The 282,756-nt window shown below is 42.0% G+C and overlaps 4 protein-coding genes and 1 long non-coding RNA gene across 8 annotated transcripts; 3 read left to right on the top strand and 2 right to left on the bottom strand.

Moving 5' to 3' along the window:
* Positions 1-52,229: 52,229 nt before the first annotated feature.
* On the bottom strand, positions 52,230-194,722 carry clcn2a (chloride channel, voltage-sensitive 2a). The gene is made up of 25 exons (XM_047018187.1): positions 194,287-194,722; positions 146,533-146,686; positions 87,298-87,429; positions 86,918-87,046; positions 86,499-86,632; positions 86,241-86,351; positions 85,725-85,748; positions 85,198-85,276; positions 84,990-85,115; positions 84,773-84,857; positions 84,404-84,505; positions 84,087-84,189; positions 83,136-83,291; positions 82,895-82,964; positions 82,246-82,356; positions 75,717-75,930; positions 75,378-75,511; positions 74,818-75,050; positions 74,549-74,657; positions 74,409-74,455; positions 73,672-73,740; positions 69,353-69,391; positions 68,618-68,722; positions 68,016-68,102; positions 52,230-53,023 (listed from the first exon to the last, which is right to left on the bottom strand). The coding sequence occupies exons 1-25, from the start codon at positions 194,380-194,382 to the stop codon at positions 52,496-52,498; spliced, it is 3,177 nt and encodes a 1,058-aa protein (XP_046874143.1). The 5' UTR covers positions 194,383-194,722; the 3' UTR covers positions 52,230-52,495.
* Positions 194,723-199,155: 4,433 nt separating this feature from the next.
* Positions 199,156-201,933, top strand: thpo (thrombopoietin). Of its 3 annotated transcripts, none has more exons than XM_047018183.1 (5): positions 199,156-199,337; positions 199,577-199,701; positions 199,831-199,917; positions 200,068-200,229; positions 200,677-201,933. In XM_047018183.1, the coding sequence occupies exons 1-5, from the start codon at positions 199,325-199,327 to the stop codon at positions 200,827-200,829; spliced, it is 540 nt and encodes a 179-aa protein (XP_046874139.1). In that variant the 5' UTR covers positions 199,156-199,324; the 3' UTR covers positions 200,830-201,933. The 3 variants fall into 3 exon arrangements, with proteins under 3 accessions (XP_046874139.1, XP_046874138.1, XP_046874140.1); XM_047018182.1 differs by having other exon boundaries at positions 200,674-201,933; XM_047018184.1 differs by lacking the exon at positions 200,677-201,933 and adding an exon at positions 200,475-200,573 and having other exon boundaries at positions 199,186-199,337.
* A 2,830-nt stretch (positions 201,934-204,763) lies between these two features.
* On the top strand, positions 204,764-205,910 carry LOC124466353 (putative nuclease HARBI1). The gene is made up of 2 exons (XM_047018176.1): positions 204,764-205,472; positions 205,750-205,910. Exons 1-2 carry the CDS (start codon positions 204,764-204,766, stop codon positions 205,908-205,910), a joined length of 870 nt encoding a protein of 289 aa, XP_046874132.1.
* Positions 205,911-253,793: 47,883 nt separating this feature from the next.
* LOC124466359 lies at positions 253,794-256,002 on the bottom strand. Its single transcript, XR_006955924.1, has 4 exons — positions 255,359-256,002; positions 255,171-255,233; positions 255,007-255,081; positions 253,794-254,880 (listed from the first exon to the last, which is right to left on the bottom strand). It is a non-coding gene; the product is annotated as an uncharacterized LOC124466359 (long non-coding RNA).
* A 15,266-nt stretch (positions 256,003-271,268) lies between these two features.
* On the top strand, positions 271,269-276,148 carry LOC124466358 (G-protein coupled receptor 55). Of its 2 annotated transcripts, none has more exons than XM_047018180.1 (3): positions 271,269-271,339; positions 271,774-272,616; positions 274,864-276,148. In XM_047018180.1, exons 2-3 carry the CDS (start codon positions 271,873-271,875, stop codon positions 275,065-275,067), a joined length of 948 nt encoding a protein of 315 aa, XP_046874136.1. In that variant the 5' UTR covers positions 271,269-271,339; positions 271,774-271,872; the 3' UTR covers positions 275,068-276,148. The 2 variants fall into 2 exon arrangements, with proteins under 2 accessions (XP_046874136.1, XP_046874137.1); XM_047018181.1 differs by having other exon boundaries at positions 271,824-272,616; positions 274,864-276,145.
* Positions 276,149-282,756: the final 6,608 nt, after the last annotated feature.

Below are 282,756 nucleotides of genomic sequence, written 5' to 3'. Positions count from 1 at the left end.
AAACAATGAAAAAATCAAAGTCTGAAAAACGGGATCTGATGGCTAAACATCTTCACAAAACACCTTTACCATAACACCCACAGAAACATGTTAGAGCATTGAAAACATCCAGAAAACCCTTCAGCCAGAAGTTACATGCCAAACATTGTAAATGCATGGAAAACGCTATTCAGGAGCTGAAAAGCACTTTAAAGCAATAAAATAATCAAAATCTCAAAAATGGGATATGATGGCTAAACATCTTCACAAAACACCTTTTCCACGTAGTAACACCCACAGAAACACGTTAGAGCCATGAAAACATCCAGAAAACCCTTCAGCCAGAAGTTACATGCCAAACATTGTAAATGCATGGAAAACGCTATTCAGGAGCTGAAAAGCACTTTAAAGCAATAAAATAATCAAAGTCTCAAAAACGGGATCTGATAGCTAAACATCTTCACAAAACACCTTTTACATGTAGTAACACCCACAGAAACACGTTAGAGCAGTGAAAACATCCGGAAAATCCTTCAGCCAGAAGTTACATGCCAAACATTGTAAATGCATGGAAAACGCTATTCAGGAGCTGAAAACCACTTTAAAGCAATAAAAAAATCAAAGTCTCAAAAACGGGATCTGATAGCTAAACATCTTCACAAAACACCTTTTCCACGTAGTAACACCCACAGAAACACGTTAGAGCAGTGAAAACATCCGGAAAATCCTTCAGCCAGAAGTTACATGCCAAACATTGTAAATGCATGGAAAACGCTATTCAGAGCTGAAAAGCACTAAACAATAAAAAAATCAAAGTCTCAAAAACGGGATCTGATGGCTAAACATCTTCACAAAACACCTTTTCCACATAGTAACACCCACAGAAACAGGCTAGAGCAGTAAAAACATCCAGAAAATCCTTCAGCCAGAAGTTACATGCCAAACATTGTAAATGCATGGAAAACGCTATTCAGGAGTTGAAAAGCACTTTAAAGCAATAAAAAAATAAAAGTCTCAAAAACGGGATCTGATAGCTACCCATCTTCACAAAACACCTTTTCCACGTACTAACACCCACAGAAACACGTTAGAGCAGTGAAAACATCCAGAAAATCTTTCAGCCAGAAGTTACATGCCAAACATTGTAAATGCATGGAAACGCTATTCAGGAGCTGAAAAGCACTTTAAAACAATTAAAAAAATCAAAGTCTCAAAAACGGGATCTGATGGCTAAACATCTTCACCATACACCTTTTCCATGTAGTAACACCCACAGAAACACGTTAGAGCAGTGAAAACATCCAGAAAACCCTTCAGCCAGAAGTTACATGCCAAACATTGTAAATGCATGGAAAACGCTATTCAGGAGTTGAAAAGTCATTTAAAGCAATAAAAAAATAAAAGTCTCAAAAACGGGATCTGAACGCTACCCATCTTCACAAAACACCTTTTCCACGTAGTAACACCCACAGAAACACGTTAGAGCAGTGAAAACATCCAGAAAATCCTTCAGCCAGAAGTTATATGCTAAACGTTGTAAATGCATGGAAAACGCTATCCAGAGCTGAAAAGCACTAAAACAATGAAAAAATCAAAGTCTGAAAAACGGGATCTGATGGCTAAACATCTTCACAAAACACCTTTACCATAACACCCACAGAAAACATGTTAGAGCATTGAAAACATCCAGAAAACCCTTCAGCCAGAAATTACATGCCAAACATTGTAAATGCATGGTAAACGCTATTCAGGAGTTGAAAAGTCATTTAAAGCAATAAAAAAATAAAAGTCTCAAAAACGGGATCTGAACGCTACCCATCTTCACAAAACACCTTTTCCACGTAGTAACACCCACAGAAACAAGTTAGAGCAGTGAAAACATCCAGAAAATCCTTCAGCCAGAAGTTATATGCTAAACGTTGTAAATGCATGGAAAACGCTATTCAGGAGTTGAAAAGTCATTTAAAGCAATAAAAAAATAAAAGTCTCAAAAACGGGATCTGAACGCTACCCATCTTCACAAAACACCTTTTCCACGTAGTAACACCCACAGAAACACGTTAGAGCAGTGAAAACATCCAGAAAATCCTTCAGCCAGAAGTTATATGCTAAACGTTGTAAATGCATGGAAAACGCTATCCAGAGCTGAAAAGCACTAAAACAATGAAAAAATCAAAGTCTGAAAAACGGGATCTGATGGCTAAACATCTTCACAAAACACCTTTACCATAACACCCACAGAAAACATGTTAGAGCATTGAAAACATCCAGAAAACCCTTCAGCCAGAAATTACATGCCAAACATTGTAAATGCATGGAAAACGCTATTCAGGGGCTGAAAAGCACTTTAAAGCAATAAAATAATCAAAATCTCAAAAATGGGATATGATGGCTAAACATCTTCACAAAACACCTTTTCCACGTAGTAACACCCACAGAAACACGTTAGAGCATTGAAAACATCCAGAAAACCCTTCAGCCAGAAGTTACATGCCAAACATTGTAAATGCATGGAAAACGCTATTCAGGAGCTGAAAAGCACTTTAAAGCAATAAAATAATCAAAGTCTCAAAAACGGGATCTGATAGCTAAACATCTTCACAAAACACCTTTTCCATGTAGTAACACCCACAGAAACACGTTAGAGCAGTGAAAACATCCGGAAAATCCTTCAGCCAGAAGTTACATGCCAAACATTGTAAATGCATGGAAAACGCTATTCAGGAGCTGAAAACCACTTTAAAGCAATAAAGAAATCAAAGTCTCAAAAACGGGATCTGATAGCTAAACATCTTCACAAAACACCTTTTCCACGTAGTAACACCCACAGAAACACGTTAGAGCAGTGAAAACATCCGGAAAATCCTTCAGCCAGAAGTTACATGCCAAACATTGTAAATGCATGGAAAACGCTATTCAGAGCTGAAAAGCACTAAACAATAAAAAAATCAAAGTCTCAAAAACGGGATCTGATGGCTAAACATCTTCACAAAACACCTTTTCCACATAGTAACACCCACAGAAACAGGCTAGAGCAGTAAAAACATCCAGAAAATCCTTCAGCCAGAAGTTACATGCCAAACATTGTAAATGCATGGAAAACGCTATTCAGGAGTTGAAAAGCACTTTAAAGCAATAAAAAAATAAAAGTCTCAAAAACGGGATCTGATAGCTACCCATCTTCACAAAACACCTTTTCCACGTACTAACACCCACAGAAACACGTTAGAGCAGTGAAAACATCCAGAAAATCTTTCAGCCAGAAGTTACATGCCAAACATTGTAAATGCATGGAAACGCTATTCAGGAGCTGAAAAGCACTTTAAAACAATTAAAAAAATCAAAGTCTCAAAAACGGGATCTGATGGCTAAACATCTTCACCATACACCTTTTCCATGTAGTAACACCCACAGAAACACGTTAGAGCAGTGAAAACATCCAGAAAACCCTTCAGCCAGAAGTTACATGCCAAACATTGTAAATGCATGGAAAACGCTATTCAGGACCTGAAAAGCACTTTAAAACAATGAAAAAATCAAAGTCTGAAAAACGGGATCTGATGGCTAAACATCTTCACAAAACACCTTTACCATAACACCCACAGAAAACATGTTAGAGCATTGAAAACATCCAGAAAACCCTTCAGCCAGAAATTACATGCCAAACATTGTAAATGCATGGAAAACGCTATTCAGGAGCTGAAAAGCACTTTAAAGCAATAAAATAATCAAAATCTCAAAAATGGGATATGATGGCTAAACATCTTCACAAAACACCTTTTCCACGTAGTAACACCCACAGAAACACGTTAGAGCATTGAAAACATCCAGAAAACCCTTCAGCCAGAAGTTACATGCCAAACATTGTAAATGCATGGAAAACGCTATTCAGGAGCTGAAAAGCACTTTAAAGCAATAAAATAATCAAAGTCTCAAAAACGGGATCTGATAGCTAAACATCTTCACAAAACACCTTTTCCATGTAGTAACACCCACAGAAACACGTTAGAGCAGTGAAAACATCCGGAAAATCCTTCAGCCAGAAGTTACATGCCAAACATTGTAAATACATGGAAAACGCTATTCAGGAGCTGAAAACCACTTTAAAGCAATAAAGAAATCAAAGTCTCAAAAACGGGATCTGATAGCTAAACATCTTCACAAAACACCTTTTCCAAGTAGTAACACCCACAGAAACACGTTAAAGCAGTGAAAACATCCAGAAAATACTTCAGCCAGAAGTTACATGCCAAACATTGTAAATGCATGGAAAACGCTATTCAGGAGTTGAAAAGTCATTTAAAGCAATAAAAAAATAAAAGTCTCAAAAACGGGATCTGATAGCTACCCATCTTCACAAAACACCTTTTCCACGTACTAACACCCACAGAAACACGTTAGAGCAGTGAAAACATCCAGAAAATCTTTCAGCCAGAAGTTACATGCCAAACATTGTAAATGCATGGAAACGCTATTCAGGAGCTGAAAAGCACTTTAAAACAATTAAAAAAATCAAAGTCTCAAAAACGGGATCTGATGGCTAAACATCTTCACCATACACCTTTTCCATGTAGTAACACCCACAGAAACACAATAGAGCAGTGAAAACATCCAGAAAACCCTTCAGCCAGAAGTTACATGCCAAACATTGTAAATGCATGGAAAACGCTATTCAGGACCTGAAAAGCACTTTAAAACAATGAAAAAATCAAAGTCTGAAAAACGGGATCTGATGGCTAAACATCTTCACAAAACACCTTTACCATAACACCCACAGAAAACATGTTAGAGCATTGAAAACATCCAGAAAACCCTTCAGCCAGAAATTACATGCCAAACATTGTAAATGCATGGAAAACGCTATTCAGGAGCTGAAAAGCACTTAAAAGCAATAAAATAATCAAAGTCTCAAAAACGGGATCTGATAGCTAAACATCTTCACAAAACACCTTTTCCATGTAGTAACACCCACAGAAACACGTTAGAGCAGTGAAAACATCCGGAAAATCCTTCAGCCAGAAGTTACATGCCAAACATTGTAAATGCATGGAAAACGCTATTCAGGAGCTGAAAACCACTTTAAAGCAATAAAGAAATCAAAGTCTCAAAAACGGGATCTGATAGCTAAACATCTTCACAAAACACCTTTTCCAAGTAGTAACACCCACAGAAACACGTTAAAGCAGTGAAAACATCCAGAAAATACTTCAGCCAGAAGTTACATGCCAAACATTGTAAATGCATGGAAAACGCTATTCAGGAGTTGAAAAGTCATTTAAAGCAATAAAAAAATTAAAGTCTCAAAAACGGGATCTGAACGCTACCCATCTTCACAAAACACCTTTTCCACGTAGTAACACCCACAGAAACACGTTAGAGCAGTGAAAACATCCAGAAAATCCTTCAGCCAGAAGTTATATGCTAAACGTTGTAAATGCATGGAAAACGCTATCCAGAGCTGAAAAGCACTAAAACAATGAAAAAATCAAAGTCTGAAAAACGGGATCTGATGGCTAAACATCTTCACAAAACACCTTTACCATAACACCCACAGAAACATGTTAGAGCATTGAAAACATCCAGAAAACCCTTCAGCCAGAAGTTACATGCCAAACATTGTAAATGCATGGAAAACGCTATTCAGGAGCTGAAAAGCACTTCAAAGCAATAAAATAATCAAAATCTCAAAAATGGGATATGATGGCTAAACATCTTCACAAAACACCTTTTCACGTAGTAACACCCACAGAAACACGTTAGAGCAATGAAAACATCCAGAAAACCCTTCAGCCAGAAGTTACATGCCAAACATTGTAAATGCATGGAAAACGCTATTCAGGAGCTGAAAAGCACTTTAAAGCAATAAAATAATCAAAGTCTCAAAAACGGGATCTGATAGCTAAACATCTTCACAAAACACCTTTTACATGTAGTAACACCCACAGAAACACGTTAGAGCAGTGAAAACATCCGGAAAATCCTTCAGCCAGAAGTTACATGCCAAACATTGTAAATGCATGGAAAACGCTATTCAGGAGCTGAAAACCACTTTAAAGCAATAAAAAAATCAAAGTCTCAAAAACGGGATCTGATAGCTAAACATCTTCACAAAACACCTTTTCCATGTAGTAACACCCACAGAAACACGTTAGAGCAGTGAAAACATCCGGAAAATCCTTCAGCCAGAAGTTACATGCCAAACATTGTAAATGCATGGAAAACGCTATTCAGGAGCTGAAAACCACTTTAAAGCAATAAAGAAATCAAAGTCTCAAAAACGGGATCTGATAGCTAAACATCTTCACAAAACACCTTTTCCAAGTAGTAACACCCACAGAAACACGTTAAAGCAGTGAAAACATCCAGAAAATACTTCAGCCAGAAGTTACATGCCAAACATTGTAAATGCATGGAAAACGCTATTCAGAGCTGAAAAGCACTAAACAATAAAAAAATCAAAGTCTCAAAAACGGGATCTGATGGCTAAACATCTTCACAAAACACCTTTTCCACATAGTAACACCCACAGAAACAGGCTAGAGCAGTAAAAACATCCAGAAAATCCTTCAGCCAGAAGTTACATGCCAAACATTGTAAATGCATGGAAAACGCTATTCAGGAGTTGAAAAGCACTTTAAAGCAATAAAAAAATAAAAGTCTCAAAAACGGGATCTGATAGCTACCCATCTTCACAAAACACCTTTTCCATGTACTAACACCCACAGAAACACGTTAGAGCAGTGAAAACATCCAGAAAATCTTTCAGCCAGAAGTTACATGCCAAACATTGTAAATGCATGGAAACGCTATTCAGGAGCTGAAAAGCACTTTAAAACAATTAAAAAAATCAAAGTCTCAAAAACGGGATCTGATGGCTAAACATCTTCACCATACACCTTTTCCATGTAGTAACACACACAGAAACACGTTAGAGCAGTGAAAACATCCAGAAAACCCTTCAGCCAGAAGTTACATGCCAAACATTGTAAATGCATGGAAAACGCTATTCAGGACCTGAAAAGCACTTTAAAACAATGAAAAAATCAAAGTCTGAAAAACGGGATCTGATGGCTAAACATCTTCACAAAATCAAATCAAATCAAATTTATTTGTATAGCCCTTTTTACACGCAAGCATGTCACAGAGGGCTTCACATGCGCCCATAGAACTGCCCCTCAACCAACCTAAACCCTCAAGGAAGACAAGGAAAAACTCCCAGAAAAACTCCCACCGGGAGAAAAAATGGAAGAAACCTTGGGAGGAGCAATTCAGAGAGGGATCCCCTCCTCCAGAGACGGTTGGTAAGAGAGAGGAGCAGAACACAAGCTAAACATAGTCATACAGTGTCAATGGGTTTTGAAACACCAAAATCCATTGTTCGGCTTTATAGACGTTGGATGGGACCGGGAAACTCGCTGTTGGCCGTCATGGAGACTGGATTCCGGGTGACGACCTGGTTCAGCGTTGGCAGACCGACGACCAAGCAGGTCCTGACAGCTCAAACCCCCCACACCACAGGGAATGTGTGGGGGGGGGACAGAGAGGAGAGCAGGGATTAGAGAATGCCAGGAGCAGCTAACAGTTACAGTCAAAATAGAATGAGATCCCCACCGGTCAAGTGTGGACTAGTGCAGCAATTTAACAGAGCAAAAAGGGTATTTGATGCAGCCCCACACACCAAAACAACGACAGCCCCCCTCAGTTGGAACATGAAATCTGTTCCAGGGGAAAGAACTCTAAAGTAGGTTATACTTATACGAATAAGGATGAAAACAGCCAGTCCCCCGTTGTCTCCAACTAGTAATAAAAACTATAACAGTAACAATATACAGCAACGGAACTATAATAATAATAATACTAACAATATACAGTAACAGGTTTACTTTATTTGTAACATCTAGCTGGGCAATGTGAACATAAGCTATAATTAAAATTTAAAAGTTACATGTGATACACACATAGGCAAGCACACATCCCAGGTTTACATAGAAAGTACACACATACTTCCCTTTAACAATCATAGAATTGACTAAACAAGAACGTTTTTAATCTAGTTTTAAATGTCGAGACAGTATCAGCTTCCTTAATTGAGATGGGTAATTTGTTCCAAAGAAGAGGTGCTCTATATGAGAACGCCCTACCTCCAGCAGTTTTTTTCTTAACTTTGGGTATTACCAGATAGCCGGCATTTTGAGATCTTAGAGACCTTGCGGGGCAATAGGGTGCAAGGAGACCGGAGAGGTACAGTGGTGCCAATCCATGCAGAGATTTGTAAGTTAGTAGTAGAACTTTGAAATCAGCTCTGGCTTGGATAGGGAGCCAGTGTAAAGAGATAAGAGTCGATGTTATATGATCAAACTTTCTAGTTTTAGTCAATAGTCTAGCAGCAGCATTTTGCACCCGCTGTAAGTTTTTTAGGTAGGTAATTGGGAGGCCAGAGAACAACACATTGCAGTAGTCCAATCGGGACGTAACAAAAGCATGTATTAGTTTTTCAGCATCATCCTTTGAGAGGAATTTTCGTATTTTGGCAATATTACGTAGATGGAAAAATGCTGTTCTGGTGATTTGCTTAATATGGTACTCAAATGAAAGGTCTGGGTCCATTGTGACTCCCAGATTTTTTACCAGCTGGCTTTGAGATACTTTGACGCCGTCTAAGTCTAAGGTTAGATGGGATAAATTATTTCGGTGTTTTTTCGGACCAAAAATTTGAACCTCGGTTTTATCCGAATTAAGAAGAAGGAAATTTGCAGTCATCCAAGTTTTCAACCCGGAAACACAGGTTTCCATAGCATGTGGAAATTCTCCCGGCTTTATAGACATGTATAGCTGAGTATCATCTGCATAGCAGTGAAAATCTACCCCAAAACTTCTAATTATGTTTCCTAAAGGCAACATATAGAGTGAAAATAACAGAGGGCCTAAAACTGAACCTGCAAAACACCTTTACCATAACACCCACAGAAAACATGTTAGAGCATTGAAAACATCCAGAAAACCCTTCAGCCAGAAATAACATGCCAAACATTGTAAATGCATGGAAAACGCTATTCAGGAGCTGAAAAGCACTTTAAAGCAATAAAATAATCAAAATCTCAAAAATGGGATATGATGGCTAAACATCTTCACAAAACACCTTTTCCACGTAGTAACACCCACAGAAACACGTTAGAGCATTGAAAACATCCAGAAAACCCTTCAGCCAGAAGTTACATGCCAAACATTGTAAATGCATGGAAAACGCTATTCAGGAGCTGAAAAGCACTTTAAAGCAATAAAATAATCAAAGTCTCAAAAACGGGATCTGATAGCTAAACATCTTCACAAAACACCTTTTCCACGTAGTAACACCCACAGAAACACGCTAAAGCAGTGAAAACATCCAGAAAATACTTCAGCCAGAAGTTACATGCCAAACATTGTAAATGCATGGAAAACGCTATTCAGGAGTTGAAAAGTCATTTAAAGCAATAAAAAAATTAAAGTCTCAAAAACGGGATCTGAACGCTACCCATCTTCACAAAACACCTTTTCCACGTAGTAACACCCACAGAAACACGTTAGAGCAGTGAAAACATCCAGAAAATCCTTCAGCCAGAAGTTATATGCTAAACGTTGTAAATGCATGGAAAACGCTATCCAGAGCTGAAAAGCACTAAAACAATGAAAAAATCAAAGTCTGAAAAACGGGATCTGATGGCTAAACATCTTCACAAAACACCTTTACCATAACACCCACAGAAACATGTTAGAGCATTGAAAACATCCAGAAAACCCTTCAGCCAGAAGTTACATGCCAAACATTGTAAATGCATGGAAAACGCTATTCAGGAGCTGAAAAGCACTTTAAAGCAATAAAATATTCAAAATCTCAAAAATGGGATATGATGGCTAAACATCTTCACAAAACACCTTTTCCACGTAGTAACACCCACAGAAACACGTTAGAGCAATGAAAACATCCAGAAAACCCTTCAGCCAGAAGTTACATGCCAAACATTGTAAATGCATGGAAAACGCTATTCAGGAGCTGAAAAGCACTTTAAAGCAATAAAATAATCAAAGTCTCAAAAACGGGATCTGATAGCTAAACATCTTCACAAAACACCTTTTACATGTAGTAACACCCACAGAAACACGTTAGAGCAGTGAAAACATCCGGAAAATCCTTCAGCCAGAAGTTACATGCCAAACATTGTAAATGCATGGAAAACGCTATTCAGGAGCTGAAAACCACTTTAAAGCAATAAAAAAATCAAAGTCTCAAAAACGGGATCTGATAGCTAAACATCTTCACAAAACACCTTTTCCACGTAGTAACACCCACAGAAACACGTTAGAGCAGTGAAAACATCCGGAAAATCCTTCAGCCAGAAGTTACATGCCAAACATTGTAAATGCATGGAAAACGCTATTCAGAGCTGAAAAGCACTAAACAATAAAAAAATCAAAGTCTCAAAAACGGGATCTGATGGCTAAACATCTTCACAAAACACCTTTTCCACATAGTAACACCCACAGAAACAGGCTAGAGCAGTAAAAACATCCAGAAAATCCTTCAGCCAGAAGTTACATGCCAAACATTGTAAATGCATGGAAAACGCTATTCAGGAGTTGAAAAGCACTTTAAAGCAATAAAAAAATAAAAGTCTCAAAAACGGGATCTGATAGCTACCCATCTTCACAAAACACCTTTTCCACGTACTAACACCCACAGAAACACGTTAGAGCAGTGAAAACATCCAGAAAACCCTTCAGCCAGAAGTTACATGCCAAACATTGTAAATGCATGGAAAACGCTATTCAGGACCTGAAAAGCACTTTAAAGCAATAAAAAAATCAAAGTCTCAAAAACGGGATCTGATAGCTAAACATCTTCACAAAACACCTTTTCCACGTAGTAACACCCACAGAAACACGTTAGAGCAGTGAAAACATCCAGAAAATCCTTCAGCCAGAAGTTACATGCCAAACATTGTAAATGCTATTATATGCTATATGCTATTATATGCTATTAATGGGAGTCAGGTGGCTGAGCGGTGGAGAATCGGGCTAGTAATCAGAAGGTCGCCAGTTCGATTCCTGGCTGAGCCAAATGACGTTGGGTCCTTGGGCAAGGCACTTCACCCTACTTGCCTCGGGGGGAATGTCCCTGTACTTACTGTAAGTCGCTCTGGATAAGAGCGTCTGCTAAATGACTAAATGTAAATGTATATCTTACCTAGAACATTTTCATAGCTAGCATGTGTTTCTTTAGCATTCCTGTTTATTACACTACCCGTTGACGTAGATATGTCACAAAGTATATATGGTCTACTTCTAACCTTCATTACCTATCCAGATCTTCTCCACCTGCCCCCTCTCTTTCTTTAGGACTCTGGAACTGCCAGTCTGCTGTGAACAAGGCAGATTTCATCCCAGCACTTGCATCTCATGCTTCTCTTCATGCCCTTGTGCTGACTGAGACATGGATCCGCCCGGAGAACGCTGCAACTCCAGCTGCTCTCTCCGTCAACCACTCCTTCACTCACTCACCCCGCTCAACCGGGCGGGGTGGTGGGACAGGGTTGCTTCTATCCCCACATATAAAATACACATCCACACCACTCCCTGTTACTGCCAAATCATTTGAACATCATTATGTTATGCTAACTGATCCTATCGAAGCATGCTTAATTGTTCTTTACCGCCCACCAGGACCGCTAGCCGACTTTGTGGAGGAGCTGGACATGCTCCTCAGCGTCCTCCCGGATGATGGAACCCCCCTGATAGTCCTTGGGGACTTCAACATCCACCTCCGAGGAACGCAGGCCGTCGACTTCTCAAGATGTAAAAACAGCACTGGAACTCAGCAGGGTTGATGCAAAGTGTTTTCTTGTTTCTCAGGTAACAAAGATTGCCAATGGAACGTGAGCGTGATCCCGGGATCAGACTCCAGTTCTCTGGACAATTTAACTTATATAGTCTTCTCCCCATTGTATGTTAATATGGTACGATATTTGTTGGTTTCATAGACATTAGGTAATCTTACAAAGCGGATCCCTTGTCTCAGGGGATTCAAAACAGGTACTTTCCTACATAGACACTTCTTGAAATTAGGCTCTTTCTGACCTTGAACAGCCAGCTGCATGGCCGGCTTCTGGGCGTAAGGCCACAAATATGTCTCATAAGTTACAGCTATGCATCCTGGTCCTTTATGAAAGCATACACATGCTCCTCTCCCCCATTCATCCTTTAATTATTGAAACCTTATATTTTGGGTGATATCTTATATATATATAAGATCATGGTGATATATATCTTATATCACCATTGTTTAGGCATAACAATAATCAGCCAACAGCTTTGCATCTGGTTTCCAATAATATAGCATGTACTACAAAGGTGATCACAAGTTTCATTGAATCCATAATCATTACATCTTCATAATTACAACAGTATGGTGTTTTTTCCACAACATTCCCCCCTGTGGGACTTACAAAGTCCCATCACAACCCCTACTGGAAACACTACTGTAATTATTCAACAGAAACAATACTGGACTAACATAAGTTCTGATAGAACACAAAACTTTCAAAAACACCTTAGGCAACAAAATCATAGACTTCCCAATTGTGCATTGTGACAGTAGAACCATCAGAAATACAGAACAGGGTATTATTAATTTCAATCTAATACATAAACATGTCATCATGTGCAAAGCTAAACCGTGGCGGCCTGGTGGACTTTTCGACATTCCAAAACTCGATTGAGCTATCAATGTATTGCAATGCATAGCGGGGTGTTAAGTAAAAGGGTTTGGGGTAACTAGAAACTTCTTGTAGCCCCAATGACACACATACCGCGAGTCATCAGGGTAAACTATGCTCATAATGTGACATGAACACCTGTTCCCATCATTACCTGAGTATATAAGACAAACCGAGTCATCGCTAGCTTCCTGCTCCTCCACCGGCCACACTGAGAAGCTTGGTACTGAGGTCCTACTACTCATAAAAATTGGTCCGTTTCTTTGCATAAGCGTGTGTTACGTTTCATTATGACTGAAATATCTCTCACACAAGGACTGTTGGTCATATGATGGGCTACTGAGCAACTGGGTCATGCATCATTGCTGCACCCTGCAATAGTAAGTTGCAATTAACAATAACACCTCCACCCATCCTTCATAACCCTGCATCCCTGTGCTGAGGGCCTAAACTTTAAGGGTATCTCTGAACAGTATACAAGACAAACAAAACGAACAATGACATCAATACAAAAATGCTGCAACAACAGCAAAACCAATACAATATGGTGACAACCAAACAAAAAGGGGAACAAAAACTATGATATATCATAATTTTTATTTGATTTATTTTTTACTTTGTCTTTATTGGAAGTAAGACACATAAACAATGTACTTACAGTAACAGAAATAATGTACCAACATACATTGGAAAATAGGTTAACAGAAATATATAACTTTTAAAAAAGAAAAAGAAAGAAAGAAAAATGACAAAACATACAAGGGTGAACCTGGCCTGGAGGAGACTTTACAGGAGCATATTATGAATATATGAGTCCTTTACTATATAATATAATTCTTAGTATTCTATAATAGTGTTCATATTTTATTTTATTATCCAGTCATGTCTACATATGTTTCATTTTGTATCCATTTTCCCCAGTTCCTAGCAAATAGCTCTTCTTTCAATTTCAGTTTGTATGTTAACTTTTCCATCCCCTGGATTTCATCGATTATAGATAGCCATTGCTTACATTGTGGCATGTCTGCTTTCAGCCAATTTTTTGTGATTGTCTTCCTGCTCGCTGTAAGAAGAATTTTCACCAGATATAGGTCATCTCTAGCTACACATTCTACTAAATGTCCTAGGTATAAGACTGTACATGTAAAAGGAATTGGATATCTCAGGGTCCGGCATACAACTTCATGTACCTCTCTCCAAAAAGGCTCTATTTTCTTACAGCTCCAAAAAATGTGTGTATTATTTGGTGACACATCTCCACATCTTCTCCAGCATGTTTGCGGAGTTGACGACTGTTTACTTGTAATTAAGGGAGTAATAAAGTAACGGATCAGATTTTTCCAGGCAAACTCTCTCCACTTATGTGATTGTGTGGTGGTCTGGTGACATTTCCACATTTCATACCAAATCTCAGTAGAGATTTCCTCATCTAGCTCTTTCTCCCATTTAGCTTTTATATATAATGTTGAGTGTTGTTTGGATTCCATTAAACAAGTATAAAGATTTGAAATTGCCTTCGGTATTTCTCTACAGTATGACGTCAAAAGAATCTTGATCAGGGGATGAACTTCTCCATCCTTCTTTCTTATTTTTTTATCATAATAGTCCCTCATCTGTAGATATCTGAACAGAACAGATCTGCGTTCCTTATACCAAATCTATCTTTCATTTCTTGGAAACTCAGCATTACACCTTCCTTGATAATGGTACATGTTGCCGTTATGCCATCATTTACCCATCCTCTATAGGTCGTGTCCACATTCCCTGGAATAAATTCTCTGTCAAATGCAATCCATTTTAGAAGACCAAGCTCCCTACCTTTTTTCAACTGCTTAGTAACTGAGTGCCATGTATCTAGCGTAAAAGATGTTACTGGATCAATCTGATCCTTGAGCTGTAGAGGGGTTTGCCTTTCACCTACGCATGTTTGGATTGGGTAAGTATGAGTGCATATCTCTCCCACAACATAGAAGTGGGCGGATTTGTGCTGCATAGAAGTACTGCCTCAAATTTGGAAGTGCCATACCTCCTTTATCCTTAGGTAGCTGGAGAGTGGTAAAGCGTATTCTAGGTCGTCTTCCTTCCCATACAAATCTGGATATCAATTTGTCCCATTTTGTGAATTGAGCTTGGGGCACCTCCACTGGGAGTGATTGAAACAGGTATAATAACCTGGGTTGTATATTCATTTTGACTGCATTTATCCTGTCTGTGAGATCCATGGGATACGTAGACCACCTCTCTATATCCGTTTTTATCAAATTGTTTACTTCTTCATAATTACTATTATATGGTTCTGAAAGGTCTTTGGTTATGTTGACTCCCAAATATTTAAGTGATTTCGCTTCCCATCTCAATCTGTGTTTTTTTAGTTTCTGTGTTGGTGTGGTATGGAAAATGAGTGTCTGTGTCTTTGTTACATTTAACTCATACCCAGAGTAGCCGCTGAACTTTTCTAGAGTTTGCATTAATCTATCAAAAGAGTTCACTGGATCCTTCAAATAAATCATCACATCATCTGCAAAGAGGCTTATAATATGTTGTTCATTGTGTATCTCACTCCACCTAGTAAGGAATCTTGTCTGATCATTTGAGCTAAAGGCTCAATGTATATGGCAAATAAGATGGGACTTAAGCAGCATCCTTGTCTAGTACCTCTTTCCAGGGTGAAATTATCCGAAAGAGAACCATTTACTTTTACTCTCGCAGTCGGGTTGTTATAAATAGCTTTAATGCACTGTACTGTCTTCTGTTTGAAACCAAATTTTTCAAGTGTCATGTTTAGGTAATCCCAGTTAACCATATCAAATGCTTTTTCAGCATATAAGCGCAGCTAGTTCTGGCAGGGCAATCGGGCAGCGCGCGTCAGTCAGTGATCGGGGACGTAAGGCGTCTTACTCCACCTTCCTTACTCCTCCCACTACCACACCCATGTAGCAGCGCATATCCATTGGGCCACGTCCGATAAGGCGTCTTTAAAAGAGTCGCGGATATGCACACACTCACCCCGGTCGTTGTATGATCAGTGCTGCTGCCACCCTCCACCGTCCCCTTCTCCCCCATGCTGTCTGTGTATCTATCCAACAGGGGGATTATATCTCTATTGCTCCCTGCCTCATATGTCATGTATGTATGTGTTGCATCGAGGAGGCAGGGAGTGCTTCCCTTAGATCATCCACTCCGCCAAAGTAAATCTACATGTCCATGTCATGTAACAATAAATGGTCAAATCTAATGTGATTGTCTTGACTGAACTAGACTTATCAATGCTGTTGGTGTTTTGTGTTTATGAATTTTATTTATAATAAGCAAAGTTTTTCTAATATCGTCTTGAGTCTGACGTCCTCTAACAAAACCTGTTTGATTTTCATCTATAATATCCGGTAGTATTGTTTGTAATCTGTTTGCTAGGATGGAGGTATAGATTTTATAATCAACATTTAAGATTGATGTAGGCCTATAGTTTTTACATAATTCCCTATTCTTTTGTGTTTCGGGGAGCACAGTGATTATTGCTTCCTTCCATGACGGGGGGATGCGGTTTTCTTTCAAAATCCAGTTGAAGGTAGTGAGAAGAGTTGGAGTGATCTCCTTCTTGAGTTTCTTATACCACTCTGGTGCAAATCCATCACTCCCTGGTGCCTTCGATGTTTTTAATTTTCCTATTGCTTTCTCAATTTCTTCTATAGTTATGGGTGATGTTATTTGTTTATTTTGTATATCTCCTATGGAGGGTAAATCCAGTGTGTCCAAAAATGATTTAATCTCTCCTCTATTTGTAACTGATGTTTGAGTATAGAGTTCCTTATAATAGTTTCTGAATACACTTTCAATTCCCTCCGGATCATATGTAAGCTGGTTTGATTTTGGGTCTTGTATTTGATGGACAGCTCTTTCTACTTGCTGTTTACGCAGTTTCCGTGCCAACAGTTTTGCAGCTTTTGGGCCCACTTCATAGTATGTTTGTTTAAGGTATCTTGTTTTCATTTCAACTTCCTGCTGCAGCAGTACATTTATTTTATGACGTATCTCTTTTAATTGTTGTTTTGTGTTATCCTCTGGACTTTCTTTATGTCTATGTTCTGTCATCTTAAGTTCAGTTTGAAGAGACTGATATCGTGCAATATTTGTCTTTTTGAGGCCACTGGTAATTGCTATCAGCTTGCCACGCATGACAGCCTTTAAGGCATCCCACAAAAAGATTGGAGCTGTTTCACCATTATCATTTTCTTCCAGGTAGTTCTGAAATCCTGTTTTGATTTGGTCTGTTACTGTTTCATTGTTTAACAGACCTACATTTTGCCTCCACAGTGTATTTCTCTTTCTGCCCATTAAGTAAACAGTTAAATATATGGCGCTGTGATTTGACACATCAGTCACGCCTATTTGACAATCTTTGACTTTATGTCTGTCTTCTTTTTGCATAAAGAAATAGTCTATTCTTGAATATACTGAGTGTGTTAATGAATAGTGACTGTAGTCTCTTTCTAGTGGGTGAATATCCCTCCATACGTCAAAATAGCCAATTTCCTCCAATGTTTTGTTTACCAGTCTTGACATATTCATCTTACCTCTATTCTTACTAGTTGTATCTAGATTATGGTCCAGCACTACATTGAAATTGCCCCCGCAGATGCACATGCCTTCCATTTGTACTGCAATAACTTAAAAAAGGGATTTCAAAAAGTTTCGATCACTTTCCGGCGGTGCATAAACATTTACCAGAGTGACCATGTTCTGATCAATTGTCCCTTTAATTATTATATACCGACCCTCTTTATCTTTTATTTCATTTAGGCATTCAAAATTGGTTGAATTCGATATGAGAATTGCTACCCCTCTTTGGCGCGTATTGGTGTGTGAGCTATAGACCAACTACCACCCTACGTCACACAACTGTCAAGCAGGCTCAACTGCGCATGTGGGTTGCAAAAGACAAACTTCTCCCCGTTCTATTACTCTTGGAGTGTCGTTCAGGTCTTCATATCTCTGGCCACTGGATTGCAGTGCTTGATATTAACTTTTTGAGGCTCTTGGCCTTTGGACAAATACATTTACGTTCACTTGTCTATGCACAAAAGTCACTGGACCCCGATACCCTTAAATAGCCTGTCCAAGTGATCGGGCAAAACTAGCCTGGCAAACGGAGGTCGCTTTCTCAGGCAAATGACGAATGAAACAGACAGGTTAGAGAAATCCGAGATTCTGGCTATCTTCACCAGACTCGTATCTACATTATGCAGTCCTCCCTGACATTTCTGGTGTAGAATGGAGTGAAATACAACATTGTGCACACTGCCAGTGAGCGAGTCTGACTGAGGCTAACGTCAAAACAGTGTAACTGGGATGTAGTCTCACTCAGATTGCCAGTTTAAACAAATCAGAAAAAAAATCGGACCAGCTGACTGTAAAAGCAGAATTCCCATATCTCTTGAAAGCTGCCCTGCTCGACTTTTTAAATGTAGAATTGACTGTAAAAGTGTAAAATTATGAACTTTGTGACATGACGTGAAGACATGGTTGCCGCTCGACTATGCGGTCTGTACCGGGCGACATTCTCACTCCAATTTCAAGACTTTCGTGACCCAAATCAAAATTCTGATGCGACAGATCATTGGTTTATCGCTTTCTCTCCTAAAGGCATGTCCTCCTCGATGCTTTTGGTCTTTTTAAATCTAACTATTTGTATTATCCGTGTGGTCCTTTTGCCATTTAAAATGCTATCCTTTCCCGGTTTTCTGCAGCCACAGTGCGCGCGCATCCCGATTGTTTACAAACAAATAATTGGTCTATAGAAGGATTTTCTGAATCCAAACCTTTTTAGTTTCTCATGTTCAGTTTGTGAAAGGTGAGTCTCTTGCAGAAAACAGATCTGTGCCTTATCTTTTTTCACTTTACTCATCACTTTTGCTCTTTTAACTGGGTTTCCTAAACCATTTACATTTAAAGACATAACTTTAATTTCTTTATATATCATTGTCATTATTATTATTATTATTTATCCAAGTCTTAACTTCACTTCCTCTTAGGCCAACATTTGAACAGACATTAACAATACACAGCAAAAAACAATTTAACAGACAAAAAAAAATCCCTTCCATTGAAAGACATAAAGTTGACTTCCAAGAGATGTCAACTTCCCTTATTATGCATTGACATCCCTTTTGTTTTGGGGGAGAAGGCCTTTCGCAGAGAAAGGGCCCCCGTCTTGCAGCGTGAGTCCACCCATTTAGAGTTGCCCTACCCGTACTAGTTGTGGTTATGGCATAGGCTACCCTTCCAGCCAACATTCCATTAATACTGAAAAAATAAACCCTTGATATTTCTCATCTAAATAGCCACTATCATTTAACCTAGTAATCATTTAACATTGTCATTAGCCAAGTCATTAACATGTGAGTCTCTTTCTACATTTTTCTTTATCTAATCATATAACTCCTATTAACCCAAAAAATATCCTTGCCTAGTCGTTTCCCCCTTGACGCCTCTCGTTGGAGTCGTGTTGAAATTCTCGCAGCTTCTGTCTGGTCCGTTGTCTTGTTCCCGCGATTCCATCCCGTCCAACGCGCTGCCAGGCTGCAATTTTGGATGACAGGAGCTGTTCGAGCTGGGGAGGACCATTCTGATATGCTGGACTTTCCACTTCAATTCCCCTCTTTCGTAGGTCCTCGGTAGCCTCTTCTGCTGTATTGTATGTTTTCTGACCGTTGGTCCAATGAATACGCATTTTGGTGAACGGTGTCTGGAAGCGAATGCCTTGATTTTTCAAAACCTTCTTCACGTTTGCGTATGCTTTGCGCTTTTGCAACACTCCCGCACTGTAGTCATGGTCGAAATAAATGCGATTGTCTCCCAACGTGATGTTTTTCTTCTTCCATGCTTTGCTCAACACAAGTTCTTTTTCTGTGTATTGGAGAAAGTTTACCACCAGAGACCGTGGAGGCTCCTCCGCTTTCGGTTTCGTAGCAAGCGCTCTATGAGCACGTTGAATCTGGAGGCCTCTCTCAATCGATAATTCAGTGCGGAGCCACTCTTCCACAAACGACAGCACCAAAGTTGTCTCAGTGTCTTCTGGTATGCCGTATATCCGCAGATTATTCCTTCTAGACCTCGATTCCAAGTCATCCAGTTTGTCCTTCATCCTGTTCCTTTCATGAAGTAGTTCCTGAAGCACCTCGTTTGCCCCTGTGCTCCAAGCCTCCACCTCCTCGGTGCGTGTCAGTACAGCATCCATCCTTTTATTTTGTTCTCGGGAGTCTTTAGTTATTATCGCCAGTTTCTGGTCCATATCTTCCTTGAACTGTGACAATTCGCTTCTCATATGACTTAATATCTCTTCTTTGAACATCTTTAAGTCAGCCTTCAGCTCGCTCTGCATGGTAGAAATCTGTTGGCTAATGCCGTCCAAGCCAACCTGAAGTGGGTTGATTGGGTCATGGTTGCTGTCTTCGGCTAGCGTGCTTGAGTTAGACTTTACTGTATTTTTGTCTTTCCTTGGCTTTTCCATGGTCTTCTTGGTTTTGGGCTTGGTATTTGTATTCATTATCCGCTCCTATTTTAATTTAGTTTGGTTCTATTATTATTTTTCGAGTTTAGGCGGAGTTTAAATTGTTGGCTAAAAGGAGCTCACTGGTTACACAGCCATGCTCGAGGCAGCCATTTCTACCATTTCGACTTCTACTAAGTGGTGAAGGAGAACTAGTACAATTACTTTTAAATGTAATAATCTTGTAATGGCGGGCCCACTGGGTACATGCGTTTGTAGTTGCCCCAACGTTGCTGCACGCTATTCAGCGTCATCTTAAGCCTCTCACTCTCGCGAGTCAGTACCTGATTCCGGTGCTGAAATGCCATCACCTCATCTCTCTGACGCTCTTTTCCTTGTAACAACGCCGCCGCCGTTGAAGTACTCGTCCTCTCCTTCATGCAGTGTTGAAACGTTGTGATATCTTTTTGGACACCCGTCTCTGGGGGCTCTTCAACTTAGCCAGTGACACGTCTCCAATCCGCCGTGTTGTCTCATCGGTCCAGGGTCCAGTGAGCAGGTTTTCGTGTCTTCATCCGTGTCTCCATCTGGGATTCTCCTCCCGTTGGATCCTCTGATTCAACTTCCATGGTCTGGACTCCTGGAGGTGGTGGTTGGTCATTGGATCGTATTCTGGTGGTTCCTGGGTCATTTAGCCGCTGGATCCGGTGTGATGGTCCTGGTGAGCTGAAAGGTGGTGGCCACACCGGGGCTTGGTCCAGTGGGGCTGGTGGAGATGGGTCTCTGCTGGCGGTCTGGGTTGTTGGTCAGTCAGCCGGTTGGGATCGTCTTCCATGTTCATCTTCGCGTAGACCCAATCTCCAGGTGCAACCGTCTGCTGGTTCTCTGGAATCTCTGCTTCCCTTTCCTTGGTGACATCTTTCGCCTGTTGAAACACTACCTCTCTTCCCAATTCCTTCAAGTGAGGGACCCTCAATGGGTTCTCATAAATAAGGAACTGGAAGAAGTCTTCCCGCAGCCATCTCATGCAGTGTTATAAATGTCAGGTGGTTAGTACTCAGGTGGTTAGTATTCAGGCGGTTGGTTTTCAGGCGGTTAGTACTCGGGCGCATTATCATTAGTGCCGGCGGTAAGGTCTGTAGGCCTACCCAGTTTAACTTACCATCAGCCATGATCTTTGCTACCTTGGTTTTCAAGGTACCGTTGGCTCTCCCCACTGTCCCTTGTGACTGGGGATGATAAACACTGCCAGACCTATGTCTGATTGTTAACAGTTTTAATACCAATTTAAATGTTTCGGCCACAAAATGCAGTCCATTGTCTGAGCTTATGCTATCCGGGATCCCAAATCTTGGAAAGACCTCTCTACACAGAAAATGTTGCTACTGATCAGGAATCTGGATCTACGATAGGCACTGCCTCTACCCATCTACTGAACCGACAGATCACTACCAGGATGTATCTCAGTCTTATTATACGTTGCATCTTTTCTACATAGGCTATCATTAGATGTCTAAATGGTCCGTCTGCTGTTGGACTGTGTGAAATGGGAGTGGAAAATGCTTTCCTGATATTATAATGTTCACATACTTTGCATTTGCGTAACACTATCAACTGTGGCTGCTAAATATGATGACCCCCGTACGACTTGAAAGTGATCTATAATCACCCCCCTGGCGCAATGGTGACCACCATGCGCATCCCTAACAGCAAAGACATCAGTGACATGAACACAGGTATGGGTTCACCATGCCACACCTTTGAATGGTTAGTTCTGGAGCTGACAGTATGACCTCGTAATCAGTTCTTCTGGCCTGTTTTCAAACAAAATGTGGGCTTGTGAATAATCAAATCAAATCAAATTTATTTGTATAGCCCTTTTTACACGCAAGCATGTCACAGAGGGCTTCACATGCGCCCATAGAACTGCCCCTCAACCAACCTAAACCCTCAAGGAAGACAAGGAAAAACTCCCAGAAAAACTCCCACCGGGAGAAAAAATGGAAGAAACCTTGGGAGGAGCAATTCAGAGAGGGATCCCCTCCTCCAGAGACGGTTGGTAAGAGAGAGGAGCAGAACACAAGCTAAACATAGTCATACAGTGTCAATGGGTTTTGAAACACCAAAATCCATTGTTCGGCTTTATAGACGTTGGATGGGACCGGGAAACTCGCTGTTGGCCGTCATAGAGACTGGATTCCGGGTGACGACCTGGTTCAGCGTTGGCAGACCGACGACCAAGCAGGTCCTGACAGCTCAAACCCCCCACACCACAGGGAATGTGTGGGGGGGGGACAGAGAGGAGAGCAGGGATTAGAGAATGCCAGGAGCAGCTAACAGTTACAGTCAAAATAGAATGAGATCCCCACCGGTCAAGTGTGGACTAGTGCAGCAATTTAACAGAGCAAAAAGGGTATTTGATGCAGCCCCACACACCAAAACAACGACAGCCCCCCTCAGTTGGAACATGAAATCTGTTCCAGGGGAAAGAACTCTAAAGTAGGTTATACTTATACGAATAAGGATGAAAACAGCCAGTCCCCCGTTGTCTCCAACTAGTAATAAAAACTATAACAGTAACAATATACAGCAACGGAACTATAATAATAATAATACTAACAATATACAGTAACAGGTTTACTTTATTTGTAACATCTAGCTGGGCAATGTGAACATAAGCTATAATTAAAATTTAAAAGTTACATGTGATACACACATAGGCAAGCACACATCCCAGGTTTACATAGAAAGTACACACATACTTCCCTTTAACAATCATAGAATTGACTAAACAAGAACGTTTTTAATCTAGTTTTAAATGTCGAGACAGTATCAGCTTCCTTAATTGAGATGGGTAATTTGTTCCAAAGAAGAGGTGCTCTATACGAGAACGCCCTACCTCCAGCAGTTTTTTTCTTAACTTTGGGTATTACCATATGGCCGGCATTTTGAGATCTTAGAGACCTTGCGGGGCAATAGGGTGCAAGGAGACCGGAGAGGTACAGTGGTGCCAATCCATGCAGAGATTTGTAAGTTAGTAGTAGAACTTTGAAATCAGCTCTGGCTTGGATAGGGAGCCAGTGTAAAGAGATAAGAGTCGATGTTATATGATCAAACTTTCTAGTTTTAGTCAATAGTCTAGCAGCAGCATTTTGCACCCGCTGTAAGTTTTTTAGGTAGGTAATTGGGAGGCCAGAGAACAACACATTGCAGTAGTCCAATCGGGACGTAACAAAAGCATGTATTAGTTTTTCAGCATCATCCTTTGAGAGGAATTTTCGTATTTTGGCAATATTACGTAGATGGAAAAATGCTGTTCTGGTGATTTGCTTAATATGGTACTCAAATGAAAGGTCTGGGTCCATTGTGACTCCCAGATTTTTTACCAGCTGGCTTTGAGATACTTTGACGCCGTCTAAGTCTAAGGTTAGATGGGATAAATTATTTCGGTGTTTTTTCGGACCAAAAATTTGAACCTCGGTTTTATCCGAATTAAGAAGAAGGAAATTTGCAGTCATCCAAGTTTTCAACCCGGAAACACAGGTTTCCATAGCATGTGGAAATTCTCCCGGCTTTATAGACATGTATAGCTGAGTATCATCTGCATAGCAGTGAAAATCTACCCCAAAACTTCTAATTATGTTTCCTAAAGGCAACATATAGAGTGAAAATAACAGAGGGCCTAAAACTGAACCCTGTGGTACTCCGTATTTTACAATGGAGCTCCTGGATGAGCAACCATCATAGTGGACATATTGTGATCTATCAGATAGATACGATCTGAACCACTGAAGTGAAGTACCAGAAATCCCAACATAGTTCTCCATACGTTCCAGGAGAATCTCATGATCTACAGTGTCAAAAGCTGCACTTAGGTCTAGAAGAACAAGGACAGAGCTAAAGCCAGCGTCAGAGGCTAATAATAGATCATTGACTACCTTGGCTAATGCAGTTTCAGTGCTGTGGTGAAGACGAAATCCAGACTGGAGAATAAGGCATATAGTTGAAGGGACGTAGAAAGTTACTGGGTGTCCCATTGTCTGTGATGATGCTTGTTTAAAACCAAAGAACAGTGGCTGCCAGTCTCTGATACCAGGGTGACAGTCCTGCCTCTACATTATCTAGTTGTGTACTGTAATAGGCTAATGGTTGTTTCCCCATGGGCTTGTCTTTCAACAATACAGCAGTAGCATATCCAGATCGTTCTGCAACATATAGATGAAATGGTTTTCGGGTGAGGGGCGGATTGCATGTCACTTTTGAGAGCTAAAAAGCTCCCTCCACCTCTTTGGTCCACTGCAATGTAGCAGCACTACTTGCCTGCCCTGCAGCCCCAGTAAGGGCTTGCAAAGGTGCTGATTTGAGGGCATAATCACAAATCTTTGGTCTGCTGTATCCCGTCATTCCCAACAAGGTAAGCATTTACCCTATCGTCTGATGCTTCGGAGCCTTGGCTATTGAGTCAATCTGTGACAGGGCTATCTGTCTCCTATCCCCACTGAGCTGCCTGCCCAGAAAATCAACTGTTGTCTGACACAAACTGTAACTTGTCCCTACTTACTTTATGTAGCCTATTGGATAACGGTACTGGTAACCTACAGATTCTGCAAGTTCTGGGCCAACATTGATGAAACACAGCTAGACTGTCCAGGAATCCCTGGGGTAATCGGGTGTAAGTAATTGGTTTACCTTCAAAGGTGAAAGCAAACAGGTGTTGTGAGTCTGAATGTACTGAAACAGGTCAACAACTGTGTGCCATTTGGTGCCTGGCGGAATGTTGGATAGTATGGTGTGGTTATCAGGAACAATCACCTTTGGAACGTCTCCAATGGAGTTAATAGCCCGCAGATCATTTACCAATCGATAATCATTAGTGTGGCTTCTTTATTGGAAAGATGGGTGTTTTACAGGAGCTTTTTGTTTCTAGGGCTCCTGCATTCACTAGATCCTTAATACTGGATCTAATCCTGTCTATAGCGTGGTGTCGGAGAGTGTGTTGTCTCTGGTAGGGTAATCTTGCTCCTTGCTTTACTTTTACATGTATGGGTTCTGCTGCCTTTATATAACCAACATCTGTCTTATGTTTTAATCATAACGTGGGGGGTTTCTGTCCTAACAAAGGCTCTCAAAGTTGACATAACATTATATTTTTATATTTAAATAGTTTTGTTGGTGTTTTTATATTCACTACCACTGTCTCAGCTGTCCCTTACTTTACTGAAATTCTATAATAACGTGTCAGGGGATATGTGTATTATTTGTGGGCCTCCATTCTAATGCCTGTAAAGCTACTCTTAGTATTGGTCCTAATTCACGAGATTGTCATTAATGTAAATTATTTACAATTTTTACAATATTATTATTTTTTTTTATTCTTGTGGGAGTGTTCTAGCTGTGGCAGCTCCTTCGGGGCCTACATAGATATCCTGGTTGTTTATAGAGTACTTTTTTTATCAACTCTATCCAACAGTCGGCATAATTTTAGGCTGCCTTCAAACATCTGGCAGGGGACAGCAGATGAACATTAGCCTCTTAGTTTTGCTGTTGATTGGTGCGCTATGTCCCTGCAAAATAATTGAATAAATTAAATGAAATAGTCCGTGTGACTTTGATGTTTGTCATATAGAAGAGTGCAGTGGAGCGGCACTTGTTGCGGTCTTGGTTTCCCTACTAGTGCTTGGATCCATGGCTCCCATTCTTCCCATGACTGGATCAATGAAGATTCTTGTGGGGCCACAATTGTAGCCAGTACGCAAGTGGTGGTGTCTGGCTCTTGGGATTTTTGAGTATTTACATTCATTAGTGGACTTAAGACATGTTGTAGTTCCTTTTTCAACCGTCAGTGGCATCATCTGGTTTGCTGAGGGATCTTCTTGGAACTCCACTCCCAGGCCGCTTTGGGTGCACACGATATTGGCTTTTAATATGCAGAGAATGTATTTTCTTAGTAGAAATAGTAATAATAGATTGATGGGAGTATGCGCTAAGTACAGTAGAGGCGCTACAATCGTTTTTCCTTCAATTTTCATTGTGAGTGGCTCCGTAAGTGGAATCACTTGTGTTTTCCCAGAAAAGCCTACAGTTCGGATGGATGAACTTGAGAGGGGGAGATTGAAGACATTTTTTCCAATGCATGAGTATGTCGCTCCTGTGTCCATCATGAAGGCATATTCTGGACCTTTCACTATAACTGGTATGGTGGGTTCTTCTCGTGGTTCTAATGAGATGACTGGCGACATTGTTTCCCCCTCAGGCTTCTCTGGGCACCTCTATTGCCAGCCTGCCGCTGGCCCCACAGGCGGGTTTGTTGGACAGTCTTGTTTGTAATGTCCTTGTTGTCCACATCCCCAGCACCTCCGTGCATTTTGTGGCTGTTTGTCCGTCAGATTGGGGTTGGACTGTGTTTGTCCATCTTGCTGTGGGGGTGGGCCGCGTCCTCCTCCCCCACGGGGTCTCCCCCCACATTGCATAGGTCCACCTCTTCCCTTCCAGGACCGATAGTTGTCATCTGAGGGGCCGCCATGCACTTGGATCGTAGGCAGTGTGGTATCTGGGGGGTTGACTGGTGCTGCCTGCACTGGTCCTGATGGAGCAGGAGGTTGGAGTTGTGGCTGGAACATCACTGGTCCTTGTGGAGCAGGAGGTTGGGGCTGTGGCTGGAACGTCACTGGGGCCTGGGGTGTTGGGTTCTCGGGAACCTGGGCCTCCACTTCCTGTTTTTCTTTTCCGCAGTTACCGACGTGATGGACTGTTGGAATGTGTTTTGGCCAGTCCATTCTCATCAGGCCTACCATACCGTCTGGACACTTTTGTACATCTTGAAGCAATGCCTCTATCATCCTTAGCATAAACAGTCTCTGTGTGGTGTTGTTTGTGTTCCAGGCACTCCCAGTCTCAATTCTCCTCTTGCGTTGAAAAGCATGCAGAACCTTAGATGGACATTGGTCATCTTTCAGCAATTCGCCATCTAGCTTGGAGGGATCCATCTTCTCTGGGTAGTGTTTCCTTGGCTCTGCCCATACTTGGTTGCGGTGACCTCCAAACCCTACGCTATCCACTTGATTTCCGGTCACCACTCTTGGCAGTTGTGCATTTGGTCCTTTTACCACCAACAGGCAATGCTGGATCAGGTCATCTGGATCCTCTGTTCTCCTCACATCTCGGTTGTCGGTTAGGCTGGATCTTCTCCCAAGTCTTCCTCCATCTCTCACCCAGTGCTGCTCTTATTCTACATGTGTGTGTTGCTTGTGATGACTTAAGTGCACGGCCCCTCTGCCACTGAGCTGTTGCCATGCGCTGTGGGGGTCCTCGTTTGGTCTGACTTCAGGTGTTGGCCTGGGTGTGGACATCTTGTCACTGTGGTTTCGTAATTTTATCTTTGGGTTGTTTATTTCATACTCCATCCTTTGTATTGACTCCTCCCAGTCTTGACATTTCTGATTGATGTTGTCCTCTTCCAGCGATTGCTCTCTGCTGCTTTGTTTGGGGCATGCCCCTAATGTGCAATCTGTTGATGGTTGCATTGAAGGTGCTGTGTCAGTTTCCTCACACTCCTTAGGTTGGACGTCCGGATGGTCATGTTGTCCCAATGATAAGACCCTCTTAACCACCCTCTTTCCACCTCCGTTGTCTAAAGGTGAAATCTCCCTATAGCTGACCTGTCATTGTCTCTCCTTCAGGACCTGTATTCATGAACGGATACTTTCCTACTCTGAATGGGTTAGTCTAAATATGGGGGTGGCTCCAATGGCCACACTGGTGCGGTGGGGCTCTGTCCCTGTGCTTCCTTTATTTCTGTCTCTGTTGGATTGGTTATTTTCTCTGTCTTCTTTCATCACTTCGTATTTTCCGTCTTTTTCTTGCCACTGCTGGCGTTTTTGTGTCCTTCCTTTCTAAACCAACCTAGCACTTTCTTTTCCCTCGTCTTCTTTCAAATCTTTAGATTTATGGGGCTTATGTTGACCACCTCCTCACAGCACGCTAAATCAAAGGATCCTCCTTTTGGCCAAACTGAATTGCGAGCATGCCATTTCGTCATGAACTGTTTAATTAACTTTTTGTCGTCTAGGTGGTATCTTTATTTTTATTACCTCCATTGGAGCTGTCACCTGGCTGTCCAAAGCCTTCCCACAGTTTTTCCCGTGAATGATCCCTGTATAAATGTGTTGTGTTCTGCTGACCAAGGACCTGGGAAACTCTGGTTGGTCGTCAGTTTTCTTAATTTCTACAAAATAGCTCATTAGTTGTCCCAGTTAGCTCACTGGAGCTAAGTTGGGGTCCTACACCAGCCTCTTTTGTCTATTGCTTAGGGAGGTCTGGTAGTATAATCCTACCTTCCTATCCTCACTTAGCCTACTGGGAACAACGGTGATACTGAGAGATGGATGTGTGGCTGGCCTGTCCCGTACTACTATTGTGTGCCCTACTGGCACTTTTAAATGTTAGTCACTAGGATAGTGGCTACTGTGGTCTGCTCCAACCTGGGCCAGACCTGTAGAGTTAGCCAATTGTGTTACTGATAAGACACGTCAGGGAAAAATGATCTTCTAGGGCAGAATTTGTTATTTGGTAATCTGCCAAGTTTTAAGTTTATCAGCTGAGCGTTCTGTCAATTCTCAGCTTTTTCAAATATGTGTATGTTTTTTGTAAAAAAAAATACTACTGTGTCTGTTTGCATTAATCAAAGTAGTATAAGTAAGAAGTAGTATTTTATCACTGTGTTAAGTATGCCAATTTATAAAATGTCACACCGTATTCTAAACTGGAACTCTGGGATCCTTAATGTGGTCAACAATAACTTTACTTGTTCATTCAGTTCTGTGTGTACTTTACTATAATCACAGTCCCCTGATACCTCCGATTGCTGTCAGTATTACACACAATCTCTAGTGCCTCTCTTCCTGTCTTACTATGGAGCCGCTTCCTGCTTCTTACACACACAACATTGCTCCTAGTTGTGAAAGCAGTCGTTCTCTTATCTTTTGCAGGTGGCGCTACTCCCCGCCAAGCCCGTGTCTATCGTTCGGTAACTTCAAACACAACTCAGCGTGTAACAACAAGGAATAGCGAGTCACAGAGAGAGGGTGCGAAAGTGTGTGACAGGGAACGAGAATGAATGTTTGTGTGTGTGTGGGTGAATGAGAGTGAGTGTTTGTGGAAGTATGTGTATGTGAGTGTGTGTGAAAGTGTTTGTGGATATATATGTGTGTGTGTGTGTATGTGTGTAACTGGGAACGAGTGTGTGTGTGTGCGTGTGTGTGTGTGACTGAGAATGAGTGGGTGTATGTGTGTTTGTTTGAAGAGTGTTTGTGAATGTATGTGTGTGCGTGAATGAGAGTGAGTGTTTGTGGAAGTATGTGTACGTGAGATGGACGTTAATTTAAATATGTGTAAGAGTGTTTGTGGACGTGTGTGTACGTGAGTGTGTAACTGGGAATGAGTGGGTGGGTGTGTGTGAAAGTGTTTGTGGATATATGCGTGTGTGCGTGTGTGTGTGTGACTGGGAATGTGTGTGTGTGTTTTTGTGTGTGTGAGAGAAGAAGAGAGAGAGATAGAGAGAGAGTGGGGGTTTTTGAAACGGGAAGAAAAGACGAAGACTGAGAGGATGTGAATGTGTGTGTGTTTTCAGTGGTTATGTGTGTGTCTGTGATGAGAACTTGCGTGTGTGTGTGAGTGCGATGCGTGTTTTGTGGATGTATGTATGTGTGAGTATATGGAACTGGGAGTGAGTGGGTGTGTGTGTGTGAGGGAGTGAAAAAGAGACAGACAGAATGTGGGTGTACGTGTTCGAGAGGGAGAGACAGGATGTGTGTGTGTGTGTCTGAGAGGGAGAGAGAAAAAGAGTCTGATATATGTATGATATAAGTATGATATATGATCCGTTGATGCTTCTGAATATCACACATTTTTCTAATCACTTATAACTGTTTCTAACCATCCACAAATATCAATGATTCAGGGATATGTTCAACCAACAACTTTGCATGTCTCACAACTTAGGATCCAAGAAAATCATGAAACATTGGAGTTGAGCTTGCCATCGGCTTACAAAACAGTTTTTTTATCTTTATCTATAACTATGTGGTTTTCTGTCTGGGGCAGAATGAGTGTGGCTATTTACTTATATATTTTTCGGGCCTCTTTCCATAACAACCCCACTTAATTCCTGGTTGGAGTACCCAGGTTATTAGTGGTTCATTTCTCTGTCAAGCCTTAAGGGCTCACAGAGATGTACAGGCTTTTCTTTTCTCTTTTTTTTTTTTTTTTTTATCACCCGCTGCCCAAACGACAACCAGGCTGCGCTTGTCTCTGTTGGCCACGTCTATCACGTTTTAGGTGAAGGCGCAGAGTTCCAGGAGCAATACGCAGGTCTGGCTATCGCCCAGTCAAGCAGAAAATTTGAAGCCTCTTGTCTTTCCTTACTCTACCACATTTAATGTTAATGTTCCTGGTGCATGTGAAGGCTGTGTGTGTTTTTCTCTTTTTACAGTAAATTACAGTCCTTTATATGTCTAATATCTACTCGTTCTGATACAAAAGCATATTCACAAGCATTAAGTTCTGGCCAATGATGTTATCTATCGCTATTCCAGCGATGCGCACAGTTGTTATCTAATTGACAAAGTACTTTGACTCCCTACCCCAAGAGAGTCTGCCGGCTTATAACAGAGCTACACTCGCTCTGGGAGGGCATCAAGTATATGTACATTTGTACAACTAACTTCTGCCCTTTGATGTCTGCCTTCGATACACTTTCTCAGGAGACCATTGATACCACATATAATTTTACACATTTAAATATACGACACACCCGATATCAGATGTATTCCTTTGATGAACTGTCTCAGGAAACAAACCATATCACATATGTCTCACACATTCAAATACACGACACACCCAATATCAGATGAATTCCTTCGATGAACTGTCTCAGGAAACCAACTATATCACATATGTCTCACACATTCAAATACACTCTAATCTAAATGAAAGCACACATAGTAATCATTCATTCTTTCCACACCAATAGCAGTACCAGACATACAAAATACATAAACATAAAATATGTTTGCATCAAACCTGGGTTTCAGTGCTCTGATAGTTTTATGACTTTAAATAAAATAAATAGGTTCTTTTGAAGAAGAGATTGCACCAGTTTACCTGGCCTGCTGGGTGGGCCCACACCTCGGAAACACACAGAATTTAAGCAGATGTATATAAAAAAACTCTGCTTACCTTATAAATTTGTTTGGCCAAGGCGTGTTCCGAGGTGCTCTCCTCCCACAGGCCCGTGGTGGATCTCTCAAACTTCTCCTGGTTGTAGCCAATTGTTGAAACAAAGGTTCTGTATGTCTTCAGTCAATTTCTCAAGATGTAAAAACAGCACTGGAACTCAGCAGGGTTGATGCAAAGTGTTTTATTAGTTCTCAGGTAACAAAGATTGCCAATGGAACATGAGCGTGATCCCGGGATCAGACTCAAGTTTTCTCCGGACAATTTAACTTATATAGTCTTCTCCCCATCGTATGTTAATATGGTACGATATTTGTTGGTTTCATAGACATTGGGTAATCTTACAAAGCGGATCCCTTGTCTCAGGGGATTCAAAACAGGTACTTTCCTACATAGACACTTCTTGAAATTAGGCTCTTTCTGACCTTCTGGGTGTAAGGCCACAAATATGTCTCATAAGTTACAGCTATGCATCCTGGTCCTTTATGAAAGCATACACATGCTCCTCTCCCCCATTCATCCTTTAATTATTGAAACCTTATATTTTGGGTGATATCTTATATATATATAAGATAATGGTGATATATATCTTATATCACCATTGTTTAGGGATAACAATAATCAGCCAACAGCTTTGCATCTGGTTTCGATTAATATAGCATGTACTACAAACACAAGTGATAACAAGTTTCATTGAATCCATAATCATTACATCTTCATAATTACAACAGTATGGTGTTTTTTCCACAACATTTTGACCTGACGCTGCTGAGCACACCGGCGACCCACAAGGCAGGCAAACAGCTAGACCTTGTCCTGACACGTAACTGTATCACTGACTTGACCTCTGTAACCCCACTGCACACTTCTGATCACTACTTTATCCAATTCTCTGTCTCTCTCCCTCCAACCCCTCCCACGTCCCCTCCCCTTGTAACTTTCCGCCGCAACCTCCGCTCCCTAACCCCCACCCATTTCTCCTCTATTGTAACATCCTCCCTCCCTCCCATTGACGAGTTCTCGTCCCACCCCACTAACACTGCCACCGACTCCTTGTTAACCACTCTAACTGCATCACTTGACTCTCTCTGTCCCCTGTCAACCAGGCCTGCGCGATCTTCTCCCTCCTGCCGGTGGCTTACCGATGTTATTCGTGAAGAGCGGTCCACCCTTAGGGCAGCTGAGAGGAGATGTATAGGAGTTGTAGGAGAGGACAATGTATGCTTCATGTTTTGACTGCTTGCAATGTTTAGGACTACCTCGTTGTTATGATCAGTGACCTATGCTCTTTTGTAAAGCTCTCTCTTGGAAGTCGCTTTGGATAAAAGCGTCTGCTAAATGCATAAATGTAAATGTAAACATGACAATATTCAACACTGATAATAGCTCAATGGGCTGGGATGGTGACCTGTAAAGTATTAAGTATTAGGTTGGAATCCAGCCATTAAATTTTGGCCTGTCATAATTTTGATTATCTGTTTAGTTAAACAGGATGACATCATTCTGAAATTCCCTGCACAAATTCATGCAATTTCACCTTGAAATTCCTAACCTTTGTCGCAAAGCTGACCAAGGCTAATACTCTGCCCTTTCTATTCATACAATCTCAACAGTTGGTGTGTAGCAGAGAGGATAGAGACTGACTTGTAACCTTATGCTCATGAGTTAAAATCCACATTCAGCCTATTGTTGTTGGCCAAACTTGAAGTAGTTTGGCTCTCTTGGTGTCCAACTCTCGATCTTCTACAGTGTACATGTTTATAATATTTTGCGGAGGAACCCGCATCACTGCTTGCAGCTTTATTTAGGTTCCTCCGGTAGGAGGGAACCTATTGTTATTGTTGGTATTCTTCTTATTATTATTTTTCTTCTCCTTGCGCCCCAATATCTCAAAAATTCCCTTGTCATAAATTTTCTAATTTGGCACATTTATACTACATCTAAGTGGGTACCTCCACACCAAATATGGGCCACATCGGACCATAGGGGGCGCCACAGGCCACGCCCAAAAGTCCAATTTTCAAAGTGATGTAATTTCCACCCCATTGCTCCAATTCTTCTGAAACTTGGTGTGCATGCCTCATTTTTCATGAAGAACAAAAAAGCCTCAAGGACCCATAAAGTCCGCCATGATGGATTTTCCTGTACAGTGATAATTTGGGAAAACCTTCAAAATTTCTATTATCTTGAACCAAAGGCCTAATTGACTTGAAATTTGGTACATATATGTATCATTGACCTATCTAAAAATGTTAATTAAGGCAATTGAATCAAGTACAAAATGGTTGAAAGGGGTGTAGTTATGTAAATGTCCACATTGCCTCAATATGTTTGTGTCACTAAATCAAATGTCATTTTGGATGATGGTTTTTCAAACCTAATAGGCTTTAAGGTGACATCACTCTGACGTACCGTACACAATTTCACCTTGGTCTGTCAAAATATGATTGAATTAGGGCTGTTTCAACTTTCGCTTACCACAGGAGAAACAGCTCACTTTCTTTATACAGTAACTGAACGTGAAAATATTCAACAATGAGATTAGCTCACTGGGCTAGGATGGCGACCTGCAATGTATAAGGTCGTGGGATCGAATCCAGCCACAGTCGTTTAGCCTGTCTTAAATTTAAATATCTGTTTAGTTAAACAGGATGACATTGTTCTGAAGTACCATGCGCAATTTCATGCAATTTCACCTTGAAATGTCAACCGTTTCTTAACCTTTGTCCCAAAGCTGACCAAAAACGAACACTCATATCATGCAGTCGGCACCCTTGGGTACCCACATGCAGTGCGGCATGTCAAAAAACGCAAAGACTTGTGGAAAATAGTTTGGTTACAAAAGCCGTGCGAGGGATTTCAGTTGTTGTGTTCGTTCATTTGGATGTTTGTAATGTTATTGTTGGTTAGTTATAATAATCTTGTTGGTCACCCTGATTGAGTATGTTGTGTAGTTTAATCGGACCAGAGAATCGGCTGCTATACAGTCACAGACTATTCTCTCAAGGAGCTGAATGTGAGCGCTAACCTGGCCCAGTTGCCCATATGACTAGTATTAGTTGTGCATTGACTGAGAGTCTGGAAAGAGATCAACTCAAGAAGAGTTTCAGTATCCTATAAAAAGTTAATACTCAGCCCTTCCAAATTATATAGTCTCAGCAGTTGGTGTATAGCAGAGAGGTGAGAGACAGACTTGTTTCCTTATGCTCATGAGTTCAAATCCCCGTTCAGCCTATTGTTGATGGCCAAACATGAAGTCGTTTTGCTCTCTTGTTGTCCAAGTCTCGGTCTTCTACAGTGTACATGCTTACAATATTTTGCCATTTTGCGGAGGAACCCGCATCGCTGCTTGCAGCTATATTCCTTATTCTTATTTTTCTTCTCCTTGTGCCCCAATATCTCAAAAAGTCCCTTGTCATACATTTTCTAATTTGGCACAGTGATATTACATCCAAGTGGGTACCCCCACACCAAATATGGGCCACATTAGACCATAGGGGCACCACAGGCATCGCCCAAAAGTCAAATTTCCAAAGTGATGGTATTTCCACCCCATTGCTCCAATTCTTATGAAACTTGGTATGCATGCCTTATTTTTTACGAGGAACAAAAAAGCCTCAGAGGACCCATAATATCCCATTGATGGATTTTCCTGTACAGTGATCATTTGGGAAACCTTCAAAATTCCTCTTCTCTTGAACCAAAGGTCTAATTGACTTGAAATTTTGAACAGATATGTATCATTGACGTATAAAAAAAAATGTTACTTAAGGCAATTGAAACAAGTACAAACAATATGTTTGTGTCACTAAATCAAATGTATTTTTGAAGGATGGTTAACCTAATAAGCTTTAAGGTGACAAACCTCTGAAGTACCATGCAAAGTTTTACCTTGATATGTCAAAATTTGACTGAATTACAGCTGTTTGAACTTGGACCAAATCTGACAATGCTCGCCATTGGAGAAACAGCTTTTTTTATTATCCAGTTACTGAACTGTGTGTATTCCATGCCTGGGAATGGCTCAATTGGCAATTGAATCAAAAACAAAATGGCTGAAAGAGGTGTATTTATGTAAATGTACACATTGCCTCAATTTCTTTGTGTCAATAAATCAAATATAATTTTGACAGATGTGTTTTCAAACCTAATAGGGTTCAAGATGACATCTATCTGAAGTACCATGAACAATTTCACCTTGGTATGCCAAAATATGATTGAATTATATTTGTTTCAACCTTGGCTGAATCTTATTCATTCAATAATCCCAAATATCATATTCATAGATGCTAATTCATGGGAATAAAACCATGCTATATTGCTTTGAATGGAGAGCTCACACAGTATATTTTTTCAATAACATTAAAACTATAAAAATCTGTACACATTTAAATATATTTATTTTAAATGTGGGCATTGCTAAATTTTTTCAATCTAGATTAATCTCACTGTAATCTTGGAATTAATCTAGATTAATCTGGATTAAAATGGCTCATTTGAATTCCGGCGAAGGCATTCAGATTATGTGTGCTACCCAAATACTTCCATTCATTAAGTCTTTGAGAACGGGTTTCTCAAGCCAGGTGGCACATTAGACCAGGGGATCATCTCCTGTTTCCAAAATGTATCACAAACTGCTTGAGAAAACTTTTCTACAATGATAATTGGTGAAAATAAATTATGTTCAATAAGATGTACTTGTGTTTATTAACTGTTTGTTAGATTAGTAAGCTTGGTTGATAGAGCTGTGCTGACGGGCTTGCCTCAGTTGCACTCAAACATAGTAGTAGTTTGACGACGACTCTTCCCCTGCGCTACATCAGTGCTTGGCCCTGCATCTTCCGCATTAGCTAAGCAATGCTTTGCGTTTAGGTGGTATTTGAGACTGGAAGAACTCCTACGGTAAACTAATTCCGCATAGCACAAGGTGCAAACAACCCAAGTCTTGTCGAGGTTTCCATTGGGAAGCTTCTTAACAAAACATTTTTCCTGAAGCAAACCAGGCGGCTTCATAGCTGCATCCATGTTACGTCACGTTTGACATGATAATTTCATACACAAGGCATACACGCAGGTTCGAAAACTCGTACTCGCCCCCTACAGTGCAATTCGGCTAGGTATACATCCGTGCAAAAATATCAAGGTGAAAGTCATCATAGCTTGCGTAGTATAGACCCAGCTCCCAACCCAACTTTGAGAATAGATTAACGGCGATATTTTTTTTATTGCCCGATAAGAGTCTCACATTAACGCCGATAATGGCCCACCACTAATTTATATAAAATTTTGTGTCCCCTAGCGTTAATTTTGGTTACTTTAATTTATATTGATACATGTTTGCTCTTAATATATATTTTTTTTATGTACTCTGTGTTTCTTGTAAACTCAAATGTATTTGAAATTGCAACCACAACAAAAAGTCTCTGAGGCGAGCCACTGTTGTGCGCAAGACCGGATCTGGAATGATGGTGCGGTCCGTTTCGCGCTCTCGCTTGCTTTACTGCGCCTTTGAGCACTTTTCATAGAAATGAATGGGGATGCCATCTTGAAAGAGAAGCTTTGCTGTGTCTACCTGTATATAAGTCTATGGGGTTTACATGCTTATCTGCAACGATGCCATCTTGGCTACTCAACTTCGATGATTACCTCAGTCGTCATGTCTCCACTGGTTTGTGATGGAAGGTTTTGGTGTCTCTTCTGCTTGAGTGTATGCCAGCTTGTTTATCTCACTCTTAAACACACTGTTTAGAAACAACTGACAAATATGTTGGCTCGACAGTCAAGACAATCATCAGGATTTTTTTTTTTTATGTTTACATTTTGAGAATTGATCAGATATAGTTTTTATGGGGGTAAACTAACCTGGTTATTGTTTTGGCGGACATCTCAACCCCAGGGTAGCTGTCGCTTTCACACGAGGAAATACATCTGGGCTCATTGAGCTATCAACCCAAACGTGGTCTCTGCCTCTAATATCCGGAGTTGTGTCTGTTTTCCCCGTAACGCTACGATGTGGTGTAGCCTATGTTATCATCCTGCAGCCAAATTCTCAAGCGTCTCGCGGAAAAATTGCAGCTGCCGAAACAATCCCTGCAGTCCAATTTGATAACATGGGCGCCGAAAGGAAAAAGGAAAGTCCATCTTCCTCCCCCTCCCCTTCTGTGTGGCATTAAAACGCTGAAAGCCTTGGGGCCTTTTTTCGGGCCTAGTGTGTAAAGAGGTGGTACGTGCAGAAAGAAGCAGGACAGGGGTCAGTTGAGGAGGAGAAACAGCCCCATGTAAGGAATTAGGCTAAAGAGGAGACTTGTTTTTGTCCCATATTCAGTTATGGGGTAAGAACGCTCTGGGTGAGTCACTCTCCCCTCCCGTTAGAATGTTCTTTCCAGTAGGAAGTCAGGTCAGGATGACCTGATAGCGTGGTGCCTTCTCTTTAGAGCCACTGGTTGCATAAGAATGACAAATGAGGGTGGACATCTGTTTATCTTGAACAAACTATGTGTTGTCTGATAATTGCCAAAGATATTTGTGTGACGTAGGTAGGACTGTATAAAAGTTCTTGTCTATTGAATACATGTCAGACTTCTCTGGCTAGAGAAGTTCCGCGTGTATTCCCAAGAGCCTAAGCAATAAAGACGAAAGCCTTTGTAATCAACCTCCTGACTCCAAGCCTGTTAATTCTTACACCACTAAGAACCACTTTCGAGCCTCCAACAATGGCCCTGGGGACAAAGGACTTCCTCAGCCTGTCCGATGAGCATGACAGTGACAGGAGTTTGCCACTAAATGTGCTCCGCTGTCTGTTGAGAGTACTGTGTAGTGGTTGGTGGTCATTTTCCAAGATGGTCAGCAACCTACTCAGGGTCCTTTTCTCCGCCACTCTAGTGAGGCAGTCCAGTTCAGTGCCAACAACAGCTCCCGCCCTCCTCACCAGCCTGTCCAGTCGCCTTTCATCCCTCTTCTTTATGCTGCCTCCCCAGCACACCATAGCATAAAAAAGGATGCTGGCAACAACAGACTGGTAGAACATGCGCAGGAGTTTGTTGCAGACATTGAAGGACCTCAGCCTCCTCAGGAAGTAGAGTCGACTCTGCCCCTTTTTGTAGATTGCATCAATGTTGGCTGACCAGTCCAGTTTATTGTCCATATGAACACCTAAGTATTTGTAGGTGTTGACCCCTCCACACTGACCCCCTCGATGGAGACTGGTAGCAGAGGCTGGGACCATCTCCTTGGTCTTAGTGGCGTTCAGCTGCAGGTGGTTATTCCCTACACCACTGCACAGAGTTATCCACCAGGCTCCTGTACTCACCCTTCTGTCCATCCCTGATACATCCCACAATAGCAGAGTCGTCAGAGAACCTCTGGATGTGGCATGACTCTGTGTTGTAGGTGAAGTCAGATGTGTACAGGGTGAACAGGACTGGTGAGAGCACAGTCCCCTGTGGAGCACCAGTGCTGCACAACATCTCAGAGACACAGTCCTTCAGTCTTATGAACTGTGGTCTCACCATCAAGTAGTCAGTGATCCAGGATACCAGGTGGACGTTCACACCCATCTGCAAGAGCTTGTCACTCAGTCTGAGGGGCTTGGTGGTGTTAAAGGCAGGAGAAATACAAAAACATGATTCCTCACAGCACCTTTCCATTAAAGAGTGTGCCCTGTGCATTAGGTAGACGATGGCATGTTGCACACCTACCTTCTCCTGGTAGGCAAACTGCAGTGGGTCGAGTGCATGGCGTACCTGGGGTCTGAGGATGTGAAGTAGCAGTCTTTCCATGGTCTTTGAAATGTGTGATGTTAAGGCGACTGGCCTGAAGTCATTAAGCACACTGGGGTGTGGCTTCTTTGGAACGGGGATGAGGCAGGATGTCTTCCACGGTGCAGGGACCTTCTCCAGTTGGAGGCTCATGTTGAAGATATGCTGCAGAGGCTCACCCAGTTCCACCGCGCATGCCTTGAGAAGTCTTGGACAGACTCCATCAGGTTTTGTTTGTTGTTTTATTTGGATCCCCATTAGCTTCAGCATAAGCTGAAATCTATTCTTCCTGGGGTCCTACAATCCATCCCTGTCCCCTATGTCCCTCGAGAGGGGGGTACTGTCACGGCCACAGCCCTGCCCCCCTGTTTTGGTTTTTCCCTGCCCTATTGTCTTCACCTGTGTCTCGTTCAGTGGTTTCAATCTTGTTAGTTTCAGTGTGTCCACCTGTGTCTTGTTTGGTTCTGTGTATTTAGGTTCCTGTTTTGTGTTCAGTCTTTGTCTTGTCATTACCCTTGTTACGTGAGTACCCTGTCTGTGTTACTGTTTCAAAAAATAAATCCCTAAGTGATAAACTCGCCCAGGGCACCCCATGTGCTTGAACCGGCCCTGATGTTCTGGCAAGTATAATGTCTAGCATAACGTTTGCATTCTGGCTCATAGCTGATCCAAAGGGTTCTGTGAGCTGAGTGGACAAAAAATATCTGAGCTGGCTTTATGGCAAAATGCATTACAATATAATGTTTCTTTGGCAAGTTACTCAAAAAACCCTCCCTTAACCCTGCCGTCTTCCAGAACCAAGACCGGTATCACTGTTACCCTTCTTCTCTAAAACAATTGAACGTGCTGTATCTAACCAACTGTCTAACTTTCTCTGTCAGAACAACCTGCTTGACCCCAACCAATCGGGCTTCAAGACCGGCCACTCCACAGAGACTGCCCTCATTTCAGTCACCACTGCCTTCCAGTCTGCCAGAGCGGCTTCGAAGTCATCCGTCATCATTCTGCTGGACCTTTCAGCAGCGTTTGATACGGTTAACCACCAGATCCTGCTCTACAGACTTTCTGAGATGGGCATCACTGGCACTGGACTCCAGTGGATCTCATCCTACCTGTTGGGAAGATCCTACCAGGTCTCCTGGGGAGGGAAACTGTCAGACCCTCGCCAGCTCTCCACTGGTGTCCCACAGGGCTCCGTCCTTGTACCCCTCCTCTTCTCTCTGTACACCACCTCACTTGGACCAATCATCACCTCCCATGGCTTCTCCTACCACTGCTACGCTGACGACACGCAGCTGTACCTGTCGTTCCCCCCCGACCGATCCAGGGATCTCAGCTAGGATTGAGGCATCCCTCGCAGACATCTCCGCCTGGATGACTGAGCACCACCTCCAGCTGAACCTCGCCAAAACAGAACTTCTCATCATCCCGGCCAAACCCTCCATCTCCCATGACCTCTCAATCACATTCCACTGGCTACCCATAACGGCCCGCATCAGATTCAAGACCCTGGTACTGACCTTCCGAGCAGTGAACGGGACTGCACCCGACTACATCGAGTCTCTCCTCCAGCCTTATACCCCCACCCGCCACTTACGGTCTTCTTCAGACAACCGCCTGGTGGTCCCACCACTCAAGACTAACCGGTCCCAACACAAGCTCTTCGCCTGCCTGGCCCCCCAGTGGTGGAATCAACTCCCCACCTCCATGAGAGACACACTGTCTCTCCACCTTCAAGAGAAGGCTCAAGACGCACGCCTTCAGGCAGTCCAACGGTACTTAGGAATGGTTTGCTGAACCCAATGCTAGTTTCCTCAAGGATCACAATGACTCTTGCTTAGAGACTTGTTGCTCTTGTTGGTTAGTGGTAGCTGATTCAAACTGTTGTATTCTATTGCTACACCCCCACCCGCCACCTACGGTCTTCTTCAGACAACCGCCTGGTGGTCCCACCTCTCAAGACCGCCCGGTCCCAGCACAAGCTCTTCTCCTGCCTGGCACCCCAGTGGTGGAATCAACTCCCCACCTCCATCAGAGACACGGACTGTCTCTCCACCTTCAAGAGAAGGCTCAAGACACACTTGTTCCGGGAGTACAATGGTACTTAGGAATGGTTTGCTGAACCCAACGCTAGTTTCCTCAAGGTTCACAATGACTCTTGCTTAGACTGTTGCTCTTGTTGGTTAGTGGTAGCTGATTTAAACTGTTGTATTCTTTTTCTAGTTAATCCTATTTTTATTGCTTTCCTACAGGTACACCTGCACTTAGAGATTAATGTTGTGTAATTTTTAACTTGTTTAACTACATGCTCTTATGGTTTCTTCCCTTTAGCACTATTTTTTGGTTGTTCACAATATGTACTTCTTGTTTTTGACTACCCGCAATGCTGTGGGGCTATCTTGTTGTTATTATCAGTGACCTATGCACTTTGTGAAGCTCTCTCTTGGAAGTCGCTTTGGATAAAAGCGTCTGCTAAATGTAAATGTAAATGTACACCACTGACTAGGATAGAAATGTAGCTGCCATTTACTTTACACCTCATTGATAGTTTCCAGTCTTACAGAGTACCCTACAGACACTATTTATCCGCCAGCGGTAAATCCCTCTAACCATATTTTTTGGTTTCATCTGCTTACCATGGATTTAGCACATGCCGTCACTGCAGTGCAGGTTAGAGTTTACTTGTTTCCTGCTCACTGCTGTCTGTAGACGCGCCCGCTTGCTCAAGATATTGAAGAAGTTAAATTCAATGTACTAAGTCTTGGATCAAAAAATTCTCTAAGTTTGAAACAGCACAGGAAATCCGACAGAGTTTGATGCAAAGAGTTTTATTAGAGTCCAGGGTGATTCCAAAAAAACGTGAGTGTGATTCTGCAGAACCAGACTGAAGAAATCCTCTCCAAACACTCTCTTTTATATCAAAACCTTATCAGTTTTTGTAAGTTTACTATTGGTACAATATTTGTTTTGTCACAATTCATTTTTACATCTTATTGGATCTCTCTCTGAGAGATTCAGGTTGCAGGTGCATAGAGAATTCATCTATTTTTTGTAGACCTACTCTGACCTTGACGGCCAGTTACACTGGGCCCCGGCCTCATTTTCAGCTGGGTCTTGTAGTTTTTTATGGTAGGAAGTTGCTCACATAGATTTATCTCGCACCCATCCACAATCATCCAGATTAACACTTTGGGCTTGATTTTCCTTCTATATCTTAGGGGAAATACTAAACAGTCAACAACTTTGCATCAGGCTTTTTCAATAGTGTAACATATAAAAGTATAAGACATAACATATAAAGATATAAAGCATATAAGTATAAAGTATAAAAGTATAAAGTATTAAATTGATTAAATGGCATTCGTCATCATATAATCCATACTCATTCTTCATCTTCATAATTACAACAGTGTGATATTATTCCACTTCAATATGGTTGTCATCTCGGGGTGGAGAAAGAAGTAGATGACAATACGCGCAGGTATGGGGACATCCACCTCATATGTTGGTGCTGTGTTCTATGTCAAAGAGAGGATCGATGGGGGTACTACATGACGCAATAGACTATAATGTCTTAAGACTTGTTTAGACTTTAGACTAAAGTAAATCTAGACTATCAACGTTTTGGTATCCATGCACAGTCGCTGCAGAGAAAAGACAGTGTATAAGGACTTGTGTTGTTTCCTTTATGAACTTACTGTCAGGTGCCAAGGTGCACATTTTTTTTGTAGTGTAGTCCATAACTCTTAAATAATACAATTATTCTACATTGGAAGTAGAATATGTATTATGTGATCTGTGACTGTTGCAGGTTATAGGAGCAGACAGTGAAATTATCCCGAAGTTAAGAAAATCGTAAATTTCTGGAAAACTGTTGGCATCCATGAGTTTGCTGCTCTGGCTAGATCATCCTTATATGGTAGTATGTGGAAACACACACACTTAAGATAAAATCCAGACCTCATGGCTCCTTCCTTTATCTAAAGATATCTCACAGGCAGTGAAGGAACATGTTACCTCCCCTCAGGGCAGGGTCACTCACCTTATAGAGTAAAACTTCAAAACTTCTGACCCTGCCCGGGACCACCTACACTACAATTTTAGCTCCTACTGCCACCTCACAGAGGGAGAACGGGAGGCCCGTTTTGCAGCAAGTTTGTCAGCTGTCTGCATGTGTAAGTGTGTGTGTTTGTATGACTTCATATTTATTTGGATTTATTTCTATGTAAAGCAAAATTAAAGTATTTAATACTTTATTTCTGATTAAACACTGTGCCCCCCTTGGCCCCCCAGTAAAATTTGTCTAGAACCGCCACTGCTCACTCAAACATACTTAAGCAACCACAGATTGACCTTAATATTGAACAACACAGTTTCTATTTTGTTGAACCCAGTCAGCTGCTTGCTTCTTTTGCGAGTGCTGTCTGCCATATATTACCGGAGTGAACGCTGTTGCTGCTACCGCTAACGCCGCTGCAGCTGCTAGCTGTGTGCTTTGCTTGCATGTGATAGTTTAGGCTGGAAGTACTCCAGTGATAACTAAACTCAGCCACTTGTCATGTTGTGGATGTATGTTGGCTACTGAGTGGTCCAAATAAATATGAATATATAATATGAAAATTCAAACTAAATACCCAAGGACTTTTTGTCAATCTCACACACGTGTCAAGAAGGCTAAAGTCTGCTGAAATTTTATTATTACTGATGTACAAAAACAAAACAAATCTATTGTGATGTTCTCTGAAAAATAACAATGGCTGTTTTCAAATGCATAATCCTTCCATGTACATAGCAAGTCTATAGATATTTTTCATGTATTTTCATATGTACAAGACATCTACAGGCCAGGGCCATATAAAGGGAGATAATACAGACTTATTGCTGAACTAGATGCACAGCAAGTTGGCATAAACACTCTACATTAGACTCATCGTACACTATCTTATATGGCGAGTGCTAGCTTACTTCACATTCTATCTGCATACTAAAGTAAGACAACAATAAATTATTGCACAATCATTTTTACTGATATTATGGTGACTACACATAAGATGGAAATATGTCTGAAAACTGTGTGGACGAGGGTAAGAGGTTACTGAACAGAACAGATACATGTTCAATGGAATATTTAGCAAAAACACACATTTTAGAACAGTTTTGGATTTGGAGTAATCTTTGCTTCAAAGTTTGTGTACTGTAGTTATAAACACTGCTTTTGAGGCCAGGCTGAGTAAGTGTGCATGCGTTTGGAGTAGTACTGTTTGTGTAGTATGTAGTGGAGCTGGTGTCTATAGCAGTTTGCGATGTGTGAGCGTGTGTGCATGTGTCCTATGTGTTCTGTACAAGTCTGGAGATTTTATATTAAGCTTCCTCTGTTGTCCTTGGCAATATATCAACGAGTGAAGTATCACTGATACTTCAGGCCATGCCAAAAATGTTCAACACAGTATTCACACGGCAAAAGATGCAAAACAGTGGCAATTCATACATTTGCATTTGCCAAATTGTAAAATATAAACAATAATCATCAATGGTGGTGATGGCACCCCTCTCAATTTAACCGAACTCGGCTACATGTGCTGTATGTTCATGTTACATACATGATAATTACAATGTGCTTTACTAACCCTATACAAACCCTGTTGATTACCATTGAGGGACTGAGTGTAATGCCTAGGACACTGGCTGTGAAGCGCCGCCTTTTTTCTTTCGGCGCCTAAGTGATCAAATTGGACCGGCCACCAGGCTGCGTGGTGCTGCAAAGCGCTGCGATTGGCACGTTAACGCAGCACGTTAACGCCGATAATGGCCCACCACTAGTTTTTCTATTCAAATATATCAACTAATATGCTGTATTTTATCATCCTGCAGCCGATTTCGCAAGCATCTCACGGAAAAATTCTACCAGCTGCCGAAACGATAGCTGCAGCTATTTGTCCCAAAGCTGACCAAAGCTAATACTCTGCCCTTTATATTCATGAAATCTCAACAGTTGGTGTGTAGCAGAGAGGATAGAGACACTGACGTGTAACCTTATGCTCATAAAATCAAATCCCCGTTCAGCTATTGTTGTTGGCGAAACGTGAAGTAGTTTTGCTCTCTTGATGTCCAACTCTTGATCTTCTACAACGTACATTTTTTATAATATTTTGCAGAGGAACCCACATCACTGCTTGCAGCTATATTTAGGGGCCAAGCAGCGAAGCTGCGAGGCACCTATTGTAATTGGTAGTATTATTATTATTATTCTTAGGACTGCGTGTCTAAGGCAGGCCCTAGAAGCGTTTGGTCGAAAGTTGTGAAATTTGGCACACTTATTAGGGACAGTCCCTTGGTCCAATTCACAAAGTTTCATGTCCCATACTGTGGCACTTTAGCGCCACCAACGGGTCAAAGTTGGAGTTGTGTTTACACACGCAACTTTTGAACCGTATGACCCATTTTCAAAAATGAGGTACCATTGGATTCCCTGGATCAAGCCGAGTTCAATGCACACCATGGCGTCAATTTCCAGTTATATGGATTTTCCGCTATTTCCGGTTTTATCAAAAACCTTTGAAAGCCATCTCCTCCTACAATTTTTGTCAAATCTTCTTCAAAATGACCAGATATGCTCTTCAGACCAAGCCGCACAAACGTTATGGTAGAGCATTTTGATCCCCACAACCGTTTGTCCGTGACAGCCAATCAAAATCAGCAGAATAGCCACCAAACAGGAAATGAAGTCATATCTCAGCAGTTCTTTGAGGCAGTGACACCAAATTTGATATGCCTACTCGGAACCTTATTTTGAGTATGTCCTCCAAAAATTGTGTCATGTGAGTAAAAGGGGGCGTGGCCGGAAGCATAAACGTGTTTTGGCTAATAACTGTTGAAGTGTTTACCTTAATAAAGTAATTTCTTTATCTGTTGATGTCTTGTGAGATATCAAGCTTGACCATCGATAATGTTTCATAACAACCGAATTGACGCGGCCACCATTTTGGATTTTATGGAAAAGTGTAAAAACCTTTTACACGCCCCAAATGTTGTCCAATGTTTACTAAATTTGGCACAGATGATCTTCAGACCAAGCTTCACAAAGGTGTCAGATGGATTTTCCATTTTCAAAACCGTTTGTTCGGTAGAGACGATCAAAGGTGGCGGCGAAGCCGCAAAAGACACGTGAGAGCGTAACTCAGCAACCATTTGTGCGATTGTCACCAAACTTGGGTTCCATCGTTCCCACGTGGAGCAGAAGAGGCCTGCGGTGTTATACCAGAAAAAAAACACTTTGAACACTCACTACTTTGGAACGCAAACAGATATTTCAACCAAACTTGGCGTGTTGCATGAGTGCAACAGGTTGTTGTGACTTAATTGTTGCGCAAGTGCAATGGAGGTCATGTACTGCTCTGGACTGCTTGGCCCCTCCATTGCCCCTCCATTGCTCCATATATTTAATCTTATTATTATGATGGCCGAATATCAAATTCATGGATGCAAATTCATGGGATTAAAACCATAATATATTGCTTTGAATGGAGAGCTCACACAGTATATTTTTCTATAAAATTAAAACAGTGACAATCTGTAAAAATGTAAATATATGTATATTAGATGTGGGCATGGATAAAAAAAAAATCTAGATTAAACTTGGAATTAATCTAGATTAAAATGGCTCATTCGAATTCCGGCAAAAGCACATTCAGAATATGTGTGCTACCCAAATAATGACTAAAAGTAAGTCTTTGAGAAAGGGTTTCTCAAACTTGCTGCGTTAACGTGAGACTCTTATCGGGCGATACAAAAATATCGCCGTTAATCTATTCTCAAAGTTGGGTTGGGAGCTGGGTCTATACTGCGCAAGCTATGATGACTTTCACCTTGATATTTTAGAGCAGATGTATACCTAGCCGAATTGCACTGTAGGGGGCGAGAACGAGTTTTCGAACCAACGTGTATTCCTTGTGTATGAAATTATCACATCAAACATGACGTGCTAAAATGGATGCAGTTCTGAAGCCGCCCGGTTTGCTTTAGAGAAAAATTATTTTTAAGAAGCTTCCCAATGGAAACCTCGACAAGACTAAGGTTGTTTGCACCTTGTGCTATGCGGAATTAGTTTACTGTAGGAGTTCTTCCAGTCTCAAATACCACCTAAACGCAAAGCATCGCTTAGCTAATGCGGAAGATGCCGGGCCAAGCACTGATGTAGGGCAGGGGAAGAGTCGTCGTCAAACTACTACTATGTTTGAGTGCAACCGAGGCAAGCCTGTCAGCACACCTCTATCAGCCAAGCTAACTAATCTAGTAAACAGTTAATAAACACAAGTACCTCTTATTGAACATAATTTTTTTTCATCACCAATTATCATAGTAGAACAGCTTTCTCAAGCAGTTTGTGATGCATTTTGGAAACAGAAGATGAGCCCCTGGTCTAATGCGCCACCTGGCTTGAGAAACCCGTTCTCAAAGACTTCCTTTTAGTCATTATTTGGGTAGCACACATATTCAGAATGCCTTCGGCGGGATTCAAATGAGCCATTTTAATCTAGATTAACGCCGAGATTAATCTAGATTTAAAAAATGATCTATGCCCACCACTAAAAACATGTTATTAAGATTTGACTAGATTAATTGTAGACTACGGTGAACATTTGTAAAGTTGTAAACTTTAAAATGTATTAAATATTACTCTGTAGGCCCACCTAGCCTACTTTACCTATATTCACGCTATGTAATTTAATTTGGTCACAACACGCATGCCTGCAGACATACTGAGAGAGAACCCCCAAGTGAGAGAGAACGTGCCTGATTCCACCTGCAGGTGGATCACAGACTTCCCGTCTGACAGGAAGCAGTGTGTTAAAATGTGTACACAAGTCTCTGACTCCCGGTCTGTTAGATGATGTTCTGTCGGATGATGGGCAAATGAACGCACCACAATAAAAAAGAGTTGACTTCGTTTATTAGCTATCGAGCTCGGACCACACCATCAGTCCACAACAGAGTGATAGGCATGAGTGAGAAACATGTCTCTCAGATGGACATTATATGCATGAGCTGGACCACACAAATATAGTAACCACCAAAACATGTCCTTAAACGGTATACATTCCACAACTTAATGCACAGGAAGAACAACACACAGGTGGTTCGGTCATCACTCATCGTTTGTACTATTTTCTGCATGTTGCTCTTTCCAAAGATGAAAGTGCACATTCTCCTATCTATATGTGTATTGTCCGAGACCTGCTGCGTGACCTCTTGACCACAGCAAGAGACTCAAGCTTCTCTGTACACAGAAAATCTGCATATCACGGTCCATCAGCACCAGATCTCCTCAGAGCTTTGTCCTTTCTCCTCTGCTCTTCTTCCTGTACAGCAACAACTGCACCTCCAGTCCGTCAAACTCCTGAAGTTTGCGGACAACACCACCCTCATTGGGCTCATCTCTGGTGGAGACAAGCCTGATTATAGGTCGGAAGCTGACAACCTGGTGACTTGGTGCAGCCAGAACAAGTTAGAGCTCAATGCTCTCAAGACAGTGGAGATGGTTGTGGACTTCAGGAAGAATACAGCCCCTCTCACCCCCATCACTCTGTGTGACTCCCAAGTCAACACTGTGGAGTCCTTCCGCTTCCTGGGCACTATCCTTTCCCAGGACCTCAAGTGGGAACTTAACATCAGCTCCCTCACCTAAAAGCACAACAGATGATGTACTTCCTATGGCAGCTGAAGAAATTCAACCTTCCAAAGACAATGATGGTGCCCTTCTACACAGCCATCATTGAGTCCATCCTCACCTCCTCCATCACCATCTGGTACGCTGCTGCCACTGCCAAGGACAAGAGCAGGCTGTATCATCCGCGCTGCTATGGAGGTGATCGGCTCCATTCTGCCTACCCTCAAGGACCCTGAGGCGAGCAAGGAAAATTGTGGCCGACTCCTCCCACCCTGGACACACTCTGTTTAAGTCACTCCCCGCCGGCAGAAGGCTGCGGTCCATCAAGACCAATACCACACGCCACAAAAACTGTTTCTTCCCATCTGCTGTTGGCCTCTTCAACAAGGCCAAGGGTTCACACTGACTTTAAATATCTTTAATGTCTTTAAACACATTGCAATTTGCACTACAATGCACAATTTGTATCTTTTGTACCATTTGTATTTTTTGTAATATTTGTATTTTTCGTATTTTTATATTGTAAATAGGGCTGTCAAAGTTAACGCCTTAATAACGTCTTAATAGAAACTTGGTTGATAAAACGAAGGCTGTGTGTACTGATTGTCAGGCTGAGTTTAGTTATCACCGGAGTACTTCCAGCCTAAACTATCACATGCAAGCCAAGCACACAGCTAGCAGCTGCAGCAGCGTTAGCGGTAGCAGCAGCAGCGTTCACTCCGGTAATACAGTGCCCTCCAAAAGTATTGGAACAGTGAGGTGAATTCCTTTATTTTTGCTGTAGACTGAAAACATTTGGGCTTGACATCAAATAATGAACGTGAGACCAGAGATCAACGTTTCAGCTTTTATTTCCAGGTATTTACATCAGGATCTGATGCACAACTAAGAAAATATCACATTTTGTTTGAATCCACCCATTTATCATGTGATCAAAAGTATTGGAACAGATATACTTAAAACATATTTAAGTGAATAAGACTTAATATTTAGTTGCAAATCCTTTGCTTTCAATAACTGCAGCAAGTCTGTGACCCATTGACGTCACCAAACTTTTGCATTCTTCCTTTTTGATGCTTTCCCAGGCTTTCACTGCAGCCTCTTTCAGTTGTTGTTTGTTTTGTGGGGTTCCTCCCTTCAGTCTCCTCTTAAGCAGGTAAAATGCATGCTCTATAGGGTTTAAGTCTGGAGATTGACTTGGCCAGTCTAATACCTTCCATTTCTTGCCCCTGATGAACTCCTTTGTTGTTTTGGCAGTGTGTTTTGGGTCGTTATCTTGCTGCATGATGAAGGCTCTGCCAATCAGTTTGGTTGCATCTTTCCTTAAATTGGCAGACAAAATGTTTCTGTAGACTTCCGAGTTCATTTTGCTGCTGCCATCATGTGTTACATCCTCAATGAAGATTAATGAGCCCGTCCCAGAAGAAGCCATGCAAGCCCAAGCCATTACATTACCTCCACCGTGTTTCACAGATGAGCTTGTGTGTTTGGGATCATGAGCAGTTCCTTTCTTTCTCCAAACTTTAGCCTTTCCATCACTTTGGTAAAAGTTAATCTTTGTCTCATCAGTCCATAAAACTTTGTCCCAGAATTTCTGAGGTTCATCTCTGTACTTTTTGGCAAATTCCAGCCTGGCCTTCCTATTCTTCTTGCTGATGAGTGGTTTGCATCTTCTGGTGTAGCCCTTGTACTTTTGTTCATGAAGTCTTCTGCGAACAGTAGATAGTGATACCTTCACTCCTGCCATCTGGAGGTTGTTGCTGATCTCACTAACAGTTGTTTTAGGGTCTTTCTTTACAGCTCTCACAATGTTTCTGTCATCAACTGCTGATGTTTTCCTTGGTCTACCTGTTCGACGTCTGTTACTTAGTACACCAGTAGTTTTCTTCTTCTTCAGGACATTCCAAATGGTTGTACTGGCTATGGCCAATGTTTCTGCAATGGCTCTGATTGATTTTCCATCTTCTCTAAGACTCACAATTGCTTGTTTTTCACCCAAAGACAGCGCTCTGGTTTTCATGTTGTTTTCACCTCTGAATACAGTCTGCATAGACAAAACCTATCTTACCCAATCTGAACCTGAGTGTAGACATTCAGTGGTATTTATTGATTGAATAATGTATGTAATAGGACACACCTGGGCAACAAAACACACCTGTCAGTCACATGTTCCAATACTTTTGCTCACGTGACAAATGGGTGGGTTTGAACAAAAAGGTGATATTTTCTAATTTGTGCATCAGATCCTGATGTAAATACCTGGAAATAAAAGCTGAAACGTTGATCTCTGGTTTCACATTCATCGTTTGATGTCAAGCCCAAATGTTTTCAGTCTACAGCAAAAATAAAGGAATTGGCCTCACTGTTCCAATACTTTTGGAGGGCACTGTATATGGCAGACAGCACTCGCAAAAGAAGCAAGCAGCTGACTGGGTTCAACAAAATAGAAACTGTGTTGTTCAATATTAAGGTCAATCTGAGGTTGCTTAAGTATGTTTGAGATTTGAATATTATGGAACAGGATATCGTAGTAGGCTGTGAGATATATTCCAGAACAAGTCTAATTTTGTGAATATTCATCATACAGCAGTGTAGTTTGTGAGTGAACAAAACTCCCTCACAATTTAAGTTGTGGTCCATCTGAACTTGTTATATGGACATTATCATCCAGTTATCCTATTTGAAGTTAAGTACACCCTTTTAATGTTATAAAAAAAAAAAAACATTTATCGGGGTAACATTTTTACAGATTAAATAGATTTTGCGATTAATCATATGAAATTATGCGATTAATCACGATTAAATATTGTAATCGCTTGACAGCCCTAATTGTAAATCATGGCAATTTTATATTTTAATTTTAAGTATTGCTAGTCTATATGTACCTTTAGTATAGTTAGATATCATATTTAAATATTCCTATATTTTTTATGTATGCACCTTCCTGCCAAAGCAAATTCCTTGTCTGTGCAAACTCTTATGGCAATTAAAACCCGTTCTGATTCTGAAGTCGATTTTGAAAATCAGCAGAGAAATTCACGTACGTTCCTACCCTCACATATGGTAACAAACTATGGGTAGTGACCGAAAGAACGAGATTGCAAATACAAGCGGCCGAAAGCTTTCAGTAAGCTGAGTCAAACAAACCAGCTCACGAAAAAGAGACGGAATGCCCATCACTAACGTCTGGTGTGAACAGCCTTGCGCCAGTCGTAGTCGATTGTGACGCTTCCGGGCGCTTCGCAGCCAGTGTGTCCCAGGGGTAAGACAGCCATCAGCTGCCTTGATTAGTTTGTCTGTTCTATCTCTCTTTTAACCTCCATCTTCACAATTTCTCTTCTCTTGTTTAAAGCTCTAGGAACCAAACTGAGATTAAGGACCAGATGGATGCATGGGAAAGGCGGCACTGAGTCTCTCTCTTTCTTACACACACAAGTCTTTTCTTACAAAGCAAGATGTCACATCCACTCTCTTACACTTTTGCTCAGAGACACAGTAAACACACATTATGGATAAACAAATAGACTGAAAGTCTGAGGTGAAAGTGACCTTTAAGGATATATGAACTATATCTACAATCATGTATCTTCTCCTATGGATCCCTTTGCTGTCATCATTGATCTCATTGCAATTTATCCTCAATATGGGGGGGACTTTTCGCACACTGGAGATCGGATTTGTCCATTTGATCCTTGCTCTCAGGGGGAGCTCCAGCTTCTTTTTGTGGCTCTGGTTGGTCAGGTTCAGTGAGCTTGTGGGTGGGCTCATTGTCACAGGCCAGTTCAGACTCATCAGTGTGGGAGAGGCTGCACTCAAAAGTAAATTCTGACTGGTCCTCTGTGAGGGAAGGGCTACCCTGGAGGACCATGTCAGATGTTGGGTCTGTGATATCACCAGTGTTTTCAAACCTCAGCTCAGATTGGTCCTGAAAGTTGACTGGACACTCTTCATAAGCGATCTCAGGTTGGCTCTCCATGTCAGGCGGTGTGGGTTCCCGTGGCAACGAGAGCCCCCGGTGGCGGTTCCATAGCTTGTGAAGTTCTGTCACCTCAGAGACACTAGTGCTGGTCCCGCTGTCACGGAAACTGGCCAAAGGGGGGCGTACTTTCACTCCAGTCACTGTTACTGAACCCTCAATGGCTTTACGCAACTGGAGGAAGGGGAAAAGAGAAAGAGAGGGAATAGGTGGGTGATGGGGAGAGAGAAGATGGAAAATGGAGAAGAAAGTTAGACAGAAAGTAGGCGTTGGAGAAAATGTATTTAAGTGAAAAGTGTGGGTGTGAGTGTGAGAGTGGGGAGTGATTAACCCCATACTGCATTTGACAAAACAGAAAGGGAGTGCAAACATGATTATCTTTTTTTAGGACCTGTAATGAACAACTGTTACCATGGGAAACAAATCAGCACCACCTGTGCTGAAAGCAGATGGGTTGGCTTCATAAATGTTGATCCATTGCACTGAGGGCATCTATAATGATTAAAACTAATATGAAAACAATCGGTGCGCCCAACTGCATTCAAAGTTTCTGTTGCTATAATCTACATCTTATTTTAGTTTGTCAGAATATAGTAGTTAATGATTTATTGATAAGAAAAAAAACATACCACGAACACTTCAGCCTTGCAGTAAAAACTGAATTGCCCCGAAATTTACAATCATCAACATATAAAATACAATACACTATGACTAATATGTTAAAAACACATTAAATGTTGTCGACATGGAGAGAATTCTACAATTAAAAGTTTGTATTTCACACAGTTAAAAGCAATATTATTGTCGATCACTACTACCAGCTTTGTTATGAAGTCCGACAAGGAGTTTAGCCAGTGCAGGTATCGCACTTGTGGTGTAGTGTTTGTTCCCAATGCTAGAGAGTACTGCAGTGAGTTCCTCAGCTGTCTGCCGTGCTGTTCTCCCCGGGTCAGAGGCAGCCAGGAACAGAAGCGTGGCGATTGACTTACTTTGTTTGCAAAGTTAAAGCAGAGGTTGTGTCTGCAGTTAGAGAGAGTTAGTAGGTTTAATGACCGTAAGGCTGTTGGTAAAATTTAAGATGTAACACATTTATCCTGTATAAGAATGATTCTGTGTTCAGCATTCCTTGTATGTAGAGAGAGGCCTAGCCCCATATGTGAACAAGATGACCTGGGGGGTATTCCAGGTAGCGGGTTTAACAAACTCTGAGATTAACCCTGAACTCTGAGTTGAGTTACTCTAACATGGGAAACTCTGAAAATTTGGTTCCAGAAAAGCTGATAATAATTTGTTAACTCAACTCGGAGTACGTCAACTCAGAGTTAAGCGCGGGCATGAGGACTATTGAAAGCCAACATCAATGGAGCTCCGATTCTAGGATCCACCATGGCACACAGCGAAAAAAACGTTACATACTCCACCAAACTTTAGATACAAGTTTTATTTCGTGTTTATGGTCGAGCACATATTCCAGGAAAAAGGCATCATGGCTGTAGCAGCGTATACAAGTGGCGTGGGAGACAATTGCTGCCGAGTCAATGCATACATTTGAAGGCAATAGCCAGTCCATAAATTGAACATTTAACCCCACTGTTTGTTAATATTACAGGAGAAAAAGTGTTCAATGTTTTATTAAATGTAAAAACATACTACGAACCGGTAACGCATATTTTGCTTAGGCTATACTCTTGTGATTGTAGCCTCGACGTCACCTTAGTTTTAATCATATTCGACATGATACTAAGTAAATATCAATTGGTGCCTATTTCAATTTGTAGTAGCAGTTTCTCCCAACAGAATGTTTTTCATCAAAAGACGATGATGATGATGATTAAGATGACGAAGAGACATTGACTGCTGCCGCAGAAATGGATGCAGAGAATTATGTATGTAGCTACTGGTAGTTCTCTCAACATCTACTTTTATTTACAGGCTTGTACGGAATTGTCAGTTACACTGACATTGTGAGAATAATTAATATTTAAAAAAACGATTTGCACTTTCTGATCCTGTTGAACAGAGCATGGATGCTGTATAGTGAGATGTTCATTTAATGGCAAGTGAATTTTGCATGTGGAACTGTGAAATGTAGCTAATGTAGTCTCATGTATATACCCAGTTACAAGTAAATGAGTTGTCCAAATTGCACCTCGTGAAGAAAGTGCCAAAAACTGACCAAGAGATGGTGTAGACCTACTTAAAGTAGAAGAATAAAGGCTAATCTCCAAAAAGATTTACTGGAACACCAGTTACAGGACGAAGCATGGTCACAGGTGGTGTTAATTGTAGGAACAATAACCTACATTAATATTAATTGTTGAATTTGCTGAATTTCTATTTTGACCAAGAGATGTTGTACATATATATGTACAAGATATATAAAAGGAATTGTGAAGCATTGTTCTGTGCATTCTTGATCTCCTGAGACCTTCTACTCAGCTCTGGCTTGGCATAGGCCTACTTCTTCTTCCTTACCTCATGCTTTCTATCTCTGGTTTACAATGATCATGGTAGAGTAGGCATAAGAGTTAACTTAATTGATTGCATTTATTTGCATATGATAAAATTATAATATTATTTAACCTTTATTTGACCATTCTTGCTCTGATTTAACCCAAAGAGTCAAATAACTGTAATTCCATTGGTATTGGCATTATTTGGTTAATGTTAATACACTGTTCAGTTTCCCATCTTCCTACAAACCATAGGGAAATTAGTTTCGGTTGTTTGGCCAATAGATTGACCCCCAACAATGTTGAAATAGATTTGCTGAAATAACAGTTACAGGACGGTAGCCTACATCATGTAAATTGTAGGAATCATTTGAATCATGTAAATTGTAGGAACAATGGCCGATAGAAATAGGCTACTCATTGTTGGATTTCTATTTGTAGGCAATAAAGAAGACCAAATATAATTTCAATTCTTTTTCTTTATTTCAGTGGCAAAAGGTATTTGGTCAATTCTGCAAATCCACGGCGAGTAACACTATCGATGAAGACCCAAGGGCTGAGAATGTTGCTAAAATAAATTACAGATTGTGACAGGAAACGGTGATGTTAACTTAGGTATTTATCAGGGAATTCAAGTACATCAAACCGCAGTCTTAAAATCGTCTCCCGGCGTATAACTAAGCGAATTACATTTTGTTCGAGATCGCTCGGCTGAACCAGGAAATGATATGCCGTGTCTGCCAACGCTATCAGGCTAAGAAAGTGGGGGCGGATCGGTTGAAAGCAGAGTTCGGCATGGAAAACCTGCTAGCGAGCAGGTTAGTTTCAAGGAGTAAGTTACCATGGAAACTTACCAAAAGGTTTCGTTACCTCTCTTTCTGGAACGTGGAACTCGGAGTATGCCTCTTTTCAGGGTTAAACAACTCAAAGTTTTCATTAAACCCGCTACTTGGAATACCCCCCTGGGCTGACCACTCTCTCTTACTGGAGAAGGCCATAAACGATGTCTGGCCTTATCTGTGTTGGATGAATCATATGGTCAAGCTTACTGGGGTCAAAGAGCGCACACATACGAGCCAGGTCTATGCAAGGAGCCAATGAAGAAGAGCCATGGGATATTTGCATGCCTTTGTCTTAACCAATGACTGTACAGAGCGGGGCTGCTTAAATAGGTAGCTAGCACAACACGCTAGCAGACAAACTTTGTAGCACAATGGCGTGTTATGTTTTTGTCTACTTGTGGGCCGGCCGCAAGCAATAAAGCTTTCTTAAACTTGTTCACCGACTGACTGTGCAGTGCTTGATGGATTAATATTTCTGACACAATGGTCCTTCATTGATTTTATTTTTCTGGGAATGCTAAAGCAGATGTGGCAGCAAAAGAGGCAGCCATACGAGATGTCTTAACATTAGGAAATGTGGATGAGACTGTCTTGAAAGATATAGGAAATGTGGATGAGTATTGAAAGATATGCAAGTGTCACCAAAATGATGGGTTATGTAAATTCACAGGAGGAACTTACGTTACAAAATAATCTATTTTGTTATGCTATAATATTGAGCCATGAGATTAATCATGTCTCAACAGGAGGGATGCAGATAACGAAAGAGTGTTTATAGCATATAGATTTACAAACTATACAAGAAAAACTTTTTTAGCATACCCCCATTTGAGAGAGAACATAATATGCAAGAACCTTATTGAGCTAAAGAAATGTTGTAAAGATTCAAGAATGGGCCGACGACGAGTCAGTTGCTTTCAACTGACCTTTGTGAGAATGTAATTTTAATTACTGTGTAGTCTACTTCTTCTGAAATATTCAGACAGGAGAGAGATGCTGTCTCAATCTAGTGACAGGTGCTGACCAAGGAGACTGGATTGTGGTGACGGATTAGACACGTTAAGTCCTAGATAATGACCCGAGGTGAACGGGGTCATTCTGGCTATTGTCAGAGGAGATGGCATGGTACACGTGAGTCAAGTGAGCACTTTGTTTGATGGCATCAAATTAGGAAACCTCTGCGCTGTGCCTATAGTACAGTGCGTTGAGGTTGCCGTTTTGATCAACTAGACTACATTTTCTATGACAAGATTACACAAACCATGCACACACAATCAGTGCATCTGTTTCAGCAAATTGGACTTTGATAATGATGGGAATTGTCTTGGGAATGACGTTCCGCTTTGTATGTTGAAACACGTATGGACTAAATGGTGCTATGACTATGGATGTAATGATTTAACTGTTTCATTAGTAACAATTTAAGTGTTAAATATATTCAGAAGTGAAGTTTTAATCTTGATATAAGTAGAAATGTTTTCTGTGGAATAAAATTTAGGTACAAAAACTCCTATCATGATACGTTCTACCAGTTACGTAAATATGTTCCAGTTGATTTGTTGTGTTCCAGGGCAGAAGTTTGAATGTTTTGAGAACAGTTATAGAATGTCGGAAGAGGTGATAACAATGCTGTTTCATTTATGTGATTTAATGAAGTGTTATTTGGGAGTTGTATTAAAGCTTAATGCTTTGTTTTTTAGAAACTTGGTTGTACTACAGAAATTTGATATTAATTTGAAAGAGACAGAAATTTAGAACATGTAAGGAGATTTCAGGATTTGTGCCAAAGTGATGTCATCATGCAGAGGTGGTAAAAGAGTTAACAGCAGGCTGGAAAGAAATGTCTGTTGATCTAAAGTCCTGACCGCTCTGTAGGAGATCACCTTAGGGGGAGGTTGAGCTTCTTTTGCCATCTATAAAATTGAGATGAGTTTGACCGGGGGAGTACATCTGGAGACAAAATCTGGGGTGACTGGGGTTAAACAGGCTTTTGTTTGGTTAAATTAGGTTTATGACTCCCTGACCTGGAAAAGAGAAATGCTTATCGTCTGACTTGGAGAGGAGCTTTGACATCAGGGCTTGGGTTCAACTATCACTGTACCGTCTTAGAATAACCTGACTGACAGTTTATTGAATGTTTGATGGTTTTAGAGATGACCATGTTGACAACAAGTAGGCAGGTTCTTATATCCTGATAATTTCTGTATTCATTTCTTTGTTGCAATCTTTGTTTCTATTTGATTTTGTGTGGTTAAGGAGATCTGAGATCCAGGTCTGCCGGTGGATGCATCAGACGTCAAATGACCATTCTGCTGCGTGATGACGGATTTTACCCAATACCATGGGCTTCCGTCATGTCCAAGCATTCACACTACTAGACTATAATGCTGTATAGTCTTATTGAATATTTTCCTTTTTTTTTATTAGTTATTTTGATTTGATGTATTTATGATTGTATTGACTGTGTGTAGGCGTGGTTTTGGAATAACAAATGTTATTCAGGATAAACAGGAGGGATATGTTGGAAAAATTGAAGATGTAACACATTTATCTTGTATAAGAATGATTCTGTGTTCAGCATTCCTTGTGTGTAAAGAGGCCTACCCCCAAATCTGAACTTTGGGTAACACGAGGCATATGTGAACAAGGTGACCTGGGCTGACCACGCTCTCTTAATGGAGAGGCCATAAAAGATGTCTGGCCTTATCTGTGTTGGGTGAATCATATGGTCAAGCTTACAGGGGTCAAAGAGTGCACACAACCACACACTCAAACACGCACGCACGCGCGCCAGGTCTATGCAAGGAGCCATGAAGAAGAGCCATGGGAAATTTGCATGCCTTTGTCTCAACCAATGACTCTAAACTTGTTGTCTAACTTGTTGACTGACTGTGCAGTGCTTGATAGATTAATATTTCTGACAAAGGCGTTCAGATATGGTGTACTGTCTGCCCAGCAATAGTTTTAAATGACATTTATGAAACTACTCATCTTCCGAATAAACGTACAGGTACGTAAAAAAAATTTGACCCGAAAAATACACCCGGTACATTCTTATTTTGGACGGTACGTTAATTTTTTGGGGGGGAAAATCGAGACAATTTTAGAATATTCCATGCATTTTTTTCGGAAGAGAAGATACATTTGTATTCTGATGTGAAAGCGTTAGTTACCTTAGCTAGCTAGCTAGCTACTGGCAAGTAGCTTACATTAGCTAACGACTGGTTGTCAGTGCAAGCTAGTAAATGTTAGCCAGAGCCTCATTGTCAAGTTATCAGGGGATCTTAGTTTCAGCCCAAACTTGAAAAGGGCCTTGGTCATCAACAGGGTTAAAAATGGAAACAACTCAGGCGGTTTCTTCATTCTTCTTCTATTTATTTAAATGAGTCATTGGTGTAAACACTTATTTTCAGTGCGCCACACCTTTTCAGGTTGAAAACCTTTACAAGAAACAAACACAACAGATACAGCACTCATAAGTCTCACGAGATGGTTTTACCAAACAACACACTTCACACAAACACTACTCTACAATAAACATGCCATAACATGAACTAACGAGCACACAGCAGTCAGATATCAATTACTAACTAAACCCACCTAAGCACACTTTCACAATAGCTTATCGTTAAAAACATCAATAGATAACAATGTCAACCCATTGTCCTACCAGTAGCATCCCTGGAAATGCCCAGCAAGCCAAGTCCCCAATTCACCAACCGTTAGCAGTCACCGTGTGCTTTACCAACCTCACACACACACACTACCTGCGTTTAAGTAACCCTGCACTTCCTATTTCCTGGCATGAGGACCACTTCCTGTTTCAGAATTAAAGTTGGAGAACAAAAGTCCCTTCCCAGTTACGATCTGACAACACACCTCCCACTTGAACTCCTGGTGCCAGACCCAAGGAGGTCACGTCACTCTTTTCTGGAGCACGCCGACCTTCTCTTCATTGCTCCTCCACTGGAATCAACACAACAAGACGCCTGACGTCTCTGAGTAGGAATGTAGCAGGAATCTTGTTGGAAAGCTTCCTCACCGCCGACGTTCTCCCACCATGCTCTTCACGGGATGGCCTCTTGACTGGACAACTGTGGAACGTTCTGACTTTGACGTCTTTGCTTTCACTTTCCTGCAGATAACGCAATTGTCCACTACTTTTTTGACAATCCTTCTTCCCTTAACCACCCAGGCTCTTCTTCTCATCTTCAAGCAATGTAGAAATCCACGCGTCTTGAAGGAGAATAGGCACTAAGGATTTGTCTTTGAAGACCTGAATCCTGCCGCCGCAGAGAAGGAGTCCATCTTTGTGCCTAACCACTACTAACCGGTTAAGGGTAGTGTCAGGAAATGTTGCGCCTTCTTGAGCTGCCAAGCAGAGAGTTCTGAAAGCATACTCACAGTCTTCAACATTGAGCACAAGAGTTTTAGATTCTTCTTTTGAGGGTGATGCCTCCCACTTTGATTTCTTTCCGGTCTGGTCTTTAAGGCCTAGCCAGCTATCAGCAGCCTGTCTTACCCAAGCAACAACATTCAGCAGCCTGGACAAGCAGCCAAATCTCCTCACCTCCAAAAGATTTTTGACGGCTGAGCTGGAAAGTGCTACTCTCAGTGCAACGTCACCCTGTCTCATTTCTGGATCAGTTTCCGAGTCTTCAGCTTCGGTGCGTTCCTGGGCGGTGACCCTTCGGCATCTCTTCACTTGACCTCTTGTCATTACTGCTGAAAAGCCCTTCCTCTGCATCTTACTGATGCTGTCCCTGGCGTCAGTTATCACTTCCTCAGCTGACTTTATTGGCCATTCTTTTAATGGCCTCTTCAAAACCTCCGGTCCACTTTGCCATGTCTCTTGCAGATCCTTCAGAGCAGCTCCCCTCGTAATGATGTCAGCTATATTGAGGCTCCCTGGGACCCACCACCGGTCTTCAACTGATGCAGACTTTTGGATTTCTCCTATCCTGTTGGCAAAGAATGTCTGGTAGCCATAGCTATCTCGCTTAATGGCTCCCAATACTGTCTGACTATCAACTAAATGAAACCAGCGCTCTACATCCATCCGGCCATGCCTTTCCATGTACTTTCTCAGTCTGGCCGCAAACACAGCACCATATACCTCAGCCTTGACTGCATCTCCTTTCTGGTCCAGTGGCGTCAGCTTGGCCTTGGATTCCAGAAGTCTGACGTCTATGCCTTCATCCGTTTCCCATCTAAGGTATAGAACAGCTCCATAGGACTTGTCACTGCCGTCTGAGAAGGTAATATCCCACGGTTTTCCCCTCCAGCCTAGTGGTGTAAGGCTCCTATGAAACTTTACTTGTCCCAGCTGCGCATACTCTTCAAACAGCTTGATGGCCTCCTCTCTGAGACCGTCGGACAGTGGTTTGTCCCAGGTATATTGGGCCAGATTTCCGCTTGCAGTCTCCTGGAATGCTTTCCTAACGAGTATGGCACATTTCTGCTTTAGTGGTGTGACGAGTCCAATAGGGTCATAGAGCCCAGCAACCTGACTTAGCAGTAATCTTCTGGTGAGAGGATCAGGTGTTTTTGATCTCACCTCCATCAATAGGTCTCGGCCTGTTCTCATCTTTCCTCTCCGTCTGGAGAAATTGATCGAAGCCATCAGGTAGAGCTTGTCCTCCTCTACTACATATCCAATACCTAACGCCTTATTGTCCTCATCTTTCAACTGATTTGGCAGGACAAATGCTTTGCGCGTTTCAGAGGGTGTCCTCGTTGTGGGATCTACTACTCCCCTTTCCTGCCTCCCACTTTGCATAGACTGGACCCATGGCTTCAGAGAAAATCCAACTGCTTGCAGAATATCCTCAACCTCCTTGGTCACTTCGCTCAGTCTGTTTGCATTATTGTGGGATGTTAGGACATCATCCATGTAGCTGTCTTCCTCCAGTACCCTTCGTGCCTCCTCCAGGTGAGAAAACTTGGTCATAAAGGGGACCTCAGCAGGGATCTCCTCATATTTGATGGCAGCTGTTCTCATAGAACGAGCAAAGAGTGCCTTCGACTCATGTGCCGTCATGTCGACTCGCTCAAACAAATCAGGGTGTGCTTTGCCCACTGTCTTTCCAAGAGGGCTCTCCCACAAGACGAGATCTCCCACAACCTTCACCCTCTGTGGGGCAAGTCTCCCCTCTCTGTGACTTATGAGCAACTCAATCTGCTCAGGTCTCCTCAGCTCATCAAGTTCGACTTCTGGGAAGAATCTCCTCAGCTCTTCAGGCCTGACAGATTGGTGAACTTTGGCGATGTCCTTCAGCCCATAGCAGATTAGTTAATGGGCCCTCTCAGTTCCCTTGGAGGTTTTGATTCGAACCCTGAGGAGGTATCTTCTTGTGGCTACTTTGGTTGTCATTCCACCCACTCCATGCACCACAAGTGTGATCTTCTCACTCCTAAGATTCAATCTGCTGGCTGCTTTATGAGTAATATGATTGGTGTCTGAAGCCAGATCCACAAGGGCTCCGATTTTTTGACCTGCATTAGCAGTCACCTCCATTAACATCATAATGACGGGAAGTTCTCTCCATCTACTTTCTTTGAGGAGGCTCACCTGGTTCTTAGCTGGACAGCTGACCTTTGACGAGTTATCGGTGAAGGCCTTCCTGCACTTCTCAGCTAACTCAGGGGTAAGTTCACTCAAGAATCTCTTCTGTTCCTCAGTTAAGCCATCTTTGTATCAGTCATTTGTCTGAGGTTTTTCAAGTTCACGTCTCTTGCTGTTCCCTCTTGGACAGAGAAAGAAGTGGTGATCTGAGGAGCCTCTCTTTTTGCAGTCTACATTTCTGCACAGGTAAGTGTCTCTACAGCCGTCATCATACTTATGACACCCTAAGCACTCCCTGCACGCACCAATCCTTTCCACAGCAGCTTCCTTTTCTGACACCTTCAGACCCCTGAACTTCTTGCAGAAGAAAATCCTGTCCTTATGTTTCTCATCTCCACAGATAATGCATCCCTCCTCAGCATCCTCTTTGTCTGTGGCCTGAGTTGAGGCATATTTCTTGTTAAATGTCCTTTCTGATTTGTCTGAACTCTCTGGCTTGTCTGTGATTTGTAGGTGCTCTAGCCTCTCGAAGATCTCCTCTTGCTTCTTCAGAAAAGCAAATAGCATGTCGAAGTGCTTATCTTCAGTGACATCATTGCTAGGATCCACCATGAACATCAGCCAGTCCTTCTTCAAACCCTCAGGAAGCTTGCTCTCTAAAGACCTGACCACCAGTGGGTTTTTGATGGCGCCGGTACTTCCTAGGTCTGTGAGGTCAGCGAGAGCTTTTCCAATGGTCTGAATAAGGTCTACTACTTTCCTCGGCTGATTTCCTCTGACTGGCTGACTCTTCTCAAGTTCATCAACAATTTCTAGAGCAATGGCACATTTGTTCCCATACCTATTTGCCAGCACTCTGAAGACATCATCAGCTGTGCTGTAAGTCGACAAGCGGAGATCTTTCACAATCTTTTCTTCCACACTATCAAGAAGCTGAATCTTTTTTACCTCTGGCGAACCGGTTGGCTCTCCCTGCTTCTAAGGCTTTCCCAGTCTGTCCTCCAGCGGTGGAAGTCTCTTTTGCAGCCGCAAAACGTGGGCAGTTTGGTTGGTTTAATTCTTACTACTGATATTGTCGGTCCAGTGTGTTTTTGTTTCACGGCAGTACCTTGCTTCTCCACAGCTATTCTCCGTGCTCTGGCAAACTCGCCTTTCCTCATGTCTAGCTCATTGTAAGCTACTCTCAGCTCCCTGCTTCGCTTTTGAAAGTCTCTTCCCTCTACTGCAGGAATCCATGACTCCCAGGCTGCGAATGCGTCAGATGTTTCTTTGATCAACTTTCCCACTACAGTATGATGGATCTCAAATCCTTCACAGTTGCTGCCTTCCACAGGTAGCCCATATGTACGCTTACAGGCTTTTTCTGCTTCTTCAAAAGCAAACTCTAGCGTCTCTGATCCATATCTGCTCCAGAGGTTGGCTTGAACAATCTGCTTTACATCATTGAACTTTTGCTCACATTCACTGGCGCATTTTCTTAGGTCTGCCTCTTGCTCCAGACTTAGCACATCATCTTCACCATCTTCTTCGGCTGCTAGCTCTGCTTCGAACCCAGTCCTATAGTCATCGTTGGCCTCAATAACTTTCCTTGAAATCGGCAGAGAGCTTTGCAAATCCTTGTCTGAGTTCCAAATCAGTTAAATAGCCTGCTTTCCGACTGAGATAGTTAGCTTGCTTGGTGAAGGAGGACTTCGCGATCGTCCTGTATTTCTTCAGCTGATCCAGTGTTTCGCCGAGAGCTTCGGCTGCCATCTTGAACGTGATGATTTATTTCCTCTTAAATAGCCTTGCTGTCTAGCGACTCTCCTCTGCATCCACACTCTGGACTCACTGAAGCCGTTACTCTTCTAGTCTTGATGCAGCTCTTTGGTTAACAATCAGCGTTGGTTTTCAACTGTCAAGTTATTAGGGGATCTTAGTTTCTACCCAAACTTGAAAAGGGCCTTGGTCATCAACAGGGTTAAAAATGTAAACAACTCAGGCGGTTTCTTCATTCTTCTTCTATTTATTTAAATGAGTCATTGGTGTAAACACTTATTTTCAGTGCGCCACAACTTTTCAGGTTGAAAACCTTTACAAGAAACAAACAACAGATATAGCACTCATAAGTCTCACGAGATGGTTTCACCAAACAACACACTTCACACAAACACTACTCCCACTCTACAATAAACAAGCCATTACATGAACTAACGAGCACACAGCAGTCAGATATCAATTACTAACTAAACCCACCTAAGCACACTTTCACAATAGCTTATCATTAAAAACATCAACAAATAACATTATCAACCCATTGTCCTACCTGCTTATCGTCTGACTTGAAGAGGAGCTTTGACATCAGGGCTTGGGTTCAACTATCACTGTACCGTCTTAGAATAACCTGACTGACAGTTTATTGAATGTTTGATGGTTTTAGAGATGACCATGTTGACAACAAGTAGGCAGGTTCTTATATCCTGATAATTTCTGTATTCATTTCTTTGTTGCAATCTTTGTTTCTATTTGATTTTGTGTGGTTAAGGAGATCTGAGATCCAGGTCTGCCGGTGGATGCATCAGACGTCAAATGACCATTCTGCTGCGTGATGACGGATTTTACCCAATACCATGGGCTTCCGTCATGTCCAAGCATTCACACTACTAGACTATAATGCTGTATAGTCTTATTGAATGTTTTCCTTTTTTTTTATTAGTTATTTTGATTTGATGTATTTATGATTGTATTGACTGTGTGTAGGCGTGGTTTTGGAATAACAAATGTTATTCAGGATAAACAGGAGGGATATGTTGGAAAAATTGAAGATGTAACACATTTATCTTGTATAAGAATGATTCTGTGTTCAGCATTCCTTGTGTGTAAAGAGGCCTACCCCCAAATCTGAACTTTGGGTAACACAAGGCATATGTGAACAAGGTGACCTGGGCTGACCACACTCTCTTACTGGAGAGGCCATGAAAGATGTCTGGCCTTATCTGTGTTGGGTGAATCATATGGTCAAGCTTACAGGGGTCAAAGAGTGCACACAACCACACACTCAAACACGCACGCACGCGCGCCAGGTCTATGCAAGGAGCCATGAAGAAGAGCCATGGGAAATTTGCATGCCTTTGTCTTAACCAATGACTGTAAAGAGTGGGGCTGCTTAAATAGGTAGCTAGCACAACATGCTAGCAGACAAACTTTGTAGCACAATGGCGTGTGATGTTTTTGTCTCCTTGTGGGCCGGCCGCAAGCAATAAAGCTTTCTTAAACTTGTTGACTGACTGTGCAGTGCTTGATAGATTAATATTTCTGACAAAGGCGTTCAGATATGGTGTACTGTCGGCCCAGCAATAGTTTTAAATGACATTTATGAAACTACTCTCATCTTCCGAATAAACGTACAGGTACGTAAAAAAAATTTGACCCGAAAAATACACCCGGTACATTCTTATTTTTGACGCTACGTTAATTTTTTGGGGGGGAAAATCGAGACAATTTTAGAATATTCCATGCATTTTTTTCGGAAGAGAAGATACATTTGTATTCTGATGTGAAAGCGTTACTTACCTTAGCTAGCTAGCTAGCTACTGGCAAGTAGCTTACATTAGCTAATGACTGGTTGTCAGTGCAAGCTAGTAAATGTTAGCCAGAGCCTCATTGTCAAGTTATCAGGGGATCTTAGTTTCAGCCCAAACTTGAAAAGGGCCTTGGTCATCAACAGGGTTAAAAATGGAAACAACTCAGGCGGTTTCTTCATTCTTCTTCTATTTATTTAAATGAGTCATTGGTGTAAACACTTATTTTCAGTGCGCCACACCTTTTCAGTTTGAAAACCTTTACAAGAAACAAACACAACAGATACAGCACTCATAAGTCTCACGAGATGGTTTTACCAAACAACACACTACACACAAACACTACTTCCACTCTACAATAAACATGCCATAACATGAACTAACGAGCACACAGCAGTCAGATATCAATTACTAACTAAACCCACCTAAGCACACTTTCACAATAGCTTATCGTTAAAAACATCAATAGATAACAATGTCAACCCATTGTCCTACCAGTAGCATCCCTGGAAATGCCCAGCAAGCCAAGTCCCCAATTCACCAACCGTTAGCAGTCACCGTGTGCTTTACCAACCTCACACACACACTACCTGCATTTAAGTAACCCTGCACTTCCTATTTCCTGGCATGAGGACCACTTCCTGTTTCAAAAAAAAAGTTGTAGAACAAAAGTCCCTTCCCAGTTACGATCTGACAGCACACTTATTATGGCTCTGATGTTAGCTCTAGCTACTGTACACTCACATAACTCCCATTCGGCACACCAGCATGAGAGTCACAACCTATATAGACAACAAGCCTCTCATCGTCAAATACAAATCCCAGGGTATTAACTTTTTTATATTTTGCGAACTCAAGTACAGTAGATACTTTGAAGGAATAACTAGTACTGGTGCAAGTTCAGGATTGTATGCCGCACAAGACGCGGAATATGAGGTGCTGCGAGATGATGTCATTAGAAATATCACAGCACCTACAATTGTGCTGCGCGGCAGTCGTGTCTGCTATAAGTTTGTTGAGGTATACCAGTAGTCATGGCATGTTTGTTATTTGACAGATTTGTAACTATGTATTTCCAAGCTACAGGCATTGAAGTATTTTCCTAGCAATGCTTTATTTGGTAGTGGTTGTCATGTTGACTGTAAGCTGTTTTAGGAAAAGTGATAGTACTATGTTTGTAACTAGACAGACTCTTTTTTTACTTTGTAATAACTAAGTATGTCCAGTGGTTTTCATGTTATGGTGCAGTCATGTTGACTGTAAGTTTTTGAGGAAAAGTACAACCATATATTTGTAACAGCCTCTTTTTTGACATTTTCTAACAACGATTATGTATTTCTAAACTACAACTGTTGAAGTTTTTTTCCTAGCAATGGTATATTTGCTGTCCATTTCTATTCCTGATTGCAAGTGACAGTAAAAGATGCGCACTTACACTGGTAGTAACACATTTTGATAGCATATGGACACAGTTTGCGTGCTGATTTGGCAATTTTCTGGGGGGTACTTTTATTCCGGGGGGTACTTTTATCAGATTTTGAGGATTTGTCCGGGGGGTACTTTTATTCCGGGGGGAACTTTTATTCGGAAGACGAGTAATCTATCGACAAAGGACATGCACTTCCTCTTCCTGCAAAGCTGTTAAGCTTTTTATGTACCCTAAATGCATATATTCTACACATGAATATGTAGTCTCTGGGTCTGTGTGTGTATGTGTGTGTGTAAATGCGTGTGTTGAGCCCACACCTCTTTAAGGGAAACCACTCCCACAAGGCGTCCAGTACTGGTTACATAGGCATGGTCCAGACCCAGGAGAGAGAAGATGGTGTGAGTCTAGGAAGAAAGCAAAGGAATAAACAGATTGAGAGTATTCGAGAGTTGAGGATAGAATGAGGAGCACAAATCACGGTTGTAAAAGAAAGAGGGGTGAGATAATATGGGATATATAAATTATTAAGCTTGACACGGACTGAACAACTCCTTTCTAAATAGGACCCTACCATAGAGCAATAGCAATATATTGATTGATTGATGTCATCCATCATGTGACAGGTGAAATGGACAGTACACGCAATAATACGTTTTTCAAATATTTTTTCAGGGACTCTTTGAGCACCACAAAGCCTAGGGCCAACTAGCTCAATTGAAAAAAGGCAGACGTCTCTATGACTGATATCTCCAAAACTTGGCAAAAATAGCGCACCAAAACAGTCTAGATTGATAAATAGCACTCCAAGTAAGAGGAAAACTATGTATTCAGATTTTGGGGTAAACTGTCCCTTTACCAGACACTGGTAGAGAGATGTGTACACAGTTGTTCACACAGAGACACACGCACAACAACTCACCTTATGGAGAGACGTCCTCTCCACCAGCTGAAAAGGGGCAGGGTCAATCTTACAGTTTTTGAAATCGACTGGCTCTTCTAGCTGTTGCTCCTCCCACTCTGCGATCTGTGTGAGTAAGTGTAAAGGTCCATTCACATGGAAGAGGTCCACACCCAGTCTGTGTACTGCATCCACCAGAACCCAACATTCTATTTTCCAAAGTTACGTTAAATGTTGAAGTTCTAGTAGCAGTGACAAGATAGTACATGTCAGTGGTACTGTCCTCTGGCCAAAATGAGTGGATAATCAACAGTATTTCTTGTATTCTGTATACAGTATTATGAAAAGACTATACTCATATAGTATATTCAAGCAATGGCTAACAACAGGCCATGGCATATGGTTATATCACTGCTATGGGGAGCACACATATACATTTACAGTATATAGCACCTTGTGCACATACTGGTTACTGTGCACAAATATGAACTCCTGCCAATAGAATGGAGACCTTTGGGAGTAGGGAGTGCCTGCAGATACAGGTACAAGCAGCTACAGTTTTTGACCAGAATGGTTGGTAGAAAATAGTGTGTAAGTACATAACTACTTCAACTTAAAAACGAACAGCAACTGCTTATGGATTAAGATGCCTGTTGAAACTGGACTTCTTATGCCTGACCGGAACTCAGCGACACATATAGAAGTATTCCTAACATTGACTGACAATGCAGTTACCTGGTAGGGTTTACGTCTCACCTCAGTTGTGGTCATGTCATCCTCAACTTCAGGTGGGTCCTAAAAACAGACAAAGACTACGTTGGAACACAAACACACCTGGATGAACCACACAAACAAATGTTCTCACACCAACACTGGGTTTCACATACACATTCAGAATCATCCAGAATCCAAAGCGTGTAAAATAAATGTTCATGTAGGTCTGCAAGTCATTAACTTAAAAGAAAATATTCACCAACCAAAACATGTCTGAATGATGTTCTTCGAACAACATTCACTTGATTTCCAACCCAAAAGATAATCATAAACGAAATTAGACTACTGGATCAATATAGATCAACTATTTGATCACTATCTGACAGAATAAAACATCAAAGGGGTGATTGACTGTTTTTGGGGGGGTATTTCACACTGTTCCTTAAGGTCTCCGAATAGGGTATGTAACATTGGTTGAGCTGACAATGCCCCGGGTGCTGTTCTATGTCCCCTTATACATCCAGTGACATTTTCCCGGGAAATAACGTTAGGTTTTCTCCTTTTATGGTATGCTCATGAATATATAATTTAGATGAGCTGCGCACAGCTTAGCTAACAAACTATCGTGATTCAACTCAGCTTCAGTTAGCTCTAGCTATCTTGCTGAAAAATAGATCTGGACAAACATGCATCTTGAATCATAGATTTACATGACAACACAGGTTATTTATTTGAATGAAACACAGTCAGGAACATGAAATAACGTTAGCCCCATTGCCAATAAACTAGGCTAAATCATCACACATTCTACCTATGCTCTTGCGTCAGAAAGCTAAACTAGCTAGTTTACATGCCTACAGTCTATATGTTTTCGCTATCTACCATTCCTTGCAAATCAGAGTTAATAAAAAGCAGATGAGCTACAGACTTGCTAACATTGACTAGACGGGCATGGCTGATTGTCTATACCGTAGCCTAGAAGATCCCTGTCAAGTAGTGATGTTACGCTCGATACCGTGCACGCGAAGCGGTATCGACCTTTCGAAACAATTGGTACCGACACAAACGTGTCGAGCGTGGCTTCAAATGGGCAAAACACACGTATTCACCTGTTGAAGTGACGTCACACGAGCATCTGAGACAAACAGCGTTTTATTACGCTATTACGCTTAAAAATACATCAGAAATCACTAATATTCGTAGGTTATAGAGAGGAGACATGGGCCTATTTACGGACGCTATAGAATACATTAATTGACAGAGCCAGAGATACGGATAGATTGCTAGAGCAAGATAGACAGAGATAGATACAGATGTGAGATAGGTAGGTAGGTAGTGCTTGTGTACACCAGTAGTTTTACTAATTTTACCAGCCTTCATGTGGCCATCACTTTCCCGGTTGCAAAAGCATGTTCCTAAACCTTTTCCGCTAGCCATAATCATATTGTCATATATTGTATTCATGCCCGGATGCGATCTCACCATGTCTGAATGGGGGACAGCGTTCTTACCACTAGGCCATACTGAGTTGAGTTGATACCCAGACAGCAAAATGTGTTTGGGCCAGATTTTTAGCATTTGGCGCAGATCCGCTAAACGGACCTGGACCGGGCTCATCCTTTCCAACGGCCCAATACCGGAACAGGTCGGAATTACGGATCAGAGACAGATCTGGCCCAGAACTGGCCCAGAACAGTTATTAATGTGTGCTGCGGATCTGGCCCAGTTCCACGACTCATATCAGTGGCTCATCTGGCCCTGGTCTGTGATTCATACTTAGGCTATCAGACAATTAAGGGCCAAACAAATACCCACACAATTTGTAATTTTCAAACGTTTTATTTTAATTTTAAACAGGCACAAGAGAACATTACAGCATAAAAAAACATGTTACGGGATTATGTACCAGTTCATTTCAATTTTATTTCATAGTGTGTTGACGTTGAAGACTGTGTATAATACAGTAAAACTTTAGATATGGTACTGACGTACAAACTAGTAAATGTATTTGGACGTGAGAAGTCGGTGCTAGCAGTAGCTAGCAGCGATCACAGCAGTTTAGTACTATTAGTACTAGAAGCTAGGCTAGCTACAGACAAAAGAGTGGGTATAGTGGCTAGCGCTAACATGTCTACGATGTTGCAGCTAACACACAATGGACACGATATTCAGCCATGTTTGTAAATAATAAGCAAAGATAACCGATTTGGCCTAATGTTCACATTAGTTGTGGATGTTTAAAAGAACCTGCTGTACCAGCTAACCGTAGCTATGCTACTAGCTTGTCTAGCACGTAAGCTACGTCTGAGGTTGTCAGGATAATGTGGTGTAAACTATAAGTTTGTAAACTTTTATGTTTAAAATAAATATTTAACAGACTAACATGACTTCAATACCAGGCCTACTAATAATGCACTCACCAACAATCATAAATCACAACAATCACAACGACGTTGCAGCCTGCGGTCTCCCACTCTGCAGTCAGATAGAGTGGCAGGTTTATGCGGGGGAAAAGTGTTCCGTTAGTTGTGGCGCGTCTGGCCTGCGTAACTCCCGCGGATCCGGCCCACACCCGCCGTGCGGACTCGATTCAGTTGTGGCGCGTCTGGTCTGCGTAGCTGCCGCGGATCCGGCCCAGAGCCATAGAAAAATACTTTTTATCATATTTGTATATGGCTCTGAACCGGCCCACACCCGCCGTGCGGACTCGATTCAGTTGTGGCGCGTCTGGTCTGCGTAGCTGCCGTGGATCCGGCCCAGAGCCATAGAAAAATACTTTTTATCATATTTGTATATGGCTCTGATCCGGCCCACACCCGCCGGGCGGACGTCGATTCAGTTGTGGCGCGTCTGGTCTGCGCTGCTGCCCCGGATCGGCGCCGCACCCGCCGGACGGAATGTCACAGCGAGAATTGCTATAGAGGTCTGGCCCACATTTGGTGCAGATCTGCATTGTGAGTGCGACTGCTGCGCGAATCTGCTGATTCGAAAACGGATCTGGCACAGATGTAAATGCTGTCTGGGTAGTGTAACTAATAATTTAAGAACCTAAAGATAAAAGTTATGAACATAAAGTAGCAAGGACGTTACGTTGTTTATAATACAACAAGATATATGCTAACATATTTTTGACAATTGCAAATCGAAAACTTTGTCACATAACCTTTATTTCTCAAGTTGTCAATGACGATTGTGAGACTGACGTCTCAAGGACTTGACGTCACTTGATTACTTCGATCACTCGATACAGTCGCCATACCATAAACTGACCAGCAGATGTCCCTATGGAGAAGATGTATCGAACGCTTCGAAAAAGCGATACTTTCTCGACACAATTGTGTCAAATAGCTTGTTGCTTCGGAAAGCCCCCACCCCTCGGCCAAGCCCCCACCCCTCGCCCCTCGGCTTGAAGCAACGGCCCCGGTGGATGTAGGTGGTATTGCATTTCGTGTTTGACTTCAGACTCTTCCGGTCGTCTTTATTCTATTAACTCCAGTCAACATTTACAAAACTATCTCACACAATATTTTTTTTTTGATTCTCGAACCTGGCTCAAGCTGTAGCATGATTTTGTCGGTAACAGTTATTAGCAATGCTAACATATCCTGTATCTAGCACCTGCCTTTCTCCAGTTCTTTCAAATAGGGATCTTCTCATAGACAAACATCAGCCATGCCCGTCGAGTGTTTGGTTCCGTGGGAAGATTATGACTGTCAGCATTCCCTGGACAGCCTGGAACACTGCAATAACGACCGTGGTCCATTTTCAATATCCTTAGAAAAACATAGAAAACTTTCTTCTTTCAATTCCCGTAGAAGTAGGCTACACAGAGCAGTGCGCAGATAAACTAGTGTCTGAGATCTACGCGACCTCCATTTATGTTCCTGGGCTACAACACCGGTGGGCTGGTCTGCAGGTAAATGTTGGGCCGTGACAAAGAGACAAAAAAGGTGGAGCCCCGTTGGGACATCACAGCGGGGGATTTTTTTTAAACCTAGTTTCACAGCAGCAGTTACAAATTGTGAGATTTGCATAAGAAAGAGGCATCAATGGACTTTGAGGTTCACTGTGTCTATTTTACACACCAAACTGTTATTTTTCAACTATGACAAGGTAAAATCGGTTTGGCAATCAATCGCTCCTTCAAAGCCATGCAAGAACAACTCTGCCCTCTCTTTCTCTTTACCGTCTCTCTCACTCTGGATCTCTTCTATCTTTCTCTCTACAAAGGAAACTAGAAAGCCATTGTATAATATTTTGGTTGATAACTTGCCCAACAAATGTGGTCTGGCACTTGCAGCTTGCTGGTTCACTAGGCAACGGTTACTTAGCAACAGTCTCTATGCGGCAGACAATCTTACCGCCATGGAAATCTTCACTCGCTTTGGCTTGGGCCTCCTGCTCTCAGGAGCCACTGGCCCAGCAGAGCTCTGACAGCCAGGGAGAGAAGGGATCACAACGTTAACACAACCATAACAGCCTTAACATAATCTTAACACAACCTGAACATAGCTTTAAGTATTATTAGGAAACAAACTACCAAATAACCTTGATTAAACCTTCCCCCACTGGAAACAAGCCAGGCCTGTGTTATGGCTGGGGAGAAAAGAGACAAACGCTATGCAAAACATTTCTGCAATATTTGTCGAAGAGGGGTGCTATCGCTCAACCTTGAAACCACCTTATTGCAAAGCCAGATCTTTGTTAGACTTTTCTACTGCTTGAGAGAGAGAGAGAGAGAGAGAGAGAGAGAGAGAGAGAGAGAGAGAGAGAGAACGGATGAGTTACCATCATTGGAGCAATGTTGCGTTGCAGCAATGAAAAGGCTAAATACTGGTAAAGCTAGTTTTTAAATGGTAGAAGGGGAGGAGAATGAAGTGCCACCACGACACTGCCACAATGTCAAAGTGACAAGATTCTGAAACTGAGAGGGACCAGGAAGTCTGTGATTAAGTCTGAGTTCACTAGTCAGCACTGAGGATGGGTGGTTGCAGAGTCCCAAAAGTCCAGGGACCTGGGACTTCCTTTCTGCTCAGTTGGTGTAAGTATATAAGCATGTATTTGTGTGTGTATGTGTGTGGAAGGCAGTTTCTCTCACCTCAAGCAGCTCTTTCTCTGCTTCAACACAGGATAGAGTCTGAGGACCTGAGAGATAATATTAAAAAGTCAAGTGTTGGTTTGCATATGATTTATACACACATCAAATGTGCCAATATATGAGTATGAGAGATTGCTTACTTTCAGGGGTCTCAGTGTCACTTATGGCAGACACTGTTTTCAGTGCAGACTTGAGAGGGAGCTGGGAGTTGGTGACTGCCGGGAGGAAGGATGATTCTTCTGTGGAGATCTACATAGAAACATCATAACAATGCCACCAAGAGGTTAGTAATTAATAAAACATCTGCATGCATGGCATGTATACGTCTATATGCTATGGGTAACTCTATAGCAGTCCATAGAAGGTCTTCTGTAGGTCTTATGTAACCCAACCCCTGTACCCGTCACACCTGTTGGGTGCTCACCAGGAAGCGGACCTCTTGGCGGGCATGGGTGTTGTCAATGGTGTGGGTGCAGGGCGGGCTGGGGGGCGTATCAGTGCCCAGGCTGGGTAGGTGGTCATGGGTGCCATTGTTCTGGGAAAGCTCTCTGAGGCGCTCCAGACGCCGCTGGTGGCCCAACTGGAGGGAAAGGAGGGACTGGAGCTGGGAGCGCTCGATAGAACCCAGCAAAATCATAGAGTCTAGAGGAGAGAGGGAGGAAAGGTTGGAAGGAGAGTAGAGGCAAGAAAAAGAGAGGAAGGGGAAAGTGGAGGGAAATGTATAGAGTAAGAGAATAGGGAAGAAGGAGAATTGGGTGAAAGGGAAAGAAAGGAGTAGACAAGGAGTGAAGAGAGAGTTGAGAAACAGTATAAGGGGAGAAAGGATTGGACATAGAGACATAAACTGAAGGTGAAAAAGATTATACTAGAGAGGGGAGGAGAGAGAAGGTGTATGTCATGGAGTGAGTGATGCACCCTGGGAAAACAGCCAACTACAGTATACACACGCACACATATACTCACTCTCACCTGTGGACTCAACCAAGGCCAGTGTTTTGAGTTGTCCAGTCAGCAGAACTTCTTGCAAGTCTCGGTAGGTGGAGGAGAGAGTGATGTAACGCACATCACGAACCATAATGTCCTCCACACGAATATTATACTTCCTAATATAAAGATGGCGAGAAAAGGGAATAAGGTACAAGTAAGAAAGTAAAGGGAGATGAGAGGGAGGCGATAGGAGAAGTGAAGGGAGAAAGAATTGCAAACGACAAAGGAAAAGGAGAAGGAAGAAAGGAAGATTGGGCAGGTAAATGCAAATCTGTCTATCTACCCAACCATCAACCCATCCATCAGTCCATCCAAACTCACTCGTGGTGTCCCATGCCCAACTCAGGGAGGTAGGGTAGCTTCTTAATCCTGATGATAGAGTCGTAAAGTGAGGGCTGAAGGGACTGGGCCACTGCGTTGGCCAGGATCACAGCGATCATCACAGGAAGGATGTGAGAGATCTGACCGGTCAGTTCAAACACAATGACAGCCGTAGACACGGTGTGTGTAACTGCCCCAGACAGGGCCGCAGCACCTGTGGAGAAGAAGATAAAAACAATATCAATATATATATATCAATATACGATACCGGCATTAAGAAAACCCCGTAGTTTTATGCACTGAAACAGGCAGTTGAACCTCAGCGATAAAAGCTGCAGGCTAGTGTCTTCAAGAAAAGCGGACCTGCGTGTGATGTCACACCCGTGCTCTGCTACATGCAGCCCGGTGAGAATTCAGTTCCCCTATTCTCCCTTTCGCGCGCAACCATGACGTTTTCTCCTGTTGCTATGTTAAGATGTGATTTATACCATCGCGTGTGCTTATAGTACTTTCCTTCAACGGCTTCCCATAGTCTAGAGTTGATGTGAACGCAATCACCAACAATTTCTCATAACTTCATTAACAGACATCAGTGTGTTTATTTGGAAAGATTACTGTATATTTCCACTTTTGATTTGTATTTCCATTGTAAGTTTGGTCTTAAATTTCATTTAGAAGTGGTATTAAAAGGTCTTAAAAAGTCTTAAATTTAACTTGTTTATACCTGTAGACACCCTGAAGAAGGAGGGAACCCTTTGCCCATGTGTTGATTACAGGGGCCTGAACGACATTACGGTGAAGAATCGATATCCACTCCCTCTGGTCTCCTCTGCCTTTGAGCTCCTCCAGGGGGCTGTTGTTTTCACCAAACTGGATCTGCACAACGCATACCACCTGGTGCGCATTAAGGAAGGGGACGAGTGGAATACCGGGTTCAAGACGGCCAGCGGTCTCTGTGAATACCTGGTCATACCGTTTGGTCTCACCAATGCTCCTGCAGTGTTTCAGCATTTGGTGAACGACGTGCTCCGGGACATTTTGAACCACTTTGTTTTTGTTTACTTGGACGACATCCTGATTTTTTCGGACTGTTTGCAACCATGTCTCCCATGTCCGCCAGGTTCTCCAGCGCCTCCTTGAAAACCAACTGTTCGTGAAAGCCGAGAAATGTGAATTCCATCGTTTCACCATCTCCTTCCTGGGTTACATCGTCGAGGCAGGCAACATTCGGATGGACCCCATGAAGGTCGGTGCAGTGGTGGATTGGCCGCAACCAACATCCAGGGTCGAGCTGCAACATTTCCTGGGGTTCGCTAACTTCTTCCAGAAGTTCATCCGTGGATACAGCTCTGTTGCTGCCCCCCTCACGGCTCTGACCTCCACCAAGGTACACTTTGCCTGGACTCCCTGTGCTGATCGTGCCTTCGTTGGGCTGAAGCAGCGTTTTACCTCGGTCCCTATCTCAAATCTATCCCTAGGTCAAATAGGATTAAAATGTATTGTTTGTCAAAATTGTTATCTCTAATGAAAGGTGGTAATTCAGGGCTGTACACTAACCTTTTCCACTGGTGGCACTTGCGCTACTAACTTTTTCAGTTAATGGCGCAAAACATGATTTGGTCGCACACATTATTTATAGTAAGCCGCTCTGGATAATAATGAACAATCAGGAACCTGTATTGCATAAAGATGTGCACTTTAAAGGAGCGATTGATTGCAAAACTGATTTTACCTTGTCATAGTTGAATGACAGTTCGGTGGGTAAAATAGTCGCTTGGGATAAAAGCGTCTGCTAAATGCATAAAAGTCCAATGCACAAAGTCCATTGACACCCCATTTCCTATGCAAATCTCAAAATGACTTTTTTTTGCTGTAAAACGCTAGCTATTCAACAAAGCCACCGGACTGACGTCAGTCCGGGGACCGCCTTTTTTAGCTCTGGTCTGTATCTTTAGTGGCGTTCGACATTGACTGACTTCAAGCAGTGCTGCAGCCGGCTGTAGGCGGCTGACTTGAAACAGTGAATTCTGGTTAGACTTCTTGTCTGACTTGAGACGGCGCCGAAGCTAGGCCACTGTGACGTAGCCATCAAAGTACCGTGAGATCAATTTGGGAACTGCCGGCGGTGTAGCCGAGCGCATTTTCTCATAAGGTCCGCCTCATCTATTTTCCTGTACAGTGATAATTTGGGAAAACCTTCAAAATACCTCTTCTTTTGAACCAAAGGTCTAATTAACTTGAGATTTTGTAGAGATATGTATCATTGACGTATTTAAAAACGTTACTTATAGCAATTGAATAAAATACAAAATGGCTGAAAGGGGTGTATTTATATAAATGTCCACATTGCCTCAATATGTTTGTGTCACTAAATCAAATGTCATTTTGAATGATGGGTTTTCAAACCAAATAGACTTTAAGGTGACACGTCCCTGAAGTACCATAACAATTTCACCTTGATATGTCAAAATATGACTGAATTACAGCTGTTTGAACTTGGACCAAATCTGACAATGCTCACCATTGGAGAAAAAGCTTTTTTTTGTACAGTTACTGAACATGCCAATACTCAACACTGAGAATAGCTCAACGAGCTGGATAAGGTCGTAGGTTCGAATCCAGCCACACTGAGTCTGTCTTAAATTTGAATATATGTTTAGTTAAACAGGATAACATCGTTCTGAAGTACCATGCGCAATTTCACCTTGATATGTCAAAAGATCATTGAATTACAGCTGTTTAAGCTTTGGCCGAATTGAACAAGCCATGCTACGGGATATACAGCTGTTTTTTTTTTTACAGAAACTGACCAGTATTTCTCAGCTTTGCGGGCAGCTCCATGGGTTGAAACGTTGTACTGCAAAGCATAAGGTCACAGGTTCGAATCCAAGCACAGTCTTTTGGCCTGTCATAATTTTGATTACTTGTTTAGTTAAACAGGCATCTTTCTGAAATACCATGCACAATTTCATGCAATTTAACCTTGAAATGTCAACCGTTTCTTAACCTTTGTCCCAAAGCTGACAAAAAACTAATACTCATATCACGCAGTCGGAGCACTGCCAGATAATCAGCGTCAGCACCCTTGGGTACCCAGCATGCAGTGCGGCATGTCCAAAAACGCAAAGACTTCTGGAAAATAGTTTGGTTACAACAGCCTTGCGAGGGATTTTAGTTGTTGTGTTCGTTCAGTTAGATGTTTATAATGTTATTGTTGGTTAGTTAATATAATCTGGTTGGTCACCCTGATTGTGTATGTTGTGTAATTTAACGGGACCAGAGAGTCGGCTGCTAATCCGTCGCTGGCTATTTTCCAAGGAGCTGAATATGAACGCTGCCCTAGCCCAGTTGGCCACATGACTCTAGTTAGTTGTGCATTGACTGAGACTTTGGAATTGTTTTGGGCCAAACATGCAGTTGTTTTGCTCTCTTGTTGTCCAAGTCTCGATATTCTGCAGTGTACATGTTTATGATATTTTGCCATTTTGCGGAGGAACCCGCATCGCTGCTTGCAGCTATATTTAGGTTCCTCCGGTAGGAGGGAACCTATTGTTATTGTTAGTATTCTTATTATTAGGTTCCTCCGGTAGGAGAGAACCTATTGTTATTGTTGGTATTCTTATTATTAGGTTCCTCCGGTAGGAGAGAACCTATTGTTATTGTTGGTATTCTTATTAGGTTCCTTCCCCGAGGAGGGAACCTATTGTTATTGTTGGTATTCTTATTATTAGTAGGTTCCTCCGGTAGGAGGGAACCTATTGTTATTGTTGGTATTCTTATTATTAGGTTCCTCCGGTAGGAGGGAACCTATTGTTATTGTTGGTATTCTTATTATTTTTCTTCTCCATGCGCCCCAATATCTCAAAAAGTCCCTTGTCATAAATTTTCTAATTTAGCACATTGATACTACATCCAAGTGGGTACCCCCACACCAAATATGGGCCACATCGGACCATAGGGGGCGCCACAGGCCACGCCCAAAAGTCAAATTTTCAAAGTGATTGCATTTCCACCTTATTGCTCCAATTCTTCTGAAACTTGGTGTGCATGCCTGATATTTCATGAGGAACAAAAAACCCTTAAAGACCCATAAGGTCCGCCATGATGGATTTTCCTGTACAGTGATAATTTGGGAAAACATGGGAAAAATTCCTCTTCTCTTGAACCAAAGGTCTAATTGACTTAAAATTTCTTACGGATATGTATTATTGGCGTGTTTAAAAATGTTACTTAAGGCAATTGAATGAAGTACAAAATGGCTGAAATGGATGTATTTATGTAAATGTACACATTGCCTCAATATGTTTGTGTCACTAAATCAAATGTATTTTTGAAGGATGGTTCAAACCTAATAAGCTTTAAGGTGACATGCCTCTGAAGTACCATGCAAAGTTTTACCCTGATATGTCAAAATATAACTGAATTACAGCTGTTTGAACTTGGACCAAATCTAACAATGCTCGCCATTGGAGTAACAGCTTTTTTTATTATCCAGTTATTGATCTTTGTGTATTCCATGCCTGGGAATTGCTTAATTGGCTGAGATGTTGTGCTGGTAAGCAAAGGGTTGTAGGTTCAAAACCAGTCAGAGGCATAGTTTTTTATTTTTTATTCTGACAAAACGGTTTCTAGTCTTCCGATACATCCTCCGGTTGTAAAACATAGCAATGCATGTTTATTTGAGCCCATCACAACACTCCAATCGTCTGTTTAGCGAGACTGTGTAAACCACTGCAAAACAAGCCAGGTTCACCACAGTAGCTAGCTACTGGAGGTCAGATGGCTGAGCCGTTAGGGAGTCAGGCTGTTAATCAGAGGGTGGTTGATTCGATTCCGCCCTTGCCAAATGACGTTGTGTCCTTGGGCAAGGCACTTCATCCTACTTGCCTCGGGGATGATATCCCTGTACTTACTGTAAGTCGCTCTGGATAAGAGCGTCTGCTAAAATGACTAAATGCACTTGTAGTCCACGCATGGTAGAGATAAGGTTAACGGTTATCTCTAATGAAGTAAATTGATTGTTCAGGTGGATCCCTTGTCTGTTGCACAAATTCATTTTAGTAACCTAAGCCAGGACACATCCCCACTGATGCTAGGCATGATTTGAAATTCCCTTCCATGACAAGTTCTGGCACTCCAAACAACCTTTTATAAAAACTATAAGTAAGTTATTCTTTACAGCAGCAACCGAGTCATCCTGATGTCCCATTTTTATAGGAAATGTACAAGCAGTTTCAACTTTGGCTGAATCTAACCACGCTTACAGGAGAAACAGCTTACTTTTTAATACAGTAACTGAACATGACAATATTCAACACTGAGAGAATAGCTCAATGGGCTGGGATGGTGACCTGTAAAGTATAAAGTATTAGGTTGGCATCCAGCCATTATATTTTGGCCTGTCATAATTTTGATTATCTGTTTAGTTAAACAGGATGACATCATTCTGAAATACCCTGCACAAATTCATACAATTTCACCTTGAAATTCCTAACCTTTGTCCCAAAGCTGACCAAAGCTAATACTCTGCCCTTTCTATTCATACAATCTCAACAGTTGGTGTGTAGCAGAGAGAATAGAGACTGACTTGTAACCTTATGCTCATGACTTCAAATCCCCATTCAGCCTATTGTTGTTGGCCAAACATGAAGTAGTTTTGCTCTTTTGTTGTCCAACTCTCGATCTTCTACAGTGTACATGTTTATAATATTTTGCGGAGGAACCCGCATCGCTGCTTGAAGCTATATTTATTAGAATTTTTCTTCTCCTTGCGCCCAAATATCTCAAAAAGTCCCCTTGTCCTACATTTTCTAATTTGGCACATTGATACTACATCCAAGTGGGTACCCCCACACCAAATATGGGCCACATCGGACCATAAGGGGCGCCACAGGCCACGCCCAAAAGTCAAATTTTCAAAGTGATTGCATTTCCACCCCATTGCTCCAATTCTTCTGAAACTTGGTGTGCATGCCTCATTTGTGCTATGGAGGCCTTGTCCTGCTCTGGACTGCTTGGCCCCTCCATTGCTGCTTGCAGCTATATTTATTATTATTATTCTTCCGCCATGGGTGTCTATGGCAGCCCCCATAAGAGCTTGGTCCAAAGATGTGAATTTTGGCACACTCATTGGGGACAGTCTCCTGGTCCAAATCACAAAGTTTAATTTGTCATACCTGAGCACTATAGAGCCATCAACAGGTCAAAGTTGGATATATTTCATATTTCATTGCCAAGTACGGTTACAATCCAAAGAACACAAGTCACCACGAACGCCAAAAATACCCGGAACACCCTTTTATCGAGGATGCATCGGATGGTGACTTGGCGGCACTTGATTACAATGGCTTCATAACTGAGCTGCCTGTAATTTCAATAATTCAATTATACAGTCCCACGATGGAAGTTATGGTGACGTAAAGTCAGGAATTGAGCCCAAATCTGACCATGAGTCAGAATCAAAATATATATTATTCAGGTTTACAAATGGGAAGTTTTAGAGCAACTGAGGTCCACGCAAGTTACTCACCTACTACGGCATAACCACCAGGAACAATGGGATACACGCTTCCGTCTGCATGTATGCCATCGGGGAACATGGCAGCCATGGTCTCTCCAACAAGACGACCAAAAGCCGCACCTGCCCAACACACAAGCACGCACACATATTCATTGGAAATGCAGATCACCCTTAGCCTGGCTCTGCCCTCCTACGTACTTCCACTGAATTTGGATTTTGCTTCTGTTCTAGGTCTGGCCATTCGGTACGGAAGTCAGATTTTTTGGGTTGATTTTCTACCGGCGAATCAGCGAACAGAGGGAGTGGCTGAGAACGATGACGTTGATGTTGTGCGCTAGTTTGTGTTCCGTAATGGAGGCGGAGAAAGATGCGAGCGAAGCCATTCGGTCCGTTGTGGCAACACTGCCGAATATCTATAAACTTAAGCCGGAGCAAGAACAAGTTTTGCTGAGATTTGTTGGTGGCCATGATGTTGTGGCCCTCCTCCCCACGGGGTTCGGGAACAGTTTGATTTTCCAGCTACGGCAGCTAGCTCTGTTACAGTAGTGGTGAAGGAATTGGCTAAGGCGAACCCTAGTGATTGGTTATGGCAGACCAGAGTGGCTCTGGGCATATCCAATTTATATGTTTCTCACACACTTTACAAGTCATCACCTACCAATGAGGAAAACTGGCATAAATGCCCCACATGGCACTGGCATTGTGGTAGCCACAGCAGACATCCAGAACTAAAAAGACAGAAATCACTCTCATAAAATACACACAGCATGTGCATATCCCAAATCAACATAGCTTGCACTTAAAACAACTACGCACTTGTATTGTCAAACAGACGCAAGCACGCATATACACACATACATGCACACATGCAGACATCCACAGCCAATGACCAGACCTACCTTCATGATGATAAAGAGGATAAGTGTGATGAAGACGTTGACCTGCGGGTGTTTCCAAGCATGGGAGTGACTGATGTAGTCAAACTCCTCGGCCATGCCCTGACGGGACCAGGTGCGGTTGTCGAACAAAGCCACCAGTGATTCGTGCTGCGTCAGCTGAGTGATGGATGACATACAGGAAAGGAGGGTTTTGGAGGGGGGGGATCTACAACCTAAGACTCCAGACCATGAACCCACAGTATAAGGCCCAGGGCTGAGATTCACCATGTCTGCTAGCTGAGATATGGTTCCCTTGCATTTACATGTAGTCATTTAGCAGACGCTCTTATCCAGAGCGACTTATAGTAAGTACAGGGACATTCCCCCAAGGCAAGTGGGGTGAACTACCTAGCCCAAGGACACAACGACATTTCGCATGGCCGGGAACCTTCTGATTAATAGCCCAATTCCCTAACTGCTCAGCCATCTGACTCCGTACACTGTGCCTAGTATATATAGGCTGCTCCTTGGCTCTACATACTGTTCAAACTATGCCCTTTGGATTCTTCATCTTCGACTGTACTTTTTAGAAGCACTAATTGTATCTTGCATTAGATACACTCTATTCTGATAAATGAAAAAAAAAAGAAATGTGATCATTTATGATGTGAATATTATAGGAATGTAATTGACGGATCCTGGCTGGCACAATGGAACCAATGATCCCACAAATGCAAATCCAACCCACTTAACCCATTCCAGGCAGATTTGAGGGCTATCAAAATACTGACCTAGATCTGAATGACAAAGCTACAAGTATCTCAATTCTACGAAAACATACCCTTAATACACTCTGTCCATTGTCCACTGACTTACAGTGTAGTGATATGAAGTACATAATATTTGAGAGTACACACACTCATATAAATAGTTCATAAAACACAATATGCTGAAGATAAGATGCAGTCTGACCTGTCCGGCCATGAACTGTCCGAAGCCTGGAGGGAAGGTGAGGGTGGACACCAGTAAAGTGACCATGGCCGGGTACACCAGTCGCCTGATAGGTAGAGATGGACTGTAGGCTCATTAATAGGTGTACTTGAGACTCTGATAGGACAGAATAAGTGTGTTTGTATGACCAACATACTATATGTGCCTGTAAGTATATCTGTGTATGCTTGTGTGTTAAAGTATGCTCTTTGTGTGTGTGTGTGTGTGTGTTTGTGTATAATGTCTGCATGTAAAATACAGCCTTTGTGTGTGAGTGTTTGTCAAGACTGGAGACTCACTTCCTCAGGAGGAACTTGTTGATGGTTTTCTGCTTCCTCATACACTCAACGATAAGTCTGTTCAGGTAGACAAAGAGAGCTCCACCAAATCCACAGGTGATCCTAAACAGTACCATCATATGGGACAGCGTTACACACAGAGCTGCTAGCATCTGCGACCCAGAACCTCCCAGAAAAGAGCTCTCAACAAGCAACTGGTATCATGGTCAGAGTCCCTGGGACTACAGAGGAGTAACTGTGACACACATGGAAATTATACACACAGAAACAGACAAAGACAGGGGCACACATACAAATGCAGAGATGGACACACACAGGATCACAAAGACAGGAACACACACATAACTTAGGACAAGCTGGAAAACAGACCCCAGGATGGCAAATGCTGGCAGCTCCTGGAGGTCAAAGGGGAAGTCTAAACGGAAGCGTGTCTTGAAGAGGGCAGTGATGGTCTCTGACAGGTAGAGAATTAAGGGGGAGATTCAGTTAACACTGCTCACCTACAAACACCCACACAAAAAAGCAACACAGACAGAAGCGCATACATTGGTACATGCCAACACACACAAACACACATGAAACACACCTTCATCCTGGTTCCAAACTGCGAGCACCCTGAAGATGAAAGCACTGAAGGTGGCAGCAAAAAACCCTCTCCAGTAGTTCCTCACAGCAAAAAACGTTGAGGTGACCTCAATGCTGAAGAGCACACCTGCAACACACACTTACTTTGCAGAATGACAGACCTCTAATTTTGTGGTGTCAACACGTTGTGACCAAGCCTGTTCCCTTACCTCCAATTGGGGCAGCAAAGCAGCAGCCCACACCCACCGCACACGCAGCGGACAACATCTCAGTGTTTCTCAACTCATTCTGAAGAGAAAGGCATGCGTACGACAAAAACATACACAGGCACGCAGAAACACACACACAAAGGTACGTACCACAGTGCATTAAAAAACGTTGCTGGTGTCATTGCAGGCTTCTGGATGAATATGATAGGATCACAGCAAGGAAGAGTGACATTTGTCTGAATGCCAGTGGTATTGTTGATTGACAGTCCACAATAGATGTATTGATCAAATGGGTAGGATAACATATAAGGACAGCATGACAGTATACATAGTAAGATAAAAATGGATTCGTGCAAGGAAGTAGCGTAATTGTTTTTGTTTATAAAACATGATTTGATTAGAATAGAACAAAATATTTGAACAGAAAATGCTAATTATAGATGAAATGGTTCTTACACCACGTGTCACAAATACAGATGAGCGTGTGGCAGACACTGGAACGCTCTCCCTGACACATACACTCCTACCTTGTTCCCCTCAAAGGGCTCTTCCTTAAGCAGTAAGTGTGAAAAGACAGAAATATGAGTGAGTATCTATGAGTTCATTACAAGAAATAAACATCCGCACTTTATTGTATCACTCCACTGGCATATCAACAGAACATTACTATGCAGCACACTGTGGAGGTGAACTGGTCTTTATTATATAATTTGCAAGGGATTCGAACAGTTTGAGTGATATGACTGAATGCTCATGAACTCTGATAACTCTAATCCAGAGTTCTGTCACTCTGACAAAGCTCTCTCCCACTCCTCGTTCTGCTGATCATCCTGGGTGGTGTTGCTGGCAGAGAGAGCTCTGCTTCTGGTGGGACCGAGTGGCAGCCAGGGGAGACTGCCAAGGAGGGGTGGAGGGAAATAAAGGAGGCCCGTGATCATGCACAGGTGAGTGGGGGTGAGAGTATGTCCTAGGAGATGGCAGGAAGGGGAGATCATCAAAAACTACGACAATGTGCGTATCAGAGTGTGTGTATGTGTGTGTACCATGTGTTTATGAGTAGGGGAGGCGCTTACCATGTAGATGCCCCCAAACAGAGCAGCCATGAATTTGCTCAGGAGGGCTGCACACAAGCTGGCTACATGGACAAAGGGGCCCTGAGAAACACAGAGAGATGGATCCACATGTGGCTGGGAAGCTGGGAGGAAACACTGGATAATCTGTGGCCTTTCCTATGCTGTGTACTGCAAAGGGGTTTTACACTGCAATTTGAGGAGGAAAACGTAAGCATATAGGTTTCCCACCTCCTTCCCCAGGGGCATTCCACTGCCCAGGGCACAGGTGAGGCCAATAACTTTGGCAACAAAGGTTTTGAAGGTCAGATACTCCTTCAGGACCACCCCCCTCAGAATGGTCTTCATCTCAGGGATCCCGGAACCTGAAAAAACAGGAGGAGAAGAGAGATGGAGAAAAGATAACATTTGAGAAAATATTTGATCTAGCCTATTGTGCAAATGTTTTCACTATAACATAATTAGGATAAGGGTGTTTCAAGGAATTTAAAAGATGTCCCATGTGGTACTATACAGTCAATTCATACACTGCCTTGAGTCCTAACACATTACCTTTAGAATGACTTTAGAGTCCTTGTAATCTAAATGTGCCTGTATATGTGGATACATGTATTCTTCAGATTAAGTGTGTGTGTGTTCGTGTCCCTTACCCACAGCTTGCGGGGCCAGGATCTGTGTGAATCCTGCTGAGAATGTGATGAGCACCACAGGGTAGGTGACCCAGACTAGGTACTGGAGAAGCATGTTGCTGTCCAGCCCTCCGTACATCCACTTCTGTGCTGCACACACACACACACACACAAACATTTACACATGCACAGACACACAGAAAATACAACATTTGAGTACCTACCTATGTTCCCCAAACACAAATTCCAACCAGTTGTTCTTGCAACCCTTATCATTCAGATTTTCCTTCCTTTTTTTCCCCTCTCCTTCTGGCTGCTTGTCTTTCTCCCTCACTTTATCTCCATCTCTCACACCAACCTTGTGTTCTTCCTTTTAAAATATTATTCACATTTTCTCCTACCTTGCTGGCAGAAAGCTATGGCATAGTCCATGACCCAGCTGACCAGAGCCATGAGCAGACCCAGGAGGATGAGGAAGATCCAGTCCTCACCGACACGAGAGATCAGGAACTTCTGACAGCGCGATGTACACACTGGAGAGGGGAAACAAGTGGTGGAAGAACAAACAAGCTTCTGATGCTCATATAATAGAATGTCTGCTTCTATTGCAAAGTAAATCATACATTAGTAACAGACATGTAGAAACACAAAGAAATTGTTCAAATTCAGTCAGAGGTGATAGTCAGTCCTAGATGTGGCTCCAGTTGGCTGAATATTTCAAGAGAGGAAAGAGGGATTAATGTGGGGCACTAGATGGATGGAGAAAGTTCTGTGGACACTGCTCTTGACATCCATTGCTACCATATTCAGAAGCTCCCTAAGGAAAATGCTGAGTTTCTCCCAAGGGAAGGTGAAAGTGGGCCACTGACACAAATACTGGACCTACATTTTTTATAAATATCCCACCGCTGGCATAAGAGAAAGACAAGATTTTGTTTGTTATGATCTGATCTTTCTTAAGTCATACAATGTGATCTGGGAGACATTCCAAATATCTGGTTTAACAAACTGTGAGCCTAACCTTGAACTCTGAGTTGATTTACCCTAAAATGGGAAACTCTGACTTTTCGGTTCCAATCAACTTGGAGTACGTCCACTCTGAGTTGAGCACATGAATAAGACGTTGAGATGCTGACTGCTGCAGCAGCAAGGGATGCAGAGAGGCCTACATGTAGACGCTACAGGTAGTTCTCTACTTATGTACTTTTATTTACCTTCTTGTGTGGAATGTTGAGTTTTATATGTACACTGAAGTGAGGAGAATTATGAATGGAAAAACGATTTGCACAGAATGATTTGGCTGAAAGTGTTGCCAAAATAAATTATGGAGTGTGATGGAAAACGGTAACGTTCACTCAGGTATTCATCAGGGATTTTTTGTATTGATTTTTTATTTAGCAGGGACAAAGCAGTGCACATTATTACAAACATGACATGGCAAGGCCATGACACAACTTGCAGATGTGAATACATAAAAGGTTTGTAGCTAGATAGCTAATTTGCAACCTTGGTCCCTGATCAGGCTACCTATTCTAATAAAATATATAAGTCACCTAAAATATACAATTATACAGCTAAACAATATATAGGCCTACAGTATACAATTATACAAATATATGCTATCTTAAAACATACTTCCTATAACATTAAAACCTTGTGCAGAAAGAAGAAACAATATGATGAGCGTGACCTATATATGCTGTGTGTGCATGTATGTGTGTTATCTATTGTGTGTTGTCATGATTACATTTACATTAAAGCACATCAAATCGCGGTTTTAAAATCCTCTCCCGACGTAAAGCTAAGCAAATTACATTTTGTTTGAGATGGGTCAGCTTAACCAGGAAAGGACAGCCCATGTCTGCCAAATGTATCAGGCTCAGAAAGTGGGAGGGAATATGTAGAAATGCAGAGTTTGCTAAGGAAAACCTGCCAACGAGCAGGTTAGGTTCACTGAGTGAGTTACCATGGACTCTGACCCACAGTTTGTGTTACCTCTCTTTCTGGAACCGAAAACCAATCTCAGGGTTAACCAACTCAGGGTTTTCACTAAACCCACTTTCTGCACAACATTTTAACCAATAACAAATATAAATCGTTTATTTTATTTTATACAACCTTTGCCAAGTAAACAAAGCCTTAAAATTGTGTCTGTTTACATCTTTCATCGCAATTTGTCCCTAAACATTTTTAAATAACCTAGTTGAATTGCATATCGTTTAACAGCACATTCTCATGAGCTTATGGCTAGCTGAGTCAAGTGTATTTAAACATAATTAACTGAAAGAACAATATTTTGACAAAAGCCTAAGTAGATTACCAATTAGTTATTGATCACATTAAAACAAACCAAAACATTCTAACTTCATTTACTACGTCACTATTGTGTTTTACATAATGTGAAAATTGGTGCATCCTTAATAAGATGACACATAATTTGCATAAATAATTGGGGGAGAATAAAAGTCTCAATACAATCGTATATTTTGGGGTGTATTTATCTGGTAATTTTTCATTCTGATAGAAAGACAGGACATTTGCCTATCCCCCTATAGTATCTCCCTTTGAGTCATAAAATGTTATCTGTACAAAATAGCGCAACAGTTAGAAGTGGGTGAAAGAGAGGGAAGGAGAGAAAGCTCAAAATAGAAAAACCCAGCTAGTGAGAGATAGCAAGAGATACAGTGAAAGAGAAAGAAGGATGGGACTTGGAAAGATTTGAGAAAGAAAGAACGATAGGGAAGGAAGAGAAAGAAAGAAAACAACGGAGGGAGGTTAATGGGAGCAGGGGAGCAGCTGACCAACAGACAGTGATTAGCTACAGACTGCATCCCACTGAGGCCAGGTCACAGGGGGACACACTCAGTCTCTCTGGTGACACAGAGGCAAAACTGTTAGTGTGACTGGGCCAGGTGCCAGCCATCCAAGGCACAGAAATTTGGGGCTTATGTACAATTAATGTGTTTTAAAAGAAGTTTACAGTTGGTTTAGATTTTTTATACAGTGTATGTTGATTCAATTCCATTTGGCAGGGATGCTTCCTGTAGTTTTATGACACCTAACTAGGAGAAGTGAAATCTGAGTGACCTGGAAGAGTTCTTGTCACCCCTTACGGAAGGAAAATATATTGCAGTATATTGGAAAATATCATGTGATATATTATGCAATATATGTCCATATATGGGATTTAATATTTATATTGTACAATACATTGCAAAATATTCAACATGAATATATAATAATATATAATATGTTTATATATCCCAAAATATATGCAATTTTATATCTAAAAAAATTATATACCACCATAATGTATTCCGATTTATGTGGAAAAATGTATTGGTAATATATGTAAAGATATAGTGTCAAATGTATGTTTAATATATGGTAGAATATATTTTAATTATATGTAAAAAATATAGCTGCAAGCAGCAATGGCGGATTCCTCCTTCAAAATTGCAAAATATTGTAAAATTGACATAATAGATAGTTACACCCAGAAAACTAGAAGCGGTTTTGTCAAAAAAAAGAAGCCTATGTCTGGAGTTGAACCTGGAACCCTTCATTTACCAGCACAACCTCTCATCCAATTGAGCCATTCCAAGATCTAGACTTTGCAGTGTTCAGTTACTGAACTATAAAATAAGACGTTTCTCCTATGGCAATCTTAGTCACATTTGGTCCAAGCTCAAACAGCTCTAATTCAGTCATATTTTCACATATTAAGGTGAAACTTTGCAGGGTACTTCAGGGGGAAGTCACCTTTAAGCAGGGGCGGTTTTAGGCACGGGCAGACCGGGCAGCCACCCGGGGGGGCATTTTTTCATGTCACGTGGGGGGCGCACGAGCATTTCAAAAAAAGAAAACTCTGCGCGGTTTTCTCTTATTTATCATTTCAGTTTGTGGGGAATTGGCATATTGGCGCCCTTTTCAGGCTGCTGCAGGCATCCCTGTTTGCTGAAACGGTGCCGTGCAGCATTTTCGTTTGCCGCCAGCAGGTGTACCGGTGCTCGTTCCATGGGCTGTCGGGGGGGCGGTCGACGGGGTATGGGGCGGCACTAAATATATGTACAGATATGTGTTCAATATATTGTGGTATATATTTTAAATGTAGGTAAAATTATATGGAAAAATATTTGAAATATATACTGACAATGATCGCTTCCAGCAAACGAGGAGTCTACCCGCGGGAGTCCACCGAGGAAGACTGACGGGGCCGGATCACCTCTTCTGATAAGTATCAACCTATTTATATTTATATTATATCCTACCTAGAACAATTTCATAGCTAGCATGTGTTTCCTTAGCATTCCTGTTCATTACACTACCCGTTGACGTAGATATGTCACAAAGTATATACGGTCTACTTCTAACCTTCACTACCTATCCAGATCTTCTCCACCTGCCCTTTCTCTTTCTTTAGGGCTCTGGAACTGCCAGTCTGCTGTGAACAAGGCAGACTTCATCCCAGCGTTTGCATCTCATGCTTCTCTTCATGCCCTTGCGCTGACTGAGACGTGGATCCGCCCAGAGAACACTGCAACTCCAGCTGCTCTCTCCGTCAACCACTCCTTCACTCACTCACTCCGCTCAACCGGGCGGGGTGGTGGGACAGGGTTGCTTCTATCCCCACATATAAAATACACATCCACACCCCTCTCTGTTACTGCCAAATCATTTGAACATCATTATGTTATGCTAACTGATCCTATCAAAGCATGCTTAATTGTTCTTTACCGCCCACCAGGACCGCTAGCCGACTTTGTGGAGGAGCTGGACATGCTCCTCAGCGTCCTCCCGGATGATGGAACCCCCCTGATAGTCCTTGGGGACTTCAACATCCACCTCCAAGGAACGCAGGCCGTCAACTTCTTGTCTCTCCTGACTTCCTTTGACCTGATGCTGCTGAGCAAACCGGCGACCCACAAGGCAGGCAAACAGCTAGACCTCGTCCTCACACGTAACTGCATCACTGACTTAACCTCTGTAACCCCACTGCACACTTCTGATCACTACTTTATCCAATTCTCTGTCTCTCTCCCTCCAACCCCTCCTACGTCCCCTCCCCTTGTAACTTTCCGCCGCAACCTTCGCTCCCTATCCCCCTCCCATTTCTCCTCTATTGTAACATCCTCCCTCCCTCCCACTGACGAGTTCTCGTCCCACTGTAATAGAAAATTACTATTCTTTGAGATGTCTATAATATTCTTTGGCCTAGAACAATTATTGCTGAGGTTTTAACTTCTGTAAAAATGGCATAACCTTTTAGCCTAAGACAGTATTGCTTAAGTTTCCGTTTGCTGACAAACGTCTAACAATTTGACTGTTTGACCCTGGTTGTTTTGCCCATACTCCAGGGGTGTTTTTGCTGACAAGTTCTGCTTCTGTCGTCTCAAGCTCTGTTTTTTAATATTGAGCATCTGTATCCAGTTCTGCAACCTATTTCCCTTTTTAACTTTCTGTTATTGAAGATTCCTCTTTTGATAGACATGAACTATTGAACTAATGATGTAACTGTCTGGAATTACTGTATAAAAGAGTGTTCAGATCATGACACCTTTAGAGAGCCCTTCTACTGCAGACATCATTTATGATACTGTTTTGGAACTGCTCCTCCTTGATTTCAAGAATAAACAGATAAAGACAAATTCTTCTGACTTCAGACATTCAATCATAGAAAATTCCACCACAAACTTGACGTCACGAACAAGATTCCACGAGTGATCGTCGGGAGCGACGCGGACGGGGACTGATCATCCCAAACAAAGGTGTTTGGTCTCCAAAACCTCAACATTTTCAAAGAGAGGGGAGGACCGGCCGTTGCACCCCCGATTGTCTCCGCTGGAATTTTGACCTGTTATGACATCTTCAAAATCATCAAAAGTTAAACGGTGAGAAATATTCATAACTTTTTAAATTTGGAACTTGGTATAGAACAGTCAGGCTTGACACCGTAGGCGTTTTCATCACTTCCTTTACTGGTTGTGGAAAAAATTTGAACCAGACTCTTCCCGGGGAAGAATTCCTTTATTCTTGTTGTGGAAAGAACAAACCAGACCTTACAGAGACGTCTGTATTGAAAATCAGTGCACTGCCCATCAAAGTAAGGATGGGAAAGAAAAGTAGTAAACAGGTTGGACCTGTTGAGGGTCCTATAGTGGACCAGATGAGGAAGAGATATGGTGAAGAGAGCCTGGACTGTTTGCATGTTTGGTCAGAAAAGTTTGGTTTTCCTGTAAACGGATCCTTTAGTACAAACCAGCTGAGTCAGTTAAGAAAGAAATTGATGGAACAAGAAAGTGATTTAAGAGGGAAAAAGAAAGTGAATATGAAAGATTTAGAAATGGTTGAAAAACACAAGAAATGTTTGGAGTTGTGGAACAAAGAGTCTGACCGTAGGGAGAGATCCAGACTTCAGAAGGTATTGAAAAGTGAACCAGAAAAATGTCAGGATGAAAAGATAGGGAAATGTCCACCATACATGCCGGCGCACACGCACTCGCACATGTCTTCTGCTTTGTACCCACAGTTGAGTGCCACGAGGCTGCGCTCGGACCTGGATTTCCTGCCCTCCTGCCCTCCTTCAGCTCCACGACCAGACCATACACAAAGCCAACGACAACCTCCACCGCTGAGAGAGGCCCTTCTTCAGCCACAGAAAGAGGAACTCTCTTCTCCAACTAACCGCACCCGATCGGGCCAGATGTATGGACAGGGGAAGTCAACTTCTGTCCAGGCAGCCGACTCCACCACGCCTGTCAACCGCCGCGCAGAAAACAAACCACTGCCTCTGGACTCAGACGATGAACTAAGTGCCTTTCCAGTACAGAACTACCCCATGGTGGAGGTCGCGGGACATGACGGCCCCACCATGGTTTTTCGCCCGTGGACTGTGTCAGACGTTAGGGAAGCTAGTTCACACCTCCCAGACGTTACTACCTCGGGAGAAGCCTTTGCTGAGGCATTGATTGTGTTCTGTAGGGAGTTCAGACCCACTTTAACTGAACTCAGGCGCCTGTTAGGGACAAAAATGAAGGCAACAGACTTTGCAAAGATCTCCAACATCCTTGTGGGTGATGACATCAGGTGTGCTCACATTGAATATGGACATGCGGACAATGCACAGTATGCGAGAAAAGTCACTGACATCGCTACTGTCATTAAGACAGCTTTTTCAACTCGACTGAACATGTCAGCAATAGCAGCATGTAAACAGAGACCTGATGAAGGTACAGACGATTACCTGCACCGCCTCACAGAAGTTTTCACCACCCACAGCGGCATTGCTTGACCCAACAACACCGACCAGATGACACCCTGGGAAACCCATCTCTGTTCTGCTTTTCTGAATGGACTGTTACCAGATATCGCTGCTGCCGTCAAACTCTCCTGTGTCTGTTATGAGGAAGCCCGCTTGGATGAACTACGACGACACAGCCGACATAACCAAGCTCAGCTGATGGCCAAGAAACAACAGAGGACCATCAAAGCTGAGAAGGAACTTCATCAAGCCACACTGACTCTTCAGACTGCATCCCAGCAGCATGGAGGCAAAGGCGGCTTCAACAAGAAGGGCAGGAAGGGAGAACAAGGGCGCGGTAAAGGAGACAACAAGGGTCGGCATTTCTACAAAGACCCTGATGCCTGTTTCAAGTGTGGGGTAAAAGGACACTGGGCAAGGGACTGTCCTAATAAGAGGGGGGAGAAGAATGAGTTCTCCCACCAGAAGAACAGCTTTCATTCATCCGATTGACTAAGAGGGCAGGAGACGGGAGCTGAGCGCAGACCACTGGCCTCAACGCAGCATGAAAAAGGTACCTTGCACACGCCTGCACATTGCAAGGAAGAATTGCTTGCTACACAGTCCATTTGCAATAACGATTTGCTTGCTTGCTGCAATGAAGAAATGCTTGCTGATAATGCTGAGGGACAGCTAGTATCCAGATGTATTTCAATTTTATCCGAAAAATTTGAACCCCAACCCACTTACTTGTCTTATTCATCTGAAGCATACAAGAGTTTTCCTCAGTTTACCATGATGATAGCAGGACGCTCCATTACATTTTTAGTAGATTCAGGTGCTACAAATTCAGTCATTAAAAGTACAGAGTTCCCCAGTTCGCCCAAGCTTAATGGTCGTTTTGTTTATTTCAAGGGCGCCTCAGGTCAGGTTGTTAAAGAAAATCTTACTGTACCCTTACCCTGCAACATTCCAAACGGAGACCCCTTGAAGCATTCCTTTTTGTTATCAAATCTATGTCCTATTAATCTGATGAGTAGGGATTTGATGTGTCGTTTGGGTATTTGTTTGTTGTCTACACCAGAGGGCATCAAGGTTACTGAATTATCAGAGGTTTTTTGTACTATGGCACTCTCAAGTCAGACAGATCAGTGGAAAGTAACAGACCCTCCAAAGGGGGGGAGACTGTTAGAGATAGCCAGGTCACTTGTCTCCACTGTTCATGTTGATTTTATGATACCGGATGATTTGCATTGTACTTCTCATATTAGTATTGGAGCAGATACAGTTTATGAAACCGGCTGGTTTCAGGCTGTAAAATCAGAGAGTTTGCAGATTGTTAATTTGTATTATATGGATTTTTGTTGTGTTGCTGAAGTATTGTTAAAACAAGATCAACAGAGTTTCTTTGATGTTTGTGATTCTACTTCTCATGTCTCTTTGGTCAAGAGTTCCGACATGTCTTGGCTAGATTTGGGCCCGTTTCTGGCTGAATGCTTGAAGGTCTCTGACTGGGTCAGTACAACAGACCCCAATGTTTCTTATTCACTTACTATGAATTGTTTCAAGAAGTCTTTCCTTGCTGATGTGCCTGTGGTCCGTCACGTACAAATAGTAAAGGAGTCTGTTCACTTGCCTGTTCTGACAATGACACAGTCTGATTTATCACCTGACCCAGCACTTGACTCGGTTCCTAAAACTTTGTGGGCCACTGGCAAGTACGATGTTGGTTTGATCAAGAACTGTGAGCCAGTGGTTATCACTCCAAAGTGTGATTTCCGGCCCTGTCGAAAACAATACCCACTTAAACCTGAAGCTCTTGCCGGTATCAGACCTGTTTTTGAGTCTCTGCTCAATGCTGGAGTTATTGTGCCTTGTGAGTCATCTCCTGTCAGATCCCCTTTATTTCCTGTTAAAAAGATTTGTGACGTGGGCCTTCCTGTTGAGTGGACTTGCAAGCTGTCAATGCTGCCGTGCAGCCACGTGCTCCACACGTGCTCCACACGTGCCTAATCCTTACACCATTCTATCACAAGTCCCACCCACAGCAAGATTCTTTTCTGTTGTTGACTTGGCCAATGCCTTTTTCAGTGTTCCTGTTCATAAGGACAGCCAGTATTGGTTTGCATTCAACTTTGACGGCGAGGCTTACACTTTCACCAGGTTATGTCAGGGCTACTGTGAAAGTCCTACAATCTACAACGAGGCCATAAAGACCAGCCTTGAGACACTTGAACTCTCTCCAGGAACAGTTTTGCTGACCTACGTCGATGACCTCATGACCTGCTCGCCAACTGCTGACCAGTGCAGAAAAGACACCATCACCTTGCTTAAACATTTGGCCTCAGAAGGCCACAAAGCCAGTTTGTCAAAACTGCAGTTTGTTAAAGAGTCTGTAACATTTTTGAGACATGTGATCACAGCTGAGGGCAAATCTCTCTCTCCCAAGAGAATAGCAGCAATTCAAAACATCCCAAAGCCAATTACAAAAAAGCAAGTCATGTCATTTCTTGGAATTTGTTCTTACTGTCGACAGTTCATTCAAAATTATGCAATCCTAGAGGCCCCACTCAGTGCACTGATTCATGGCCAGAGCCTCTCCTCAAATGACAAAGTTACATGGACACCGGAAGCGTATGACAGTTTTTGTGAACTGAAACTAACCCTACAGTCTTCACCCACTCTAGGTCTTCCAGATCCAACTAGGCCTTTCATTCAAGCTGTGGATGAGAAAAGTGGGTGCATGACTTCTGTTCTCCTGCAGGAGCATGGGGGCGGGCAACGTCCGGTTGGTTACTTCTCTGCTAAACTTGACCCAGTTGCAGCTGGACTTCCGCTTTGTCTGAGAGCTGTGGCTGCTGCAGAGAAAGCAGTCATGGCATCAAGAGACATAGTCGGGTATTCACCTCTAACCCTTCTTGTCCCACATGCTGTTTCATTAATTTTGCTTGAACAGAAAACTTCTCATCTGTCCGCCGCTAGGTGGTTACGTTACAATGCCTCATTGTTGTATATGCCTAACATCACCATCAAGCGTTGTAATGTTCTTAACCCTGCTACCCTTTTACCCACAATTGTGGATGGTGAACCCCATGACTGTGTGCTAACCCTCCAGGAGGCCTGCACTCCCAGACCTGATCTCCAGGAAACACCATTATCCAACCCCGACTTCATTTTGTTTGTGGATGGGTCCGCCTCTCGCGACCCCTCTACGAGTGTTAACAAAGTTGGATATGCTGTTTGTTCTGCACATGACACTCTTGTTTCAGGCTCTCTTCCCAGCCACCTCTCAGCCCAGGCGGCTGAGTTGATAGCCCTAACTGAGGCCTGTCGTCTGGCTGCAGGTAAATCTGTTACCATCTATACCGATTCCCGGTATGCCTTTGGTGTCGTTCACGATTTTGGTGCCCTATGGAAACACAGAAAGTTCTTCACCTCCTCGGGTAAACCCATCTCTCACCACACTAAAGTCGCTGCCCTGTTGGATGCAATCCTCCTTCCATCTAAAGCTGCTGTGTGTAAATGTCAAGCCCACACCCATTCATGTGACCCTGTATCTTTAGGGAACGACAGAGCTGACAAAGCTGCTAAGGCGGCTGCTCAAGCTTCAACCGCTTCCTTCCTCTTTTCTGAACAAGCCTCGAAATATGAGGTACCCTTTTCTGAGGTTCCCTCTTCTCTCGCAGCTCTTCAGTCATTCGCCACCCCCCAGGAGAAAGCCCTGTGGAAGTCATCTGCCTGCACCCTAACAGAAGGAGCGTGGCGCAGTGAGTGTGGAAAACCCTACCTTCCCAAACATTTCTTTCCCCATTTTGCAAAATTGACACATGGGCGGGACCATGCGTCAAAAGCGGGGATGATAAGTATGCTAACACAACAGTGGTTCACAAAGGGATTTACAGCATATGCACAGAGATTTTGTCAGTCATGTATGATATGTGCAAACCACAATGTAGGACGAGGCATACCCACTACACAGGCCGCACATCCACCCCCATCACAGCCATTTGAACACCTCATGATGGATTTTATTGAGTTAACACCATCTGAGGGAAAAGTGTACTGTTTGGTTATGGTAGACTTATGGTCAAAATGGATTGAAGCTTTCCCTGCAAAACATGCCACCAGCCATGTTGTTACAAAAGCACTACTAACTGAGATTGTTCCTAGATGGGGTATACCAGCAAAAGTCAGTAGCGACAATGGTGCACATTTTGTCAACTCTGCTCTTGATCAGGTCGGAAAATATCTAGGTATTGACATGAGGCGTCATTGTGCATACCATCCGGCCAGTGGGGGAGCAGTCGAGCGGGAGAATGGGACCTTAAAGATGAAGCTGGCCAAATGCTGCGAGGACACTGGTCTCTCATGGACCAAAGCACTGCCCATTGCACTGACCTACATGAGAATGAGAAAGAGAACCAGAACTAATCTCAGTCCGTTTGAGATCCTTTTTGGGCGACCTCCTACACTGGGGGTGAATGCAGAGAGAAGGCCTTTACCTTCCACCTCTCTCTGTGAGGATGCAATGTTACAGTATTGTAAAAACTTGTCGGTTGCGCTCTCTCAGATTTCTACACAGGTAAAAGACGCATTGCCCCAGCCAGCTGAAGGTACTCTACACAACCTTAAGCCAGGTGATTGGATTGTGGTGAAAGATCTGCGCAGGAAGAACTGGAGATCGAAGAGGTGGTTAGGACCGTTCGTATGGAGTTAGATTAGTTTCATAATTCAAACAAACAAACGCAACACGATTCAAACAAATTTAACACGATCCAAACAAACGTAACACGAATCATACAAACCTAACACGATTCAAACAAACAAACATAACACGATTCAAACAAACGTAACACGATTTTCAAATGTATTTCGTGATTCACAATTGTAACGCGATTCACAAATAAATGACCCTATTACATTCGTTTGCAACCTGACAAACACAAGTTACAAATCCCTGCATTCGTTGGTGTGAATCCTTGCATTCGTTCGTGTGGATTTTTGGAACTTTCCTGACGCGCTTTGATCCACAAATGCATTTTTTCTAAAAGATATTCTCAGCAGCCTATCAGATCGTCTCTTCCAATTTTAGCCAATCACCGGGCTCTGCGTTAGCCTAGGAAACACGGAAAATGACTAAACATGAATCCTGCCATTCTCAACAATATTTAATCAGGTATGATCATCGGTTTAATAAGATTAACAAGCAATATTTCACCTACATGCTACCAGACGACATTGCTCATGATCTGAAGGAGACGATGTCCGTCATTATGGCAGGTTGTTGAAGTCCACATAGACACGTTAATGTGATTGGCTAAAATTGGAAGAGACGACCAGATAGGCTGCTGAGGATATCTTTTAGAAAAAATGCATTTGTGGATCAAAGCGCGTCAGGAAAGTTCCAAAAATCCACACGAACGAATGCAAGGATTCACACCAACGAATGCAGGGATTTGTAACTTGTGTTTGTCAGGTTGCAAACGAATGTAATAGGGTCATTTATTTGTGAATCGCGTTACAATTGTGAATCACGAAATACATTTGAAAATCGTGTTACGTTTGTTTGAATCGTGTTGTGTTTGTTTGTTTGAATCATGTTATGTTTGTATGAATCGTGTTACGTTTGTTTGGATCGTGTTAAATTTGTTTGAATCGTGTTGCGTTTGTTTGTTTGAATTATGAAACTAATCTAACTCCATACGTTCCAGATCCTGCTAACTACACACACTGCTGTAAAGACGGCTGAAAGAGCGACCTGGATCCACGCCAATCACTGCAGAACACAGAACACGCCAATCACACTTACACGGCAGGGCTGCGCTGACTCATCACAGTTCTAGAGTGTACGAAGAACGCTGCTCTGAACTGCACCGGCGAAATACATAATGCACATACACGTTCCAGAGAATACACCCACATCTGTTGTCACCAAGCAACCTCCGAGGGACAACGTGGGACCGCCGACCACCATGAGAACATCCTGCAACCGTTCCAGATTAGGTACCATGATGGGGCTGGCCTTGATCCTCACTCTGGTCCTATCTCCACTCTTGTGGTATCTCACCGTATCGTACAGTATATCAGATGGTGAGACTCACAAGGGAACAGACTGATCAGCGTGTGGCGATGTATGGCCCGACCAACATAACGGAAGGAGATTGTCCTGTGACACTCTCATGTCTAGCCAGAATTGAGACGGTTCGATATCTAAGAGTAGTAAAAGATTCTCGCAACATTGCTTATGTTCTTAGATACCCACCCGCCTTGACTACAAGCTTTCAGAACTACAGACGTACTGTACGTGGGGGGGAGTCTAGGGACAACCATAAAATTCACATTGTATTTTCCCCGGTTAGGATGGCTGACTCAGGCAGATATGATTGTGTTGTCACTACTATTAATGACTCCTTCAGAACTTCATGGAATATGACAGTGAAACCTGTATCCCCCAGGCCCATTCCAACCCAGGCCCAGCTCCCGACGTACTGCCCCTCAGAGACGACCCTTGTACTAGGTATAATGTTCACCGTGGTAGTCTTCGTAATTCCGATACTAGTTGTAATGGCCCTATTGCTTGTGCCTGGTGCCAGACGTATCAGAAATATAGGTAGGAGGAGAGTTCGCTACACTGTCACCACAGCCGTGGCCATTTGTTTGTGCATTCTGTATCTCCCACCTGTCCATACCATAAGTGAAAGGAAGGTCTTAACTGTCTCTATCCAACTTGGGACTACAGTTACTTTCTCATGTGCATGTGGTCCTTTTGTGGCTTGGGGACACCCAAGTGGCAGAGATTATTTAAACCATCGTAAATATCTATGCAGGGACCCGTGTAAAACCAAGAACATAGTCACAGCTACTGATAGCCTGGCAGGGGGTAGATTCTCCATGACTAAAAGAACGACTGATAATGGGGCTCAGATTGTGATTCGGAGTGTTCAGAAAACAGATGCTGGAATATATTGGTGTGCCATTAATTTCCCACAAGGGGCAGACAACTATCAGAAACTCACTATACTTGTTGTAGAACCAGATCCATCCCTGATTAATCAGACCGTCCCTACGCCAGCTGATTTTGTTAGACCTATAGATTTCGATAATGTAGACAACCACATAGCTTTTGAAACAGGCTATGCTGACGAAAATGCTTGGCTTAGGTGGGCAAGGTACACTGCTAACCAGCACGGAAGGTCTGACTGCTATGTTTGTGCAACAGCTAAACCCCTACTCCTCACCACACCTTTTCCTTTAAACTCTACCAACTCACACACTGGCCTGCACTGCCTTTTGATTTTAGCCAAGTCCCCTGCTAAACCTGTAAACCCTAATTGTACGGACATGCATCTGCTATTCCCTCAGGTAAAGAAACCAGCGACGGCACCATCATATAGCTTCGGTAAGGGCGATTACGAATGCATTTCCAAATCTAAGTCACATGCACAGCCTCGACAGAGAGGTCACCAGAGAGGTCACTTCCCGTATTGTACTCTCACCTGGACCATTAGCAATAGCGGTGCCATTTCTCCATCTGACTCTGCAGCGGTGAAGCTCTCGCATCCCAACCCTGCTCTTGTAGATTCCATCATTATCTCCAGAATCGATGTCTGGTGGGCTTGTGGTGTAAACTCTAAGATCACTCAGGTTCTGCCACCCAACTGGTCTGGGACCTGCACTCCTGTCATGCTTGTCCTACCCGTAGCTATTGGAACTCTATCCTCTGTAAACCCCCATTCTAGGGCCCGTAGGGCCCTCCCGCTTGGTTCCTTCGATGACAGAGTGTATATAGATGCTATTGGAGTCCCCAGGGGAGTTCCTGACGAGTACAAAGCTAGAAATCAAATCACGGCAGGTATTGCATCTATTTTCTGGATGCCAACCCTCAATAAAAATGTGGATTGGATCAATTACATTTACTATAATCAGCAGAGGTTTATTAACTACACTCATGATGCAATCAAAGGTTTGGCTGAGCAATTAGATGCAACTAGCCTTATGGCATGGCAAAATAGACTGGCACTAAATATGCTGTTGGCAGAGAAAGGGGGGGTCTGTGTTATGTTTGGTGATTCTTGTTGTACCTTCATCCCTAACAACACCGCCCCGGACGGCTCAGTTACAAAAGCTTTGGAAGGTCTGAAGTCTCATAGAGAGGAGTTGGCTGAGAATTCTGGGATTGACACCAGTATGACTGCCTGGTTTGACTCTGTTTGGCAGATGGAAAGTGTTTGCTGTATATCTGATGTCCAGTTTGTTGGTTGTCATAGGCATTTTTGCTCTATGTGGTTGTTGTATAATACCTTGCGTGCGCAGTTGGATTGTTAAGGCCATTGACAGATCTGTTAACACCCAGTTCCTCAATCTTGTGGCTACAAACCGCAACCCCACTTTCGCTCCTCTGCCGACTGACCTTTGGAGGCCCTGGGCAAGTCCATCTGATTTTGATTTTGGTTCTGATTCCAACTCTGATGATGCCTCGGTCATAGTCTAATTTGTTTTTGATCATGATTGTGTCACATTCTGATTGGTTGGAACGTTTGCCTATTGGTGCTTGGACATTTTACCCTTCTGAATTACGATATTTGCATTTTGGCCCGTATGAAAATGTTAATATTACATTACATACTGTATCCTCTGATGACACTTACATTTCTTTGTCTCCTGATAGCTCAGATTTTCCCTTGTCTCCTACACTTTGGGTAGTACATCATCAGGCTAGAGTACGTGCTCTCATCAGTTTATCACGACCAACTTTTATTTGGAATATGATTATAATAGGTGACTGTCCTTTTATTTCCATTTTTGTTGGACACCTTTGTGTCTTCTCTGCCCTTCCGGGTAGATGGTAAAAAATTGTTCTGTATATTTTTCTGCTTGCTCAAAAACTCAGAGACGTCTTTGTCTCGCAAAAACAGCTTTTGCTTATTCTACTGGTTAATGATGAAGTGTTTTCAACTGTAACAAGGGTAACACATTTGATGTATTCCATGTAGTTGTATTTTCTTTGTTTTATATAATTTTTATGTTGATCAAGGGTTTGATCAAAAGGGGGGAATTGTAATAGAAAATTACTATTCTTTGAGATGTCTATAATATTCTTTGGCCTAGAACAATTATTGCTGAGGTTTTAACTTCTGTAAAAATGGCATAGCCTTTTAGCCTAAGGCAGTATTGCTTAAGTTTCCGTTTGCTGACAAACGTCTAACAATTTGACTGTTTGACCCTGGTTGTTTTGCCCATACTCCAGGGGTGTTTTTGCTGACAAGTTCTGCTTCTGTCGTCTCAAGCTCTGTTTTTTAATATTGAGCATCTGTATCCAGTTCTGCAACCTATTTCCCTTTTTAACTTTCTGTTATTGAAGATTCCTCTTTTGATAGACATGAACTATTGAACTAATGATGTAACTGTCTGGAATTACTGTATAAAAGAGTGTTCAGATCATGACACCTTTAGAGAGCCCTTTTACTGCAGACATCATTTATGATACTGTTTTAGAACTGCTCCTCCTTGATTTCAAGAATAAACAGATAAAGACAAATTCTTCTGACTTCAGACATTCAATCATAGAAAATTCCACCACACCACCCCACTAACACTGCCACCGACTCCTTGTTAACCACTCTAACTGCATCACTTGACTCTCTCTGTCCCGTCAACCAGGCCTGCGCGATCTTCTCCCTCCTGCCCGTGGCTTACGGATGTTATTCGGGAAGAGCGGTCCACCCTTAGGGCAGCTGAGAGGAGATGGCGCAGGTCCAAAGACGGTCTGGACCTTGATAAGTATCACTCCCTCCTTAAATCTTTCTCTTCTCACATAACTGGTTCTAAAACCATCTACTTTCTGAATAAAATTAACTCTGCTTCAAACCCCCACAAGCTTTTCTCTAACTTCTCCACCCTTCTTAACCCACCTCCCCCACCCCCTCCCTCCACCCTGTCAGCAAACGACTTCTCCTCCTTCTTTGAGAAAAACGTCACAGACAGTAGCAGTCGGTTCCCTAAACCCACCTTTCCTACCCTCACACCCTCCACGACTGACCCAACTAAATGTCTAAACTCTTTCTCTCCTCTGTCCGAGGCAGAGATCTCTGACCTCATTCTCTCTCATCGCGCCACCTCCTGTCCCCTTGATCCTATCCCCTCCCCTCTCTTTCAAACCATCTCCCCCTCCATCATAACTTTTCTTCTTCATATCCTAAACTCCTCCCTTACCTTCGGCACCTTTCCACCCTTCAAACAGGCCAGAGTTACCCCTCTACTCAAAAAACCCTCCCTTAACCCTGCCGTCCTCCAGAACTACAGACCGGTATCACTGCTACCCGTCTTCTCAAAAACAATTGAACGTGCTGTATCTAACCAACTGTCTAACTTTCTTTCTCAGAACAACCTGCTTGACCCCAACCAATCGGGCTTCAAGACTGGCCACTCGACAGACACTGCCCTTCTTTCAGTCACCACTGCCCTCCAGCCTGCCAGAGCGGCTTCCAGGTCATCCGTCATCATTCTGCTGGACCTTTCTGCAGCGTTTGACACGGTTAACCACCAGATCCTGCTCTCCAGACTTTCTGAGATGGGCATCACTGGCACTGCACTCCAGTGGATCTCATCCTACCTGTCGGGAAGATCCTACCAGGTCTCCTGGGGAGGCAAACTGTCAGGCCCTCACCAGCTCTCCACTGGTGTCCCACAGGGCTCCATCCTTGGCCCCCTCCTCTTCTTTCTGTACACCACCTCACTTGGACCAATCATCACCTCCCATGGCTTCTCCTACCACTGCTACGCTGACGTAACGCAGCTGTACCTGTCGTTCCCCCCGACTAATCCGGGGATCTCAGTTAGCATTGAGGCCTGCCTCACAAACATCTCCGCCTGGATGACCGAGCACCACCTCCAGCTGAACCTCGCCAAAACAGAACTTCTCATCATCCCGGCTAAACCCTCCATCTCCCATGATCTGTCAATCACCCTGGGATCTGCGACGGTGACCCCTTCATCCTCTGCCAGGAACCTTGGGGTTACCATGGATGACAAGCTCTCCCTCACGGCCCACATTGCCGCAGTCTCCCGGTCTTGTAGATTCACCCTCTACAACATCCGGAAGATCAGGAGATACCCGTCTGAGCACTCCACCCAGCTGCTAGTCCAAGCAATGGTCCTCTCCAAGTTGGACTACTGCAATTCGCTGCTCGCTGGTCTCCCAGCATGTGCAACCCGCCCTCTTCAGAGGATTCAGAACGCAGCGGCCTGCCTGGTCTACAATCTACCCAGACGCTCCCATGTTACCCCGCTCCTCATCTCTCTCCACTGGCTACCCATCAACGCCCGTTTCAGATTCAAGACCCTGGTACTGACTTTCCGAGCAATGAACGGGACTGCACCCGACTACATCAAGTCTCTCCTGCAACCTTACACCCCCACCCGTCACCTACGGTCTTCCTCAGACAACCGCCTGGTGGATCCACCGCTCAAGACTGCCAGGTCCCAACACAAGCTCTTCTCCTGCCTGGCCCCCCAATGGTGGAACCAGCTCCCCACCTCCATCAGGGACACTGACTGTCTCCCCACCTTCAAGAAAAGGCTCAAGACGCACTGGTTCCGGGAGTAAAACGGCACTTAGGAATGCTTGGCTGGACCTGTTGTTAGTTTCCTCCAGGATCATAATGACTCTTATTAAGTGACTTGTTGCTCTTGTAGGTTAGTTATAACAAAGTTAAGTCTTGTACTCGCTGTGAAATATTTTACTATTGATTGTTCTTCTACAGGTACAGTCCTGCACTTTTTTGTGGTTCATGTTGTTTTAATTTGTAACTTGTATAACTGCATGCTCTTATGGGTCTTCCCTTTTGGCACAATGTATGCGTCATGTTTTGGCTGCTTGCAATGTTTGGGACTACCTCGTTGTTATGATCAGTGACCTATGCTCTTTTGTAAAGCTCTCTGTTGGAAGTCGCTTTGGATAAAAGCGTCTGCTAAATGCACAAATGTAAATGTAAATGTATATACGATCTTTCAAAACAAGCCTTTTTCATTTGTCATTTGCCTGAGAAAGCGACCTACGTTAGCCAGGCTAGTTTCATTCGGTCAGCCTATTTAAAGGTCACTGACATTTAGAATCACTGTTTACAGGCAAAGGTCGAACTGGGGGGTGTTCCATCAACGTCGATTAAGGGAAAGCGAGACATATTTCGCCAAGTCTCACTTACTTTAGCGAGAGTTCCGTTCCATTAAGGTGGATTATTCTAGTTCTAGCTACGTAACCAAGGTTCGGAACTAGCCTGATCCGTGAGAAGTCAAGCTAAACTAAAATGTGTTGCAAATAATATCAAACAGGCGGAAACAGAATCTCAAAAGACAGTTCCGTCAAGTAAATTCATGCGCGCAAAGCACTTTAGTCCGTGTTCTGAAACGTAAATTCAGACCTTTTGAAGTGCAGAAATTCACGTGTTTAGGCCTACTGCATCTCCAAAAAATATATTAATTTAGATTAACAGGTTAAGAAATAATGTCACTTTATCTGTTTTCAAAAGCCATTGGTTAATTGACATAAAATAAGGCCTTAGAAAGTAAGCAGAGCGTCAAGACAAGTTACAATCAATTATGGCGTATCTGTTCTTTGACAAGCCTGTGGTGGATGAAGGTGCTCAGATTATAGGCTACAAAGAGCGTTTATCCCACCAGCCCCAAGGGTCTTCAGAGACAGAAGTAATGCTTCCCTGACCAGTATCTGTGGAAGAAGTATAGGTTCAGCAGGCCCAGCATAGTTTATCTCTAAAGTGTTATTTTATATATATATATATATATATATATACAGTGCCCTCCAAAAGTATTGGAACAGTGAGGCGAATTCCTTTATTTTTGCTGTAGACTGAAAACATTTGGGCTTGACATCAAATAATGAACGTGAGACCAGAGATCAACGTTTCAGCTTTTATTTCCAGGTATTTACATCAGGATCTGATGCACAACTAAGAAAATATCACATTTTGTTTGAATCCACCCATTTGTCATGTGATCAAAAGTATTGGAACAGATATACTTAAAACATATTTAAGTGAATAAGACTTAATATTTAGTTGCAAATCCTTTGCTTTCAATAACTGCAGCAAGTCTGTGACCCATTGACGTCACCAAACTTTTGCATTCTTCCTTTTTGATGCTTTCCCAGGCTTTCACTGCAGCCTCTTTCAGTTGTTGTTTGTTTTGTGGGGTTCCTCCCTTCAGTCTCCTCTTAAGCAGGTAAAATGCATGCTCTATAGGGTTTAAGTCTGGAGATTGACTTGGCCAGTCTAATACCTTCCATTTCTTGCCCCTGATGAACTCCTTTGTTGTTTTGGCAGTGTGTTTTGGGTCGTTATCTTGCTGCATGATGAAGGCTCTGCCAATCAGTTTGGTTGCATCTTTCCTTAAATTGGCAGACAAAATGTTTCTGTAGACTTCCGAGTTCATTTTGCTGCTGCCATCATGTGTTACATCCTCAGTGAAGATTAATGAGCCCGTCCCAGAAGAAGCCATGCAAGCCCAAGCCATGACATTACCTCCACCGTGTTTCACAGATGAGCTTGTGTGTTTGGGATCATGAGCAGTTCCTTTCTTTCTCCAAACTTTAGCCTTTCCATCACTTTGGTAAAAGTTAATCTTTGTCTCATCAGTCCATAAAACTTTGTCCCAGAATTTTTGAGGTTCATCTCTGTACTTTTTGGCAAATTCCAGCCTGGCCTTCCTATTCTTCTTGCTAATGAGTGGTTTGCATCTTCTGGTGTAGCCCTTGTACTTTTGTTCATGAAGTCTTCTGCGAACAGTAGATAGTGATACCTTCACTCCTGCCATCTGGAGGTTGTTGCTGATCTCACTAACAGTTGTTTTAGGGTCTTTCTTTACAGCTCTCACAATGTTTCTGTCATCAACTGCTGATGTTTTCCTTGGTCTACCTGTTCGACGTCTGTTACTTAGTACACCAGTAGTTTTCTTCTTCTTCAGGACATTCCAAATGGTTGTACTGGCTATGGCCAATGTTTCTGCAATGGCTCTGATTGATTTTCCATCTTCTCTAAGACTCACAATTGCTTGTTTTTCACCCAAAGACAGCGCTCTGGTTTTCATGTTGTTTTCACCTCTGAATACAGTCTGCATAGACAAAACCTATCTTACCCAATCTGAACCTGAGTGTAGACATTCAGTGGTATTTATTGATTGAATAATGTATGTAATAGGACACACCTGGGCAACAAAACACACCTGTCAGTCACATGTTCCAATACTTTTGCTCACGTGACAAATGGGTGGGTTCGAACAAAAAGGTGATATTTTCTAATTTGTGCATCAGATCCTGATGTAAATACCTGGAAATAAAAGCTGAAACGTTGATCTCTGGTTTCACATTCATCGTTTGATGTCAAGCCCAAATGTTTTCAGTCTACAGCAAAAATAAAGGAATTGGCCTCACTGTTCCAATACTTTTGGAGGGCACTGTATATATATATATATATCAAATAACACTGAGCAACTCTTAAGGATGGCAATGAACACATAAGAGCAGCCTACCATCCTTTGTAGAAAGTAATAGAAAGGAGAGTAGACTATAATAGTAGAAAGGAGGGTAGTAGACTGCAGTCTATGTAGGTAGGCCTAGACTATGTAGTCTGCTGGAATCACACACAAGGAAGCAAACCCACTGTAGCCAAGCCTTGACACTGTTCAGTCTGTCTGCATCTGTCTATGTCTTTGCATGTGGGACTTTCTTGAACTATACTAGGAAATATGAAGGGTATACCTTGCTCGAAAAGCAGTACCTGAATATTATCATCAGTTTTTCAGGTAATCTTGAAACACAAAGAATCAAGGAGACATTTTATTCAATTGTATAAAGTATTTTCATTGTTTACAGTAGGCTATATGTTGACCAGCCTCTATATTACCTCTCCTCTGGCTTCCCCAATATTATAGGTGCAATATACTGTCCCCATGGGTGTATCCAGGCCCATTGGAAGACTCAGGGGGTGACTGCCTGGTGCCCCCAATGGTTGAAAGTGTTTCTAAAATGCTCTCGAGTGGCAAAAATTAGACCAAGTGCCCTACTGTCTGCCATTCACATTGTGAAATATGCTTGAGTGCCCAGGATGCCCCACGCAATAAATGACAGTGTGCCCTCCATAAATGTATAAACATGTCTTAAAGAGTTCCTTTATAATATAGAAAATGTGATGCAGTACCCTATAAAGGTGCCCTTATAATGGCCTAAATTGGACTGTTCCCATGCCCTTACTTCCAATAAAAGGGTGCTGTTATGAAGTGCCCTTTATGCTGCCCCTACATGACAGTAGGGCTGCAACTAACGATTATTTTAGTAATCTATTAATCTGTCGATTCTTTTTTCGATTAATCGATGAATCGGATAAAAAAACAAAAAAGCATTAATTTCCAACCCTTTATTAAAAAACAGAACTGACAATGCAAATTCACAGTGCAAAACATCTTTAGAATGTGCATAAACAGGCACACAATTTTGAAAAAGTTATTAATATTAGCATGGATTTAATGCTATTTTCAGAGATGAGCAATTTATTTGAGTTTTGTTTAAAACATTTTTGAAAATTGAAAGGTTGTGGAAGTAGGCCAGACTTTATTAAAATAATCTGGTGTATATGTATCATTTTTTGACGCAATTTTGAAAAAGGTTAAAGGTCACATGATATGCTGTTTTTGGATGCTTTTATATAGGAATTAGTGGTCCCCTAACACTGTATCTGAAGTTTCTTTCCCGAAATTTAGCCTTGGTGCAGAATTATAGCCACCACGAGTAGTTCCACAATGAGCTTTCCTCAGAACGCGCTGTTTCTGTGTCTGTAGCTTTAAATGCTAAATGAGGAGTAGAGGCAGCACCATGCACTAATGTTTACAGTGGATGTATCGCAATGGCTCGTAGACCTGTTGCTGTAAGATGCCTCGAATTTGCCCATTCTCATCTGATAACCCTGGTTTGCAGAGCTGCACACTCAGTCATTTCAATTTGGGGAAAGGCGGATATCGTGCGCGCCATAACACCAACAGCAGAACGTTATCCACATAACAACGAAGCGTACAACACTGCGTTACAGAATGTGTATTCACACACATACTTGATGCTATCTACCTTTACATTAGCAACAGTACCTCAGCTGATGGCTGCAGAGCTAATGTTACAGCACTTTGAGCTGCAATTCTTGTATGAAAAGTGCTTTATAAATAAAGTCTTACTTACTTACTTACTTACTTACTTACTTACAGCCAGATTCTAAGGGTAGCAAGCTAGGTAACCATATTGCAAGCGACAAAATTATATAGCGTTAGTTGACTTACTTGTCCGAGGTTTGTAGCTGAACCAAGGAGTAGGCTACTGATCCAGAATTTTATTTCAGACGGTCAGCAAGGCCAACTTTGTATTGGCTCAAGTTAAGGAAACAGTGGTGGCTGAAATGTTTGGCGCAGACATGCAAAACTTTGAGAGGTTGTGTCGGCGCATTTCCAGCGAAAATATGGGCAGAGGCTCCTTGTGACGCCAAAAGGAGCAGATTTTCAAACGGAGCGTTTGAGCCTTCATTTTCTTTAAGGCGGAGAAGAACACCCAGGGCTTAGTTTACACCTATCGAAAATTCTAGCCACTGGGGGACCAAAGGCAGGCTAGGGGAACTCATATTAATGTTAAATAACCTCCTAAATTGAAGTTTTCATGTCATGTGACCATTAAGATTTGCAAGGATTAAGCTATTTTCAAAGATCAGTGATTTTCTATCATTTTATTTGAAACTTAATTGAAAAGTAAAGGCTGTGGAAGTATACCAGACATTGTTAAGATACTCTGGTGTCTGTCTGAGGTTTTATATTCATAAAAATATATAAAATTCTACATTTTTCAAAACGGTATGGGTAGTTTTCACCCGGTCCCTAGCATTTTATTTGAAACGCTGCAAAGTAACGTCTTCCGAATGTGAGATGAATGTCGAATATGAAACTAACTTCACCCTGGTCAATTAACACACCTTTTCGACGTATTTAGTGTGAAATGCTCCCACACCTTGGATGACTTAGATCATACTGATTTCTCCGCCATGTGTTTCAGAACAACATTACTCAACAACGTCTCGATGGTCTTTCCTCTACCTTCGCTTTGCTCCGCGCTCAACTAAACTTTTTTTTAATACTCAAACATCTCCGCGCCTTATTAAGTGGTGTAGTTATCGCGCAACACGACGAATCGATAATTAAATTTGTTGCCAACGCTTTTAATAATACATTTTCATCGATTTAATCGATTCGTTGTTGCAGCCCTACATGATAGTGTCCCAAATGTTGCCCTTTCCAAAGAAGACAATTAGATGCTGTGCCCAACAATCTCCCCTAATGTTCCAAGTAGGGCATGCTTTCCCAAAGTGAGTCTGTCACTGTCCAAGCCCCCTCTGGATCTGTGGAGGCAGACTATGTTAATTGGAAATACTTGTGATAGTCATGCTGAGCAATTTTAAATGACTGTTCTTCCAAACAAAGTGTGCTGTTTGGGTCACCTTCTGATCTAAAAAGTCAGTGCTGGATCTGTGCAACACTAGTCTTTTCACTGAATCCTTATTTTAGTAATGGTTATCTTTCCCTTTTATCTTAAATGCAAACAAAGTGTGCAGTTTGGGTCACCTTATGATCTAAAAAGTCAGTGCTGGATCTGTGCAATACTAGTCATTTCAGTGAATCCCTATTTTAGTCATGGTTATCTTTCTCTTTTATCTTAAAGCTCAGTATTTAGCCTATCAGTTAATAAATGCGTGTGGCAAAGTTATTTTTAAGTAATTTATTGATTTTGTTCAAGATGTGAAGACAAAAACATTATTAGCCCACATCAAGTGCAATTAACCATGGCTTTCTTCAGTGTTTTGAATTTTATCCTACAATTTTCAATTGCTGCCACGTTCTCTTTTGGGCTAATATTATTCTCAATCTCCTGTTGAGAATATCGGCCATAGGCTAGCCTACTGTCAGAACGGTTTCAGACAGTTCATCAAATTACGCTAATCAGTAGGCCTAAATGCATGTTAAGTAGATTTGGTAGGTCTACAATTTACGCATGTTAACGGTCGTAATGGTTTGACAAGTTGTCTCCCTTGCCATGTTAATTGCGGCAACATTGCCCTTTTTGGGGACAACTCCCAAAAAACTAAAAAAAAATATTTACACAGCTGAAACAACACCCCTCTGCTTTACGCTTTACTTTTTGCGAAATAACTCATCTTTTCGAGGATCGCCTGATCTGGGCTGCAAAGTCTAAGCTTATTAAGGTTTAACTTGAATTAGCGTTGCCTGTTAGTGGAACGGAACGTTAGTGGAATGGCATGAGGCATAAGTCTAAGTTGACGTTTACCCAAGTGGGACTTTTTCGTGTAAGCGCAACTTGCGTTAGCGACGTTGATGGAACACCCCCCTGGTCTTTGGTCAGATGTGTATATTGACCATCATTTGGTCTTTAATTTCAATTGGAAGTGGTATTAAAAGGTCTTTAAAAGTCTTAAATTTAACTTGTTTACACCTGTTGACACCCTGTGAAGCAACCCCCCACTCCAGAGACAGTTGGTGACAGAGAGGTGCAGAGATTAAGTTAAACATAGTTATGCCTTAAGAGTAGAGTAAAAAATAGAGATTAAATGTGTAAATGGATGTTGAAACTCAGTTCTCAGAGTTGGTGCGTGTCAGTTTAGGCAAAGGTTGTCTTTTAAACCTCTAAGTAAAAAAATTATTCAGATTTGATTGGAATTCTCTCTTTTATACATTTATAGTTGGATTTGACATTTAACAGACATTTAATTAATGAAGCAAGTTGTTTAACTCAAATAACCATAACACAGTACATATGGTGTACAAAGCTGCAGTCAGATTTGGCGAAATTGTTAGCTTGGATGTTATCTTCACATTTACATGGGGTCTTGATGATGATGTGCACGCAACTTCAAGGCAGAAAGACGCGTTCCATTTCAGGAGACTCCGAGACCTTAGCGCGTCACTAGCATCTCGTCATATCACGCAGTCGAAGCACAGCTACATCATCAGCGTCGGCGCTCTTGGGTACTCAGCATGCAGTGCGGCATGTCAAAAAACGCCAAGATTTGTGGAAAATAGTTTGGTTACAACAGCTATAAGGGATTTCAGTTGTTGCGTTCGTTCAGTTAGATGTTTGTAATATTGTAATTGTTTGTTAAAATAATCTTGTTGGTCACCCTGAGAGTGCATGTTGTGTGGTTTAATGGGAAGTGAGAGTCGGCCTTTATATATTAATACTTGCAAGGAGTCGATCATGGGCTTTGACATAGACCTATTGCCAATGAGGTTCTGGAAATATTGTTGCGATCAACGTGTTTTGATTGTGGGAGGCATTTTTGGTCAACATCTAAACCTCATGCGTCCGCTGCAGCATTTCTGCTTTGGCGTGACTTGCGCTGGGAGGGAGATAAACGACATGGATTGGGATAGTGTGCGGGCAGGTGTGTTTTATAAAGGGTGAAATGGAATGAGAAATGTAATGCAAAATGTCTGAAAGGGGTGTATTCATGTAAATGTCCACATTGCCTCAATTATTTGTGTCAATAAATCAAATATCATTTTGACTGATGGTTTTCAAACTTCATTGGGTTCAAGATGACATCACTCTGAAGTACCATCAACAATTTCACCTTGGTATGTTAAAATATGATTGAATTAGAGCTGTTTCAACTTTCGCTTACCACAGGAAAAACAGCTGACCAAAGCTAATACTCTGCCCCTTCTACTCATACATTCTCAACAGTTGGTTTGTAGCAGAGAGGATAGAGAGGCTGCCTTGATAACCTTATGCTCATGAGTTCAAATCCCCATTCAGCCTATTGTAGTAGGCCCAACATGAAGTAGTTTTGCTCTCTCACAGGCGACGCCAAAATGTCAACTTTTCAGAGTGATTGCATTTCCACCCCATTGCTCCAATTCTGCTGAAACTTGGTCTGCATGCCTCATTTTTCATGACGAACAAAAAAGCCTCAAGGACCCATAAGGTCCACCTTGATGTATTTTCCTGTACAGTGATAATTTGGGAAAACATTCAAAATTCCTCTTCTCTTGAACCAAAGGTCTAATTGACTTGAAATTTGGTACATATTTATATCATTGACGTAATTAAAAATGTTACTTAAGGCAATTGAATCAAGTACAAAATGGCTGAAAGGGGTGTATTTATGTAAATGTCCACATTAACTCAATATGTTTGTGTCACTAAATCAAATGTCATTTTGAATGATGGTTTTTCAAACTTAATAGGCTTTAAGGTGACATCACTCTGACGTACCGTACACAATTTCACCTTGGTATGTTAAAATATGATTGAATTAGAGCTGTTTCAATTTTCGCTTACCACGGGAAAAACAGCTTACTTTTTTTATACAGTAACTGAACGTGACAATAATCAACACTGAGGTTAGCTCACTGGGCTAGGACGGCGACCTGCAAAGTATGAGGTTGTAGGATCGAATCCAGCCACAGTCGTTTAGTCCGTCTTAAATTTGAATATCTGTTTAGTTAAACAGGATGATATTGTTCTGAAGTACCATGCGCAATTTCACCTTGATATGTCAAAAGATCATTGAATTACAGCTGTTTAAACTTTGGCCGAATCGAACAATCCATGCCACATCCACATGACTATTATTAGTTGTGTATTGACTGAGAGTCTGGAAAGAGATCAACTCAAGAAGAGTTTCAATATCCTATAAAAAGTTAATACTTAGCCCTTCCTAATTATACAGTCTCAGCAGTTGGTGTATAGCAGAGAGGCTAAAGTGACTTACTTGTTGCCTTATGCTCATGAGTTCAAATCCCCGTTCAGCCTATTGTTGATGGCCAAACATTAAGTGGTTTTGCTCTCTTGTTGTCCAACTCTCGATCTTCTACAGTGTACTACAGTGTTCTCTCCCCTGTCCGAGGCAGAGCTCTCTGACCTCATTCTCTCTCATCGCCCCACCTCCTGTCCCCTTGATCCTGTCCCCTCCCCTCTCTTTCAAACCATCTCCCCCTCTATCATAACTTTTCTGCTCCATGTTCTAAACTCCTCTCTTACCTCTGGCACCTTCCCCTCTGCCTTCAAACAGGCCAGAGTTACCCCTTTACTCAAAAAACCCTCCCTTAACCCTGCCGTCCTCCAGAACTACAGACCGGTATCATTGTTGCCCTTCTTTTCTAAAACAATTGAACGTGCTGTATCTAACCAACTGTCTAACTTCCTTTCTCAGAACAACCTGCTCGACCCCAACCAATCGGGCTTCAAGACCGGCCACTCCACAGAGACTGCCCTCCTTTCAGTCACCACTGCCCTCCAGTCTGCCAGAGCGGCTTCCAGGTCATCCGTCATCATTCTGCTGGACCTTTCTGCGGCGTTTGATACGGTTAACCACCAGATCCTGCTCTCCAGACTTTCTGAGATGGGCATCACTGGCACTGCACTCCAGTGGATCTCATCCTACCTGTCGGGAAGATCCTACCAGGTCTCCTGGGGAGGCAAACTGTCAGGCCCACGCCAGCTCTCCACTGGTGTCCCACAGGGCTCCGTCCTTGGTCCCCTCCTCTTCTCTCTGTACACCACCTCACTTGGACCAATCATCACCTCCCATGGCTTCTCCTACCACTGCTACGCTGACGACACGCAGCTGTACCTGTCATTCCCTCCGACCGATCCAGGGATCTCAGCTAGGATTGAGGCCTGCCTCACAGACATCTCCGCCTGGATGACTGAGCACCACCTCCAGCTGAACCTTGCCAAAACGGAACTTCTCATCATCCCGGCCAAACCCTCCATCTCCCATGACTTCTCAATCACCCTGGGATCTGCGACGGTGACCCCCTCATCCTCTGCCAGGAACCTTGGGGTTACCATGGATGACGAGCTCTCCCTCACGGCCCACATTGCTGCGGTCTCCCGGTCGTGTAGATTCACCCTCTACAACATCCGGAAGATCAGGAGATACCTGTCTGAGCACTCCACCCAGCTGCTTGTCCAAGCACTTGTCCTCTCCAAGTTGGACTACTGCAACTCGCTGCTCGCCGGTCTCCCATCATGCGCAACCCGCCCTCTTCAGAGGATTCAGAACGCAGCGGCCCGTCTGGTCTACAATCTACCCAGACGCTCCCACGTTACCCCGCTCCTCATCTCCCTCCACTGGCTACCCATAACGGCCCGCATCAGATTCAAGACCCTGGTACTGACCTTCCGAGCAGTGAACGGGACTGCGCCCGACTACATCAAGTCTCTCCTGCAGCCTTACACCCCCACCCGCCACCTACGGTCTTCTTCAGACAACCGCCTGGTGGTCCCACCTCTCAAGACCGCCCGGTCCCAGCACAAGCTCTTCTCCTGCCTGGCACCCCAGTGGTGGAATCAACTCCCCACCTCCATCAGAGACACGGACTGTCTCTCCACCTTCAAGAGAAGGCTCAAGACACACTTGTTCCGGGAGTACAATGGTACTTAGGAATGGTTTGCTGAACCCAACGCTAGTTTCCTCAAGGTTCACAATGACTCTTGCTTAGACTGTTGCTCTTGTTGGTTAGTGGTAGCTGATTTAAACTGTTGTATTCTTTTTTAGTTAATCCTATTTTTATTGCTTTCCTACAGGTACACCTGCACTTAGAGATTAATGTTGTGTAATTTTTAACTTGTTTAACTACATGCTCTTATGGTTTCTTCCCTTTAGCACTATTTTTTTGGTTGTTCACAATATGTACTTCTTGTTTTTGACTACCCGCAATGCTGTGGGGCTATCTTGTTGTTATTATCAGTGACCTATGCACTTTGTGAAGCTCTCTCTTGGAAGTCGCTTTGGATAAAAGCGTCTGCTAAATGAATAAATGTAAATGTAAATGTAAATGTACATGTTTATAATACTTTGCCATTTTGCGGAGGAACCCGCATCGCTGCTTGCAGCTATATTTAGGTTCCTCCGGTAGGAGGGAACCTATTGTTATTGTTGGTATTCTTATTATTATTTTTCTTCTCCTTGCGCCCCAATATCTCAAGAAGTCCCTTGTCATAAATTTTCTAATTTGGCACATTGATACTACATCCAAGTGGGTACCCCCACACCAAATATGGGCCACATCGGACCATAGGGGGCGCCACAGGCCACGCCCAAAAGTCCAATTTTCAAAGTGATTGCATTTCCACCTTATTGCTCCAATTCTTCTGAAACTTGGTGTGCATGCCTCATATTTCATGAGGAACAAAAAACCCTAAAGACCCATAAGGTCCGCCATGATGGATTTTCCTCTACAGTGATAATTTGGGAAAACCTTCAAAATTCCTCTTCTCTTGAACCAAAGGTCTAATTGACTTGAAATTTGGTACAGATATGTATCATTGACGTATTGAGAAATGTTACTTAAGGCAATTGAATCAAGTACAAAATGGCTGAAAGGGGTGTATTTATGTAAATGTCTACATTGCTTCAATATGTTTGTATCACTAAATCAAATGTATTTTTGAAGGATGGTTCAAACCTAATAGGCTTTAAGGTGACATGCCTCTGAAGTACCATGCAAAGTTTTACCTTGATATGTCAAAATATGACTGAATTATAGCTGTTTGAAATTGGACCAAATCTAACAATGCTCGCCATTGGAGAAACAGCTTTTTTTTATTATCCAGTTATTGAACTTTGTGTATTCCATGCCTGGGAATTGCTCAATTGGCTGAGATTTAGTGCTGGAAAGCAAAGGGTTGTAGGTTCAAAACCAGTCAGAAGCATATTTTTTACATTTTCATTCTGACAAAACGGTTTCTAGGCTTCCGATAAATCCTCCGGTTGTAAAACATAGCAATGCGTTTTTATTTGAGCCCATCACAACACTCCAATCATCTGTTTAGCGAGACTGTGTAAACCACTGCAAAACAAGCCAGGTTCACCACAGTAGCTAGCTACTGGAGGTCGGATGGCTGAGCCGTTAAGGAGTCGGGCTATTAATCAGAAGGTTGCTGGTTCGATTCCCATTCGTGCAAAATGACGTTGTGTCCTTGGGCAAGGCACTTCATCCTACTTGCCTCGGGGAGAATATCCCTGGGCTGTAAGTCGCTCTGGATAAGAGGGTCTGCTAAAATGACTAAATGTAAATGTATTTGTAGTCTACGCATGGTAGAGATAACGCTAATGGTTATCTCTAATGAAGTAAATTGATTGTTCTGGTGGATCCCTTGTATGTTGCTCAAATTCATTTCAGTAACCTAACCCAGGACACATCCCCACTGATGCTAGGCATGATTTGAAATTCCCTTCAATGACAAGTTATGGCACTCCAAACAACCTTTTATAAAAACTATAAGTAAGTTATTCTTTACAGCAGCAACCCAGTCATCCTGTTGTCCCATTTTTATAGGAAATGTATAAGCAGTTTCAACTTTGGCTGAATCTAACAACGCTTACCACAGGAGAAACAGCTTACTTTTTAATACAGTAACTGAACATGACAATATTCAACACTGAGAATAGCTCAAAGGGCTGGGATGGTGACCTGTAAAGTATAAGGTCGTAGGTTGGAATCCAGCCATTATCTTTTGGCCTGTCATCATTTTGATTATCTGTTTAGTTCAATAGGATGACATCATTCTGAAGTCCCACAAACAATTTCACCTTGGTATGTCAAAATATGATTGAATTGGATCAGTTTCAACGTTGGCTGAATCCAACAACGCTTACCACAGGAGAAACAGCTTACTTTTGTATACAGTTACTGAACATGACACTACTCAACACTGATAATAGCTCAATGGGCTGGAATGGTGACCTGTAAAGTATAAAGTATTAGGTTGGAATCCAGCCATTATATTCTGGCCTGTCATCATTTTTATTATCTGTTTAGTCAAACAGGACGACATCGTTCTGAAGTACCATGCGCATTTCACCTAGATATGTCAAAAGATTATTGAATTACAGCTGTTTAAACTTTGGCCAAATCGAACAAACCACGCTACAGGAGAAACAGCTTTCTTTTTTTATACAGAAATTGACCAGAATTTCTCAGCCCTGCGGGTAGCTCAATGGGTTGAAACATTGTCCTGTAAAGCGCAAGGTCACAGGTTCGCATCGCAACCTTTTGGCCTGTCATAATTTTGATTACTTGTTTAGTTAAACAGGCAGACATCCTTTTGAAATACCATGCGCAATTTCATGCAATTTCACCTTGAAATGTCAAAATAGTGGAAAATAGTTTGGTTACAAAAGCCGTGCGAGGGATTTCAGTTGTTGTGTTCGTTCAGATGGATGTTTGTAGTGTTATTGTTGGTTAGTTATAATAGTCTTGTTGGTCACCCTGATTGAGTAAGTTGTGTAGTTTAATCGGACCAGAGAATCGGCTGCTATACAGTTACAGACTATTCTTGCAAGGAGCTGAATATGAGCGCTGCCCTAGCCCAGTTGTCCACATGACTGTTCTTAGTTTTGCATTGACTGAGAGTCTGGAAAGAAATCAACTCAAGAAGAGTTTCAATATTCTATGGAAAGTTAATAATGAGCCCTTGCTAATCATAAAATCTCAGTGGTTGGTGTGTGGCAGAGAGGCTAGAGACAATGACTTGTTACCTTATGCTCATGAGTTCTAATCCCCGCTCAGCCTATTGTTGTTGGTCAAACATGAAGTAGCTTTGCTCGATTGTTGTCCAAGTCTCGATCTTCTACAGTGTACATGTTTATAATATTTTGCCATTTTGCGGAGGAACCTGCATTGCTGCTTGCAGCTATATTTATTATTATTCCTCTTCTCCTCGCGCCACAATAATTCAACATGGTATTGGTAACTAATTTTCTAATTTGGCACAGTGATACTACATCTGAGTGGGTACCCCCACGCCAACTATGGGCCACATCAGACCATAGGGGGCGCCACAGGAAACACCCAAAAGTCCAATTTTCAAAGTGATAGCATTTCCACCCCATTGTTCCAATTCTTCTGAAACTTGGCGTGCATGCCTTATTTCTCATGGCGAACAAAAAAGCCTCAAGGACCCATCAAGTCCGCCATGATGGATTTTCCTGTACAGTGATAATTTGGGAAAACATTCCAAATTCCTCTTCTCTTGAACCAAAGGTCTAATTGACTTGATATTTGGTACATATATGTATCATTGACGTGTTTAATAACGTTAATTATAGCAATTGAATAAAATACAATATGGCTGAAAGGGGTGTATTTATATAAATGTCCACGTTGCCTCAATATGTTTGTGTCACTAAATCAAATGTCATTTTGAATGATGGGTTTTCAAACCTAATAGACTTTGAGGTGACACGTCCCTGAAGTACCATAACAATTTCACCTTGATATGTCAAAATATGACTGAATTACAGCTGTTTGTACTTGGACCAAATCTGACAATGCTCACCATTGGAGAAAAAGCTTTTTTTTGTACAGTAACTGAACATGCCAATACTCAACACTGAGAATAGCTCAACGAGCTGGAACGGTGACCTGTAAAGTATAAGGTCGTAGGTTCGAATCCAGCCACACTGAGTCTGTCATAAATTTGAATATATGTTCAGTTAAACAGGATGACATCGTTCTGAAGTACCATGCGCAATTTCACCTTGATATGTCAAAAGATCATTGAATTACAACTGTTTAAACTTTGGTTGAATCGAACAAGCCATGCTACAGAATATACAGCTCTTTTTTTTCGACAGAAACTGACCATAATTTCTAAGCCTTGCAGGTAGCTCAATGGGTTGAAACGTTGTACTGCAAAGCATAAGGTCACAGGTTCAAATCCAGGCACAGTCTTTTGGCCTGTCATAATTTTGATTGCTTGTTTAGTTAAACAGGCAGACGTCATTCTGAAATACCATGCACAATTTCATGCAATTTAACCTTGAAATGTCAACCGTTTCTTAACCTTTGTCCCAAAGCTGACAAAAAACTAATACTCATATCACGCACTCGGAGCACTGCTAGATAATCAGCGTCAGCACCCTTGGGTACCCAGCATGCAGTGCGGCATGTCAAAAAACGCAAAGACTTCTGGAAAATAGTTTGGTTACAACAGCCTTGCGAGGGATTTCAGTTGTTGTGTTCGTTCAGTTAGATGTTTATTATGTTATTGTTGGTTAGTTAATATAATCTTGTTGGTCACCCTGATTGTGTATGTTGTGTAGTTTAATCGGACCAGAGAGTCGGCTGCTATCCTGTCACAGGCTATTCACGCAAGGAGTTGAATATGAGCTCTGCCCTAGCCAAGTTGTCCACATGACTATTGTTAGTTGTGCATTGACTAAGAGTCTGGAAAGAGATCAACTCAAGAAGTGTTTCAATATCCCATGGAAAGTTAATACTCAGCCCTTCCGAATCATAAAATCTCAGCGGTTGGTGTGTACCAGAGAGGCTAGAGACACTCTGGTAACCTTATGCTCATGAGTTCAAATCCCCGTTCAGCCTATTGTTGTTGGCCAAACATGAAGTAGTTTTGCTCTCTTGTTGTCCAAGTCTCGATCTTCTACAGTGTACATGTTTATAATATTTTGCCATTTTGCGGAGGAACCCGCATCGCTGCTTGCAGCTATATTTATTATTATTACACATCTGTCATGGGAGTCAAGGGCAGCCCCTAGAACCACATTTTCAGAAGTTGTGAAATTTGGCACACTCTTTGGGACCAGTCCGCTCATCAATTTCACCAAGTTTCATACCTCGCATTCCAACCATGTAGTGCCACCAATGGGTCAAAGTTAAAGGTGTGTTTAAACACGTTTCTTTTTAACCATATGCCGCATTTTCCAAAAAGAGGTATCGTTGGATTCCCTGGATCAAGACGAGCTCAATGCACTCTATGACATCATATCCAGTTATATAGATTCTCATTTTGAATGTTAATGAAAAGCGTTTTTTCGCTACTACTCCTACAATTCTTGTCGAATCTTCTTCAAAATTGCCACAGATGATCTTCAGACCAAGACTCACAAAAGTTATCCCCTGGAGCTTTGATTTTCGCAACCGTTTGTTGGTTACAGCCAATCAATTTCAGCAACTGATACGGTTAAAAACGAATCTTTGATGCATTGACTCCAAACTTGGTGTATGGATTCATGACCCTGTTAAGAGGTATGAAAAAGGTAGTGTCATTTGAGCTCTAGAGGGCGCTACAATAGGCAAAATTGTGTTTTGACCAATAACTGTTGACTTGTTTGACTTGTGTTTTTACCATGGATGACGAGCTCTCCCTCACGGCCCACATTGCTGCGGTCTCCCGGTCGTGTAGATTCACCCTCTACAACATCCGGAAGATCAGGAGATACCTGTCTGAGCACTCCACCCAGCTGCTTGTCCAAGCACTTGTCCTCTCCAAGTTGGACTACTGCAACTCGCTGCTCGCCGGTCTCCCATCATGCGCAACCCGCCCTCTTCAGAGGATTCAGAACGCAGCGGCCCGTCTGGTCTACAATCTACCCAGACGCTCCCACGTTACCCCGCTCCTCATCTCCCTCCACTGGCTACCCATAACGGCCCGCATCAGATTCAAGACCCTGGTACTGACCTTCCGAGCAGTGAACGGGACTGCGCCCGACTACATCAAGTCTCTCCTGCAGCCTTACACCCCCACCCGCCACCTACGGTCTTCTTCAGACAACCGCCTGGTGGTCCCACCTCTCAAGACCGCCCGGTCCCAGCACAAGCTCTTCTCCTGCCTGGCACCCCAGTGGTGGAATCAACTCCCCACCTCCATCAGAGACACGGACTGTCTCTCCACCTTCAAGAGAAGGCTCAAGACACACTTGTTCCGGGAGTACAATGGTACTTAGGAATGGTTTGCTGAACCCAACGCTAGTTTCCTCAAGGTTCACAATGACTCTTGCTTAGACTGTTGCTCTTGTTGGTTAGTGGTAGCTGATTTAAACTGTTGTATTCTTTTTTAGTTAATCCTATTTTTATTGCTTTCCTACAGGTACACCTGCACTTAGAGATTAATGTTGTGTAATTTTTAACTTGTTTAACTACATGCTCTTATGGTTTCTTCCCTTTAGCACTATTTTTTTGGTTGTTCACAATATGTACTTCTTGTTTTTGACTACCCGCAATGCTGTGGGGCTATCTTGTTGTTATTATCAGTGACCTATGCACTTTGTGAAGCTCTCTCTTGGAAGTCGCTTTGGATAAAAGCGTCTGCTAAATGAATAAATGTAAATGTAAATGTAAATGTACATGTTTATAATACTTTGCCATTTTGCGGAGGAACCCGCATCGCTGCTTGCAGCTATATTTAGGTTCCTCCGGTAGGAGGGAACCTATTGTTATTGTTGGTATTCTTATTATTATTTTTCTTCTCCTTGCGCCCCAATATCTCAAGAAGTCCCTTGTCATAAATTTTCTAATTTGGCACATTGATACTACATCCAAGTGGGTACCCCCACACCAAATATGGGCCACATCGGACCATAGGGGGCGCCACAGGCCACGCCCAAAAGTCCAATTTTCAAAGTGATTGCATTTCCACCTTATTGCTCCAATTCTTCTGAAACTTGGTGTGCATGCCTCATATTTCATGAGGAACAAAAAACCCTAAAGACCCATAAGGTCCGCCATGATGGATTTTCCTCTACAGTGATAATTTGGGAAAACCTTCAAAATTCCTCTTCTCTTGAACCAAAGGTCTAATTGACTTGAAATTTGGTACAGATATGTATCATTGACGTATTGAGAAATGTTACTTAAGGCAATTGAATCAAGTACAAAATGGCTGAAAGGGGTGTATTTATGTAAATGTCTACATTGCTTCAATATGTTTGTATCACTAAATCAAATGTATTTTTGAAGGATGGTTCAAACCTAATAGGCTTTAAGGTGACATGCCTCTGAAGTACCATGCAAAGTTTTACCTTGATATGTCAAAATATGACTGAATTATAGCTGTTTGAAATTGGACCAAATCTAACAATGCTCGCCATTGGAGAAACAGCTTTTTTTTATTATCCAGTTATTGAACTTTGTGTATTCCATGCCTGGGAATTGCTCAATTGGCTGAGATTTAGTGCTGGAAAGCAAAGGGTTGTAGGTTCAAAACCAGTCAGAAGCATATTTTTTACATTTTCATTCTGACAAAACGGTTTCTAGGCTTCCGATAAATCCTCCGGTTGTAAAACATAGCAATGCGTTTTTATTTGAGCCCATCACAACACTCCAATCATCTGTTTAGCGAGACTGTGTAAACCACTGCAAAACAAGCCAGGTTCACCACAGTAGCTAGCTACTGGAGGTCGGATGGCTGAGCCGTTAAGGAGTCGGGCTATTAATCAGAAGGTTGCTGGTTCGATTCCCATTCGTGCAAAATGACGTTGTGTCCTTGGGCAAGGCACTTCATCCTACTTGCCTCGGGGAGAATATCCCTGGGCTGTAAGTCGCTCTGGATAAGAGGGTCTGCTAAAATGACTAAATGTAAATGTATTTGTAGTCTACGCATGGTAGAGATAACGCTAATGGTTATCTCTAATGAAGTAAATTGATTGTTCTGGTGGATCCCTTGTATGTTGCTCAAATTCATTTCAGTAACCTAACCCAGGACACATCCCCACTGATGCTAGGCATGATTTGAAATTCCCTTCAATGACAAGTTATGGCACTTCAAACAACCTTTTATAAAAACTATAAGTAAGTTATTCTTTACAGCAGCAACCCAGTCATCCTGTTGTCCCATTTTTATAGGAAATGTATAAGCAGTTTCAACTTTGGCTGAATCTAACAACGCTTACCACAGGAGAAACAGCTTACTTTTTAATACAGTAACTGAACATGACAATATTCAACACTGAGAATAGCTCAAAGGGCTGGGATGGTGACCTGTAAAGTATAAGGTCGTAGGTTGGAATCCAGCCATTATCTTTTGGCCTGTCATCATTTTGATTATCTGTTTAGTTCAATAGGATGACATCATTCTGAAGTCCCACAAACAATTTCACCTTGGTATGTCAAAATATGATTGAATTGGATCAGTTTCAACGTTGGCTGAATCCAACAACGCTTACCACAGGAGAAACAGCTTACTTTTGTATACAGTTACTGAACATGACACTACTCAACACTGATAATAGCTCAATGGGCTGGAATGGTGACCTGTAAAGTATAAAGTATTAGGTTGGAATCCAGCCATTATATTCTGGCCTGTCATCATTTTTATTATCTGTTTAGTCAAACAGGACGACATCGTTCTGAAGTACCATGCGCATTTCACCTAGATATGTCAAAAGATTATTGAATTACAGCTGTTTAAACTTTGGCCAAATTGAACAAACCACGCTACAGGAGAAACAGCTTTCTTTTTTTATACAGAAATTGACCAGAATTTCTCAGCCCTGCGGGTAGCTCAATGGGTTGAAACATTGTCCTGTAAAGCGCAAGGTCACAGGTTCGCATCGCAACCTTTTGGCCTGTCATAATTTTGATTACTTGTTTAGTTAAACAGGCAGACATCCTTTTGAAATACCATGCGCAATTTCATGCAATTTCACCTTGAAATGTCAAAATAGTGGAAAATAGTTTGGTTACAAAAGCCGTGCGAGGGATTTCAGTTGTTGTGTTCGTTCAGATGGATGTTTGTAGTGTTATTGTTGGTTAGTTATAATAGTCTTGTTGGTCACCCTGATTGAGTAAGTTGTGTAGTTTAATCGGACCAGAGAATCGGCTGCTATACAGTTACAGACTATTCTTGCAAGGAGCTGAATATGAGCGCTGCCCTAGCCCAGTTGTCCACATGACTGTTCTTAGTTTTGCATTGACTGAGAGTCTGGAAAGAAATCAACTCAAGAAGAGTTTCTATATTCTATGGAAAGTTAATAATGAGCCCTTGCTAATCATAAAATCTCAGCGGTTGGTGTGTGGCAGAGAGGCTAGAGACAATGACTTGTTACCTTATGCTCATGAGTTCTAATCCCCGCTCAGCCTATTGTTGTTGGCCAAACATGAAGTAGCTTTGCTCGATTGTGGTCCAAGTCTCGATCTTCTACAGTGTACATGTTTATAATATTTTGCCATTTTGCGGAGGAACCTGCATTGCTGCTTGCAGCTATATTTATTATTATTCCTCTTCTCCTTGCGCCACAATAATTCAACATGGTATTGGTAACTAATTTTCTAATTTGGCACAGTGATACTACATCTGAGTGGGTACCCCCACGCCAACTATGGGCCACATCAGACCATAGGGGGCGCCACAGGAAACACCCAAAAGTCCAATTTTCAAAGTGATAGCATTTCCACCCCATTGTTCAAATTCTTCTGAAACTTGGTGTGCGTGCCTTATTTCTCATGGCGAACAAAAAAGCCTCAAGGACCCATCAAGTCCGCCATGATGGATTTTCCTGTACAGTGATAATTTGGGAAAACATTCCAAATTCCTCTTCTCTTGAACCAAAGGTCTAATTGACTTGATATTTGGTACATATATGTATCATTGACGTGTTTAATAACGTTAATTATAGCAATTGAATAAAATACAATATGGCTGAAAGGGGTGTATTTATATAAATGTCCACGTTGCCTCAATATGTTTGTGTCACTAAATCAAATGTCATTTTGAATGATGGGTTTTCAAACCTAATAGACTTTGAGGTGACACGTCCCTGAAGTACCATAACAATTTCACCTTGATATGTCAAAATATGACTGAATTACAGCTGTTTGTACTTGGACCAAATCTGACAATGCTCACCATTGGAGAAAAAGCTTTTTTTTGTACAGTAACTGAACATGCCAATACTCAACACTGAGAATAGCTCAACGAGCTGGAACGGTGACCTGTAAAGTATAAGGTCGTAGGTTCGAATCCAGCCACACTGAGTCTGTCATAAATTTGAATATATGTTCAGTTAAACAGGATGACATCGTTCTGAAGTACCATGCGCAATTTCACCTTGATATGTCAAAAGATCATTGAATTACAACTGTTTAAACTTTGGTTGAATCGAACAAGCCATGCTACAGGATATACAGCTTTTTTTTTTCGACAGAAACTGACCATAATTTCTAAGCCTTGCAGGTAGCTCAATGGGTTGAAACGTTGTACTGCAAAGCATAAGGTCACAGGTTCAAATCCAGGCACAGTCTTTTGGCCTGTCATAATTTTGATTGCTTGTTTAGTTAAACAGGCAGACGTCATTCTGAAATACCATGCACAATTTCATGCAATTTAACCTTGAAATGTCAACCGTTTCTTAACCTTTGTCCCAAAGCTGACAAAAAACTAATACTCATATCACGCACTCGGAGCACTGCTAGATAATCAGCGTCAGCACCCTTGGGTACCCAGCATGCAGTGCGGCATGTCAAAAAACGCAAAGACTTCTGGAAAATAGTTTGGTTACAACAGCCTTGCGAGGGATTTCAGTTGTTGTGTTCGTTCAGTTAGATGTTTATTATGTTATTGTTGGTTAGTTAATATAATCTTGTTGGTCACCCTGATTGTGTATGTTGTGTAGTTTAATCGGACCAGAGAGTCGGCTGCTATCCTGTCACAGGCTATTCACGCAAGGAGTTGAATATGAGCTCTGCCCTAGCCAAGTTGTCCACATGACTATTGTTAGTTGTGCATTGACTAAGAGTCTGGAAAGAGATCAACTCAAGAAGTGTTTCAATATCCCATGGAAAGTTAATACTCAGCCCTTCCGAATCATAAAATCTCAGCGGTTGGTGTGTACCAGAGAGGCTAGAGACACTCTGGTAACCTTATGCTCATGAGTTCAAATCCCCGTTCAGCCTATTGTTGTTGGCCAAACATGAAGTAGTTTTGCTCTCTTGTTGTCCAAGTCTCGATCTTCTACAGTGTACATGTTTATAATATTTTGCCATTTTGCGGAGGAACCCGCATCGCTGCTTGCAGCTATATTTATTATTATTACACATCTGTCATGGGAGTCAAGGGCAGCCCCTAGAACCACATTTTCAGAAGTTGTGAAATTTGGCACACTCTTTGGGACCAGTCCGCTCATCAATTTCACCAAGTTTCATACCTCGCATTCCAACCATGTAGTGCCACCAATGGGTCAAAGTTAAAGGTGTGTTTAAACACGTTTCTTTTTAACCATATGCCGCATTTTCCAAAAAGAGGTATCGTTGGATTCCCTGGATCAAGACGAGCTCAATGCACTCTATGACATCATATCCAGTTATATAGATTCTCATTTTGAATGTTAATGAAAAGCGTTTTTTCGCTACTACTCCTACAATTCTTGTTGAATCTTCTTCAAAATTGCCACAGATGATCTTCAGACCAAGACTCACAAAAGTTATCCCCTGGAGCTTTGATTTTCGCAACCGTTTGTTGGTTACAGCCAATCAATTTCAGCAACTGATACGGTTAAAAACGAATCTTTGATGCATTGACTCCAAACTTGGTGTATGGATTCATGACCCTGTTAAGAGGTATGAAAAAGGTAGTGTCATTTGAGCTCTAGAGGGCGCTACAATAGGCAAAATTGTGTTTTGACCAATAACTGTTGACTTGTTTGACTTGTGTTTTTACCATGGATGACGAGCTCTCCCTCACGGCCCACATTGCTGCGGTCTCCCGGTCGTGTAGATTCACCCTCTACAACATCCGGAAGATCAGGAGATACCTGTCTGAGCACTCCACCCAGCTGCTTGTCCAAGCACTTGTCCTCTCCAAGTTGGACTACTGCAACTCGCTGCTCGCCGGTCTCCCATCATGCGCAACCCGCCCTCTTCAGAGGATTCAGAACGCAGCGGCCCGTCTGGTCTACAATCTACCCAGACGCTCCCACGTTACCCCGCTCCTCATCTCCCTCCACTGGCTACCCATAACGGCCCGCATCAGATTCAAGACCCTGGTACTGACCTTCCGAGCAGTGAACGGGACTGCGCCCGACTACATCAAGTCTCTCCTGCAGCCTTACACCCCCACCCGCCACCTACGGTCTTCTTCAGACAACCGCCTGGTGGTCCCACCTCTCAAGACCGCCCGGTCCCAGCACAAGCTCTTCTCCTGCCTGGCACCCCAGTGGTGGAATCAACTCCCCACCTCCATCAGAGACACGGACTGTCTCTCCACCTTCAAGAGAAGGCTCAAGACACACTTGTTCCGGGAGTACAATGGTACTTAGGAATGGTTTGCTGAACCCAACGCTAGTTTCCTCAAGGTTCACAATGACTCTTGCTTAGACTGTTGCTCTTGTTGGTTAGTGGTAGCTGATTTAAACTGTTGTATTCTTTTTTAGTTAATCCTATTTTTATTGCTTTCCTACAGGTACACCTGCACTTAGAGATTAATGTTGTGTAATTTTTAACTTGTTTAACTACATGCTCTTATGGTTTCTTCCCTTTAGCACTATTTTTTTGGTTGTTCACAATATGTACTTCTTGTTTTTGACTACCCGCAATGCTGTGGGGCTATCTTGTTGTTATTATCAGTGACCTATGCACTTTGTGAAGCTCTCTCTTGGAAGTCGCTTTGGATAAAAGCGTCTGCTAAATGAATAAATGTAAATGTAAATGTAAATGTACATGTTTATAATACTTTGCCATTTTGCGGAGGAACCCGCATCGCTGCTTGCAGCTATATTTAGGTTCCTCCGGTAGGAGGGAACCTATTGTTATTGTTGGTATTCTTATTATTATTTTTCTTCTCCTTGCGCCCCAATATCTCAAGAAGTCCCTTGTCATAAATTTTCTAATTTGGCACATTGATACTACATCCAAGTGGGTACCCCCACACCAAATATGGGCCACATCGGACCATAGGGGGCGCCACAGGCCACGCCCAAAAGTCCAATTTTCAAAGTGATTGCATTTCCACCTTATTGCTCCAATTCTTCTGAAACTTGGTGTGCATGCCTCATATTTCATGAGGAACAAAAAACCCTAAAGACCCATAAGGTCCGCCATGATGGATTTTCCTCTACAGTGATAATTTGGGAAAACCTTCAAAATTCCTCTTCTCTTGAACCAAAGGTCTAATTGACTTGAAATTTGGTACAGATATGTATCATTGACGTATTGAGAAATGTTACTTAAGGCAATTGAATCAAGTACAAAATGGCTGAAAGGGGTGTATTTATGTAAATGTCTACATTGCTTCAATATGTTTGTATCACTAAATCAAATGTATTTTTGAAGGATGGTTCAAACCTAATAGGCTTTAAGGTGACATGCCTCTGAAGTACCATGCAAAGTTTTACCTTGATATGTCAAAATATGACTGAATTATAGCTGTTTGAAATTGGACCAAATCTAACAATGCTCGCCATTGGAGAAACAGCTTTTTTTTATTATCCAGTTATTGAACTTTGTGTATTCCATGCCTGGGAATTGCTCAATTGGCTGAGATTTAGTGCTGGAAAGCAAAGGGTTGTAGGTTCAAAACCAGTCAGAAGCATATTTTTTACATTTTCATTCTGACAAAACGGTTTCTAGGCTTCCGATAAATCCTCCGGTTGTAAAACATAGCAATGCGTTTTTATTTGAGCCCATCACAACACTCCAATCATCTGTTTAGCGAGACTGTGTAAACCACTGCAAAACAAGCCAGGTTCACCACAGTAGCTAGCTACTGGAGGTCGGATGGCTGAGCCGTTAAGGAGTCGGGCTATTAATCAGAAGGTTGCTGGTTCGATTCCCATTCGTGCAAAATGACGTTGTGTCCTTGGGCAAGGCACTTCATCCTACTTGCCTCGGGGAGAATATCCCTGGGCTGTAAGTCGCTCTGGATAAGAGGGTCTGCTAAAATGACTAAATGTAAATGTATTTGTAGTCTACGCATGGTAGAGATAACGCTAATGGTTATCTCTAATGAAGTAAATTGATTGTTCTGGTGGATCCCTTGTATGTTGCTCAAATTCATTTCAGTAACCTAACCCAGGACACATCCCCACTGATGCTAGGCATGATTTGAAATTCCCTTCAATGACAAGTTATGGCACTTCAAACAACCTTTTATAAAAACTATAAGTAAGTTATTCTTTACAGCAGCAACCCAGTCATCCTGTTGTCCCATTTTTATAGGAAATGTATAAGCAGTTTCAACTTTGGCTGAATCTAACAACGCTTACCACAGGAGAAACAGCTTACTTTTTAATACAGTAACTGAACATGACAATATTCAACACTGAGAATAGCTCAAAGGGCTGGGATGGTGACCTGTAAAGTATAAGGTCGTAGGTTGGAATCCAGCCATTATCTTTTGGCCTGTCATCATTTTGATTATCTGTTTAGTTCAATAGGATGACATCATTCTGAAGTCCCACAAACAATTTCACCTTGGTATGTCAAAATATGATTGAATTGGATCAGTTTCAACGTTGGCTGAATCCAACAACGCTTACCACAGGAGAAACAGCTTACTTTTGTATACAGTTACTGAACATGACACTACTCAACACTGATAATAGCTCAATGGGCTGGAATGGTGACCTGTAAAGTATAAAGTATTAGGTTGGAATCCAGCCATTATATTCTGGCCTGTCATCATTTTTATTATCTGTTTAGTCAAACAGGACGACATCGTTCTGAAGTACCATGCGCATTTCACCTAGATATGTCAAAAGATTATTGAATTACAGCTGTTTAAACTTTGGCCAAATTGAACAAACCACGCTACAGGAGAAACAGCTTTCTTTTTTTATACAGAAATTGACCAGAATTTCTCAGCCCTGCGGGTAGCTCAATGGGTTGAAACATTGTCCTGTAAAGCGCAAGGTCACAGGTTCGCATCGCAACCTTTTGGCCTGTCATAATTTTGATTACTTGTTTAGTTAAACAGGCAGACATCCTTTTGAAATACCATGCGCAATTTCATGCAATTTCACCTTGAAATGTCAAAATAGTGGAAAATAGTTTGGTTACAAAAGCCGTGCGAGGGATTTCAGTTGTTGTGTTCGTTCAGATGGATGTTTGTAGTGTTATTGTTGGTTAGTTATAATAGTCTTGTTGGTCACCCTGATTGAGTAAGTTGTGTAGTTTAATCGGACCAGAGAATCGGCTGCTATACAGTTACAGACTATTCTTGCAAGGAGCTGAATATGAGCGCTGCCCTAGCCCAGTTGTCCACATGACTGTTCTTAGTTTTGCATTGACTGAGAGTCTGGAAAGAAATCAACTCAAGAAGAGTTTCTATATTCTATGGAAAGTTAATAATGAGCCCTTGCTAATCATAAAATCTCAGCGGTTGGTGTGTGGCAGAGAGGCTAGAGACAATGACTTGTTACCTTATGCTCATGAGTTCTAATCCCCGCTCAGCCTATTGTTGTTGGCCAAACATGAAGTAGCTTTGCTCGATTGTGGTCCAAGTCTCGATCTTCTACAGTGTACATGTTTATAATATTTTGCCATTTTGCGGAGGAACCTGCATTGCTGCTTGCAGCTATATTTATTATTATTCCTCTTCTCCTTGCGCCACAATAATTCAACATGGTATTGGTAACTAATTTTCTAATTTGGCACAGTGATACTACATCTGAGTGGGTACCCCCACGCCAACTATGGGCCACATCAGACCATAGGGGGCGCCACAGGAAACACCCAAAAGTCCAATTTTCAAAGTGATAGCATTTCCACCCCATTGTTCAAATTCTTCTGAAACTTGGTGTGCGTGCCTTATTTCTCATGGCGAACAAAAAAGCCTCAAGGACCCATCAAGTCCGCCATGATGGATTTTCCTGTACAGTGATAATTTGGGAAAACATTCCAAATTCCTCTTCTCTTGAACCAAAGGTCTAATTGACTTGATATTTGGTACATATATGTATCATTGACGTGTTTAATAACGTTAATTATAGCAATTGAATAAAATACAATATGGCTGAAAGGGGTGTATTTATATAAATGTCCACGTTGCCTCAATATGTTTGTGTCACTAAATCAAATGTCATTTTGAATGATGGGTTTTCAAACCTAATAGACTTTGAGGTGACACGTCCCTGAAGTACCATAACAATTTCACCTTGATATGTCAAAATATGACTGAATTACAGCTGTTTGTACTTGGACCAAATCTGACAATGCTCACCATTGGAGAAAAAGCTTTTTTTTGTACAGTAACTGAACATGCCAATACTCAACACTGAGAATAGCTCAACGAGCTGGAACGGTGACCTGTAAAGTATAAGGTCGTAGGTTCGAATCCAGCCACACTGAGTCTGTCATAAATTTGAATATATGTTCAGTTAAACAGGATGACATCGTTCTGAAGTACCATGCGCAATTTCACCTTGATATGTCAAAAGATCATTGAATTACAACTGTTTAAACTTTGGTTGAATCGAACAAGCCATGCTACAGGATATACAGCTTTTTTTTTTCGACAGAAACTGACCATAATTTCTAAGCCTTGCAGGTAGCTCAATGGGTTGAAACGTTGTACTGCAAAGCATAAGGTCACAGGTTCAAATCCAGGCACAGTCTTTTGGCCTGTCATAATTTTGATTGCTTGTTTAGTTAAACAGGCAGACGTCATTCTGAAATACCATGCACAATTTCATGCAATTTAACCTTGAAATGTCAACCGTTTCTTAACCTTTGTCCCAAAGCTGACAAAAAACTAATACTCATATCACGCACTCGGAGCACTGCTAGATAATCAGCGTCAGCACCCTTGGGTACCCAGCATGCAGTGCGGCATGTCAAAAAACGCAAAGACTTCTGGAAAATAGTTTGGTTACAACAGCCTTGCGAGGGATTTCAGTTGTTGTGTTCGTTCAGTTAGATGTTTATTATGTTATTGTTGGTTAGTTAATATAATCTTGTTGGTCACCCTGATTGTGTATGTTGTGTAGTTTAATCGGACCAGAGAGTCGGCTGCTATCCTGTCACAGGCTATTCACGCAAGGAGTTGAATATGAGCTCTGCCCTAGCCAAGTTGTCCACATGACTATTGTTAGTTGTGCATTGACTAAGAGTCTGGAAAGAGATCAACTCAAGAAGTGTTTCAATATCCCATGGAAAGTTAATACTCAGCCCTTCCGAATCATAAAATCTCAGCGGTTGGTGTGTACCAGAGAGGCTAGAGACACTCTGGTAACCTTATGCTCATGAGTTCAAATCCCCGTTCAGCCTATTGTTGTTGGCCAAACATGAAGTAGTTTTGCTCTCTTGTTGTCCAAGTCTCGATCTTCTACAGTGTACATGTTTATAATATTTTGCCATTTTGCGGAGGAACCCGCATCGCTGCTTGCAGCTATATTTATTATTATTACACATCTGTCATGGGAGTCAAGGGCAGCCCCTAGAACCACATTTTCAGAAGTTGTGAAATTTGGCACACTCTTTGGGACCAGTCCGCTCATCAATTTCACCAAGTTTCATACCTCGCATTCCAACCATGTAGTGCCACCAATGGGTCAAAGTTAAAGGTGTGTTTAAACACGTTTCTTTTTAACCATATGCCGCATTTTCCAAAAAGAGGTATCGTTGGATTCCCTGGATCAAGACGAGCTCAATGCACTCTATGACATCATATCCAGTTATATAGATTCTCATTTTGAATGTTAATGAAAAGCGTTTTTTCGCTACTACTCCTACAATTCTTGTTGAATCTTCTTCAAAATTGCCACAGATGATCTTCAGACCAAGACTCACAAAAGTTATCCCCTGGAGCTTTGATTTTCGCAACCGTTTGTTGGTTACAGCCAATCAATTTCAGCAACTGATACGGTTAAAAACGAATCTTTGATGCATTGACTCCAAACTTGGTGTATGGATTCATGACCCTGTTAAGAGGTATGAAAAAGGTAGTGTCATTTGAGCTCTAGAGGGCGCTACAATAGGCAAAATTGTGTTTTGACCAATAACTGTTGACTTGTTTGACTTGTGTTTTTACCATGGATGACGAGCTCTCCCTCAAGGCCCACATTGCTGCGGTCTCCCGGTCGTGTAGATTCACCCTCTACAACATCCGGAAGATCAGGAGATACCTGTCTGAGCACTCCACCCAGCTGCTTGTCCAAGCACTTGTCCTCTCCAAGTTGGACTACTGCAACTCGCTGCTCGCCGGTCTCCCATCATGCGCAACCCGCCCTCTTCAGAGGATTCAGAACGCAGCGGCCCGTCTGGTCTACAATCTACCCAGACGCTCCCACGTTACCCCGCTCCTCATCTCCCTCCACTGGCTACCCATAACGGCCCGCATCAGATTCAAGACCCTGGTACTGACCTTCCGAGCAGTGAACGGGACTGCGCCCGACTACATCAAGTCTCTCCTGCAGCCTTACACCCCCACCCGCCACCTACGGTCTTCTTCAGACAACCGCCTGGTGGTCCCACCTCTCAAGACCGCCCGGTCCCAGCACAAGCTCTTCTCCTGCCTGGCACCCCAGTGGTGGAATCAACTCCCCACCTCCATCAGAGACACGGACTGTCTCTCCACCTTCAAGAGAAGGCTCAAGACACACTTGTTCCGGGAGTACAATGGTACTTAGGAATGGTTTGCTGAACCCAACGCTAGTTTCCTCAAGGTTCACAATGACTCTTGCTTAGACTGTTGCTCTTGTTGGTTAGTGGTAGCTGATTTAAACTGTTGTATTCTTTTTTAGTTAATCCTATTTTTATTGCTTTCCTACAGGTACACCTGCACTTAGAGATTAATGTTGTGTAATTTTTAACCTGTTTAACTACATGCTCTTATGGTTTCTTCCCTTTAGCACTATTTTTTTGGTTGTTCACAATATGTACTTCTTGTTTTTGACTACCCGCAATGCTGTGGGGCTATCTTGTTGTTATTATCAGTGACCTATGCACTTTGTGAAGCTCTCTCTTGGAAGTCGCTTTGGATAAAAGCGTCTGCTAAATGAATAAATGTAAATGTAAATGTAAATGTACATGTTTATAATACTTTGCCATTTTGCGGAGGAACCCGCATCGCTGCTTGCAGCTATATTTAGGTTCCTCCGGCAGGAGGGAACCTATTGTTATTGTTGGTATTCTTATTATTATTTTTCTTCTCCTTGCGCCCCAATATCTCAAGAAGTCCCTTGTCATAAATTTTCTAATTTGGCACATTGATACTACATCCAAGTGGGTACCCCCACACCAAATATGGGCCACATCGGACCATAGGGGGCGCCACAGGCCACGCCCAAAAGTCCAATTTTCAAAGTGATTGCATTTCCACCTTATTGCTCCAATTCTTCTGAAACTTGGTGTGCATGCCTCATATTTCATGAGGAACAAAAAACCCTTAAAGACCCATAAGGTCCGCCATGATGGATTTTCCTCTACAGTGATAATTTGGGAATAATTTTTCAAAATTCCTCTTCTCTTGAACCAAAGGTCTAATTGACTTGAAATTTGGTACAGATATGTATCATTGACGTATTGAGAAATGTTACTTAAGGCAATTGAATCAAGTACAAAATGGCTGAAAGGGGTGTATTTATGTAAATGTCTACATTGCTTCAATATGTTTGTATCACTAAATCAAATGTATTTTTGAAGGATGGTTCAAACCTAATAGGCTTTAAGGTGACATGCCTCTGAAGTACCATGCAAAGTTTTACCTTGATATGTCAAAATATGACTGAATTATAGCTGTTTGAAATTGGACCAAATCTAACAATGCTCGCCATTGGAGAAACAGCTTTTTTTTATTATCCAGTTATTGAACTTTGTGTATTCCATGCCTGGGAATTGCTCAATTGGCTGAGATTTAGTGCTGGAAAGCAAAGGGTTGTAGGTTCAAAACCAGTCAGAAGCATATTTTTTACATTTTCATTCTGACAAAACGGTTTCTAGGCTTCCGATAAATCCTCCGGTTGTAAAACATAGCAATGCGTTTTTATTTGAGCCCATCACAACACTCCAATCATCTGTTTAGCGAGACTGTGTAAACCACTGCAAAACAAGCCAGGTTCACCACAGTAGCTAGCTACTGGAGGTCGGATGGCTGAGCCGTTAAGGAGTCGGGCTATTAATCAGAAGGTTGCTGGTTCGATTCCCATTCGTGCAAAATGACGTTGTGTCCTTGGGCAAGGCACTTCATCCTACTTGCCTCGGGGAGAATATCCCTGGGCTGTAAGTCGCTCTGGATAAGAGGGTCTGCTAAAATGACTAAATGTAAATGTATTTGTAGTCTACGCATGGTAGAGATAACGCTAATGGTTATCTCTAATGAAGTAAATTGATTGTTCTGGTGGATCCCTTGTATGTTGCTCAAATTCATTTCAGTAACCTAACCCAGGACACATCCCCACTGATGCTAGGCATGATTTGAAATTCCCTTCAATGACAAGTTATGGCACTTCAAACAACCTTTTATAAAAACTATAAGTAAGTTATTCTTTACAGCAGCAACCCAGTCATCCTGTTGTCCCATTTTTATAGGAAATGTATAAGCAGTTTCAACTTTGGCTGAATCTAACAACGCTTACCACAGGAGAAACAGCTTACTTTTTAATACAGTAACTGAACATGACAATATTCAACACTGAGAATAGCTCAAAGGGCTGGGATGGTGACCTGTAAAGTATAAGGTCGTAGGTTGGAATCCAGCCATTATCTTTTGGCCTGTCATCATTTTGATTATCTGTTTAGTTCAATAGGATGACATCATTCTGAAGTCCCACAAACAATTTCACCTTGGTATGTCAAAATATGATTGAATTGGATCAGTTTCAACGTTGGCTGAATCCAACAACGCTTACCACAGGAGAAACAGCTTACTTTTGTATACAGTTACTGAACATGACACTACTCAACACTGATAATAGCTCAATGGGCTGGAATGGTGACCTGTAAAGTATAAAGTATTAGGTTGGAATCCAGCCATTATATTCTGGCCTGTCATCATTTTTATTATCTGTTTAGTCAAACAGGACGACATCGTTCTGAAGTACCATGCGCATTTCACCTAGATATGTCAAAAGATTATTGAATTACAGCTGTTTAAACTTTGGCCAAATCGAACAAACCACGCTACAGGAGAAACAGCTTTCTTTTTTTATACAGAAATTGACCAGAATTTCTCAGCCCTGCGGGTAGCTCAATGGGTTGAAACATCGTCCTGTAAAGCGCAAGGTCACAGGTTCGCATCGCAACCTTTTGGCCTGTCATAATTTTGATTTCTTGTTTAGTTAAACAGGCAGACATCCTTTTGAAATACCATGCGCAATTTCATGCAATTTCACCTTGAAATGTCAAAATAGTGGAAAATAGTTTGGTTACAAAAGCCGTGCGAGGGATTTCAGTTGTTGTGTTCGTTCAGATGGATGTTTGTAGTGTTATTGTTGGTTAGTTATAATAGTCTTGTTGGTCACCCTGATTGAGTAAGTTGTGTAGTTTAATCGGACCAGAGAATCGGCTGCTATACAGTTACAGACTATTCTTGCAAGGAGCTGAATATGAGCGCTGCCCTAGCCCAGTTGTCCACATGACTGTTCTTAGTTTTGCATTGACTGAGAGTCTGGAAAGAAATCAACTCAAGAAGAGTTTCTATATTCTATGGAAAGTTAATAATGAGCCCTTGCTAATCATAAAATCTCAGCGGTTGGTGTGTGGCAGAGAGGCTAGAGACAATGACTTGTTACCTTATGCTCATGAGTTCTAATCCCCGCTCAGCCTATTGTTGTTGGCCAAACATGAAGTAGCTTTGCTCGATTGTTGTCCAAGTCTCGATCTTCTACAGTGTACATGTTTATAATATTTTGCCATTTTGCGGAGGAACCTGCATTGCTGCTTGCAGCTATATTTATTATTATTCCTCTTCTCCTCGCGCCACAATAATTCAACATGGTATTGGTAACTAATTTTCTAATTTGGCACAGTGATACTACATCTGAGTGGGTACCCCCACGCCAACTATGGGCCACATCAGACCATAGGGGGCGCCACAGGAAACACCCAAAAGTCCAATTTTCAAAGTGATAGCATTTCCACCCCATTGTTCCAATTCTTCTGAAACTTGGTGTGCATGCCTTATTTCTCATGGCGAACAAAAAAGCCTCAAGGACCCATCAAGTCCGCCATGATGGATTTTCCTGTACAGTGATAATTTGGGAAAACATTCCAAATTCCTCTTCTCTTGAACCAAAGGTCTAATTGACTTGATATTTGGTACATATATGTATCATTGACGTGTTTAATAACGTTAATTATAGCAATTGAATAAAATACAATATGGCTGAAAGGGGTGTATTTATATAAATGTCCACGTTGCCTCAATATGTTTGTGTCACTAAATCAAATGTCATTTTGAATGATGGGTTTTCAAACCTAATAGACTTTGAGGTGACACGTCCCTGAAGTACCATAACAATTTCACCTTGATATGTCAAAATATGACTGAATTACAGCTGTTTGTACTTGGACCAAATCTGACAATGCTCACCATTGGAGAAAAAGCTTTTTTTTGTACAGTAACTGAACATGCCAATACTCAACACTGAGAATAGCTCAACGAGCTGGAACGGTGACCTGTAAAGTATAAGGTCGTAGGTTCGAATCCAGCCACACTGAGTCTGTCATAAATTTGAATATATGTTCAGTTAAACAGGATGACATCGTTCTGAAGTACCATGCGCAATTTCACCTTGATATGTCAAAAGATCATTGAATTACAACTGTTTAAACTTTGGTTGAATCGAACAAGCCATGCTACAGGATATACAGCTTTTTTTTTTCGACAGAAACTGACCATAATTTCTAAGCCTTGCAGGTAGCTCAATGGGTTGAAACGTTGTACTGCAAAGCATAAGGTCACAGGTTCAAATCCAGGCACAGTCTTTTGGCCTGTCATAATTTTGATTGCTTGTTTAGTTAAACAGGCAGACGTCATTCTGAAATACCATGCACAATTTCATGCAATTTAACCTTGAAATGTCAACCGTTTCTTAACCTTTGTCCCAAAGCTGACAAAAAACTAATACTCATATCACGCACTCGGAGCACTGCTAGATAATCAGCGTCAGCACCCTTGGGTACCCAGCATGCAGTGCGGCATGTCAAAAAACGCAAAGACTTCTGGAAAATAGTTTGGTTACAACAGCCTTGCGAGGGATTTCAGTTGTTGTGTTCGTTCAGTTAGATGTTTATTATGTTATTGTTGGTTAGTTAATATAATCTTGTTGGTCACCCTGATTGTGTATGTTGTGTAGTTTAATCGGACCAGAGAGTCGGCTGCTATCCTGTCACAGGCTATTCACGCAAGGAGTTGAGTATGAGCTCTGCCCTAGCCAAGTTGTCCACATGACTATTGTTAGTTGTGCATTGACTAAGAGTCTGGAAAGAGATCAACTCAAGAAGTGTTTCAATATCCCATGGAAAGTTAATACTCAGCCCTTCCGAATCATAAAATCTCAGCGGTTGGTGTGTACCAGAGAGGCTAGAGACACTCTGGTAACCTTATGCTCATGAGTTCAAATCCCCGTTCAGCCTATTGTTGTTGGCCAAACATGAAGTAGTTTTGCTCTCTTGTTGTCCAAGTCTCGATCTTCTACAGTGTACATGTTTATAATATTTTGCCATTTTGCGGAGGAACCCGCATCGCTGCTTGCAGCTATATTTATTATTATTACACATCTGTCATGGGAGTCAAGGGCAGCCCCTAGAACCACATTTTCAGAAGTTGTGAAATTTGGCACACTCTTTGGGACCAGTCCGCTCATAAATTTCACCAAGTTTCATACCTCGCATTCCAACCATGTAGTGCCACCAATGGGTCAAAGTTAAAGGTGTGTTTAAACACGTTTCTTTTTAACCATATGCCGCATTTTCCAAAAAGAGGTATCGTTGGATTCCCTGGATCAAGACGAGCTCAATGCACTCTATGACATCATATCCAGTTATATAGATTCTCTTTTTGAATGTTAATGAAAAGCGTTTTTTCGCTACTACTCCTACAATTCTTGTCGAATCTTCTTCAAAATTGCCACAGATGATCTTCAGACCAAGACTCACAAAAGTTATCCCCTGGAGCTTTGATTTTCGCAACCGTTTGTTGGTTACAGCCAATCAATTTCAGCAACTGATACGGTTAAAAACGAATCTTTGATGCATTGACTCCAAACTTGGTGTATGGATTCATGACCCTGTTAAGAGGTATGAAAAAGGTAGTGTCATTTGAGCTCTAGAGGGCGCTACAATAGGCAAAATTGTGTTTTGACCAATAACTGTTGACTTGTTTGGCGTATTTAAGTGATTCCTATGTCTCGTGATATCTTATGAGATCCCGCGTCTGACGCAAGTTAACGCGTGATACCAGACCAATGGATGAGGCCGCCTTTTTGAATGAATGAATAAAACGTTTTTCCTTACTCCTACACAATGTATCCAATATTTACCAGATTTGGCAGAGATTATCTTCAGACCACAATCACCTTGACATGTCAAAATAGGACTGAATTACAGCTGTTTAAACTTGGGACAAATCTGAACGTGTGCCACAAGAGAAACGGCTTCCTTTTTGTATACAGTAACGGTACACAGCAACTCCCCGTGCTGAAAATGGCTCACTGGGAAAAGACGGGCTCCGTTGAAGTGCAAGGTCGTAGGTTCGAATCCATCCAAAATCTCAAGCATGTCATGATACTGGTTTATCTGTTTAGTGAAGCCAAGTATGCGACAGTAACTGTCGAGCAGTATAATGACAATGGTCACGATAATGGCCGGGTTTCCCAGATTCGTTAAGAAGCTCTTAACGCTCAGAGCTTCTTAGGAGCGTTTTAAGAACGCTCTAGAATGCTCCTAAGAAGCTGTTAGTGTTAAGAGCTTCTTACCGAATCTGGGAAACCCGGCCAGTGTCTCATTCTCAGGGGATTTATACTCATGAAGAGTCAGATTTATTGTGCTTTATAGATAAAGTGATGCTACATCTAGCCAGTGCATCGGATTTCTTGCATCATAACTTCTGAACAGATTTGTCATAAATCCCAAGATTGGTCTCTTCTGATTCTACGTGGCGAAACCAAGTCGAAATATATCACATTGTCCCGTGTCCACCATTTTGGGAATCGGCCATTTGGAATTTTCATAAAAACTTACTATTTTGAACTCCTCATATAATCAAATCATTTTCAGACAACAATCACCTTGATTTGTCAAAATATGACTGAATTGCAGCTTTTTATACTTGGGTCAAATCTGACAACGCTTCCCACAGGAGAAACGGCTTACTTTTAATACAGTAACTGAACACAATAATTCCTAGCACTGAGAATAGCTCACTGGGATAAGACAGGTTCCTCTGAAGTGCAAGGTCATATGTTCGAATGTAGCCACAGTCATCAAGCATGTCATGATACTTGCTTATCTGTTTCGTGAAGCCAGGTATGCCACTGTAGCTGTCCTACAGTATAACCAAAATGATAATGATTATGTTTCAATCTCAGGGGTCTAAACTCAAGAAGACTCAGATTTATTGTGCTTTATAGATATGTGTCCTCTAACCTGTAGGGGGGCGATCCCGTGTCTGACACATGTTAACTTGTGATACCAGCCGAATTGATGCAGCCATTTTGAATGAATTAATAAAACGTTTTTGTCCTACTCCTACTCCTACAAAATGTATCAGATATTCACCAAATTTGACACAGATTATCTTCAGACCACAATCACATTGACATATGAAAATTGGACTGAATCACAGCTGTTTAAACTCAGGCCAAATCTGACAACCACTTGCCACAGGAAAAATTCCTTATATTTTTCCTTATATAGTCACTGAAATCTGATTTCCAGCACTGAGAATAGCTCACTAGGATAAATTGGTGTCCTGGCAACGTCAACGTCAGAGGTTCAAATCCAGCCAAAGCTGACAAGCTTGCCATGTCTCTGATTCTCTGTTTAGCGAGACTATAAGCCACTGCAAAGGAAGCCAGGTACACCGCAGTCACTAGATGTCGAAAGTTTCTTCTGGGTCATCTGACCTGCTTGGCCACCACATTGCTGCTTGCAGCTATATTTGGGTGTGTCTGCCTTCGGCAAGGGCACAACCATTGTTATCTCACATATATATGTATAATTTTTGCCCCCCTAAGGCTCAGTCAATATTTGGACTACATAGACAACAGCTGTGTCTGTCAGGGTTGTGACCCTTTGTAGGCCACCAGTGGCCCTCGCTGTGTTCTTGTTTTTGGTTCTGTTAATCTGTTCTCATTATGACACATTGTTTTCACCCGTGCCTTGTTTGCTCTGTGCTTTTTAAGTGGCTTGGATTTTAAGTTCTGTGCTTAATTTTTCTCTGACCTGCCACAGAGTGAGAGTCATGCTTTTTAATCTACTTTTGTATGTTATTTTCTGCTTCCAATAAAAGGAAGAAACACACATCTTTTGGAGTCTGCTTTTGGGTCCACGTTTGCATTCCTGACAGTCAAAATGTTTGTCTTGGTCTCGATTGAGTTGCTTGTATTGGGATTTACGTTCCGATGCACAGTTTAGGAGGTTACAACGTTTTTGTGGCGACAAAGTGCCTTTAGTCGACAAAGGGTAATCTGTGCTAGCTACGTACATTTAGTCATTTAGCAGACGCTCTTATCCAGAGCGACTTACAGTAAGTACAGGGACATTCCCCCCGAAGCAAGTAGGGTGAAGTGCCTTGCCCAAGGACACAACGTCATTTGGCGCGGCGGGGAATCGATTCGGCAACCTTCTGATTACTAGCCCGACTCCCTCACCGCTCAGCCATCCGACTCCCAGTTAGCAACGACGTTAGCAACGATGCATGGATACAACGTGATAGAGACGTTCTAGCATGCAAATTGGAGCTTGGATTTTGAGTGAAAAATACCACCCCCAAAACATCCCAACCATTTGGCTTTGTTGAGAAAGCGATTTCGAGTGAAACTGCAATCTCAGATTTCTGGTTTAGGTTGTGAAAGTCTTTGTAATTTGAGCGAGTGCGGGTCGCCCGTGAGTCCGCCTAGTCTTTCAAGCGGCAGCCATGCTAGAAAGCGTCATAGTAGTATGGCAGCCATGCTATAAAGCGTCATAGTAGTATTTTCGTAGCTAATTTTATATTTCAATTTTACACGAAAAAACTGAAAGAGGGAAATGTTATGACGATATGACTATTGTGAAGACAGCCAGGTGATAAAATTGTAATGTAGGTTTCTGTAAAAACTTTGATTTGTTTGCTACGTGAGAGCCCCGTCAGCCTCCATTGAAGATTGCGGCAGCAACAACAGTGTTGTCAACGAGTGTTGACACTCGTCGACAACAGTGTAGTCGATCTGCGTTTGCTGAGTATTTTTTTTATTTCGTACCAGGGTCAATTCTACATCCAAATGGAGGGCAGTGTTTTAAAGATATGGCGATTGCGAAGACAGCCAGCGGGTCAGCATTTTTTTTATTTGTGTAAAAATTGGAATTTGAGTGAGACCGAGTCTTGTTTTGACGTTAACCTCAGAGTCACAGACTCGGTTCGCCCACTGGCAGTGTGTAGCAGTAGGCTACAGTACTGTCTTCAATACCACAATTATGGCTAAACTTTATTATGTCTCATTACACGGCTGTTCTTAATGCTGTAGAATGCTCCATCACTTGAATGGGGCTTCCCAACATTCTGCCGTGAACAATTTTGACCGTTGCTATGCATATTTGACCACTGTCAAGGGAAGTGGCCTTTTTGCCTCAGATTCACGTTTTTTGTAGCACTCCGCAAGTAGTCCGCTAACTTTTCAACCCCAGCGTACTCTGTTGCTTAGCGACGTCAGCTGATTTGAAGCCTAAAGAATGTTCTAAGTCTATGAAGTTCAACATCTTTGGCGAACTATTTCTCTGCTGATCAACATTACGAATGGTAACAAATACATTGTAAAAAGACACACTTTGTTAAGTTACTTTTGTTGGCAAGTAGCCGTGTTTTAAGCGGGATAATGTATGGAACGCCGGTCATTATCGGGAAAATAAGCTTATTTTATCTGCTTATTTTTCGGCGTTCTATACATTATCCCTTACAAAAGAAACATTCTCATTTCCGGCGCTTTTAAACAATAATTGAAGTGTGGATAGCAACAGCAACTTGCTTGCTTCTAGCAAACTGCTTTTGAATTAGCCATGTCCCCCTAAATTTATATCAAACTTATTTGCATTTTGGGGGGCTTATTTTCAGTTATCAGACCTTACTATTTGAATCGCAATTCCATCTGAAATACTGCCAGTGACAATGTTGTTACAGTAGCTTGTTTCAAAGGGGGTTCCTTGTTTCAAAGGGTGATCTTAATGAATTATGCAATATGAGTAGGCTAAATGCTTGAAAATATCACTAGAAGGGAAAACAGACCCACCTGCAACTGACATGAGCAAGCACACCCTGCAATTTCCCCAGAAATTGTACCCTCTCTAGTTCTTTTTGCTTTCTCTGATGAATTTGTCACCAGAATTGTATTGGACTCTATGGGGCGAGAGTTGGACTTTGTCTCGCTTTCGTGGGGCTCTCAACAAATGTGGAAGTCTGTTGGATTCCACAGACAACTGTCTACGACCAGCACGAAATAAGCTATCTATTTATCCAAAAACGAAGCATGAAGAGCAAAAATTGTGGCAATGCTGGCAAACAAAAAATATTTTTTCAACAACATCCGAAGCTCCCTTCCACTCTAAGCGTTTCAGTCTGCACTCTAAGCTTTCATGTACACACCCATGTAAATCTCAGAAACGGCTTGAAAAATTCATGAAACATAATCTGTGATATTGAAAAAAGTTGACTAGATAACAAAAAGCTAATTTTAAAGAAAATAGCTTAGGGTTTTGTCAACATTTTAAAGTTTAAATGGTGGATTTAGCTGAAAGCTTGAGGAAGAAGGACTTGGAAGTTGAAGAAGTTTTAAGACGTTTGAAAGGATTTGAAAAAAAACTCAATTGGAAAATCATGTTAAACATATTATGAATATTGATTTATATTAATTCAAACATAAGAGGTAGAATGCTGAAAAGTCATAGCAGTCATGGCCTGAAACTGCTGAATTTTTTTATAGCTGAACAGTTTTAATAGCTGAAGATACCTAAAAGGTGTCAAATAAAGTTGAATAAAGATTCAAAGAACAATACTTGGAATGCTGAAGCAGCATTTTTTTACATAAGACCCACTTTGTATGGTGGCCCATCCGACTGAATGTCACTAACTCACAAAATATCCATAGATCTTTATTTTTCTAATCTATGAGATAATCAACCAAATTTTCTGAAAGGAACCAAACATGAACACTTTATTGCCTTCTGGGGACATGAACAAAACAAGACACGTCACATTTGAGCCATATTTCATTTATATACCTAGTACCTTTACTTTTGTATACTTTTATTTCCTGTGCTTAACTGAGTAAAACCACCAGATGAACAATGCGTCCCTCAGACTTGCGAAAAGACTTCCCAATCTGGAGAGCTTGACTGATTGAAACAGAAGCTCATCCCTGTTGGTCAGCCAGTGGCTGTGCTGCAGGGGTGGCATGGTGAGTTCACTTACTATGACACTTGGCGCAGGGTTCTTTCTCATACTCCAGCAGTTCTGCTGAACGACTTCGGACGCTGGTGGTCCTCTGCAGCCTACCTCCATCCCGGAGGCGGGCCGCCTCCTCTTTGGCATACACACCCAGTTCCTGTGTGTAGCGCCCATACATCTGAGAAGCAGGGATAGAGAAAAAAATAAAAGTTAATGGAAGGGGTCTTCAAAAGCGATGAACCATTGGAAACTCTACTGTACTTTTAGTCAGTTCAAAATAACCTGTGTGCAGGATGGAAAACCAAAACTTGGTTAATTATTATTATTGAAGTACTTAATTGAATTAGCCACTCCAAACAGAAAGTACTCCACCTGGGCCTTAGCAAACAGCACTCATGGGTAAGGACCTACCTACAGACAGCAACAAGTGACTAATGGACTCACTGAGAGGCAGCCATCGCAGCAAACACAATCAATCAATCAATCAATCAATGAGCTTATAGCCAGTGGCCATAGGAGCCAAACCTAAGGTTTGAAGGCCTTTAGTGTCAGTCAGTGATGCAGGTGTGGACATGTATAAGCATGTGTAATATGTATAAGCATTGAAAAAAAACATCAGACAGTGTGAAAGTGTTCCTGTGGAACAAATATGTTATCTCTATTGATATCTATTTTCTTCTTACTCTCTACCCCTTCTATTTAATGACAGTGCAGTTTGTCATTTAGGTGGATGATGGCCAGGGAATCAGTTAACCTGCTGGGAGGCTGCAGAAGTCAAAGGTGGATGACTTGCTTTCATTCACTTGAATCAGAAATGATGTAGTCTTTTGGTTGATGTGCTCATAAACACCCCAAAGCGTCTATGGCAGGGGTGCAGTGGCGGTTCTACACGGGGGCCTACAGGGGTCAGTGGCCCTGTTAAAATGTGTCCCCCCCTGAGCTGACTGAATAATATATCGTTTTTAGGGTTCCTCCAGTAGGAGGAAACCTATTGTTTTTGTTAGTATTATTATTAGGGTTCCTCTGGTAGAAGGGAACCTATTATTGTTGTTAGTATTTTTGTTAGGGTTCCTCCGGAAGAAGGGAACCTAAAGTTTTTGTTAGTATTATTATTAAGGTTCTTCCAGTAGGAGGGAACCTATTATTTTAGTTAGTATTGTTATTGGTGGTATTATTATTATTACACTGCTGGTTCCATGGGAGTCAATGGCAGCCCCTAGACCAGAACTGTAAAAAGTTGTGAAATTTGGCATGTTGAAACTGCAGACCATTAGTAACTACTAGGGGTGGGCGATATGGCTAAAATCTCCTATGGTATGAGTAATTTTATATCACGGTTACAGTATATATCACGGTAAAGTAATTGATATACTAAATATAGTCAATTTAATTAAGAAATGGTACTATACAACCATACCGTACTTCATCATCACACTTGGTTATTTATTACAAACAAAAACAACTGCCTCACATGAGACAACACTTGAGTTAAAAACAAGACTCAAAGTTACTAGTATGAGCGCCTAGTATGTATACTAGTATGACTGATGCGCATTTGTGAAAAATGATTCACACCTTCACAAAATCAACTACAAACAAATAATTTCTGCATATGCAAGTAGCAACGCTAGTGCTAAATAACTATTTAACTAGTCGGCTCCATGACGCCGGGTAAGTAGCTAGCTCCTGAGACTTTTCACCAAAAGAACGAAGGGGAACCTTCGATTAAGACATGCTCGTAGCGAAAAGTAACCTGAACTTTCCTAGATCTTAAGCTAATGCTGAATGCTCGCTGATATAGCTGTCTGTCTTACTAGAACGGCGAATGTATGCATCGTTGCTAACGTGTGCTGACGTTGTGACTATGTATGTGAGAAAGACGCGTGTGACAGAGAGACGGAGGGAGAGCAGGGAAAGGAAATGCAGCTGAAAGAATTCGCTGCATGTTTAACCTAAATAGTGTTAAAATTAGTCTATGTGGGAAACACTGAAAAGTATACCGCCGTTGAAAAGGTATGGCAAAATCTCTCCCGGTAGACAAATTTCTACCGTTGCACGGTATATACCGTCATACCGCCCAGCCCTAGTAACTTCCATACCAAACATGGGTCACTTTAGACAATAGGTGGCGCTACAGGCCACGACCCAATATGTACATTTTCAAAGTGATGCCATTTGCAGGCCATAAGTCCCCAAATTCTGAAATTCATTACATAAGCCTTATTTCTCATGAGGAACATGGATTTTTCTGTACAATAAAGATTAAGGAAACACGTTTTTTCATTACTCCTCCTACATATTTGCTCACATTTTCTTCAAATTTTACCCTCCATGACTGACCCAACTAAATGTCTAAACTCTTTCTCTCCCCTGTCCGAGGCAGAGATCTCTGACCTCATTCTCTATCATCGCCCCACCTCCTGTCCCCTTGATCCTGTCTCTCCCCTCTCTTTCAAATCATCTCCCCCTCCATCATAACTTTTCTTCTCCATGTCCTAAACTCGTCTGTTACCTCCGGCACCTTCCCCTCTGCCTTCAAGTAGGCCAGAATTACCCCTCTACTCAAAAAACCCTCCCTTAACCCTGCCGTCCTCCAGAACTACAGACCGGTATCACTGTTACCCTTCTTTTCAAAAACAATTGAACGTGCTGTATCTAACCAAAAATTCAACTTTCTCTCTCAGAACAACCTGCTTGACCCCAACCAATCGGGCTTCAAGACTGGCCACTCCACAGAGACTACCCTCTTGTCAGTCACCACTGCCCTCCAGTCTGCCAGAGCGGCTTCAAGGTCATCCGTCATCATTCTGCTGGACCTTTCTGCAGCATTTGATATGGTTAACCAACAGATAATGCTCTCCAGACTTTCTGAGATGGGTATCACTGGCACTGCACTCCAGTGGATCTCATCCTACCTGTCGGGAAGATCCTACCAGGCCTCCTGGGGAGGCAATCTGTCAGGCCCTTGCCAGCTCTCCACTGGTGTCCCACAGGGCTCCGTCCTTGGACCCCTCCTCTTCTCTCTGTACACCACCTCACTTGGACCAACCATCACCTCCCATGGCTTCTCCTACCACTGCTACGCTGACGACATGCAGCTGTACCTGTCGTTCCCCCCAACCGATCCGAGAATCTCAGCTAGGATTGAGGTATGCCTCACAGACATCTCTGCCTGGATGACCAAGCACCACCTCAAGCTGAACCTCGCCAAAACAGAACTTCTCCTCATCACAGCCAAACCCTCGATCTCCCACAATCTTTCAATCACCCTGGGATCTGCGACGGTGACCCCTTCATCCCCTGCCAGGAACCTTGGGGTTACCATGGATGACGAGCTCTCCCTCACAGCCCACATTGCGGAAGATCAGGAGATACCTGTCTAGGCACTCCACCCAGCTGCTCGTCCAAGCACTTGTCCTCTCCAAGTTGGACTACTGCAACTCGCTGCTCGCCGGTCTCCCAGCATGCACAACCCGCCCTCTTCAGAGGATTCAGAACGAGCCCGTCTGGTCTACACTCTACCCGGACGCTCCCATGTTACCCCGCTCCTCATCTCCCTCCACTGGCTACCCATCACGGCCCGCATCAGATTCAAGACCCTGATACTGACCTTCCGAGCAGTGAACGGGATTGCACCTGACTACATCAAGTCTCTCCTGCAGCCTTACACCCGCACCCGCAACCTACGGTCAACTTCAGACAACCGCCTGGCGGTCCCACCGCTCAAGACTGGAGGACGTTTATGGCTCACCTGAGGTGATTGAAAATGCACTTCTCAAAAAAGTTGAGGATTTTCCCAAAATCTCAGCCAAGGAAAATTAAAAGTTAAGAGAACTGGGAGACATTCTAATGGAACTTGAAGTAGCGAGGGCGGATGGATACTTACCTGGTCTGTCGTACCTCAACACCTCCCGCGGCGTCAGTCCAATAATCCAGAAACTTCCAACCAGCCTACAGGAAAGGTGGGTTACTGTTGGATCACGCTATAAGGAACAACACGGGGTGCCATACCCTCCATTTGCAGTCCTTGTGAACTTTGTCACTGATCAAGCAAAAACGCTCAATGATCCTAGCTTTGCCAGCATAACAGGAGCATGGTGTCCCTCCAAGATTGAGAAGAGTGTTCTCCAGTCTAGTCATTACACACGAACATCAGTTGCTGTCAGAAGGACTGAAGTCTCAACGAATGGCGGCGACGGTGACAGCACCTCAGCAACAAGGAGAAATGATGACCCTGACAAACTGTGCCCACTGCATAACAAGCCACATCCACTGAGGAAGTGCCGCAGCTTCAGAAACAAAACGCTGGATGAGCAAAAAGCTTATTTGACGGAAAAACACATATGTTTCAAATGCTGTGCTTCATCCACCCACGTTGCTAGAGAATGTGACAAGCCTGTGCTGTGCAAAGAGTGCAACAGCGACAAACATCCATCAGTCCTGCATCCAGGACCTGCCCCATGGAAAGTTGCTGCCCATGTGAGCGGTAAAGAGCATGGCGGGGAGCAACAGCGGATAGAGACCGTCCCGTTTGTGACCTCCAAATGCACAGAAATCTGTGGAAGTATGAACACATCAAAATCATGCTCGAAGATTTGTCTTGCTCTTGTATCCTACTGGACAAAGAGACAGAGCTATGAAGACCTATTTTGTGCTTGATGACCAAAGCAACAAGTCACTGGGCAGAACATCATTTTTTTATCACTTTGGAATCAATGGAGCGGGATCGAGGTACACTCTGAAGACATGCTCAGGAGTGATGGAGACTGCCGGACGCCGAGCCAACAACTTTATTGTAGAATTCTTGGACGGCAACACGCACATCCTGCTACCTTCGCTGATTGAGTGTGACATGCTACCAGACGACAGGTCCGAAATACCATCACCGTAAGTAGCTAGACACCATCCCCATCTCGAGCATCCATCCTACTCCTCCTCGGGCGAGACCTTTTCCAGGTGCACAAGGTACGTGAACAGTGTAATGGGCCTCACAGCGCACCGTTTGCACAGCAACTCGACCTCGGATGGGTGATCATCGGAGATGTGTGTCTAGGAAGAGCACACAAACCCGCCACTGCCAACATCTTCAGAACCAGCGTGCTGGTGACCGGACGCCATTCCATACTCCGTCCATGCACCAGCAGCTTAGTGGTAAAAGAGAATATTGACAGCCCTGCTACACTCCACGCGACTCCAAGCGCTTCTCACACAGCCAGCGGTGGCCAGAACGAAGACAGCCTGGGCAAAAATGTGTTCCAGAGGACACAGCACGACGACAAGCTTGGCATGTCCATAGAAGACGAACTGAAGACGAACACGACAACGCAAACTGCTGGGTAGCACCACTGCCTTTCAGGCCAAACTGGTTCCATCTACCCAACAACAGACAGCATGCTGCTAACCGTCTCACCTCCTTGCGCCGCATGCTGGAGAAGAAACAAGGCATGAAAGAACAGTCTTCAACTTTGTGCAAGGAATGTTGGACGCAGACCAAGCTGAGCCTGCTCCAGCGCTGAAGCCCCAACAAGAATGCTAGTACTTGCCAATATTCGGCGTTTATCACCCACAGAAAAAGGACCAAATACGGGTAGTGTTCGATTCCAGTGCCAAGCACGAAGGCATCTCACTCAGTGATGTGCTTCTGCGTGGCCCCGACATGAACAACACCCTCCTCGGGGTCCTCATGCGCTTTTGCAGAGAGCCTGTTGCAGTAACTGCGGATGTGCAGCAGATGTTCTATTGCTTCATCGTCCAGGAAGAACACCGCGAGCAAAGCAAACAGATCACTGAGTACCGCATGAAAGTGCATGTTTTCGGAAACTCTCCTTCCCCCGCAGTAGCAATCTACTGCCTGAGAAGAGCGGCCCTGCTTGGTGAAAAGGAACACGGTGCTGAAGCTAAGCAGTATGTCACGAGAAACTTTTATGTGGATGACGGCCTCACTTCATTCTCCACCGAGAATCAAGCCATCTCTGTCCTGAAAAGCACAAAGGATATGTTAGCAGAGTCAAGCATCAAGCTACATAAAATAGCTTCTAACAGACGTGCAGTGATGGATGCCTTTCCCCCCGAAGAGAGAGCCAAAAACATGGTCAATTTAGAGCTGACTGTCGACCCCTTGCCAGTACAGTGCAGTCTGGGGCTCACCTGGAACCTAGAGTTTGACTTTTTCACCTTCTGCGTATCCAGAGAGAAGAAGCCCTTTACTAGAAGAGAAATCTTATCCACTGTTAACGGCCTTTACAACCCCCTGGGATACGTGTCACCTGTAACCATCCAAGGTAAAGCATTAGTTCGAGAGCTGTCTGCCGACCAAGCTGAGTGGGACGCCCCCCTCCCAGTTCTAAAAGAAGAACAGTGGACACAGTGGACAGACTCACTCTGTGAGCTTGAACAGCTTCAGATTGAAAGACCCTACACACCCGTTTCTCTGCGCTAAACAAACTACAGAGAACTCTGTGTCTTCTCCGACGCCTCCACCATGGCCATATCAGCAGTGGCTTACCTCAAGACGACAGACGGAGAGGGACACATCAATGTCGGATTTGTCATGGGCAAGTCAAAGCTGGCTCCTCATCCCCCACACACGGTTCCACGGCTTGAACTTTGCGCCACTGTCCTGGGCGTGGAAATGGCAGATCTAATCATCGACGAACTGGACACAGGCATTCACAAAGTAACATTCTACACAGACAGCCGGATCGTGTTGGGATATATCCACAACACAAAAAGAAGATTCCATGTGTACGTAGCGAACAGAGTTGCCCGCATCAGGAAGTCCACAAGCCCTGAACAGTGGCACTTTGTCAGCACCGAACACAACCCAGCGGACCATGGGACCCGCTCAGTGGCAACAGCTGTGTTGAAGGACACAAACTGGTTCAAAGGCCCAGCATTCCTGACAAGAGACTTGCACACAGACAGAGGCATTCGAACTCATCGATCCTGATGCAGACGTAGATGTACGTACACAGATCCAAGCCTTCACGACCAATGCCTCTGCCAGTGAGTTAGGCTTACATCGATTTAAGCGCTTTTCCAGTTGGAAGTCACTCAGTCAGGCCGTAGCCAAGCTCATACTCAAGGTGAGGTCCTGTGCAAAAGGCTTAACCAGCAAGAAAGACGAGTTGACACAAGCAAAACTACTTGTCATCAGAAATGCTCAACATGATGTGTTTGCTGGAGAAATAAAGTGCTTTTCTAGAGGTGAAGTCGTGCCAAAATCAAGTGCTCTGAGAAAGCTGAACCCCATGATGGATTCGGATGGCCTATTAAGAGTTGGAGGAAGGATTCCTTTGGCCGATGTACCCTAGGAAGAAAAACACCCAGTCATCGTCCCCAAAAAGCACCATGTAGCCACTTTACTGGTGAGACATTACCACGAGCATGCGCTCGTGGTAATGCGCTCACCAGGGCAGACATCTCACAGAGGGCGCTGTGCGCTCTGCTGGACTATGGCTGATTGGAGGCACCTCTGTCCAGGTCCTCCGTTCACTAACGTAGGTGTTGAAATGTTTGGTCCATGGATCATAAGCTCCATACGCACTCGAGGCGGCTTTCTAGAGAACAAACGCTGGGCAGTCATCTTTACCTGCTTAGTGATGAGAGCTGTCCATATCGAAGTCCTTGAGTCCTTGTCATCTTCAAGCTTTGTGAATGCATTGAGAAGATTCACATCTATAAGGGGCCCTGCTCGCCTAAAATCTGATGACCATGAACTGACTACTTACCTGAGAGACCAAAGCAGCACCTGGATGTTCAACCCTCCTCACTCCTCACACATGGGTGGAGTTTGGGAGCGGATGATAGGTGTTGCTCGCAGGATCTTAGATGCACTGTTGCTCAAGACAAACGGCTCCCATCTGTCTCATGAGGTCCTAGTCACACTCATGTCAGAAGTCATGGCCATTATGAATGCCAGGCCTTTGGTTCCCGTGTCATCTGACCCAGACATGCCTTCTGTCCTCACACCTGCCATGCTCCTAACACAGAAAGCTGAACCAGTATCGCCACCTCCGGGAGAGTACGATCTCAAAGACCTCTATGGAAAACAGTGGAAACAGGTCCAGGCTCTTGCCGATTCTTTCTGGAAACGCTGGCGTCAAGGATACCTGGTGTCACTCCAGCCAAGGAGGAAGTGGCACACAGACAAGCCAAACCTGAGTGAAGGAGATGTAGTGTTGCTCAAAGATGCGCAAGTCAAGCGTAATGAGTGGCCTATGAGTAGTGGTGAGAGCCATCCCCAGCAAAGACACTAAAGTTCGCAAAGTGGACATAAGGGTTGTCAGAGAGGGTACTCTAAGGGTATATTCTAGACATGTCTCCGAAGTTGTTTTACTTGTTAAAGGAGAATAGTGTTATATTGCATTATAACAGACGGGGAGTGTGTTGTTCTGTTGTAATTTGTACAGGAAAATAGCGCCCCTAGTGTGTAAAAAAAGCTAATTGAACAGTGGTATTGTTCCTTTGATGTTTCTGTTGGCAGAACGTGATATATGATTAGTTAAGAAGACACGATTTTTCCTGCTCCAATGTACGTATATGGCCAAAACGCGTTTGTCTGTAAGTGTTTTCTTGATAGCAGTTATCAGTTATTGTTTGTAAACATTACTTGTGAAAGAAATTTGTAGTGAACTAAAGTTTGTTTGAATTGTTTGCTCTATTGATGCGCAAATGAATACAAATATGCTAATCGCTAACGAGGTCTCTGGAAATTCCCATATAATCTAACCTGTCTCACAATTGATTGTTTTTCGAGACGAATGTTACTAATTGAGATGCATTCTGTATGTCTGCTCAGTTTTACAGTGCTTCCTGAGTAAAATATGAGAACAACTTCAAGCTTCATCCTTTGACTTGGGAAAACGGCAACCTTCTGATTAATAACCCGAATCCCTAACCGCTCAGCCATTTAGAAGGTATTCTAATAAGGATGTCAATGGCAGTATTTCAAATGGAATCCCGATTCAAACAGTAACACCTGCTAACTGAAAATGTGCCCCCCAAAACGTAAATACCGTAAGATTGACATTTATTTAGGGGGAAATGGCTAATTCAAAAGAAGTTTGCTGGAAGCGATCATTGTCAGTATATATTTCAAATATTTTTCCATATAATTTTACCTACATTTAAAATATATTCCACAATATATTGAACACATATCTGTACATATATTTAGTGCCGCCCCATACCCCCCCCGACCGCCCCCCGACAGCCGGAACAAGCACCGCTACACCTGCTGGCAGCAAACTTCTCTCTTCTTGGAAAGATCTTGGAATGGCTCAATTGGATGAGAGATTGTGGTTGTGCTGGTAAACGAATGGTTCCAGGTTCAACTCCAGACATAGGCTTCTTTTTTTTTTTGACAAAACAGTTTCTAGTTTTCTGGGTGTAACTATCTATTATGTAAATTTTACAATATTTTGCCATTTTGAAGGAGGAATCCGCCATTGCTGCTTCCAGCTATATATTTTACACATAATTAAAATATATTCTACCATATATTAAACATACATGTGAACATATATCTTTACATATATTACCAATACATTTTCCCATATACATCGGAATACATTATGGTGGTATATAATATTTTAGATATAAAATTGCATTTATTTTGGGATATATAAACATATTATATATTATTATATATTCATGTTGAATATTTTGCTATGTATTGAACAATATAAATATTAAATCCCATATATGGACATATATTGCATAATATATCACATGGTATTTTCCAATATACAGCAATATATTTTCCTTCCGTAAGGGAAATGATTAAGCTATACCATTGTAGTTTAAATTAAACAGTAACAGTATTATTTATTGAAATGTCGGATGGCGAGAATATCACCGCCTCGGCAACGACTGCAAAAAACTTAGAGGATAGCCGAACTGGATCTGAGTCAGAACCCTCTTAGATATCAGAGAGACCAAAGACTTAGATAGATTAGATTCCATGCTACCTAACCCGGAGGCTAGGCTGTATGAGCCACCCTTGAAACCGGCTTTCTCTCCACCAGCCGGTGGACCAGATGTGTCATGGCCTGCTCTCGACGCCAAACCAAAGAGGCCTAGAGCTGCTTCTACCTTCATCGGAGAGAGGACTGGCACCAAGCAAAATAAGCGAGGCAGAAACTCTTCCAACTTCACCTCCTGTCTCTCTCTCCCTTGTGCGTGGAATCCAAGGCAAAGAGGCACAGGAGTGCTAGCCACGCAGCTAACAAACATGAAGGGCCCAGATCGCCAACACACCATGATGGTAGCTACCACACAAATGCACATCATCATCGTCGTCTGCAACTGGGAGTCTCCCATTTCACTCCATGCCCCTCTCGGACCACTCGGGACGCTATTCGACCCCCATCAAGCCTATTCAGACAACAATATCACAGGATTATCAAGAACTAAGGTATGCTAAGACTAGCCCATTGCACTTAGAGGAGCTAACCCTGCTAGCACTAGCCCTATAGAATCTACTGCTTGCACTGACACAGTGGCTAACCTTGGTACAGCACAAGGGGCTATCAGTGCTAATCCAAATAACCTATGAACTGGCTCCATAGCTACTGATAAGGCAAATGTTGGAAATGCCAACACAACACCAAAGATGGCCACTATCTTGATCGGAGATGCCATGACAGCACGTTACAGTTTTTTACAATTGCTATGACAGTTTTTTCAATACCTTTAACAAGTTTCCTAAACTCTAACACAGTTAGCACAACATCCGTCTGTGTAGGCTGCACAATTATAGTTTTTTACACAAAAAAGGACACATTTCTCAATACTTAAGTCACGTTTTCAAAACTCTTCACACAGTGAGCACAACAGTAGTATAAGTGGGCCAAACTGTGGATCATTTATCATGGCTTTGGCACAAAATGCATTCAATGACTACATCTTTCAAATTACATTCATTCTTTTCTCACTTCGACACAACAACTGCCAAATCTCTATGTACCTACAGGCCAATTTGCACATGCTTACATACTGTTTTCAAAACAATTAAACTTCAGTTCAAAACCATAAAATAATACAAAACTGAATAAGACAGAAATTTGCTACATTTCTACGGTAATATTGTAATGAAATACATTTTGAATAAAAAAATTCAATGCTATAAAAACAATTGGACAATTGGACCAACCCCAGCTGATTCGTATTGTAGCTGAACATCATCAGCTGATTCGTATTGTAGCTGAAGAGTAACACAGGTGTTATTCTTTCAATTTCATTACAAAAGGAGACAATTTCAGAATAGTTTTGTATTGTGATGTAATCATGGACCCAGCAATAGATAGAAAAGTGGCTGAAAGAGGAAGAAGAGTGGCTGGGAGGGGGCGAGGAGTACGAATGCGCGGTGGAAGAAGAATGACAGGAAGATAAAGAGCTGTAGTCTCAGATGAGAGTTGAGCTACTGTAATTGATCATGTAGTAAATCATGGTCTCTCGATGAGAGAGGCTGGTCAGAGAGTGCAGCCAAATCTGCAACGCTCAACAGTGGCATCTATTGTTAGAGTTTTCCAGCAAACCAACAGGTAACTTGTATTCTGCAAGGGCATCTGACTGAGCTGCAGATTACAGAAATAAATAGAGCAAAGCTTCCAAACCCACTTGTGTGTAATTGCTTTTGCATTTCTGCTTAGGACTCAATGGTTATCTCACACAGGTGGGAGAGGTAGGATGTTCACCAATGTGCAGGAAACTGCCATTGTTGATATGGTCATCAGAAACAATGGCATAAAACTCACAGATTCGAGACGCAGTCTTGGCAGACAATGTGACTTTTGCAAACATCCACAGTGTAAGCCTAACAACTATTTCTATAGTCTTGAAAAAACATCAGATCAGGATGAAGCAGTTGTACACTGTGCCTTTTGAGAGAAACTCTGAACGTGTCGAGCAACTCAGGAACCAATATGTCCAGGTAAGATCCCAATAAATACAGAACTGTTTTTGAATAAAACCCACAGACACAGACACATTTGTGGGTAATGTGTACTACTGTAATAGCCCAACTCTTATGTTGCCTTGTGGATTTATTTTAGAGACTCATAGAGATTTGAGGCAGGCAAACAAAACAGGTTTCAACTTGGCCAAAACACGGCGTAGAGGAAGGAATGTGATTGGGAAGAGAGCCACAGTGGATGGCCAGAGGGGTGCAAACATCACAATGTGCGCAGCAATATCTACTGATGGACTCCTGTTAAACAAATCTCTAATTGGGCCATACAACACTGATCGTCTCCTTGCATTCCTGCATGATCTCTATGGAAGGGTTGTGGTAGGTGAGGAAAGGGATGATGAGAGAAGAAACCAGCCAACATTTGTAATTGTATGGGACAATGTGTCATTTCACCACTCCCCTGCAGTCACCGAGTGATTTGCAGCCCATCCCAGAATGTTGCCCCTTTTCCTCCCACCCAACTCTCCATTCTTCAACCTCAGAGGAATCATTTTCCTCATGGAGGTGGAAGGTTTATGACCACCATCCACATAATCAGATGTCCCTCCCAGCGGCGTAACAATGACTTGGCCGGCCCGTGTGCAGATCTCACCAACGGGCCCCTTACCGACCTATCATCAGGCGAAATTATTGAGTGTTGAGCTTAGCGATGCGCAGGGAAATTTAGGCTACTTATGATGTACAATTAAGGGTAACGACTGCTCCTTCTATGTGAAGATAAATGACGGTTTAAAAAGTGAACGGCTCTGACTCGCGAGTCTCTGGCTCTAGATTATGCTTGCTACAACACGGAATGAGCATAATGGAACAGTCAGTGATGAGCCGACGTATCTGCGACATTTGAAATAGAGCACAGAGATGAGAAGAAAATCTGATCATTTACCGAGGCTTATCCGACATTATGAATGACGTTTCGATCTGTCATGTGTGCCATCTGGGTACTAATAAAAAAAAAACAGTCACTTCAATGGTGAATATTTGATTTTATGTCCATTAGATATGCTAGTTTACATTTAGTCTATCTAGCTTTAGCTATTTTCCGACTACATCCTGCACATAGTTTACTATATCTAACCTGGCTGCTGCCTGGTATAGCCTAGGCCTATATGTGCATTTTTATGACGTTTAATAGCCATGTCAACTGCATACACCAGACAGTAAACGTTATGTAATTATTAGCCTACCCTGGTGGCTGAGTTTTAGACTCATTGCTGTTGCCGGGCTGGGGGTCAGACGTAGCGTCCTCTTCAACACGCTTCGCCACAAATCCAAATGAGGATAGTTTTGACAGCTTTGCCACCCTTACATCTTGCTCTTTTCGTTCCTGCCGCTTTCTGGAGCCACTTTTATGTTTAAAGGGCATGGCATGGGGTAGCCTAACTCGATTCAAAACGCTAATGCAACACAACTGTAGTATCCCAACAACAACTGTCTGTGGTACAACAACTGGATGGGAACAATCGTGTGTGGGTGGGCGGGAATCTTTGACAACAATTACCCAGACATCCTTGCTATTTTTCGAGGGCAATATTACTTAACAAAAACGAGATTTGTCTCATTCAGCAAAAGGCAAATGAGGGCTTCCGGTTTGGAACATGTAGGAGCAAAACGTGCGAGCGAGAGTCTCTGATAATCTGATCACAATTACCTTAAAACTCCTCCTTTAATTCAATTTTGCGTCAAGCTAATGGTTTTTATAACATATAATTTTCATTTGTCATCTTTTTTCACTATTTTACTACTGGAACATGCCGTCTACTCAGAAAAACAAAGACTCAGAAACTAAAAGGCCTACGCTGAGTAGCATGGTAGCTAGCATGGCGGCTGCTGCTAGCACTGATGACCTTGCCACGATGTTGGCTAAAGAAATGGTAAAACAACGCGAATATTTCAAAAAGGGCATGGCCGAATTGATTGAATCGTCTCTGGCGCCTATCCAGGCATCTATAGCGACTTTTCGCGAAACTATGGACACACTGGGAAAACGAGTAACTTTGGTGGAGATAACCACAGGCGACAACTTTGAAGCTCTGGCTAAGGCTGAGAAAGCCATCACTGACCTACAAGCTATGAATGCCACGTTGGTTGACCGCGTGGAGGATATGGAGAACCGATCAAGGAGGGCAAATCTTCGCATTATAAATGTGCCTAAGGCTAGCGATACCAAAGACATGGTGACACACGTCTCCACACTTTTGAAGGACGTCATGGGGAGCCAATTTAATACATTGCCTGAACTGGACTGGGATTCTGTCCAGTTCAGCCAGTCCACTGCATAGGATTCTGATACTGAAGCCTAAAAATGGCCAGCCACCTAGACCCATAATTGTTGCCTTCCACAGGTATCAAGACCTCTGCGTTGGGCAAGGCAGAACAACATAGTGTACCAGGGGAATGCACTGAGATTTTACCCTGACCTCAGTGCTGGGCTCTCCAAGAAACGCGCTGCCTTCAAGAACGTCAAAGGGGCTCTCTATCAAAAGGGGATTCAATTCAGGCTTCTCTACCCTGCGCGCCTACGTGTGACCTACGGAGAGGAAACGTTGATGTTCGAGACGCCAGCCGATGCCGAAGCCTTCTACTCCCAACGAGTGCAGGGGAGCTAGGTCCAGCATAATGTCCATCTAGCCACACCGGGTAAACTGTTGCCTAATGCCTAATAACGGTAAAACTGATCATACGGACTGGACTTATGGTTTCAGTAAGGCATGTTCCAGTGGATTGTGGTATGTTAACTTTTCATGATCACAACATTTTTTAAATGTAGCGATTTGGAAACGTAGGAGTTTTTTTTTTTTTTTTTTTTTTCAACGTTCAGGAGCTCTGTCGAACAAGACGTTAGAGAAAGAGTGTTGTCGGAAGCATCTAAATAAGGGGGGATTCCTGCGTGCTGCTAGTTTAGCAGAGATAGGAGGGTTTGGGTATGTTGGGGACAACTGGGTAGACTGGACAGGGGTTCAAGGCACCGCAGACTTTTGTTTTGTTTAAGAGAGGCATGACGGCCATTTTTTGTTTAGAACCGGACGTGAATACTGATTGTAATTCTGTACAGTGTACCTATGGCTGATAGTTCGAAGGCTACTAGTGGGGGGTCGGCTGTCAAATTCGTATCGTGGAATGTTAAAGGGCTAAATGGCCCCGTTAAGAGAGGTAGGATATTTTCTCATCTTAAGAATCTGAAAACGGATATTGCATTTCTCCAGGAGACGCACTTGCGTAACTTAGATCAACTACGTTTAAAAAAGCAGTGGGTGGGACAAATATTTCATTCTAGCTTTAATACCAGAGCAAGGGGTACAGCAATTATAATGCATAAAAGGATTCAGTTTCTTCCCTCTAACTGTATATCTGATCCACAGGGCCGTTATGTCATAGTTTCTGGGCAACTTTTTCATGTACCAGTTCTATTAGTGAATCTGTATGCTCCTAATTGGGATGATGCAGGATTTGTTCAGAGGCTTGTATGTCAGTTACCGGACCTTAATAATCATATTTTGATTCTAGGGGGAGATTTCAATTGTGTTATGGATCCGAGCCTGGACAGGTCGAACCCTAAAGTACATACACTTTCTAAAATGGCGAGTCAATTCTCAGAATTTTTTGGCCATGCTGCATGTGTGGACCCTTGGCGCTACTTGAATCCGGGTGGTAAAGCATTTTCTTTCTTTTCCCATGTGCACCATTCATATTCTAGAATTGATTACTTTTTTATTGATAAAAAACTGTTGAGCTCCTTAGAAAAGGTAGAATATTCGGCAATTGTGGAGTCAGACCATGCCCCCATACTTATGGACCTTTTTTTCCATCTCAACCACACTGGTTACCCTCAGTGGAGATTTAACAACGCACTGCTGTCAGATACAATGTTTTGCAATCTCACCTCTATAGCCATCAACACTTTTCTAGAAACAAACGCATCACCCTCTGTATCACCATCATTGCTTTGGGAAACTCTTAAAGCTTATCTCAGGGAGAAATCATAGCTTACGCCTCTCATCGCAACAGGGAAAGGAAGAGACAAAAGCAGAAGTTAATTAGAGATATATCTGAGGTGGACTGTAGATATTCCACGGCTCCAAATCCATCCCTTTATAAAGAGAGAATTGAACTACAAACCCAGTACAATTTAATCTCTACCTCTGAAACAGAACGACTCATTATGAGGTCACGGGGGTCACACTATGAGCACGGGGAAAAAGCAGGGCGACTTCTGGCACATCAACTTCAAATCAGCATCACAGATTATATCACAAATAGAAGAGACAACTGGGGAAATCACAACAGACCCTCTAAAAATAAATGATGCCTTTAAAAAATATTATTTTGATTTATACAGTTCAGAGTCACTTAAGGATTCATCACTATTTTAGAACTTTTTTAGAAACTTAGAAGTCCCTACCCTGTCTTCTGACCAAAGACAACATCTAAGTGAGCCGCTGGAGCTTGGGAAGGTTAAGAATGCCATCTCTGCCATGCAGAGCGGGAAGGTTTGTGGGCCGGACGGCTTTTCCATAGACTTTTATAAAAAGTTCTCTGATCAATTATCCCCTCTGTTATTGGATATGTTTAACTACTCATGGTCAAAGGGAAGATTGCTAGACTCTCTTAACGAAGCATCCATAATACTTTTGCTGAAGCCGGGTAGGGATGCATCCAAATGTGGCTCATACCGACCAGTGTCACTTTTAAACACTGATATTAAAATACTCTCAAAATTATTGGCAACAAGATTGGAGACACCCTTACCAGATTTAATATCAACCGACCAAACAGGTTTTATTAAGGGACGGCATTTATTTTTTAATATAAGGCGCCTTATGAATGTGTTGTATGGTCCCTCGTCTAATGTGTCTCCAGAAGTGGTGGTTTCACTGGATGCAGAGAAAGCTTTTGACCGGGTGGAATGGGATTTTCTCTTTTTTGTTTTGAAGAAATTTGGCTTTGGTGAAGTTTTTATCCGGTGGATCCAACTTCTGTATTTTTCCCCTCAAGCTTCAGTAATCACTAACCATATGCGCTCCCAAAGTTTCCCTCTGTCTAGAGGTACTAGACAGGGTTGCCCGTTGAGTCCCCTATTATTCACTCTGGCAATTGAGCCGCTCTCCCTTTTCTTGAAGTCAACACCCTCAATACAGGGTATTAGTAGGTGGGGATCAGAAGTTAAGCTATCCTTGTATGCAGATGATATGTTGCTTTACATATCCGATCCACTGCAGTGTATCAACAAAATCATTTCAGTGCTACATTCTTTTGGAAAGGTTTTGGGATACAGACTCAACTTATCAAAAAGTGAATGTTTACCAGTAAATAAATTAGCAATGCAAATCCCAGACCAGGCCCTGCCATTTCATATCTCAAGATCAGGTTTTAAATATTTGGGCATTAACATAACTTCTTTATTTAAAGACCTCTTTGTTGGAAACTTTGCCCCACTCATTGCTAAGCTTGAATTGGATTTGCAGAGATGGAATATTTTACATCTGACCTTGGCAGGCAGAGTAAACTGTGTTAAAATGAATATCCTGCCAAGATTTCTGTTTTTATTTCAATGTGTCCCTATTTATTTAACAAAATCATTTTACTGCAAAGTTGACAAATTGATTTCAGGATTCATATGGAGCGGTAAGAACCCCAGAATTTGTAAAGAGTTCCTCCAACGTCCAAGATCAGGAGTGGGTTGCACCAACTAGTCTTTGCTAAGACTGTCTTAAGTCCTAAGTCAGTCTTAGTTAAGAACGGTCTTAGGCCCATATCCAACGCCTGTTGCACCAACTGAATTTATGACCAGTCTTAACTAACTGGTTAAGACTGGTCGTAACATGCGCGTTCATGAAAGTGCCCGTGGAATTCTAGAATGGAACGTGCGTTGCCATGATACCCATACATTTTTACCATGATGATACCAGGGATGCCAGACGCCTGGCGGAAACGCTGCTTGACAGCGCTTGCCTCGGCCTCGTTAGACAAGTTGACATAATGCGGTAGGCGGCGACTCAGTGCCAGCGAGACCCTACGAATAACTCTACGAGCTGTAGATTTATGCACGCCGATCATGTCCCCCTCGGTGTTTTGAAATGCACCGTTTGCATAAAACCTCAGTGCAATTAAAAGCTGTAACGTTGGCGTCAGGGCAGCATTTCGGTTTGCCTGAAAGCGCGAATCGTCGGACAGTTCGTCCACTAGAAAAAAAATCTCAACCCTACTGAAACAAAAACACTGAAATAACTCCTCATCATTGTACATATCCAGCGGGTTAGTTGGGTCTCGCACTACTCTCTCACGTCTTAAAGCGTGTTCATTATACAATCTATAAATTAGACGCACCATTGTTATAGGCTACTTGTTGTTTTAGCTGCACTCAACGGTTTTGTGAAAATTAGCCTACTATAGAAACCAACACAGAAAACGTTCTGTTTTAACATAAGACTCCTCTCCACAGGGCGTAACATTTAGGACTAGACTTAGGGAAAAAGCAGCTTAAGTCAGCGTGGTGCAACAGGCGCAACATCATTTTAGACATAGAACGTTGAGTTTCGCCAGTCTTAGCTTAGGGGTTACTATTGGGCAGCTAATGTCCACAAAATAACACACTGGATGCAATCCCCAGGTACAAACTGGTGTGAGCTGGAGGGCAGGTCATGCGTGTCTTCCTCTCTACAAGCTCTGGCTTCATCTAATCTTCCCATTAAGATCTCAAGATTTACATCCAATCCAGTGGTCATTTCCACTTTCAAAATATTGTCTCAATTGAGGAGGCACACTAATTTAAAGGACACTCTCTTGATTCATACCCCACTGTGTAACAATCACAACTTTATACCAGCCAAACTAGATAAAACCTTTGTCGTGTGGCAGAGAAAAGGGATTTCAAAGTTCAGTGATCTTTATGTGGATAGAATCGTTTCTAGTTTCAATGATTTGCGTTCTAAATATGACCTCCATCACACTGACCTGTTTCGCTACTTTCAGGCCCGTCAGTTTGCTAAGTGTCATAGCCCACAGTTTCCTAACCTCCCTGACAGGTCCCTTGCAGATTCACTTTTGGCAATTCCTTTTTGGTCGAAGGGTTTTACAGCGCACTCTTACTCACTGATTTTGTCAATGGATAGCGTCAAATTGGACAAGATCAAAACTAGTTGGGAGAAGGAACTTGGGACTGTAATCCCTGAGGACATTTGGACTGAAGCTCAGAGCAGAGTGAACAAAAGCACCTCCTGTGCAAGACTAGGTCTGATCCAATTTAAGGTTTTACATCGCCTTCACTGGAGCAGAGCTAGGATATCTTCCTTCTATCCGGATGTGGATGGCAATTGTGTTAGATGCCGTGTTGGGGTTGCAGAGTTGACACATATGTTCTGGTCATGTCAAAAGCTAGCAGAATACTGGTCTAATATCTTTGATGTGTTGTCTGAAATTCTTGGAACAACTGTAACACCTTGTGCGTTGATTGCTATATTTGGTGTACCAAATGAGGGAACAAGCATGACAAAAGATCAGCTCAACATAATAGCATTTGTATCTTTGCTGGCACGGAGGCAGACCTTACTCCGTTGGAAATCAGACATCCCACCCAGTGCTGCCCAATGGCTGAAAGATGTAATGTTATCTTTACATTTGGAGAAGGTTAAATTTGCGATTAGAGGCTCTGACAAATTCCAGGCAGTATGAGGACCTCTATTGTCATACTTTAGTGGTCTTCAGGGACTCCCCAACACACTAAGTGTCCAGAAGGTTACGTGGTCTGTAAACTTGGGTCCTCACTATACTGTTCAGCCCACTTCGTTTGGTTCTGGTGTTTTGCCGGGTTTGACATGTTTGAGCTCTTAAGTCATGCAGTTTCTAATAGAAAATCTGCACATTTATTTGTGTTTTAACTCTAAACAGGTGTATCAAAGACATCTACACTGTTCATGCGGTTGTTATCTGTTATGGTGATCTCTGTATGTCCAGCAAGGGTGGGGGGAGGGGGGGAGTTCTTCTATGTAAAAAAAAGCTTATGTATATGTGGATAAATACCTGTCTGAAATCTTTACTTTTCAATAAAAAAATATATGAAAAAAAAAAAAAAAAAAAAGGCAAATGAGGAAAAATGAATTATTTGCTGTTGTTAACTGACTGTTTTTAAAATGTTTATTGGGCAGGTGATAGCTCATAATTCTGAATGACTGACACCATAATTTAGAAATGTTTGCGAATTGATCGGACTGGATCATATGTAATCTACAATTTGCGGTGTTACAGCGGTGCAAGGGGCCCGGTCAGATTGCCTCAAGGGGCCCGGTCAGGTTGTCTCACTTTTACGGTGAGATCGAGGACGGGCCCCCTTTCGCCACGGGCCCTAGTGCAGCTGCACTCCTTGCACTCCCTATAATTACGCCACTGGTCCCTCCTGGACGCAAGGAATGCTGGATGTCTGGACATATCAGCAGAAGATTGCCAGGGATGTATCGGGCATACCAGAAGATTCTTTCCGAGGTGTATTGCCCAAGATGACATCAGATATGATGTGGATGGGAACCTTTGGCCTAATGCAGAAGACCGAGTAGAGTAGCTGTTGTATCAGGTGGATGTTGTGGATACAAATTGTTGTATCAGTGGATGTTGTATATACTGTAGATGGATACAAATTCTTGTTTTCTGGATCCGTGGAAAAAATTAAAAAAGACATCCAATATATTGAAGCATACTCCATCCTGTCTGATTCATTCCAGTAACATATATTGCATTAAATTCTAAACAGTAGACAGGTGTCCTGGTTTTACATTAAAAAAACATTGTATAATGCTACCTGTTGTTAGTGTTTTTAGGTCATTGTTTTTTGGGTGACAAAGTGTGTTTGTTGACTGTCAACCATTGCTAGTGCTATGGAAAAATGAGTTGATTTGAGATGTATGAAGTGATTTGGTAGTTTTAGTGCATTTTGAATGTGAAATTAACTGCTGTGCCGAGCTGAAAGTTGGTTAGGAGAACTGCGTTAAGAGTTTTGAAAACATGACTTAAGTATTGAGAAATGCGTCCTAGCGACTGTAAAAAACTGTAACACATTTATTGTTGCTTTGACACAAAATGAATAGAGTAAACACACATTTTAAATTTTTAAATCTTTTACACACAAGCTCAACCAAGACCAAAACAACCGATTTTTACGGACCAATTTACCAATGCTTTCACACTGTCAACAAAACAGATAACATCATGTTCAAAACCTAAATTATTGGCTAAAGTCAAAGTGAACAGATGTTTATATTGTGAATTGAAACACAAATATATCCCCTGTATTTTATTCCATTGCTAGTGAGAAACAGCTGAAGTTATGCAAATACTGTAAATCACAGCTGATTCCCAACTAGGAAACACTCAGGTGTTGAGGTTCTTTAATTGCATGACCATATGGTAGAGACAGTAAAGAGGACCTTTTTGGGCTGATTTTGTGTGGAAAAAGAACAATATAGACCAACACGAAGAAAGTAAAAAATAAAGTATTGCCTGCCAGAGGGAGACAAGTACTAGGACAAGGGAGAGGAAGACAAGTACCAGGACAAGGGAGAGGAAGACAAGTACCAGGACAAGGAGAGGAAGACAAGTACCAGGACAAGGGAAAGGAGTGGGACAAGCGCAAGGGAGAGGAAGAGAAGTACCAGGACAAGGGAGAGGAAGACCAGTACCAGGACAAGGGAGAGGAGTGGGACAAGGGCAAGGGAGAGGGAGAGGAGTTAGAATGTGTGGTGGCGCTCAGAGAAGGGCCAGAGCTAGTGTAATACTGTAAATGGAAGCTATATTGCATATTTATTGCAGTAATGTCCTGTTGCAATGAAGCCTTTACTGCAGCAATTATATTTCTGTCTTCTTTTTTTCAATACAGTAACTGTGCATTCTATAAAGCCTCTCTGAGGTGGGTCATTCATGTTTTATTCTGAATTTATGCATCAAAAGAAACAAAATTCATGTATTTACAAAACCCAATTAAACAAAAATGTAGAGGCTTCAAAAGAAACTGCATTGCAAACACAATCTATAATCCATATACTGTAAGACCTGACACATACCTGCATAAATGAATGCAGATTCTGTAATTCCATTGTGCTATGATTGACTAAATGTTCCTGTGAAAGATAACGTGTGTTAGTGTTTGGTAGACATGGTGTCATGTTTAGTGTATTTTTGTGTTATGACAATTAGTGTTTGAGTTTAGTTTACAATGTGTGATTTTGAGGATGAAATTAACAGTTTTGCCATTTGTGTGTGGTAGGTGTGTTGGTGCGTTAAGAGTTTAGAAAACTTGTTAAAGGTATTGAAAAAACTGTCATAGCAATTGTAAAAAATTTGTGTGTGGTAGGTGTGTTGGTGCGTTAAGAGTTTAGAAAACTTGTTAAAGGTATTGAAAAAACTGTCATAGCAATTGTAAAAAACTGTAAACTGGCAAGAGGTGCAAAAAATCCTCAACAATAAACCAATCAACCCCAAGATTATCATCCACACTGGCTTGTTTGATATCCTGCACAAAAAAACTGGCACTGACATACTTCAAAAACATTTTACCCAGCTACTGAGCACACTCAACAGATATCAAGATGCATTCATCAGTGGACCTATTGCATGTTTTCGCAGAGGAAAAGAAGCCTTCAGTCAACTCCTATCTTCCAACTCATGGTTGGCATCTGTCTGTTTGGCACACAAACTGAGATTGATCGATCATTTAAATGTGTTCTGAAACAGTGCAGACCGTTTTCAAGCTGACGGACTCCACCCAAACCGTAGAGGTTCTCGACTACTAACTGCAAACATCAGTCACGTGCTCCTGACCACAAATCAAGTCTCTTTCCCTATCCCTGTTGTATCTAAGCTGACTGACGCATCCCAAACAAACCTCCCATGGAACAGAACAGAACATTCAAACAGCTTCCTGCAAGGACATGGGCCCTGCACAGATCTTCACCCCCCCGGATGAATTCCCTTGTGATGGAACAGCTCAGTGATATAGACTTTCCCAAAGAAAAGCTACTCAAGGACAACCACCATGCTATTTTATTAAATATACCGGTCATCATCTCAAACAGCAAATGGCATGGTAAAATGCATGGTTACAAACCTGAAACTTGTGTTAGAAGTCTCACAACTATCCATATTCTTCCTACAAATTTATCAACAAATTTATCAACCCCAACCCCTTCCCCTGGAGGGGGGAAGGGAAGAGACTACATGAGAGTCTCACTGTATCGCTCTCCAGGGGAGTTGTTGTTCCAGCAACGGCCTTGGCCAAGGCCTGTGCTGGTTACGGGGCCGAAAGCAGATAAGATTGGGGTTGTTCTTTGGTCGAGTAGCCGCATTCAATTTCCACGTCTACTCATCATTATGGTCTTTAGATAAGCAGCATCTGGGTAGACAAGCAGCATCTGGACCTGCAGCCAGATGCTGCTTGTCTACCCCCCCACTCCCCGTTGCAAGTGTCTGTGTAAATGTTGGGCTTGTGTGCTGAGGTTTTTGCCTGTTCCCATACTGTACTCCTCTAGCAGCATTGTCTGGGGGTTGCCTTTTTCTCTCCTCCTCTCTCCTCATGTTATGCTGTAACTTTTCTTGTTGGCGCCGAAATGGCTGCCTGGGTTGGCTCTCCTGCCAAAGTAAATTCCTTGTCTGTGCAAACTTTCATGGCGAATAAACACCAATTCTGATTCTTTATTTTTTAGTCCAAAGAAGACATCTAGACGATAGAGCGATTATGGAATTTTCTGAGGAATTTGCTCTATTTGAGCCAACTAATCTTGAATGCTCTCTGAATGAAATGGTAAAGAACCTCAATGATGCACTATTATCTGTGTTAGACTCTGTTGCACCACTGAAAACCAAAAAGAAGTCCACAAGGAGAACCTCCCCAATGGCTGGGAAATAAAAATGTTAGTGAAACGAAAAGAAAATGCGCGCAGCAGAGAGAAAATTGAGGAAAACACAAGATCATAAGATCAATATCCACTATAATATCTACAAAGATACACTAACCACCTTTAACAAAAACCATCTGTCTAACAAGGAAATACATTTTTTTCCAACATTATTACAGAGTTCTCTTCTCCACCATTGACCAGCTTCTAAACACTGTCCCTGCCCCCCTCCATCCTCAGCATTTAAATGTGAAGAGCTTGCTTTGTTCTTCAAGAACAAAATAACTTCAATCAGAGCTAGTATCATTACTAGTGGAGGTGAAACTGACATCAGTAGATCCTGCAACATAACCATGAGCACATTTACATGCATCACACTAAGTGGAAAATCGTCATCGAATGTAACTCCACAACCTCAGATATTGATCCTATACCCACAACATTCTTTAAGCGAGTGTTTGATGTTGTCTCAGGTCCGGTGCTAGAGATTATAAACACATCCCTTAGAACTGGCGTCGTCTTCCCAGATGCCTTCAAAACAGCTGTTGTAAAGCCCCTATTAAATACACCCAAATTGAAAAACAGTCTTCTGGCAAATTACTGACCAATATCAAACCTGCCATTTATTAGTAAAGTACTGGATAAGATAGTATTAGTCCAACTACATTATTTTCTTGAAGAAAATAACATCCCAGAAGTCTCGCAGTCAGGTTTCAGGAAATATCACAGTACCGAAACTGCTCTCACCAAAATAATTAGCGACGTCAGACTAAACTCTGATGCAAATAAAGTTTCTATCCTTATCCTGTTAGATCTCAGTGCAGCATTTGATACCATTGATCACAACATCATAATCAATAGAACTGGATGAAATCATTTATCAGAGGAAGGAAGTTTTATGTTAGTTTAGGAGACCATAGGTCCAAGAAACATGAGAACTGCTACGGGGTAGCTCAAGGAAGCTGCTTAGGTCCACATTTTTCTCTTTATATGATACCACTCAGTGACATAATCCGAGAACCATAGATAGATTTCCATAGCTATGCGGATGACACACAACTATATATATATCCACTGAACCCAACGATGCAACAGCCATTACGTAATTCCATTACCGTATACCATTATTGCTTGTCGGCAATAAACATGTGGATGAAATTAAATTAAATGAAGACAGAACTGAATTCCTACTGTGTGGCCCCAAATACAAAAGAGAGATGCTAACTAAGATTCTAGGAGGTTTAACCCCCTGGCTCAAACTAGAGGTGACAAGTCTCGGTGTAATCCTGGACTTTAAACTTTAACTCTCACATTAATAAAGTGATGATGCAGAGAAGTTAATTCATGGTTTTATATCCAGCCGGCTGGACTACTGTAACGCACTTTTCGCTGGTCTTCCCAACAAAAAAGCTCTAAACGGACAAGGACCTAGCTACATTTCTAACTCTCTTATAAAATACACACCAGCTAGAATACTGCGATCCTCAAATGCAGGCCTATTAGAGGTCACCAGAAGCAGTCATAAGAAGATTGGTGATGAAACCTTTGTCAATTACGCCCCAAAACTATGGAATAAATTACCCATAAATATTAGGGAAGCATTTTCAAAAGACAGCTTAAAACCTTTCTTTTTACTAAAGCATTTAACTTATTTTATCCCAGAAGGGTTTTACTACTTGTATTTATTTATTATTGTTTTTTATTGTTTCATTACTCTTTTTATTGTATTCAAGAGACCGCTCGAATAGTCTAGTCTGGGTTGTTATATGTTTTGGAAACTGCAAAGGCAGCTCGGGTCCAAGAAGGATTCGAGAGACCGCAGCTTGAGTGCGACTAGTCTGGGTTGTTATGTTTTGGAAAATGTAAAGGCAGGTCGGGTCCAAGACCAAAAAATATATTTTCTCTGCTCCCCTCCCTGACCTTCCCTGCTTGGCTCTGTCTTGTCTTGTCTGTCTCAAGATACTCTCTCTCCACTACTCTCCGAAACTAGAAGCATGGAATTAATTAGCTGGTCTATCAATGCAATTGACACCACCTTCTCGAAGAGAAGCTCAGGTTCGGGGAAACTCAACTGTCCTGACGGGACGTACGCAGCTGGCTACACGATGGACGCGTGGGGGAATTGGCGTGTCGTGTGTCTAGCGGCGCTTTCCGTGGAGGACGGTGAAGACATCTTTATATTCGGAACCGTGATTACAGGCTTTCTGCTGTTTGGAATAGGCGGTTGGCTTGTATATCGGAAAGTCAAGTATACGGCTGCGGCCATTAAAAGCCCCCTTAGGCTGCCCGACCTGATTGATACGGTGGGTAGAGCCGTTGGAGCTCTGACTGTGAACTTACAGTGTAATATGGATTACAACAGGGAGAAGTTCGCTTGGCCAAGGCCGTTGCTGGAAAACAACTCCCCTGGAGAGCGCTGAAGCGAGACTATCTTGCTCTTCACTTCCCCCTCCCCCACCTTCATCTGTGGCTTGGTCTCTACCCGGGTCATGACCAAGGATGTCTCCTTGCCAACACAATCTGCATAGGGAGACTCGGACTGATTGTGGCCTAGGTAGAGGGCGCCAACCCAGACCTACTCACACATTAACTTTCACCTACTACAGATACCATCACCCCTCCACCCCCATCCAATGCCTTCAACTGCTTGTTTCCCCTGGGTGGCTGGCGGGTCTGTGTCCAGCGCCTTGTGGCTGCAGGTCCAGATGCTGCTTGTCTACCCCCCCCATTCCCGTTGCAAGTGTTTGTAATGTTGTGTTGTAAATGTTTGTGGGCTCATGTGCTGAGGTTTTTGCCTGTTCCCACACTGTACTCCTCTAGGAGCATTGTATGGGGGTTGCCTTTTTCTCTCCTCCTCTCTCCTCATGTTATGCTTTGCTGTAATCTTTCTGGTTGGCGCCTCTAATGGCTGCCTAGGTAGGCTTTCCTGCCAAAGTAAATTATGTGTCTGTGCAAACTTTCATGGCCAATAAACATCAATTCAATTCAATTCAAAAGGATTCAAGAGACCGCAGATAGAGTGCGGCTAGTCTGGGCTGTTATATGTTTTGGAAACTGCAAAGGCAGCTCGAGTCTAAGACAGACTCGAGACACCGCAAAGACTGCGGCTTATGTGCTTTTGATTACTGCAAAGACTGCGGCCTGTATTTTGTCTTGTAATTTTTTTATATATGGTTTTTTTAATAACTTGTAGCACTTGTAGTATTGTTTTTATTATCATTATTTTTATTGATTTTATGTAAAGCACATTGAACTGCAATTCTTGTATGCAACGTGCTATAGGGGTCAGATGGCTGAGCGGTTAGGGAGTCGGGCTATTAATCAGAAGGTTGTTGGTTCAATTCCCGGCCGTACCACATGATGTTGTGTCCTTGGGCAAGGCACTTCACCCTACTTGCCTCGGGGAATGTCCCTGTATTTACTGTAAGTCGCTATGGATAAGAGCGTCTGCTAAATGACAAAATGTAAATGCTATATGAATAAAGTCTTATTATTATTACAGGGTGAGTCGTTGTTGCGCATAACACGCTAGCATTCTGCTAATGAATGCTGATTGGTTAGTGAAGGACTGACTACGAACAGATATTCCACTTGATGGCATTATAAGCGGAACCAGAATCTCAGAGCATTAGCAACATTAGCAAGCCAAAACTATAGCTGTGTCTACTACCGCGCACTTGTGCACTTCGAGCACTGACTTTCAGTGCTTAGGGCGCTTCACTCACAAAACCTGCAGAATTCAGTGCACTGAAAGTACCCGGATGGCGCACTGCAAACGGTCCAAAAAAACAGTGTACAACAATAGACACTACTCACCCTAAACGGGCGCCATCTTGGCTACGTAGCGGAAAAGGAGGAGCCCTTTCTGCAGCTTTTTCCAGTGGAGTGAAGAAGCGTGTTCATTTTGGCAGGTTTTGCGGGTGTCGCGAGCAGATTTGCGTCCGTCACTTCCACCATGTGTTTAACGTAAGTGTTCCATTTGAGACAGTACTTATCAGTGACGGAGTGCACTGAATATGTAAGTGCACTGTTTTGCAGTGCCCTGTTGCAGTGTACTTTGTAAAGTGCGCGGTAGTAGACACAGCCAATGTCTTTGTCTCAAGATCAGACCATGCAGCTGATTTAATGCTCAACACTTGAACGGGGGCTTATCAGGCCCGTAAAGATTACCCCCGCAGCCCCCGCACCGCGGGGGGGCCTCGCAGGGATGGGGGGCCTCGCGTGGCAGGCCTCCCGTTTTGTTTTGTTTTTAATCCAATTTGAATTACATGGGATGTCTTATTGTCTTGTCTGTGTTTCCAGAGTTGATATAAAAATAAAGGAAAGTATATTTAATTGTGCTTTCTTTGTTAGCTAGGTAAGTGACATGACGAAGTAGGTCAGATGGTCACACAGAGCGGCGAGCCCGCTGGAAATAGGTAGCTAACTGTAGTGTAGCGTAGGAAAAATGAAACGCACATTTAAAAGCGGTGCCCAAAAGCAGCATTCAAAACAGAACATTTCTGAATTAAATGCCAAACTTCCCAAAATTACACATTTCTTTTTCAACCAGCCGGTGAAAGATGCACTCATCTGCCAGAAGAGACAGGTATTGTACTGTTTGCTATAGCTAACATTACTGTACCACGCAGCTAACGTAGCCTATACTTTGACAGTAGGCCTACTGCTCTGTCTGTGTTGTGCTTCCTAGCGTTAACAGAGCCTCCTTTCCAAGAGCCAGGAAAATTAAGTTTGCTCCTTTATTGACTTCCTATCAAGCAGACAACATTGAAATGGAGTGAAACTACAAAAAAAAGAGAAAGTAGAAAAAGTGCTTAATTATAAAATATATTACATAACTGACATTATTAGCAAACATGATAACGTATGCGACAGTAGTATCGTGCAGTTACAGTATGTCATTGTATTTCAGTTATATACATATTATGATCGTGTAAAACGTACAGTCATTGCTTTCTACAAGATTCACACAACAAAAAATGGCTCCATTTATGATTTAGCGAACACGCTAATAAAACAGTTTTTTTCAATTGCTAAGAAGCACTTACCCATACTTCGGATACTTTTTCTAAACTCTTAACACAGACTGACACCTACAAAACACAATTGGCCAAATTGATAATTTTCTTCTCAAAAACACATTTTGTTAAATATACACTAATTCTCCATTTCAATACAGAACACATGTTTCTCTACACACACCAACTTTACCAAAACACTGGAAATCTGACTCAAAATGAAATTATTCTGTCAAAGAATAACACGTGTTTTCACTTCACAAGGTACATGCAGTCAATCAAAGTACACCAGGTTTCAAAATACTGGCTATTGTTGACGTTATAAAAACTGCATAGACTTATGTTTCAGGTATTTGCATGCAAAACATACAATCCACCTTTTACACTAAATGTATTGGTAAGGAACTGTATGTCCACATACAATAATGTTCACATTCAAACACATTTCAGTGGCCCAGGGAGATTTGAGCTGGCCCAGTGAGAGATGGAGGGAGAGGTGCAGAAGCAGTGAGAGATGCAGAAGGAGGTGCAGGTGCAGTGAGAGGAGCAGGGCTGGGGATAAGAGCAGGCCTAAGGAGAGGGCAATGTAGAGGTGTAAGAATGTGTGGTGGTGGCATTCCAAGGGCTGCAAGAACAGTAGTCAGTGATGAACTTCGTACCACTATCATTGACCATGTAATCAACCACGGTCTTTCACTAAGAGAGGCTGGTGAAAGCCTGCAACCCAAGTTGAGGTAGTCAACGGTTGCCTCCATTATACTCATCTTTCAACAAACCAATATTGTGTTCACTGTAAGCATTACTGTAAAACTTTTGCTGTTCTATTACTGTATACTGTGTTTCTACTGTACTTCCTTTAGTAAACAGTAAGAAAAAAAAAAACGGATTTGCTTTTTATCTTGCTCTTCCTCGTCCAAACATTACAGTGTTTGTATTTTTCTGTTTCTGTTTCCAAAAACATCACTCCTCAAAGTCCTTCTTTTATAGTAATTGAAGGAAATAACCCCTGCCACTGAGTCTAAGTTAGACTGTAATCAGCTGTGGTTGGCCCACTTTACCCAACATAAATCAGCTGCTTGTCCATTTTTCGATTGTATTTTTATTTTTTGCTGAGATATGTTGTTTTTTGAACTAATATCATTGCAGAAGCAGATGTTTTTATGCTGTATATCTACATTTTGGATAATTGTTTTTGCTATTGTGGGATGTTGTGTGTTAACATTTGTAAATACTACACAAACAATCCATCATTTTGTTGGGAGGTATAGCTTGTCTGTTGAGAAAATTTAAGCGTTGTGGAAATGTGTTCACTGACTGCATATTGTGTGAAAAAGACATGAAATATGTGAATTGTATGGCCAAAAAAGACTGATGCTGTGCTAATTGTGTTTAGAGTTTAAAAAATGTTTCAACTGTTTGGACAAATGCTTGTTAGCAACTGAAAAAAACTGTAAAACACAACTCCATACTGTCAAGTGTGCCTGATGTAGCCACGGCCATCAAATTATTTCCGACAATACCCGTGACTGTTGCAAGCGCTGAAAGGTCATTTTCCAAGCTGAAACTGATCAAAACATATCTCAGAAGCTCCATATATGTCACAAGAGAGGCTGTCAGGTCTGGCCATCCTTAGCATAGAACATGAAACCAAAGACTGTGGTAAAAGACTTTGCACACAGATTTGCTAAAAGACGCGCACATGGGTAGGCCATTCACCTGCAAACCGTTTGAGCGTTTTTTTCTTATTGAATACATTTTCCTCAAAAGACAAGCTTGTGTTTTGATATCTTGCATTTATTATACGGCTCTTCAGAATGTTCCAAAAAGTTCAGTTCATCGCGTCGGGGTCCTGTTCGTCCCGTCGGTATTTGTATTACATTATCCGTTATTGTATTACATATGTGGTGGTGGTGGGGGGGGGGGGTCTCTTAGGCTTATTCTGCGGGGGCCCTCATGTGTTTCCGTTACGGGCCTGGGGCTTATTACTTGAAAGAGGAATTATTTAGGCTACTGTGTTGTATCAGTTACATTATCAGGGCTTGGAAATACAGTGACTTGCTAAAGTAGGCAAATAGCTAGTAGAACATAATATTTCATAATAATTTCAGTTAATCGAACAGCTGCAAGACCCAGTGAAATGTTATAGGCTAGCTATCTCTAGCAAAATAACGCTAGCATCGCTAACAACATTACTAATTCAACTTTGGTAGTGTAACCAAGCTCTTTGTAAGTTCGTTTTAGATCTAATTGTATATGATCCTGTGGACAAAAAGACACGGACGTGGTCTCTTTTCATAACTTGTATTTTACCAATGCTCTTCTTGACATCGCTATTCGAAAAGGCCTCACTGATTTCACAAATGCATTCACCATCAAGCCTACGGCAACTCCCGAGGGACAAAACACCCTTGTCCGTTGTAACATAGAAAGGTCTGCTACAGTAGGCTATCCTCAGGATTTGCAAGTTAGCTAAACTTATAATATATCTAAAATAATATTGTAGACATAACAATGGATTCTGCCACTACATGAGTGACTTGGCTTTATTGGCTTGGTTGGGCACCAAGTTATTAATATTTTTCAAGTCCATCTCTGCTTAATTTCTGTGTTTTTTGGGGGGGTGTAAATTCACTTTGTTTTGTAAATAAACTATGCACTGTGTATTTCTGTAACACAGAAGCTTCAACCTAAAGCTAAACCTGTAGCAAGAAAGCCACTTGTGTCTGCCAGTGCTTCGAGAGAATTATAGTACACTTGTGATTTACTTGTAGTGTAATAAATTCTGTGTTTTAATTTGACCAATTAAATAACAGTTTTCTGATTTTTTGGGGGTGGCGTTTATTACACAATGTTCATGTTTGCTGCAGCGTTTATTCGAGGGAGGCGTTTAATCGAAGAAATACGGTATAATCTTGACAACTTAAAGGGGCAATTGACTGCAAAACCGATTTTACCTTGTCATTGTTGAAAAACGACAGTTCGGAGGGTAAACTGAACATACCGTGAATATCAAAGTCTATTGACACCTCTTTCCTATTCAAATCTCAAAAAGAAAAAAATTGGCTGTAAAACGCTAGCTTTTCAACAAAGCCACCGGTCCTACGTAGGACCGGTGATCGCCCTCTTATTGGCTCTGGTCTGTATCTTTGTCACGCCCCAGAATTTACATCCAGACCAGCCAGAGGTAGCGTCTATCTCCGATACTAGTTGCTCTGTGTAGGCTACTTATAAGGAATTACAAAGAAGAACGTTTTGAATTATAACAAGGATATTGATTATGGACCACGGTCGTAAATGCTGTGTTCCAGGCTGTACAGGGAAGGCTAACACTTACAGTCTTCCCAAGGAGCCAAACATTCAACAGGCATGGCTGCTGTTGTCTATGAGAAGATCCAGGCGAAGTTCGACACTCAATCATTCATTTGCTCTGAACATTTCACCCAAGACAGTTTTGACAACCTTGGACAATTTCAAGCAGGATATGCTAGGAAGCTGAACCTGGAAAGAGGTGCTGTTCCAACCGTATGCTCATTGCAACCGCAAGCTATAAGGACAGTAAGATGTTGTGCTAACAGTTATTAGCAATGCTAACGTTTCCTGTATATAGCATACCAGGTAGAATGCTAAATACGTTTCTACACACATCAAATGACTCTAGCTAGACTAGCTGTAGTCGGCATTAGAAGGGAAGTTTCCGAAAAATAGCCAGAAAACGAACTGCAGTCTGGCTTATTGCTAACGCCTGTCTAGATAATCTATTTGAAAGAACTGGAGAAAGGCAGGTTTTAGATACAGGATACATTAGCATTGCTAGTAACTGCATGTAAACAAGTTTAGCTTGCTAGTTAACGCAAGAGCATAGAATGTGTGATAATTTAGCCTAGTTTATTGGCAATGGGGCTAACGTTGATTCATGTTCCTGACTGTTTCATTCAAATAAATAACCTGTGTAATGAAAATCTACAATTCACGATGCATGTTTGTCCAGATCTTTGTCATGTTATTTTACAGCAAGATATCTAGAGCTAGCCTAGCTAGCTAACTGAAGCCGAGTAGAATCACGATTGCAACAACGTTTGGTTGCTAAGCTGTAGCCTAATGTTCTACCCACCTAAGTCAATCCAGTTTGCTTCAACAACAGAAGTGGAAACAAGTAATGTTATCATTTGAAATGTTATATAGTCAATCTGTTGAAAACAGTGTTGTGTAGACACAATAGATTTATTTGCGCGTTTTTATTTCAAGTCTCCAACTTCAGTGTTTCAGCGAGTGCTGCTGTTGGCCGTGTTGCGTTTTTGCTCCCAGCTTCACTCGTTGATAACCAACCAATCAGCGCACAGCTTATCTAAATATTAATGAGCATACCATAAAAGGAGAAAAGCTAGTGTTTTTTCCCGGGAACATTTCAAACGATCTGTAAGAGGGCATAGAACAGCACCCGGGCCATTTTCAACCCAACCAATGTTACATACCCTATTCGGAGACCTTAAGGAACAGTGTGAAATACCCCCAAAAAACAGTCAATTGCCCCTTTAATCACAGTATGACTCTAGTCATTGGGAACCTTGAAAATCCGATGGCACAGTAGCAGAATCTTATGTGAAGAAAAGCGATCCTGCTAATCCATCCTCTTTGGCCTCGAGGGACTAGGGGGAGAATTAGCAGAGGAAGTGAGAGTTTTGACTCATCCATCTGGAAGATACGTATTACAGTTTTTTGAATCGCTATGACAGTTTTTTCAATACCTTAAACAAGTTTTCTAAACTCTTAACGCACCAACACACCTACCACACACAATTGGCAAAACAGTTAATTTCATGTTTAAAATCACACATTGTAAACTAAACTCAAACACTAATTTTCATAACACAAAAATACACTAAACATGACACCATGTCTACCAAACACTAACACATGTTCTCTTTTCACAGGAACATTTAGTCAATCATAGCACAATATCATAAAAAACACTAACATCAGATGGAATTACAGAAACTGCATTCTTTTATGTGTCAGGTCTCACATTATATAGATTATCGATTGTGTTTGCAATGCAGTTTATTTTGAAGCCTCTACATTTTTGTTTTGTTGGGTTTAGTAAATGCATGCATTTTGTTTCTTTTGCTGCAGAAATTCTGAACAAAAACTGAATGACCAATCTCAGTGTAGCCTTATAGAATGTATGGTTACTGTATTGAAAAAAAGAAGACAGCAAAATAAATGCTGCAGTAAAGGCTTCATTTGCAACAGGACATTAATGCAACAATATGCAATATAGTTGCCATTTACAGTATTACCCTAGCTCTGGCCCTTCTCTGAGCGCCACCACACATTCTAACTCCTCTCCCTTGCCCTTGTCCCACTCCTCTCCCTTGTCCTGGTACTTGTCTTCCTCTCCTTCGTGCAGGTATTTGTTAGGATAATTTCTTAAGTAATGCACAGAGTCGTCGGATTCAAAGAAAGTACAATAGTTTAATTCTTGCCAGCAAGGAGACAAAGTCTGATCGCAATACAAAGTTTGTCTGCTAGCATATTGTGCTAGCTAACTATTTAAGCAGAACCGCTCTTTACAGTCATTGGTTAAGACAAAGGCATGCAAATGTTCCTTTGCTCTTCTTCATTGGCTCCTTGCATAAACCTGGCGCGCGCGTGTGTGCGCGCGTGTTTGAGTGTGTGCGTGCGTGTGCCTTTTGACCCCTGTAAGCTTGACCACATGATTCACCCAACACAGATAAGGCCAGACATCTTTTATGGCCTCTCCAGAAAGAGAGAGTGGTCAGCCCAGGTCACCTTGTTTACGTATGCCTCATGTTACCCAAAGTCCAGATTTGGGGGTAGGCTTCTCTCTACACACAAGGAATGCTGAACACAGAATCATTCTTATACAGGATAAATGTGTTACATCTTCAATTTCTCCAACATATCCCTCCTGTTTATCCTGAATAAAATGTGTCATTCCAAAGCTACGCCTACACACAGTCAATAAAATCAAAAATACATAAAATAAAAATAATTCATAAAAATCTAAAATGTGTAATATTCAATAAGACTACACAGCATTATAGTCTAGCAGTGTGAATGCTTGGACATGACGGAAGCCCATGGTATTGGACCTCATCTCAGATCTCCTTCACACAAAATCAAATAGAAACAAAGATTGCAACAAAGAATTCAATACAGAAATTATCAGGATATAAGAACATCCCTACTTGTTGTCTACCTGGTCATCTCTAAAACCATCAAACATTCAGTAGACTGTCAGTCAGGTTTTTCTAAGACAGGCCCTGATTGTGCTCTTCCTCTCCAGGTTAGGTGATAAGCATTTCTCTCCAAGTCAGGGAGTCATAAACCTCAGTTAACCAAACAAAAACCTGTTTAACCCTTAAGTCACCCCAGATCATGTCTCCAAATGCACTCTCCCACAACTTATCTCCATTTTATAGATGGCAAAAGAAGCTCACCCTCCCCCGAAGGTGATCTCCTACAGCGCAGTCAGGACTCTAAATCAACAGACATTTCTCTCCAGCCTCCTGCTAACTCTTTTACAACCTCTTCATGATAAAAGATCACTTTTGCACATCTCCTGAAATCTCCTTACATGTTCTCAATTTCTGTTTTCAAATTAATATCAACTTTCTGTGATGCAACCAAGTTTCTCAAAAGCAAAACATCAAGCTTTAATGCAACTCCCAAATAATACTTAATCAAGTCATATAAATGAAGTATTGTAGTATCATGGTCACAGTATTGTTATCTCCTCTTCCGACAGTCACTAACTGTTCTCAAAACATTCAAACTTCTGCCCTGGAACATAACATATCAACTGGACATCTTTACATAACTGGTAGAACGTATCATGATAGGAGTGTTTGTACCTAAATTTTATTCCACAGAAAAGTTTCTTACGTATCTCAAGATTAAAACAACACTTCTGAATCTGTTTAACATTTGCATTGTTATCAATTAAACAGTTAAATCATATCTGTAGTCATAGCACCATGTAGTTCCTACATATTTCAACATCCAAAACGGAACATCATTCTCAAGACAATTCCCCTTGTTTCTCAAAGTCCAATTTCCTGAAACTGATGCCATGATTGTGTGCATGGTGATTGTGTAATCTTCTCATAGAAAATGTAGTCTAGTTGATCAAAACGGCAACCTCAACGCACTGTTTTCCTTATTTTGCCATCATCAAACAAAGTGCACGCTTGACTCACGTGTACCATGCCATTTCCTCTCTGAAACTAGCCAGGAATGACCCTGTTCACCTTGGGTCATTTTCCAGGACTTAACGTGTCAAATCCGTCACCACAATCCAGTCTCCTTAGGTCAGGGACCTCTCACTGGATTGAGACAGCATCTCTCTCCTGTCTGCGAATTTCAGAACAAAGTAGACTACACAGTAATTAAAATTACATTCTCACAGAGGTCAGTTGAAGGCAACTGACTCGTCGTTGGTCCATTCCTGAATCTTTACATTTCTTTAGCTCAATAAAGTTCATGCATATCTTGTTCTCTCTCAAAGTATGCTAAAAAAGTTTTTTCTTAAAGTTTTCTTGAATAGTTTGCAAATCCATATACTGTGAACACTCTTTCGTTATCATTCCCTCCTGTTGAGACATGATCAATCTCATGGCTCAATATTATAGCATAACGAAATAGATTCTTCAGTAACATAAGTTCCTCCTGTGAATTTACACAACCCATCATTTTGGTGACACTCCTTGCATTTCTCTCAAGACAGTCTCATCCACATTATACCTTTCCTAATGTTAAGACACCTGTATGGCTGCCTCTTTTGCTGCCACATCTGCTTTAGCATTCCCAGAAAAATAAAATCTATATTATCAGTATGAACTTTTAGTAGACCAAACAAATTTTTCACAATCGCCATCTTTCCTTGTAGATAGTCACTGAGGTTAAAAGATTGCATCTTTTAACCATAGGGAACAGCAAAGTAAACATTATCCATTCCAACCACTAATTTTCAGTTATTAAATCCAGTTCTTAATACTAGTTTGTTTTGCTCGTCTCAGCGGTGTTGTCTTTATCTGTCTTATTGTTTCCACTAGTGGCATCATGAGCATGAACAGGAGCAATCACCTTTTCAAACCATAGTATAGGGAAGACTATTATGAATATTAGCAACAGTAAGCTACATATGGTACCACGAAGGTCACAATACTACGGATGAGGAAATAGGTCACCCATCCTTTCTACCTTTCCCTGCTTACTGTCTCCTATCTTTTTAGCCTACACCCTATGTCTCTGTTGGCCGTTGATTTCTTCACTTAGTTTGAGACGCGCCGTTCTTTAAGAGAATGACTCCCCTTTGTAGTCAGACTTGTGCCTCAAGACTGTGGTGAGTAACTAATCTGTCCCTGTATCAATGTCCCTTACTTACAATGTGACAAATGCATCCTCTCTGCTATTTTGACTGCAGTGAGTGTGGTGAGTAGTACCTGATACGGTCCCTCCCACCTCGCTGGACCATTTATTTCTTTTTGATAACTTTAATCAATACCCAACCTCCTGGTTTGACTCATCCACTCTTTGGTTTACTGCTTCACCTGGAACAGAATTTAGCAGAAGATCTCTTTTCTAGTTAGCATTTTGTATAAAATCGGTTAACTTTTTGATCCACTTCATCAGGAATTTGGATTACTTCTAGTAGAACCAACACAAGTTATTCAAAACTCTTATTTATCCATTGTTGAACAAACATGTATAACAAGACAATACCTCATCATTTGATATTCAACTCCTATTACTGATGTCTAGAAATCTGTTTCTTTGTTCCCTTTTAAACAAAATCAACTGTTAGTCTAATTTCTTTCACTCCAAAAACCTTTTCTTTCTTTCAAACCCGGTCAGTTTAAGACCGATATCATTTTAAATTCTCTGTTTAACCAAATCACACCTCTTTTTGTCAAAGATATGATAAAACCATTGTCATTATCCCAAACCAGAATTCAATCTGTATGTTTCTCAAATGAAAATATAGACCACATAATGTTCCCAATGTAGCGTTTAACAAAACATGTTTTCAACTATATTTTCCATAAAGGTCAGATAGGTAGAACTTCATAACTTGCTTTGGCTGCAGTCCAAAACAAGCTAATTAGCACAAACCATCATAACCACAATTTATCAGACTTATGAGTCTTCCCAAATTATTTCAGAACAAAGGTTATTATAACCCTCCTTATGCACTAATACCATTTATTAATACAACCTTATCACAGCCCAACTGTTTATCCAAAACATTGTGTGAGGCTCCTGATAAAACATCCAGTAAAACTTAAAATCATATTTCAATCAAACTCAAAATAAAAGTATATTTTAGCTATTTTCTCTTTCTCATTTGTAACCAAATTGTATCCAATACCTTTATCAGAACTCTTAAAAATCCTACATTTTACTATTTTGATTTTAAATGTTTTCCCATATACCTAAAGTATATGCATAGTTCCCTTTTCAGAACATCAAAGTGTTTAAACCAATCATCTCTTCACAACCACAAAACGTTCTCCTGTTTCATTTTATAACCTTCCATGAACCTCTTAAACCAATCTTTTATGTAACTTTCAAATCATTTCCTCATAATGTTTTACATACATTTCTTCAAACCAAAATAAAACATTTGTGAAAACACAGCTTCAAAATAACCCAACTGGAAAAGTGCCACCAATTGATTCCATGTCAATGGATATTTGATGTGCAAGTGGTTATTATAATCAGATGTAGCTACTAAAGTTACAATTTCAAATTAAATCAAATCCTTAAACAAAACATTCCTTCGCCAAATAAAAACAACCTTCCTGTCTAAACGCAAACTTCCCAAAAGTTACCTATAACACACAATGTTGCAATTATTGACTGAATCTCGCCGTTTGATTTCAAAATTAGCCTTCTGTTAATTCTCTGACCCAAATTTTAATTTGCTTTAAACTATCGTTATCATAATTTTGTTTCATTAAATCCATGTTCGGACAGTTAAAACTGCTCCTAGACAAGTCACTCATGCCAGTGTTACGCTCCGTAATCACGTCAACCAAACAATGCCCTTAAGACAAAAGAAAATATAAATTCGCCCTTTTTCTTTTTAAACCTTTAAATTCACAATTTAACATGAGTACCATAAGCCCGTAAAACAAAAACCTTATTCTTTAACTTCTCAAAAGTCTTATCAAAGCATACAGAGAATACTCCTTTGAATATTCCTATATTTACCAGCCATTACGCCCACAACATGCATTATGCACGGACAATTCTTCAAATCTAATTTATGCGGACCAAAAACCCCAAATTAAGATATTTAATTGGAATATTTTGTAGTTTGTAGCCTATATGGTTTAATGTAACACTCTTCTTACTTTCTCAATTACTTTTAGTTTTTACTTGAATGACTCAAATCTAGCACATTGTATCCATCAGCGCCCGCTTCAAACTCGAATCAAACAAACAGCGCGCTCTGGAACAAGCAAAGACCTTTTTTTTTTTTTCCTCTTTGAACAACACAGATGGTTGGCGTTTACCTTCTATTCACTTAATTTTGCTCTATAACTCTTGCCATTGTATTGGAACCAATTTATAAACCAGGGGTTCGATTTCTGCATTCTTATTGAATACCATAACACATCAAAGATATGCCGCTTTTAAATACAAGTTCTGGTCGGAAAGGCTTCAAAAAACCTCCATGTTTGGCTAGGAATTACAACAAATGTTTATCATGCATTTGTTAACCACCAAACTTCGAATTCTTCCAAACGAACACATCTTTCAGCATTAATACTCACATAATTATGCAGAATTACCCTCTGGGATCACCTTTGCAAAAATTCAACGTAACGGGACTCTTAGGCCCCACCTTTCCTCGGAATTTCTGAAACTCATGTAAAATGTACTCGAACAACCAAAAACCTTGTTAGCAAATGTATCAAAATAGGCTACTCATCACTTAATATATTTCAAAAGTAACCAAATTAATGTGTAAATTCGCTCCAAATTCATCTATTTCTCTAAATTTGCGTATTTTCAATCTCTCAATTTCTTATTAGTCTGCGCATGCGTCATGTGGTTACTCATCTGGATCTCAAATGTCAAGCTGCAATACCTTTACTAGCCTGTACCCGCCGCCATCGCTGTTGAGTCTGTATGCAAGTTTGTTAGCTTCAAATGTTGTTGCCATAGTTGCAAATTCAACTTCCTGGACTCTCCTTGGTCTCAGGACAGAGCAAAATCTCTGGCAAAATGCACTTTCTCTATGTTTTCACCATTAGCCATTAGCTAACAAAGTCACAGCTTGGATCTTTTCCTCTCAGATCCCAACAATTTGTAAAAGACTTTGTTCAACAGACAGCGGACTGGCAAATTCACTAGAATCATGTCAGCCTTCTTTTAGACACATTTGAAACAAAAATGACCACATTCTCCTCACTACTCTTTAACTTTAAAAATGGAATTCAAACCAAACCCAAATGTTGGTTTCCTTATGTCTAAGCATTTCACACTTCCTCTGTACAACCTTTTAAAACAATTAACCATGGTTATATTTACATAGAACCTCGATATTTACAATTCTATCAACTCTTAGTACTATTTCAATTTCAACATAAAACTTGGTCCAAAGTCTACATATGCACCTAAGATTGCTCGTCAGAGATGTTTACACATATCAGAGTTCTGGTTGGTCAAGTCTTCAACTAGTCCATTTGATTAGGTAAATATTAATACCACCAAACTCATACATTTCAGCAAAACAACCTCAGCAGCATCAAACACATATATGTAGCACCTTTGCCCTTAACAACAATTGCATTTCAGTCTGTCAGACTGGTTCAACTAATTGTAATTCAGTCTCCCAGACTGGTTCACATTGTATACACTTCAGTATCTCGGACTGACTAAATCTTTTACGTGCTGCACGGAGTATATTCTTTACAGTAGCCTCCCTCAATATTGGCTATGAACTTTCATAGGTTATATATACTACAATGGCATTCTCACAGAAATTAGCAAAAATCTTTCCATTTGGTTAGGTATTTGACTACCACCAAACTCAAATATATTTCAAATATCTCAGTTCTGGTCGGTCAGATTATAACTAATACTGTTACCCGGATCTCCCGTCACCACGCTCTTAGTAATTATAACCCCTCCCCCGCCTATTTACGTCACCAGTATTTCTCCTGCATCAGTTTTCAAAACATTTTGCTTCACCAATATTATCACACACACTTTCACTTCAAATATTAGTTTTTAGCAAAACGACTTAGTTCACCGATACGCCATCAATACCAATCTCAGTAAAATATGACGCCCTATACTAGCTGCACTGTCTTATCATCAGATTTCAGCAGATATAGGACCAGAGTGCATCTTTAACGATTACACTGTGGAATTTTCCTGAATTTAAAACATATAAACACTAATCTTGTTCTTACCTTGAAATCCAACGAGACTGTGCCTCAGGCTATTCTTTTAAAGTTGTCACCCTTTCCATCGTTCAGTGGGACCGGCCTTTAAGAAACAGCAATCGGCTGCAAGGACTTTTATTAGGAGTTTACAAACCCCTGCCGTGCACGGTTTCGGTCCCGACCCTGTACGGCGGAAAAAGTTATTGAGATCCGGCTCGAAGGACCAATTTGTTAGGATAATTTCTTAAGTAATGCACAGAGTCGTCGGATTCAAAGAAAGTACAATAGTTTAATTCTTGCCAGCAAGGAGACAAAGTCTGATCGCAATACAAAGTTTGTCTACTAGCATATTGTGCTAGCTAACTATTTAAGCAGAACCGCTCTTTACAGTCATTGGTTAAGACAAAGGCATGCAAATGTTCCTTTGCTCTTCTTCATTGGCTCCTTGCATAGACCTGGCGCGCGCGTGTGTGCGTGCGTGTTTGAGTGTGTGCGTGTGTGTGCCTTTTGACCCCTGTAAGCTTGACCACATGATTCACCCAACACAGATAAGGCCAGACATCTTTTATGGCCTCTCCAGTAAGAGAGAGTGGTCAGCCCAGGTCACCTTGTTTACATATGCCTCATGTTACCCAAAGTCCAGATTTGGGGGTAGGCTTCTCTCTACACACAAGGAATGCTGAACACAGAATCATTCTTATACAGGATAAATGTGTTACATCTTCAATTTCTCCAACAGTATTACTGTATTCTTACTGTAATTTCTTCTTGTTGCTCTACACGCTTTTCCACATAAGATCAGCACAAAGAGCTCCAATTTGCAGTATATATACCATATAGTCATGCGATTGAAAGAACCTCAACACCATAGTGTTTCCTAGTTGGGAATCAACTGTGATTTATAGTATTTGCATAACCTCAACCAACTTTTTCTCAGTAGCAATGGAATAAAATCCAGGGGATATATTTGTGTTTCAATTCACAATATGAACACCTGTTCACTTTGACTTTAGCCAATAAATTAGGTTTTGAACATAGTGTTATCTGTTCTAACATACAGTGTTAAAAAATAAAATGGTCTGTAAAAATCGATTGTTTTGGTCTTGGTTGAGCTTGTGTGTAAAAGAAGTTCAAGCATTTAAAATGTGTGTTTACTCTATGCATTTTGTGTAAAACCAACAAGAAATATGTTGATTGTATAGCCAACACAGACGGATGTTTTGCTAACTGTGTTAAGAGTTACGGAAACTTGTTAAAGGTATTGAAAAAACGGTCATAGCGATTGTAAAAAACTGTAATATGGAGGCTGATGTTTGGAGTGGATTTAGATACATAAACAGAAACAAACAACCACACTCACACACACATTTTAACAGATACAAACATTTACAGACACCAGCCCACACGTATTTAAACACACAAATTAAACTCGCAGCACTGACACACCCTGCCTCCCAACACATACACACACACATCATCTTATTAGCAAAATTGCAAGCGGTGCAGTATAAGAGATTGGAGAACGCAGCTAAGAGACTGTCAATCCATCAGGACAAAATCGGGGGGGTGTCTTGGTCTGCTTAATTCTGACACACTGGGAGGTGTGCTCACTATAAACAAGTAAACCATCATCTTAATAATGAAACATACAGGAAACACAAGTTCCAACTTGTAAATGTGCTTGTTTGTACAACGTGTGTGTGAGACTGACATGTATTTCCACCATTCAATCGGAACAAAAAAGTATATTCACAGAACTACTGATTTCTGGTGACCATTTCATTTGAAATTTTAATATTTCAGCAGTCTCTGCAGATACATGCAGTGGCTGTTCAGGTGTTCAGGCAGGTAGCTTTTCACTGAGTAGACAGAACCTGAGATAGGAGTCTGTCTCTATGTGCCAGTTCAGTGGAAAGGGATAGCAAAAATGCAGACTAGGTAGTTAGACCCCTCAAAGGCAGAGTTCTGTGTGTCTCTGTGTGTGAGAGAGAGTGAAATAGCAAGTGTGATACACCGAGGGAGACTGAAACAGAGGGAGAGACAGATAGGTGGTAGTATTCAGAGTTAGTTATTTATTTACATTTACATTTATGCTTTTAGCAGACGCTTTTATCCAAAGCGACTTCCAAAAGAGAGTTTTACAAAAGAGCATAGGTCACTGATCATAACAACGAGGTAGTCCCAAACATTGCAAGCAGCCAAAACATGAAGCATACATTGTGGAAAACTAAACAAGTGCCAAAAGGGAAGACCCATAAGAGCATGCAGTTATACACGTTATACACAATTAAAACAACATGAACCACAAAAAGTGCAGGACTGTACCTGTGGAAGAACAATCAATAGTAAAATATTTCACAGCGAGTACAAGACTTAACTTCGTTATAACTAACCTACAAGAGCAACAAGTCACTCAATAAGAGTCATTGTGATCCTGGAGGAAACTAGCAACAGGTCTAGCCAAGCATTCCTAAGTGCCGTTGTACTCCCGGAACAAGTGTGTCTTGAGCCTTTTCTTGAAGGTGGGGAGACAGTCGGTGTCCCTGATGGAGGTGGCGAGCTGGTTCCACCATTGGGGGGCCAGGCAGGAGAAGAGCTTGTGTTGGGACCTGGCAGTCTTGAGCGGTGGGACCACCAGGCGGTTGTCTGAGGAAGACCGTAGGTGACGGGTGGGGGTGTAAGGTTGCAGGAGAGACTTGATGTAGTCGGGTGCAGTCCCGTTCACTGCTCGGAAGGTCAGTACCAGGGTCTTGAATCTGATACGGGCGTTGATGGGTAGCCAGTGGAGAGAGATGAGGAGCGGGTTAACATGGGAGCGTCTGGGTAGATTGTAGACCAGGCGGGCCGCTGCGTTCTGAATCCTCTAAAGAGGGCGGGATGCACATGCTGGGAGACCAGCGAGCAGCGAGTTGCAGTAGTCCAACCTGGAGATGACCATTGCTTGGACTAGCAGCTGGGTGGAGTGCTCAGACAGGTATCTCCTGATCTTCCGGATGTTGTAGAGGGTGAATCTACAAGACCGGGAGACTGCGGCAATGTGGGCCGTGAGGGAGAGCTCGTCATCCATGGTAACCCCAAGGTTCCTGGCAGAGGATTAAGGGGTCACCGTCGCAGATCCCAGGGTGATTGACTGATCATGGGAGATGGAGGGTTTAGCCGGGATGATGAGAAGTTCTGTTTTGGCGAGGTTCAGCTGGAGGGGGTGCTCGGTCATCCAGGCAGAGATGTCTGCGAGGCAGGCCTCAATCCTAGCTGAGATCCCCTGAGATTATTTATTTTAGCTATTTTACGCCTGAAATGGGTGCAATCTTGTTAGTAAATGAGGCCCTGAGTCTCCTGTCTCTTCAAGGATATGAGCATGCTGGAGTTTGGCAATCGATCCGGCAACCTTTTGATTACTAGCCCAACTCCCTCACCGCTCAGCCATTTGACTCCCAACATACTCGTCATAGTAGAGTCTTTTACCGACTCCTACACTAGGCCAATGAGGTGGGACCAGGGGAGAAATTGATTGGACGTGTGTTCTGCGTCCCCATAAAACAATGTCCACAATCTCTCTGCATTCGTGCTGTTACCCAATTATTGTCTTGACGGCAGCACCAGTAATACAGTCCATTTCATTTCATTAGATCTGGTTTGGTTTCGTTCCATTAATTTTCTTTTGCATTTGATCAATTGACACAGACCTGACACGGTGAAAAGCTGTATGCATTTCCCCTAGCCACACACCTGTGTATCCCTGGCTGTTAATTACTTATGTACTTTCCAAAAGGCAATGCTTCATCCAGTGCTCAAACATAAAACTACAGATTAATCAGCACCACAAACGACGTGGTGTGTAACCAAAACTAAACAAGATGCGTAATGGCACCAACAAAACTATACACACGAACCCTCACAAAATACGACACAAAATGCCTCCGACATCTCCAGAAAAAGCATCAGATGGAATGATATAACACTACATGCTGACTCCAAGTCACCATAACACCGTCTGTCCTGCCCATTTATTTCTCTAAACTAGCCAACCGGTTCCATCTCCATTCCATAAGTCAGACAGTGACGTCTAGCTGTCCCAACTTGCATTGCACCAAATGAGAGTTGTATACATTACTGAACAGTACATCTGTCCAGATGTAACCCATTAGTCATATGATCAATGCAGCACTGCCAAGTTGCACACAAGTCAGGAAAATACCACTGTAAAAAATACCACTGCTGAACACGATCAAAGAGCTACATTTTTCTTACTGTATATATTGCAATTGTACATAATATGCCCTTATCTATTTGGGGTACTTGTTTAAGTAAATGAAGAAAATCACACATATAAACAACATTTTCACCACAGTTATGTATCATAACATAGGAGCTGGAAGACAGTGGTGTAAACCAAATATAAACTGGGGAAATGGAGGGATGGAAGGTTTATCATAGAGAATTATGTATTTTACCGATCTGATCTAGTCCTTTCTATTCTACCCATTCACCTGCACTGTCTAATCAAAGAATATGCTATTTTCAGGTGTGTCTAACAGAGTTGCACTATATATGTTGCAGGTGTTCGTGTACATCTAACAAAAATGCAAGAATGGTGTAAATCTTAAATCCCAACAGTACATAGCTTGAGTCTTTCACATCTTATTAATATCTAGCATTAATATATTTGTCTAGGTTCTATAGGATATCTGAGGAACAGCTGCTATATTTTCATCTTACATCTGGAACATCTTACACACACACACACACACAAAATATTGTAGAAACACATCAGACTTACACGCAAACACACAATATATGCAGACCAACAAACAGACAGGATTAGACACACTCATATATAGACCATTGACAATACTATAGGCAATCCATTTTTGTCTAATGAACTGGGGGTGGGGGGAGTAAATCCTGAAACCATCGATCTAAGGGAGTGTGGTCAGAAGATGCAGGCAGACAACACATTCCACACAGACACAATTTTATATTATTATTGATCTTTACTCTGAGACAGAACACAATGATCTTCACACTGATAGCAGAAAAAAATAACTGTGGCTGTTATGTGAGCTGTATTTAATACACACAATCACACACAGAAGCAGGCACACACAAAATGTATATTGTATGCAGTACATTTACATTTAGTAATTTAGCAGACACTCTCATCCAGAGCGACTTTCCCCCCGAGGCAAGTAGAGTGAAGTGCCTTGCCCAAGGACACGACGTCATTTGGCACGGCCGGGAATTGATCTGGCAACCTTCAGATTACTAGCCCGATTCCCTCACCGTTCAGCCACCTGACTCCCCAGTATAAACAGGAACTTAATATATCCAAGCTACAAAGCATTTACTACCACCAACACACATGCACATTTACTAACATACACAAGCATGCATGTACACACATAACCACAAACATGCTAGCAGCAGTATTGTGAGCTAACTGTGGTGCTGGTGCCTGACATGTACCCGCATCCAAAAAATATCTTACAATGCCACTGAGCCCCTCTGTCCGGAGCAAGCAGCACAGAGAAGAGAGCTACTGCATTCTGATCAAAGCAAGTACGCAGAAGTCTGCAAGCACACACATTCTCATTCACACTGACACATTCTTACTCAGGTATACTTAATATTCTCTTTCTCCAAGATGCATATAAACATACACTCACACTCTGTCTTACTCTTCGTCACACACAGCCCAAAACATTCTCATACTCACACAAGCTTTCTCTCTTTTATATAAACTCTCTCTATCAAATACACTCGCACACTGACTTTCAATATCAGACACACATCACAGTCAACCGAAGGTCAATTCTCATTCATCTGGGGCTCAAGTCTCTCTCTCTATTGACCGTACTATTGTACTCAGTTTTGTTCTTACCCTCTCTGACTCTCTCTCTCTTTCTCTCTGGATATACTCAAGGGTCAGCTGTTACATGATAAGGTACAACTGGTGAAAGCAGCAATTCATATTTCAACACCCTCCACTTTTAGTTCCCAAGCACAGAGGCAAGGTTAGAAGGTAAGGAGGTTATATGACAAATGGGACTAAGTAGTCAAGATGTTAAATGTACATTGCCAGCACCAAAAGTACCTAAATACCAGTCTATTATGGTGTGAGGTGGATGCTGCCCTGGCACTTTCATGTTGCATTTGTCAGTACAAGGTGCATATGGAAACCAGGTGAAATAGGACAACCCCGTTTAAAATCAATCAGTCGAAAACATGCACTCTCACATAGTAAGTGCTGGACAGGTTGCTGTGATTGTAACTAGTTAAGTCCCTTTATAAAAATCTCAATAGCTGTTTGACAGCTGATCCAAATATAAGTAGGACCAACCAACCAACACTTATTGGATGTCCTATTACAGATTATACAGACCACGACGGCTTAATGAAACGCACACACGCCATGCAAATGGCCCCACTAAAATAGGTGCTCAATATAAGGGGAGCCATGAGGTCTACGAGACTTGTCATAAACTCACCAAAGTTTGCTGGTACTGTAGTGTTCGATTTTCTGGCTTGTCCTTTGTCGGTACTGCCGCATTCTCCTCCTCGTCAATAACCTCTGCGGGCACCATGTCTTAGGCCTACTAGCTCCGTAATTATTTTTTCGGGACTTTCGACGATTTGGTTATCTTGGCATTTTCAATGTAACAGGTTTAAGTCGCGAGCCCCCCTTTATTTTCTGAAGAGAATAGCAATCTGTGACAGATGAGCTTGTGCAGCTATTCTAAATTCCGCCTCCCTCCCCGACAGTGTGGTACATTCGGTCTCTATAAAGATCGAAGAGTTGATGGAGCTACATACGGTGTTTTATGGGGGTGGCGAGGTCCAAGCTCGAAAACATGATGATGGCAGAAGGAGGTGCAGGCGAATGTTCGTTCGTTCTCATTTCTCATGTTGAAGACCTGTTTTTAAAGGCGTTTAGGAGTATTTAGTCCTGGTGTGAATCACTGTTTCAGGAGGTTTTCAGTCCTGTTTGATAGATTCGTCGATCAGTAGCCTACCAGTTTTCCGGTCAAAGATGAATGGATCCCGCAATAGTGGTTTTCTATGTTAGGGTAGGCTACATCTTAAAGTATCAAATAATCTTGATATTAAATAGACTGTATTAATAATCGTGATATTAAATAGACTGTATTAATAATACACAATACTGCATATTTTACAAGACAGCAGACAATGACTGGAACGTTTTGAATAAGCGTGTATTCACTGCAATAACTGTAGGCCCGTATCTATTACCCCTAGGGAATCTTTAACATTTTGCAGGTAAACCTAAAACAGACAGGTTTACAGATGTCACTTTCTTGTGTAGTCTACTGGATGTATGTGCATCTGTATGTACATATGTAAAAATGTTAATGTTACAAGTTAACCTATCATGTTCTTCAGAGACCCAGGAGAGCCAAAGTAATCCCACCCCAGATCTATCATGTATCACGGTGAACCAAATATGGCATCTATCCAAGTCTATTCTCCCCCCCCTACACACATACACACAGTCTGCTTGTGTAACTGCGTTATGTGTAAATTGGGTCTGATTAGGTATTGTGAAGTAAACTATTTCACTGGAGTGGAAGCCCAAGTGAGCCTGAGACTCAACTAAAGTATAGATCACAGAGTATGGAGAGCACATCCAAACCCCAACTCTCACTTCAGATAGACGGTCTAAGACAGTCTTACAGAGACATCATCTGTGATACATATTGGCCAAATGTTGTGCCTTTAGGGAAATACTAATTTTCATGCACACACTACTACTAGAGAGTCAGATGGCTGAGCGGTTAGGGAATCAGTCTATTAATCAGAAGGTTGCCGGTTAGATTCTTGGCTGTGCAAAATGACGTTGTCTCTTTGGGCCAGGCACTTCCCCCTACTTGCCTCGGGGGAATGTCCCTGTACTTACTGTAAGTCACTCTGGATAAGAGCGTCAGCTAAATGTCGTCGTCGTTGCCGTCATCTGCTGCTTGTCCGGGGGTCGGGTCGCAGGGGAAGCAACCTAAGCAGGGAGGCCCAGACTTCCCTCTCCCCGGCCGCTTCCACCAGCTTTTCCTGGGGGACCCCGAGGCGTTCCCAGGCCAGAGAGACATAGTCCCTCCAGCGTGTCCTGGGTCTTCCCCAGGGCCTCTTCCCAGTGGGACGTGCCCAGAACACCTCACCAGGGAGGTGTCCAGGAGGCATCCTGATCAGATGCCAGAGCCACCTCAACTGGCTCCTCTCGACACAGAGGAGCAGCGGTTTTACTCTGAGCCCCTCCCAGATGACCGAGCTTCTCACCCTATCTCTAAGGAGAGCCCGGACACCCTGTGGAGAAAACTCATTTTGGCCGCTTGTATTCGCAATCTCGTTCTTTCGGTCGCTACCCACAGTTTGTGACCATAGGCGTCAGCTAAATGACTAAATGTAAATGTACTACATAGTATGGTATAATACATAGAATGAGCTTGAGTTAACACAGGTTCAAATCCAACAAATGGGAGACTTCACACCATTTATATCTTATATGCAGCAGTTTGTTGATCAGAAATTCTACATATATGGTTGGTGTGATGTTTTACTAGCCACCACTCAAGGCCTGCATCTGTGGCAGACATGTGAATGGGATGAAAGACTGAACTTCCCTGAGACACAGCCTTTGATTGGCTGACAGAAAATTCCTCTGCAGAGTTAAGCCAGTTGATAGGCTGTTGGCATGGTAACCCATCTAGTGCTGGCTTGGGGTAACACACCACAGGTGCTGATGCCCCATTAATACACTATAGTGCATAGTAGTGTTTACCAGCACACACACACCTTCAGAGTGCATAGTAGTGTTTATCAGCACACATACACAGATACCTGCCAACCACATACAGTAAACACAAAAATACAAAGAAAGTGTTCCCACATTATGCATTGGCATAAATTAAATGTTTGTTCAATCAAACCACATTCTCTCTCAAATTCACACAAACAAACACACACAATCTATTTCCCAATAGATTTGGAATCTTACAAAATCCCATTAATTCTCCTGCATGGTGTGAGATATATAGCGCTGTCCCTGGAGCAGGAATTGGGTGCACTGTAGCCCAAAGCACCAACACTCTGACCAGTTTTTCCCGTCCACCAAGAATATTCAAAACATCACCTGAGTCCATTTTGGCCCTGCAGTTTGGAGCAAATTCATCATACTCTCTGGTCAAAATGCACACGTGTATGATGAGAAGCAGGAGGGGTGGGAGGCAGGTGTTTTGAGGAACTTGAGGGCGTCATTTTAGGGCTCCCAAGTAGGTCATTGCGTTAAAGAGAAAATAAAGGTTTGAAGGCTGATGGACAACACGAGATGGGCTCAGTGTCACATCGGTCCTAATCATTTTTGGGACAGAGCTGTATGAAAAACGGAAATCATCTGAGTAAGAAAGTCATTCAGCGAGTACACTATCCGCACCAACATTGAACCTTTACAAGGACCTTGAGCCCTTGCAGCATCCTCAAACACTTTGAGGATGTTTGGATGTACAACCACCTGTATATCCATATCTCCCTCAAATGTTATTTTGTAATAAAGATTTGAAATTACAGTCTGTACTGTTACCAGTATAGACAATTAAAACATTGTTCACACTGATTCAGTATGCAAAGACAGGCAACAGAATAGCCAACATACGAAACAGCTCCAATTGCTAGGAGATCTGTATTTCGATGTCCTTGAGCAAGAAAACGTCATTATCAAAATTAATATAGCCTACTGACGAAATTATTGCGGGGGGGGCGGGACAGTTTTAACACAATGTTGTTGTAGTTTTCCTTTGTGATAAAAATGGCTTTAAAATAATGAGAACGATGGAGAGAGTGAGAGAGAATGTTTTGAGAATGTGAGCGCGATACAGGTTGTCAAGGGTAGCCTACTCACCGCTTCCCCCTCGGCCCGTCCTATTCCCTTTCTTCTCGGTGCAACTCCTCGAGCCTTCAGTCTGATACCGTCAGCTGTGTCCCTCCATTGCGCCTTCGTAGAATGGTGTAGATTAGAAAATCAAAAATATTGCCTCATACGTCTACTTATGCCTATATAGCCTACCACGGTTCGCGTCATTTAATTATTTCAATTTTTTATCCTTGATTCCACACAGTTAGTGTCCTGTCGTAGGCTGTTTGGCTACTCTTCCTTTGTTTTATTGTCTGAATCACATCACAACGGCCTGTTGCTGGATAATACAGCTCAACACTCCAAACTTCTCAGCGTTGCTTTAAATTCTATGCGCATGGCATACGACAGGTTTTCGGAGCCCGGGAGTGACATCAAGCTCGTCTTTGGCATAGGCTAAATTTAATTTATACCTTTAAATATTCCTGATATAGATCTCAAACGCTCCATTCATGGCACAGTCGTGAGATTTAGAGTGTCGTGCAATGCAGGCTACATTCCTTCAATTTCTTCTCCGTGGATCGTTGAAAAATAAAATAAAGACGTGTTTATTATTAGGGTACCTGTGAAGCCAGTTGCACATTTTTATCTTGTTGACGGCAGAAGACAACCTGTCATGGGCTAGCCTACTCTATTTTTATCCCCCTCTGTGAAAACGGCGAAATGTTTCACTTCTCACACACACAAAGGCATCTATTACTTATTTGATGGAGCCTGTGGTTTATATTGCGTGTATGAAGTGTAATTGTGCGCATGTGGATAGATTGGCCCCAAAATGTAAATCGATAATTTTATTATGAGTTTATTTTATGCATGTGAGGGTGAGCACGTGTATCGAAAATAGAAACGGTGCTTTCCCCTATGTTTTCTGGGGTCGGCGGCTTGACAGGTGCTATGAAATGTTATGCACCACGATTTCTTCTCGTTGGAATCCAATTACATCTTGGCTGCCTCTCACAGCTGTGGCCCTTGGGGAAAACACTGGGTGATATGAATTGGATCCAGGATGACCAACACTCTTCTGAAACATAAACATCAACAATAGCTCCACTGTCCCATAATTTGGTCAGAGGCAACAGTTTGATTACACAAAAATCTTATAGGGCCTAAGCATTTTGGCATAATGCGTGACTGTGCGAGAGAGAGACGAGAAAGGGGAGTCATTGCGTGGGCGATACAAATCAACATTGTCAACGTTGGTTCAGTGCACGAACAATTATTGTAAATTAGGTCTATAATCTGACAACTTCATTTCCATTTGATGTTTGATACGAAAAATAATTATTTCTAATTGAGTAATTATGAAACTGTCATTGACAAAATGGAAAATCAAGTCGAAATACACAAGCCTAATTTACTAGACTTTAGACATTGTCTGGCAAGCAACAGGAAAGTAAAAGCGCACAGGATAACGCACGCCCTTCCCTCTGTGTGGGATCTCAGAATGTGAAATTCGAACCATGAGGGGGCAGGAGACACAACGCACTTGCACATAAAAGTAACTTGAAGTAGACTAAACAAACTTTTCATCTGAGCATGTTCATTAGAAATTCACTTTCAATTGAACATTTTATCAAACAAATGTTTACGAAACAGAAGCCAAGCGGGGCATGGCTTTAACCAGTGAGTATTACAAATAAGATGTATAGCATTTATATAACTATGATTCATGACAGCTTTCAACTACGTAAATGTTTGTGACACACAGAAGCATGTGTCCATTGTTAGTTGAATGTCCTTAATATGTGGATTGATAAGAAGTGCTTGATTTGTCACATGAATATTGCTTCAGATCATACGTTATTAGCATCCGTTGTTATTATTATTATTAATAGTAACAGTAAGTTGTCTGTTGGGAACAGGGCTTCTGCTGCTCTACGTGTTTGCCACTGAGGTGCTGGATGCAGAGACCAGACCGATAGACTTTGTATGTGACAGAGAGTCCAGGAGGGGCATCAACACTGTGGTTGCGATGGAGGCTGCTCTGGTATGTATGTGTTTAGGATGTGTATGTGTGTGTATGATGTGTACATGTATGTTTGTATGTATGTATTTTATTCCGTCCATATCCATGTGGCCTGAATGGCCCAGTCATTTATGTCTCTTATTTGTTCAGGCAGATTGTTATGCATTGTCAACTCTGCCCTTCCCAGTCCAGCTGCCCTGTATCAAAGTTCACAAAGCATCCTGGGACAACAAATCAGTATGTAATCGCACACATTTAATTCAGTTAAACACAGAAGGGAGGGGTCTGTTGGTGTGCAGTATACCTGTGCATGTTTGTATTTATGTTTTTGTCAACCGGTGATAGAATCCATGTTTTTCTCTTTCATTCTCTTTCTTTTCTCCTTAGCACCAGGAGAAGCAGGGGGACATCATGGTATCTTTGGAGGCTCTAGCAGAAGGGGTGAGATCTGTCAGGCTAGTGAGGATTCTTCCTGGATGTGCCTCTTCTCTGCTTGAACGACTGGAACACAGCATCAACAACTACTTGCACATACTCACACACTTGGAGGTGAGCTGAAGAAGTTCTTAAACATGCACACACACTATATGGCTCCACAGGAAATCTGTAGACACACAAGCAATACCCACAGTGGTGACAGACACTACACAGCACATAGGTCTTATGAAACACTTGTTGATGTGCTTGCCGGGCCAGAATCAGTTTCCCGTGAAACAGGAGTATCCTGCTTTCCTGTAATTCCTCTCCTACTCACTGATACGCCACTTGTGTGACGTCTGGCCTTCCTTCCTCAGGTCGTGTAGCTGATAGGGGAGCAAATTTAACTATAAGAGAGCCATTGAGCACAAACCCTGGACTACGGCATGAAAAATACTTTCCATTAGCTGATGGTTTGCATGGTACAGTGAATCTCACTTTTTTCTCTTTCACCCTGGCTCCCCCTCCCACCTTCTCTATCAACCAATTTCCTTGCTCGTTGTTTATGTGGACCAGCAGGTGTCAATGGTGAGCCCAGGGTTGTCCTGCGTTCCTCAGAGAAGCCAGAGTATGAAGACAGTACTGTGGACCTACAACCGATTGATTACAGGCAAACTGGAGTGGCTTATGTCTGACCTGATAGACAGTTGTCCTCCCCTTGGACAGAAGTAAATGTAAATACTCTACTCTTATACTCACAGTTGTCGAACAGCAGTCACACTGTTTGTAATAAAGCTAAGAGTCATAAAGATGGGCCCAAATGTAACATTTCAAGTGCAGTTGATAGAAAAAATAACCCCTAGAGAGGACTGAGATACACCCCAAGTAGACCGGACAAGGAGCTCCTCTAAAAGAATGAACATGTGATGGCGTATTGTTTGAAGGATCGACATACATTACCCTCTGCTGGTCTTGGAGAGGAACTTCAACCCAGGAACACGTGGCCAAAGACTGAAGGATTTATTTATTTGCTATGTTTCAGCTCAGAAACAAACAGGGACAGCTGTATGAACTAAGGAAACCCCTCATAAATATTGGACTATTTTCAAAGGAATTTATGTTTACAGATGCCAAAATGAACATTTAGAAACGTGAGCAACATTCTGTATTCCTAGCTGAATAAGGTAGGGAGCGTAAACAAAGAGTGAAATTAAATTGTTGAATGCATTGAATTTCAATAGCTCCTTGGTAATGTGACCTACTGACCTCAAGCTTCTGTTACAGTATCCACCGAGTAGCCTTATATAATACACAGACATTAGATTGTAAATTTTTATCTCAGGAAACATGAATTCAATTTAAATTTGTGTACAATTGTGAGAGATAAAATTGGACAAACAAAAGGGTGTGCAACATGTATGTCATACTTAGTGCACAATTTTATCCTTGAACCAATTCTGATTCAACCAAAATATCCCACTCTTCCCTTGAAAGAGTTGTGGTTCATTGATTATTGGGCAGGATGCCAGGCGTATGTGTGGTACTCAGAGATGAGAGAGGAAGCCCTAGGTCTAAGCTGTATGAACTACACAGCAGAGAACATGTCCAGAACTAGTCTCAGTAAGCAGGGGTGTTGAGAGGTGGAGAATAGGAAAACAGCAGAGATGGTGCCAGAGTCAAGAGAATGGTCTCCAGACCGACGGGGGGCCAGGGAGAGTTGGCATTTTCTGAGACTATTATGTGTGTGTGCATCTCAAATAGTGAGGCTGTTATGGGTCTGTTGCTTAAACAAGATTTTTATGTCTGTACACTGAGTTCACAATAACACATATTTGTGAGAATGCTGACTATTGTTTTCCTGTTTCTCTTTATTGTTGGAATGCTGAAGCAGCATTCCAAGTATTGTTCTTTGAATCTTTATTCAACTTCTTCATCATCTTCTAATTCTTCCGCCACACCTTTCAGCGCCTTTAAATCTTCAGCTATTAAAACCGTTCAGCTATAAAAAATAAACAAATCAGCTGTTTCAGGCCATGGGCGCTATGACTTTTCAGCTTTGTACCTCTTATGCTTGAATTAATACAAATCAATATTCATAATATTTTTAACATGGGTTTCCAATGGACTTCTTTCAAATCCTCTCAAACTTCTTAAAACTTCTTCAACTTCCAAATCCTTCTTTTCCTCAATCTTTCAGCTAGAGCCACCATTTAAACTTTAAAACGTTGACAAAACCATAAACTATTTTTAAATAATTCAGTTTTTTGATATCTATTCAACTTTTTTCAATATCACTGATTATGTTTCATGACTTTTTCAACCCGTTTCTGAGATCTACATGGTTGTGTACGATCAAGCCTAGAGTGCAGACTGAATCGCTTAGGGTGCTTTCACACCTGACATGTTTGATCCGTTTCAATCGGACTATGGTGTGTTTTCTCTGAAAGTCCGGTTCGTTTGGATAGGTGAGAACACGCATTCAAACTCTGGTACGGACCATGGTCCCCCTAAAAAGACGGGACTCGGTCCGGTTCCAAGTGAACCATGATTCAGTTTGCTTTAGGTGTGAACGTAATCTGACATATTATTGACCTATTCCAGGAAGCAAACCAAAATGTAGTGCATTGTGGGTTGAAAAAGGATGTTGACATTTGACAGAGACAGCCGTGCCACTCGCTAGCAGCAAAATTAGTTGAGGGAAAACTTGGGGAACTGATTAAGTGAAAGCTCTTCTGCAAATATGGGCTGATGATTATATTGCATAGATACTTGTGGAGACACATAAGAATAGCGAGGTATTTAAAGGAGACATGACATAAAAACTTCATTTTATGAGGTTATTTAACATTGATATGAGTTCCCCTAGCCTGCCTTTGGTCCCCAGTGGCTAGAATTTTCGATAAGTGTAAACCAAGCCCTGCGTGTTCTTCTCCGCCTTTGAAAAAATGAAGGCTCAATTGCTCTGTTTGAAAATCTCCTCCTAGTGACGTAGATAGGAGGAAGGTTACCTCCCCTCTCTCTGCTTTGCCCGCCCAGATCATCTGGCCCGCCCATGAGAAACTGTGCTACCACTGTGCAAGGGCGAGTGCGATAGCAGTTTTTCCTGGAGAGACATCATGGCGAGCAAACAAATGAGGCATGACAGTTGCTCAGTGCTTGGACGTACAAATCAAAACAAAAGTATTTTTTTAGTTCCTTCATCCAAGCTTCTGCACAACCAGTATCTTACTTTGATTTTCGCTGGAATTGCGCCAACACAACTGCAAAAAGTTTTGTATGTCTGCGTCAAACATTTCAGCCTCTACTGTTTCCTCAACTTGAGCCAATACAAAACTGGCCTTGCTGAAATAAAATTCCGGATCATTACTAACTCTCCTTGGTCAAGCTACAAACCTTGGACAAGTAAGTTAACTAACGCTATATCATTTTGTTGCTTTACTGTATATGGTTACCTAGCTGGCTACCCTTAGAATGTGGCTGTAACATTAGCTCTGCAGCTAACAGCTGAGTTACTATTGCTAATGTAAAGATAGATGGCATCAAGTATGTGTGAATACAAACGCTGTAACGCCAGTGTTGTACACTTCTTTGTTATTTGGATAACCGTTATGCTGTTGGTGTTATGGCACGGGCGATATCCGACTTTCTCCTCATTGAAATGACTATGAGTGTGCACCTCTGCAAACCAGGGTGATCAGATGAGAATGGCTAAATTCGAGGCATCTTACAGCAACGGGGGCTACGAGCCATTGCGATACATCCGTTGTAAACATTAGCGCATGTTGGCGCCCCTCTCCTCCTCATTAGCATTTAAAGCTACAGACACCAAAACAGCGCGATCTGAGGAAAGCTTATTGTGGGACTACTCGTAGTGGCTATAATTATGCACCATGGCTGAATTTCGGGAAAGAGACTTCAGATACAGTATTAGGGGACCACTAAGGCCTACATAAAAGCATCCAAAAACAGCATTTCATGTCTCCTTTAAATTATTTAGTGATAGGCCTACTGAAATAAAGGGTTATTATTGCACAGTGGACTAAAGCCTAGTTTATACTTATGTCGCGACAATTTTGAAATGGTCGCCGACGAAAAAAAAAAGTGTCGCTCAGGCTACTGCATTTATACTTCGGCAAACAGTCGCCTGTGCTCAAGGTTTGCGTGACGCAAAAAGAATAATTTTACCGTTACATTCATAGCTATGGTTACATTGTTAACGCTTTGTAGCCTAGGTGATCAATCGAAACAAATGGCTGCAGCTAATTTTTCAGAGAGAGGGAGAGAGAGGGTTTGGAGGAATAATAGAGACCATGTCAGTGGAGGAGGAATTTGATTTATTAGAGGAGGAGGAATTACTAACAGAATTGCTGTTACCACTCTCAGACTAGAGAGATCATAGTTGGAGCTCTCCTTGTAGTCATGACAAGGACCATTTAGCCAGAACTTTTCCTGATCCCGAACAGCTATTAACCCTGACACATAGACACAATCTACTCTTATTAATAGCAAGCTTACATGAGAACATACTAACTAGAATCCAATGACTAGTTCTATTGATTAGTGAATAATGTAAGCACACAGGAAATCGCAATTTCTTCCACAGAGCCAGGGAGAGTATCAGCTTGTAAAGCAGATGAGGGAAATTGACCCAGAATTGCACTTCAGAATGTCAGCCAGTAGGTTCGACGATTTGGTCGACCGCATCCGTCCCTACATCCAGCATGCCAGCACCCACTCATCACCTGTTACTGTAGCAGAGAGGTTGGCCGTCACACTCCGTATCCTGGCTAGCGGGGGCTCACAACAGAGTGTGGCTGCTAGCTATCGACTAGGGTCGGCCACAGTCTCAAGCATCGTGTCCAAAATTTGCCAGGCCATACACACGGCACTGAAAGATGAGTTCATCCCCTACCCATCCAGAGCTGGGTTCCAGGAGATATCAAGGGATTTCTGGCGGATGTGGAACTTCCCCAACTGCATCGGTTGCATTGACGGGAAGCATGTGCAGATCAAAGCCCTTCCATCCGTCGGCAGCGAATATTTCAATTATAAAGGAACACACTCTGTGGTGTTGATGGCAGTTTGCGATGCCCAGTACCGTATTACCATGCTGGACGTTGGAGCCTACGGGAGGCAGAGCGATGGGGGGATTTTTCAAGCCAGTCGGTTTGGGCACAGGCTTCTCCAGGGGACACTCGATCTTCCTCCGCCAGCCGATCTTCCTGGAAGTACCGTGCCCATCCCACACACCTTTTTGGGAGATGCTGCTTTCCCCCTACACGCAAATCTGATGCGTCCCTACGGTAAGATTCCTGTTGTTACTGGCCTCACGTTGAAAGAACAAAGCACAGCACCTCGTGAGGCTCTTCTGATCGGTAAAACTATCCTGACGGCAACAATTAAATAATTCCCAATAAGTCGCAAGCGGAACGAAAAATTGGTTCCTCTTTTAGGCTAAATAATAGGACATTTCTTGTCAGGAAATGTATTACTTATTTATTCAAATGATTATGCTGAACATTTACCTATTTATTGACCCTTAAACCCCAAAATGGACTGAAATAGTCTCTAATAAATCTCTAAATATGACACTTGCCTCTGATGAAAATCATGCAAATCATTGTGTCTCTTGTCTAATACTTCTATATGCAGGTACCAATCTTGATGAAGGAAAAAAGATCTATAACTACAGGCACTCAAGAGCCAGGAGGGTGATCGAAAACACCTTTGGAATCATGTATGCGCAATGGAGGGTCCTAGGTCGGCCCATCGAGTTCCATCCAAAGAAGGTGGTTGATGTGGTCAATGCCTGATCGGCTCTCCACAACTACCTGTGTTACACAGACGCTGCAAACTCCTTGGCCACTAGGTATTATTATAAATTCAGGTGTAATTGCAGCAACAGGAATCAAATAGGAATCAAAGATCTTTAAAAGTCTAGCCTTGTTATACTTGTATAATCCAACTCATCACCCTGTATAATGTGTGTTTGTACATATTTCATCTGTCAGGTATATCCCATCAAACTACACTGACACAGTGTCAGCGGATGGGGATCCAGCCTGGGGAGTGGAGACGGGTGGTTGCCGGGGACAATAACCTCATGGATATTGGGCGTCTGTCAAACGCGAGGGCATCCCAAGCTGCCGTTGCCACCAGGGATGACCTCAATATGTTTTTTTTGAATCACCACAGGGTCAGGTACCCTGGCAGCTTGACCACATCAGAAGAGGTCCCCTCAATCCCCACCCGCCACAACAATAACAGATAAAGCAGAGCCTGCAGGCAGAGCAGGCCAGCTGGATGAAGCCATCCTGGGGTCAGGGCTGAAGAGAAGCTGTCCAGCTAGAGAGGGGTAGTCCAGCAAGGGGTCTGTGTTGCTCACAGCATCCTCTGTTGCATCCTGATAGATAGATCTTTATTTGTCATTGTCACAGGTACAACGAAATTAAAGTGCTTCCAGTGAGTGCAACATTCATTGGCCTAAAAATCAATAAAAGGATAAAATTACTAAAGTACTAAAATTACTAAAATAAACAACAATAACTAATAAATCAGAATAAATATACCTGAGACAGTACCATAAACAACACACCCATGTCATTCATCCACAGTTGTCACATAAAACATAACATGACAATCATTGATTCTAGCTTAAAATGTGTAAAAATAGGACTTACCAAACGTGGCTGCCTCCAACAAGGCTTTCAGGTGATTCCAGTTGAAAACAGCAATGGCCGCCAAAAAATAATTTAAATAAAGAAATAAAACAAAGAATATATCTACGGTATCTAACAGACATGAAACGACAAACCATTTAACATTTCTTAAATGTTTTTACATTTGAGATTTTTAAAATGATTTAAACAAAATGTGTAGTTTATGTTGAAGTGTGTGTGTGTGCATGTTTAGGGCTGAATGCTGTTGAGCTTTGCAATTAGCAAAATGTTTACATTTTTCTCAGTGAGGCTCCTTCTATGCTGATTAAGAAGCATCGGATAATGAGAGAAAACTCTCTCTACGTCTACTGAGGTAGTGGGGAGGCAAAGATGGATGGCTGCTATGTTTTCTAAGACAGGCATTCTGTCCTCTCTATCTGCCCACTGCACTGACTCCTCTGGCATCTGCTTTGTCAATGCCCATGTATCTGTGCCACTCTTCTGCAGATACCTGGTTCAGAGAGGGCATAGCCTCAACGTGGTCCTCAATGTTCTGTCTTGCTCCTATCACCTGGGTTGGATCAAGGACGGTTAATGACCTGAACAGGTCAAGGCAGGGGTGCTTCTTCAGCACGGTGAGCAGCCTGGTGGAGCATGCTACCATGGCAGTCTAGAACAGCTTACTGCAGGTCAGCCTGTCTTCCTCTGGCAGCTCCTGCAGCAGCTCTTTGGTATGAGGGCGCCAGTCGTCTGCTCTTGCTGTTCTGCCATATTTTAACTGCATTTGCAGGTCCTCCAGCTTGCTGGCAATGGTTTTTGCCATGGAGACAGAGGTCTTCTGCAGCTTGGTCAGCAGAGAAATTATTTCACTGCTGTGTTCCACAATGAACACTGCCTGGGCTTTCAGCTGGGCCTTTTGTTCCTCCAGCAGTTTGCAAAGGTCGTCTACACACTTCGCTGTTTTTGGTAGCGTAGCAGTGAAGTCGCTGACAACATCCATGTACTCAGCCAAGTACTCTACAGCATGTACCCAGGAGCCCCACCTGGTCTGGACAGCATAAACAGGCATTACAAAAGAGAGTCCCTTCTGTGGCATGAATGCTCTAAGCTGCAGACGACGCTGAGGTGCCTCACAGAACACCTTCTTCACCAGAGCACAGAGCCTGTTTACCTCACCAAACACTTCCGGAAAAACCTCCAGCACCAGGTTAATTAGGTGGGCAAAGCAGGTTATATGTCTGGAGTTTGGAAAGAGACCTTCTAGGATGCAAGTGAAGGCCTTCTTCATATAGCTAGCTGAGTCACTCACAAAAGCCCAAACTCTGTTGAAGTCGACTGCAAAGTTGTTGAGACAGGAAATGACAGCCTGGGACACAGTGGTGAAGTTTACTTTTTCTAAAAAAGCCAGGTCTGCTACAACAGCTCGCTCACCCACTGGTTGGAGCAGGATGGCCAGTGCACATCTACCACAAGCATCTGTGGTCTCATCAAGGACAATGTAAATGTCCTTTCCTGCTACGGCATCTTTGATGTCCTGCTCATATTGTGGATAAAGCTCTGGCAGGTACTCTGTGCGCATGTGGGAGGGTGCAGGAATAGACCCACCCTGCTTGCAGTGTTTTTGCAGACAATTTTGGGGCCTTTTCAAGTGGTATGTCTGTCTCAATTAAGGTTCTGGTAAGGTCCAAGATGAATTCCTTTCTCTCTGCTGTAGAAGGGGTCTTTGCCAGACAAGAAGTGTTGTGTTCTTGTTTGAACTAAAAAATAAAAGAGAAAATCTGAGCTCATCAACATGCTAATGAGGTCTCTGAGCAGTGAGGACCCAAAAACACACACGCACATATAGGCTACTTCTCTACAGACTTTTATCAGTGGCGTAACTATAGGGAGTGCAGGGAGTGCAGCTCCACTAGGGCCCGTGGCGAAAGGGGGCCCGTCCTCGATCTCAAGTGAAAACTCTACCTGAAGAACTGACCGGGCCCCTCGCTCCGCGTAAATCACAGAAAGGTTAACATATGATCCAGTCCGATCAATTAGCAAACATTTCTCAATTATGGTGTCAGTTATTTTCACCTGCCCAATAAACATTTTAACAATAGTCAGTCTTAACAACAGCAAATAATTCACTTTGCCTCATTTGCCTTTGGCTGAATGAAACTAATTTTGTTTTTATTAAGTAATATTGTCTGGGTAATATGTTGTCAAAGATTCTATAGCCCACTCACACGTTGTGATCGTTTGCCATCCTGTTGTGTTGCATTGCGTTGCGTGTTGAGTAATTGCAGTAAGTAGGCTACCCCATGCCCTTCATTCAAAAACACAAAAGTGGCTGCAGGAAGCGGCACAAACGCAAAGAGCAGGATGCCCTTGTCCTTCATTCAAAAACACAAAAATGGCTGCAGGAAGCGGCACGAACACAAAGAGCAGGATGAAAGGGTTGCAAAGCTGGCAAAATTATCTTCATTTGGATTTGTGGCGAGGTGTTCAAGAGGACGCTATGTCTGACCCCCGGCCCAACAGCAATGAGTGAAACTCAGCCACCAGGGTAGACTAACGTTTACTGTCTGGTATAGCCCATTGAATGCATTTAGACATGGCTATTAAACGTCATTAAATGCACGTGTAGGCATAAAGCAGCAGCCAGGTTAAATATTGAAAACAATGTGCAGGATGTTGTTGGAAAATAGCTTAAGCTAGATAGGCTGAACGTTAAGCTAGCATATCTATCTAACAAAGATAAAATCAAACATTCACCAATCAATTCACAATGTGTATTGTAATAAGCAGTGTTGGGAAAGTTCACTTTCTACATGAACTAGTTCAGTTCATAGTTAATAATTCAAAATGTTGAACTAAGTTCAAAGTTCCAAATAATGAACTAGGTTAGTTCAGTTCTTTTTTTCAATATGTGGCTGCCGTCTGCAATACTACTCTCTGCCTCTACGCAATTCGGCGTTCTCACACTTGCCAGGCGTTGACAGTAGAAGAAAGAAAAAAAGCACACGCAGCGATTGTCAGGTTGGGCAACCCTGGGCACAAGACTTTTAACGGTGTGTTTTTAGCCTGGAAGTCTCTAGAAATCTGGCACCTTATTAAACAAAATAAAAAGAGTAAACGTGCCATTCACAGACACCGGAATGAATGTGTCCACTGCACAGTATCGTTCATCAGGCAGTAATACAGTAGGCTACGTTCAGTTCACGTTCACCAAAATTATGAACGAGTTCATGAACGTGTTCAGACGCAACACTGATAATAAGTACCATTCCATTCGCCTCCCTAAGCTCAACACTCAATAATTTCGCCTGACGATAGATTGGTCAAGGGGCCCGTTGGTGAGATCTGCACTCGGGCCCGCCAAGTCATTGTTACGCTGCTGACTTTTATATATGGGGTGGCCAAGGGGTGGCCAGGGCTACTTCAGGGGATCCACAGACCAAGACCTGAACATGTGTGTGTAACCTTAGCCTGGCATCTAAGCAGTAATTATTAGGAATTATTCATATGATCACATCAGAGAGGGCGTTCCACATCGGAGAGGGCGTTCCCTGTGTCCATCTCCGTGAAAACGGAGTAGTATAATTCGGCCTAAATTCGGTAGGATGCTCTTAATGAAATCTGCTAAATCAAATTCAAAATAACTAATAAAATAGATATACAGTAGCCTAGGCTACTACTCAAATAAATAGTTATGCTTACCTGGTCCGCTAGCCTTCTTGTTCTTGTGTCGTAGCGACCGAAGATGTTCCACAATTGTCTGACGGCAAATATATTCAATTGAGTGCTGACAGACTTTACAAAAGAGTTTTGATCCATCTTCATAAAAGTCGCCTGAAAACTCCCTGGCTCTGTCTCTTGCAGTTATTATCGTTGATAAGTGTTGCCTTCTCAATTCTTCTGGGCTGAATCTCGGCATTTTGGCTGACGTTTGAAAAATAGAGCCGTAATATGAGGTGAGAAGCTCATTTACATTTTGCCTCAGACCAATGCGTTCTATTTGAAATTCCACAGGTTTTCGTCGGAATTCTGCGCCCGCGTATTCCGTTTGGGCCTGGTAATGAGTGACCTGTTGTATCATTGGGCCAAATTGGAAAAAATCGGGTCCAGGACTTTTTGAGCCATTTAGCGGAGAAATATAATAATAATAATAATAATACTAACAAAAACGATAGGTTTCCTCCTACCGGAGGAACCCTAATAATAGGAATACTAACAAAAACAATAGGTTCCCACCTACCGGAGGAACCCTACATATAGCTGCAAGCAGTAATGAAGGGGCCAAGCAGCATTCAATATGAAAATTCAGTAGCTAAAAAAGCAAAGCAAACTTTTAATGAAAAACATTCACTTTTTAAAAATCGCATTATACTTTTTGGCAACGCGGTGGCGCTATCCCGAAACATTCGATTACCCTCACGGCGTTGCGCAAAAGACGTATACCGAGTTTTCTAATGATGAGCCGGTGCGTTTGGTAAATATGTCATTTTGAGACAAAATGCACTGGCTAGATATAGCAGCGTTATATCTACAAAGCACAATAAATCCGCTTTTTCTTGACTATAAATTCCCTGTCAATGAAACGCTATCGTTACCATTATACTGCTAGTCAGGTACTGTGGCATACCTGGCTTCGCTAATCAGATAATCCAGTGTTACGACATGCTTAACGACTGTGGCTGGGTTCGATCCTACAACCTCATGTTTCAAAGAAACCCATCTTATCCCAGTGAGCTAATCTCGATGCTGGGAGAAGCTGTGTTCGGTTACTTTATGAAAAAAAGTACGGTATTTCTCCCGTGGCGAGCTTTGTCAGATTTGACCCAAGTATAAATAGCTGTAATTCATTCATATTTTGACATATCAAGGTGATTGTGGTAGGAAGATGATTAGATGACATGCTCGGGATGACATATCCAACGTTTAGTTTCCTTACGGTAAACTGTCGCAGAGACAAGGCCTCACATCCGCTTTGGCGTGCTCTTTGTCAAAATTGTTTGCGCGTTACTCGTGAACGGTTTGACTCATCAATAAAATGTTGACACATTTTTGTCGGCATGGTCTGAAGATGATCTGTTACGATTTTCATGAAAATCGGAGCAACCGCTTAGGAGGAGTTTGAAAAAGTTAGCTTTTTGTACAATACAAATGACGGAAAAACCATCATGACGACAATGACGTCACAGGGTTCAGTCGAATCGTCTGCATCCAAGGAATCCAATGATACCTCAATTAAGAAAACGGTCTTACGGTTCAAAAGTTGTGGACGTAAACACACCTTCGACTTTGACCCCTTGGTGGCGCTATAGTGCTTCAGGGATCGACATGAAACTTGGTGACGATAATCAGGAGACCATTCCAAATCAGTGTGCCAAATTTCAAAACTTCGCACCCATTAGTTCTATGGGCTGCCATAGACTCCTATTCCTAAGTATAATAATAATAATAAATTATGAAATGATTATAAAATGGGTCAAAGCAACCCAAGGACAAAAGGGTTAAGGGGAGACACCCCAGTGAATAGGGATAACATATCAACATCGAACCTCCCCAGTTGATAACTAATAGTAGGTCAAATATTGTTTTCATTACTAGTTTGCTGTAAATGTATGTTTAAATGAGCAAATGATTAAGTTGTAAAATATGATACCATTTGCATAAATTTCCAGAACGGAAATCAGAACATTGAGTGAAAAACCTTGTTTCATTTTGTCAACATATTAGAGTCCAAAGTTTTTACAAAGGGCACTTTGGATATCTCTTTTTCATCACTCCATTATTCAGAATATGGTGGCAACGTTAAGGTGGCCCTGAAGTTCAAAACACACCCCCTAACATGAGTACATCCCCCAAATGAAAACACCCCCCCCGAATACGAGTCAACTCCCCCTAAAGCGCATGACTTGTTCACCTCCCCCCAATACAAGAACACGCTCCCCCAAATGGAAAACAACATTACATTAACTCAAAAACACATTCCATTAATTCTGAACGGAAAGGGTAGGTACTACACTTCAGCGCTGATTGGATGCAGTAAGCTAACTAACAAGAAATATGAAATTGATCGACAGAAGTACAAAATGCAATAGCCTGGCAGAGTTACGTGCACCAGAACTTTTGTTTGGCTATCGAAGAATGTAGCAAATAGTCGGCTACTTAGGAAAAGTATTTTGTGTTAAATGTAAAAATCGATAGCGAAACAACTATCCTGGTCCACGTTACTCTGTCATTGTGGCATTTCGTTCTTCTGTAGTGGACTATTTGTTTTTTCTTCTGAAAAGTCCTGCTTCTTTCGACTGCGTTTTTAGCGTGCGCATAGGCTACTTATATTGTGAAACGTTCACAGCATATCTTTTAGATCTCTCAATAGATTATTTCACAGGAATGACCCTGATTAAAATAAAGAATAGTGTCATGACTCTGAATTGTTAACACAAATGTTTCCTCTTTCCTTCCAACCAAAACGATCAAGTTCATGATAATGACAGAGTTACGTGGACTAGTTGTTTGGCTATCGATGTTTACGTTTAACACGCAATTTATGCTTTTGCACAAGTAGCCTATGCTACATGCTTCGATACCCAAATAAATGTCCTGGTGCACGTAACTCCGTCAGGCTATTGCATTTTGTACTTCTGTCGATCAATTTCTTATTTCTTGTTAGTTAGCCTACTGCATCCAATCAGCGCTGAAGTGTAGTACCTACCCTTTCCGTTCAGAGTTAATGTAATGTGTTTTTGAGTTAATGTAATGTCGTTTTCCATTTGGGGGAGCGTGTTTTTGTATTGGGGGGAGGTGAACAAGTCATCCGATTTGGGGGGAGTTGACTCGTATTGGGGGGGAGTGTTTTCATTTGGGGGATGTACTATATTAGGGGGTCTGTTTTGCACTTCAGGGCCACCGTACAACACCCATTAAAGAAAATCCGTAGCAAATTGCGCGGCAGACCATGTTCTTGCTCGGGTTCTCCACATCACCCACACTATTAAAGTACCCATAGCGAAAAAACAAAATGCTAGACGTAATTCCCTCTGCTAAGAGAATCTATATCTTTCATAAAGATACTCATGAGAGAATGCGAAAGGGTTTTGTCGGTCTATAAATGTTCTGGCTCTTGTGAGCGCACCTCTCACTATCCGCGCACCAAGCTGCACAGGATTTACTATGAACGGTGACGACATTATCGTCAAGAAGGCGTTTATGGGCGGGGTTTTTTCTTACCGGTTGAACTAATTTGGGAGTCAGATGGCTGAGCGGTGAGGGAGTCGGGCTAGTACTCAGAAGGTTACCGCATCGATTCCCCGCTGTGTCAAATGATGTTGTGTCCTTGGGCAAGGCACTTAGCCTTACTTGTCTCGGGGGGAATGTCCCTGTACTTACTGTAAGTCGCTCTGGATAAGAGCGTCTGCTAAATGACTAAATGTAATTTATAATAGAACTAGAAAAGGCTGTTCCTGCGAAACAGCAGTGAGAATGCTGAAAACCTGAATGGGGATAGCTGACCATGCTAAAAAAGCCGAAAATAGTGAACATTTAGTGGAAAGTTATAAGCCAAATGTCTTGTGAACATTTTAAAGGTTGAATGGTGTCTCCAGCTGAAAGTATGCTGAAGTAGTTAAATTTGAAAGAGGAAGCTTTTTTATTGATTTGAAAGGATTAACCATTACTTTTAAAGGGAGAATAATTTGCAAAAACACCTTAATATTTTAACAAGTATAAAAGTGAGAAATACCAAAACACATAGCACACATCTCCTGAAGGAGCTGAACGTTTTTTTGAAAGAATGTTTTTTTTTTATTGCTGAAAATACAGAAATGAGAAAAAATACCCGCAAGCTGAAATACATAAAAAAAATGTGTGAGTCACACAAGAGGCAGTGTGGAAGCCACGGTGATGGTGCAGCTATGATTGCGAAAGCGCTGAGGGCAGAGAATAACATAAATGAAGTTAGAATCTACACCTCAAACAAGCTAACCTAGATGCAAAACTATACGTCCAATCCCAAAAATAAAGATATTTTCCGAGACCCAAGACTCTGCCTAAACCAGAGGTGTCCTTCATATGTCTGTGCGGTCAGAAATACGACTCTACCGGCAGTCTTCCTTTCGTCTTCCTTTCGGCCTTCTCTGACGAATTTTACCCACCTCTTCATTGAAGTTAGTGAGAGAATTTGAAAGGCTGCTCTCGCTTCAAGGCTCAAAGCTGAAAATCTGTAAATGTGAGCTTTTTGGTAGTTACATAGGCTGAAAGAGGACAAGTTTTCCAACATTTTAAAGTATAACTTGTTTCTGTAAGTTAAACTATATGAGTGGCAGAGTGGCACACCATGGCTGCTCAAGCATAAAAATCAAGGAGGAGCTAAATTGTTCATGTTTTTTAAACTGTCACGATTCAAAATTGGCTGAATTGGCTGAAAATTGGCTGAATATTTGAAAAAAGCTGAATCATTTGGGAATAGCTTGTGAAAATGTTAAAGTTTGAATGGTGTCTCTAGCTGAAAGAATGCTGAAGTAGTTAAGTTTGAAAGAGGAGGAATCTTTTTAATGATTTGAAAGGATTTACCATTACTTTTAATGATAGAGTAATTTGCACAAAAACCTTAATTCTTTAAAAGTATAAAAGTGAGAAATACCAAAAGTCATAGCCATCATCTCCTGAATGAGCTGAACGTTTTGATTCCAAAATTGTAGGAATTGGTGAAAGTATGCAGGACTAATTAAAGGCCAAAAAACGGCGGAAGAACTAAGAAGTCGGAACTAGAACATGCATTTCCTGCTGAAAATGCGTTGGAATGCTGAAATCTGAAATTACTTTTTTTAAATGGCTGAAAATACAGAAATGAGAAAATACCCGCAAGCTGAAATTAATTTTGAAAATGTATCATTCACACAAAAGAGGGAGTGTGGAAGCTGAACTGCATCATATAACAAAGCTCAGTGCTTAAATACAATGCGGGAGAGTATGTTTGAACATTGTGAAGCAATCAAAGAAATAGTTGTTGGAATGCTGCTTCAGCATTCCAAGTATTGTTCTTTGAATCTTTATTCAACTTCTTCATATTCTTCTTCTTCTATTTCTTCCGCGACACCTTTCAGCGCCTTCAAATCTTCAGCTATCAAAGCCGTTCAGCTATCAAAAAATTCAGCAGTTTCAGGCCATGGGCGCTATGACTTTTCAGCTTTGTACCTCTTACGCTTGAATTAATATAAATCAATATTCATAATATTTTTAACATGGGTTTCCAATGGACTTTTCTTTCAAATCCTCTCAAACTTCTTAAAACTTCTTCAACTTCCAAATCCTTCTTCTTCCTCAATCTTTCAGCTAGAGCCACCATTTGAACTTTAAAATGTTGACAAACCCCTAAACAATTTTTTAATAATTCAGCTTTTTGATATCTATTCAACCTTTTTCAATATCACTGATTATGTTTCATGAGTTTTTCAAACCGTTTCTGAGATTTACATGGGTGTGTACGAGAAAGCCTAGAGTGCAGACTGAAACGCTTAGAGTGGAGGGGAGCTTCAAAATCAGTTTCAAAAAGTATTTCTAGTTTGTCAGCATTGCCACAATTTTCGCTCTTTATGCTTCATTTTTGAATCAATAGATATCTAATTGTGTGCTGGTCATAGACAGTTGTCTCTGGAATCCAACAGACTTACACATTTATTCAGAGCCCCACGAAAGCGACAAAGTCTTCAACTCTCGCCCCATAGAGTCCAATGCAAATTTGTTGACAAATTCGTCAGAAAAGGCAAAAACAACCAGATTTAAAAATTGCCGGTAGGGTCGTATTTCTGACCGCACAGACATATAAAGGACATCTCTGGTTTCGGCAGAGTCTTGGGTCTCGGAAAATATCGTTATGTTTTGGATTGGACGTATAGTTTTGCGTCTAGGTTAACTTGTTTGAGGTGTGGATTCTAGCTACATTTTATCTTATTCTCTGCCCTCAGCGCATTATTTACATTTAGTCATTTAGCAGACGCTCTTATCCAGAGCGACTTACAGCATTAGCAGCCATAGCTGCACCATCCCCGTGGTAACCACACAAACACGCGCCAGTCTCTTACACAGGTGATTGGTATTAGCTGATTAGTGGAGCCACAAGACAAGCTATTCAGTCACCTCGTCTCATTAAAAGACTAACAGTGCGTGTCCACTGCAGCGACGCGAATCGCTTGCCATCGCTCGCCTTCCCTCAGTTCACCACGCTCGGGGGCGTTTCAGACAGATTAATGTAGAATGTAGTTCTCTAAAGTCAGTGTTGTAGTTGTTATGGCCAAGTATGCAGACTTGGGTTTACGTAGCTGCAACATCGATCAAAATACAATACACAAAATTCAAAACTGTTTAATAGACATACACGTTGACATGTGTAAAAAACGTTTTACTATATTCCCCAGTCTCTGCTAATTTGTCGATACGATAGTGAGTTCCAGCCGGGCTAGCTAGCTAGTTACCACAGAACAAAGTTACGTAATGTGACTAAACTGAATTTGAAAGTACAAGCATCCACGACTTCGGCAAACCTTGCGCCATGCATCTTTTTTTTGTATTAACATCTCTGTACGAATACAGCTATGTATCGTACAGGACTGGGTAAGCGGGCACAGAAACTATTAGTTTCTCCTCCACCTTGAAACCTAGAAAGCTAGAAATGTTTACCATCTATTGCCTCCAAATATGGAGGCAATAGATGCCTCCATATTTAAAATGTAAAAATGACCGGTGGATTAATATTTGCCTTGTTTTCTGCTGTTTTTGGGGACTTTCCACATAAGCACCCATTTCCCAGTGTCATGTAACTGGATCTAGTTAATGGCGTAATGTTATGGGCATGGAGATGAGGCTACTACAAGGGGCCGGGGAGCAGGGCGGTATGATAAAGCAGGGCGAGACGTTATATACTGGACACACACCACGAATAAAGGGAGCCTTCTCAAGTTTTATAAAACATGTCACGGAGCATTCATTCCGCAAGCAGAAGCTTGTACACCCAGTTCCTCTATTCTACGCTACTACACTTTGACTTTGAAACATTCATGTAGTCCCATACTATACCATTTACAGATATACTACACAGATGAGAGTGAATAAGAGATAATGGTAGTGGGATGGTGTTCCACTGTTCTGCTTCTCTTTTTCGCCACTCCTACGAAACATTTCTGGACACCACTGCTTTTATTAGTGCCTGCAATGCTGGGAAGAAAACTATATGACAACAATAATGTTTAATGTAACTGGCCTTTCTAACAGTACAACTGGGTCCAGCTTGGCACCCCATAGTTGCATTGCAAATCAAAACAAGAGCCTTTTCAATAGGCCCAGTGGCAGACTCATGCTGTTTGAGGTTGTCAAATATCACCAGACATGGACTTCTACCTAAATTGACATGCACCAACTCAGAGCAATGAGTTTCAACAACCATTAGTACAGTAATTCAGTTTGTTGACTCTACTCTTAATGCAAGACTATGTTTAAGTTATTGTCTGAAATTATTTGTCAGCAACTGTTTATGTAGGAACCCTCCCTCACCAAATTGCTTTGGTAATGCTTTCTTAAAAGTCTAGTCCTTAGTTTAGATGTGCCAAAGAAGATGATAACATGACCAAGCTGTGTTTGTTTGATTCAACTGTATAATACTGAAGAAGAAGACCTTCTATTTATTTTAACAGTAGAATTAGCCGTGGCCAAACTAACCACACAATGCCTACTAGTCTAAAATGGCTACTATACTAAGGAGTGAAGGTGGGAGCTTGGTACTGTTGGGGCCATGTACTGTTATGGTTGAGTCAAACAACTTGCTAAATGATTAAATGTCTGTTAAATGTCAAATCCAACTTTAAATGTATAGAAGAGAGAATTAAACCTAGAGGTTTAAAAGGCTACGTTTGTTTAAACAAATTACAGACAGGATTTGGGGAAAAAGCTTTAGAAATTAGCCAAGCATACATATTTTAAATATTCACAATGAATCTACTTTTCATCTTACATTGAACTATTTTTCAGATTTGTGTGGGTGCCGTTATAGGTTCTAGAGGCTTTTTTGTTCCTCATGAGAAATAAGGCATATGTAATGAATTTCAGAATTTTGTGACAAATGGGATGCAAATGGCAGCACTTTGAAAATGGACAATTGGGGGGTAGCCGTAGCGCCACCTATGGATAATGGTGGGTCATTTGGGTGTGATAGTTACTCATGGCTTATACTATCAATGTTTCAGGATTTGGAGAACTTTTTACCATTGCATACAAAATTGGAAATGCAATACCAACAAGATCCACATGGGCTTTTGTTAAAGTGTTTCTTGGCCTATACTATCTATGTTTCAGGATTTTGAGACCTTTTTACCATTGCATACAAAATCGGAAATGCAATGCCATCAAGATCCACATGGGCCTTTATTTCAAGCCAAGAAGTGAAGGGAGGGGGCTTGGTGAGCCTATCCATTCTAGAAAGCCTTGTATCTTGTGCTTTAGGGAAGGGCCTGTAGCGCCACCTATGGGTAATGGTGGGCCATTTGTGGTGTGGTAGTTAGTTACTCTTGGTCTATACTATCAATGTTTTAGGATTTTTATAACTTTTTACCATTGCATACAAAATCGGAAATGCAATACCATCAAGATCCACACGGGCCTTTATTTCAAGCCAAGAAGTGAAGGGAGGGGGCTTGGTGAGCCTATCCATTCCAGAAAGCCTTGTATCTTTGTGCTTTAAGGCGTGGCCTGTAGCGCCACCTATGGGTAAAGTTGGGCCATTTGTGGTGTGGTAGTTACTCTTGGTCTATACTATCAATGTTTCAGGATTTATATAACTTTTTACCATTGCATACAAAATCGGAAATGCAATACCAACAAGATCCACATGGGCTTTTGTTAAAGTGTTTCTCTGCCTTTACTCTCAATGTTTCAGGATTTGAGACCTTTTTACCATTGCATACAAAATCGGAAATGTAATACCATCAAGATCCACATGGGCCTTTGCTAAAGACCAAGGAATGAGTGGGGGCTTGGTCAGCCCACACTTTCCTGAAATGTTGCGTGTGCGTCTTTGGGTGCGTGTGTCAAGGGAAGACTGAGTGTGTGAGGATTTGGAGCACGCGCGGGCAGGAGGATTGGAGAGAGGATTTAGCCCAAAAAACTCTGAAATTAGCCAAGCATGCATGTTTCAAATATTCACAAAAAAATCTACTTTTCATCTTACATGCAACTTTTTTTCAGATTTGAATACTAAACATTCTCAAGAGTCTTCATATGAACTAGTGATAGTATCAGAGTATCCGTTTTAGACCGGTGGATGTGTAATGCATTATTTTAGCGTTAGCGATAAATTTGATTTGCTTTATATCAGTAATTTTTTAAGATATTAAGTACATTTTTCACATGGGAACATGGTGTAGTGTCTTCCACCGATATACCAAGTTTGGTGTTGATATCTCAAAGATTAGAAAAAATGTAGGAGGAATAGCGAAAAAACGTGTTTCCTTAATCTTTATTGTACAGAAAAAAAATCCAATATGGCGGCCGTTATAGGTTCTTAAGGCTTTTTTGTTCCTCATGAGAAATAAGGCATACGTAATACATTTCAGCATTTTGGGACTTATGGCCTGCAAATGGCATCACTTTGAAAATTGACATATTGGGGCGTGGCCTGTAGCGCCACCTATTGTCTCACATGGCCCATGTTTGGTATGGTAGTTACTAATGGTCTGCAGTTTCAACATGCCAAATTTCACAACTTTTTACCATTGTGCTCTAGGGGCTGCCATTGACTCCCATGGGTAAAACATAATAATAATAATAATACCACCAATAACAATAGGGTTCCCTCCTACCGGAGGAACCCTAATAATACCACCAATAACAATAGGGTTCCCTCCTACCGGAGGAACCCTAATAATACCACCAATAACAATAGGGTTCCCTCCTACCAGAGGAACCCTAATAATACTAACAATAACAATAGGAGCTTCGCTGCTTGGCCCCTAATAATAATAATAATTTCTCATGGGGAACAAGAAAGCCTCAAGGACCAATATTGTCAAACTTATGGATTTTCGTGTACTGTCCAAATTTGGTACAACCTTCAAAACCCTTCTCCTCATGAACCATAGACCCAATTGACTTGAAATTTGTTACAGATGTGTAGAATACATGTTTTCTATGAAGGGTCAAATTGAATTAGAAATGCAATACAAAATGGCTGAAATGGGTGTATTTATGTAAATGTTCACATTGCCTCAATATCTTTGTGTCAATAAATCTAATACAATTTGGACTCATGGTTTTTCAAACCTAATAGGGTTCAAGACGACATCACTCTGAAGTACCATAAACAATTTCACCTTGGTATGTCTATATATGACTGAATTCAATTGAATTGCTCCACAGCACGCGCTCCAAATTCTCACAGACTCATCCTGCTCCTTGACAATAGGGTGACCAGCTGTCCAGCTTTGCGTTGTGTCGTACAGCATTTTCACCTCTTGCCCCGCACATCGCATATTGAAAATACTGTGCGATACAGCGCAAAGAGGGACAGGTGGTCAACCTACTTAACACAAGCGCCAGCTTGGCGAGACGCACACACATCCTTTCTGGAAATGGTGTGCTGAACAAGCCCCTACCCTTGGTCTTTAGCTCCTGTTTCATTTAGCTTCCAATCGCAGCTTGCCGTTACGAATATAAATGATTTTTCGGCGGGCATTGTTGTTTTCAACTGGAATCGCCTGAAAGCCGTGTTTGAGGCAGCTGTCACGGGGACCACATTCAGTATCTTATTAAACCAACTAGCTGCAGGTGTGCAGCAGGGAAGCACCCAGCAGCCCGCAATTAACCGGGGGATTGGGAGGGTTTTTAAACTCAGATCACCGTCAGTCAAGCAGCGCGGGGACTGGAAGGAGAACCGATACTGGAAGCGGAGAGAGGACTGGAAGCAGAGAGAGGACTGGAAGCAGAGAGAGAGGACTGGGGAAGCAAGGGACTGCAACACAGCGCGCACGGAGACTGACTTTCGCCGAAGCTGAGTACCGTGAATTCTATTCAGTCAGCTTGTGGAACGTGCTACCCGGACTGCTCGGCCCATTCATACCCCTGAGTTTGAGTTTTAGCCACAGTTGTGTTGCGCTTGCACACGTGAGTTTGTTGTGTGGTGTGCCCATTTTCCACTGTTTTACAGATTTTGCCGTTCATGCACTAGTTGGAGCACCCTGCAGTTCCGGGTGGCGGGTTACATGTGGCCGCGTGGGTGATAGGATAATGTCCAGTGTGCGCAGAATAATCAATCGGACTATTCAAGCAGTCTCCGGATAACAACCCCCCCCCCCCCCTGCTGGAGGAGGCCAGTATCAGCGGCCACCAGTTGAACCAGGCTACCTTACCTCCTGCCAGAGCCTCTTGAGGCGATCAACGTCAAGGACTTCCTTTTCTTTTTATTGTAAATAAACCTAAAACATTTTATACCTCGATTTTCCGAGTTTTGGCATCTTTGGAGGGGGAAATACGGTTTGCTCCTCATAGTAAGAGTAGACTAAGTGGAGGCACCAGCGCCCCCACCTGTGACAAGTGGCGTAGTCGGCAGGATCTTCTTTGAGTTGAGCAACCGTAACCCTCCAAAATGGCGGATGACGAGGCACCCGCAGCACGCCCCCAAGTGTTGCCTGTCTTTATGGGAGCACCATGGGCACAGAGGTTTGGAGGAAAAGGGTCGGAACTGAGTCTGCAAGAATGGAAGTCCCAGACAGAATATCTGGCCGGCTTGCAGGGGCTGAGTGAACAGCAGAGGTTACAGTTTCTACTGTGGTTTCTCGAGGGCGAAGCCAAACGTGAAGTCCAGGCAGCACCAGAAGACCAACGCAACAACTCAAACGCTGTGTTCGACTTCTTGGCCGGGCTTTATGGCGACCACACCTCGGTGGCCACTCTGAGGGCCAAGTTTTTCACATGTAAGCAAGGGCCCAGACAATCACTCCGTTCTTTTGTGTTACAGATGCGCGAGCTGTTCACCCGGCTACAAGGACGGCGCGACCATGGCCTTGGCGGTGCAGACACCCTGTTGCGGGACCAGTTCCTCATGGGGCTCTGTGACTCCAACATCCGCCAGAGCTTGCGACTGCAGCTCCGTCGTGACCCAAACTTGACCTTTGAAGACCTCCAGAGAGAGGCCACGGCCCTGGAATTAGACCATGCAGAGACTGCTGACCAACCCATATGCCTGGCTACCAGCAACGCCTGCGCCCCTGCCCCTCCTTTTATGGCCGACTGGAAGCGGGAAGTGCGTGCTGAAAGAGGTGAAGGAACATGGCTGATGGCTGAGCTGTCTAAAATCTTCCTAGAAGAGTTACGCCGGGGTCAATCCAGCCACCAGCCTGGCAACCCCCCCTTGCCCCGTGAACGCTCCTACTCGGATGGCAGCCGGGAGCCACCACGGCGTCCGGGTCGGGCGACCGGACCAAGGTTCCAGTGGGATGACCAGGGGAGACCAGTCTGCAACAGTTTACATTTACATGTATTCATTTAGCAGACGCTTTTATCCAAAGCGACTTCCAAGAGAGAGCTTTACAAAAGAGCATAGGTCACTGATCATAACACCGAGATAGTCCCAAACATTGCAAGTAGCCAAAACATGAAGCATACATTGTGAAAAAGCTAAACAAGTGCCAAAAGGGAAGACCCATAAGAGCATGCAGTTATACAAGTTACAAATTAAAACAACATGAACCACAAAAGTGCAGGATGATTCCCCACAACAGTTGTGGGGAATCAGGCCATATTAGCCGCCAGTGTGGTCCTGGGCCTCGTCGGGGGTCACAAGGGGATTTTTAGCTTTACCGGTCACTGTGGGTCAAGTGGCCGGGACCCTTCCAATTGGCCCTTTCTCTCCCCCTAGAAACAGCCTGATTGGACAATGCCCCACCATCGATGTACAGGTCAGGGGTAAGAAGATCAGATGTTTGGTCGACACTGGGTCCCAGGTTACCCTGTTCTCGGAAAGCTTGTGCAAAGAACTGTTTAATCAACAACTCCAGGGAGCGGAAGCACCATGGCTGACCTTGCGGGGAGCCAATGGACTCAACATCCCCTACATTGGCTATGTGGTCAGCGACTTCCAGGTTCGAGGCATCACCGTGCCAGAAAAGGGGGTCGTCATCGTCCGAGACCACTGTCTGGGTACCCATCGAGCCCTGTTGGGCAGGAATGTCATCTCCGCTTGCTGGGAGGAGCTGTTCAAAACCCAACCTACCCAGACGCTCCAGCCCACAGAGGGACAGCAGTGGGAACACATCTTCGCAGACTGCCGTAGGATCCACGCGGCGAAGACCCAGTGGGACCAGGAAGACACTGGCCGGGTGGCCTGCCGTTATGCCCTTTCCATCCCAGCCCGGGCCTATGGACCGGACAACTGGGTCACAGTGGAGCCACACCCGGAATGCCAGACTTGAGGTGGCACGAGGCCTTGCTACCGTACACCGTGGTCGAGTTCCGGTGAGAGTGTGGAATGCCAGGCCATACCCAGTCAAACTCCATCGCCATCAATGTCTGGCCCGGGTCACAGCAGTGGGGCCCCAAGAAATAAGAGAAGGCGGCGAGGTCCGCTTTAATCAGGTCAATTGTGGGGTGGTCGAGATTGACATCAGCCAGACAGGCCACAAGATGGGTACCCCCAGGGCGGCCATGCCCGAACATCTCACTGGTGAGTCCCTACGGGGGGGATGGTCTGGACGAAGACCAGCAGCACCAACTCCAATGTTTCCTCACTAAATGGCAGCATGTGTTCTCCACACACGAGGAGGATTATGGATGTACTAACATTGTTAGACACCAGATTCCCACGGGGGATGCAGCGCCAAGCCGGGAGCGATATCGCCCAGTACCACCTACCCTGTATCAGGAAGTCCGCAAGCTACTGCGAGGGATGTTGGACGGAGGCATTGTCCGCGAAAGCAGCAGTCCCTGGGCAGCACCCATCGTACTTTTACAAAAAAAAGACTGGGGCTTGGAGGTTCTGTGTCGATTACCGGAAGCTGAACAGCGTGACTAAGAAGGATGCTTTCCCCTTACCACGGATAGAAGACTCCCTCACCAGCTTGACACAGGCTGCCTGGTACTCCACTTTGGACCTGGCCAGTGGATATTGGCAGGTCCAGGTGGAAGCGAGTGACCAAGAGAAGACTGCCTTTACCACCCCTTTTGGCCTGTTTGAGTGGGACCGGATGCCCTTTGGCCTCTGCAACGCCCCAGCAACCTTCCAAAGGCTGATGCAGCGATGTCTGGGCGGGCAGTTGGTCGACTCCACCCTGGTATACCTGGATGATGTCATAGTGTTCTCCCCAGATTTCTCCTCTCACCTGAACCATCTGGAACAAGTGCTGCAGGCCATGGAGAAGTACGGCCTAAAACTGCGGCCGGAGAAGTGCCAGCTGTTCCAGAAGGAGGTTGAGTTCCTGGGCCATCGCGTCAGTTCTAAAGGAATCTCCCCCGACCCAGAAAAACTATCGGCGGTACAAGACTGGGAACCTCCTAAGACCATCCGACAGGTAAGGTCCTTCCTGGGCTTTGTGGGATACTACAGGCGCTTCATTAAGGATTTTTCTAAAATCGCTAAACCCCTGAATGGACTCCTGGTAGGCACAGGACGCTCTCGTGGTCGGGGATCCCCCTCTGTGGCCTGGAACCCCGAGTGCGATACACCTTTTCAAAGACTCAAGCAAGAGCTGTTGCAGTCCCCCATCCTTGCATATGCAGACTTCTCACAACCCTTTATCCTCTACACTGATGCCAGTAACGCAGGCTGGGGTGCCGTACTGGCCCAGCAGCAACAGGGAGTAGAGCGGGTCATCGCATATGCAAGCCGAAGTCTCCATCCAGCTGAGCGGAACGACTCCCGCTACAGCTCTTTTAAGATAGAACACCTAGCCATGAAGTGGGCCTTAAGTGAAAAGTTTAAAGATTACTTATGGGGCGCAAAGGTCAAGGTGGTGACTGATAATAACCCCCTTGTCCACCTACAGACAGCCAAACTGGGGGCCGTAGAACAGCGGTGGGTGGCCCAACTGGCCAACTATGACTACCAGATCCACTATCGACTGGGTAAGGAACACACTAATGCTGATGTGCTTTCTAGGCTCCCGGTTGCGTGTGGGACTGACCCAGCCACAACCCCTCCCGTTGAGCCTGAAGACGGGCTACTGGTAGGAGTGGTAGAGGCACCAGGATCAAGCCGCGAGTTGGTCCCCGCCAGTTGGGGTTGGGACCCAAACCGATGGGAGGAGCTGCAGGGGAAAGATGACGACATGGTGGCAGTTCGGACCTACCTGAACCAGAACTCCTTACCCTCAGCGGCAGAGAGGAAGGCCCAAACTCCAACTGTGAGGCAACTCCTGAGTCACTGGAGCAAACTCAGTGTGCGTGAAGGGGTGGTTTGTCGTTCTGTTCATGACTCTGTAACCCACGACACCATGTTCCAGGCAGTAGTGCCACAGACCCAGGTACAATCCCTCCTACAAGCCTACCACACACAGATGGGTCACCAAGGCCAGGAAAGGACCTTGTCCCTGCTGAGGAGGAACTTTTACTGGCCAAAGATGGAGGAGTCCGTGGAGGCATTCATTCGGGGTTGTCCACGCTGTATGCTTTTCAAAGCAAGACCAAACACCAAAGCCCCCTTAGTCCCCATTCTGTCTCAGGCTCCCCTCCACACCGTGAGTATGGACTTTCTAACACTGAGTCGGCCAACGGATCGTCACCAGAACATCCTGGTGGTGACCAACTTGTTTACCAAGTACGCTTGGGCCATCCCCACCACCGACCAGACCGCCACCACCACCGCCAGGGTCCTTTGGGGCGCGGTGTTCCAACCCTTTGGTTGTCCAGAGATCCTCCACTCTGACCAGGGTCCGAATTTCGAATCCAAAGTAATCCGAGAGCTGTGTCAGCTTTATGGCTGCCGAAAGACCCATATCACCCTCAGGGTAACGGAGGATGCGAGAGGTTCAACCAGACCCTGCTGAGCCTTTTGGGGACCTTGGAAGTGGAACAACACAGTAGGTGGGTGGACCATCTCCCTTTCCTAATGCAAGCCTATAACAACAGTGTACATAGTACCACAGGCTATGCCCCCGCCTACCTGATGTTTGGGAGGCATGTGCGCCTACCCCTTGATCTGCTCCTTGGGACGGCGCCAAGGGACGGACCCCAGAGTACAACAGAATGGGTGAGTCAACACCATCAACAGCTTCATGATGCCTACAGACGGGTCACTGAGCATTTAGGTGCTGCGGCTGTCAAGAACAAGCGCCTGTACGACCGGACAGCCCAAGACGCCCCCCTGCTGTCGGGCGAGCGTGTGCTGGTTCGAGACTGCCGACGACAAGGGAAAGGCAAGTTGAGCGACCGGTGGGAGGCCATGCCCTATGTGGTATGTAACCAACGACCTTACCGCCCTGTCTACACGGTGCGGCCGGAAGGAAGGCCAGGCCCTGACCGGGTATTACATCGTAACCTGCTGCGTCCCTGTCCAAATTACCCAGCACCGAGGCGAGATACACCCGTGAGACCAGGAACCCCGAGACCACCTGGGATGGGGTGGACCGTGGTACCAGCAAGACCTACACTGACCACAGACGAAGCGGATCCCCCACCACAGGCCAGACGCTCCCAACGGGACACACAGGGACAGCCCCCTGCGAGGTTGGCAACTGGGTCTCATAAGATGGGTTCTAGGGACTAGAACCCAATAGTGGGGGAGGATGTCACGGGGACCACATTCAGTACCTTATTAAACCAACTAGATGCAGGTGTGCAGCAGGGAAGCACCCAGCTGCCCGCAATTAACCGGGGGATTGGGAGGGTTTTTAAACTCAGATCACCGTCAGTCAAGCAGCGCGGGGACTGGAAGGAGAACCGAAACTAGAAGCGGAGAGAGGACTGGAAGCAGAGAGAGGACTGGAAGCAGAGAGAGAGGACTGGAAGCAGAGAGAGAGGACTGGAAGCAGAGAGAGAGGACTGGGGAAGCAAGGGACTGCAACACAGCGCGCACGGAGACTGACTTTCGCCGAAGCTGAGTACCGTGAATTCTATTCAGTCAGCTTGTGGAACGTGCTGCCCGGACTGCTCGGCCCATTCATACCCCTGAGTTTGAGTTTTAGCCACAGTTGTGTTGCGCTTGCACACGTGAGTTTGTTGTGTGGTGTGCCCATGTTCCACTGTTTTACAGATTTTGCCGTTCATGCACTAGTTGGAGCACCCTGCAGTCCCGGGTGGCGGGTTACATGTGGCCACATGGGCGATAGGATTACGTCCATTGTGCGCAGAATAATCAATCGGACTATTCAAGCAGTCTCCGGATAACAACCCCCCCCCCCCCCCCTGCTGGAGGAGGCCAGTATCAGCGGCCACCAGTTGAACCAGGCTACCTTACCCCCTGCCAGAGCCTCTTGAGGCGATCAACTTCAAGGACTTCCTTTTCTTTTTAGTATAAATAAACCTAATACATTTTATACCTCGATTCTCCGAGTTTTGGCATCTTTGGAGGGGGGAAATACGGTTTGCTCCTCAGAGTAAGAGTAGACTAAGTGGAGGCACCAGCGCCCCCACCTGTGACACAGCCATGTTCGGTAAGTCCTATTTTTACACATTTTAAGCTAGAATCAATGATTGGGTTCATGAAAGTACACTACTCTTGAATTATGGTGAAGGTTTGAGCACTTTGAGACCTTTAGATCGTGAGTTTGAAGTGACGGAAAACCGAATTCGAAAGTAGCTAGCTTTTTCCCTCTGTGTAATTAGTGAATCATGTAGCATCTCGGCGAATTAATCAAAGAGGTAGATGAGGGCAGCTTTTAGGAGAACAAGCGATTCCCCACAGACCTGTCGGCTCAGAATTTTGATTTGGCTTGTGAAAGTCTTTGTAATAAGCGTATGTGCCAGGGAGACCACATAGGCTTAGGCGGCAGCCATGTTGTGGTTGCGTCATGTTCATAAGTACACCAATTCACAGTTCGGTCGACACCAAAAATGCCGAGGAGGGCAGCCTTTAGGAGATGTGGGAATTGTGCTTTTAGCCAGATGCTCCGATTATTTTTGTGATTTGTGGAAAACTTGCAAGTGGCGTGAGACTGCGTCTCGGGGGTACATTGTTTTGAATTAACCTCAATGACAGACTCGGCTCGCTCACTGGCAGTGTGTAAACAATATTGTCTTTCACTCAGTTCAACTCCTAAAACGTCAGGAAAGGGCTGCTTTTTGTAGACAAGAGCCTGCTGAAGATAGCCAGTATATAGGATCTTTCAAAACAAGCCTATTTCATTCGTCATTTTCCTGATAAAGTGACCTACGTTAGCCAGGCTAGTTTCACTCATTCAGTCTATTTAAAGGTCTGTGACAGTCAGAATCACTGTTTACAGGCAAAGGTCGAGCTGGTCTTTTGTCAGATGTGTATATATTGACCAGTTTAGAACTAAATGCTCTTGTTAGAACCTGTGTTTTGAGTGACTTTGCATGGGTTTCCAACACATTTGGATTCAAGTTCAAGTATTTCCACTGCATTTCACAGTCAAAACTGAAGTCTGTGTCAAGTGTAGATGGGAAAAGCTTTATTTTTCACCACTGACATGGACCCTTTTTTCACATTTACAGGCTATACAGAGGCCTGCTCAACAGAGTGCAACAGAGCATAATGAGAGCAACAAGAGAGGATGCTGAGTGTAACAAAGGATGCAAAAGAGAATGCTGAGGGCAACACAGACCCCTTGCTGGACTACCCCTCTATACCTGGACAGCTTCTCTTCAGCCCTGCCCCCAAGACAGCTTCATCCAGCTGGCCTGCCCTGCCTGCCTGCCCCTGCCTTGATTCTTCAGAAGATCACAGAATTACAGCTGTTTAAACCAAATCTCAGCCAAATCTTATAAAGCTTGCCACAGAACAAATAGTTGTTCTGTGGTAATAACAACATTCTAGTATCACATTCAAGTAATAACAATATTCTAATATCAAGTCTGGAGCAATGATAGTCAAACAGGCATGTATAATGAGGGACAATGCTCTTTATTTTGTACAAATTTAAACACCACAGAATTGGAAAGTTACTTGTCAATTCACTTTTTTTTCCTCCAACATTAAACCCTCTAAAAATGCTCAAGCCACATATTATAAATACACAGTTTGTAGACCACAGTTTGTAGATGTAGGCTTATACAGTAAGTTCTATTTTCAAAATGCTGTATTTTAACTAATGAATAGGAAGAATAGTTTTGCCTCCCAATTAAATTATTGACATATTTATTAATCAAACACAAAGTAATATTTTAAACAACTTTTCAAGGTTTATGAAACTAAATATATAGTACACAGTAACTATTAAGTCACAAGGCTGAATTTAAATATTCGTATGAATATGAACCAGTGCATACTTTGTAACATGCCACCCTCAACACTTTTAAGAAAATGATCCAAACACATTCTTGCGGCTGTCACTCATAGCTATTAAGTTTTTACAGACTTGTTTTCTATCAAGTCTGTCCAACCTATCTCTGTGCACATGGCACACAGCTACATGGTCTAACCTCTTCTGCGTCATGTTGGTTCTCAGCCAGGTTTTTAGCCTTCTCAAAGCACTGAAGCTTAGTTCAGCCTGTGCTGAAGAAGCAGGAACCACAAGCAAAAGTCTCAGGAGTGTCTCTACTTGTTTAAAAAGGCTCCTAACCTCAGGCACCATGGTCTTCATCAGGTCCACCACATTCCCACAGTTGCTGTACTGATAGGTGGACTTAAGCATCGCCAACTGCACCTGCAAGACAAAATTAAAAATGAATCAGTAAAAATAATTGTATGCCTTTTTATACTAAACATAACTGTGACCATACATCTACTGTCTGTACTATACAAATAATACATTTTTTGCACCCATATGCATTTGCAACCTTACCTTTAAAGCTCCTTGGTCCAACTCTGGGTAACTCTTAATGACATCATCCATCTCTCCACTGATAAGGACATTCTCCAAACTTCTGAGTGTATGAATACCCGGCTCATCAAAGCGCTGTGTAAGTTGCAGTGTGGCTGTGTCAAGCATGTTGATATAGTGGCTTCTGTGGAACGACTCTGCAGAGGGGTATATATGTGGCTCAGCCGGTCCAGATAATCGTTTTGGAGGGCAGCGGATATGGGGCATCTTGATGGGCACCAGGTCTAATGATGATGTCTTGTCCCAAAAATGTCAGTGCCCAGTCTGACTTTGTGGTATTCTGTTTACCTTACAATAAGACTTGAAACAGATGTCTACCACTCCTTGTTTACATATCTATATAGAAAATGAAGGAATCCTTATTGCCAACAACAAAAGGCATCTTGGGGCTCTTCACTTAGTTTACCTGCCTCGTATAAAACGTGACCTTGGATTGTTTTGCAATCAATGGAATCACCACCTACTGAGGACTGCCAGATACATGTCACCATATCAGATTTTTGTGCAAGGTTGTCTGACACAACTGTTGCAACATCACACAGGTATGCAAGGCATATTTAGAGCAGCCAGTTCCAGGGGGTGGCTGACCAGGGGGCGGCTGCACTTGCCTTTAACTGGCTACAAAGAGTTGTGGTTCCCCTAAACCAATTTCAACCAAGTTGGAACACCTCAGGCAACACACAAAATCCTTTGGGTGGAGATAGACAGTTTGGGAACTGATCAGGTCCTCATTGTACACACACATCATTTAACTGTTGTAATCACATTGTCAATAATCACGTCAATATAATAAAGATGAGCAGACCAAATACAATTTTGTGTGTGTTTAAAGTTATTGTATTATGTAACTATGAAAGTAGGATACAAGTAGGACGAACAATATTCAGCCTTCCCAACGGATCAGCAGATCACATACATAACAAATTAGAAGATGAGTATCACGCCTTTGAAATCCATACATTTAAACAGAACAAAATACATTCATGTGTTCATGTAAATTACAATTCATTTACGACTACATTCAGCCCTCCCCAAACTGATCTGCAGAACCTATTCTAACCTATTCCTAGCTCCACCTTTCTTTTAAAGTTGTCATAAGTCTGGCCCACAGGTAGGTAAAGCACCAGCGTGCATTTGTTTGCTTTTGGGAACCTGGCCAGTCCAACATCTGGGTAGAGAAAGGTGAGCTCTGGCTGTACCGGAAATGTGTAATATATACATGTTATAATAATAATTTAGCCTCTATACTGCATAGGCTAATTATTTCTTAGTCAAGTCAATAGGCTATATTTTGCTGTAGCCTGGTTTTGTGGTGTGTTTGGCCTCCGACAGTTTAGAAAAAAAGCAGAGAACTGATGTTTAAATGTACAGTGCATTATGTACACTGCATAATATACTAACCCCCTTGGGTTAGAATATTAAGCTAGGCCTACATAATCTAAAATGGACTGAGACATTTCATAAACAACGTGTTAAACTTTATGCATAAATATGTGACTCTGTAGCCTACACATAGGTCATATTTCTAGTCAACAAGACAAGCATTTCATGGCAAACTATTCAGTGTCATTCATTTCACGAAAATGATGCACCTCGACTGTAGCCTGGCTGCCAGCCCAACTTCTCCCCGCCCACAAAAAAATTTGGTCGGGAAGTTGGGTCTGGAGGGTCTCGTATTGGGGACAACTATAGAAAACCAGAATCGGGACGGACCAATGAAATTGCCAGGGCGGGCTTTATACGATGATGGACAGATGATCAACAGTAACGTAATCAGCAACGTCACGAAAGAGCGCTTGGGTTGAATTCGTTTTCAACAAACAACATATTACGTTGCTCTGATTGGTTGTAGGTCTATCCAATTGAGCGAAGAGGCTCTTGTTTTACGAGTTTGGTTGAAACACGCCCCGTAGTCACAGCCCAACGGAGAGTTTTCAGACTCATATTCTGACTAGAATTATGAGTATGACAACGTCAGGCTACCTCGACTGGGGAACAGAGATTAATGCGACCATAGCCTATAATGCAGTGGGAACCGTGAGTACTACAGCTGGGCCTTCACCTCGGCCATCACCGCCGAGAAAAAAATCTTTGCGGAAAAAAGTAACAATACGATTAATTGAATGGGTTAAACAAGTGCAATCCTTTATTTAGCTAACGATGACACGGATGTAAACAAATAGACCATAACGTCAATAACATCTGTTCAGGCACACCGAGTAAAACGCTCGCCTTCTGCGTAGGAGTAACGCGTATCTATTAAGTGATAATACTTGTATCTGAAGTAGTACACTAACTAAACTGGTAAATAAATTATATGGAGCAGCATATTTCTTTCACCTTCCATGTTCATCTTGACATTATCTATAGCTATAGAGCGCAAGCTAACCCCAGTGTCATGGCAACTGAACGTCATCGTATTCGAAAAGCTCCGTGGACCCCGTCCACACTACTACGCGAACCCGGCGTTTTCAAATGTCTCCGGCTAGGGGAGCGTATTCGAAAAACTCAGTTTTCAGTGTCCGAATACGCCGTATTAGCGTGGACGGGAGGTGCAAACGCAGATATATGTATGCGTTTCTAAATTTACCCGGGCTAGTGTGGACGGTGCCTCTGTCTCTCAACCGCTCTCACCACTCTGCAAGAGATTAGGACTTCATTAGGACTTTATGAAGGCCTAGGATGTTTTGTTTTGTTCCAGCCCACTTGAAATCAAAGCGTGATTTGCCCATCACTCTTCACACCAAAACACATAGCTTGGCCTTCCCCAGGATTTGTGAAGTCCTAACCAATGAATGAGCCAACTAACTGGGCCTTAATAGAGACAGACGATTCTGATTGGATAACATGTTTTCAGGACATGAACTTGACAGTAAGATTAACTATAGAACAGGGGTGTCAAACATACGGCCCACGGGCCGGAACCGGCCCCCAAGGAGGTTCGATCAGGCCCGCAGGATAATTTGAAAGTGGAAAAAATGCATTAAAGACATGGAATTAATATTTTTAATTCGCTGCAATTCATGGATTATCCGCTAAGGGGCGCACTCTTTCCATCAGAGTAGAAGACAAGCCGCATCACTGAGACAGACTGAAAACAGCAGACGGTATCAATGCGCCATCTGCTGCTTGTTACGACGTTGTTAATACCTTGGTCTCTACTAGGGATGGGCGAACGATGCCTTGTGAAGCTTTGGTGGTTTCTTCCGGATTGTGCCGGCCCAAAGAGCCGAACTATCGGCGCTTTGAAAATGAACAGCGTCATCTAGCAGCTACGTTATTCAATATTTAATTAAGGCTACATGTGTTCATTTTGATCTGATATTAGTGCTCACACATTAAAATGTTGTGATACATCCGTAGGCCTTTAGAATTATGTCATTTTCTCACAGTAAAAGTTAAATAATATCGTACGAGATTCACTGGACTGGGGCGCGAACTTGGGATCCCAGATTCGCATTAACAATATGTAGTCGTACAACGCTTTAACCAACTACACCACCGAAGAGATCACTTGTTAAAGCGGTTGGACGGACTTTATACGATATGGTCTTTATATCAATTAAACTAGATAACACAGAAGAAAGACATGATATTTTGGTTATTTATAGCAGAGTATGGTATAATTTTAATGGTCCGGCCCACTTGACATCTCCCTAGGCCGTATGTGGCCCACGATGCGAAATGAGTTTGACACCCCTGCTATAGAACATAGATGAGAGAAAATTTATTCAATGTATTGTATTAAATTAAATGAGATATGTATTTTTTTTATTATTTATTGAATACTTTATTATTAGTATTAAATATATTATTATTTATAATTTGTTTAGGCCTTCTCTGAAGGCGTAGAAGGCCCTGAAGGTTCCCCACTGCTATAATGACTCCAAGCACAAAGCATGCAAGGAGATTGTAAATAATTGATGCAAGGTCATATACACATTTATTAAAGATTCGTTTTGGCATGAAAAAGCATTATGCTAAAACTTTACAACCACCAAAGTGTGAGTGAAAAAAGAAATGTGTGCGCTATGCCCCATGTATGGTCAGGGGGGATTCAAACATTCAATAGCTTAACAAATAGGCAAATGAATGGACCAGATATCTGGCCAAAGGTGCTGCTCAGGCCATGGACATTAAATCTGTTCACATTCATTAAATACTGTATTTGTTCTTACAGCCGATATGGCTCAGTTTCCCAGACATGGATTGAGCCTAGTCCTTTTGCTCTTACTTTTGGACTACAGGTTTTGTTATGCCCATTGATTACACGAGACTCCGGATCCTTTTACTGATGCTTTAATGTCACAGTCTTGTAGACATCATCACACCGTAGAACTGGTGGTAGACATGAAATTAGCTTAATACTAATACCATTATCTAAGAGCACATAAATTCTTCACAGCAAATTAAAATGAAACAAATACACAATACTGACCACTTTGCCTGCTTGTACCAATGGGGTTAAACGAAAATCTTGCTTGGAGGAAATCTTGGCAATAAACCTTAACAAATAACAACGTGGCTTGTCTGCCGCTGCATCGCTAGCTTCGGAACAACTTCCGGATAAAAACAACGAATAAGACAAAGAAATAAAGCAACAGGTACATTTACAATATAATTGTACGAGAGTCCACCTTGAGGTAAAAGACTGAATTACACATAGAACTTGACAGAGCAGGAAAACACTGCCTGCAGTTACAGGTTTAATCCATGTCTTTAATCCAAACAGAGACCAGCTAATCAATTCCATGATTCTTAGTTCGGAGAGTGGTTGCGGAGAGAGTCTCTCACTATATGACTAGACAATTTGATTGAAGCCAAGCAGGGACGGTCAGGGGGAGGAGAGGGAAAAAAAGCGACCGCCTTTGTTGAGAGCAAAAAACTTTTTTTTAATATATGCTGAACGGCTGTACGAATACCCTGGAGAGCTCATACTGGTTGTGTCTAGAGAGGAAATGGAAGAATTGGACTGGACTTCTGGTTGATCAAATTCAGGCATGTCATGTTCCCACAGAACATTGTGTGCAAGACAACTCGTTCTTCTGCTAATTCTGCTATGTCCACCAAGTTACAAAGTGCATTTCCAAAATCTGGATCGTCATATTCCAAGGAGAATCCACCTTCAAGTTGGAGCTTCTTTTGGAGTTCAGTTTGCAGATACTCCACAGATTCTGGTCGCTGTGCAAGCTAGACTTTTCGAATGAGTTTTGGAGTTATCTGTACTCACAATAACAAAGTCTGTGAAGAGAGAGTGAAAATAAACATCCTTACACTTCCAGACATAAGTAAAAAAATAATTAATAATAATTCAATTATACTCCAAAGACCGTCAAAATATCAACATACTCCTGTTGACATACAAATGGAGGTAATCATTCAATTTAAATGATACAGTGATAGGGTTTACAAACCATTTCAAGTCCTTTCAATGCAGCAGACAGGTCTTTGGGGTCACCAGCACCCTTCCTCCTACTGTGTAGGCAGTTAACGGATGGTAATTATTCAAGGCCTCTGGATCCAGGATTTCTATATCTGCGTAGCTGCTTTCAACAATTTCGTAAGACCTGTAATGTTCCATGAACCAGGATGAGAGCTTTCTACAGACAAATGACACTTTGTCAAGGTTAACCACAATTCTCATTATCCTGTAGAAATCTGGTAGTCCACTGCAGTTGCCAGCAGATATTATCATGCCTTTACATACTGGGTGCCATATAAATAAATGTATTTGGCCAGTGACACAGTGTGTTGGTCCAGATATTTTGTCTTGATTGCCATCCTCAGCCTTTCATCCAATGATGATGTTTTAACTATGTCAACATTGCCAGTGCATAGCTCTGGTTTAAACATATTTTGGCCATCGAGGTGGTATGCCATCATTTTCTGATGTTTCGAAGATAGAGTTAAACGCACATTCTAAAGTTATGAATGTCATGCACCTGTAGGGGGTTAAATATTGGCCTAGCAACCAAAACAAATTCTACTATAGTTTAAAGGAAGATGGGAAACTGAACAGTGTATTAGCATGAACCAAATAATGCCAATAACAGGTATTGGTTCCAGGTATTCGACAATATACGGTTAAATGAAATACGCATTTAACAACATTGCAAATGAATCAAGTTGAGACCGTCCAGAAACTCCAGACTTTAGCATATGAGATGTGGGGGCAGGTTTGACACCCAGCCTTACAATCCTCCTTCTTGGACACAAAAGCACAGCAAAAGCTGCAGTGTTCATCGTGTGATAACCTGCACCCATAGGAACAGGAACTTGAAAGGTCAGCATTGAGATTCTAATGGTCATGGCTATTGCTCAGAGGATCACTTTTGGATCATGGCTAGTGCTCAGAGGACCAGTTTTGGATCATGGCTAATGCTCAGAGGATCACTTGGAAAAACCTTTGTATTGGCATGCAGACGTACCCTTGGTTAGCATATTCCTGCTACTTAAGTTATTGTCCTGTTACAGCAGAACACAATTGGAGCACAGCACTTGGTTAACAATGAAGATTGTAAAGTTTGGAGTGACGTTTGGAGTGGTCTGGGGTCTGAGAGAGTCGGATTGGATACAAATGGAAATTAGTGAGACAGTGTCCTAAAACTCAAATGGAAAAAAATAGGTGAACAACAGATGAAATTTGATAGATGAGAGGTACACAAACATATCATCTAGCATAGATGAAAATGGCAAACAAAGCAAAACTGTTTTCTTGCAAAACAGAAATTAAACAGCAATAATTAAAAAAAATATATAAGTTATACCAATCTACATTTACAGGTCAGGAACCATTGTGAGTTAAGCTAAAACCTAGAACATTTACCACCAACTCTATAAAACACACAAAGGTACATACTGATCCACAATACCCAATACTCATCCACACAAACCAACATAGGAACTCATGGATGGACAAACCATATGCACTATGCATATGCAGCTAAAGGAACTGGAGCAGCAACAAATAAACTGTCCCCAACGAATCTTTGAACTACAACAAAGACTAAACACAGGGGTAATACAGTAGGAATGTAACAATATCACAATTTGGACCTGAATTAAGTAAATGTAAAATATAGTTGGAATTGCATGTTATCACGTAAAAAAGTTTAAGGTTTGTTTGTCTTGATAAATTGGCTCAGCTTATTCTGCATGAAAAATGGAGGAGGCCTACCCTTTCCCAGATCCCAACATTTGGACTCAGTGTGGCCACTTCTTAGACAAGCACAACAAAATCTAACTTTGTTGTTAGCATAAAACAAGCGTGTGGGTGGAATAGGCATATTTCTGCCAAGATCCCAACATTGCATTTCGGTGTGTCCTTGTCTTTTACAGAAGTTACACTGTATATGAGGGGGCTGCTGGGGCTTGGGTTCGACCTCTGTCGCCATTTTTATGGCAGCAATGCATGGCGGATCATGGACTCCTACAGTTCGCCAATGTTCAATTATTTCAGCTAGCGTAAAATCAGTTTTAAGACCGTTCTTGTCTTTCTTGCTCAATTCAGATAACGTTCAGTTAACGCTAACTTCTTCCCCATTTAATCCCAGTAATTTGTTAATTTCAGTTTCCCATTCAATTTTTTGTTCTTTTTATGCAGGAGCTAATATCAGAAACTAGTAATAGGCTTCTACCAACAGAACCAGGCGGAACACAATTTATGTAGGCTACATTTGTAAATGCTTACTCACCGCACCATGGTTTGAAACGCCGGTATACCAAACTGTAACTGAATTGTTCTAAACATATCACGTAGTCGGGGTCACCAAAACTGTAGGGGGTTAAATATTGGCCAAGAAAACAAAACACATTCCCCTATGGTTTAAAGGAAGATGGGAAACTGAACAGTGTATTAGCATTAACCACATAATGCCAATACCAATAGAATTCCAGGTATTCGACAATATGGGTTAAAGCAGAGCAAGAATGGTTAAAGTAAGGTTAAATGAAATACGCATTTAAAAACATTGCAAATGAATGAAATCAATTACAAGGCAAACATGTTACAAAATGAAGGCTTTAAATCTTACCCACTCTACCGTGATCATTGTAAATCAGAGAGAAAGCAAGAGGTGAGCAAGGAGTAGGACAGTAGGACAAGAGAGAACTGAGGAGAAGGTCTCAGGAGATGAAGAATCCAAAGAACAATGCATTACAATTCCCTTTATACACAATAACAACCAATCAGACCACATCTTGAATGGGGTGTGAGAGCCATCAAGTTGAGACCGTCCAGAAACTCCAGACTTTAGCATATGAGATGTGGGGGCAGGTTTGACACCCAGCCTTACACACCACTTTTTTGAAGAAACTATGCTTTGACTCGAATCTCATAGTCCATAATTCTACTAAAGGTGCAAAGCAGCGTATCGAAAAAGGATAATGTTCGATAAAGTGGTGCTTTGGTCGCAAGTTAAAGTAAAAAAAAAACAACGTATCAGTAACTTCCGATGGTCGGACAGTTTTCTCTCCAAGTAACAGAGTATTTCCTCAGAGAATGTGCTAGAGACAACAATCTCAACAATCTCTTTAAGGTCCATCAATATTTCACATGAGGCCTCATGCTCTAGTATACTGGTAATCATAAGAGTAATCGTGCCCAATTTTCATGTCCATTGCCACCAATACTTCCGTTTGCAAAGTTTGCTTTTGTCATTTTCTGTGGCTTGTTTACCTTGCCAGAATATTTGTATGGAAAGGATTGTATTCGATTATTCAGTCCATCAAATGTAAGGAATGCTTTTCAAATAAATTCCTTCAGGCACAAAGATATTTCTAAAGGGATGACGCCTTTAAAAAAGTCATGCAAAATATCTGGTGGAAATCCAGTCACTGGATGGAAGTATGACAGATGACAGACTCAGTACACATTCTCTTTTAACACCATTCACATTTGTTTCATTACTAGCTTTGGGCTCCAAAAGAGTGTTGTGCTGTTCTACAGTCCTTAATTGAAAATCACTTGCCTCAATAGTTATCCTTTGGTCTCGACTAAGCAAACAGAATCTACAGAACTATTCAACGTTAAAAGCCTCTTGAAATCCTGCTAGACCGTGGGCTCTGGTTATCTGCACATACACAAAAGAGAGTTCTCTTTAAAAACTTGTCTAAACTTTAAGAAAAAAACCTTGTTTTCCAAAGACAGAATATCATTAATCAGTGGCTCAAGAAACTTCTCATATCCAAACAATTTTAGATCAGAATTCTTTCCAAGAGCAGCTAGCTGAATCGAGTGCAGACTAGAGCGAAACTTGGCTGGTATATTGAGAACAACCATAATGTCCATAATGGATTACAGAAATATCTGTCTCTTGCTCCCCTAAAAGCTTATTGTCTTTGAAGTGCTGACAATCTTGAAAAGATCTGTATTGGCCAGGTAAAGTTTCCTGACTAAATACTACCTTATCAAAAAAATGGCCTCGTCTTAGTTAACGCTCCAGAACTTGAATGATTGAAACATAAACAAAGGAACTTTTATGGGTCCTATTATACAAATATTCAATTGGCTCAATCACAAGAAAGTGTTCCTTGATGTATAAATTCCTCCCGTAATCAGTAGATAATGCACCCTTTGCTTGAGTAGTTACAATAAGTGGATTTGTTTGGAATATTGTTTAATTAATTTCATGGACAACAAAATCATCTAATTGAATATTATGTTTAGAAAGCACCTCTTTGATTCTTTGAAGAGAATTACATTTTGAAAAGTGCAGAATATCATGAAATTCTTCAACTATTTTCTGTATTGCACTTTTGGAAACATGTAGAGCTGTTCTTGTGCATGCAAGAAAGACATTTTCACACAACTTTTCTCTCAGAACACTTTGTGAAGTCTCTGGTGCAACACAGGCATCAGATGGTTGGTCAATAGCATCATTTTCAGAATTTCTGCTTACACAAGTTTGAATTTCATTTAGTGTATGATTTTTGTGCTTTCTACTTCTGTGACAATTGAATGTTTTATAATTGTTTGATTTGTATACACATCTAAGAAAAGGTCAATGCACAGTCTTTTGATTTCTCAGATGATGGCCAAGATGATTGAAAACAAAACAAAAACTACATATGACTCTAAAGTCACATAATTCTCAAAAGAAAGTTGCTTTTTCGTGCATTTTGACAGTCCCACTGTGTGATCTGGAAATGTGTGATTTCAATGCTCCAGGTGTTTTAAAGGTACACACACAACCAATGTGGAAACAGGGCCAGTGTGCTACTCTTCCATGCCCCAGTCGATGGTGTCTTGAAATAACTTGTTGACTTGATGCAACAAACTTGCAGAATTTGCACTGCATGCGTTAACTAAACTGAAAAGGAGAGAGAGACTAAACAATTACTTGGAACAATTTGAGCTAAGCTTGCCTCTATGTAGCCTTTTGCAATTAGCTGGCTAGATAATTATATTAAAACAATATGGCACTAGCTAAATTAGCTAAGCAGAGCTAGCATTGTGAGGAGCATCACAGCAAACTTTGCATGTGTTAACTAATGTAATGTTAAGTTAACTATTCTAACTATAATAGTAATACATAGATACAGTGTCGGTCCTAGCAAATTTGACTCCTATAGACCAATTATCATCCTACGTCACACGACTGTCAAGCAGGCTCAACTGAGCATGTCGGTTGCAAAAGACAAACTTCTCCCGGGTCTATTACACCTGGAGTGTCGATCAGGTCATCATATATCTCTGGCCACTGGATTGCAGGGCTTGACATTAACCTTTTGAGGCCCTTGTCCTTGTCCACTTGTCTATGCACAAAAGTCACTTGACCCCGATACCTTTAAATAGCCTGACCAAGTGATCGGGCAAAACTAGCCTGGCTAACGGAGGTCGCTTTCTCAAGCAAATGACAAATGAAACAGGGTTGGTTAAAGAAATCCGAGAAGCTGGCTATCTTCACCAGGCTCCTATCTACAAAAGGCATTCCTCCCTGACGTTTTTGGGGTAGAATGGAGTGAACGGGCAACACTAACCTGGCTAACGGAGGTTGCTTTCTCAGGCAAATGATGAATGAAACAGGTTTGGTTAAAGAAATCCGAGATGTTGGCTAGCAGGCTCTTCTCTACAATAGGCAGTCCTCCCAGACAATTTTGTTGTAGAATGGAGTGAAATACAACATTGTGCACACTGCTAGTGAGCGACCCAAGTCTGACTGATGCTAACGTCAAAATGGGGACGCAGTCTCACTCAGATTGCCAGATTTAGACAAATCACAAATATAATCGGACCAGCTGGCTAAAAGCAGAATTCCCATATCTCTTGAAAGCTGCCCTGCTCGACTTTTTAAATGTAGAATTGACTGTAAAACTGTAAAATTGTGAACTTTATAACATGACGTGAAGAAATGGTTGCCGCCCGACTGTGCGGTCTATCGGGCGACATTCTCACTCAAATGTCAAGACTTTCGTAATCCAAATCAAAATTCTGATGTGACAGTTCAATGGGGAATTGCTTTCTCTCTTAAAGGCTGTCCTCTTCGACCTTTTTGGCCTTTTTAAATCTAACTATTTGTATGATCCGTGTGGTCCTTTTGCCGTTTTAAATGCTATCCTTTCCCGGTTTTCTGCAACCACATGCGCGCGCATCCCGAATGTTTACAAACAAATAATTGGTCTATAGGAAGGACCGGCCCTGCATAGATAGCATAGCACTTTGTAACTCAATTAATTCAAGGTGGTTTTGATTTAAGCGGCTCAAACATATAAACATGTAAGGTCCTTACTTAGGAGAGATACACATTTTTTTATAGCACCATTGCTGTGCATGACCAACCGTGATCAAAACGTAATCAGCCACGCGCTAGCTACACAGTCTTAGAAAATAGAGGGCTAAATAAGTTATTTTTAAATAGGTTTTCGAACAGTTCTGAACGTTTATTTTCACAGATTCTTTTGAGGGTGATTTGGGAGACGCTAAACTTTTATGTCTTATATGCATTTTGACTATTTCAACATAACTTTAATCATAGTTATTTTACCTCTAGCTAGCAAAATCCTAACTAAAACAATGTGAAACTGATAGCAAATAAACATGCTAAATAGCCTACATTTCAAACCTATACGTAAAAACATGCCCCATTCAATTTCTGCAATATATTTAAAACTATTGAAAACACTCACCTCTGAAGTAACTAGGTAGCTAAATTTCCCTCCAAGACAAGGCTGTTGTGTGAAAGACGCATGCCGTTGTGGATGAAACCCAAATTTCAGCGAGGCGTTGATATGGGCATGCACAACTTTGTTGCTCAGGGCCAGATTGAAATATAACATATACATATGTGTCTCCCTAACTTGAACATTGTAGTCAGCCTAACTTTTCACACACAAATCCTTAAAGGTAGTTAGAACAACCAATTTCATATAGTTGATATGGCAAATTAAAATATTTTGTTCAATTTAGTCAAAAATGAAATTAAGGTGAACAATTTCAAGTTCTTTTTTTACAGTGCATGCGCTGCACCAAAAATGAAAATTGTGTAATAAACGCTGCCCTCGATTAAATACTGCACCAAAAATGAACATTGTGTAACAAACGCCACCCCAGAAATATGGTAGTAGCAGTATGTAATTTTAATTAACATTCTCTTGTGTTGCACTATGGGTCCACTGCTACCTAAATACATTTCAAGCATCACATCAACATAAGCTATAACTCCTGCTAAAGACTGGAAGATTAGTTGGCATTAGAAGGGAAGCTTTGAAAAAATAGCCAGAAAACAAATAGCAATCTAGCGTAGATGATCAAATATCTATTGAAAGAACTGGAGTGGAGAGAGGCAGGTGCTCTTGCGTTAGTAAGCTAAACTAGTTTACATGGCTACAGTAGGTAGGTGTTTTCGCTATGTAGCTGTTTTTGTATTCCTTGCAAATCAGTGTTAATAACAAGCAGATGAGATAGAGCAAGCTAGCTTGCTTAATCTGTGATTTAGAAGACCGTACTGTTCAAACTAGTTAAGAACATTTAAGGTAGCAAACTAGCAAGCTTTTCTAAAGACACATTAGCATGCTAGCGCAGCTAGCCTAGAATACTGAATTTCTTATAAACCCCGCCCTCGAATAAACGCAGCACCAAAAATGAACAGTGTGATATAAACGCAGCAGCGTTTGAATCGAAGAAATACGGTATGTTTCATCTTCTGACTTTAAACTACTGTGAGGGGTCAGGTGGAATACTGAGTCCGTGGGCACCCTCTCCTAGGAGGTAGGCCCAGGGACACCAAAATGAAAGTATTGAGGTGAAATGCATGGACTTGATTGTGCTTTCTTTTAAAGGTCCCGGTTAGGTGAACACAGTGGGAAATGTGAAGTACAACAGCGGAGCACAGAGTGGAGCCAGAATACCCGTGCTAACGGCAGTTTTGGGACTGCCTGTGGTTTCTTCGATTGGTGTTGTAAGTTTGTTTTGACGTAAACAGTGTTTATTTTACCTTTTGGTATCCTAGTACGGCAGTGTGCTTACTAGTTTTCTGGCTGAAACCAAAATACAACCGAAGCGTTACTGGCAATTTATCGTCTCAGCGTCTCATTTTGCTGTCCTGCGCCCGGGGAACTTATTTGGTGACTGTTCTAGTTAGCCTGACGTTGTCATACTCATAATTCTAGTCAGAATATGAGTCTGGAAACTCTCCATTGGGCTGTGACTACGGGCGTGTTTCAACCGAACTCGTAAAACAAATGCCTCTTCGCTCAATTGGATAGACCTACAACCAATCAGAGCAACGTAATATGTTGTTTGTTGAAAACAAATTCAACCCAAGCACTCTTTCGTGACGTTGTTGATTACGTTACTGTTGATCATCTGTCCATCATCGTATAAAGCCCGCCCTGGCAATTTCATTGGTCCGTCCCGATTCTGGTTTTCTGTAGTTGTCCCCAATACGAGACCCTCCAGACCCAACTTCCCGAACAAATTTTTTTGTGGGCGGGGAGAAGTTGGGCTGGCAGCCAGGCTATGATCTAGTACCACCAGCAAGCGAATCGTCACACTACCTTGGGAGGACTTGACCCTTGCGGTTCCAATTACCTCCTACTGACAACCAGATCAGGAAAAGCTTTTCTTGTAAATTTGTCATAATGTCGGTCCCCCCCAAAATACCCAGACTGACGCACGAGTTTGTTCACACGTGTGGTGGGTGCCTTTGGCGAGGCTTCCGGCAGGCGGTGGGCATAACATGCCGTGTATACCCTGACACCAACTGCGTCAGGCGCCACGTTTGTTGCTGAGGAGCACCATGAGTTCATGTGTGGGCGATCACACCCACCTATCACTCCACCGCTGACTAGCTGTGCGTGGGTGTTCTGGTTCCAAGAGGCCTACAGATGGGCTCTCAGGATGCCACTGCTGACAGTGATGATTAAAAAGAAGATGAGGCACAAGATGATGAAAAGGTGGACCTAGAATCATAACCATGGAAATGGGATACTGTTTCCAGGATAAACATCTTTTACTCTGGATTATCAACCACATGCCAGATACTGCATGTCTGTGGGTCATGCCCTCACCAGCCCTGTACATTTCAGTACATCCACACAACATGTTTTACATCTTGTGTGTTTCATAACATATTGCCAAGCCAGGAAATAGGATAGGTTACAAAACAAGCCTACAATGTAGATTGTACTTTACACATTCTCCTTTTCATCCAGTATATGTAAATATGCCTTTTAAGGACCTTGTGTCTTTGTATTATTGCATCTACCTAGAGCTTTGCACTAAAGGAACAGTTTGGGACCTCAGTTTTCTCATTTTTGCTTAGTTACCCTGTTCCAGACAACGATTCAGTATTTTAAAATTGTTTGGGTAGCACTTACTGGACTAAAACTGTGTTTGTTTGAGGTGCTCTTGGGATAGGGATACATATGAACTGAGGAGCTAGATTGTAGTGAACTGTTAAAATTAAAAGATAATAATATGTATAGATTTTTTAGTTTTTTGTAACCTTTGCGTTTGTTTGCATTTACTTTGTTGATCTTTGATGAATATCGTGGGCCAAAACAATTGTTTGTATGCACAAAGTTGCTCTTTAGTCAGCTTTGAAGAATATTGTGGGCCAAAACAACATCATCTGTTGGAGTGTGTTCATGTCTACACCCTCTGTGGGCCACCACCCCATGTCCAGGTGGAAGATTCCTATTTGTGCAATACCACTAGAAAAGGGCCAGGTGTTCCATTACGTGTTTGATTCCCTGACAAAGACTTGATGCCGAAGCGTGTTGGAGAATGTTTAAAGTGACAAAGTCATTGTAATTGTTTTGAAAGAGAGTGTCTTGGAGTTTCCTTGTATTTCCATTCTGTACTGTAATTTGAACCTTTACTGGATAATCGCTGTTTATCCCAATTACAGTGAAATGGAATGGGCTTGTCTGTGCTATAATGTATTTGATTGGAAGAGATATGTGTCAGTTTTTCATTTACATACATTCCAGTCAACTTTAGAGACAAAAGATAACATCCATCCACCTGGCAGTGAGAGAAACCAAAGTGCTGAGGTAAGGAATGAATGATGAGAAAAAGGAGGGATGGAAGTAGAGAAAAAGAGACAGAGAGGGGGGACTCGAGGATATATTGATGAGCAGGTCCATCCAAACAGAGTAGGTGAGTCTTTGATGTCTCATATGTGGGGGATCCCTCCTTACAGAGATGGAGGAGGTAGTGGAGAGAAGGGATGAGTCATTTCCGATAGGTCATTCCTAGTAGGTGGAAGGTGATCCGCTGGTGGACAATATCCTAGGGCTGTGAAAATGAAACACTCTTAATCCTTCTGTTCTCTCCCCCAAGCTTAAGCACTTTACTAGTTTTTCCATAACTCACTATGTTGAAAAAGGAGGGCTACTTTTAAAAAGAAAGTCTGGATAAGTGGATAGGCCATATAAAGTGGGATAAGATGGCCACCACTGATCCTATAATCAATCACTTCACTCATTCGCTGGTCTCTCCTGATAGTGAAATGGGCATTCCTTTGTAATGTGTCATGAGTTAAAGTGGAAAACCAAGATTTTGTTATTTTTTTGCACTGTGTAGCAGAATGATGTTTTTGGTCTTGATAGATATAGACAGATAGATAGATTTAGATAGATTTTATTGTCATTCAACAGTACAGCTAAGTCACATAAGAACGAAATGTTGTTCTACTGGCTCCTAAGTAGTGCTCTAACTATAAATAAACAAACAGTACTCCTGTGCGGAGTGAATACAAATAAAGGCAGATAGATACCATATAAAATATAAATATTGCACTGGACTATAGGCTACATGAGTGTATTATTGGCATTCACTCTTTTTTATTTCAGGTCCATCAATCAAACGTCTCCAGTCATGTCATAATATTATTTCGCTATCACTCACCTATCCTACTAAACTCTCTGTGCCACCTGCTTCTCTTTTTCTGTCTCTGTCACTATATATGACAGAGACAGAAACACTATATTTACTATATATTATATACTATATATACAGGGGTCAGGTGGCTGAGTGGTTAGGGGATTGGACTAGTAATCGGGCTAGTAAAAGGGCTAGTAATCAAAAGGTCGCTGGTGATTCCTGGCCTTGCCAAATGACGTTGTGTCCTTGGGCAAGGCACTTCACCCTACCTGCCTCGGGGAGAATGTCCCTGTACTTTCTGTAAGTCGCTCTGTATAAGAGCGTCTGCTAAATGACTAAATGTAAAATATATTTCTCTGTCTCTCTCTTTCTTGCTCTGGCAAAATATTGCAATGCTCTTCAAGGCCTTTAGATGGCAACATACCCAAGGTAGTTCTATTCCAAAATCACAAAGTGAATACAACCTTATATGTTACTGAGCTTCTATGTGTGCAAGGATCCTTCTATAATATGTATTTATTGGCCTGGTACACAGCATATGTCTTTCAGACTGTCTGCATCGAATCATCATTGCCCCCACTGATGATTTATGTTTTTTTGTATTACAACAACTTAGATTGGTCATCTGAATTGTGTGCGTCAGAAATTATCTACTTACACTCTACACTAGTTTTGTTCTCACACTTATGGATTTCCATGAGTTCTAACAACTTCCTGGAGAAGGTTTAGACGGAAGTTTAATCCGTTTGATGTGCAATAATTTAAAACGTATGTAAGAAAGAATATTCTTATGGTGATTATGGCCTTATTATATCAATGCCAATACGAGACCAACATTGTGTTAAGTGTGACATGTTTACTAATTTAGCTCGCTTGTTGATCCCTACATGGTATCATTGGTACAGGTAGTAGGTATAGGTATCCACAGCTTATGGGGTCAGTCGTGCAAGTCATATGTGGAAATATCCTACTCAACTTGCCAGGATTTTTGAACTGCACAATCTGTTTCAGAAGTGACCTTCCTGATGTGACCAGACTCAACACAGCTCAACACCAGTTGTGTTGAGTCTGAGTGTATGGGTATGGGTAGACCGCAGGAGACTGGGAGGGAGGTGGCTCAATTCATATAAATTGTGAGCGTCAACTTCATCAGACAGACAACAAGAGAGAAAAAGTGTGTGTGTGCTGTGTGACGGCCTCCTCAGCCATCAAGTGGCTACACCTGGGCCCGCAGCACGCTTTTGTTTTGAGTTGTGGCAACCTTTTGAGTTTTGTTAATACACCTTTCAACACTGCTTGCTATCATGAGACACTCACACCCATGTACACCACTGACTTGCATACCTCATGTCTAGTTATGTTAAATTAGTATTCTTTAATAAAATACCACAGCATTAGTCCTCGCGCCTGTGTTCCCCTTTGTTCTGTCGCAACCCCCGAGCCGGGTTCATGACATGGGGGCTCGTCCAAAGCTCTTTCGTTTGTTGTTGTGTCGGGTTTTTGGTCGTTTTGCTTTGGGGGAGCATATGCGCTGAGGTTCGGATTTTGGCTGTGTTTATTTTGTATTTGTGCTGCTGAGTTTTGTGCTGCTGCTGTGGACATCGTTCTGTTGGGGTGAGTTGGTGTTCGGCGGGGAGGGTCGGTGCTGTTTTAGGTACTGGTTCTTGCCGGCGTGGTACTTGCGAGACACGCCGGTTTTTGTTATGTTTGTTTGTTGTGTTTGGGGGTAACTGTGGTTAGAGCAGTTGTCTCGGGGGCACTTCCGTGGTTTGAGGGGGTCGTCAGCGTGCTGACTGCCTGTTTCTACTCCAGCGGGCTTTGGTGCGTAATTACCCGCCACAAAGCCCCTGAAGACTAAGGTTGAGCTGGCTGTAGTGGGGGGATCCTCTCCTGTGGGGCTGGGCCCATTTTTTGGCTTCTGAGAAGCAGTTGGGGTGACATGCGTCATTCTCACATTTGCGCTGGCAGACAGCAACGCATGGAAACATTCATATATACTTCATTATCTTCACCCTGCCCTACATACAGAAGCAAGATGGCTCCTAAAAGGATCCTGATTGGAATCGCTGCACTACTATATCTGTGACTCACTAGGACTACTGCATGGTTGACTGTATTTAACAGTAGATGGGTGCAGGATAACTGGCCCGTTCCAAAATCTCCCACTCCGTAAACATTCTGGGATTCACAAATGTTTTCTTATGTGGGATTTGTTCTTGGGTAAGAACAGAATTTACGCACACCCAAGAGCACTCTTACGCACAATTGAGAGCTGACATGTTTGCGCAATGCTTGAACTTCTTTTACACACAAGCTCAACCAAGACCAAAACAATTGATTTTTACTGCCCAATTAACCAATGCTTTCACACTGTATGTCGGAACAGATAACATCATGTTCAAAACCTAACTTATTGGCTAAAGCAAAGGAGAACAGCTGTTCATATTGTAAATTGTAACACTAACATATTTTATTCCATTTCTACTGAGAAACAGCTGGTTGAAGTTATGCAAATACTCTAATCACAGCTGATTCCCAACTAGGAAACACTCAGGTGTTGAAGTTCTTTCAATTGCATGACCATAAGTGTAGAGGCCAAAGTACAATTCATAGTAATGTGAATAAGCGCAAGTCACTTTGTGGGAGGGACTCCGCCGCTGTTGCTATTATACCGGCGGGATAAATGACTTTGCGCCTGGCGCAAATCTAAAATGGGTTGGTCTGAAGGAGCTACGTTACTAATGGGTGTGGTTTGGGCGTAACGTGCAATAAACCAATCAGAGCGTCATCTCACATTCCCTTTAAGAACAGCACTTGTTCCATGGCGGATTGCTATTATGACGGCAGATTTGCCAGGCGCACGCCAGGAGGGGTTCACAGCCGAGGAGACCGACGTTCTCAACAGGGCCGTAAAAGATAGAGAAATGACATTGTATGGGAAAGGCAGAGCAGTTTTCTCATTGCACTAAATTGCCAGCTCATGCTGCTCATTCAAATTCTTATTTTTATACATATTTTATTTTTTAAATTGTTATATTTTTTAATTGTTTAGTTCTTAGAATTAGTTTAACCATTGTAAGTGTTTACTTAATTTAAGACAGGTAGGCCCTATATGTTTATTGTTTGCACCTTCCTGCCACAGTAAATTCCGTGTTTGTGTAACATAGGCTACATGGTGAATAAACCGAATTCTGATTCTGATTGAGATGGGAGAACAAACCCACCCAAATTAGCTTCGGTTAAACAGGCGTGGGAGGTAATTGCCACAATTTTTTAAAATCAAGTTCACATACATAGAGATATCTCAGGAAAATCTTTTTATAATCATTGAAGAAATGTAACCCGCCATAAATCAAAACAATGTAAAGTAGCTTCGCAGCCTCGCGAGCATTGCGCACGGACCAAGCTTGCGCCCTTAAAATAGTATCTGAATAATACGTAATTGACTTTAAACCACGTTTTTCCTGGTCAGTGGTGGAATTGTTTTTCGGAAAGTGCAAAATAGCACCAGGGAGCGTTTGCGCCGGAACACGCCTACTTTTTCGCTGAACCGCCCACGGGAGCGCAAGGTAATTTCGACTTGAGTCTGTGGAGGGAAAAGTCAGCTTTGTGTCGAGTGCAAACTAGGAATGACACTTGCGAGATGGGTCATTCATTTTTGTTCTGAATTTCTGCTACAAAATAAACAAAATGGACTAAACCCAACAAAACTCAAATGTAAAGAGGCTTCAAAAGAAACGGTATTGCAAAACACAATCTATGATCCATATACTGTGAGACCTGACACATAATAGAATGCAGTTTCTGTAATTTTATCTGATGTTTGTTATGACATGTGCTATGATTGATTAAATGTTCCTGTTGAAAGCGAATGTGTGTTAGTGTTTTGGTAGACATGGGGGGTATTCGTGGTAGCTCACTAAGCGGTTTAGCGAGCTAATTTTCAGGCTAAGATAAAACACGCCCCTCTTTTTGGGTCGTGGAAGCAACTTTTGATAAATCACCATAGTAACATATCAATTAGCACTAACCTGCTCGAGAGCAGGCTAACGTAAGTGTAGCTGGATAAGCTTGCCACACCCCCAGAAAATAATTGGCAGCTCCATTTTTGAGAGACCCAGCTGACCAAGGAGATATATTCTAGTTCGATTAGCTTTCCATACCAATAGAGTTCTTCGCGATCGCCAAGATCCTTTATATCACACGGATGAGGTCTTGTTTGAGCGATATCGATTCAGCCGACAAGGTCTCATTTATTTGCAAGACCTTCTCGGGCCGTACATTGCAAATATCACACGCCGCAGCAAGTTTTATGCTTTATGAGCTTATGCTGCTGTATGTGAATATGTAACGCTATGTTTTAATAAATGTCTTATCTGTTGTGCCTGTGGTTTTTATGTTTCACTGTGGGAGAGTGGGAAACATCATATCAATTCCTTTTTATGTCTTGACGTGAAGAAATGGACAGTAAAGCTACTTGAAACTTTTACTGTGCTTCAGACTCTCTGCATAGCCTTGAGGTTTTTCATGTCAGGTAGGCACATTTTTAGACAGTATAAGCGATGCAGAAAACATTGGCAAAGCCACAGCATGCATTGCTGTAAGACAGTGGTTCTCAACCCTGTCCTCGGGGACCCCCTGTCCTGCATGTTTTAGATGTTTCCCTGTTCCAACACACCTGATTCAAATGCATGTTCGTCAATGAAATCAAAGAGGGATTTACACATAGGCCTACATGCATATACACATATATAGGGTGATATCAGGTAAAATGGGCCATCAGGTCAAATGGGCCATTTAAGGTTTGGGGGTTCAAGCCCTGACAAGTAACAGGGGATTTGATTGCTTTATGGTTGCTATGGAGGGCAGGCCAATAATTCAAACAAGCCTGCACCAGAAAGCTGCATGGTAAGTAGCCTGGCATACCAAATCTAACTAAACTATTATAAGGATGATAAATCTTTTTTTTTTTTTACATGCTCATAAAAAAACTATGCATAATATCTGTCTTGGTGGCATCAATCACAAATAATGTTGTTAGTTTGGTATATGAACACATTTTTTGAAAAAGTGATGTTTTTCTTGGTGGTCCAATTTACCTTAACCCACTGAGGTAAAATGGGCCATCATCGGTGTCCCTCACAAACACACATACACATGTGTTGGAGTGTGTGTGTGTGTGTGTCACACCATGACCCCCCCAACAGTAATAATGGTAGTGGATATTTTAGGCACAGTGTTCAAGTTCAAGTCTTTTATTTGTCAGGTGCACAGAACAACACAAGGTTAGACTGGGCACTGAAATTCTTCAGACAAGACAACGCAAGCACCTGGCATAACACAACATATAAGTACACGGAACAAAAATACATCTGGGTCAATCCTGTTAACCGGTGCCTTTTAATGTCCCCAGGAAATCCTACTTCATAATTGCTGTAAAATGTTACAAATGTTTATTCTAAAAGGCTTTAATTATAGGTGTAGGTCTTCCTTATCATATAAATAACCAAAAAGTGTCTTTAAGACAATTAGTTTGTATTTTAACCACTTTTGTATTTTGTACACATGTTAATTTTGCCATGTTTTGCCATGTCCCCATCACAAATGATCAACTCTTACAATAAATATCAGTCATTAAATAATAAAATATTCAAATTATTTGCTCATTATGTTGTAGACCAAGTTAAAATCTTTCTACTTAGACATATTTTTTATAAAAAATAAATAAATAAACCCTATTTGGGGGGAATTACTTTGTGTCCCCCCAAAAAAGTTCCACCCTGTTAGGTTGTAGTTTTTCCCTCTTAAGAAAGTAGCCTACACTTCCCATGACACAAAGTTCATGAAATTATATCATTTCCTGTGTCAGGAATTCAACTTGGCCAACTGAAGTTAGTATGAACTTTCAGATTCATCTTTTTTCCAAGTTTCATAATGTCAACCTGTTCGTCACAACCTTAAATTTCCACCCTGTTAGGCTACTTTGTTAAGAAAATAAATAACATTTTTCAAATATGGTTTTATATAAGAATTAAAAGGCTGTATACATGTAGGTTCTCATGCTAGCTAGATCATGATCACTCACAGAGCTAGGGCTAACATAGTTAACAAAATTCCCCCCTGTTAGGTTCCACCGTTAGGTGTGTACAGCTAACAGGGTGGAAATATTGTTAGAAAATGTAGTAACATAATAAGTTGCATACAATATTTGTCATGTATTTGCAACAAGGGACATATAATGGACAAGAAAAGGTAAATATTGTTATGCCTTTACATTTTTTTAAACTTTGTGATTGTTATTCATATGTCTTAACAGGGTGGAATAATGTAATGGTCCATGTCTGAACGAAATGCCCATAATTATAGGATTTAAGTGCATGAGCTTGGCCAATATGTTTTCCAAACAGTTAAACATATCTCTTTCCTGATTAAATGTTAAAAACGTGAAAAATAAATAATTTCGTTTTCAGAAGTTACCAGGTCCAAAAGGCACCGGTTAACAGGATTGACCCATCTAACATTAGGGTAAAATGAGCCAGGTATAGGCCTACATCCCCTTAAAAAAGGAAGCTTGGTGATATCAGAACATGCTAGCACAGTGAGGCGTTTGGTAAGAGTGTGTGTGTTCAAGAACTTTGAAGAACGAAATAATGAAGAGGCAAAAGCTATCCAGGGCGAAATTTAAGAAGAAAAGAAAGGAAGAATAAGAGAAATGTGCAAAGGCGAAAGGTAGCGTAAGGGGCCCCATTATCGTCCACCTAGCTCTCGACGCTCATACAAATTTCACAAAAACGTCGATAAAATACTAATTAAAAACGTCAAGTCAAAGCATTGTACTTTAATATATACTCGTGTATTACAACATTCCGGTTATAAAAACGAATAGGGATATGCCAAAAAAAAAAAAAAAAAAAATATTTTGGCAGTCAGGGGGTCCCATTATCGTCCACCCCAACTTTCTAGACCCAATTATCGGCCGAGACCGTTTTTTCAGCTAGTTTGTAAAGGAATAGTTGCCACAGAAACGAAATAAAGTAAGTTTACGATGTGTATACACCTTATATTGCATGTATACCAAATTACAGCCTCCTACTTTGTTATTTTAATATTCAAACATGCTTTCAAACCATAGGCTTATGTGCAGTGCAGAACGTCCAGAGCTAGCCTAGCTCTAGCCTAGCTCTACCATGTCATGTTATGCAGCGTCAAACTTCGCATTTTCGTTGAAGAGTGATTGAACAGACGGAAGAGATTCCCCATGGCTAGCTAGCTAGACTAGGCTAGCTTTGTCAAAGTGATAAACATTGACGAACGTGACGACGAAGTCTACTAACCTAGTCATGGTGGTCCGTTCTGTCTGTTCAACCACTGTTCAACGAAAATGCGAATCGTCCGGTTTACGCTTCCTTTATTCCTCTCATCTTCAGCTGAGGACATCATTCCCAATTTGAGTGTATCGATACCCTCTTTGCTTAAACTTGGTCTCTTAGCCTAACTATTAAAAGTAGTGTTTGGTGTCCTACATTTACACATTATTTATATTAGGTTAAGTGTACACATTTATCATTTAGGTTGTTTGTTTACATGAAACCAAGCATGATAAGACACAGCAAATCAAATAAATAAATTTAATTACACATTCATTCAACACAATATGTACAGTAAAAGTCCCCATCCTCCTCGTCCTCCCAATCCACACAGGAGGAGTGGAACCAGCGCTCACAGTATTCACACTGGACCCATGACACCACCTCGACATTTTTTTGAGGGGAGTCAGTCTCCAAACACGACCGACAGAGACTGACCCCATCCTCTACCACTGTTGATGGTCCAGCTAAGAAGACAAAGCAGACAGAGTACACTTTACTACACAATTCTATATTCATTGGGTTCTCTTCAATACACACCAGCTGTGACAGATCAATACACATGATTGGCTACACTGGGTTCACATGCTTACCTGTTGGTGGTGTCATGGGCCTGGTGAGCGCTGGTTCTTGGGAAGACGAGGAGGGCGGGGAACGGGTTCTTGGCTCTGTCACACAAAAAAAGTAAACACGTTTCTTAAACAATCAGCTTTTTTTCTTTTTGCACTAAGAAAAATTAGTGATTTTGACTTTTTACCAGATGAATGATAATCCGAGTGGGTTGAAGCTGTGGAGGGAGGATGGGTTGGAGGTGTACTGGCTACAGGGGGAAGATTTAGAGATCTTAAAAGTTTCGAGACGTGAAATAATTTTTGTTTTCATTCTAAGAAAAAAATCTAGACTGCTAATACAAAACATAATGAGTACATTACAATAATATATTACCCGCTGATCTTTTCCTTTTTACAGTGGAGGCGGGCAGTTGGAAGGTAGAGGCAGGCAGTCGAATGGAAGGGCGCGGGCCCTTGTTGTTGTTGGGGGAGCCTCGTGGCTAGGAGTGGGGCAGTGGGCTGAGGGACTGGCAATGGTGTTGCCAGAGATGGACAGAGCAGAGGTGCTGGGGGGTGAAGAGGCACGGCGGCTGGAGGCTGGGGGGGGGCTCTTCCTGCCGGCGGTGGTCCCAGGACCAGTGGTGGTGGTGGAGGAGGTTGCGGGGGTGTTCTTCCTGCCGGTGGCGTTCCGTTGGCGGATGGTGGGGCGGGCCGCCTTTAACCGGGCCCGCTCGCTCCTCTCCTGTGCCTTTTGCGCCCTGAGGGTAGCTACCGCCTGCTCTTTTTCTTCACGCTCCCGGAGGAGCCGCTGGTAGTCATCTCCCGTGATGACCCTTGCAGCCACAGTCAGCCACCGCTGTTGTTTTTTCAGATAGTTGCGGGGTGCCAGGATCTCTGCCAGGTCCGATGGGATGAGCCCTGCTGCCACCAGGGGATGAACAAAGGGATGGGGAGCTTCGGGAGGTGTCAGACACAACCAGGGGAGGGGAGGTGGGAGGGTAGGTGGTGAGGTCCAGTGGAGGGGAGGTGGGAGGGTAGGTGGTGAGGTCCAGAGGAGGGGAAGTGGGAGGGTAGGTGGTGAGGTCCAGTGGAGGGGAGGTGGGACGGTAGGTGGTGAGGTCCAGTGGAGGGGAGGTGGGACGGTAGGTGGTGAGGTCCAGGGGAGAGGAGGTGGTAGGGTAGGTGGTGAGGCCAGGGGAGAGGAGGTGACAGCAGGGGGGGCAGAGATTCCTGGCGTGGCTGGAAGGGTAGGGTGTTGGCTTCAGATGGTCCAGCGGCGTCCTCCGGGGCTCTGGTGGGACCTGGAGGTGATGTCAACGGGAGGAGGCGGCTGGTGTCCACCACGGCGGGGTTGAAGGGGAAGATGCCGCACTTCCTGAAACCTGCATCCACAAATCTCCGGTCTCTGCACCGCTCGTACGGGCTGCCTAGAGTTAAAGAACAATTGGCCTTAATTAATATAAAATAATTTTTGTAGAGGCAGAGATTGCTGGCAGCCTTAGCAAAATCTGCCTTTAGGGAGGAAAAAAATCCCACGTCGAGCGGTTGCAGGACATGGGAGAAATGTGGTGGCAGGCACAGGAGCACGACACCTTCCCTTCTGGCTGTGTTGATCACCTCCAGGTCCAGGTGGCTCTTGTGTCCATCGAAGATCAGAAGCAGGGGGCGCTCCCTCACGGCATGTTTTATGAAGTGGTCCTGGAACCAACGCCGGAACAGTTCTGAGTCTATGTACCCCGAGGGACTCTTGCCAAATAAGGTCCCTCGGGGTGCTCCTGTGGTGTAGGCCCCCCCCCCCCGGGAAACCATTCCCATAGATAATGAAGGGGGGGATGTCGCCTCCAGCCGCGTTCAGGCACGCCAGCACCGTGATGTGGTCCCTGGTGCCGGGTTACCCGGCCCTTCACCCTATCCGCCAGCGTAATCCGTGGCACATTTTTCATTTTGGCTGCCTGCCTCACTGATACACCCTCCTCCTCCACTGCTCTCAGAGCCCTTAGGATGTCTTCCTCTCTCCACAGCTTACTTTTGCTAATCTGGCTCATCTAAATAAAATGTTGATATTTGTCACTACCATAAATTAATAAACTACTATGTTATTTCTGTTATCTAGAGTTCATAACAGTCATATGAATAGCTATAGCTATCTATGATAAGCTTCAATAATAGTTGATGTCTAAAACAAAATGCTTGCTTTCTAATTCAAAGAAAATTAATACTTATTATTACTATATTGTCTATAGGTTACCTCTTATATATATTACACTAAACACAATTTAAATAATACGTTTGTAGCCTATACCACACTCTTAACCAACATTGTAATGTGCTTGACAGAAAATGGCATGTATCAGTTGTTATTTTATTGATATTCTCGTATTTTAAAACCAAATCCAATAGTAATACCTGCAATCAGAACACACTAGCTGTAACCTGATTGAAATCCTTGTGACTGAATGTATGGGATACATTGTAACCTAGCGCTAGGTTGTGCCTTGTTAAAACTTTCAGTAGTGGACAGCTGCGAGAAAAACACCAATCCAAATGTTGTCATGGCATCATATTCACTAGAGCATTTTCTTACAATATGTAAGAAAATGTATCATCTGGATCTCTTATTGAAGTGGGCAGTTGTCAGATACCCAGTAGATGATATGATATAAAATTAGATCGAGATTGACAACTGACAGTTTGATTAACTACCCGCTAGGCTAACTAGACTATCTTTCGACCGTCGTTTTGTAGCTCTATCGCAAATTTGACATCGTCTAAAACTAGCTGGCTAGCAACATACTTCTTTAACAGTGTATTTAAATATGAATATGTTCATGTAGGGGGCTGTAATTTGGTATAAAGACAATATAAGATGTATCGATATCGGAGAGTTACTTACTTTTTTTGCTGCAGCAAACCGTCTTCTGAAAATTAACGGTAAAAACGTTCTCATCTGGTGGACAATAATGGGGCCCCGAACGTTGGAGATTTAGAGTGGACGATAATGGGGCCCCTTACACTAAATCCTTAAATTCTAGTCTTAGCCTATGATGAATTCCAGATAAGAAAACGGTTCATGAATGCGTGAATTGCCCCGGGCACTTTAGTGGAGTTAAGAAGAAAAGATGTACCTTATCATTGAACGTTTTTCTACTCCCTGTCACATAACTTAGTTCTTTAAGGATTTTACAGTAGCCTACATCAAAAATGATATGTCCATTCATTCTACGTTATACAAAAAAACACGATTAAAATAGGGGCGCACATATATAGCCAATTAGCCAGTGCAACAACACTACAAATATCTTACTCGTTGCATAGCACACCCAATAATTGCCGTGTTTGTCTTCCTTAATGTCCTTAATGCCTAATGGGTGTGCTATGCAACGAGTAAGATATTTGTAGTGTTGTTGCATTAGGCATTAAGGAAGACAAACACGGCAATTTGTCAACAAGTGAGGAATACTGGTAAAAATCCAAGTGTTGTATTGTCAACTTTAGCGAATGGATTGTATGTAATCTTGCTAGATAGTTAGCTAACACTAGCTAGCCAGTGACTTCTGACGTTCCTTGTTATTGTCATTCAGTCGAAACATCAGTTCAAGTTCAGCTGTACCACAATTTGCGTAATTTTCGATGTGTCATGACATTTTGGTGAATTCCGTTTTGTCTAATTTTGTTCAGGGAGATTGATTGCTTAAAATGAGTGAATATGTACGGTGGCCCTGAAGTGCAAATCACACCCCCTAATATGAGTACACTTCTAAGATTGTTGTTTGCCAGGCATCAACAGAACAGAAGACTAAAAAAACATTATTTGCAGGCGATGAGTGAATGTGACCGTGCACCGTGTGCACCGTTGAACAGGGGGGCGTGGCCGGAGCGTGGTTCAACATAGACTTGACATTTTCTCAGGGATTTTGTTCTTTATTTAATGTTTATTCATCGTTGTGATCGTTGTTGTGTTTATTTGAAAGAAATGCAGTCTTGCAGGGCAAAATAAAGCTTTTCAAAATACAAAAGTGGAAATACAATAAGAAATGCCATTACCAAGACAAAACCCAATGTACCCCGTATACCACAAAGTCCAGGTTGTCGGAACGGGTGCCATGGACGTGCATTCGTAGTGACCATCTTCGGGTGGCTGTAGGCAAACTTCTTTCAGGCAGTGCAGTCCAATCGAACCAATTGCAAACAACGATCAAATTTCCAAAAGCCACTTTCAAAGAACTGCATTATGCGACTCTGAGCTTTCCTTGGTACTACGCAGAACGCATATCCTCTTCTTCCGCCTCCAGACAAGGTGCACGCTTACAATGGCTAGCGTGTATCCACGTTGCTCTCCCCTCGATCTTGACCGCTGAATTAGTCGTCAGAAGATTCTGGAATGGCCCCGTCCACTTTGGAGTTTTCCAGGACTCGCGTTTCAAATCCTTCACCACGATCCAGTCCCCTGGTTTCAGATCATGCAGCGGACTAGTCACTGGAGGAGGAATGGCCTCCTTTACCTGTCTGTGGATATCACATAAAGCAGACGACAAGGTTGCACAGTAATTAAGAATTACATCCTCACATTGGTCGGTTGTAGGTAACTGACCTTGTGTCGGCCCAATCCCTGTATTCGGTGGCCTGCCGAACAGGATTTCAAAAGGACTTAATCCATATTTGGGTCTAACTCTAGCCCTCGTCTGTAACAAGACAATCGGGAGAGCCTTTGTCCATGCCAATCCCGTGTCCTTACAACATTTCATCAACTTTCTCAAACCTCAAAGTTCCGTTTTCTCGCTCAACTGCACCACCGCTTGCTGGGTGATAAGCACAATGTTGTCTCAAATCAATCCCAAAATAACTTCCTAGCTTATTGCAAATTGCATCATTAACAAAGTGTGAACCATTATCACTACTTATTCTCAAAGGAATACCCCATCTAGGTATTATCTCAGTTATCAAAGCCTTCACAACAGTTCCTGAATCAGCCTTTGAACTTGGAAAAACTTCAACCCACTTGGAAAACATAACAATAACCAAGCAATATTTCTTCCCCTCACTAGGATTCAATTCAATAAAATCCATCTGCAAGTACTCAAATGGCTTCTCTGGATTTGGCTGTGAAGACTGTTGTGTTTGAATTCCTCTGTCTATGTTACTCGTAACACAAATGAGACACTTCTGACAAAAATCCTTTTGCATGCCAAAATTGACGCAAGCTTGATATCATACCACCCTTAGAGGCATGATCTTTCCCATGTGTCAACTGAGCAAAATATCAAAACAGATGTTTAGGTAAACATGGCTTAAGCACGCGACCTTCATCTTGACCATACAAAATCCCATCTCTATTCACACATCCTTCCTTTTTCCAAAGGGCCTTTTCCTGTGGTTTGGCCCAAGTTTGAATGTCCTGCAAACTTAAATTTGTCAAGTTAGGGTTATCTGGACATGTCAACACCATCTCCCCATCTCCCACATTTTGTAAACACAAACCAACTTCAAAACAAATACAAGTCATTACATCATTGCATACAGGTAATCTAGAAGCTGCTTTGGCTGCATCATCCGCTCTTGCATTTCCCTGTTAAATGTAATCTGTATTGTTAGTGTCAAGTTATCAGGGGATCTTAGTTTCTGCCCAAACTTGAAAAGGGCCTTGGTCATCAACAGGGTTAAAAATGGAAACAACTCAACTCGCTTATCATTAAAAACATCAACAGATAACATTATCAACCCATTGTCCTACCAGTAGCATCCCTGGAAATGCCCAGCAAGCCAAGTCCCCAATTCACCAACCGTTAGCAGTCACCGTGTGCTTTACCAACCTCACACACACACTACCTGCGTTTAAGTAACCCTGCACTTCCTATTTCCTGGCATGAGGACCACTTCCTGTTTCAGAATAAAAGTTGTAGAACAAAAGTCCCTTCCCAGTTACGATCTGACAGCACACCTCCCACTTGAGCTCCTGGTGCCAGACCCAAGGAGGTCACGTCACTCTTTTCTGGAGCACGCCGACCTTCTCTTCATTGCTACTCCACTGGAATCAACACAACAAGACGCCTGACGTCTCTGAGTAGGAATGTAGCAGGAATCTTGTTGGAAAGCTTCCTCACCGCCGACGTTCTCCCACCATGCTCTTCACGGGATGGCCTCTTGACTGGACAACTGGGGAACGTTCTGACTTTGACGTCTTTGCTTTCACTTTCCTGCAGATAACGCAATTGTCCACTACTTTTTTGACAATCCTTCTTCCCTTAACCACCCAGGCTCTTCTTCTCATCCTCAACAGTGTACCCGCTATACCCTCATGATTGACATTGTGAGCCTCTCGTCAAGCAATGTAGAAATCCACGCGTCTTGAAGGAGAATAGGCACTAAAGATTTGTCTTCTCTGAAGACCTGAATCCTGCCGCTGCAGAGAAGGAGTCCATCTTTGTGCCTAACCACTACTAACCGGTTAAGGGTAGTGTCAGGAAATGTTGCGCCTTCTTGAGCTGCCAAGCAGAGAGTTCTGAAAGCATACTCACAGTCTTCAACATTGAGCACAAGAGTTTTAGATTCTTCTTTTGAGGGTGATGCCTCCCACTTTGATTTCTTTCCGGTCTGGTCTTTAAGGCCGATACAGAACAGCAAAATTTGCCTCCCACAATCAAAACACATTGCTCGCAACACTGTTTCCAGAATTTCTCAAAGATGGCTTAGACCGCTTTCCAGAAACACAGTCATCTTAAAATGAAGAATCGCCTCATTGACAAAAGGTCTATGGCACAGTCCATGACGATCTCCTTGCCAACAATGATGTATGAAGGCCGACTCTCATTTCCGATTAAACCACACAACATGCACTCTCAGGGTGACCAACAAGATTATTTCAAATAACAAACAACAATATTACAAACATCTAACTGAACGAACGCAACAACTGAAATCCCTTGCATAGCTGTTGTAACCAAACTATTTACCACAAGTCTTGGCGTTTTTTGACATGCCGCACTGCATGCTGGGTACCCAAGAGCGCTGACGCTGATGATCTAGCTGTGCTCCGACTGCGTGATATGACGAAATGCTACTGACGCGCTTAGGTCCCAGCGTCTCCTGAAATGTAACGCGTCTTTCTGCCTTGAAGCTGCGTGCGCAACATCATCAAGACCCCATGTATATGTCAAGATAACATCCAAGCTAACAATTTCGCCAAATCTGACAGCAGCTTTGTATACCATATGTAGCCCTTTTGTTATGGTTGTTTGAGTTAAACAACTTGCTACAACTTAATGAATTTAATGGCTGTTAAATGTCAAATCCAACTATACATTTATAAAATCGGAGTCAGATGGCTGAGCGGTGAGGGAGTCGGGTTAGTAATCAGAAGGTTGCTGGATCGATTCCCCGCTCTGCCAAATGACGTTGTGTCCTTGGGCAAGGCACTTCACCCTACTTGCCTTGGGGGGAATGTCCCTGTACTTACTGTAAGTCGCTCTGGATAAGAGCGTCTGCTAAATATGTAAATGTAAATAAAAGAGAGAGTTCCAATCAAATCTGAATTATTTTTAAACCTAGAGGTTTAAAAGACAACCTTTGCCTAAACTGACATGCACCAACTCAGGGAACTGAGTTTCAACATCCATTTACACATTTAGTCTCTATTTTTTACTCTACTCTTAAGGCATAACTATGTTTAACTTAATGTCTGCACCTCTCTGTCACCAACTCTTGAACTCTGTTGAGCAGGCCTCTGCATGACCCTCCAGACCTGTAAAAGTGAAGAAAGGATCCATGTCAGTTGTGAAAAATGAAGCTTTTTACATCTACACTTGACATAAGCTAGTTTTGACTGTGAAATGCAGTGGCATTACTTGAGCTTGAATCCAAATGTGTTGAACTGATGGAGACCCGGCCATGCAAAGTCACTCAAAACATTTGACTCGATTCCAGGCTCTGGCAAGAGTATTTAGCTCTAAACTGGTCAATATACACATCTGACCAAAGACCAGCTCAATCTTTGCCTGTAAACTGATTCTGACTGTCAGAGACCTTTAAATAGGCTGACCGAGTGAAACTAGCCTGGCTAACGTAGGTCGCTTTCTCAGGAAAATAACAAATGAAATCGGCTTGTTTTGAAAGATCCTATATACTGGCTATCTTCAGTAGACTCTTGTCTACAAAAAGCAGCCCTCCCTGACGTTTTAGGACTAGAATTTAGTGAATTACAATATCGTTTACACACTGCCAGTGAGTGAGCGAGCCGAGTCTGTCATTGAGGCTAAGTCAAAACAACCCTCGGGACGCAGTCTCACTCCACTTGCAAGTTTTCCACAAATCACAAAAATAATCGGAGCATCTGGCTACAAGCACAATTCCTACATCTCCTAAAGGCTTCCCTCCTCGAGGTTTGGTAACAAACACATTTTTGGTGTCGACCAAACTGTAAAATGGTGAACTTATGAACATGACGCGACCAAAACATGGCTGCCGCCTAAGCCTATGCGGTCTCCCTGGCGTATAGGCTTATTACAAAGACTTTCTCGACCCAAATCAAAAATCTGAGCCAACAGGTCTGTGGGGAATCGCTTGTTCTCCTAAAAGCTGCCCTCCTCTACCTTTTTGATTAATTCGCCGAGATGCTACATGATTCACTAATTACACAGGGAGAAAAGCTAGCTACTTTTCGAGTTCGGTTTTCCGTCACTTCAAACTCACGATCTAAAGGTCTCAAAGTGCTCAAACCTTCACCATAATTCAAGAGTAGTGTACTTTCACAAACCAATCATTGATTCTAGCTTAAAATGTGTAAAAATAGGACTTACCGAACGTGGCTGCCTCCAGCATGGCTATTAGGCAATTCCAGTTGAAAACAACAATGGCCGCCGAAAAATAGTTTATATTCGTAACAGCGAGCTGCGATTGGGAGCGAAATGAGGGTGAGGGTGGGGCTTGGTCGGCACACCATTTCCAGAAAGGATGTGTGTGCGTCTCGCCAAGCTCGCGCGTGTCAAGGGAAGGCTGAGTGTGTGAGAATTTGGAGCACGCGCGGGGAGGAGCAGGGGAGAAATTCATTGGAAATTTCCCTAGAAATTATCCAAGCATGCATGTTTCGAATATTCACCAAAAATCGACCTTTCATCTTACAGTCAACTTTTTCACAGATTTGTGTACTAAACATTCTCAAGAGTTTTCAAATGAACTTGTGATTGAACCTGAGTGTCTTTTTTTGACTGGCTGATGTTTAAAGCATTATTTTAGCGTTAGCAGTACATTTGATTTAATGTATATCAATCATTTTTGGAGATATGAAGTTGCCTTTGCACATGGTAACATGTTGTAGTGTCTTCCACCAATATATCAAGTTTAGTGTTGATATCTCAGAGATTTGCTGAGATTTGATCCAAATTCCTGTTTGGTTGCTTTGTTGCAGAATTTGATTGGCTGTACCGGACAAACGGTTTTGACATTCAAAGAGTAAAGTAATGCCTGAATGAGGGTTGCTCTGATGTTTGCTATTTTTGGGGAAGATTGGAAAATAATTGTAGGAGGAGTAGGCTTTCAAAGGTTTTTGATAAAACCGGAAATTACGGGAAATCTATATAACTGGCAATTGATGCGATAGGGTGTGCTGAAGTCGTTGATCCAGGGAATCCAAGGTTACCACATTTTTGAAAATCACTCATAAGGTTCAAAAGTTGCGTGTGTAGACAAAGGAATCACTTAATAAAGGCAAAAAAAATCAATAGTTATTGGCCAAAACACATTTTTGCTTCCTGTGGCCACGCCCAGTGATCACATGACACCAAATTGTGTGGACATTCTTATAAGAGGGTTCCGAGTCATCTTACCTAGTTTGATGTTGATCTCAAAGATTTGCTGAGATTTGATTCAATTTCCTGTTTGTTTGCTTTGTAGCCGATTTTGATTGGCTGTACCGGACAAACGGTTTTGAAAATCCAATATAAAAGTAATTTCTGAGTGAGGGTTGCTCTGATGATGATGTGTGCCAATTCTGGGGAAGATTGGAAAAAAAGTGTAGGAGGAGTAGGCTTTCAAAGGTTTTTGATAAAACCGGAAATAGCGGAAAATCTATATAACCGAAAATTGACGCCATTGAACTCGTCTTGATCCAGGGAATCCAATGGTACATTTTTGAAAATGGGTCTTATATTTACATTTAGTAGACGCTCTTATCCAGAGCGACTTACAGTAAGTACAGTTCCCCCGAGGCAAGTAGGGTGAATGCTTGCCCAAGGACACAAGGTCATTTGGCTCAGCCGGGAATCAAACTGGCGACCTTCTGATTACTAGCCCGATTTTCCACCGCTCAGCCACCTGACTCCCAGTTCACCTGTCTTATGGTTCAAAAGTTACGTGAGTAAACACAAGTCCAACTTTGACCCGTTGGTGAAGCTAGAGTAGTCTAATGGGAGACATGAAACTTGGTGTAAGTATAGAAGTGACTGTCCTTAATGAGTGTGCCAAATTTCAAAAAAAGTTACCATATGGTTCTAGGGGCTGCCATTGACTTCCATGGTACAAAAATAATAAAAAAAAAAAAAAAGAATAAAACTAACAATAACAATAGGTTTCCTCCTTACGGAGGAATCCTAATAATACCACCAATAACAATAGGGTTCCTTCCTACCATAGGAACCCTAAATAAAACTAACAATAATAATAAGATTACTAACAAAAACAATGGGTTTCCTCCTACCGGAGGAACCCTAATAATACTAACAAAAACAATAGGTTTCCTCCTACTGGAGGAACCCTAATAATAAGAATACTAACAAAAACAATAGGTTTCCTCCTACCGGAGGAACCTTAATAATAATAAAACTAACAAAAACAATAGGTGCTTGGCCCCTAATAATTTTCTTTGAACCTTCGCAACGGTTAAAAGAAAATGCTTCACTTTGTTTTTGTATGCGGTAAAGTTGTCGCAATACAACGGTGGGTCACAATGACTGATGGGTCAGAATGACCCGAAGAGAACACAAGGGTTAAACACTAGCGTTGGCCAATCATAATGGTTTCTTGTTTCTTGTTACGTAGCAACAGTTGGTCATGGTAAACATTTCTAGTTTTTAAAATTTTAAGATGGAGAAACTTATTGTATTTGTGGCTGCACACCCAGTCCCTGTTCAGAACAAAGTTACGTAATGTGACGAGCCTGAATTTAAAGATTACAATTAAAATAATAATGCATGGTGCAGGGTTGCTGAAGTTGTCAGTGTCCCAGGTGTGTCTTTTATACTTTAAATTCTGTCTTGTCACATTACGTGACTGTTCTGTGCCACTGCTAGCTCGCTAGTCCAGCCAACACACAACTGGTTGAGTGACCGGTGGAGTAACTGTTATCTTGCACTTGTAAAATATGCACAAATGTTGCGTAAACGTGGTATTTTGATTGATATTGTGAGTACATTAACCCAAGTCTGCACGCTTGTCCATGACAACAACAGTGACCGTAGAGAACTACAACTCTGTATTACAGTTTTTCTCAATTGGTTTGGAATTATTGAAACAGAAATTACATTCTCAAAGCTCCACGTGCATTTAGCAAAATAGCCTATATGGTTCAGCACAACTACATAGATCACCTTCAAAAGGTCATATCTCACCCAAAACAGTTAAGTCATGCTTCAAAACCAAATCATTTTCTCATATAAATAGTCAGTGCCCCCAAAATGAAAAGTTGCTTCTCGATTGCTTTGGCTCATCTCTCGAGAAAAAAGAGAACATTCTCAAACCTTTAAATACATTTGCCAAAATAACCCAGATGGTTCAGCAAAACACCACGGAACACCTGCAAAGGGTCATCTCTTTCCTAAAACAGACAACTTATCAGTCAAAACTAAATCCTTTTCTCATACAAATAGTCAGTGCCCCCAAAATGAAAAGTCCCTTTGGCATTGTGTAAACACTGCAGGTCAAAATGTTTAGATGTTTTGTCAGTATGGCAGTGAACCTTAGAAATATCCCTTATGTGCACTGTGCTACAGTTACTGTAGTAGATGTTTTCTTTCCAGAATACAATGTGTCTCAATCTACATTTACATTTATTCATTTAGCAGATGCTTTTATCTAAAGCGACTTCCAAGAGAGCTTTACAAGAGTGCATAGGTCACTGATCATACAGTAACAACGCGATAGCCCCAAACCATTCGGGTTGCCAAACCATGAAGTATACATTGTGAAAAACCCAAATACAGTAAGTACCAAAGAGAAGAACCATAAGAGCATGTAGCCAAAACAAGTTACAACTAAACAACATGAACCTCAAAAGTGCAAGAGTGTACCTGTAGAAAAGCAAGCAACAATACTGTAATGTATGCTTTATGTTTTGGCTAACCACAATGTTTTTGGGGGTATCTCGTTGTTTAGGATCATTGACCTATGCACTTTTGTAAAGCTGTCTCTTGGAAGTCGCTTTGGATAAAAGCGTCTGCTAAATGAATACATGTAAAATGTAAATGTGTATCAAACAGAAAAAAGATTACAGTAATTCAAGAGTAGCCTACAAGGTTTCACATCACATATTGCACTTACACTGCCATGGAAATTGTTACTGTAATTGCCATACATCATGGTTACTGTTACAGGAAATGTGTACAGCACAATATACTTTCATACAATAAGCACATCAAAACTAACATTATGTATAACCTACACTAGTAGTATGAGTAACCACAGTAAGTTTCAGGCAAGTGACACTTTCCTAGTCAGAGTTAGCAGGGGGTGCATTACAGTAAGCCTGGCATGAAATGCACCTCCTCTATTGTCTGTTCTGTATATCCCAGCATCAAATGATTCCTATTGTACACTGAGGGGACTAGTATGAGTAACCACGGTACTTTTCAGGCATCCTAGGCTTCCTAGTCAGAGTTGCAGAGGGTGCAATTCATGGCAAGAAGGAAACACATACAGTAAGAAAGTAAAGTAAAGCTGGAGTTTCACTAGTTGTCGTCCTCACTGTCTGTCTGGACACATATTTCAATGACATCACATCTGATCCATATTACAGTATATACCATTATGTTTTTCATGGTATTATGTGCCTGGAAGATTTTGACAGTGGAGTGAACTATTGTGCAGGTGATGATGTACACAAGGAAATTATGCCAATATGTTTTGCAGAGAACAACCACTTGACTGAGAAACAACAGTCAGTTTAGACCAGCAAGACATTTTCAATTGATACTAATTGAAGGCAATTATACCTAACCATTTCAAAGATGTGCGAAATCATTTGAAATGTGTGCAAACTGTATGTAATTGCACTTGTCATTTACAAGGATGTGCTAATACAATTGCAATTTGATTAAAGGAATGAACAATTCCAATCTGTTGTGAACAAGTGCCCAGCGGTTTGGAGGTTTGCACGTGTTGTTTTAAGAATGTCATTTCAGTTTCGTGAAATGAGCCAAACCAATTGAGAAAAACTGTAACTTGTCTAACAAGCCCCCGAGCGTGGTGTACTTTGGGAAGGCAAGCGGTGCAGAGCGTTAAAAAACGCTGTAGTGGACACATACTGTCAGAATAGGGTTTCAAGTCTAAATACAGAGTTTGGTGTCAATCCCATTCTAGATCACTTTTTTTTTCTTTTTTTTTTTTTTACAAAATGCAGTAGCTGGATTTGGGTTAGGAGGATGAATTGAACTGAAAAATGCAAATTGAGAAGTGTATAGAAACAGTTGCAGTCAAATACAATATATTAGTTAAGTACTGCCACTTGCATAGTCTATTGTGTTGTAGAAATTGCATAACACGATGTAGAAAATGTCTTGTGTTGTAGAAATTCAATCAGAGGGTAAAGCATTGATGTCTAACATGTCCCACATATTCCCACACAAACATACTGTTTGTCCCACATTTGATTTGTTGGAATCTGGTCACAATAGGCAGATATTAAAGCGTTAACAATTGTAAACAATTGTATGCCTTGCAAGCACATTAATAATATTATGTGAAATAACAACAGTGCACCTTGCTGAAAGCAAGCTCACTATTTAGGTCGTTGTTGATCACTTTTGTTCATTTACCGGGGTTGTGGAGTCCGATGCCCTGTTGTACTTTTCATTTGAAGTAATCTTTTGCAGAGTCCGCTTGTCTTTCAAAATACACGTCTTTGGTTCCTGAGAAAGACACTTGCTGACTTGAAACGTCATACAATGCCCGGTTCTCAAGATATTCAAAACACAGACTAATTCACTCAGGACAGACAGAAATTCCTGTGTTTATAGATACTATTGCACAGTTTCCATCTTTGTTTCTTATGAAATCTATTATAGTGCCCGCTCAACATTACTGAAAGGTATCCATCTCAAAACATGGTGTTGAATTATTTATTATAATATCGAAGCACTCATCCAAACAACAAGAACCGGGCACTGCATGTCCTTAGGTCCAGAGATGGACACCTGCAAAATTATAACTGCATAGTGCCTGGTTCTCAAGATAATCGTTCTACTAAAAACCTGCTTGTACATATTGTTCAAATCTTTATTCAACTTCTTCATATTATTATTCTATTTCTCCCGGGCACCTTTCAGCTCCTTCACATTTTCAGCTATTAAAACCGTTCAGCTTTCAAATAATTCAGAAGTTTCAGGGGTTTCCAGCTATGACTTTTCAGCTGTCTCTTATGCTTGAATTAATATAAATCAATATTTATAATATTTTGAACATTGTTTTCCAATAGTTTTTTTTTCAAATCATCTGAAACTTCAACTTTCAAATCCTTCTTCTTCCTCAATCTTTCAGCAATAGCCACCATTTACATTGTAACATGTTGACAAACCCCTAAACCATTTTTTAATGCAGCTTTTTCATAATCTATTCAACTTTTTTCAATATTTTAAAATTCATTTCAGCTTTCAGCAATGCATTTTCTGCAGGAAAGGCACTTTCTAGATGCATTATAGTGTAGATATAATATAGATATCTTAGCCAGTAGAGGGTGCTGGGTTGCAGTCTGTTATATATTTGTATAATGAAATAGGCCACATCACTGCTCTATTTTGTGTACTGGCAGAAACATTGAAGAAAGACGAACAAAATATTGGGGAAATTGCATCATAGGTTACATTATACAAGTTAACATGATAGTACTGTACAGCATGTACATGGTTGTAAAGTACTATCTTGTACTTGGTGTAAAAGGTTAACCAATAGTAATACATTCAATAGGCAACAGCCTAAGCAGGATATTTTCCTGTCTTGGACTTCATGAATTATATTATATTTACTGAGCAAGCTATTTGATGGAAGACTGTTGATGACTAACTGTCTCGTTAGTGAGGCCATGTGACAGAAATCCAGTCAGAACCACAAACCATGAAACCCTCAATGACGTCAACCACCTGCTATCATGCACACCATCCTTTAGTCAGGTGCCGTGTCAGCAGACTTCCTTCTGACTTGATTTAAGCATATTTTAGATAATGACAGTGAGTGCATTCAAGTCTTGAATCTATGTTGCTTTTAGAACTTCTTACAAGCTTCTAATATCTTCTGAATAAACTTTTTATTTATTTAAGAAATTAGGTTTGGCTGTCTTTGTAGGCCGTGAAGTCAAAACATCAAAGACATGGTCTTTGCAAAAGCGCTTCTCTGAAGCGTGATTGAATGGTACACCAGCATTTACATGTTGATGTGAAGGGAAGTGGTGTTATTACAAATATGATGACAGTGTAAAGAATCAAGGCACAAATCTTGTTTTGATAATGGCTCAATTATCACCATTAATTAGTAATTAATCAGCTATCTTTATACTGTGCAATGTCATGTAAGGTTAACTTAGTAATTGGACAAATATAATATTGATAGTTTATAAATGGTGGAAAATGTATTTGCAAAGTCATTTGAATTGGTAGAGTACTAAAAGAAAGTTCTATCATCAAGTGGTAGTCTGCCAAATAATGCTTGACACGTCTGGAATAAAAGTTTTTAGCCTTGTCAAAGGAAAAATATTACACGTTTACTTTCTGGGGACCATTTGTTTTGTAATTTGTATTTTCAAAAGTTGAAATGAAAGCATCTCTCATTTAGGATGTTCTACAAACACTTATGTTTTGCTTGGTTTCAACTATGGTTACATAAGCATTTTTAGGCATTGCTTGGTATTGACACTTTTTTCCACTGCCTATAACTGTTTTTCAATGTTAAATTCTACATTTGTCATTTACTATACATTTACTAATGGGAAACATGTAAAGTGTTACCATGTTCTCTTAATGATAAAGTTTGGGTAAGATTCAGACCCAAACCGGAAGAATAAGCTGCCATCAGACCCAACCAGGAAGTGGTGATGGAAAAGGTTTAAAAAGCAGAAGTCTAAAACAAGGGTTTCTAGCACAAAGCTGACAGACACACATACCAGCAGACTAGAATCAGGAAGGTAAGGGCGCCCTTATGAAGTACCAAAATGCAATTCACAATATAATTTAGCTCAGGATTAGCAAGGACAGTCCATACGATTTAATACTTCATTCAAATTTAGATTGCATAGCATAGGAAATGTAACATACAAACTGATCAAAGTATTATATTATATACTTCATCTAAAAGGTGTTTTGATGGTCAGTTAGTATTCAAACACTATTGTTATCAATGTAGATGCAGTTGGAAAACTGGTTGTGTCATGGCTTCCTCACAGCACACTTTAAAGGAACACTGTATTTAAGTGTACTGAAAGACTGCACTGTACTGAAAGACTGTACTTACTCAAAGGACAGTAAAGAGAGCTTGTATTGCATGGTTGGCAACTATATCTCTGTGTAGGTGTGTATGCATGTGTGTGTTAAAATGTGCTTTGTGTGTTTACACTTGCAGGGAAAATCAAGTAATTAATTGAAAGACTTTCATTTTGTGTCCCGACACAGTATTCGTGATCACAGCACCTTTTAAAAAGGGCTTTTGTGAAGGAAAATTATGTCCAACAACAGCACCATGGCAACCTACTGTTCCTTCGAGGAGGTGGACCGTCTAATGACATCACTGGAACTTGTCATATACATACCAATCTTTTTGATGGGCCTAGTACTTAACACACTGGCCCTGGTTGTATTCTGTGTTCTCCTCCGCAAGTGGACTGAGTCCACAATCTACATGACCAACCTGGCTCTGATGGATCTCCTCTTGCTTCTTCTCCTCCCTTTCAAGATGCATGCCACCAACAACCAGTGGTCTGCTAAACATCGCCTTCTTTGCTCCTTTTTGGAGAGCATGTACTTTGTGGGCATGTATGGTAGCATCTACACTATTGTGTGCATCGCCGTGGACCGCTGGGTGGCAATCAAGCACCCATTCAGAGCCAAGCAGCTGCGCTCACCTCAGGCTGCCCTGGGGACCTGCGTGCTAGTCTGGTTCTTGACCCTAGGAGGCATCTCCCCCATCTATGGCTTTCGCCAGGCTGGGGATGAAGACTTCAACTGCTTCCATGGTTTCTCAGAAAAAGGCTGGACCCCGGCAGTAGTTGGTTGCTTAGAGGTGTTTGGGTTCCTGGGACCTGCACTGGTGTTGGTGGGGTGCTCAGCCCAGAGCGTGAAGACACTTAAGAATTCTGGCCAGGAGAGCACTAAGAGACAGGCCTGTGAGAGGATCATTTATAGCAGCCTGTGTGCTTTTCTACTCCCCTTCACACCCAGTCATCTGGCAATCTTGCTGCAGTTCCTGGTATGGCTGTTCTAAAACCATATACACTACATTTTGTATTTGAAGGTTTCATAATATGGCTGTATGTTACTAAATTATTTAAGTTTGATGGCAAAATATGTTGATTGTACATGTGGTGGGTACCTCTTTGTCTTTACCTTTCTGACTGTTGACGGTGTGGCTGTAACTTCTGTGAGACGATTTTTTGTCTTGGCCACAAAAAATGCCCCAGGTCATTCTTAGTGTGTTCGCCATGTTCTTACCTGCCACCTATTTTCTGTCTGTCTCTCCCTGAATGTGTCCCTGAATTATTTTCACACAAGGTGTGAAAATGTGACTGCCAAATGTGAAAATTTGATTGTGACCTTTTCACATTATGTTAAATAGATTATTATTCAATACATTCACCAATATATCTGGTCAATGTTAGGGCAATTGTACTGTTAACTACTTATGTAGCTATGATCAGTCTATTGGGGTAATTTAGACTGAGAATGAATTAATCCAATAGATTGATCATAGCTATTTAACCGTACAATTTCCCCCAAACATTTTGATCAGAATTCTTTTAACTTAATCCATGTATCTATCCTCTATTTTCCCGATTCAAAAACCATGTTGAAAATCTGTCCAAACGTTTGAAATCACAAGCTACCATATGATTAAAACATGTGTAGGTTTGTAGGCTCTTATAATTATTTAAGTACATTTTCCATCAAATTAAATTTGTTCACTGATAGTGGTTAATAAAGTCAAAAATAGCATCATGCCCAAATGTCAGTTGTAAAACATAGTTTTCCAATCAGCTCAGTGTTACAGGAACGTGTAGTTAACGTCTAGTTATGTCCTGACAGCCTGCCAAGTAGGGCTGTCCCCGACTAAGATTTTCTTTGGTCGACCAAGACTCGACTAGCACTTCTGAAAATCGACTAATCGAAATTTGAAAAAATAAATAAATAAATAAATGTCAATGTTTTACATCAAACTATTGTGGGTGATGTTTTACCTCACTGTTTTAAGAGATAATATGAAAGAAATACATACGTAAGAAGGGAGATTGACAACTACACAAACATAAATGTACAAACATTTTCCCGATCCGACTCAATGTAGCTACTGGACATTCCAGATTCTGCCGCTATAAGCTATTACTAATAATTAAGCCTCTTGTCACCAGTTCTGTTGTTACCGAATGCCAATATATTACAAAATGCCTGATTGCTATTATTTATTATCTCTTAGCCTACAATGTAATACAAATAAAAAATATTGTTTGTTTAACATGCAAATCAGCGCGCTATTCACTGCCTGAAAAAGTGCAGCATGCAAACTTACGTAGAAGCAGAGTGGAGAGAGGGAACGGTGCAACAGAGAAAGATTGTGTTGTCTTGGCCGGAGAAGATAGTTATTCGATTTGGATGTGATTCTCATAATAGGCATATTCATTTTTTAACCCAGCGCATGTTAGCATGAGCGAAGTAGGCCAACTTATGGTTTTCAGGTGGTAGGCTACTTCATATTCAGTGTCGAACTATGAAAAATAAACCGTTGTTGGCAGAGTTTGCATTCAGCGTTTGAGTCACCCGGTACTTTGTAAATGTAAATGAAATGCTGCCATACCACAGATTTCTTTGCCATTTTGCCTAATAACACTGACAAAGTAGGCTATGGGTGAGTTTGTAGTTTGTCAGCCAATTGTGATTGTGCAAAAAACAAACAAAACAGAGCACAGATTAACGAAAGGGAAAACAATAACACATTTTCACAGTTTTCTTTTAAATATAACTTAAATATATATTTTTTGATTTGCTTTATTTGTCTTCAATAATATAATCTACAATTTCTGTAGAACATTTCTTTAACTCAGCAATGTGACACAAGCGGGAATCAGATGTCACACTGCCATACGGCAGCTCGACTAAAAAAATCTTAGTTGACCAAGAGCATATCGACCAGAAAATCGACTATTCGACTAAGTGGGGACAGCCCTACTGCCAAGGACCTGATTAGTTTTGCAGCATCAATTGCCATAGTAACAGCTTGATTGAAATTGAACTGGCTTCGTGGAACTGAATCTATTGGAAATTAGTCAGACTAACTCACAGAATCCTGGCTTATTCGGTAAACTTGCTTCATGGAACCGCCTGACTGCTTCTTCCTTTTTCCACACTACTTAGCTCACTATGACATTTTTACTTTTTCATCTTATATTGGAATTTTACACTGCCTGTGTCCTGTACTGTCTAAGACCTCTCTCTCACACCACAGGTACGTCATGGAGTGATTAAAGACTGCAGAACCCAGACAAAGATCAGTCTCTTCCTGCAGGTCTCTATGAGCCTTGCCAACATCACCTGCTGCCTAGATGCCTTTTGTTATTACTTTATTGCCCACGAGGTGAGGAGCTCCAAGCATACCTACAGAGCCAGGACCTTTAGCCAGAGAAAGACCATCAGCTCCTCTGATGTCTGAGTTTCAGCCTGGAGCCTTCATTTAAATAATTTTTTGTATTTAATGTTCCATCCATGAGATAAAAAAAATTGCGGACACTTGCAAGAAGAAACAAGAAACTGTCCAAATGTATATCCTATGTGACAGAGTGATGGATGTAGGATCAGCGAAGCCAGTGCCTTGCATTGGTAGTACACAGTCACGCATAATGTCAAACAAGTGCAGAAATAGAAGACATACACATCAGCTAGTCACGATACAAATAATTGGCAGTCATAAGCTTAACATGCTAATGAGATTTTTGGCAGGATATGTTTTTTGTTGTTGCCAAGGGCATTCTAAACCATCTTTTGTTGAAGATAGGGATTGCAACAGTTCATTATTGTCAGTTAAATTTAATTATCAAAAGTCTGCCTTATCAAGAAGCCATTGTGGCTGGAAGAAAAACAAGCAGCCTGGGCTTGCAGAAAATCTATTGAAAGTGGTTTATTGAGGCATGACAACCCGAAATACAGTATGCGCCATCTTCTGGCTTGTCCAGTATTAATCCAGCGCAGTAGTACACTCCTGGCTTTATAGTAGGTCTGTGCTCATACTTTAGCAAAACATATTCTATGAAACACCTAGTTTTTTGAACCAGGTTCGAGAACAAAATGTTTTGGGGGTGAGATCGTTTTTGATATTTTGACTGTAGTTAATAGAATAAAATCACAGAAACAAGTCGGAACCCAATTGTGTCGGATATTTATTGATGTTTGTTGGCATACGGTACAAAGTTTATCTTTTCTAATTTGTAGATCTGACTACAATGAAGAGTACCTAGCTCAAGCTAGCATAGCTAGTTTGTATCTAGCAAGGTTGTTCCATGGTTAATTCCGTCCAAGGGGGAATCATCAGGGCTAGAGACAATGGGCCTCATTCACCAACTGTTCTTACGAAAAAATTTGTTCTCAAACCCCACTTACGCAGTTTTCACGAAGATTCTGGCATTCACCAATGTTTTCTTGTTTGGGATTTGTTCTTGGGTAAGAACAGAATATACGCACACCCAAGAGCACTTTACGCACAATTGAGAGCTGACATGTTTGCGCTAAATAAGTAGTTATACCTTTTTCGTCCGTTTTAATTTAAAATTGAATATTTCTCTCCTTAATAATTTTCCAACTAATAATTTTTATAATTTTACACATTTTTTGTTTTGTTTTAATAAATACACACTACACTTACACTTCTGCTCATGTGTAAATTACTTGGAATTTTGTGTATGAATTGTGCTAGGCCTATATAAATACAGTATTTTACAATCGCTATGACAATGTTTTCGATACTTTTAACAAGTTTCCTAAACTCTTGACACAGTTAGCACAACATCGGTCTGTGTTGGCTATACAATTAACACATTTCTTGTTGCTTTGACACAAAATGCATAGAATAAACACAAATCTTAAATGCTTGACCTTCTTTTACACACAAGCTCAACCAAGACCAAAACAATTTATTTTTACTGCCCAATTAACCAATGCTTTCACACTGTATGTCGGAACAGATAACACCATGTTCAAAACCTAACTTATTGGCTAAAGCCAAAGTGAACAGCTGTTCATATTGTAAATTGAAACACTAAGATATCCCCTGTATTTTATTCCATTGCTACTGAGAAACAGCTGGTTGAAGTTATGCAAATACTGTAAATCACAGCTGATTCCTAACTAGGAAACACTCAGGTGTTGAAGTTCTTTCAATCGCATGACCATAAGGCAGGGGTGTCAAACTAATTTTCACCGAGGGCCACATCAGCATTATGGTTGACGTCAAAGGGCCAGTTGTAACTACGATGTAACATCAGTAACGATGTAAAAACATGGTGTTTTTGTTGTAGCTTTTGTGAACATAGGGCCTATTGTGCTGCAATTGAAGTCCGCCTTTTAATTCTTGGACAATCTGCAGTTTTTCTTGGAGGATAAATTCGCAAATTTTTCTCAGTGTTTGGTGACAAAATGCAAGCGCGTCAAAAGAGCAAAACTTTTTTTGCCCTTCATTTGAATGCAGAATAGCTTTTTGAGCTTTATTTAAAATAAACATTGCCGTTTTCCAATTGGTAAAACCTTGTCTAATGAAGGTGATGTCTTCATCATTTCTGGCTCCAAATTGTCGACAAGGGAAGCAGAAACATGCTAGCTTGGCTGAGTTCTCTAACCAAGTTCGAGAGCGATACCAACTTGGGTTGAATGCCCGAGGACCTTGGCTGAAAATGCACATGGGGTACGTTCGCAGAACCGGCTGCATTGGAGTGCTGTCATTCAAACCATGCTCGCCTTCACCCAGTTAAACTTTGCGCTTAACACTGATGTGCATACACTGCTTTCTAGAGGCGGGATGTCGTCACTTTGCCGTAACACAATCGAAATGCATGTTGAGAGATGTCGTTTATGGTCAATGCACGCTGTAAAGCAGCGTAGACTTATTTCAATAGCCCATTAAGCTTCCGCGGGCCACATAAAATGACGTGGCGGGCCACATTTGGCCCGCGGGCCTTGAGTTTGACACCTGTGCCATAAGGTATAAACAGTAAGAGGACCTCTTTGGGCTAATCTTATGTGGAAAACGTACAATACAAAGAAACACAAAGAAAGAAAGAATATGTAATGCCCGCACGAGGAAGAGGAAGACAAGTACCAGGACAAGGGAGAGGAGTGGGGCAAGGGAGAGGAGTTGGAATGTTTGGTGGTGCTCAGAGAAGGGCCAGAGCTAGGGTAACTGATGAAATATTATAAATGGCAGCTATATTGCATATTCTTGCAGTAATGTCCTGTTGCAACTGAAGCCTTTACTGCAGCAATAATGTTTCTGTCTTCTTTTTTTCAATACAGTAACCGTACATTCTATAAAGCTACTCTGAGATGGGTCATTCATTTTTAGCGAAATATTGGGATTCATCATTCTAAGAACACACCTGCGAACAATTCTGCTGTAAGAACAGTTCATGAATCACACATAGATTTTTCTTAGGAACTTTCTTAAGAACAAATTTACAGTTTTTTACAGTCGCTAGGACACATATCTCAATACTTTGGTCACTTTTTCAAAACTCTTCACACAGTTCTCCTAACCAACTTTCAGCTCGGCAAAGCAGTTAATTTCACATTCAAAATGTACTAAAGCTACCAAATCACTTCATACATGTCTCAAAATCAACTAATTCTTCCATAACACTAGCAAAAGTTGACAGACAACAAACATACTTTGTCACCCACAAAACAATGACCTAAAAATCACTTAACAGGTAGCATTATACAAAGTTTTCTTATGTAAAACAAGGACACCTCTCTACTGTTAATAATTCACTGCAATATATGATACTGGAATGAATCAGACATGATGCAGTATGCTTCAATATGTTCTATATCTTTCTTTTTTTTCTCACTAATTCCACAACACAAGAATTTGTATACACACTGATACAGATACAATAGGAATGGTACTGTAATCTCCTAACCCTAACCCAAGACCTAACCCTTACTCAGTGAATTCTTGATATCCAAAATTCGAATTTGTGATATCCAAAATGCAATTCTGAATATAAAGAATTCAAATTCTTGATATCAACAATTCATTGGTTAAATGATAAAACGGCTTGTCATACTTAGTAAAAAAGCTTAGAATTGTATTTCTTATATCAAGAATTCAAATTTTGGATATCAAGAATTCATTGGTTAAATTATAAAACTGCTTGCCATAACAGACATCCTCGGATTTAAATCATTATAATAATTAACTTTGCTTAGTGTGCACACTGTTAGATCCAGTGGAGAACAATTCCACTGCTCATCTTACTGGTCTGATGTTGTATGTGACAAATAAAACCTTTAACTTGCACTTGGACATCATAAATTCAACCAGGCCATCCAATTATCACTGATCACTCGACCTATTTAAAGGGACAAGTGTGCACCTTAGGCATACAATATGGCACAATTACTGTTGTTCGACCATTTGGACCTTTTCGCAGAGAGCGATGAGTTTCTCATTGGACGCTTTAGGCTTCCGAGACCTGTCCTCTTGGACCTTTGCAACACACTGGAGCCAGCACTGAGGAGCTAGACCAGACGCTTCAACCCAGTGCCTCCACACGTCCAGGTGCTGTCTGCATTGGGATTTTTAGCCAGTGGGACATTTCAGAGGGTGCTGGGAGACAGGGTGGGCATTTCACAGCCATCAATCAGCCGTAGCCTCCATAGGGTGGTTAATGGGATCGTTGAACTGGTCCCAGAATATATCCGCTTCCCGTATAGCGAGATGGAGCAGATCCCAGTGAAGAGGGCATTTTATACCATTGCTGGTCTGCCAAACACCATCGATGCACTAAACTGCACTCACGTGCGCATCAAGGCACCCTCTCTAGATCCGTTTCCCTATTTACAGTTTTTATCGATTGCTAACACACATTTTTTGAAAGCCTACCCCGATTTCTCAAAACTCTAAACACAAACCCCAAAACCACTCACACAAAATTCAAAACACTTCATAACTCCTGCAAAATGCTACTTTGGTTTCAAAACAATGTTATGTCACCTCAAAATGGTATTTTGATTTCATACAACAAACACAGACTATTATTTAAGTAGACTTTTCAAGCATCGATTGAACACTGATGTACTCAAGTGAAAACACTACGATGAATGGGAAAACACCATGTATGAAGGCCTTATCAGGAGCATTTTGCCTTTTCATGTTCAGTGATACCATAGGCTTACTTAGGCTTAGTACATATTGTTATACTGTAAAATGTAACTGTTAAATGTTTTTACTCCAATATGAAACAACACACAAATATACAGTAACAAAAATATTTATTTGTTTCAAAAGTGAAATAAAGAATAGGCCAGTACAGTCAACAACAAAGAAGAAAAGTAAAATAAAAATATATATACTGTAAAACACTGTAAAAAAGGAGGACAAAATAATTAGGCAGCGTCCTGTCTTCGGATCCTGTCTGGCCAGAGGACCTCATCAACATCACAGGCTATGTTCTCTCTGGCCAGACAGCGGGGAAAGTAACGCCTGGTGTGGCGAATCCAGCCCTGAAAGGCCTCAGGGGCTATATTGCCACATGCCTCCTCCATGGCCTGTATCAGGGGCATCTGCGCCTGCGGATTGCGTTCGTATACCTTCCATCTCCAGGCAGAAAAAAACTCCTCTATTGCGTTTAGAAATGGAGAGTATGGTGGGAGGGGAAGCACCAAAAACCGTGGGTGGTTGGTGAACCAATTGTGGATCAGAGCAGCCCGGTGGAAACTTACATTGTCCCAGATAACAACATACCTGGGCTGCTCTGCATGGACTATTTGGTCGGGTGGAATAAGTGTGTTGTGGAGTGTGTCCAGGAATATGAGGAGACGGGCAGTGTTGTAGGGGCCAATGATTGAGTGGTGATGGAGGATGCCGTTGTGGTTTATGGCAGCACACAGAGTGATATTCCCTCCCCGCTGGCCAGGGACATTGATAATGGCGCGTTGTCCAATGATGTTTCTGCCCCTGCGCCGTGTTTTGGAGAGGTTGAAACCAGCCTCATCAATATAAATAAATGTATTTGACTCCTCAGCTGCCTCTAGCTCAAGAACTCTCTGAAACAAACATGACAATATTACAGTAGTTATCAGAAATAGGCCTACACATTGTTGTAAAACACTTGAAAATACTGTAACATTGAATTGGATTACAATATAGTCCACTAATGTGTCAGTGCTACAGTAATAGGACGCAATCAGCTGTAAGAATATATAGAGTAAGACTTACTTGCACATAGTCATGGCGCAAATATTTGACTGTCAGAGTTTCTGTTGAACGGCACTCTGTATATCTGCTTCATTCTTGGTGCGTTCCGCCTCAGAACATGGTCCACTGTAGCCTGGCCAACTGTGAGAATGTTGGGGAATGTGACTTGGTCATTGATTATTGTATTCCTTATTTGTCTTATGGTTAATGCGTTATTTGCCACAACCATGTTGACTATTGCTGTTTCCTGTGCATCTGAGAAGGTACGCTCCCTCCCATCACGCCGGGGTAGTCTTTCAGTTCTGCAAAATGTACAAATACAGAACAATGGAAAATACTCTAAATACAAAAACGTTTTTCTGTCATAGTAGGCCTAGTATTTCTTACCTATTTTCTCTCCTGAACGTCCGTATGATGGATGCAACGGAGTAGCGGCTAATATTTGGTTGCACCCTCTGGCCTGCCTCCTGCATGGTCAAACCATGGTTCACGACATGGTCGACCACTGTGGCCCGAATTTCATCAGGGATTACTGCTCTCCTTCCACCTCTTCCTCCTCCTCGTCCGCCTCCTCGTCCTCTTCTTACCCTTACTCCTCTGCCTCTCTGAAATGCTTGTGCTTCCATGTCGTTCATTGCTCTCCAAACTCGGAGCTCACCTATGTCCCTTATATTGCTAAAACCTTGATTATAAATTGCACAACAGCCTTGGAAATTGAAGTTTTATTAATTGAATAACAATGTGTTCTGTCTGAAAACAAGGAGCTTTTGGCATGGATGAAGTGTTAAAAATAAAGAGGATTGTGTGTAGTGTTTTGGAGACTGTTTGGTTTACCAATTGAAATCTGTGTTTAAAGCAGATAATTGTGTGTTGTGTTTTGAGGAAAGTGTGGCTCCCAATTGAAATTTGTGTCTAAATCAGCAAAATGTGTTTATAGTTCAGCAGAATTGGTTAAAAGAGTTGGCACATGAGTTACAAGTTGTGGTGATTGTGTCATATGTTCCTATTTTTGTGTGTTAGCAATCGATAAAAACTGTAAATAGGAAACGGTATCATTCCATAATTGTGCAGATAATCTGCGATGCTCAGTACCACTTTCTCAACGTGGTCTCCCGCTTCCCAGGAGGTGCAGGACTCCAAAAAAAATTCTAACAGCGCTGTGGGTGTGCACCTTGAGCAAGGAGACGCTGGAGACTTGTGGCTAATTGGTAAGTATCTGTGCGGAATTGATTGCTCCAGCATTAGTAGGCCTCAATTCTTCAAATTACTTGCTTTATTAGGAGATCGCTGATATGCTCTGGCCCCTTTGCTGATGACAAAGCTCACCAACCCTCAGACGGAGCAGGTGGCCTATAATGAGAGGCACGCAAGGACTCGTTCATCTGTAGAGCGCAGCATCGGGCTGCTAAAAGGGAGGTGGTTATGTTTGGGCGCAGCAGGTGGCAAGCTGCTGTACAAACCTGAGAAGGTGTGTATGAAGGCAACATCTTAGAAATTGTTTCCTTCGAGCTCAAATATTACAGCGTCCACCTCACCCTAATACAATCATTTGTTGCATGTTAATTGTGGCAATTTAATCGTTTCAGGTGTGTAGCATTATCATGGCCTGCTGCGTCTTCCATAATATCGCTTTAAAAAACGGTGTTCCCCTGGCCTTGGAGCCACTTCACTAACAACCTGATAGGGGTCCTGAACCATTCCTGGGCCAGTGTGGCACACTTGGACACTATGGGCCCTATCTTGCACCCAGCGCAAATGACTTAGTCAACGACGTAAGTGTCATTCCTAGTTTGCACTCGACGCAAAGCCGACTTTTCCTTCCACAGACGCACATTGAAATGACTTGGTTCAGCGAAAAAGAAGGCGTGTTCCGGCGCAAACGTTCCCTGGTGCTATTTTGCATTTTCCAAAAAACTATCCCGCCACTGACCAGGA

Source organism: Hypomesus transpacificus, unplaced genomic scaffold, assembly GCF_021917145.1.
Source record: "Hypomesus transpacificus isolate Combined female unplaced genomic scaffold, fHypTra1 scaffold_96, whole genome shotgun sequence".
Lineage (NCBI taxonomy): Eukaryota > Metazoa > Chordata > Actinopteri > Osmeriformes > Osmeridae > Hypomesus > Hypomesus transpacificus.
The sequence above is the reverse complement of the archived record's forward strand: the minus strand, read 5'-3'. Positions and strand labels throughout refer to the sequence as shown.

Excerpts from the sequence above, each read along its gene's own strand:
- clcn2a (XM_047018187.1), bottom strand. The coding sequence starts at position 194,382 with ATGGTGCCCGCAGAGGTTATTGACGAGGAGGAGAATGCGGCAGTACCG. Across the intron at positions 146,687-194,286 it reads TACAGTACCAGCAAACTTTG|ATGTATGGGCGCTACACACA; the intron begins GTGAGTTTATGA and ends CCTGCTTCTCAG. Across the intron at positions 75,051-75,377 it reads GGCCTTGGTTGAGTCCACAG|ACTCTATGATTTTGCTGGGT; the intron begins GTGAGAGTGAGT and ends TCTCTCCTCTAG.
- LOC124466353 (XM_047018176.1), top strand. The coding sequence starts at position 204,764 with ATGTCAGCCAGTAGGTTCGACGATTTGGTCGACCGCATCCGTCCCTAC. Across the intron at positions 205,473-205,749 it reads TCGTGAGGCTCTTCTGATCG|GTACCAATCTTGATGAAGGA; the intron begins GTAAAACTATCC and ends TTCTATATGCAG.
- thpo (XM_047018182.1), top strand. Across the intron at positions 199,918-200,067 it reads CATCCTGGGACAACAAATCA|CACCAGGAGAAGCAGGGGGA; the intron begins GTATGTAATCGC and ends TTTTCTCCTTAG. Across the intron at positions 200,230-200,673 it reads ACATACTCACACACTTGGAG|CAGGTGTCAATGGTGAGCCC; the intron begins GTGAGCTGAAGA and ends TATGTGGACCAG.
- LOC124466358 (XM_047018180.1), top strand. The coding sequence starts at position 271,873 with ATGTCCAACAACAGCACCATGGCAACCTACTGTTCCTTCGAGGAGGTG. Across the intron at positions 272,617-274,863 it reads CAATCTTGCTGCAGTTCCTG|GTACGTCATGGAGTGATTAA; the intron begins GTATGGCTGTTC and ends CTCACACCACAG.